Below are 226,924 nucleotides of genomic sequence, written 5' to 3'. Positions count from 1 at the left end.
GACAGGGTCTCGCTCTTGCTCAGGCTGGTTTCGAACTCCTGACCTCGAGCAATCCGCCCGCCTCAGCCTCCCAGAGTGCTAGGATTACAGGCATGAGCCACCGCGCCCGGCCATGGAAAATTTATTTTTAATAAGCACCTTTTTGGGAGAAAGCTGTTGAGGACATGCCCAGTAAATCAAAGGAGTAAACCTAGAACAAGAAAGATGTGGCCTCCAAAAAAACAGAAGAAGTGAGGAAGTCCCAGAGTGACACCTGTGTGGCATCTAGAGAGCAGTTGGTCAGAGGACGGAGGGGCTGGGGAGCGAGGCGTCTGGGGGAAAGGGATGGAGGGTATTTAATAGAATTTGAAAGTATTGAAGTATTGAAGCACCAAGTTATTTGAAAATAAATTTAGGGTGTAACAAAAGCAAGCAATGCCAGAATAAAAAGGAATTTTGAGACCATAGGAAAAACCCAAAGCTCTGTAAGAGAGAAAATATGATCATGCTACAAAATCAGGCTCTGCACTATGCAGTTAAAATGCTCTTTGGCTCTTAGACTAGCCCCATAGACAAAACACAGAGGACAGCTATGACTTCAGAACAGAATGTAAATATTACCAATCCTTGCAATGTATTCATAAAAGTTCAAATGATGGAAATTGGGAAGTGGAAGGCAGGACGGAGAGCTAAAAGGAAGGGTAGTGATGCAAATGTTTCCATCTTGCAAGGAGAGTAGAAAAAAATATTGCCTATTATTGGACAAGAAGTAAAGTGGTAGGTTTATGACTTAAAGTTTCAAAGCAAAGTAGTGAGAAAGGGAATGAGTGATAAAACTAAGTTAAAAGATTGAGGGAAGAGGGATGTAGGATGGTAAAATCTTAATAGATCAATGGCAAAATTTGATATCTAAAATTGATCAATCAAAAAACAGAAGTAGAAACATTTTATTTAGAGATATGGGAATGAATACCGAAATAAACAGTAAAAAGATTAAAAGTGACTACCCCAGGGAAAAGGACAAGAATTAGGAAAGGGTGAGGCAAGATAGTGTGGCTTTTCATCACAGGTTTTATACTATTTTGAATTATTCTACCAGGGTAAGTTCTTTTATAATTTTTTTTTTTAATTTTAAAGGATTTTAACATTGTCACTGGGATCACTGCCAAATTCCTTTCAGGCCCTTGTTATGTGAACAGATCCTAATTCTCACGGGTAACTCCCAGCACTACTAAGTGCTTGGGCAAAACCCCTGTAATTTTTATCCATCTTGCTGTGAATACCATAAGCAAAGAAGTTTCCATGATCATCCGTGGGTCAAGAGCCTTTAATAATGTGTGGTATTTATATGGTACCTTTCATCTGAAGACTTCAGTGAATGTTACAACATTATGTCACCATGTTCCTGTAGGGAAGGTAGGAGGCAGGTGCTATTAACCCCATTATACATATGGGAAAACTGGGGCAAAGAGCTCTCATAACCAACCTGCTAGATTGGTTCTGTCCTGCAGAATTAGGGGGATAACTGCTGAGCCTCAGACCCTGGTAAGGGATTCTGGGAGATTTAACTTGGTTTTTTTAAAGTCCTGAAACAGATTGTTTCTGAAGACACTTGTGAGTGGGCTTAATTACGGGCTTCATCTTTTCCCTCTTTTAGTTGAGTGATCCAGGGCCAAGGGTGGAGCCGTGGGGAGAGGGGAGTAAGTCGCAGAGAGTGAGGGAGGGTGGGGAGAACTGAGAGAGAAAGGTCTAGTTAATTGTGGGCAGAGTCTTATTCATTCACTAAACAGATCAGAAAGTATTTACAAAGCCTCCTATTAGGTTTTCAGTTCTATGCTCTATGCTGGGGAGAATTCAAGGAAGGAGAATAGAATTAGTGCCCATTTATCAGTAGCTTATAATTTACTTGGATTCATAAGAAATACACACATTGAACAAAATGAAAAACAGCGCTGCATAGAAGGTAGAAACAGAACAGTAAGTGTAGTGGGATTTTTAGGGGAAAAGAAGGGGAGCAGTGGCTTAAACAGGCACTTTTTCCACCTGTCTCTATAGAGCACCCACAACAGGCTGGGTGCACTGTTAGAGGCTGAGGATTTAGCACCCAGTGTCTACTCTCACGGCCCCTGCAAGCCAGCCTGTCTGGGAGAAGTGAGGCGACAGGATGCCTCCCCGAGGAAGTGGCATCTATAAACCATGCCCTAACTACAGAATGGATGTCATGCCTGTGGGGTGCAGGGAGAGCTCTGGCCAGAGAAAGGGGGCCCCAGACACAGGCAGTGGAGGAAAGATACTTCAAGGAAGAAAAAGGGCATGGGCTCAATTTGCAAATCCTTTCCTGAAGTCGCTCAGTTTTCTTCCTCTAGGCCAGGATTCTTCCTTTCACTAATACTATTTTTGCCTCATTGAATTTAAGAAAAGTACCCCTCCTCCATTTCCAAATGTCCATATTTTCTTTCTGCTTTCTGTCTTTCTCTTGCCTTCCCGACTTTTAACATGGCATCAAGAGAGTGCCTATTAACCAAAAAACTCTCCTGCCAAACAAGTGTTTCCATTTTTTTAAAAAAAGTATTCCTTATTAAGCATATTTTCATTTGCATGTGACTTTATTGCCTATAAACTGCGTCTATCACCACAAAGTTACATCTCAGATTTGACAAAGGACACCAGTATCTGGTCAAGGGCTTACCTGCAAGTCAACAGACGGACTCCAGATAGAATTTCAGCCAAGCCAGGCAGTGGAGCTGTCGGATCACCCAGGTGACCCCAGAGGAGCAGAAGCCCAAGTGGCAATGGGTTTCAACAAGGAAGGGGTGTGTGCATTCCCATCCCCCTCGGTTTCAGTGCCCATGCCAGGAGTCAGAGGGTCTGGACGGCAGCTCAGCTAGATAGCCAAGCAGGAATACTCCCAGACCTGCCTACAACCTGGGCTGGATGAGAGGAAATCACACAGACTAATGCATGTCATCAGCTATAGCCCTCTTCTCCATACGACAAAGAAATGGGTCCCTTACTTTCTCTTTTCTCAGAACCAGAACCACAGGTGGCACCTGACAGAGCATAACTCAGTGGACAAAAGCCCTAGATGCCCCCGACTTTTCAATGCCTTCATTCTACTGCCCCATTCTGCCCGTCCCATGCCCAGTCATTCAAGTGTAGGGATCCAAACTCAGGAACATTCTCCTCATTGCATAAGAGAAGGCTGGCTGAGTAAAAATGAGCAGATCCCCAGTCTGTGCAGAGCTCTTTCTGAATGCTGGAGCCTGGTCATCATCTTCCCACAGGCCTGACACCCGAGCCCAGGGAGAATGGTGGGGTCGGGGTTGGCTGGACTCCTCAGGGTCACCTCTTGTCTCCACCGCAGGTATATCCTAATTCTTCTGGCGTCCCAAGATGGAGCCTGGTACACATGCCTTTCTGCGTCTCTGTTCTCCTAGAAACAGATGATTGACATTATTATAAATCAAATAATAAATAAGTTATTATAAATAGTTATATTTATATAATAAATCATTATCCCTAAATATTTTATTAGTTGTAACTAATATTATCAAAATTATCATAAATACTTCCATTGTAATCATTACTAATGGTAGTGTAAAGGAAAAAAAAAAATCTCAGGACCACCCCCCCAACTCCATATGCAAAAAGGAAGGTCAAGCCTGGAGGCTGAGTCAGGCAACACCCTCTTCCAAATGAATAGCTGTTATTAGCATTATGCATGAGCCAGATCCCCATGGAAGGGTAAAAGGCCTTAGGCATCTACATGGACTGCTCCTTTTGATTATTCATAAGGAAATTCTTTTCTGGCTTCTCATAAACAAAAACGTGCAAATTGTAACTTTGGGTCTGCAGGTTAAGTCCAGCTGCTAAAACTAAAGTCTGTTGGATTCCACCTTAATGATGTTGATTGCAAGTTTATCCTCCTAGGCACAGAACAGAGACAAGACAAGATCAACCATTCTTCCACCTTCTCAGGGACATCCAACTGATTCTTCCTTTAGTCCCTTTTCCTCTTCAAACATTCCCCTTACCTTATGTAAAATGTAAATTACTGGACACTAACTAAAGTCTCCCAAGAATGTAACCATCTGCTTCTTCCCCTTTTCTTCCTGTGTGCCCCTTAAACACTGAGTTCCCAAATCCCAGGGCACAGATGTTTCTGTGATTCGTGCTTTTCTTTCCCAGGCACATCCTCAAACTTTGGCTTAATGAACCTCGATTGATTGAGATCTTTGCCTCAGTCACCTATTTTGGGTTGTCAGTAGTAAATGTAACTACCTGTTTCATAAGAACTCGTGTAGAGTTAATGGATTATCCATGGGCTCTCAGGAAACAGAAATTTAGTTTCCCAGGCATAATATTTTCTTAATAAATAAAATTGAAAACTGAAAAAAGGAATCTGTGCCTTGCTGCTTTTTCCTTACAATTCTCCTCACCTCCTCAGGGTCTTATCTTCTCACAAGGTGCAGGCTCCCTCTAATGGTCATATTTGGTTACAAAGGAGTTCCTGAAGGTCACCCAGAAATCTGGTCCCATCTGTCCCCTCATGGGGCATAGAGAAGCCAATAATAGGACATGGTCTATCAGAGGTGGCACCTTCACTTATTAGAGAATACTAGAACCTAAAAAGGAAAAGTTCAATCCCAATCCCTCTCGACTAATCTTTGGGAAAGGAGCCAAAATAAAATTTTAAAACATACATGAAAGTTGTTTTAGGAACTTAGGTGATACAACTGTCATACTTGATCCGAAAATGCAATGAAATTGTAAATCGATCTCAGACAGACCACACAGAGTCTGGGATAGCAAAGGTGTGAGAGGGAACATGCCCACCTCCCCTAGTTGGTGATGAAAATATACAAGCTGGCATCCCCCACATGGAACAAAACTGGAGAAGAGAAGTCCTAGCTACCCTTTTTCTTTTTTAAAAGCATTTTTATTTTTAATTATACATAATAATTTTTTAATTATGCATTTTTAAAATTTTCAATTATACATAATTTAATTACACATAATTATACATAATAAATGTTTAATTATACATGATAGCTGTATATCTTTATAGGGTACATGTGATGTTCTGATACAGGCATACAATGTGAATTAATCAAATCAGGATAATTGGGGTATCCCTCACCTCAAGCACTTATCATTTCTTTGTGTTAGGAACATTCCAATTCCACTCTTTTAATTATTTTGAAGTGTACCCTAACTTATTGTTGATTATAGTCACTTTGTTGTACTGTCAATTACTGTTCATTCTAACTAATTATAATTTTGCACCCATCAACCATCCCCACCTTATCCACCCCCCCCCCACTACCTTTCCCAGCCTCTGTAACCATCATCTACTCTCTCTCTCTCCAGGAGATCAATTGTTTTAATATTTGGCTCCCACACATGAATGACAATCTATAAGATTTGTCTTCCTGTGCTTGGCTTGTTTCACTTAACACAATGTTCTCCAGTTCCACCCATGTTGTTGCAAATGACAGGATATCATTCTTTTTCTGTCTGTATAATGTTCCATTGTGTATATGTACCACAATTTCCTTATCCATTCATCCATCCATGGACACTTAGGTTGATTCCAAATCTTGGCTATTGTGAATAGTGCTACAATAAATATGGGAGTGCAGATTCTTTTTGATATGCCAATTTCCTTCAATTTGGATATATACCCAGCAGTGGGATTGTTGGGCCATATGGTAGTTCTACTTTTTGTTCTTTTCAGAAACTTCCATACTGTTCTCCGTAGTGGTTGCACTAATTTACATTCCCACCAACAGTGTACGAGGGTTTCCCTTTCTTTACATCCTCATCAGCATTTGTTATTGCTTGACTTTTTGATAAAAGCCATTTTCACTGGGATGAGATGATACCTCATTGTAGTTTCGATTTGCATTTAGCCTTTTTCTTTTTAAGGCATTGTATATATTTTTAAGTTTCTACTTAATTATCCAGTTTATTAAAGGCAATGAGTTAGACACATGCAGTATGTGCTTAAAAACCGAAAACATTAACCAATAAAAGCAAAATCATTAGTTCTGAAGTAATTTTAAAGACTGCATCCTCAGTGTTGATTCTGAAAATGATCCAACAGGACTGTTGAATAAACATGAGGAACTGTACTCCTGTTTATCTCTGCACCTTCCTGGACATTCCCTCCAAAAAACACAGTAAATTGATCTAAAATAGAAGGGGAGATGAGATCACCGAGTGGGAAGATGTCAGTGTATTTGGGGAAGATGGAAAGCAAAGTGCGGTCCCTAACTCAGAAGGGAGAAAGCTGAACTGTCAACGCCTGCAGAGGACACCAGTGTGAATGCTGTGGAGTCTGGAAAGGCTCAGGAACTAGAGTGATCTAATTTGGAAGGTGGGGGTGAAGGATGGGGCTGAAAACTTCTTGTGGCTCCAGCGTCTACTAGGACTTCTGCATCCAGACAGCATACAGGAGAAAAAAGAGGGTGGGGAATCACACATGAGAAATCGCTGTGGGCCAGGCCTGGAAGTAGCACACATCACATCAGCCTATATTCATTCTATCAGCCAGAATTTAATCACATGGCCACACCTGTCAGCAAGAGAGCTGGGAGAGGTAGTGTAGCTCTGTGTCCAGGAGGAAAAGATAATAGGTTTTGGCAGGCGTTCTCAAACTACGGCCCGCCGGCCACACGCAGCCCACCAAGGACATTAATCCGGCCCACCGGGTGTTTTTGCTAGCGCTGCCTGTCCTGCTTAGCAGCTGACTGGTCCCGGGCCCACAGTGCGCATGTGTGGAATGTGCACCACACTCTCCAACAACGCTCCAACGTTTGGAGGGACAGTGAACTGGCCCCCTGTTTAAAAAGTTTGAGGACCCCTGGGTTTTGGTGATCATATAGCCATTTCTGCCACTGACAAATTCTGGTTGCTAGAGCAAATTATAAAGTTCAAGGGAGAAACATATCACTCTTACATCAATAATACCATCCCAGTGCTCACTGAATGCTAGAATCATAAGCCACAACTCAGAGAGTTGCTTTGTGTGTTTAATAATAATAGTGCATAGTGTTTACTCTGTTCCAAGCACGGTTTTAAAGTACTTTACATACATAAATACATTGAATCCTCACAAAAACCCTGTGAGATAGATATTATTAGTCTCCCCACTTTACAGATGGGAAAACTGAGGCCTTCAGAGGCTACCTAACTGTCCCTCATCTCTAGCAATTAAGTGACAGAACTGAGATGACAAATCAGCCAGTCCAGTTCCAGAGTCTATGCTCCTAACCTAAATTCTACCACTCGACACTGACCCTACTCAGGATCAGTAGGAATATCCCCTCCTAAGTTGTCTCAAATAAGGAGAAAGTGGGATTGTAACATATTTCCCAGGAGCTGTCCTAGTATTTGCGGCTCTATGCAACGCAGCACCCATTTTCAGTTTGGACCTTACCCAGGAGGGTCCTTCTCCTGCCCCAAGGCAGCAGTGAAGGCGACCGTGATTCCAATCACACAGACCAAAGAGCTGTGCATGGCACAGGCCACACTGGAGAGAGGCCAGCAGCCTTGGCAAAGCCCTGGGCAAAGGTGATCGTAAGCAGTTCCTCAGGGAGCACAGGTAAGGATTCGGTAACTGTCGGCGCTACCTAGCCTAGTTTGAGTGAGTAGCATTTAACTCACCCAGGGCCCTGTCACATGATGTTTTGTGACTAGTACCTTTCCACTGGTAGACATAATTCGCTTGTCCCAGGAACCTTTAATTCTTACCACAATCCTATGAGTTATGGGGGAATCTTGCTATTATTATGATCCCCATTTTAGAGATAAGGACACTGAGGCACAGAGAAGTTAAGTAACTCACCCAAAGACAAACAGCTAGCAAGTGGCAGAGGAAGGCCGTTAGTGTCCAAAGACTGTTCACTTCGGGAGCATAAAATGTGAGCTGCATGGAAAAGTAAAACTCAGACTGGACCCCAGGGAAACCACTCTCTGGCAGTGCATTTATGCCACTTCGAGAGTGAGATGTAACTGGAAATATGGGAGAACTCTATATAGAACTCAGTTATAGCTATGCAAATATTTGTTTGTGCTAATAATTATACCAGCTAAGTCTTTGTTACCTCCATAAAGCCTTTCCAGGTGTTTCATAGGCCAACTTATGTAACTATGAACATGCGATTATGTGTACAATACTCGTCTGTGGGTGAAACAAACATATACACACCTGGGTCAAAGTTCCACATCTTCCATCTATTAATTGTAAGACCCAAGGCAAATTGTTTATTCCCTCTGAACTTTAGGTTTCCCCTCTATAAAAAAAAATAACTTACTCACTGGATTGTTGTATGAAATGTACTTGAGATCTCTTTATAAATCAGAAAACTTGATTCAAAAATATGTTATTGTATACATAGGTACCTATGTATGAAACGCAGATGGAAGATTTTGGTCTCCGTAGTTGAGATCGCTAATATAGGGCACACCCGTGAGGTGTATCTGGGCATGATTTTGGCAACAGAGTCTCAGACTCTTTTCTCAATTCTACCAAAGACCCTTCCCTCTCTGCTGTCATTTGTTGAGCTGTGATTATTTGCCAAATAAATAATTGACACACCTCAAATGGTAAGAATAAACCCTCTGCTAGGTGTTTTATCTGTGTTATAGAGGATAGGTTCCCTAACTTCTCCTGGTTGCCATTTCTTTGTCTATAAAGTAGAAATGACAGCACTGTTTACCCAATAGTGAACAAAAAAAACCTTTTAGGAGATATGTGTTATTTGCTCCCCCAAGCCCTTGATGGGTCTAAATGGGTCCTGGGTTGGAAGGCGTGAGCCCCTGAGCTGGTCTGTGCTCGCCACCAGTGCAAGGGTTCTAACCTGTCTTTCCCTGGAAGTGATTTTGAGTGAAGCTACAGATGCAGCTGTAAGTGCGAGTCCTCCCCCCCCCGAACGTGACAGCGTGACCCTAGCAGATGATTAGAACCATTGCCTACATACACATCTGGCTGCTGGCCCTTTGAATGGACCTGTAACTAAGACCCTATGGTTTGTTCTGCGGTGTCTGGTGTGCCACATATCTCTTTGTTTTTTTTGTTTTTTAATTTGTTTTATTTTTTTGTCTTTTTTATTTATTTATTCTATTTCGGCATATTATGGGGGTACAGATTTTAAGGTTTCAATAAATGCCCTTTCTCCCTCCTCCCCCCACAAGTCTGACTTTCCAGCGTGACCATCCCCCAGATGGTGCACATCTCACTCATTATGTGTGTATATCCCTGCCCCCCTCCCCCCTGCCCAATACCCTATTACTGTAGTACCTATGTGTCCACTTAGGTGCTGCTCAGTTAATACCAGTTTTCTAGTGAGTGCCACATATCTCTTTGTATTGTTTGGTGGCTCTCCTTAATAGTCCACAGTTCCTAAGGATCAAAAATAATGCAAACCTCCTCCAAAGAGCGGCATTAACATCCTCCCCCAGTGAGAGTGCTTTGAGGAACAGACAAGGAGATACAAGGAAACTCGCTCATTGTTTGTAAAAACATGGACAGAGGTAAAAAAAATAAAATAAAATAAAATTTCAAGCAGGCCAGGGAACAAAGCCATTTGGGGCTCATCCCACAGGGAGACTGGGTAAGCAGATTCTGGGAGGAGTGCTCCTTGGGGTTAACATCACAGCTTCAGGGGCCGGAGGAACCGGTGACAAGGGAGAGAGAACCGCCTGGACAATCTATTTCCCTTCCTTGGCTGGCTGAGAGACCAAGTCCAGCTGGAAAACCAAAGCACTGCGGGGAGGCCGCACTGCCCACAGTGTCATGAGGTGCCTTGAGTGGTCCCAGGGCCTTGGGCAGGGGAGCCACGAGATGACGAGATGAAAGATGACAAGGTGAAGCTCCAATCTCCCCAGTCAACAACGTGGAGGTCACACAGGCATAGCCCAGGGCTGGTGGCTCTGCCCTGCCACCAACACCCAGAGCAGCCACCTGCCTCCCAGCGCTCCCTGCAAGCTCAGTGGAAACACCTCTGCCAGGGAACCTTTCCGCAAATCCTATGCGGCCGGGTGGCTGGAGCGCTCCCTAGGGGACTGTCACAGGGGAGGCAGTGCTCACTCTTGCTGAGGGTATTGGAGCCACTTTGCCCAGACCGGGGGAGCAGACAGGAGGAGGGAAGCCCCATGCCTCTGGCCAGGCGTACCTTTGCACTGAGGGCCTCAGAGGAGCCAGGAAAGGCCTCGGGTCTCAGCCTCTACAGAGACAAGGGACTTCCTCAGCAAGGCACCTGGGGAAGAGCAAACTGCTGTGGTTAGATGCCTAAACAGGCCTAGAAGGTGGATGCCTGGGACTTACTGCTGGTTAACGTCTATCAAATGTTCACCTCTTGATTTCTGCAAGGTGGAAAAAATCGGAGACTGCCCAGAAACCCCAAGAGACTAAGCTGGAGCATCCTTTGGGACTACAACCCAGCCTGCAGGGCCACCTCCACCATTACTGGGCTGTCTGCCTGGGGCACTTGGCCCAGGGGAGGCTGCATGGTGTACCTGTGCCCCCGTGCCCCACTGACCGGGTACTGGGTTGATGGGTGTGTCTGTGTGTTTCTAATTAGGGAGTGGCAGGATTGGTGTTGCAAACAAGTTCCTGCAGCCTGGCGTGGCACAGCCACTCTAAAAACCTCAGTGCGACAACCATGCTGTCCAACCCCAAACTTAGGGTATAATTGTCTGGGTACGAATACAAGTTTATGAGGAGCATGGGGCAGATTATGTGAAAGGAAGTCTGTGATTAAAGAACTCAGGGGTTTGTGATTATCCCACTTGTTGAGCAAGTGGGCCAAAAGGTATGGGAACTGAATAGATTCCTAAAACAAGCTGCCCCATTACAAGCTGTGTGACCTCAGACAAGTGCTTTAGCCTCTCTGAGCCTCAGAATGTTCAGCAGCAAATGCATTAGCTAGGAATAATAATGATGTCTCTGTCACTGGACTGTTGAGGCATCAGATAAAACAATAATTGCGAGCATGACTGTTATTATTTTTGCTCTTATTTCCAACTGTCTAGCCACATAATCTTGAACAAATAATTTCAACTCTTTGGGGCTATGCTTCCTAGGAAATAAAGGGATTGGATTTTCCAGATATCTCTGCAGCTCTAAAATTCTCAGCCATGAACCAGGAGAACAATTGCCTTCCCATAGTTTTATTAAATGCCATCCTTGGGAGCTGCCTGATCCCCCTTTCCAAATATGGCTCCACTCTCCACCCACCCTCCCTTTGCTCTTTAGAAGATCTGCAATTTACCTGGGAAGTGAGCACAGCTGTATTCTTTGCAGCAGTAGCTTTAACATCCAGGTGTCAAGTAGCAATGGGGAAAGAGCCTCTCTTCCAGGCTAAAAGAAGTTTCCACGGGCCAGATTCTCAGTGCTTCCAGTTCCTAATCATGAGCCCTGACTGGGAAGAAGTCGAGGTGGAAATGAACAGACCTACATGCAAATGTCAGTTCTGTCATTAATCTGCTGGGAGACCCTGCAATCTTATCTAACTTCTGCAAGCCTGTTTCCTCATGGAGCTATGCAGATATCACCTTATTGGGTTGCTCTGAGGATTAAATGAAATGACACCTATAATGTGCCTGGAGCAAGTAGCAGTATGAGTTGTTATACATCCTACAGCGCTATTTCCCGTTAAGTGTTAAATTTCCATTATCACTGCTGTTCGTGATCACGCCGGGCAATGACGTCAGCAGTTTCAACCTCCTTCATCCAAAGGAGCCAGAGACAGGCAGCGCCCCCTTCAGGCATCAGCTTTCCTCAGCCCTGGACTGGGATATCAGATAGAAATAAGACCTCAAGCATTAGCATCCTGCTTAAGCCACTGTTCATGAACGATTATATCTTCCGTGGGCACAAAAAGCCGAGGCTGGACATTTTTCTGTTTTGTCCCCAAAGAGAAGTCCCTGGCTCTGCAAAGGACTTCAGCTCTCCCCCGTGGGAAGGGCCATTGGTGGCACCAGGCCACCATGGCCGGGGACCAAGTAGGGAATGAGCCACTATTCTTGAGGCAGTTAGTTAGCAACCTCAGCGTGAATCTGAGTCAAGACCATGCTCGACTCGAGCGCCACCCAACGTGAAACCGGAACTCTTCTTCATCCCAGAGGCACATTCTGGGCTTTGAGGGGATCGCCTGCATCTCGTGCTTCTCTGGCAGCAAATGAAACACTGAATTGACTCTAGTCTGACTTAAGTTCGCAAGGAGCCAGTGTGGAGAAGGAAGCAAGATGTAAAAATCTTCCCTTTTCTTCACGCACCTCCAATCTGGCTTCTCCAAAATCTCCAGTTTCAGTAAACCTAATCCATAAAACAAATGAGACAGGAAATTTTCCACAAAATCAAACAAGAGGCCAAGATGATTCAGATCGCTTTGTTTCGTTCTTTCTCCAGCTGCCACAGCACTGAGAGCCTTTTGAACGCATGATCTTATTTTCATCCTCTCAACAATCTCATAAGGTGAGTGCTACTAGCAGCCCATTTTGCAGATGAGGACATTGAGGTGAAAGAAGTTAAATAACTTCCCCCAAGGTCACACAGCTGCTAAGCGAAGGAGACACGGTTTGGACCCAGGTTTGTGTGACTCAGGGCCAAGTTCATAATCACTATGGGAATTGCTCTGGAAGTAGATGAAAGAATCAGAACAGGGTAACGGAGATTTCCTAAACATTACCTCAGTTCCCCCAACCTTTTAAGGAGAGACTATTGAGCATTTGCTATAAGCCAGATGCTTTCACATTTATTATACTTCTTTAGTCCACATACCACTGTCTTTGAGGTCAGTATTTTCTGTGCGTTACAGAGGAAACTGAGGCTCAGAGAGGTTACGTGGCTCTCCAGGTCACCCTAACTACCAGTGGTGAGCTGGGCTTGGCGCACTGGGGCTGTGAGGCCGGAGCACTTTCTCCTGATTCTGCACCGGCTGGAGCGAGGCAGCTTCCTGGTTATCGGCCGTTTCCTCTCTCCGTTCCAGGGAGGACTCGCCTGTGCTCTGCCAAGGGCTCGCGGTGCACGGGCTTGCTGCTCTTGGCCTTGGCCACCACAGCCATCATCGCCAGCCCCCTGCCACTTTCCCAGCGGGCGGTGCTGGAGCCCACCAAGGTCACAGACTTGGTCTGGCTTTAACACGGTTTTACTATAGCTGGACTCTTGGTAAAAATGAGGTTGACCTATTTTACCTCCCCCAGGGGAAGGGTGCCCCTAAGCACCCTTCAAGTCACAGAGCACTCATCTCCCTGCGCCGCTGGAGCATGGCCAGCTGCTCCTCTGTGCGCCACAACACGCTACACACAAACACTGTCCACACTGGCGTGTGGCACACTGCTGCAAGCACCTGTTTGTGTATCTGCCTCCCCCTTAGCTGTGAGCTCCGTAAGAACAGGGCGCAGGCATCATTCACCTTCGCCCTCTGAGTGCCTGGAGAGCATCCAGCGCACAGCAAGGTGTCCAGGGGCTCTGAGCTGGAGCAGTCCTCGGGGCGTGGCCAGGGGCGTGGGTGGGGTGTGGTCAGGGGTGTGGCCAGGGCGTGGCCAGGGCCGTGGCCAGGCGTGGCGGGGAGTGGCCAGGGCGTGGCGGGGTGTGGCCAGGGGCTTGAGCCTGAAAGGACGCAGGAATGAATGGAGGTGAGAGCAGGGGCGCAGTGTGGCATAATCTCTGCAGAGGCTCGACTCTGAATGGAGGCAGAAAGGACAGTAGATTGAGCCTCCCTTGCTAATAGACGAAAGGCCACAAGGAGACCTCAAAAGCCACCAGGAGCACTCTGCAGACAATAACGAGCATGACCATTTACGTAGTGTCAGCTCCATGCTTAACGCTGTTTAAGGATCTATTGGGGAGGAAATCAGAATTCACAGCTGCTTCCTTTCGTACTAACTGTAGCAGGCATTCGCACAAAGCTTTAAGGTACATTAAATCTTTTCACACAAATCATTTCGTGTGCTTCCCATGACAACATTGTGAGATAAGTATCATTATTACCATCGCATGGGTGTGGAAATGAGGCCCAGGCAGATTTAGTCAATGACTGTGGCTGGCACAGGGCAGAAGGGGGCCTCAAACACTTCTGACTCCAAAGCCCGTGCTCTCTCCATTTCTCCCCCATCTGACTCATGCGTGCACACATGTGACAGGACACGGGGAAAGATGGCATGCATGAAGCTAATGCTAGCAGAGGTCCTGCTTCGTACCCACAGCTCCGCAAAATAGGGCACAGAGTGCTTGGAAGGGCTGCTGTGACCCACTTAGAGTCGGTCTGAGTTTGTGTGGTCTAATGTCTATTGGGGGAGGAACACATCTGAGTAGGTAAGCCATCTTTAGCATTAATCACAAACCGATCATACATTCCCCAGGATAGTCTCGCTCACTATAGTGAAAACTGGGGATTTCCCAGATGTTCGCATCAGCAAATACATTTACTAACCATCTCTCAGGCTGAGGCAATTTTTTTCATAAAGTTAAGTTCATCCATTGTATAGTTAGTTATTTCTTGTTACTGGACTGTGGCATTGTAATGCCAGCGCTCTTTCTCCTACCCCTCACTGCTAGAAGAAACCTGTGGAAATGTCAATACAAATTTGATCACCTCATCACTAGGTGCTGACTCTGTGTTTGGCACCGTGCCCAGCAGGGCAAAGGGGATGCCATGTGCTCAGTGCAATAGGAGAGATTGGTGTGAAAGAAGGAAGAATTTGTTTTGTTCAGTGGGGGTCACCGAAACTACAAAGAAGAGATGTATTAGTTTCCTATTGCCTCTATAACAAATTATCACAAACTTGGTGGCTCAAAACAACATAAATTTATTCTTACAATTCTGAGGCCAGGAGTCCAAAATCAAGGCCAGGCATCCAAAATCAATGGCAAAGCCATTCTCTCTCTGGAGGCTCTAGGGGAAAGTTCATTCCTTGTCCTTTCCAGCTCCTGGTTGCCACTAGCTTTCCTTGGCTTGTGGCCACATCACTTCAATCTCTGCCTCCATATTTGCACAGTGTTCTCTGTGTGTCTGTTCCTCACAGCGCCCTCTGCCTCCCTCTTGTAAGGATACGTGTGATTGCATTTAGAGACTGAACTCTCAAAAACACTTTCCCAGATGTTCTCTACCAGTGTCCGGGGAAGAACAAAAGGCTGCCACTCTACAAACTCACCTACTATGTATTTATTTCTTGTTCCTGGCCTGTGGCCCTATCATGCTACTGCTCTTTCTCCTACCTGGCACCGCTAGAAGAAACCTGCAGAAATGTCATCACAAACTTTACAAACATATCCCTACCATTTTGACAAACAAGAAAGGAAAAACCCAAAGAGGCAGAGTGGAGGCCCAAGTTCACACAGCTGTCATTTTAGAGCTGGCAAGCACATAGGATTACAGCTGACCTTTGACCAGCACGAGGTTTGGGGCACCAACTTTCCTGTCCACTGCAGAGTTTTCCAGATCTGCAGTGTGTATCTTTTTTTTTTTTTTTTTTTTTTTTTTTTGAGACAGAGTCTCGCTTTGTTGCCCAGGCTAGAGTGAGTGCCATGGCGTCAGCCTAGCTCATAGCAACCTCAAACTCCTGGCTCAAGCAATCCTCCTGCCTCAGCCTCCCGAGTAGCTGGGACTACAGGCATTCGCCACCATGCCCGGCTAATTTTTTGTATATATATTAGTTGGCCAATTAATTTCTTTCTATTTTATAGTAGAGACGGGGTTTCGCTCTTGCTCAGGCTGGTTTCGAACTCCTGACCTCGAGCAATCCGCCCGCCTCGGCCTCCCAGAGAGCTAGGATTACAGGCGTGAGCCACCGCGCCCGGCCTGCAGTGTGTATCTTTTGACTCCACCAAAACTTAAGTACTAACAGCCTATTGTTGACTGGAAGCCTTACTGGTAACAGATAGTCAATTAACACATATTTTGTATGTTACATGTCTTATATACTCTATTCTTATAATAAAGTAAGCTAGAGAAAAGAAATGTGTTTAAGAAAAGCATGAGGCAGAGAAAATACATTTACTCTTCATGAAGTGGCAGTGGATCATCATAAAGGTCTTCATCTTCATCATCTTCACACTGGGGAGGCTGAGGGGGAGGAGTAAGAAGAAGGGTCAGTCTTGCTGTCTCAGGGGTGGCAGAGGCTGAAGAAAATCTACACTTAAGTGGACCCACACAGTTCAACCTGTGTTGTTCAAGGGTCAACTGTATTACCTGACCTTAGGAAGCTCCTTTCTTGGGGGCAAAGCCCACATCTTACCATCTCTAGACCCCTGGCCCCCCACAGTGCCAGACACACAGCCGGCCCTCAGGACACGAGGACACACTCGGTGACAGTGTGGCTGGCAGGGCTGAGACTCCATCCGGGTCTCCTGACTCCCCACCCCACAGAGCTGCTTACCTACGTCTCTGGCCACAGTAAACTGTCCACCGCTCTTATGGTTTTGTTCGGACACCTCCTTCCTCCAAGAACTGAAAACACTCAGACAGCCAGAGACCTTCCTCCGCCAACCCTTGCAGCCTCCAGTCGGAGCCTCCCCAGAGACTTTAGAGCCCAGGTCACCTAGGAGCTCCCTGAGTCATCCCATCCCACTCGGCTCCCCTGTCCCTCCCTGCGCTGAGGAAGACACAACACGGCCATGTCAGGAATAAAAGCTCGTGCTTTGAAGCAAACACATCCCTCAGCTTTGCCCCAATTCAGCAGGGCGCTAATATGCTGGAAGTGTCACTGGCCTTCCCGTAACCCCACCCACCGCCACACTCACCCATCCAGTCAACAAATATGTATGGAGTTTGTACACAGCACGGGCCCTGTTTGGGTCACTGAGTCAGGCTTTAGGAAAACAATTATTCATTTGCTCATCCAACCATACAACAAACATTTACTGGGCACCCTCCACCTTCGTTGAGAGGGCCAGCACCAATTGATTGGTCGTTCCGTGTGGAGGAGACTGGGAGGCTGCGTCCAGGCTTGGTGGGGAAGCGTGCTGGGATCCATTACTGATGTCTGCTCTGCGTGCAGATGAGGAGACTGGCAGCACACTTGCTCCTATGTGCTGGGAACCGCATAGGGCACCGGAAGTAAAGGATGGCTAAGTCTCATTTCCTGCTCACAATTTTGTAGCAAATGATTTCATCCTATAGATTACAACTGAGGCAGATGTATGGACAGAGGGCTTCACGGTCCTAGTAGACCCATTTTTATACACTTGGGAAACAAAACAAAGATACTTAACCTAGTTTGGCATCTAAAAGAGAAGATTTGGACCCTCTTCAACATGACCAGGAAACTCAGCGGACACACCTTTAAAAAGCTGAGTTCCGGTACCCCCATAATATGCCAAAATAAAAAAAAAAAACATTAAAAAAAAAATAAAAATCATGCCAAAAAAAAAAAAAAGCTGAGTTCCCATCGCCTTGCTCACCATTGCTGTACTGAATTTCTGGCTCTTTTCCACTTTAGAAGCTGCTTCATGTGCTTTGGGCCATGCAGGGGGCTATGGGGCCCACCTACTGTGTGGTCATTTCTTCACTGGGTATGTTTAGTGGCCCCTTCTGTGACACGGGCAGAGGAAACTATACCTACCCTTTCAGGAATGACACCCTGGAGTGAGCAGCATCCACAGTCTCGGGTCAGTGTCCCACATTTAAAGAGAATACAGCTGATGACCACAAAGAGTGTGTGCTGTCTGTACTGACTGTCCAGTAATGGGGCAGGAACTTCCATTCATACCCAGCGTCTTGTTTCTCTCTCCCCACTTGCTCCCAAATCAACAATCTCTGAGACATGATTGGCCTAGGCAAGGAGCCCTGTGTGGGCCCATGAATTAAGCAGTCCACCCAAGGTATTCAACCCAATGCCTTGACTTCCTTAGCCCCAACTATTAAACTCAACCGAGCAGGTGCTGAGGGCCTGCTTAGTATGGCTAGGTGCTGAGGAAGAGAGAGAGTACAAAAGATGGAAACAACAACTCCACCTTTTGCAAGAAGCTCACAATATAACTGGGGGGACTTAACTACCAATTTGGGGTTGCACAAATATTCTGGAGTGGCAGGACCCTGTGATATCCATTTAGTTTCTTAAAGGAATATGGGGGAAAAACAGCATCAGTTGCTTGAGAATAATCCTGCTTCTCTTCTCATGCTCTCTCCTTGGCAGATCTCTCTCATCCCCATGCCTTTCAGAACCATCCATCCATTTATGTATGATAATTACTATTTATGAATATTCCCAGATTGTCAATCTCCAGCCCAGATATTTCTTCTACATTTCTGACCCAAGTAACTAATTGCCTCCCTGAAGTTTCCTCTTGTGTGTCCCACAGCATTTCAATATGAATACACTCTAAGCCTTGGCTGCTCCCCCAGATCATCCTCACACACTAGGTGGTACCTAAAACCTGTGAGTCATCTTCGATTCTCTCTTCTCACTTTCCACGTCCAATGTACCACCACGTCCTATGGATTCTACCTCGACAATATGCCTTGAATCCGACCACTGCTCCCTGCCAAGTCTGTCGTTAACCCTATTCCAAGTCCCCTTCTGCCTTCGCCTCAACTCCTACAGTAGCCGTCTAACAAGTGTCCCAGGCCCATTTTGAAATAGATCAGCCAAGGGGGTTTTTGTAAAAAGTAAAGGAGCCGGTGAGGCCGAGAAATCTTTTTACACTAAGAACTTACAGTCTCATTGGGAACTCAGCAGACACAGATGTGGATGGGATAAAGGTAGAGATAGAGACAGAGATATCAAATACTATACAGCCCCTCGAAACATAACCTGGAAACCTATTCCACTTTCTCCCTGTCCAGGTAGCATGCTCTGACTCCGAATCTCCCTCAGCGTTTTTGCTTCCATGTTGTTTCTCTGCTGCCAGCCTCGTTCAAGGTCAGGGCACCTCCCCTGTCCCAGTGAAGCCTTCTCCAGCTACTCTGGGCCTCTCTGATCTCTCCTTGATATGACAAAAATGCATGCCTACTGCCTGGCAGTCACTGTGTCAATTATTGTCTTAATAATCCTCACAATCACCTAATGTTATCGATGGTATTTTTAACCCCATTTCACACACAAAGAATCAGAGGTACAGAAACATTTTAAAAACTTGTCTAGAATTTCTTAGCAAGAGAGCTGGGATTAGGACCTGGGTCTGTGGGACTTTGGAGCCCTAGCTCTTAACCACTCCTTACTGCCTCTGAGATCCTTAGAGCGGTTAAAATTCTTGTCTCGCATGATTTCCCATCTCCTCCTGTGCTCTCCTGAGTGGCTACGTCTGTATCCACGACACCTGCTGAGACGCTGTGCTACTAGAAGGTAAGATGTCTGTTCAGCCCTCTCTCTGTTAGGCACATAACAACTCTGTTCTCTCTGTGAAGAAGAGAGTGATGGAGACCCGTAAGCTGTGTAATGTCCTGTGTAATGTCCTAGTGCTTTTGAGACACTTGTAAGTAGCAGGTCCCTCCCTTTACTGTCTTTGATGCAGAGACAGAAAACTAGCCAGGCGAATTTTCTCTCCTGTCCTGGTTGGAGCGACTACCTATTCAACCAGCCCACCTGGACTACCTGCAAAGAGTTTGAGCATATTGTCCTCTGGGACATGGTCTTGTTCTCCACCCTCCTGGAGATTGGCGCTGTGGAAACTGCGCTCTGCCGTGGTCAAGTTTTCGATAGGAATCTGCAGCACCTTCGTGGCCCATGCATCTGAAAAGGACAGGTCAGTGTTTTTGGAACCCAGCAATTTCCAGGTCACTTCCCCTTGTGACCTATCCCACAATGCGTCTCTGCCGCCCCAGCCCCAGGCTCCCAGAAGTAAGGCAGTAACTGCGAAATGCCTTTTGAAATGTAGAACTTCATTTGCCTCTTTGGGCTTAATTTCCTTTCAGGTGAGCATGACTACCTTATGACCAGCCTGAAGAAATCACAATTTATGGACAGATGCAAAAGAATTCCCCTTGGTTCAGAAGAACTGGATTTGGCAAATGTCAATTCCTAGAATTCTTAAAAGCTGCGAAAAAAAATGCTTTCTTATCAGAGTTGATTTTTATAAATGTCAACAGCTTTGAAAACTTTATCTTCTTTGTTAGAATCAAGACTGTCATTTCTTCAAATGATCTTTAAGAATGCTGTGAGAAGTCACTGGGCTGTATGATAATGAAAATAATAATCACAATAATGATAGACAGTCACATTCATTGAGTTGTTACTACCGTGTTTCCCCAAAAATAAGACCTGCCCATAAAATAAGCCCTAGCAGGATTTCTAAGCATTTGCACAATATATAAGCCCTACCCCGAAAATAAGACCTAGTGATGGGTGTGGCCACACAGCATATCTGCACAACCCATGCAATTCCTGGCGGAGCGGTAAAGAAGACCAGCAGCCCTTCTCATCTGCCCCATGGAAGCTCTATTGCTCAACATGAAACATTGGGGCCAATGGTTCTAAAGGAAATAGAGTTGCAAGAAATTCAGGATGGAATTCAGCGTTTGGGGAGTTATGATGATTTTCCAAAAGAAGATGACTTAACTATATTTGAATAAATGTAGATTGTTGTACCATACTTAAAAAAAAAATAACACATCCCCTGAAAATAAGCCCTAGGGTGTCTTCTTGAAGAAAAATAAATAAAAGACCCTGTCTTATTTTCAGGGAAACATGGTATATCCCAGGCCCTGGGCTAAGCACTTTACCTATATTATTTCAATGAATTCTATAAAGCAAGTGCCATTATAATGCCATCTTATAGGTGAGATAACTCAGGCTCAGGAGGCTCAATTACCTGTCCAAAGTCAATGAATTTAAATTTTGAACTTGAGCTTGATTCCAATATTTATACTGTTGACCACTCTCCAGTGATTCTCAAAGTTTATTATTTAATCACTAGTTCTATGGATTGTAATAGATGTTATTCATTGACCCAAAAAAGGAGAATCTATACTCAAATTAAATTGGGATACAGTAGATTAAAACAAAGTTTAATAGGTTTGTCTACCACAGGACTTGTCAGAACTTTTACAAAGCACATTTATGGTGTGCATTGCTAATCTCCAGGAAGAGAATAGCAAATGCACAATTCCTCAGTCTTATTCAACCACAAAACCATTTTCTACTGGAACAATTTTTATGGGGCTAATGTTCCATGGAGCATGTTTGAGAAATATTGCATGACTCACGGGGATGAAGTAGAACCTACAATACTTAACCCATAAGAATCCAACAGAATTTCCCAAACCACCAGAGAAGCAGAGATGAAACAGGTGAGGGACTACTCGCCTATGTTTTAAAAAAAAATTGGCCAGCTGTAGTGGCTCACAGCTGTAATCCTAGCACTTTGGGAGGCTGAGGCGAGAGGATCGCTTCAGGTCAGAAGTTCCAGACCAGCCTGAGCAAGAGCAAGACCCCTGTCTCTACTAAAAATAGAAAAAATTAGCCTGGCATGGTGGCATGCACCTGTAGTCCCAGCTACTTGGGAGGCTAAGACAGGAGGATTGCTTTAACCCAGGAGTTTGAGGTTGCTGTGAGCTAGGCTAATGCCACAGCACTCTAGCTTGAGCAACAGAGTGAGACTCTGTCTCCAAAAGAAAATTTTAAAATTAAAAAAAATATATTAAAAATAAAATTTTTCTACAACAGCTGGAATCAAAATGGCCTTTCCACTTTTTTCATCATAATTCTTTACTGTCATTGAAACAAATATTTTTGAGAACTCAATCTATGAGTAGAAGCTATAGCAGTTTCCAAAAAGGTATTCGACAGGGTCCCTACCTCAGGAATCTTGTAAACTAATGAGTCTTGCAGAGCTGACTGCATCTATAGCAAATACCCGGGGCTCTTGCTAGCCCAAATGGTACCTCTGTTCAAATCAGAAAACAGCAGAGGACACAGCTGGGCAAGCAGACAGAGGCACTGGCAGGTTCTACAAAGGCACCTCTCCTCCAGGCTGATACAGCCAGTACTGGGTTGAAAAGTGTCCTCTAAAAATTCTGTTCAGCCAGAACCTGAGAATGTGACCTTCTTTGGAAATAGGGTCTTTGTAAGATATAAATAATTGAAATGAGATCATGGGAGAGGGTGAGATTAGGGTGAGCCCCAAATCTAATATGACTAGCATCCTCATAGGAAGAGGAGAAGCAGCATATACACGGAGAGGAAGGCCATGTGCAAACAGAGGCAGAGGTGGAAGTTATGCGGCCACAATCAACCACAACCAAGGAATGCCAACGATTGCTGGCAACCAACAGAAACTAGAACCAGATTCTCCCTCTGAGCCTCCAGAACCCAGCTGATACCTTGACTTCAGACTCGTGGCCTCCAAACTGTGAGAGAATAAATTTCTGGTGTTTTAAGCCACCCAGCTGGTGGTGGTCTGTCACAGCAGCCACACCAGGGCATAGTAAGCAGAGCACGGGCTGGATCTCAGCCTTCTCCCCACCCACTACTCAGGCCCTGAACACTCGCTACCTTGTACAGAAACGACCTGCTCCACAAGACAGGGTGGCCCTGCGGAAGCCACGAGTGCTTGGCAGCCCTGCCAACCTGGGCTGCTTCTTCCTCTGCCCTTCAGCTCTCTCCCACTGGTACAAATCCAGACACAGGGCCACAGAGAAGATGGACTGAGTACCCTGCAGTGAGCCTGGCACTTTGCTGCACCTGAGATTGTCCCCTCCACCCTGCCAACGCCATGAGGCTGTTATGTCTGGTGAGAAAACTGGGCTTGGGGAAGGGAAGTCTTTAGGGCAGCCAGTCCACCAAGTAGAATGGCTCTAGACAGGCCAAATATTGGTTCCCTGGGAGGGGAAAAAAAAATCCAAAGCATAAAGTTTTATGAGCTTTTCCTCATTAAAATACTCTCTTTGTAAAGTGATGGATTTGAAGCAAGGGAGGTAAAGGTTTTCTGCCTCTGGCAAAAGTCCCTCCTGTGGTTCTTCCTTTGGTAAGCAAAAGGAACTCACTGTTAAAAACACCAAAGCACAAACATTCTGTGGCCAGTAAAGTAGGTGGAGGGGGCATGGAGACACCCTCAGGCAGGGCCCAGCTTGTAAAGCTGGCGGGGCTCTGTTAATGCACCCCATAAAGGGCTTTGGAGGCGGGGAAGTGCACCACCAACATTTTAAACATGGGGCCAACCATAACACGATTCATGATTAATCCACTAAAAATTGTTTATTGCCAACTAGAAAAGAGATCTCTGAAAATAAGTAGGGACAGTTGACTTTCAAGGCTTAGGTCCACTATTGAGCTACTTTCTTGAGTTCCTATGATGTGCAAAGTAAACGTGCCTGGAGAAAGGAGGGACGGTGGGGCTCTCAGGTATGGAAGAAAGGCTTTAAGCATAGGAGAAAATCCCAGTGCACAACTGCCTAGATGTGAGGCAGAGATGGAGGAGGTGGTTATGTCCACTTCAGTCTCTGCGTCTTCACGCACGTCTTATCTGTTTAAATTCCTTACAAAATTGCAGCAAACTGAGTTCAAGGATCTAATTGGCTGATAGTCATGATTTTAGAAATGGACAGCTATCAGAACCAGGACAGGTTCAAAGAACTCCAGTCTGCCACGTGGTCAGATGGCATTTAAGGGCAGGAAATGGAAATGCGGTACAGAGATGGAAGTGAGGTACAGAGACAGCTCAACTGGTAACAGCTTGGCATTTGCCTCATTGGAACGTGGTTTGAACAGTTGGCTGCCAGTGATGGACTGAAGTCCAGCTGCTATGAATGGCTGAGACTGAGCTCTTTGTTACAAACATGTGCTCCTAAATTAGGGTTTCAGGTAGTTTACATACTAAGGCTGCAGTTCGTTATGATAGGACTCATGTATGGAGACCTGCTCAGGCCAAACCTAGTTTAAGACTTCTTATGTTAACTAACAGTATGTTAAAGTTAAACTTAAAGATTCCTTTCTGCTGATTCTAAGCTTTTAGACAGGGCCTTGCTCTTTTAAACAATTACAAATTAAAGAATCACTGAATCCACATATAACCTGTGAGCTCTCACTTCAAGATATCCTTCAAGACATCCAAGATATGCCCTTTTGGGTATCCTTCAAGATATCCAAGATATGCCCTTTTGGTCCAAACCAATGTATACCCTCCATGTTTTGATTTATAACTTTGCCTGTAACTTCTGCTTCCCTCAAATGTATAAAACAGAATTACAGCTTCACTGTTTCGGGAGAACTTTCTCAAGATCTCTTGGGTTTGTGCTTCCCCAGAACGTGGTAACTCATATTGGCTCAGAAAAACCTCTTTAAAATATTTTAAGAGTTTGGTTTTTTCCATTTACATCAGAAATAGTTATGTTGCCTTCACCCCAGGTTCCTGGCACAGAGCTCCTAAAACCGCTGGAATTTCCTGAGTGATAGTGGTGAGAGGAGCATCTTTCGCTGTCCATCAGAAACCCGTTGGCTGCCTGACCGCCACCATCATGGGCCGCGTGCACGATCCCAGGAAGAGCCTGTCCCAGTCGGCTTCGCCCTATCGCCGCAGCGTCCCCACTTGGCTGAAGTTGACGTCTGATCACGTGAAGGAGCAGATTTATAAACTGGCCAACAAGAGCTTGATGCCATGAAGGATAGGTGTGATCTTGAGGGACTCACATGGCATTGCACAAGTACATTTTGTGACAGGTAATAAAATCTGAAGAATCCTTAGGTCTAAAGGACTTGCTCCTGATCTTCCTGAGGATCTATCTCTACCACTTAGTTAAGAAAGCAGTTGCTGTTCGAAAGCAAGTTGTGAGGAATAGGAAGGATAAGGATGCTAAATTCCACCTGATTCCGGTAGCCGAATTCATCGATTGGCTTGATATTGCAAGACCAAGCAAGTTCTTCCTCCCAGTTGGAAGTATGAGTCATCCACAGCCTCTGCCCTAGTTGCATACTTTTGTCTATGGACTCAAGCAATAAAATCAGTGTTTTACTAAAAAAGAGAGAAAAAGAAAGAAACCCCTTTTAGCCATACCCAAGTTTATGTTAATGAGGTGACTTCTGGTCGGCCCCTACATAGCTTCAGGATGGAAGCTGGTTGCCAGAGGAACCAATCATATGATTAGACTGTTGAAATTTGCAGCCCCATCCCCTGACCTCCAGGAAGAGGGGCTGAAAATTGAGTTAATCATCAGTGGCCAATGGTTTAATCAACCATGCTTACAAAATAGAGCCTGCGTAAAACCCCTAAACAACTGGATTCGTAAAGCCCCTGGGTTGGTGAACACATGGAGGTGCTGGGAGGATGGTGGCCTGAAGAGGGTAGGGAAGCCCCTCATCCCCACCCCATGCCTTGTCCTGGGCATCTCTTCTACAGCTGGTTTCTAGCTGGTCCATCAGAAGTAAGGGAGACCTGGACTGGCAACTGGCATCTGAAGTGGAGGCAGCTTGCAGGACTGAGCCCTTCACCTGTGAGGTTTGCTTGACTCTAACTCCAAGTGTCAGAATTGAATTGAATTGCAGGACACCTAGCTGGTGTTGGAAAATTGGCTGGTGTGGGGAAAAAAAACCAAAAAAAAAAAACCATAGTTGGTGTTGGAAATGTTATGGGAATGAAAACAGATCTTAGTAGATGGGGATGGGAAATATAAGATGAGCCTGGAGGGTCTTGTTGTGCCAGACAGTAAGGAAGAGCTCAAAAGGGGAAAGGGCGAGGGCATGCCAAAAGGACCCAGACTCTGACCCAAGAGAGTTCTCAATGGCCAAAGCAGAAAGAATTTAAGCAATAAAATAATGTAACATTGTATTATAATTCAAGTATAAAATAAATATCCATGAGTCCAGACTGATATAAGTCTATGATTATACTTACATACATATAAATAAATATATTTACAAATATATGTAAATAAATATATTTATTTATATTATGTAAATATATTTACATATATTTACATAATGTATTTAAATGCATTATAAAATATAAATATATTTACATGCACACACACATATATATATATATATGAATTGGGAGGGCAAATCTCCCTCACATAAGAATTGCAAATAATGTGTGAAGATTCTCCCTTGCTAGGAAATGGAGTTTAGTCCCACTCCCCCCTTTGAATAGAAGCTGTGCTAAATGACTTCATTCTAAAGAATAAGAATAGGTAAAGTGGGGGGAAAGATATTTTACAGTGGTCAAAATTAGAAAACATCAGCTAGGCCAGATGATTGACATCATCAGCTGTAAGTCACGTTAGCAGCATGTATCCCTGATGTGACGTGATGAGAAGGGCACTTCACCTCAGTTGTCTTCCTCCCAAAAACCCATAACACAGCCCAACTATGAAAAAAAAATCAGGCATACCCAAACTGAGAGTCATTCTATTAACACAAGATATCTAACTAGCTCTTCTTAAAACTGCCTGGATCATCAAAAACAAGGAAAATCTAAGAACCTGTCATAGCTAAAAGGAACCTAAGGACATGACAATGACATGTCATGATAATATAACAATTAAATATAATATGGTATCATGCATGGATGGGATCCTGGAATAGAAAAGAAATTTCGTGGGAAAATTAGTGAATGTTGATTACAATGTGGAGTTCGGTTGATAGAAATGTTCAACACTGATTTCTTAGTTGTGACAAATGTACCATGGTAATGTAAGACATTCGCAATAGAAGGAACCAAGTGAGGGATAGATGGGAACTCTCTGTGTTATCTTTGCAACTTTTCTGTAATTCTAAAAGAAAGAGTTGATTAAAAAAGAAGAGAAAAGGAAAAGAGAGAACTGCGTTTCCTTGACTAAGCTTTGGAGCTTCCCAATCCACCCAAGCAGCAATCTAAAATCATGCAAAATTGGAGAAAGACTCAACCAGCTCTTCCTGTGTCTGAGTAGCACTGCCTGAGCAGTGGCCTCATCCACAGGTGACTAAAGTGAGCAAAACCCAGTGGAGAACCACAGGACTCTTTATGCAACGGACCGGACCCTGTTTGGCCTCTTCCTTCAAGACAGTATGCTGAGAGTGGGTCTAAAGAAGTTATTTTGCATCGTGGAAAACATGCATCATGCCATCTGACCCCCGAGAAGCCAGCAGTTCAGCCCTGAAGTGACTGAGAACACAACCGCGTAGTCTAGTGGATTCCTTTGTACGGGATGTTTTCTTGCCCTGCCATGTGCAGTCACATGCCTGATGTACCCTCTTACCCTCCATGCAAACAGTGCCCTGAGAATAATTGGTAGCCCCCTCGTTTGAGCGAAGTGCCCTTCTGTTCCCTGGACATATCTTAATCACAGCACCCATCTTATTGGTCACATGCCAGCTCCTTCAACCTGGCTGTGGTGCAGGCATGTGCCTCATTCGTGTCCATAGCCACAGTATCCAGGGCATAATAGGCTCTCAATAAATGTTTAGTGAATGAGTAAACAAAAGCATGAATGAGTGAATGTTCCAAACCTGCAAAGGGAATCAGGAAATGTGATTATCCAAAGTAGTTTATAGAAACCAAATGCACAGCTCTTTAAAAGTCACCTTCCTTCTTTTTCTCTTCCTCTCTTTGATCACCCTGTCCCAAATGCAGAAGTTCCCAAAAGGGAACAAAACCAGTTCTGAACAGGGTTTCATTTTGCAACTGTACTTAAAATGCACTCCGTCACTCATCCCCACCAACAGCTGGGATTTATATGAAGTTCCCAGTACAAGCCACGCTGTTCTAAATGCAGCATAACACACAAAAATCCTATAATGACAATGTCTGGGATCTTTGCATAGGCTGAATCACTTCCAGAGCTCTTTTCCTACGTGGTCATATCCGATCCTGAAACAGTCTTGTCATATCTTCCAAAAATACAAATGGTGATCACCATTTTACTCAGGAGGAAACTGAGGCCCAGAGATGGCTGCCCACGATGAAGCAGATAAGAGGCTCAACACTGGAATCTCACTGCTCATCACCTAGCTGAGGAGAGAAGACCAGTACCTAGAAAGGAACTCAAGAGCACCATGCTATGTCTGGAGCAGTTAGGGGAAGACTCTAGACGAGAGAGGCTTGAGCTGAACAAGAGAGAAAGAAAGGTCATCCAGGTTTTCTATGTGTGAATTTGTAAGGCACGAGATCTCACACAAAGCAGAGCTGAGTTCTGGTGCCAAAGTGCTCTTGAACCACACGTGGTCTGAGCCATCATTTTACCCTGTGCCATATTGCTGGGGCACATTTGCTATGTTCAGAAAGGTTTAAGGACTTACTATGACTATTAAGAAGAGCATTCTTATAATGGAAACAAAAGTAGACATAGGTGGGGCACAGTGGCTCATACCTGCACCCCCAGTACTTTGGGAGGCTAATGTGGGAAGATCGCTTGAGGCCAGGAGTTCAAGACAAGCCTGAGCAACATAGCGAGACCCCTGTCTTTACAATCAATCAGTCAATCTTCAATCAATGTAGAGATTTTTTTAAAAAAGAGATTGAAAATAGTAGGAAAAGGACAAATATCGTACATTCTAATGTCTGAGGCATTTGACAATAGGAATGATTCTCAAAATCAAAGAAAATTCTGCCACATGTGAGCAACGCTGTAACTGAAAATGTATAGCAGTGAGCAAGATGTGAGGAAAAGGAATGAATAAAAGGGGAAGGTTTTGAGTACACAGCTTGAGGATGGGTATGAACTTTAAATACACATTAGACTACTATAAGTTAGAAGTAGGCGTGTTATCAGAACTTATTAACATTAGTGTCACTAGAGTTGGTATTCAACCCCCCACTGCTAAATTTGACTGGCTAAAAGAAAAAGAAAAAAAGAAAAAGAAGTAGGCTAGGAGTTTAGTGATTCAATCATTCCATAAATACATGTTGAGCAGCTACTATGTGCCAAGAACTGTTCTAGAAACCATACATAGAACAGTGAACAAAACCAAGTCCCAGACCTCATGGAGTTTTGATTTTATAAGAAGAAATGGATGACAAACAACATATTTATCAGGTGTTAATAAGTGTCATGTAGAAAATCAATCAGGGCAGCTGGGTTAGAGAATACTGGTGTGGGCAGGGCTAAGGCACGTTGGTGTTTGTGATCAGTGGTCAGAAAGACCTCTCAAACAAGGTGAATTCGATCAGAGACCCAAAGGGTGTGAAGAAGTGGGTTCTTTGAGATCTAGAAGTTTAAATGTGATGAAAATGGCATCAATGAAACTTTTTGTAAGGTTTAAATTTTAACTACTTACTTAACTTTTGTTTATTTAGTTTGGGAGGCAGTGAACTTACTCTGCAAGACAGAGAATCCAGTAGGTTCTAGAAGGTAGGTCCTGTGAATGTTGTCACATGAAAGAGACCTGCAAGCTGGTGTGTGAACATCAGAGCCACTGGAGTTTTCTCAGATGCTTACAGAAATTCTCAGAGAGCAAGGTCACCTGCAAAAGGAGTAGAAGCAGACCTCTTTTGATGAAAGACATACAATAAAATAGTCACTCCAATAGGCAATGAATGTGTCTTAAGTTTAAAGCTTAAAATTAACTCACATTTCTATTAGGTAGACATGATCGGGGAAATACAAACTTGAACTCTCTTTGTCCTTTGGCCTTCAGAACCTGCCTTGTTGGGGAGCAGTTGGTGGGCAGATGAGTAATGGAAATTTATGTCCTCATTCAGCCCTTTGCAGGAAACAGAAACACCTGTTTTGCTTTCCAAAGGCTGCTGACAAATCTCCCAAGGCTGGAATTCCCAGGACCTGCCAATGAGCAGCATATGCCCTGAGCTTAGCCCACAGGGAAAATTCCTTCCAACGTGGACAGCGTTTGCCGCGCATTAAGCTGGCACCAGCCTGCCATAGTCACTCTCGTAATTCAAATCCAGCTGCATCATGTGACCAGGCAGAAGCAAAGCAAGCAAAGCTCAGGGGAAACACAAACCAGCCCTGATGGCCTGACTCATGTCACTGTGCCCAGGGGAAGTTGGCTTGGCCTCTGGTGACCCTCCCACAAGCCAAACTAAGGACTCTGAGCTGGATGGTTCTGGGAAGGAAATGGGATCCTATCCCTTAATTATTTAACATCCTAAAAGACACTCTAAAATCCATCCTCTCTGCTGTGTGGAGCACGAGCTCCGCTACCACCTGCATTTCTAGCTCAGCCTCACCATTCACTGTGTGACCTTGGGCAAACTGCCTTGGTTTCCCCACCTCATAGGAATGTTAGGATAGAATGGAATAAAATGAGAACCTATCATGTGCCTGGCACATGGTAAGCTCAAAATCAGTGTTCAGTGGTGGTCTCGTTTCTGCCCCTTACCTCTTTCTTGCCTGGACTGTTGCAGTGGTCTCCTGACCGGTGTCCCGCCTCCACATTCCCCCCTAAATCCATCCCACACTTCGATGCCAAAATCATCTTTCAGCACACAAATCAGATTCTAAAACCCTCCTGTGGTTCCTCTCTGCCCTTGGAATTTGTCTACATTTACATGCATGGCACATAAAACCCTGTGTCATCGGAGTGAAGAAGTGGGTTCTTTGAGATCTAGAAGTTTAAATGTGATGAAAATGGCATCAATGAAACTTTTTGTAAGGTTTAAATTTTAACTACTTACTTAACTTTTGTTTATTTAGTTTAGGAGGCAGTGAACTTACTCTGCAAGACAGAGAATCCAGTAGGTTCTAGAAGGTAGGTCCTGTGAATGTTGTCACATGAAAGAGACCTGCAAGCTGGTGTGTGAACATCAGAGCCACTGGAGTTTTCTCAGATGCTTACAGAAATTCTCAGAGAGCAAGGTCTGAGCAACCTCTGCACCTGCACCATGCTCTTTGCTTGGCCCAGAATGCCTTTTCTCATCCTGACCCCCTGCTACATTCCTACTCATTCCTTAAGTTGAGCATCATTGAGCATCATTTCTTCCAACCTCTCCCTGCCACTCCAAGCATAGTCAATCATCTTTTCTTTATTTCCTACAGAACACTCAGTGTTGACTTTGCAATGGCACTTAATACATTGGACCTTCATCGTTTGCCTGTCCTTCTTCGCCTCTAGACTGTTTATTTCAGCCACAGGAGTGAGGTCAGGTTCAAGGACTACAGAGAATGACAACCCAGACTCAATAGGTTTTCCATCACTTCAGCCACTTAACAATACAGAGAATGCACACAACACCATGCCATCCTATGCCGTGTGATGCTAAGGACTTAGACCCTGCTCTGAGGAGAGAATAGCTGTAAGAAGAGTGAAGCGATTGGTTTTGCTCACACTGGCTGGGCAGTGACCTACTGCAGGTAACCTGGAAAGAGTGGAAGTCTGTGAGAAGAAGATAAATTCAGTTTTTAAAAACACATATACACATCCACACAAAATCAAGGGTCCGTAATGATGCAAGTGGACAGTGTATTTGCTGATTCCCACAGAGAATGCTCAGCATTCAGGGCTCCCAGAAGACTGCAGAGAGGAAGGAACTTGCTAGGTCAAGAAAGCCCAGAAGTGAGGGCTTGCTGCCTTCATGCAATTTTAGGATCAGGCTACAAGTCACATAAGATCCTATCTCTGGTCCTAATATCTGGATGTTATTAGGATATAACATAATATCTTACAACACTATAGTTCATAATATCTTACAGCACCACAGTTATACAAGCCGTTTACTTATACAAAGGCAAGGATTCAAGATAGCAGGCCTGACCTTGGCTTGCCACACTATGCTTTATTTGTATTTACCTTTATATATATCATATAGTAGGTGTTCAATTCAAATGTCTCTTGAATCCATAAATAGTATCTTTAAATGAAGACAGTAATACCAACTTCATAAGGTTGTATAAAAATTTAATGAGGACTAGGCAAAGCTAGGCCACCATACACATATACATATATATGTATAATTCTTGGTAGCATTTACTGGAAATTCAGGTAACCTAAATATTTAGCTTCACCCAAAGAAAACTAAAACATTTTATCATATTCAATCATTCAATAAGTGTTTTTTGAGTGCATACTAAATAAAAGACATGTCAAGACATATCAAAGAGACATAATCGAATGACCAAATTCTATGAATGAGAAAAATAACAGAATGAGGGAATTAAGATAGACAGATGGTGACAATTTTTTATATCAGGGAAGTCTTCTCTAAGGAGGTAATGTTTGAACAGACACTTAAACAAATTGAGTTGTTATGCAGACATCTGAGGGAAAGAGGTCTAGGCTGGCAGAATAGCAAATGCAAAGCCCTTACACAGCTGTGGGTCACATTTTCCTGCTTCCTGGTATGTCTGGTAGCTTTTGTGTCGAAGCTAGATTATTGAGTGTTGAATTTTGTTCTAGAAAAACAAGTTCATTTTTTTTTTGTCTGGCAGGTAGACAAGTTAATTAAAGTTCAGCTTGATCTTTTTGAGCCTTGGTTTTAAGTTTTGTTAGTGAGGGTCTAGCTTTCTGCTAGTAGGTTTCCACTCCTGTAAATTGTAATTCCTTGTATTTGCCTGTCTCTCCAACTTGGGGACACAGTTTTCCTAGTGACCTCACTTCTTTTACAAACCTAAGAAGAGTTGTTGATTTTTCTGTTAGTTCAGCTTTTTACTTGTTAGGACAGAGTGGCGACTTCTAGGGTCCTTACATGCCAGATCAGAAACTAGAAGTCCCCACACCAGTTATTTTAATAGAGAGAATTTAACATAAAGAATGGTTAGTGAGGTTTGGAAGAACTAGAAAGGCAAAAGGAGAATTCTAAGGTAGCAAAGAGACAGCAGTTCCCACCCCTAGGGCTGGGGAAACAAAAGGAAGAGTTTGGAATTATTAAAACCTAGAATCTCGGAGGAGAGGTCTGGTGGGGCTGGGACCCCTGTCAGGAGAGGCACCTCCAAGGAGGAGGCACTGGCCCCTGGAGCTGGTAGCCCGGGTTAGGCAGAGAGGGGTGTTGTCATGCGGTTGATTCTGTAGATGCTGGGGAAACTGCTAATTGGATTCACATGCCGCCACTGGAACAAACTGGCCCTGCCAAGGTGAGGAAGCATCACTGGAGTAAGAGTATCTGAGACACAGGAAGCCAACAGGAATGGCCATGTCCCTTTCTCCTCCTCCAGCCTTCCTCTAGTGCCCCCTACTGGCAGAGTCTACCAGGGAGCCGCTGGTGAAGGAGACAGGTGATTTGCAAGTCCCAGCCCCAGAGCTAAGTGTAGAAAAGCTGATTTGAAGCTGGGAAGCAATAGTTTAATAATTGGTACACTAAGTTATTTTGAAATTACTAGAGACAATAATGTAGTATTTTTAAAAAATTCTCTACTGAGCAACCTAGAGCTTCCTTTGTTTGTTCTTTATGGTATCCAAGTTCTATACCTTATGGATATGCTTTTGAGCCCAATAAATAAATGCTCCCCACAATACCCAGCAGGTAACTACTTATCACGTTCCATTATAGACCCAATCTTTCTGTCATCCAGTCAGTCGACATTTGAGGGCCTATTATGTGCCACCTGTTATTTTAGGTCCTGGATTCTTAGCTATGTGAATTGAGGGTGACCTGAAATAGGAGTTTCCTCTGAGTAGGACAATAAAGGAAAGAGTATGGTCTCCAGAAAACTTAATTAAAATGCAGACATTACCTGGCATATTGGTTAGACCTCTAACCCTCTCCCAGCACTATTTATTTATAAATTCCTTCCTCTGTACGAACCGTTCCCATTCACATTCATTTCTCCATTGCTCCCCAAAACAGCTTGTGTAGAAACAGGGAGACATCAACATACCCATATCGCTAAGTGCAAAAAGCAAGGTTCAGAGAGGTTGGCAGTTTACACACAGCTTTGTATGTGACTGAGCCAGTACTTGACCCCACATCTTCCCACTCAAAACTCAGGCCTCTGCCCACCGCACCAGGCTGTCCTTTGTATGAATTAGCTTATCAGATTGACTGGTGGCATAGACCTTCTGGGGGAAATTCAAAACGATTCCATACTGTTCCCAAGCAGACAGACAGATCACCTGTAACCACACATAATTACACCCAACTGGCTCAGCCACCACACTTGACCAAACACAGATAGCATCTTATCCGAAATCCTGCAGGGAGGAAATGCTGGCACAGCCTGGCAGCCCAAAGGGCAAACTAAAAACAATGGAGAACCTCACTAGAGCTCATGACTCTTTTACCCAGAAAATCTGAGAACTGCTGGAAATGATGACCTGGAATACACAGGATTCTTTCCACCGACAATGACATTTCTCAGTAGAGAAAAATTATATTTAATCTAACCTGAGGCCTACTTTGGGCGAGCAGGTGCCATGACTTCTGGGAGGTGCACAGAAGCCTCTAGGCATTGCCTTGGCAGTACAGTACCCATCCCCACACCTGATTTCTTGAAAGTACAACTCTGGCCCCAGTGCCTAGCTCAGTGTCATGGGCCCTTCACAAGAATTTTCACTGTAGCAATAAATTCTGATCTCTTTACAGTTGAGAATTTAGTTGTTGCTCTGCGTTTGGTTTTCATCACACTGTCACCAACATGCACACACCCCTAGTGCTAGGAACTCCTGTGCTTCGACCACTATATACTCTGATTGGCAAGTAAAAGAGGGAAAGAAGAGTGCTCCTTCTTCGCCCTTTCACCACGTCCAGCCCCTCACTGCTCTCCACATGAACATGCGTGGTGCCTCACAAGTGCACATCCAGCAATCTGAAGCTAATAAGGAAACCCAGATCAGACCCCCACCTTCATTAATGAAAACAGACATTTATAGAGCTCCATTAGACGCAGGGGCCCCTGAGTTAGGTAGTGAGGGCACAAAGGGGTGAACTGCATTTCTCATGTGCACAGATTATTTAATTGCCCTCCGTCTCCAATAGCAGCCAAACAGATCAATGAGAACTAGCAAAGCTCCCTGAGAAAGAGGCCATAGCTTTTCATCTCAGAAATTTCAAAGATCCTTTGCAAACACTCATTAGGCCCAACCCCATTCTATAGTCTATGAGTGGAAAACCCAACATTGGCCATAAAAACTGGTGTCTACCTCTGTCACTTCCAGTGCAATCTCACACCATCACCTGTCTCCAGTAGGGTCTGATTAAGTAACCATTGTGCTTTACTCATTTACTTCTTTTATTCAGCCCCCGGGGAGGTAGCCAGGTGTGTTCTTTATGAGGAAGCAGCTCTGTGGCTGCAGGGTGGCCCTCTCCCTTGGTGACTTTCCAAGTATTGCAGGATGATCACTAGGACAGCAGGTTCAGCAAGAGAGAGCGGAAGAGCCTGGGACAGGGCTGTGGCTTTCATCCTCAGGGCATCTGGTCATCCCCCAAAGCTAAAGAAGTATCAGTCCCACTCCACTCCACTTACTTATTGTCACAGTTAATAGCTTATCATAAGTGCTTTGCTCTCGGTGCTTACACATGTCATCTCATTACAGGGCTGAGAGGTTACCTCAAGTCAGAAAGACGTGGGTGGGGATCCATCTTTGTCACATAGTAACTATGTGATCTTGGAGCCTCAGTTTCCTCATCCGTATGAAGAATATGATGATAATAATATTGATCCCATAGAGTTATTGTGATAATTCAATGAACACACACCAATGAAGCACCTTAACATAACACACAGTATAGATTAAATGTTCAAGAAATATTTGCCAATATTAAAGCTTCCCACAATCCTGTGAAGCAGGTATTAGATAGCATTAGTCCCTTTTATTTTCTGTTTTTGTTTCTTTTTTTTTTTTTTTTTTTTGAGACAGAGTCTCACTCTGTTGCCCAGGCTAGAGTGCCATGGTGTCAGCCTAGCTCACTGCAACCTCAAACTCCTGAACTCAAGTGATCCTCCTGCCTCAGCCTCCTGAGTAGCTGGGACTACCGGCGTGAGCCACCATGCCCGGCTAATATTTTCTATTTTTAGTAGAGATGGGGTCTCGTTCTTGCTCAGGCTGGTCTCAAACTCTTGACCTCAAGCAATCCTCCCACCTCTGCCTTTTACAGTGCTAGGATTACAGGCGTGAGCCACCATGCCCTGCCATTAATCCCTTTTTACAGATGAGGAAATGAAGAGTCAGAGTTAATGTCATTCACCAAGGTCACCAGCTGTAAGTGATAGAGCCCAGACTCAACAGAGGTGTGGCTCACCCAGACCCCATGCTGGTAACCACCAGTGTGTAGTATGGGTAACTGGGCCACGGCCAAGGGGGCTCGTAGTCACCATCTCAACCTGGCCATAGCCCAGTCAATCGTCCTGGAAGAAGAGTTCAAAGAAAACCCTGAGCAGCACAGAGGTAGGGAAGGCAAAAGATTGGAAGACTCAGTCACCACAGACAGGAAGCTGGAACCCTCCTATGTTAATTACCAAAGGGACAGCAAGCAAAGGCATGCTTCACTCTGAAATACTATTAATATTACCATTCCTTTCACTAAAATGAGAAACCTAGGCTCAGAGAAGTTTAACAACCTGCATTCAGACTCACAGCTAGTAAGTAGCAGAGCTGGGACTGAAACTCAGGCTTTCTAGTGCTACAGTCCATGCTCTTAACCTCTCACATGGCCTTGCTTGGTTTCATGGCTACAAGCCCATAGTCACCAGGCACTGTTAACTCTTTTCTAGATATCTGCAGAGCATCTTCTTGCCACAACTGAAGGAAGAAAAGGAAGCAAATCAACATGTATTGAGCACCTCCTGTGTGCCCAGCTGCTTGCTAAATGCCTTGCAAAAATTCCTATAATCACCACAACAACCTGGGGAGGTAAGTTCAGTTCATAGAAGGAAACAGAGGTTCAGTCTTCAATTAAAGTAAATCTCCCAAGGGTATCACCTTGTAAGAGGCTGGGGACTTGAAACTCCAGTTTTCGCCCAGCTCCTTCCAACATCACACTACCCCTGGAGAAGCCTTGGGGAGAGCCCCTGTTTGTTTAACCACAGGCATGGCAAGTTCTAGACATCCATTTGGAAGTTCTCTTCCAAAACTGGGCAGGATCAGCTCACACTGTTGGGAGAAGTATATTCAAAACACCATTTTATGCACAGATGTGAAACTATCTTCAAAGCTCATCAGGAAGGTAGATAAAACCTACCACCTAACACCAGCCTCTTCACAATTCAAGAGGAGAGAAGAGGTATCAGGGCTGGGATGACAGCTCCAAAGCCCATAATTCAATGGACAATTTTTATCCTCCTTCCTTTATCTAATTAGTAAGACTAATACATAATGATGGTGCTTACTGCAGGAAGCCATAAATTCAGAGGGCTCAATTGACTTAATTCCAAACCTAAAGCTACATTTCTTCTGTAATTACATCTATTAATCTGCTCCAAGATGATTTACTGATTTTTTTTTCCTTTATTGCAGGTATATTTTGGGCTGTGTGCTATAATTGAAGTCATTAATATGCAGCAGGGATTGGCTATAATAAATTTTCATCCCTTGGGTTTCAGAGTCTTTTCTTTTGAATTATTTGTAGTGTTTCTAAAGCAAACAAAACACAAGAGCAGGACTAAGTAGGAAAATTGAGGGAATGAAGTAGGGGGACATCTGCTTTGCTTTGAGCCTGACCCTTCCCCAGGTCATACCTAGAGACACTGGTCCACATTACACAAAGTTGCTGTGGCTTGGGCTTGAGATCTGGATGGCCTGGCTATAATGACAAAAAAACAAAACAAAAAAACAGGACATGTTTTCTAGGCCAAAAATTGGGGCATGCAATCTGATGCCAGACTACAAAACATGTGAAAATAAGAGAATCATAGGAGATCTGATACATCAGCTCACTAAGCTCAGGCACAATTCAGCAGCATGCCTCTTCCACAAATGGCCAGCATCTCAATGCTTCTCCTAAGCCACCTTTGTGGCCGATCTCATGAAGCTTCTGTGGATCCACCTGAGGAGTCCAGTTGAATGGTGTTTAGCATTTTGGTTGCATGTCCCATTCAGCAGTGTTTAAGATCAGAGATATGATCCAGCACCACCACAGCAGATTTGCTTTGAGGAAAATAAAGGGCCTGGGAGATGTAGCTGCAGTAGGTAAAAGAACATTGGTCAAATCTAGAAACATATGCGAAGAATTATACACCATACTGAGTGGGACTTACCCCAGGAATGTAGGGTTGGTTTAATAGCCAAAAATCAACTGCTATAATATACCATATTAATAAAAGAAAAGAAAAAAACAAATGGTCATCTCAATATAGAAAGAAAAGTCATTTGACAAAGTCCAGTACCCCCCTCCATTATAAAAATATTTAACAAACTAGAAATAAAAGGGAATTTCTTCAACCTAGTAAAGGGCATCTATAAAAATAAAACCCACAGTTAACATCATATTTAATGGTGAAAGACTAAATGCTCTTCCCTGAAGGTCAGGAACAGGACAGAGAAAGCCATTCTCACAACTTCTATTCAACACTGTACTTGAGGTGCTAGCCAAGGCAATTAGGCAAGAAAAATAAAGTCTTCCAGATTACAAAGGAAGAGTAAAACTATCTTTATTAGCAGATGGCATGGTCTTATAGATAGAAATCCCCCAACTGTGAATTTCTTCAAAAAGAAGCAAGTCCCAATAGGAGACACAGACCTAGGTGTCAGGGAGTTGCAAGTTTGATCTCCATGCACGTCTTCAAATGTGTCACAACTTTACTACCCCAGTCTTACCAGATATAAAATGGTAATAACACCCATTGCCTCCTCATACTGTTGTAAGAATATTTTAATTACTTCTTGCAAGGCCCTTTGAAGCTGAAAGTGCTGAGTAAGTATCCCAAAATAGAAAATAAATAGGTGCATCATTTATTAGAACAAAAAACACCAAACTGGTGCCTGCCCCTCTGTTACCAGGGTTGTGGCTCTTGCAGCATCAGCTTCCCTTCTTTGACTCATGCTGAGTGAGATCAGTTCAAATGACACCGTGATAAAGGGCATATCCACCACCTACCCTCAGCCCAGGGAGGGAAAGAACATTTCAAATGACTGTGTTGATAAAATGTGCTTTCAAATTTTTTTCCAATAATAAGAGTTTGCATCTGCATTCCTAACATGCCGGTGGCCACATCTCAATGAGTGTTGCATTGGTCAGGGTTTTCTGGAGAAGCAGAACCAACAGGATGTGTGCATAACAACAGAGAGATTTATTTTAAAAAATTGGCTCAGGTGATTATTATGGAAGCATGGCAAGTCCACAGTCTGATGAGATAGACCAGAAGGCTGGAGACCCAGAGAAGAGCTGCAGTTCAAGTCCAAAGGCAGCCTGCTGGCATAATTCCCTCTTCTTCTGGGGAGATCAGTCCTTTTCTCTTAAGGCCTTCAACTGATTGGATGAGGCCCACCCACGTTACACAGGGTAATTTGCTTCACTCAAAGACTGCTGATTTCAATGTTAATCTCATCTTAAAAAAAAAAAAAAGAAAAGAAAAAGGCCGGGCGCGGTAGCTCACACCTGTAATCCTAGCACTCTGGGAGGCCGAGGCGGGCGGATTGCTCCAGGTCAGGAGTTCAAAACCAGCCCGAGCAAGAACGAGACCCAATCTCTACTATAAATAGAAAGAAATTAATTGGCCAACTAATGTATATAGAAAAAATTAGCCGGGCATGGTGGCGCATGCCTGTAGTCCCAGCTACCCGGGAGGCTGAGGCAGGAGGATCGCTTGAGCCCAGGAGCTTGAGGTTGCTGTGAGCTAGGCTGATGCCACGGCACTCACTCTAGCCTGGGCAACAAAGTGAGACTCTGTCTCAAAAAAAAAAAAAACCTTCACAGAAACATCAAGAATAATGTTCGACCAAAGATCTGGGGGTACTGTGGCCTAGCCAAGCTGACTTACAAAGTCAACCATCACCCGTGTTTCCCAGATGTGTTACCAGAACTTGCTTTAGATGGTCAGCATTTTCCCTGCCGGGCCCACCTCTGGGCCTCTGGGTTTCTCGCCCCCACCTGAGCCACCAACATGGATGTCTTATGCCTTTGGGAGTTTCTTGCTGTACGTCGTCACCTCCCACAGCCTGCGTGTGGAGAACAGCCTGCTCTGGCCTGGCCTCCTGATCTCCACCCTCTCAGAGAAGAGTGAACAGAAGCTCAGACCAGCTTCTTCCCCTCATTCCCCCAAAACAGAGGCTCTCAAAGCGTAGTCTCTAGACCGGCAGCATCCACATCATCTGGAAATTTGTTAGAAAAGCAAATTCAGGACCCCCCCTCCCCCATCCAGCCGTCCAGCCCTACTGAATGAGACACTCTGGGGTTGGGCCCAACAATCTGGTATTAATAAGCTCTCCGGGAGACGCTGGTACATGCTCCAGTTTGAGGACCACTGGCTTCAGAGAGGAACAAGTCCAGCGAGTGCTGCGGAGAGAAACTCCTGGGAACCTAGTTTTCTTTTCTCTTTTCTCACAGACCTTGAAACCACCTAGTGAATACCTCTCTTTTGTGAGATTCCAGGATTGGCTTCTCAACACGCCAGGGTTTTCCAAAGCATGAATCACACTTAACTATAGATTGGGTACTCTTCTAGAAGGCTTTAATTGCACTCGATTGATTTCATTTAAAATGATGGTTTTTTTCCTAAGTTTGAGCATTTATCCTTCTGAAGGCAATATGACACTGTGGCACTAAGACACTGGAGCATGCCCTGTCAGCTCCTTTAATCCTCTCAAAGATCCCATAAGCCAAGTGATAATATTATCATCTCCAGTTCGCAGATCAGGAAACAGACGCAAAGAACTGAAGTCCTTGGCTGAGGAATCTGGCTCCAGAGCCACCCCCAACCACCATACTGTCTTGTGTGGGACCCTTCTCTTCACTCCGGAGCTGCCTGCACCTCCGTCCTGAAGGCAGATTAGACCCTACAGTGGACCAAGGTAGATTAGACCCTCCAGTGTCCACATCTAACCTTGAGCCTCCGCTGGCTTGTGGCTTGCTGGGTGCACCTGCTTCCAGAACTTTCCTTAAGGGTCTGTGAGCGCCCTCAGAGGTGTGTTGCCAGCATCATTAAACCAGGTGCTTTGGTTGAACTATTTCAACAGCTCCTGCCTCCGCTGACCGAGGTGGGATCGCTGAAAAGAGTTTACTCGGTGGCCCCATTTCCCTGCTCTGTGGGGCCTGGCAGAGGAGCTGAGTTCTAAAGCTTATACTCCCATGTTTATCTGTATTTAGCATAAAGCAGAAAATAATGTCCCCAGAACTTAAAAAAAGTATAGTAAACCTTATATTATTAATGGAAGCAGTGTGCCAAGGACTGTTCCGTTAAGCAAATATTCTGGTTAATAGAAAGCTGGGTTACATTCTATACATGGCTTGTTAATTTAGACAAATGCCAGAATCTTGTATTTTGGAGAGTTGAGAGAAATCTCGCACTGTAAGTCAACACACTTTCCCAGATGCTCAGATCCTCTGATCACAGTCCCTGTCAATGGTTCATCCAGACATTAGCTGATCGGAATCTGTCCCCGAGACTGTCCATTCCATATCGGGCAGCCCAGAGAGTTAAAAATGTCTTCCTTCTAATGAGCCAAGCTCTGTCTCTCTGTACCCTCACAGTTTGACTCTTGGGTAATGTCTTTCACTTCATGGTCAGATATTTGAAGACAGTGATCGTGTCTTCCCTGAGTCCTGGAATATTCCCCTGCGGTCTCAGCTCTGTGATTCCTTTTACCAGCTGAGCATCAAGCCCAAGATCACTCCCGCTTTGTCTACATCCCTCTCAACATGTGGCATCTGGAACTGAACCCCATACTCCAGGGCGAATTATGATCCAGAAAGAGAAGAACAAAGAGATCCTCTCCCAGGAAGGTACTAGGATACAAATATAGCTAATGCCACCATGATATGCCTTCATAGATACAGATATGGAGTCCATTTCTGAATACATACATATAAATAAAGAAACTTCAGTTTGTTAAATGATAGACAGCGTATTTAAATACTCAAAAAATAATTTGAAACAATTTCAAAACACAGTGCTGATTCTCACCCTTCCTGAGTTCCTTTATGCCTTCCATTTCTGTGAGTGTCATGAACGCTGCAGCAGTTGTTTGGAAGGTTCTGGAATCAGAGGGTCTGAGGGCCTTGGGAGCTGCCCCCGGTCTTCCCAACCGGAGTCCTGGGATAGTCCTCTGCACTGAGCTGCCCTGCTGAGGAGGTAGGACCTGCCCGCTTCACCACGCATAGTCATGTCCTTGCACAGATGCAGCCTCCCCAGAAACCTGTCTTGTAGTCAGATATCCTGGGCACATTTGCTTAACTGCCTTATAAAAGTAGATTCCACTTTCTTCAGTCCCTCTGAAGGGAAGGAAAGGAAAGATGTGTGGAGCACCTATTATATGCCAGCCACCATGGCATTTCCATGACCTCCCTTTCAATCCCCTTACCACTTTATAAGAGACACGTGGTGTCCTTGGTGAGCACAGGGTGGCTATGTAACCTGGCCAAGGCCAGGCGGCCAATAAGGAGCAGGTGGGAGTGAGCATCTGAGTGGGCTGCCCTGGCTGTGCCCCGACAAGCCCCACTGGGGGTCAGGCGGATCCTGAGTGACAACCACAGCCTGCACTGAAGACTGCACTCTGTGCAATGGCACTGCAGGGGGCTGCATGGGAGCTGGGGAGCAGGTCCCATCTCAGGAGCAGGGGTCCCATGCCCAGGAACCCCAAAACCCACCGGGTCTTAGAACTACCCCCTGAGGAGTCCCTGTGGTCCCACCTTGGGAAATTAGTCCCACACTGGCACGCAGACACCTGGGTTTTCTCCATCGTCTGGGAAGAGCAAGGGCCAGTGTTGGGGACAATAAGAGTATATTGATTAGCAATGATGAGCGATTTTCTCCCCTCCCTTCATACCTGGTGAAATGCTTTGGATTAAACAGATAATTTACAACATATAAAAACTGCCACTTTTCAAGTCAGATCATTGTGGGATAATGTCAAAAGAGAGTGAGTAAGACAGAAATAAAAATCACTTTTAGGGTGGCTGTGGATCTCCCAGGCTTTAGAAGTCTCTTGTGTGGCCAGTCCAGAGGCTCCAATGTCTCTTGTCTGATCGGAGGAGCTTTGACAGAATTAACGACCTCAGTCAAAAGGGCTGTCTCCTGGTGTGTCCGAAGAAGAAAAATACCATTAATCACAATAATGACGGGTACTTAAATAAGGCCTTTCATCTGTGCCTCTCAAAGTACTTTAACCACCATTAATTATACCTCCCAACACACCTCTGAGGTAGGTAAAAATTATTGTACCATTTTACAGTTGAATAAACCACTCCTGGGAGAGTAGGAGCAAATTATTTGGGGCCACACATAAAGCAGTGGCAGAGCCAGCAGTTCCTGCCCCCCAGGTCAGGGCCGAGGCTGCCCTATTCTTCTTTGCTCCCCTGTCTGAGGGATCCGGCTCTGGGAAAGAACCACAGATGCTCCTCTGATGTCACCTCTAAGTCCCAATGGAATTGATCACTCTTAGCTCAGGCTCTTAAAAAAAGAAAGTGACCTATTGAAGCAGGAAAGCAGAATCTTCTCATTATTGGGGCATTGTCCCTTAGGATACATGTGGCCAGTGATGCACAGATGAACGGGGTGTTCGGGACCCAACTAGGCCTGGCTGCCCTGGGTCCCTCACCATGGTGCTGGGTTCCCAGAGAAAATCTGAACAAGCAGACGTTCCGCAGAGCAGCTCCTCCTGTGACCAGGTCTCCCCTTCTCAGCGTCTCCCCTTTGTTCTTGCCTTCCTTCCCCACCAGGCAGGGGTATTAACCTTGTCTGAGGCCAGGGGGAAGAGCAGGAGAAAGCCAGGCCCTCCAAGAGGAAAGAAAGTGCCATAGGCTGAGGCAACACGGGTGCAGAGGCCAGAGCGCGTGGGCGTGAGGAACTGCTCCGAACTCTTTAGGGCTGACACCAGTGTGTGCAGGGGACGAGGGAGTGGCGAGAGCCACAAGGCGGAACTGTACGGAGGGCACCACTACAGAGTGGTGAGCTGTGGAAAACACAGTCAATGTGCGTGTTCAGAGTAGGAAGGCCAGGAGGAGGCGCAGGTGTGGGGTGCGTAGATGCTCAGTTCGGCTGGGACTGCTAATTTGGAGGTGCCCGCAAAGCATATGCCGGTGGGCTTTGGGTGCCAGGGGCCAGTGGGCAGAATCCGAAATAGAGACGGAGGTTCAGGGGTGCTGAGCTGGAGGCACTCCTCTAGGGAGGTGGGGTCACCAAAGAAGAACGTGAAAGTGAGAAATGAGAAGGACCGAAGAGGAAACCCTCAGGACAACCAAAAGCAGGTTTCTTTATTTAAAGAACTGTATAAACAGTCCTCTGGGAGTAAGGACTAGCTCAGTGCATTGCATGTAGGTGTTTGAGGGAGCAAGGAGAGAGGGAGTGAGGGAGAGTAGGAAGGAGGGAGGGAGGGAAGGAAGGATGGATGGAAGGGAGAAAGGGAGGGAGGGAGGGAGGGAGGGAGGGAGGGAGGGGAAAAAAGTGAAAACTGGAGGGACAAAGGGAAAGAAGGAAAAACAAATTCTACAGAATTCCTTATAAGGAACTAAAACTCCAAGAGGCGACACACAGCACGGTGGTTAAGAGAACCAGATGACATGGGTTAAATCCCAACTCTACCACTTACTGGCTCTGTGGTTTGAGCAACTTACTTAGTATCTGTTTCATTTTCCTCATCAGTAGAGCACGGGTATTAATAATACCCACCTTCTGAGGGTGCTGTGGGAATTAAATGAGTTAAGACAAACTTGCTTTTCCCTCAGTCTTTCCCGTCTCGTGAAATGGTGACTCCCTCCTTCCGCTTGCTCAGCCCAAAGCCTGGGAGCCTTCCTGGACTCTGTGTCATTTGCCCTCACATCCCCACATCCACACCAGAGACAATCCCCCCACCCCACCCCCGGCTCTATCTTCAAAATACCTCTGGAATCCGACTGCTTCCCTGCCTCTGCAGGCCCCCCTGACTTTTGTCATAGCCTCCTTACTAGTCTCCCAGCTCTGGCCCTTGTACCCGGGCAGTCTGTTCTCGATGGGCTGCTGTAGTGACCCTGTTAAGGTCTGGAAGCAAGGTCTATATCAGCCATTTTTAAGTGTACAGTTCAGTAATGTTAAGTATATTCACACTGTTGTGCAACCAATCTCCAAATCTCTTTGCATCTTGCAAAACTGAAAATCCTTACCCATTAAACAATAATTCTTCATTCCTTCCTTTCCCTAACCCCTGGCAACCACCATGCTACTTTCTGCCTCTATGAATTTGACTACTTTAGGGACCTCACATGAGTGGAATTTGTGTTTCCACTTTCCACAGAAAAACAGTAGTTGTCTTTCTGTGACCAGCTCATTTCCCCCTTAGCAAAATGTCCTCAAGATTTATCCATATTATAGCATATGTCAAATTTCCATCCTTTTCAAGACTGAACAATATCTCATTGCATATACATATCACATTTTATTTATTCGTTCATTCACTGATGGACACTTGGGTTGCTTGCACCTTTTAACTGTTGTAAATAATACTTCTGTGAACATGGATATACAAATATATCTTTGAGAGCTTGCTTCCATTTCTTTTGGTATATGCCCAGAAGTGGAATTGTTGGATCATTTGGTGGTTCTATTTTTCATTTTTTTTTTTTTTTTGAGAAACTGCCATACTGTTTTCCATAGTGACTGTTCAGCTTGAAATTCTTTCAAATAAAAATTTGGTGTAGTAGCTTTGTAATGCATCAGGCTGTTCCTGAATGTTGTCAGTTAAGTTGGGCCACGAGAGAGAAATTCTTGTGCATGAGGTGGAGGATGGAAGTGATTGAGTGGCCATTTTGTAGCTCACAGATGTTGTCTCTTATCTGCTGGATTAACTCACCGGCATGACATAACAGTTGAGTCTGCAATTGCTTCACCTTTCCTGGAATTCCCTTAAGACTCTCTGACTCACAGGCCAGGTACATGTTTCAGCCTCCTGAGAAGAGCCCCAGTTCCTGGAAGACGCCCAGTCCACCAAGATCAGAGACAACAAGTACTGACAAGTGCTGTTCATTATCTGGAAAATGTGATGAGCCATACTTGTCTGGACTACTTTCCATAAGTGTTTTAGGTCCTTTAAAGCCCAGGGTATTATTCAAAAGAAGGCTTTGCCTTTATTTGACTTCACACGCTTTGGAAAAATCCTTTTTAGCTTATGTATCTCTCCTATCCACATTATCTACCAATCAAATGAATGGGCTGGTTGAGCAGTTAAGGATGGGGCTCAGCAATCTTTCTATGGGATAATCATCTAACGCAGGGACTCCCAAACACAGGTCCACAAGAGTCCCCACTTGCCCCCAACAAGGTGAGAAAAATAAAGACAATGTCCATTCAGCTTAAATGTGCTCAACATATGAGACTCTCTTGTTATTACTCCTTCCCACCTATCGGTGTTAAAATTCTTTTAAGGAAGGAGAGGGAATGGAAGGGAGTGTTTAAAAAAATCTTTTGTGCAATGCTGAAAATAGTAGATTTTAGTTAAGGTTTATTGTCATTGCTGTTGTTTGTTCTTTCCCAGCAAAATAAAACATTATCGACCTTATGTTAACTTTAAAAAAAACAAAAAATCCTTATACCCATGTATTGATGGGCACTTAATATTTTGAAATAAAATAAAATAAATAAATAAGCCTTACAGATCTACGAAATTCATAAGCCTGGCAGCTACAGACATAATAGAAGTTCCAGGGTGGAGACAGCTTTTTGATTCACGGAGGGGACGAGCAGGGAGGCAAGGGGGTGAAAGAGCGGGGGCAGCAGTTTGGTTTGGATGCTGTTCATTCTCCTCCACCTCCACGCAGCCTCTTCGGGTCACACCCAGCTCTCAACTCCTCTCCCTGTCTTCCTGACAGCGGCCGTGCGCAGAGGTGCTCAGGGAAAGAGGCTGCAGGGCCACGCTCAGCCACTGAGTGTCGGGCTTGATTACCTGGCTCTCAGTGGGGTCGTTTTACCGCATCGTGGCCCCCATTCTAGAACTTTCTTTCTATATCTGATTGGTGCTTTCTTGCCATGAAGGCACTATGATGCAGGAAAAAGGACACTGGACCCACAGCCCGAGACTGGACACTCCTTCCCAGCCTGGGGCAACTTCTTGAAACCTCAATTTCCTCATCTCTGAAAAAGAGATGATGCCACCTCCACTGTGGGGTTGTGGGGATGAAATGAAGTAGAGTGTGTGAGAGCAAGTGTAGTATCTGGCACATCAAAGGTGTTCAGCAAATGCTGTTTGGATCCGATGCTAAGATAGAAAAGGAAGAGCAGCTCTCAGTCCCTCCCCCAGATGCTATTTCCCTTTGAATATAAATGGAAATCTTGAGTCAGGGGGAAAAGTATCTCAGGGTAGAATTTCAGATCTGAGTGGCAGGTGCCTGGGGAGCTGCGGAGTAGATTCCTGTTCTTCCAGCTCAAGCCCTTCACCAGGCCTTGCTTCCCGGCGTCTGCTCAGAAACTCCTCACATCCCAAGTCCCCTCAGCCTGGAGTCTCTTAGCTTCCATCTTAACTCTCATCTCTGTGTTGTAGCCCCTGGGATTTAATAACCCTGGCACAGACCTGGCCTGGAACCCACCGATCCCGCTTCCATTTGCTCCTGGAATCCTTCTGTCCATTTCCAGCTGTGGGTACCACACGTCCAAACTCCACACCCACCAGGTCTCTCCTCTGCTCTCACCACAGTCCACTGGGGGCTCTGACACACAGACACAAGGACGTGACAAATCAGAGCTGCCAGCCTGTTGGTGGGCCTTCCCACCACTGTCCGCAGCGAAGCCCTTCTTTTGGAGCCAAGCAGGGCTGTTTCCCAGCAGGTACAGGTGGCCCTATCGGACAGCATGGCCTCCCCAGGTGGGTTTAGTGTGATTCCTTACTCTGAGCCTGAGATACCGTCAACTGGCTTGTGAGGAAGATATACCAGTTATAGGAATTAAAAACCCGTATTATCGTAGCACACCTGAGTGTGGCATGAGAACGTTGGCCCACTTCACTTGGTGGCTTGGTTACTCAATTAACAGCTTTCTCTCGTAGTAGACTTTGTCAGTGTTACTCATCCTTGCATTCCCAGAACCTACCACATAGCCCTAATTAGAAAATATTTGAAAAATGGGTGGATAAATGAACAAATAAATGAAAGACTATGGAGCAATAGGTTCATATTGATGAAAATAGAAGATCCCTCTTCCAGTATCACTGGAGGGGAGCACAGGAGGACAGATGGGAGTGTGGAGCAGTCCATAGGTGCAGAGTTAGGAAGCTGAGGAGGAAGTTCCATAAGATGCTCATAAAAGAAAATCTCAGTACCACCGCCCCCAACTCCTTATGCAATGAGAAAGTTAAAGACCTCGGACCCCTGTGAAGGACTGGCCCCACAGATCATTCATTAAGGAAATTCCTTGCTGGTCTCCCATAAGCAAGGATATGCAAACTGCAACTTTAGGTCCCCAGGCCACATCTAGGTCCTAAAACTAAACTCTGCTCAATTCCACACTAATAAAGAATTACAAGTTTATCTTCCCAGGTGCAGAACAGAGACAAGACAGGATCAAACACTGGGGACATCTACGTAATTGATGCTTCTTTCACTCCCTTTTTCTCTCCTAACATTCTCCCTCTCTTATGCAAAATGTAGCTTTCCGGCTAGCATTGTGGCTCATGCCTGTAATCCTAGCACTCTGGGAGGCCGAGGCAGGAGGATCACTTGAGGTCAGGAGTATGAGGCCAGCCTGAGCAAGAGCAAGACCCCCGTCTCTACTAAAAAATAGAAATAAACTAGCTGGACAACTAAAAATATAAAGAAAAAATTAGCCAGGCATGGTGGCACATGTCTGTAGTCCCAGCTACTCAGGAGGCTGAGGCAGGAGGATTGCTTGACACCAGGAGTTTGAGGTTGCTGTGAGCTAGGCTGACTCCACAGCACTCTAGCTTGGGCAACAGAGTGAGACTCTGTTTCAAAAAAAAATTTTTTTTTAATGTAGATTTTCCTGGGTCTCCCAAGAATGTAACCATTTTGTCTAACTACCCACACCACTCCTGCTTTTTTTTCTTTCTGTATTCCCTTTCCCCTTTAAATATGGAAGCTCCCACATTCCCCTTCAGAAAAACAGCCACAGATTTGTCTGTGGTTTGTGTTTTTCCCAGGCACATGCTTAACTTTGGCTTAATAAACCCTCCATTGATTGAGATTCTGGCTTCAGTCACTGATTTGGGGTTGTCATGCCTTTCACTGTATCTGTGAATTGGGGGGTGGGGAATCAGCCCCTGAAAAGGGGGGAGGCAAGGAAGGAGCAGGGAAGACTGAGAGGAGAAGTGAAGGTTTGAGACAGTCACTGTAGCAACGGGACCAGATGCCAAGCAGGGACTCACGGAGGGACTGCTGGGCAGCAGGTGGCTCTGAGGTTTGACCCAGTTGGTTTCCAAGGCAGGCAGATGCCAAGACAGGAAATAGAGGAGGAGGAAGCCTAATTCAGGGAACTGTTAATGGGGGTCAGGCTTGCAGACAGAACTAGCCATCTCAGATTAATTATTAATAAAACATATCAAACTCTTATTATGTGCTGGACCTTGCACTGAGTACAAAGAAAAATGAAGAGCCCTTCCCAGGAGGAGCTAGAAAATGCATCAACTATGAGGAAATCATAAATGCCTAAGTTAAACCATAGAAAGTCCCATACTATGGCTCAACTGTAAACAAAAATGCCAGGACCAAAGGATTTTCTTTCCTCCCTCCCCCTTATCCTTCTTGCTCCTTTTTAAAACCAAAAATCAGAGAATTCAGCCCCCTGGCCCTGTGCATAGAATTCTTTTTCAGCTAATATGACCTATGTTAAGCAGTCTTGGAGCACCACCTGGTGGGTTTTTGAGGTATTAAATATTTAGCTCCTACCTAGAAGATAAGGTTCTAGATTGTAAAGGTAGGAGAATAATTAATTCATTTGGCAAATATTTATTGCCCAAAACATTGAGACTGGCACCATAACTATGAATGTATGCCCTCAAGTTTCTTCCAATATAATAAGAAAAAAATGTAATTGTTCATTAGAACTGACAATGATTTCTGAATTGAAAGCTTATACTGAAGACAAATTTGTTGGCCTGGTTCTCGATGTCAGGATTTTTAGAAAAGCAAATTTAATGGGAACTGAGATGTGTTGACTGAATTATGGGTTCTCATACAAGAGAAGAAAGCATAGTATCCACTATTAAATAGAAAATAGAAAAATCAGTCCACATAAACTTTCTTATAGAACTACTCTCATCTTCTCTAGCTCCTCAAAGTTTAATCTGATTGGACACCACAAAACACTATCCCAAGCAACAGAAACCCACATCTTCAAAGGTACCAACAGGAGAGGCAATTGTGGTGCAGAGAAAAGAGGAAAACTTGAAGCCAACCGTTTTGCACTTGAGCCAAATAAAACCTCAAGCAACTTGAGCAAGTCTTTTTTTATTGTAAATTGACAAATTATAATTATATATATTTATGGGGTATAAAGTGATGTTTTGATATGTGCATACAGTGTGGAGTGATTAAATCAAGCTAATTAACATATCTATCACCTCAAATACTCATCATTTTTTGTGGTGAAAGCGTTTGAAATTGATTCTCTTAATTTTGAAATATAGAATGCATTATTATTAACTATAATTATCATGCTGTGATATATGTCTCCAAAAATGTATTCTTCTTGTCTACCTAAAATTTTGTACCTTTTGACCAAATTCTTCCCATTTCCTCTTCCTCCCCCCCAAGTTGCTGGTAATCACCATGCTACTCTGCATCTGTGATTTCAATTGTTTTAGATTTCACCTGTAAGTAAGATCGTACAGTATTTGTCTTTCTGTGCCTGGCTTATTTCACTTAACATAATGTCCTCCTGGTCCATCCATGTTTTTGCAAGCAACAGAATTTCCTTTTTTTTAAAGGCTAAATAGTATTTGATTGTGTGTATATACCACGGTCCCCTCATCTGTTGATGGAATGAGCATGACTTCTTATCTCTCGGTGACTCCATTCCCTCACTAGTAAGATGGAAATAAAAATGTCTACTCTTCAAGGCAGTCCTAAGGATTGAATCACATAACAATATAGAAAATGCTTTTTAAAGTGCCAGTCAAGCTTTGCTTCTCGCTGTTACTAGTCCACAGAAGGGACCCTCCACAAAGGGAAAACACATTACTGGTGAGCCATTGCTGACCCACGTAAATGAGGGAAAAGTGAGATAAATGCAGAGATCTTACCAAAAAGGCCTTTTCATTTCACAAATAATCAAAACTACACAGAAAAACCTTCTGTAGCTGTGGTGAACAGACCCTACCTTTTATAACAACATCAAAAAAAATATGAAGTACCAAGGAATAAATACAACAAGAGCTATGCAAGATCTTAATGGGGAAAGTTATAAAATTGATTGAGAGACATTAGAGATAACTTAATTAAATTAAGAGATATGCCATGTTCATCGATTGGAAGACTCAATATCATAAAGACGTCAATTCTCCCAAATCAGTTACAGGGTCAATGCAATTCCAGTCAAAATCATAACAAGTTTTCAGTGGTATTTGACAAGTTGATTCCCAAAGCCATGTGAATATGTAAAGGGCAAAGAATAGGCAAGATGAAGAAGAAGAAGAAGGAGGAGGAGGAGGAGGAGAGGAAGGGAAGGAAAGGGGAAGAGGAGGAAAAAGAAGAAGAAAAATGGAGGCCTGGTACAGTCAAATATCAAGACTTGTTATAAAGCTATGATATTTAAAACAGTATGGATTGGTACATAGATCAACAAATAGACCAACACAATAGAGTCTAGAAAGGGACCTCTGCATTATGTGAACACCTGATACACGACAGAGACAGCACTGCAGGGCAACGGGGAAAGGACAGTTTTTTTTTAGTAAGTGCTACTAGAAGAATTAACTTTCCATATGGAGTAAACAAAAATCAATTGCGTATTCAAAAATCAAAAGCGTATTCAGGCCGGGCGTGGTGGCTCACGCCTGTAATCCTAGCTCTCTGGGAGGCCGAGACGGGCGGATTGCTCAAGGTCAGGAGTTCGAAACCAGCCTGAGCAAGAGCGAGACCCCGTCTCTACTATAAATAGAAAGAAATTAATTGGCCAACTAATATATATGGTAAAAAATTAGCTGGGCATGGTGGCGCATGCCTGTAGTCCCAGCTACTCGGGAGGCTGAGGCAGGAGGATCGCTTGAGCCCAGGAGTTTGAGGTTGCTGTGAGCTAGGCTGACGCCACGGCACTCACTCTAGCCTGGGCAACAAGTGAGACTCTGTCTCAAAAAAAAAAAAAAAAAAAAAAAAGCGTATTCAAGTCTTTGCTGGAAAAGGCAAAACTAAAAAGCTTTCAGAAGATAAAATGCAAGAATATCTTCATAACCTTAGAGTAGAAAGGATTCTTAAACAATTATAAAATAAACTAGTTGTTCAAGAAAACACTGATAAATTTTGATTACATTAAAATTAAGAAGTTATGTTCGGCTGGGTGCGGTGGCTCGCGCCTTTAATCCTAGCTCTCTGGGAGGCCGAGGCGGGCAGATAGTTTGAGGTCAGGAGTTTGAAACCAGCCTGAGCAAGAGCGAGACCCCGTATCTACTATAAATAGAAATAAATTAATTGGCCAACTAATATATATAGAAAAAATTAGCCGGGCATGGTGGCGCATGCCTGTAGTCCCAGGTACTCGGGAGGCTGAGGCAGAAGGATCGCTTGAGCCCAGAAGTTTGAGGTTGCTGTGAGCTAGGCTGACCCCACGGCACTCACTCTAGCCTGGACAACAAAGTGAGACTCTGTCTCAAAAAAACAAAACAAAAACAAAAAACAAAAAAGAAGTTATGTTCATCAAAAGATACTATTATTAATAAAAGAGTGAAGGCTAGGCACAGTGGCTCAATCCTATAATCCCAATGCTTTGGGAGGCTGAGGTGGAAAGATCACTTGAGCCCAGGAGTTCAAGACCAGCCTGGGCAACATAGTGAGACCTCATCTCTAAAAAAAAAAATTTCTAATTAGCCAGGCACATTGACATATTCCTGTAGTCTTAGCAAGTCCAGAGCCTGAGATAGGAGGATTGCTTGAGCCCAGGAGTTCAAAGTTGCAATAAGCTAAGATCAAACCACTGCACTCCAGCCTGGATAACAGAGCAAGACTCTGTCTCAAAAAAAAAGGTGAAAAGGTAAGCCACATCTTCACATATTCACAACATATATAACTGATGAAAGAGTCATATCCAAAACATATAAAGAAAGTCTTCAAATCAGTAAGAAAAACATACCAATAGAAAAATAGGGAAAATATTGGGATCAAACCAGCATTTTACAATTAAAAAAGAAGAAAGAAATATAAATGCCCAATAAACTTCATTAGTTATAAGGAAATACTAAATTAGAACCAAAATGATATAACACTATATAATAAGCAAAACTTTTAAAAACTGATATTATTAAGTGTTGGTGGGGATGTAGAGCAACTGAAGCTCTCATACACTGCTGTTGGGAATATGACTGGTGTAAGGCTGGTGGCGGGGCCCCCCTCCCCTCCCTAGATCAAAAAGAAAAGGCTCACAAGATCAGACCACCAAGGACAACTGCCAAACCCCGCTGAAAACACAACACTTGGATGTCCACTCAGATAAGAAAGTTTTCGGTTCCTGGATTCCACAAATACCGCCAGCCCCTCCTACTCCTCAATAACCACAGAAGATCACAGTGGAAAATCCCCAGCTCTTCCCTCCAAAAGTCTCCAGTCCGCCTCAAACAGTATAAAATCCCTAACCCCCTCCAAACAGACACGACTTCTTGGCCCCTCCCCTTGGGACCCATGAACCTTGTCCAGGAGTGCTCAATAAAGCCACGTTGTTTGGCCCCACTCTCTCTCTCTCTCTGTGTCTTTTCTTTTCACTGCTCCCAAAAACTTTACAACTGGCACAACCACTTTGGAAAACTGTTTGAGGTTATTTACTAAAAATTTGATAAAACTTAAATATACATATATATTAAGTGATCTAGAATTTTCATTCCTAGGTACCTACATTAAAGAAAAACAGGTACATGTGTGCCAGAAAATATGTACAAGAATGTACACAGCAGTTGGTCCAAGTGCAGTGGTGTCCACAATTAATTGATCACAACCAGTTACAGATTCCTTTGTTCCTTCTTTACTCCCACTGCTTCACTTGACCAGCCTAAATAAATAAATACATAAATGTTCACAGCAACATTTCTCAGTAGCCAAAAAACCAAAGACCATTCAAATGCCCATCATGGATGTAATGGATAGGTAAATTGTGGTACATTCACATACAAGAGAAGAAAGCATAGTACAGGGTTAGAAAACTTTGTGAAGAATGAGATAGTAAATGTTATAGGTTTTCAGGTCACATATAGTCTCTGTCTAATGTTCTCGAGGGTTTGGTTTTGTTTGTTTTTGTTTTTACTTTATAAATGTAAAGTTCATTGTTAGTTCACAGGCCATACAAAAACAGACCACTGACTGGATTGAACCCACAGTCTATAGTTCACCAACCCCTGATATAAAGAAAGACTATCAGCTGAGCGCAGTGGCTCACACCTATAATCCTAGCACTCTGGGAGGCCGAGGCGGGAGGATCACTCAAAGTCAGGAGTTCGAAACCAGCCTGAGCAAGAGCGAGACCCCGTCTCTACTAAAAAATAGAAAGAAATTAATTGGCCAAGTAAAAATATATAGAAAAAATTAGCTGGGCATGGTGGCACATCCCTATAGTCCCAGCTACTCGGGAGGCTGAGGCAGGAGGATCGCTTGAGCCCAGGAATTGGAAATTGCTGTGAGCTAGGCTGATACCATGGCACTCCAGCACAGGCAACAGAGTGAGACTCCGTTTCCAAAAAAAAAAAGACTATCTACACACAGCATTGAAAATGACTGCAATATAGTTACTTAAAACCCTACGGAAGAATCTTACAAGCATAATATTGACACTAATACATAAAAATCACATACACATAAAAATCACAAAAATATGATTCCATTGACATAAAACAGGCACAGTGAAATTATAGGGCCTAGAAATGCATGAATATGCCTTAAACCCACAAAGAAAAGCAAGAAAATCATTTCCATACAAGTCATAATCATGAATACTTCTGAATGAAGGAGTGGATTAAGATCTGAAGGGGACCTCTGGGGCCCTGGCAATATTCTATTTTTTGACTTGGATGGTGGTAATGTGGGTATTTACTTCGTAATTATTAAGCTTGTACATTTGCGTTTATTATTTCTTAAATTGTGTGTCTATGTTGTATGCATGTTTCTGTGTGTGTTATGCTTGGACGGGCCATCAACTGAAGCGTACAAAGGCAATGGTACAGGAAAGAGTTGAAAAGGAAACCATGGGCCAGACGACAAAATGCTCAAATTACGTGAGTGAGGGTATGAACAGAGAAGATGACAGCCCTAAGAGTGGCGGGGGACTGGTAATGTCCAAGCGTGTGGGCTTCAAAGGCAGAGGGGCTGTTGAAACTACAAGAGGAAGCCTGCTCGGAAGCAGCAGTGGGCAGTGGAAAGAAAACTTCCTGAGCCTTCCAGTCCCAGGAGGGGCCCGGCCTGCAGAGCTGCTACGGCAGCCTCCACTATGCACAGACACCAGAGGGGCTGCAAGGGCCAGCGGCAGAGGAAGAACAGGGCAGGACAGGTTGGTGCCAGCAGTGGGAGGTGACAATCAGTCTGTACCCTCTCCCATGGCTCACTCCTCAGACACTCCCTCATGGGCACAGGGAAGCAGGCAGGGCAATTGTGTACAAAGGCGAGGGAAGAAGAGATTTTTTTTATAAATAGATGTTTTTAAAGTCTTTATATTACAGATCAAGAAATTAAGAATCAAGCAGGTTAAGAGATGTATTCAAGTTCACAGATTACTAGCAGTGAAGATGAATAAGACCTAGGTTGGCTAGTGTATTATTAATAGAGTCCTCCAGAGAGTCAATAAAACATGCATATATATATATGCACATATATATATATATGTGCATATATATATATATGGAGAGAGAGAGACATTTTAAGGAATTAGCCCATGTCACTGTGGGCACTAGCAGGTCTGGAATCTGCAGGGCAGGCCAGCCCACTGGAAAGCAGGTAAGATCCGGTGCTGCAGTCTTGAGCCTGATCTCAGCAGGCAGGCCAGCAGGCTGGAAACTCAGGCAGGGTTTCTTTGTTATCGTCTTGAGGCAGAATTGCTGCTTCTTCCAGAAACTCAGTTTTCACTCTAAATGCCTTCAAGTGGGATGAGGCCCACCCAGATTACAAAGGATAATCTACTTTACTTAAAGTCAACTGATTGTGTCAATCACATCCACAAATACCTTTGCAACAACATCTAGACTGATGTTGGACCAAACAACTGGGCAGCAATAGCCCAGCCAAGTTGACACATAAAATTCACCATCACATCAGACATGGGCACCCATCATCAACTGACTTGCTCTGGCCTAACACACAGGGATGAAGTCAGCTTGGGCAAGTGGCTCGGGTAGGATGCTTGGGCCATGTATTGGTGTTCCCATGGTACAATGAGGAAACTGAGGCAAGGCTCAATTTAAATAACTGCGTTGGGCCTCCTGAGTAATTAGTACCAAGGGCTGGGCCTGGATCCCAGGTCTCCTGACTCCTGATGCTCTGCTCTCTCCTCCCTGCCACACTATACTCCCTGTCTTCCCTCTTCCAGGGTCTGGGCAGCCAAGGGTTAAGGCCAAGCTCTGGAGTGCTGCCTCCTTTTATCCTCCTAATGAAAGCACTGAACTGTTCTTGGAAATTCATTTCTCTCTCTCTAGACTTTCTTTCTAGAGCTGTATCAGGGATATGTGATGCTAAATAATGCAAACTCTTGTGTGAGTGATGGCCTACTTTCTGCCTGAGCACAGGAAGCCACCAGCCATCTGTGGCTCAGAGGTCTACAGAGAGAAGCTTTCTCTGTTGCTCTCCTCTCTCACAACCCAGTGGCCCAGGCCTGCTCGCAGAACTACTCTACTGGATCAGAACCCTCCTGGGACCACTTGGTGAAGTATAGTACTCATCAACCAAGAACCCCTAAGGAAAACATGCTTCCTCTGAATTTCAAAAGTGATGTTCCATAAGTTCTAAGAAGTAGTTGTAAAAAAGAAAAAAAAAATAAAAAGAAAAAAAAAAAGAAAAAGAAAAGAAAAAAAAAAAAAAAAAAAAAGTGATGTTCCAACCAAATTCCTGTGAAAGTTAATCCCTTCATTGGAAAAGCCAAGCACATCCACCTGAGGATTCAGACTTAGGTGAGCACGTTTGAGCACCTTTAACCAAGGGTCAATTTTACCAATTTTCCCAAGTAGCACCTTGGGAAATCATTCATCCTAATGGAAAAGTCCCCCAAATACGGGGCTAGGGGGTCAATGACAATGGTGGGAAGGCATGAATCTGGATGCCGGGAGGGGTCTACTCCTCTGATTGTACACTGGGAGCTGCAATGAAGAGTGTGGACCTAGAAGTCAATGACTGGCTCGCCCAATACCTCTGTAGGATATCTGTTCTGCAGCCTATGCAGTAAACATAGCACAGCACCAGGGGACTGAAATATGCTTTGCCTGCTTAGCATGATGGCTGAAGCTCGTGGGGACATGAAAGAGAGACTGTAGGAAACTGTTTGTTCCCGAGAGAGGTGGCTAGAAAAGGTGGATCATGTCGGTCAGTTCAGATCAGTTCATCCCCTTCCACGTGCCAGGCCCAGAGAGACCAGATGGACAAGGCACAGAGCTCGTCTTCTTGGAACCAGCTGACTGATGGGGGAAACAGACAGATAACATGAATAAGTAGAGTAAGTGCAGGGATGGGGCCACACCCAGTGTGCCACAGGAACACAATAGAGGGGCATCTCACAAAAAGGCTATTTTCATTGTATCATATGTGAAACATGTGCCATTCACACATCCACCTACACGAGATCTGTGGGCAGATGAAGAGGTCTACCTGAGTCCCGGAGCAATGATGGAGAATCCCTCCTTAATAAGCCCACATTAGCACAAGAGGCCCCAGACATGCTGAGGAGAATATGTACACACGTGTGCACACACACGCACACACGTGTGCTCTGTCCCAGTCACTCCCTAGACCTCCCCTGAGGCTGCTTCTCTCTCCTACAGCTCTCGGAGGCACTATGCCTGGCCAGGGAGGGGGAACTGGACTGACTGCGTTTGCATCACCCAAACGAGCTACTCCACGAGCTCCAGGTCACCCAGCAGCCCCCAGGCCCAGGCCCAGCGTCAGACCGCAGGTTGGCCTGGGAGGTGCCATCTCTATGAGCACAGCCTGGTGTCTGCCCTACCCACATGTCAGCTCTCTGGCCCCTGTGCAGCCCACAAGGCTCAGCGGCCATCAGGGCTGGCCGGAGCCTCTGATATTAACGAGGAGCACTCTGGGCACAACTCGGCTCTGCTTCCTGGGTGTCAGCCCACCGGGAGTGTAGACGGATCCTGCTGACAAGTGCGTTTAGCTCCAGTCCTGGGCCCTGCCAAGGCTGCCTAATGGATGGACAACATGGGAAGGATTTGGCTTCTCTCCTCTTTCCTGTCTCCTTTCTTTCTTCATCTGCCATCTCCATCCTCCCACCCCTCCCCGTCCTCACATCACCATATTTTTAGTGCCCCCCACACACCCCTTCTACTCTCTTTCTTTATCTCTTCCCCCTTTCCTGCTTTCCAACTGTCCCTGTCCTCCTTCATCCTGTAGCCCACCTCTCCTTTGCTATCTCTCTTTCTACTTCTTTGCCTAATTCTGCCTCTTTTTCTCTTAACATCATTCTGTGCATTTCCCCTGTCTTTAAAATCGTTTGAAAAGCACCCCTTTCAATGAGTATGACAGGCCATCATAAAGCTGTACCCTAATGTACCCAACCATTTCTCTATTGTCAGACAGCTCTGTCTGTCATTTCTCATTGTTCGCCACTGTAAATGGTACTGTCATAACAAACGTAAATGGAAAGTGAAGATTTTTTTTTCATTAAGTTAGCGATTTAAGAACTAACCAGCTAACCAGCTAGCCAGACCAGCTAGGTTTGAATTTCAGTTCTACCACTTACTAGTTGTGTAATCTGGGCAGGAAATTTAACCTTTCATGGCTTCAATTCCCTCATTGGAAATGAAGATTATTTTTTGCTTTTATTATTATTTATAACTGTCACATAATAATTGTGCATAGTTATGGGTACAGTGTGACATTCTGATACATGTATACAACGTGTAATGATCAAATCAGGGTAATTGGCATATCTATCACCTCAAACATTTATCATTTCTTTGTGCTGGGAATATTCAAAATCTGCTCTTCTAGCTATTTGAAAATACACAATAAATTGTTGTTGATTATAGTTTGCCCACAGTGTTATTGAACACTAGAACTTACCTATTCAGCTGGTACTTTTGTGTCCACTAACCAACCCTTGGCTTTGCCTCCCACCCACTCCCAAAGCTTCCCCACCTCTCATAACCAGTATTCTACTCTCTACTTCTTTGTGATCAACTTTTTAGCATCCACATATAGGTGAGAAAATGCGGTATTTATCTTTCTCTGTCTGGCTTACGGAAATGGAGATACTAACAGTAGCTTGCCTCCTACGATTTTTGCGAGGTTATGTGGAATAATAACTGTAAAGCACTTAGAACAGTGCCTGGCATTTAGTAAGCCCTCAAAAGGTATTAGCTATTATTTGTAGTAGTATTTGAGGAATGACATAAAACTGGCCTTAGAACAATTGATGTTGCAAACAAGTTAGAAAAATTATTATCAGAGTACTGAGAGAGAGTGGAGAGTGTTATTAGACTGCTCCAAAAGTCTACATTTGGGCTGGCAGAGTCCAGACGTGGGGTAGGGATAGCACCGCCCACATCTGCCACATCCTTTGACCTCGGAAGAAATAACAATTCAATTGCCGCACAGTTCCCATAGTTGCCTCACCATCCCATCCATCACTCCAAGCTTCTGTTACTATCTAATCTGAGCTAAGATAAGGGACCGGCCTCTTTTCGTCCCTGTTCTGGAGCAATGGTTCTCAGCCGTGGTACAGAGTAGAATTGCCTGGGTGGTGGGAGAGGCAGACTTCCACGATGGTCTAGAAGGAGGGGTCCCTCCCTCCTGGCAGTCAAGCCCTCGCCTAAGCCCCTCCACTGAGGCCTCCTAGCAGCCTGCTTCTGCTGAACAGAATATGGCAAAAAGCCATGTCTATCATTTCCACGAATAGGTTATAAAAGATGGTGACTTCCATCTCACCAGCAGACTCTCTCTTGCTAACCTTGACAAGGCAAGTGTCTGGGTTGAAGAGGTTCCCAGGGCAAAGACCTCTCATCTAGGAGCCAACAAGGAACTGAGGCCTCCGTCCAACAGCCTGTGGGGTCCTACACCTGCCAACAACCACAAGGTGAGCTGGGGAGCAGATCCAGCTCCAGCTGAACCTTGACCGCAGGCTTGTGGGAGACCCTGAGCCAACAGCTTTGTGAGAAACCTCAACGCAAAGGGCCCACTAAACTATGTCTGGATTCCTGAGCCATGGAAACCACGAGATCATAAACGTGTGTTGTTTTACGCCGTGAAGCATGGGGGTAATTTGTTACACAGCAGTAGATAACTCAAATAAGTGGAAAAGAGAAGCTTTCAAAAGAAACACTGATGCTAAATAATTAAATCAGAATCTCTAGGGAGGGGAACCCAATCATTGGTGTTTTTTAAATCTCCCCTGGTGGCCAGGCGCGGTGGTTCACGCCTGTAATCCTAGCACTCTGGGAGGCCGAGGAGGGAGGATCGCTCAAGGTCAGGAGTTCAAGACTAGCCTGAGCAAGAGTGAGACCCCCGTCTCTACTAAAAATAGAAAAGAAATTAATTGGCCAACTAAAAATATATTTAAAAAATTAGCCGGGCATGGTGGCCCATGCCTGTAGTCCCAGCTACTCAGGAGGCTGAGGCAGGAGGATTGCTTGAGCCCAGGAGTTTGAGGTTGCTGTGAGCCAGGCTGACACCACAGCACTCTAGCCCAGGCAACAGAGTGAGAGACTCTGACTCAAAACAAAGTAAAAAATAAAAATAAATCTCCCCTGGTGATTCCAACATACTAGCCAAAGTCCAGAGCTACTGACCGGACTTCTCACACTTTAAGTGAATAGGAATCGCCTAAGGATTTTGTCAGAATGCAGATGGACAGGACAGGGCACGGTTTTGCGTTTCTGACAAGCTCCCAGAATAGGCCACTGCTGCTTGTCCCAGATCACACCAGGAGCAGAGGTCTGGACACCAGACAAGGGACAAGGGACAAGGGAGGCCTGAACCGGGCACAGCTCTGGAAATGGAGAGAGGCAAGAGGCAGCAGGGAATTTAAAGGAATACACCTCATCTTGCATCCTTTAGGTGTGGAGGGCCAGGGTGAGGCATCAGGGACAGCTGCTGTGAGGTTTTAAGTCCTGAGAACAGGGAGGAAGTTGACATTTTTAGCTAAGGTGAGGAATAAAAGAGGACAAGCTTGTTCAGGAAGAAAAATAATAAATGCGGAGAGGAAAAGTAACAAATGCTGGAAGTAACCTGTTAGGGATGGTCAGGACATAAAGTGTGGAGCCTGGTACAAAATGAAAATGAGGGGCCCCTTGCTCAAAAATTAGGGAGAATTTCAAGATGGCAACAGTAAAGCATGAATTCAAGCCTATGGGCCAGTCGCACAGACCAAATAGCCTTGTACCCAGCCCTGAGACAGATCCGTCAAATTGAAGACTTACCTACTCCAAGAAAACATCTGTGGGGCTCCTGCCAGCCCCTGTCCCCTCCCTCTGCCCTGGTGCTGCCATGCTCTGTGCCTGGGACTCCCTCATGTGTTATCCTAGAACCAGGCTCTGGCCCGCTTAGACGCTGTGCCTCCCCAGTGAGACTGGAAGCTACCAGAAGGCCAAAGCAGTGACCCCTTTGTATTTCCCCCACAAGGGCACAGAGAAGATTGGATGTGGCTTGTATAAGTTTCCCCAAGATGAGGGGCAGGGCTTGTGTTAGTCATCTGTCCTGCACCTGCTTCCGTTGTGTCAGTGTCCCACTGGGGAAGAGACATGCTACTGGGAGCAATGTCGGCCCATTTTTTTCCCTCATCTCAGCACCTCCCTGGATCTGAGGTCCTTTTGTCATTTGGCTTCCAGATAACAGGCTATAAACAGAGTTCACAGCCTGTAGCTGACCCATCCTTGAGGGTTGGCACCTGCCCCACACTGATGCGTTGGACATTCATTCATTGGTGCCTGTGGTTGTTTGTGAGTTGCTTACAATGTTAACTTGGACACTTTCAGCCCAGACCCCAAAATGCCTTTAAAAAGGCTCTGAGTCTGTTTCTGGGACATGAGTATGAACAAGGTTTCACAACTAATGTATTGAAAATTACATAGTCAAAGTGATTTCCTTGACAAACATATATCATACTTCCTAGTACTTACAATCATGTCTCAAACCCAAGAAATTGAAATGTCAAGATGATGAAAAGAATACAGTATATCACAATCTATAAGATTCCATTGAATTTTATCTGCTGCAACTTGGCACATATGGTCCTAAACTTGTAGGTGAATGGTGGGATGTTTGGCATCTCGCTCTGTGACTTTGTACCTAAGAAAGAAGGAAACTAATATTTATCGTAAAGCTAGCATGTGTTGGATACTGTGCTAGGTACTTCATATACTATTGCATTTAATAGCATAGGGAAGCAGAATAACGGAGTGATGGGAAGACCAGTTTTATAAGCCAAACAGCCTGGGTTTAAGCAAAACCCTGCCACTTACTCAGTGCCTCAGTTTTCTAATCTGTAAGATAGATAGAATGAAAATAATAATACTTCCTTCATAGAGTTGATTATCTGATTCAAGGACTAAATGAGTTATTAGAGGTGAGGCACTTAGGACAACACTGGCTTTCCAGTGTCAGGAACCTACATTCACCTTCACAACAACCTGGGGAGACAGTATGATAATACTCAGTTTACAGATTAAATAACTAAAGGTCAGAGAGGTGAAACAATTTGCTCAGTCGCAAAGCTAATAGCACCGTAGCTGGTATTTGAATTCAAGAATGTTCCAAGTACAGCTCTACATTGAGATGCCTGGAATTATTTCATGCATGAGCTCCTATCATGTGCCAAGCACTGCAGATAAAGTAAAGAACTAGAGGATAAGATCCTGTTTATTTAGCTGGGGAGAAAAGGGAAGTCAGAGATAAACAAATAGATGAACAGATAAGTTCAGATAGTGATGATGCAATAAAGACAATAAAATAGACTGATGTCAACAGGCAAAAACTAAAAATAACCCAATGCATTCCAGCTTGGGCAACAGAGCAAGACCCTGTCTCTTTAAAAAAAAAAGGGAAGAAACTGGGGCATGGTGGCACGCTCCTGAAGTCCTAGCTTCTAAGGAGGCCAAAGCAAGAAGATTGATCACTTGAAGCCAGGATCTTGAGGCTACAAGGAGCTATGATCCTACCACTACACTCCATCCAAGGTGACAGAGCGAGACCCTGCCTCAAAACAAAAAAGAAAAAAAAAAAAAAAAAAGAAAATTTGATACACAGACACAAAACCACACTGCATGCTGTGTGGTTCTATGTACAGAACATCCTAGAAAATGCAAATGAATCTATATCGACATAGAACAATTCAATGGTTGCCTAAGGCTGAGGGTAGAGGGAATGATGGACCACCAAAGGAATCTTTTTGGGGTGATGAAAATGTTCTGTATCTTGACGGCAGGAGTAGTAGTTTCATGGATATATATTGTGACAATAAGTAATTCAAAATCTAAGCTGTTGCAAGCTTATTTTTTTTATTTCAAAGTATTAAGGGGATACAAATAATTTTGGTTACCTGAATCACTTTTGTAATTCTTGAGGCAATATAGTGTACACATTGGTTATAAGTGTGCCCATCACCCAGATAGTGTTCACTGAGCCCATTAGGTAGATTTTTGCCCATCCCCCCTCCCACCTTCCCCATGATGGATTTCTGTTGAGTTTTACTTCCCTCTGTGCATATGTGTGATCACTGGTTAATTCTAATTTAATAGTGAGTACATGTGATTGTTTTTCCAGCCTTTAGATCAGGCGTCCTCAAACTATGGCCCACGGGCCACATGCGGCCCACTGAGGACATTTATCCTGCCTGCCAGGTGCTTTTGCCGACGCTGCTTATCCTGCTTAGCAGCCACTCGTCCCAGGCCCACAGTGCACATGTGTGGAATGTGCGCCACACTCTCCAACAGCCCTCCAACGGTCTGAGGGACAGTGAACTGGCCCCCTGTTTAAAAAGTTTGAGGACCCCTACTGTAGATACTTCACTTCGGAGAATGGTCTCCAGTTCCATCCAAATTGTTGCAAAAGGCATTAGCTCATCCTTCTTCATGGCTGGGTAGTATTCCATGGTATACTATACCACATTTTGTTAATCCACTCATGAATCGATGGGCACTTGGGTCGATTCCACATCTTCGCAATTGTGAATTGTGCTCAATAAACATTCAAATGCAAGTGTCCTTTTGATAAAATGACTTTTTTTCCTTTGGGTGGTGGGATTGCTGGATCAAATGCTAGGTCTTGGAGGTATCTCCAAGTCATATTTCACAGATCTAGAAAAAATAATTCTACGCTTCATTTGGAACCAGAAAAATGCCTGAATAGCCAAAGCAATCTTTAGCAAAAGGAACAAATCTGGAGGCATCGCACTACCAGACTTCAAACTATACTATTAACATTTTGAGCCTTAAAGGATTGTGAATTACTGGGCTTGAGTCACATGGCAGGCAGCTGTAACCCAAGGAGCTATCACCTTTTGTTTCTCTGAATACAGAGTAAGCCTTTTCTCTTCTCTGCATGTAAAATGTTGTAAATGGCCAATAGGCTCCAGGGAAGACCCTTTCCCTCTCCATTGTTGATTTTCATGACGGATGAACCTCCCTCTTACCTTTCTCACACAAAGATTTCATGGCTATTCCATTGCCTTAAAATGGAATCTTAAAATACACTCTTAAATTGGAAAGGAAACAAAAATCAGCTATAAAGAAAACAATTATAAACCAGCCTTACATAGAAAACGTCGTAATCTTGTTAAATTTCTTTATTTTCTGCCTATGGAAGGAAGAATTCAACTTTTTTTTTTTTTTTTGAGACAAGAGTCTCGCTTTGTTGTCCAGGCTAGAGTGAGTGCCGTGGCGTCAGCCTAGCTCACAGCAACCTCAAACTCCTGGGCTCGAGCAATCCTTCTGCCTCAGCCTCCCAAGTAGCTGGGACTACAGGCATGTGCCACCATGCCCGGCTAATTTTTTTTTTTTATATACATATCAGTTGGCCAATTAATTTCTTTCTATTTATAGTAGAGACGGGGTCTCGCTCTTGCTCAGGCTGGTTTTGAACTCCTGACCTTGAGCAATCCGCCCACCTCGGCCTCCCAGAGAGCTAGGATTACAGGCGTGAGCCACCGCGCCCGGCCAGAATTCAACTTTTAACTTCTGAGAACTGATCCCATTTATTTGGATTTGTGCATCCCAGAATGGCCCTTCCCATCTTTCTGCTTGAATAAACTCTTTAAAACTAGATTCTGACTCTTTTGATTATTTCAGATCGACAATATACATAACAAAACTCCTCAAACTGTACACTTCAAATGGGTGCAGTTCACTGCACATAAATCAAATCTCAGTAAAGTTGATTTTAAAACAGGGGAAAATGACTTTAAAGCTGGGTGGGACAGGGCAGCTTTGTGCTGAGAACTAAATGATGAACAGGATGTTCAAGTTGTAAGAAACAAAAGAGATCTCTCTACATATTTTCAACGTGTGGAGATCCAAGGGCAGAGAGCATCTGGTCCCTGATGCAGGCAATGAGGAAGTACAGTGAATAAAGAAAATTTATCATAAAATCAAGAATAGATCCACCTAAAAGTTGTTATCACCATGCGCTGACAATTCTAGATAATGCCAGTGTTAACATACTCTTCCCTGCTGGAGCAGACTGCTCTCACACTCTGTCTTCAGCTCTGGTCCACAGGATCAGAAGTTTCTGTATGGCATACCAGCCATGTTAATTTCTATTAGGTACAATGGTGAATTGTGATTTTTGAACATGACTCTTAAGCTTTCATCACCCTATTTCTTGGGCAGTGCTTCTTCATAACGTTTTGGTTGACTTTTATTGGAATTAGACGTTTTTGTTTTTTGAGGCAGAATCTTGCTCTGTCACCCCAGCTGGAGTGCAGTGGCATCATCATAGCTCACTGCAACTTCAAACTCCTGGGCTGAAGCAATCCTCCTGTCTCAGCCTCCTGAGTAGCTGGGACTACAGACCTGCACCACCATGTCTGGCCTTGACATTAGATTTGAACAGCTCAATTCCCATTTTGTATATGGGATTTCCAGCCCATCCAGGTGCCTAATGGTAACTCCAAGTCCTGATGCTCAACTAGCTCACAGTGCCAGCTAATTCAGGGAAACCTTTTGTTTTTGTAATTTTTACATTTATTCTCAGATCAAGTACGTGACATTGGCCCTAGACCATGTACCTAATACCTAATCTCTCATTTTTAACCAATGAAGAAACTGAGACCCAGACACAGGAGATCAATTCCATAACGGAACAACTAAGGCAGAATTCAGGTTAGACCTTGCCATTCCGCCACACTGCCCCAACTAGGTATTTACTGAGTACCTTCTGTATAACCAGCAAGAAGAGACAGCCCATAAAAGGTCTGGAAGAAATGATCTCTGCCCTCAGAGATATGTCTGCCCTCAGAGATAGTCTTAGCGGCTAAGACTAAAAAGCATGAATAACACCAGAGGAATTTATCCAGCGGTGCCTGAGCACCATTATGGCAGGCACTGAGCTGGACGCTGTGATAACAGCTGACAGGGATCAAGGTTTTACCATGTAACCAGCCCCACTTCACACCTGTGTCTTATCTAACCCTCACAACAGGACTAATAAGCAGTAATATCAGAATCCCACTTTAGAGATAAGGAATCCTGCCAAAGAAATGTTGATAGCTTGCCTAAGGCCACATTGCTAGCAAGTGGAAGAGCTGGGTTTTTCCTGGATCTAACTCCAAAGCCAGAGTTCTTAACCAAGATGCTCCCCAATCTCTCCATTATGTGGGCAGGATGCAAAGAGAATAAGCCTAATAGTTGAACGAAGGCTTGAGTGCATCAATCACCATAACTTGTGGTTAGAGAAGCTAAACACAGGCTGCATGGTGTAGGTAGTTTGGACCATCCGAGTTCAAAGAAGGAAGAGACTCCTCATTATGGGTCTTCCCTGTAGTAAGCATGGCCTCTCTTTGGTCCCAGCGTCACATGGGGAATACAAACCAGCTCACCTTAGAGAGTCTTAGGGCACTATATGGCACCATAAAAGCCCAGCTTAAAGGAACCAACTTTAACAAAGGTTTGCATAAGCTTCCATACTGCACCTGTGCTTTCCATATTGTAGCATTCAACACAATTTCCTCCCAGTTCAGCCAGCTCCCTGTCACCATAACACATAGCTCATAGTAAACAGCAAGCATATTTTCAAGACATATGAAAGAAGCAAGAATTTCCAGGCCATCTGAATATAGTGATCAATTTTGCAGAATACCAGGCTATATGCTCTCACAAATTCAAATGTACTTACAGGGACAGAATAGCATATTCCAGATCAGCACTGTCCTTGAGAATAAGAAATGCATGTGGGGCTGGTCTGATGGCAGCGGGTTATCAGAACTTATTAACATTAGTGTCACTAAAGTTGGTATACAACTCCACACTGCTAAATTTGACTGACTTTTTAAAATTTTTTTAAAAAAAGAAAAGGAAAAGAAATGCATGGGGTTGTGTTACTGTCATAAAGCTATAGTTCACTATAAACACACATCATTTACTTCTCTTGGAAGTAAAGAATGGCTCCTAAGATTTTGAGAAAATAAACATTGGTGGGTATTGTTTCTCCCAGAGTGGTTGACTGATAAGAAGAGTTACCAAATACCTGAGGGCTACAGTATATGCCAAAGATTTCACAGGAGGAGCCAACATTTCAGACTCAGTGTGAATCTTGAGTTACATTCTTTTAACAAAACAAGCATCCTCGGGAGTCAGGGTACAGACCCTCCAAACCTTAGTCCCTTTCTAGCTTCTCCTCCCCATCCTTCCCCCTCCGCCTCCACTAATGCCATGCCTGAGATCTTGCAGGCACTTAAATAATATTTGTTGAATGAGGGCCAAGCACAGGGGCTCACACCTGTAATCCCAGCACTTTGGGAAGCTGAGATGGGAGGATCTCTTGAGGCCAGACCAGTTTGGCAACATAGCAAGATCTCATCTCTACAAAGAAATAGAAAAATTAGCCAGGTGTGGGGGCAGGTGTCTGTAGTCCCAGCTACTCAGGAGGCTGAGGCAAGAGTATCATTTGAGCCCAGGAGTTTGAGGTTATAGTGAGCAATGACGACACCAGCCTAGGTGACAGAGTGAGACCCTATCTCTAAAAGATAAATAAAAACTTTAAAATATATATTTGTTGAATGAATAAATGAATGAATGAAATGGTAAATACAATCATGTCTCAAATGGACTCATGCTATCTCCCTCCTCTCCTATATGAAATCCTACACTAAAGAAAAGATATGATCAATTTGGACCTAAAAGACATCACATATGACCTCAAGGAGCCTCAACCTAGAGCAGTGGTTTTCCACTCTGGCTGCACATTAGAACCACTCAGGGAGCTTTCTAAAAACACTGATGCCTCAGCTCCACTCCCAGAAAATGTGATTCAACTGAACTGGAGTGGGGCCCAGACTGTGGTGTTTTTTTTCTAATGTACAGACAGGGCTGACAATTTCTGGTACAGTCCAATCGCTTCAGAAATCCAGAGTTGATGTTACTTCTCCATGGCCAGAGAGCTAGGAGGTGACAGACAGGAGATGAACTCACAGCATCACTGAGTCACTCCAACCTTTATCACATCTTTATCTTACGAGATTCTTCCTTCTCTCTAACTTACATTTCTCATGGTTCAGTTTTTATCATCCATATATCCACTTAACAAAGAGTTGTTAAGCACTTACCATTTGCCAAGTGCCAGGCATACCACAGTGAGCCAACAGCTGTGTCTTCATACCTTGGCCACAGCAAGAAGAACCCCTGGGTCTGGAGGCCCTTCTCAATTTGGATCATTTTATCTCCACTAGTTGGTGAGTTTCTTGGAACTAGAGATCACAAGTTATTCATCTTTGGAACGGTGCCTAGCATACTGGCTAGTCCGGGGACAGATTTAAATGTTTGATGAATAAACAAACAAATGCAAGTGATTCCTGAAGCCCTTGAAAATGGAATAAAGAAAACAGAACAATGCCAACAACACTATTTGTGTTAGTTAGGACATTTTCAATTTTATATCATAAAAATCCAATTTAAATTTGCTGAGGCAAAAGAGGGCATTTATTTGCTGATAACCAGCAAACCCAAAGGTGCAGAATTCCAGAGCTCCAATGATGCTATTAGGCCTCGATCTCTTTCCCCAGAAAATGAAATGCATGGGGTTGTGAAAAAGAAATGCAGCTCAGTTTGTCTCATCTTGGCTTCGCTCTTAATCCAGGGCCCTCTCCATTGGACAGGCAAAATGGTGGCAGCAGTTCCAGGTTCATATCCCCTGTTTTTAGCAATCCCAGTTGTGGCCCCCTATCATTTCCAGGTGAGACTCTGATGGCCTGACTGCCCATCCTGGAGCCAAACAGTTTGGCTGCTCAGCCTGGGTGACAAGCCCACCCTAGGGCAGTCAGCAGGGGACCATTATTGTCAGCCTCACCAGGAACACATGGAATTGACAAGAAGTCCCCCTCAGGAACCAGAGGAAGACAGGAAAGCATGCCGGACTACCATGATGTTCTAGGTCTTTCTATCTTTCTGCTCCACTACCCTTAGCATGCTGGCTTTTGTCCTCATCCACGTAACTTCATGGATGCAAGTTAGTTGCCATAGATCTAAACAGATCGAATGTTTTCAAGGCAGGGAGATTGAGGGAGGGGATATCCCAGCCTTATCTGTCCCTTTAATCAGGAAAGCAAAAACTTGTCCTGAAATACCCCAAGATTTCCCTTTAAATATCATTGGCATGCACCCTGTCACACTGCTAACCCCTACCTGCAAGGGAAGTTAGAGAATATGGGTATTTTTGTTTGGTTTTTTGTGTTTTTCATTTTTTTAATGGCTGTGCTTATGATTCAGAAGGACCTAACTCTGAAGGCATTTCTGGTTAATTCCAGTTGTTTGCCAGATGCTGTAATAGTTGATTCTCCTACTGTGACCCGGCTATGGGTGCCGGGTTCCCTCCCAGCCTGTAGTTGGTGCAGGCAAGATGACTGTATGGATTGTGCCCCAAAAACCCTGGTGTGCTGGGCATTTGTGTCACAGGAACTGGGGTGGTGGGTGGGGCATAAGATGATCTTCTTGACATTCTAGAAGATTAAGTTCTCGGTTCCTTAAGACTGAATCTGAGGCTGGGCTTGGTGGCTCACGCCTGTAATCCTAGCTCTCTGGGAGGCCGAGGTGGGAGGATGGCTCTAGGTCAGGAGTTCAAAACCAGCCTGAGCAAGAGCGAGACCCGTCTCTACTATAAATAGAAAGAAATTAATTGGCCAACTAACATATCTAGAAAAAAAATTAGCTGGGCATGGTGGCGCATGCCTGTAGTCCCAGCTACTCGGGAGGCTGAGGCAGGAGGATTGCTTAAGCCCAGGAGTTTGAGGTTGCTGTGAGCTAGGCTGACGCTACAGCACTCACTCTAGCCTGGGCAACAAAGTGAGACTCTGTCTTAAAAAAAAAAAAAAAAAAAGACTGAATCTGAGACACCAAGGGCAGAAAAAGCACCCACAGCTCCAGCTTCACCTTTCTTTTTGAGAATACAGTTTTAACAAAGTGAAATGGGATTTCACAACTAGCTTGCACCAACGCTGATCTCCCCCACCCTCACCCTCACCCTCCTGGGGGTTAGTTACTCTTGTCTGAGCCGGGGTAGCATCCTGAGCCTCCCTCATCATGGCAACGCCCGCACTGTGCAGCCCTTGCTCGGTTTCCAGCCCCCACCCCTTGCTAGGACGTCTAACCAGGTGCCCACATCTGTCTTGTGTCCCCAGCTCTTAGCACAGTGCCCAGCTCCATTCCACCCATGTTCTCTGAGTGACTGCCATGTGCAGGCCCTGGCATACAAGCAGGCTCAGTGAGTACTTACTTCCTGGAGGGATGGGCGGTGGATGGCGGATGGTGGATGGGTACCATTAGTGTCCAATGTCTCCCCAAGAGCAGCCTGAGTCTCCTTGTCTCCTCCCCGACCCCTCTCACCCCCAGCTGTCATTTCACTTTCCTAAAAGCCTTCCCTTTGCCCACGAAGCCATTAGAGGGTCGTCCTCTGGCAACAGCTAGTCCTTTCCCTCCTTCCTGCCACCCAGCTGAATCTTGAATCAACACCAGAAAACTGGGTGTGAACGGAAGGAGACGGCTCATTATTTGCCATTATTTACCTCCCAGTGTGTGCATTCCCATTCGTCCCATATTCATATTCTGTCTCTCCCTGCCTCCCTCCCCATCCCCTTCTCTCTCTCTCTGTCTGTCTCTCTCTCTTTCTCCCTCCCCCCTTGGGAACTGGTTCAACCAGAGTACAACCAGCCCATCTGCATTAGCCCTAGAGAACCTGCAGGAGCCGGAGGCGGCGGCGGCGGCGGCGGTGCGGCGAGCTCACAGCCCGGCCCGCGCCGCTCCCGCGAGGAGCCGTGCCCAGCCCGTGCCGCCCAGGCTTGCTCATGAGGCCTCTGCCGAGCTGCAGGAGGAAGACCCGAGGCATCTCGCTAGGACTCTTCGCCCTCTGCCTGGCCGCAGCCCGCTGTCTGCAGAGTAAGCCCGGGGCGGGGGCGGGGGCGCGGGCGGGTGCCCACCTTGCGGGGCGGCGGGGCGCGGGCCGGGGCTTCCTGGCGGGCCGGGGCTTCCTCGCGGTCCGGGGCTTCCTGGCGGGCCGGGGCTTCCTCGCGGTCCGGGGCTTCCTGGCGGGCCGGGGCTTCCTCGCGGGCCGGGGCTTCCTCGCTGGCCGGGCGCGGCCGGGGGAGCCCGGGCAGAGCAGAGCGCCCTGGCGACCTGGGCCATTTCGGGGCGCCAGCCCCACCCGGCAGTTATCAGAGCCGGAAGCCAGAGCGGAGATAACCGGCTCCCCGCCCGGTGGCCACCTAGTCTGCAACAATTTTTCTTTTTTTCCTGGAATAACCAGACTGCAGCCCCCAAGGGCGCACGGACCCCGCCCCCTACGGTGGGCTGCCCGGGGCATCTGTGGGTTCTGCAGGCTTCCCTGGCCTTTCAGAAGGACCCCCAGCAGCCTGCTCCTGAGGAAAAGGGATTCTGGGGACAAGGGTTGGGCGTTGGGGCCTGAATTCCTCAGGCCGAGATGGTCCTGGTCCTCGCCACCCCAGCCCATAGCAGATGGCTTTGGGTGGCCGGGCCCTAGAATCCCCAGCCTGGAGAGTCTGAATGTAAGGCACAAACTCCCATGACACAAGCAGCCGATTATAATGCAGTTTTTACTTTCTCATTTAATCATTAGCATCATCATTCCCATCTTACATATGGCCAATGAGGCTTAGAGAGTGACCAGAGCAGGGTCACTGGGGGTGAGAGGACCTGCAGTAAGAGCCAGCACTTACTAAGCACTTAAGTCTTTCCCATCCATCAGACTTCACAAGACTCACGTCATTTAATCCTCAGGGCAACCCTAGGAAATACGTGCTACTCTTACTCCTGTTCACAAGTGAGAAAACTGAGACACAGAAACGTTGTGTTCTTTGTACCGGGTGCCCAGCTGCTTAGTGGTGAAGCCAGGACTCAACCCCTGAGCAATCTAACGCTCGACCTTTACCCTCTCTGGCTAGAACCCAGCACTGGAGGTTGCAAATCTCAGAAACCCAGTAAAACGGGGCATGTTCCTTTGGCGGCTGTGGATCAAGAAATAGCTGGTGGTTAGTCTCTGCAGGTGTGTGGGTGTGTTTGTCATTGCGATGGTGTTTCCTGTTGGTTTTCAAACCCCTAGCACCAGGTTTCCAGTCACCATGGGTAGATGCCAGCCATTTGCCACAGCATATTATGCAGTCATTCACTCCCACATTAACCCTCTCCCTGCAGGAAGCAGGCCACAGTGTATGGTCAGGATAAGTTGCTTCACAGTTTTGTCCTCAGGAAGCTTCGGTCTCACGGGAAAGACAAACAAGAAAACAAGATTACCAGCCTTGGAGTGGCAAGCCTTGAGAGGCGAAAGGCTCCTCATTCAGGGAGCCCTAGAGGCTCAGAGCCCAGACTTGGGAAACCAGAGCAAACCTTTCTTAGGGAGCCTCACCTGCCCGGACCTAACATATGGATAGGAGCAGCCAGGGGAACGGGACAGAGGGAGTGCAGGGTGTCCCAGACAGAGCACAGCATGGGCAAACCTGGAGGACAGGTAAAAGTTTGCAGTTATCCACGGACTAGATCTGTCTCTTGCACAACTGCAAGCACTCTTCAGCTCTGGGTCCCTACCCTTGCCCAAGGCTAGCCAGGATGTGCACCTTAAAAGGTGTTGAGTGAATGTGTGCCCCCCAGGAATGAGGCCTGCGCTTTGGGGCCTCATGATGTAGAGGGAGGCCTCCTTCCTCTCACCAGCTCCTTCCCTTCACTGCCTCTCTAGCCTCTGTCAAAAGCTTTCATCTAGAAACTCTGGTATTCATCATTTACACTGAAGTCTGTTAAAGCATGCCCACAAACACAGAGACACCCTGTGCTTGAAGTCTTTCCTCTGTAAATGGCACTGTTATAGACACTAAAATGTTTGTATCCCCCTCCCACCCCAGATTTATATAGTGAAGCCCTAACTTCCAGTGTGATGGTATTTAGAAGTGGGGTCTCTGGGAGGTAATTAGGTTTAGGTGAGGTCACGAAGGTGGGGCCCCCATAATCAGATTAGTGTCCTTATAAAAAGAGAGAGACCAAATCTCTCTCTCTCTCTCTCTTCCCCTGCCATGGGAGGATATAGCAAGAAAACAGCTATTAGCAAGCCAGGAAGAGGACCCTCTCCAAAGACTGATTCTGCTAGCACCTTGATCTTGAACTTCCCAGCCTCTCCAGAACTGTGAGAAATAAATGTCTGTGATTTAAGCCACACCAACCAGTGTGTAATAATCTGTTACAGCAGCCTGAGCTGAGGACAAGGACTTACAGGCTTGTCCCTGTGGAAAGCTGACAGGCCTCCCCAGCAGGCCAGGGGGAAGCATCTTTCTAGAACCCTTGTCCATGTCCTTTCGTATTAAATTGGCCCTCAGGCCTATGAGTACCCAGCGCTCCCTCTTATTTGGAAGCAGCTGATTAGTCCAAGACCATAGTAGGACTGTCTAGCTAATGGCCTGGGCCCCAGTCAACTTGCTCTTGTTCCAACCCCAGTTTCTTTTTCTTTTTATTTATTTATTTATTTTTTATTTTAGTGTATTATGGGGGTACAAGTGTTAAGGTTACATATATTGCCCATGCCCCCCTCGCCCCTCGAGTAAGAGCTTCAAGTGTGACCATCCCCCAAATGCTGCACATCTTACTCCTTGTGGTTGTATTTACCCATCCCTTCCTCCCCCCTCCCACCTGCCCGACACCTGATAAATGTTACTCCTATATGTCCACTTAGGTGTCGATCCGTTAATACCAATTTGCTGGTGAGTACATGTGGTGCTTATTTTTCCATTCTTGAGATACTTCACTTAGTAGAATGGGTTCCAGCTCTATCCAGGAATATACAAGAGGTGCCATATCACCATTGTTTCTTAAAGCTGAGTAGTATTCCATGGTATACATATACCACATTTTATTAATCCACTCATGAATTGATGGTCACTTGGGTTGTTTCCACAGCTTTGCAATTGTGAATTGTGCTGCTATAAACATTTTAGTGCAGGTGTCTTTTCATAAAGTGACTTTTGATCTTTTGGGTAGATGCCCAGTAGTGGAATTGCTGGATCAAATGGTAGATCTACTCGTATCGCTTTGAGGTATCTCCATATTGCTTTCCACAGAAGTTGAACTAGTTTGCAGTCCCACCAGCAGTGTAGGAGTGCTCCTATCTCTCCGCATCCACGCCAGCATTTGTTGTTTGGGGACTTTTTGATAAAGGCCATTCTCACTGGAGTTAAGTGATATCTCATTGTGCCAACCCCAGTTTCTAAGAAGCAGCCACCTCCCCCAACACACACACACACACACTTGTGCCTGTGCATCCTTTAACAGGGTGGGGCAGGGCTGGAGGAGGTTGCCCCCGTGAGTCACTCACAGTCCAGTTCCCAGGAAAACACAACAGAGTTAGGGCTGAATCTGGGTCTGAGAAGGGAGTGGGCAGACCCAGAGCAGCCACAAGCAGAGAGTGGGGATGGAGGAGAAAGGGAGGGAGCTGGTGCAGGAGGAATTCTCTTGAGGTCCTCAAAGACTTCCAGATCCATCACCCCTACGACCAAGCAGCCTCCATGTGGCACACATTTCCGGAGCAACTCCTATATTGCACCCAGCTCTGCGTGCTGGCCCCAGATGAAACAGTCAAGTGAGGTGCAAACTTACTCTGCACTGGCCTTTCAGATTTATAGAAAATAATTTTGCGTACCCACTGGGGAAAAAAAGTGGGTTTTCAGTATACTTTTTAAAAAATGCAATCATGCTGTACTTGTTATTCAGCAACTTAGTTTTTACACCATTTTTTAAGCTCCCTCTATGTTGATAAGGCAATGCATTCCTTTCAACGGCTTACATATGTCATCATATAAATATACCTTTTACTTAGCCACACCCTTTGATGGACATTTAAGCTTTCAGTTTTTAGCCCTCACTCGGGGGAGAGACAGACCCCCTAACACAGGGTGATGTGTGGAGTGCTAGTGATATGCACAGGGACAGAGACCACTGCACACACTGGGTTAGTACTCAAAAAATACCCAGAGGACTAAATTGAAGCAGTGGAGGGAACGGTGGAGTCAACCAGAAATTTCTTTGTTCCTGATTTCAATAAGCCTTCCTGAGTATACTCCTTATTGGTCTGGAAAGGGGGCTGGGGCCAGGAGACCCTCTGTTCTCCGTGATCCCCAGGTCCTAAGAACAGCTATATTCTTCATCCGCTGTAAGACTCCTTTTTTTCCCCCTTTTAAAACATCTTAATATATCTAAAGTCAGGATGCATGTTACAAATCAGTAGCTTTGCTGCAATCTCTGTTGGCCTGGACTGAAGTTTAGTCCTTCCAGAGAGGATGTGTGTTGCTTCTGCCAGTCGCTGGGAAAGCCTGGGGAGTCAGAAAAAGCTTCCTAGAGAAAGTGAGGTTGGGTCATCTTGAAAAACTGAGCAAGTGTATTCAGCAGGACAGACTGGAGAAGAGCACTGCGGGCACACAGCAGGTGCTCACAAAATAGTTTGCACAGACCCAGCATGGCGGCTCACACCTGTAATCCTAGCACTCTGAGAGACCAAGACGGGATGATCGCTCAAGGTCAGGAGTTCAAGACAAGCCTGAGCAAGAGTGAGACCCTGTCTCTACTGAAAATAGAAAACAAATTAGCTGGACAACTAAAAATATATAGAAAAATTTAGCCAGGCATGGTGGCCCATGCCTGTAGTCCCAGCTACTCGGGAGGCTGAGGCAGGAGGATTGCTTGAGTCCAGGAGTTTGAGGTTGCTGTGAGCTAGGCTGATGCCACGGCACCCTAGCCCAGGCAACAGAGTGAGACTCTGTCACAAAAAAAAAAAAAAAAAAAATAGGTACATGATTCCTCTGGGGCCTGGCAGGAGGAGAGGGAGTGGGTGTTGCGCTGGCATGCACCTGCTGGGACTTAGCCAGTGCCCCGCACAGAGACCCCACTGACACTGGAGCCCCACAGCTTGTGCACTCAGCATGCTGCTCTCCCTGTACAGGGGTTTTCCCTGAAAAAAACAGGCAGGAAAGGACATACTTATCCAGCAGGAATGGGAGTGTGAGGGAGGGAGGGGGATTTGCAGATTCGAAGTTGGAAAATGACTTGTTCCTGTTTGCTGGGCTGGGAAAGCACCAGTAAGCCCTGTGGGCGAAGAGGAACCCACGCACTGGGCAGTAAAGGGAGGACAGGACATTCCTTGGTCAAGGAAGCACACAGGCCTTTCCCCCTGCTGAGGTGCACCCCGGGGGTCAGCTCAGCCTGGGCCATGCTGGCCCCAGAGAGGAGCCCTGCTGCAGAGAACCCCCAGGTGGCAGAGGGGAAGGGCCCGAAGCATCAGCTGCAGTCCCAGCACTGCCCATAACCCCTGAAAGTGAGGTCAGCCTTCTCTGAGTGCACAGGGCAGAGAGTGGGTGAGCTTAGTGGTTCTCAGCCAAGGCTGCACGTTAGAACCACCCGGGGAGCTTAGAAGACTGACAGAGGCCCACATCAATGAAATCAGTATTTCTGAGAGCAGGACCCTGGCACTGTGTCATTTTGCTTTTAAACTCCTCGGTGGTTCCAGTATGTGGCCAGGAAATGAGCTACTGGCCTAGACCATCTCCAGGTCCCCTCCTTTAGTCTGGCCCTATGGACACCGCTTGTCGGGCACGTCTCCCACCTCCTGTTCTCAGAACACCCCCCCATTGTGTTGTAGAGTCTCGCCTATGTCTGATTTGTGGTTTTATCCCAACAAATCTGTAAATACTTTCCCACCAGGCTTAGGGCAGAAGACAGGGCTGCTCTGCTGTGAAGTTTGGTTCGGTTCAAGAAACAGTTCCTGAACATCTATGTTGCTTGGGACAGCGTGCTGGGAGCTGGGGCACACAGCAGGTCCCTGCACTGGGGGATTGAGTAGCCCGGAGGGGAAGTCAGATCCTGAACCTGTGCCTTGATGTCCGATGCCCTGGGGCACTGAGAAAAGCAGTTACCTCGGGATGATTGGAGTAGGGAGGAAGAAGCCTTGATGGCCACGTAGGAGGTAGTCAGGTGAGCAGGGAGACAGAAGGTTCTTAGCAGGGGGCTATGTGAGTGCTCGCAGCTTCTCTCATCATAGGCCAGTAGAAGGTGACCACTCTTTAGTTAAACCAGATTTTTCAGCTCCTGTCTGTTTCCTTGTATTCAATCTAATGAGTTGCCCGACAGTTAAGGGAATGGAGCTTGGGAAGGTCTTGGGGGGAAGGTGCTGGAATAATTTTTCTGATAGACCCTTCACTCGTGCCAGAGGAGGAGGGACACTTGGGTCCCTCGGCACTAGGCACTGGCAAGGGACCCTGACGTAAAGCTCCTCTAACTGACTGTCCTTCTGTACTAACAGGTGATCCCCACCCCGGCTCGCTGTGGGGCCGGCTCACGTTCCTTTGGGAAGCCAATGCCTAGAGCAGAACACCAGGACTCCCCTCTCCTCTCCCCATCCGCCAGGCCTTCTCCGTGCTTTGGGATAGAATTTCAGGGATTCTTGAACCAGAACTTGCTCCTGTATGTCAGGTAGATGGTCAGTTTGCCAGCCCCTGCGTAAAGGAGTCATCCCTAATGTCACATATTTTGTGTGCTGGTGGTTCAGGCCTAAGCACAATGGGGTGCCCAGTGTCCCTTCTAACAGGGGAGACGACAGTCACTCATCTAACTCCAGCGCAAGGCAGGCTGTGACTGGGCCGTGGGTGCCTAGCTGGGCTGGCAGAGGAGAGTGGAAGCATTAGCGGGAACCTAAGAAGGGGAGGGGTGATCTGAGCTGAGGGTGAGTGGGAAAGGCCCAGTGGGAAGTGGTCCACAGCTTGGTACACCTGGAATTGGGCGTGGGAGAGGGGGATGGGAAAGAAAACTGGAACCAGATTACTGAGATCTTTCAGAGCCAGGGAAGACACAGCCAAATGTGTGGCTTGGAAAGATCACTAATAATAGCCTCCAGCCAACTGAGGGGAAGAAAAGCCAGTATTATAACTGTTAATAACAATTACAAGACAGTAATAGCTGTGACTGTTTACTAAGTACTTACTTCATGCCAGGAGCTGTAATAGCTGCTTTTGATTCATCTTCACAGAAGTCCTGCAAAGAGGCACCATGAGTCCCATTTAATAGGTGCAGAAACTGCGGCTCAGAGAGGCTGAGGGGCTTGCCTAGAGACATTCGTTCATTCAGCAAGTGTTCATGGGAAGCCCACAGGGCCAGGCACTGTGCTAGGCCCTGGAGATTCAGTGGAGAACAAGATGGGCCAGTCCTTATGTTCACACAGCTGGCAGTTGATGTAGGAGGGTGAACTGTTCATTAGGAGGCAACAGAGTGGCATAGGTGTGTTTCTACAGAGGAACAGGGAACACAGAACTAGGGCCCCTAACCTGTGCTGAGGAATTGGGGAAGGCTTCCTGGAGGAAGTGATGTTTAAACAAAAACCTAAAGGATGGAGAGGAATTGGCCTGTTAGTTTCTTTGGAGGAGTATTTACTCTAACCTGCGGTACTCTAACTCATGTGTAGACCTGAACTATCTTATGATCACTCTATAACCCTCTTCCAAGTGCTTTCAGGCATCCCATAAAGTCCCTCCAACAGAATTAGGAGATCGCACCACCTCATCCTTCCCTTGTCTTCCTGTTCAACACACGTTTACTGACCCCACCCTCCAGTTCCCCAGGCCTGGCCCTGAGTCTTGCAGCCCGGCTTTGCAGAGGGCAAACCCCTCCAGGTCCCCACCCCCAGTATTGTGCAGGGTGAGGCAGTCGCCACCATCATGCCTGACTTCCTTGGCATCTGATTCGAATCACTGCAGTGACTTTTCCATAGCTCGCAGCCTTTCCCAAAACAGTCCAGCCTTCCAGCAGGGGTGGCTCTTCTTTGTGCCTAGAAAAGGTGTGCTAGAAAGATTCTGGAAGGAGTTCCACAGAGAGGAACTTCAGGTCACCCAATCTCTTGCCACGCTTCCAGAAAAGAATCTCAGATTTACAAATGTTCATTCCAGTTCTTTGCCTACTGTATGATGTGGGTGGAAGAACCTGCCTCCTCTACCCAACATCCCAGCCCCCAGTCTCAGATCTGCTGCGTCGATCCCTGGTATGACTCCAGCTTGGGCTCCTGCCCTCCTGGGGATAAGGAGCTCACTACCTCAGTAAGGAGCTCTGTGCATCCTCAAAGAAATCTCATCAATCGCAGCTAGTATCTATTGAGCGATCACCAAGTGTTAGAAACTATGATAAGCTCTTTGCATGTATTGTCTCATTTAAACTTTGCTGCAAGAGGTTGGCACAGCATTATTATATAATACTACCTTTATTTCATAGATTCTGTAACAGAGGCTGAGAGAAATTAAGTGATTTACCCCAGGTCACTCAGTTGTTTCTAGCAGAGCTAAATTTTGGACACAAGTCCGTCTGACTCCAGAGTCCGTGAATGTATCCATTCTGCAGATACTACTTCAATTCTGCTCCCAAGAACCTGTCTTCTTTTAATCTTCACCCACTGGCCCTCATTCTGGCTATGATTGGGTGTCCAAGATAAGAAGTACTGCACCACAGGCTGGTCCACAGATCAGATGTGTAATCCTATAAGGGGAAGTCACTGCTCGGGATTTCCCCATCCATGTGCCAGGCACTCTGTAGAGTTCTGGGGCTGTAACAGGGACCCAATAGGAAGCTCCTGCCTTCATGGAACTTATAATTTAAAGGGGGAACCGGTGTTAAATGCACAAGTGTATACTGACAAACGGTGGTAGTTACTATGATGGAAAGGTGCTATGAAAACATGTAAGTGGAGATCTGACCTGGCATGGGGTTGGGAGAGGCTTCCCAGAAGAGGTGATGGTTGTGGTCTGAAGAATGAATGAAGCTTAACAGGCAAACAAGGGCAGAGGCAGCAGCGCGTGCAAAGTCCCTGTGTTGGGGGAGAACATGATGAATCCAGGAGGCCGAAGAAAGGGCAGTGTGCTGGGAGCCCAGGGTATGAGGCGTGCTGAGGACACTGAGGCCTGAGTGGTAGGCAGGGCCAGACCACGCTTGGCCAGTCAAGCCTTCGAAGGAGTTTTGACTTTATCCCTAGAGCCATGGGGAGTTACACAAGGGTTTCAAGCAGGAGGGTGACAAGATACAATTAAGTTTTGAAACTATCACTTCCACTTACAACCTAAAAAAAGAAAAAAAATAATAAAAATAAATTTAAAAAAAGAAACTATCGCTCAGGATACTGTGTAGACAATAAGTTACAGGGGGAGTGAGCAGGCACAGTGAGGCAAATTAGGAGACCATTGTCACCATACATGAAGTGGTGGCTCAGACTAGGGTGATGGTGGAAGACGGAGAGCACACAGGTCAGATTCAAGTTATGTTGTAGGACAGATGGACAGATGGAATATGGGGGTGAGGAAGGAGGAAGTGTCACGATGGTGTCTTGTCGAGCTGACTGGCTGTGAGAGCCTTTCACTGAGGTTAGAGACACTGGAAGACCAAATATAGAGAGGAAATTATACATTTGTTTTAAGTGGATTAAATTCTTTTCAATTTTGCTTTTGGTTGAATAGGTAGTGTGCACACAGTCCAAAATTAAATGTGTACTTAAAAGTCTCCCTCCCACTCTTGTCTTCCAGCCACCTAGCTCTTCCCCTTACCCTCCAGAGCCAACTAGTTACCAGTTTTCTCTGTATCTTCCCTGATAGGCTAAGGAAAATAGACACAATTGTGCATGCATTTACTTTATCCTTAAAGATGTTGATTTTGAAGTGCCTGTCAACTCTCAAGTGCAGAGGTAAAGCAGACAGTTGGATTCACGAGTCTGACACTCAGGTGCAGTGTAGGTCGGTGGTATGAATTTGGAAGTAACTGGATTAAGCGCTGTTTGCATGGATGGGATTGGCTAGAGAGAGAATACAGAGTACAGGAGAGGGCCTAGCACCAAGCCTCAAGGAACTCCATCATTCAGTGGCAGATCGAAGGGTATCTTAGTATGTTTGCTGTTGCTAAAACTGAATACCACGGATTGGGTAATTTATAAAGAAAAGTTTATTTTTACAGTGTGGAGGCTGGGAAATCCAAGGTTGAAAGGTCACATCCGGAAGGCCCTTTTGCTGGTGCTTACTCTCTGTAGAGTCCCAAGTTGTGTCAACACAGGCCATCACCTGGTGTAGAGGCTCACTGAGAGCCAAACTGGCTTTTGTAACAGACCCACCCCCGGATAACCCAGTAATCTGTGGACCCACTAATCCATTAATCCATGAATAGATTAATTCATTTCTGAGGACAGAGCCCTTGAACCCAATCACCTCTTCAAGGCCACACCTCTTAGTACTGTTACAGTTGGAGATTAAGTTTCAACATGAGTTTCAGCGGGGACAGGCATTCAAACCATAGCCAAGGGGATGAGCCTTTGAAAGAGATTGAGAAGGAACAGCCAGAGAGGTGGGAAGAACACCTGGGGAGCGTGATGGCCCAGAGCCACAAACAACTCAAGCAGGGGAGAGCAGTCAGCAGTGTCCCAGGAGGAAGAGGTCATCTGCTGAGAATGCCAAGGAATTTAAAGGTCCAAAGAGATTGGAGGGAGGTTGTCATCATAACTGGGAAGAAGAAAGAATGAATTTATGTGAAACACATAGTAAGATTGTCTGGCAGTATGGAGGCCCCCTTGAATTTGGTGATCTTGGATCTACACTGGAAACAACGTGCTTTATTGTTCTGAAGAATGTCTGCGGTGGGACATCCTCTTGCAGGGCTGGCCACTCAGATATGGGCAGAGAGAAAGAGCATTTGCACTTGGCCATTGATGCAGGGCTGGGGACTTGCCAGGTAGATATGATGAGCAGACAGTCTGGCGTTTAGAGAACTGGCAGGAGTGCATAAGGCGGGCCATGGAAGCGAGGCTGGGTAGGGAGGGCAGTGAGGAGGCTGGACGGGGAGAAGTAGAGGGAGTCAGAGTGAGAGGACTGCTGAGGCCAAGAGAAGGGGTTGGACAGGGCCGAGTGGCTCATGCCTATAATCCCAGCACTCTAGAAGCCTGAGGTGAGAGGATTGCTTGAGGTCAGGAGTTTGAGACCAGCCTGAGCAAGAGTGAGACCCCCATCTCTACTAAAAATAGAAAAATTATCTGGGCATGGTGGCACATGCCTGTAGTCCCAGCTACTTGGGAGGCTGAGGCAGGAGAATCGCTTGAGCCCAGCAGTTGGAGGTTGCTTCGAGCTAGGCTGATGGATGCCACAGCACTCTAGCCCAGGTGACAGAGCAAGGCTCTGTTAAAAGAAAGAAAGAGAGAAAGAGAGAGAGAGAGAGAGAGAGAGAGAGAGAGAGAGAGAGAGAGAGAGAAAGAGAGAGAAATAAAGAAGGAAGAAAGAAAGAAAGAAAGAAAGAAAGAAAGAAAGAAAGAAAGAAAGAAAGAAAGAAAGAAAGAAAGAAAGAAAGAAAAAGAAAAGAAAGAAAAGAAAGAAAGAAGTTAAATGCTAAGCAGGAAGGAGAGAAGGTTGTGGCAAGAACATGCTGCTTTCCTGGAGGCTGAGGTGGAGGGGGATGTTCCTATAGATGAGGTTGCGGGATGGACTGTCCATGGAGGTGCCCGGAATGATTCTGTAGCTTGCAGAAAAAGGTGTCAGCGTGCTTAAGGAATGGAGAGGAAAGATGGGGACAGAGAGCTCACATTGTTGAGAGGGAGAAAGAGTGGAACAACCTCCAGGGAACAGGATTTTTTTTTTTTCTGCAAGAAAAAAAAAGAGGTTGGAGAAGTGATAGTCTAAAACAACATTGTTCAATAGAAATATAATGCAAGGCACACATGTGAGCCACATATGTACGTTTAAATGTTTTAGTGATCACATTAAAAATGTAAAAAGAAACAGGTGAAATTAACTTTAAAAAATATATTTTATTCAATCCAATATATCTAAAACATCATTTCAACATGTAATAAATGTAAAATAATTATTAATCAGATGTTTTACATCCTGTATTACATACTAAGTATTAAGTCTTCAAAATTTAGTGTGCATTTTATACTTAGAGCACATTTCAATTTAGACTAGCCAATTTTTAAAATATTTTCTCCTCTATCAGCTTGTATTGTTAAAATAATAAATATATTTTTTTTGTTTGTTTTTAGAGACAGAGTCTTGCTCTGTCACCCAGGCTGGAGTATAGTGGCACAATCATAGCTCACTGTAGCCTCAAACATCTGGCCTCAAGCTATTCTCCCACCTCAGCGTCCCAAAGCACTGGGGTTACATGCGTAAGCAACTGCATGCAGCCTAGCCCCGACTAACCAATTCCATGTGCTCAATAACCACATATGGCTAGCAGCCACTGTGTTGGACAATGGAAGTCTAGACTCTTGCTTCTTGTCAAATCTTCACCAGCACTGAGTGATGTGCTATTTAGGGAAATATAAAAGACATTGTAAAACTCCACCTCTGTACTAAAGTGCCTTATATTATTAAAGGCAGCTGTGGGACAGTGAAAAGAGACTTGGGTTCCAGTCTTAGCTCTGATTTCTTACTTAGCAAAAATTTGGACATTTATTATGTCTCTGAGCCTCAGTTTCCTTATCTGAAAAACAGTGATCAAATAAGCAAGTGCCCAGGAAAGAAAATGCATAGTCCCTTGGTCCAAGTCTCCTGCTTGCCTGCAGAGGTTGAGATAATACTTTGTCAACTGGGTAAGTGTAAGTAACTAACATTTCCAAATGTGAAAAATCTGAGACTCAAACCCAATCTTTGCATTTTTTTTTTTTTTTTTAGTTTTAGGGTCACAGTTTTTTTTATTTTTTAACTCACAAACTTGCTAAAATATTTTAACTGTTCAAAAGGATATAGAGTGAAATTTAAACCTTCCTTCCACTCCAGATAACCAGTCTCCTCCCCAAAGACAACCACAGGTCCTAATTTTTAGAGTAACCTTTCAGAGATGTCCTATGCATTTATACGGATAATTGTGTGTTCATCTGTGTGTGTGTGAATGTGCGTATATGCATATAAGTACGCATTCTCTACACACTGTTCTGCCCTGTGCTTTGTTCATTATTTTTGAGATCATTTAATATCAATACATATAGATCTACCTCATTCTGTTGAATGTGTCTGTAGTATTCCAAAGCATGAATATTGATTGGTAATTTATTTAACTGGTCCCTTACCAGGGAACAGGTAGGTATATTGCCAATCTTTTGCTATTACAATTGCTCACAGTATGCTTCATGACAACACTGACACGTACATTTTTGCATCTATGTGCCTATATTACCTGTAAGATAAATTCTTTAAAGTGGCATTTCCAGGTCAAAAGTTATGTGCTAAGCTGGGCACGGTGGCTCACGCCTGTAATCCTAGCACTCTGGGAGGCCGAGGCGGGAGGATCACTCAAGTTCAGGAGTTCGAAACCAGCCTGAGCAAGAGTGAGACCCTGTCTCTACTAAAAATAAAAAGAAATTAATTGGCCAACTAAAAATATATAGAAAAAAATTAACCGGGCATGGTGGCCCATGCCTGTAGTCCCAGCTGCTTGGGAGGTTGAGGCAGAAGGATCGCTTGAGCCCAGGAGTTTGCTGTGAGCCAGGCTGACGCCACAGCACTCTAGCCTGGGCAACAGAGTGAGACTCTGTCTCAAAAAAAAAAAAAAAAAAAGTTATGTGCTATTTCAATATTTTTATAGATTTAGTCATATCGACCTCTAGGCAGGTTACACCCATTTACAATCACCACAGCAACGTTTGAGTGTAACTTCCACACACTCCTGATAACATAATGTTATCAAACTTCATCTTTGCCAATCTGAGAACAGCCAAGTCATTCAACTTTCCCAGCCTTGGCTTGTGATAGTTGTGTATAACATCTTGTACCCAAAAGGTGTTGCCCATAGAAATGGTGACTCTTGCAGTTTTGCAGTGATTTTTCTGATTTGGGTGCAAATTCTGAAACCTGGTGAAGGGGAGCAGCCTGGCAGCCTCCAACCTAAACCTGCGTGTGTCCATGTTGCTGGGTCTGGCTGACTTCCCACGCCGTTAAGCAGCAAGATCAAAGGGGAGCCTCCTCCTGGATGAGCTGGGTGTTGTTGGTTTCTGAGCAGTCAGGCACTGAGGGGGAATTACCACCTGAGCTAGCAAAAGGGCTGGGTGCCCTGTAAACATGTGCACATCGTTTGTCAGTCATCACGTCGGTGTCAGTCATCACATCGATGTCGGTCATCAGCACTATTCTTTGCAGCGAAACAGGAAAGCCATTACTGGGGGTGCTGCGCTGGCCTCCTGCACAAAGCTGTGTTTCCCAAATTCCTGGCTGGCCTGTTTCAAGAATGGCACGAGTTGGGCAGTAACATAGATATTTTAGCTGTGGCTTAAAACTGTGCCATTGCTCCTCCTAGCTGTTTAACTCTCAGTACACTCGGGGCTGGGAAAGAGGTCCTGCCAGCACCTCCCTCTGCTGGGTCCAGTGTCCTCCAGCTCGACACCGATACTCCCTCCCTCATCTCTCCCAGTTGGCATCAGTTTGACAGGCAGGGCGTGCACGTCGTTCGTTCATTCTTACCAGTGTATGTTGAGCACCTACAAAGTGTCAGGCCCAAGGCCGGGCGCGGTGGCTCACGCCTGTAATCCTAGCACTCTGGGAGGCTGAGGTAGGAGGATTGCTTGAGGTCAGGAGTTCAAAACCAGCCTGAGCAAGAGCGAGACCCCGTCTCTACTATAAATAGAAAGAAATTAATTGGCCAACTGATATATATAGAAAAAATTAGCCGGGCATGGTGGCGCATGCCTGTAGTCCCAGCTACTCGGGAGGCTGAGGCAGAAGGATTGCTCGAGCCCAGGAGTTTGAGGTTGCTGTGAGCTAGGCTGACGCCACGGCACTGATTCTAGCCTGGGCAACAAAGCGAGACTCTGTCTCAAAAAAAAAAAAAAAAAAGTGTCAGGCGCAGTGCTGGGCGTTTGGGGTTCGGAGATGAGCAGGATGCAAACTCTGTACAGGACAAAGAGTTCACAGTCTACAGCGACCTGCGGCGGCATGCGCACTTTGGTTTCCCTGCCCCAAGAGGCCCAGGGCGGCCAGACGACATAGGGCACCGCTGCACCCAGTGCCTCAGGCGGTCTCCAGTTGTTTAGCTCTAGCTTTGGGTTGTGCGGAAGGGCAAGCACCTGTGGTGGGCCCAGGGCAGCCCACGTGATGTGTGCAAATGGTAAGATCGTGAATTTTGCCAGGCTGACCTTCCCAAAGCCCAGTTCAGATCACAGCTCTATGTGAACACCCTTGGGTGCTCACCGCCAGAGAGCGAACTCCTTCCGGTAATCTCCAGCCTGTTCGCCTCTGCCCCCGTCTCTGTGACAGATTCCTCCTGCAATGGCCACCCTGCCCACCTTACCCATCAGGTCCCAAACGTGAGGGTCTGGCAGATCCCTCGTGCCTCCCTGGGTGGGCCCCTGTAATCTCGGCTGGGGTTGCGCTTCCTTTCCCGGGCTTTTTAAATCTCATCCTTTATGCCCCAGCCGGAATGAGTGTCTTCTCCCTTCCCCAACTGCTGCACACTTCCGGGCTCATTATCAGGTCAGTGAAAAAGTGCCCGGGATTTGAATCTCTGCTGAGCCACCTACTGTGACATTGAGCAAATCACCCAACCTCAGGGAACCTCTATTTGCTCCTCTGTAATCACGTCCTCACCAGACCACACCCGATGAGCCAGTGCCGGTTTGAGGAAGCCGAGGCAGTGCTGGGTGCTGGGTGCTGGGCTCAGGGACTAGCAGAAGGCTCCCACTCAAATGGGGGCGAGTGGGATGCTGTCCCCCAGGGTATGTGTTAGGGAGCCGGGGGGTTAAGGGAAGACGGCTTTGCTTCTCCCTCAGCTTACCGAGCTCCCTGCCTCTGCCTGTCCCCTGCTGAGCCCCTTGGGGGCCTCAGAAATAAGCAGCTGTTTATCTTGGCGTTTTCTCTCTACTCTTCGACGTTTCTTTGTTGAGTCTCAGATAGGGTGACCAACCCTGCTTTGCTCCTGACTGTCCTGTTTTAGCATCCTGGGAAATCCCTCGGTCTTGGGCAAACTGGGACAGTTGGTCAGTCACTGTGAGGCCAGTGACACAGACCTGATCAGAGAGGGGAGATGGGGGCTGCAGCTCCTGGACAAGCGCCCAGTGCTGTGTCCTTGCTCAGTGCCTGGCCTTATACGTGTCATCTCTCCTCGTTCCTGGGACAGCCTCGGCTCTCCTCAACTAAGGACTTTCTCCGGATCTCTCAGCAAGGAGGTCCCACATCAGGTGTCTCCGCTACACCGCACTACCACTTGAAATAATTCTTTTGTAATGTGGTTCATCACTGCACCACCCCACTCCAACAGTTTTCTGAATTAAGGCTCCCGCACCTGGCCAGTTGTGGTGGCTCACACCTGTAATCCCAGCGCTTTTGGAGGTGAGAGGGGAGGATGGCTTGAGCCCAGGAGTTCAAGGCTGCAATGAACTATAATCATACCACTGCGCTCAAGCCTGGGCAACAGAATGAGACCCTGTCTCAAAACCAAGAACAAACAACTCGTAAACCCTAGGCTTTGTGACTTAATACTAGCTGCTTAAAGGCTTGATCAGGATGACAATGACAATATTGCTTATTTTCTACTTCTCAGCTGCATCTGATGATTACTTTTGCTAGATAAGTGGTTTCCAATTAAATTAGGTGAAAATGAGTTATCCTAATTAAGATGTCTCTCTGTGACTCCTTAAATTCGGAGACCATCTCTGCGATATATCTGCCTCCTCATTAGTTGTTATTCTTGTCCACTGTAACTGTTATCTGGATGCACCTTTGTTGTGATTTCAGGAAATATATCCCCCTCTTAAATAATCAACTTTATTAAACCAAAAGGCACAATTTATGTAATTTATTTGTAAGAAAAGGAGTAACAGTTCTGAGTATTGTATTCCAGCCTATTGCTCAGTAAATAGTTGTACCCGCCTAGTGCTTGGAGTACCTTCTCTCCACAGTTCTCTGATTAGCTCTCTGGGGGGTCTCACCAGCTCCAGGACATTAGGCTTTCAGGAAGCCCTTTGGTTCAGGTTCCAGTGACTTCTGTCCTGCTAAAATATTCAATTCTGTGGCCTGTTCTTTAAGGGAGGATATCTTTATCTATCCCCATCTATCTGGGAGATGGCTAAAAATTTAGTTCCTCTCTGTTTTCACACAGACCAATAATGAAGATGCAAAGGTAAACTTTTAAACATTAAACTTTGCTGGCCAGATTGCTGGTCTAATCAGGGGTATTTAAAAAGATTTTTCAAATGCATTTTTATTATCTGTTCAATAAATAACTGAAAATTCAAAACTACATAAATGTGTAACTTGGAAAATAAAATTCTCTAGCTATCCAATCTCTGAGTGGTAATCCCTGTTAACAGTTTAGTACATACTTCTCCAACATTTTTCCATATATAATATGTACGTACTAGCACATATTTACACAAATATAAATAAGATCATATTTTGCTGTTTTATATATTTATTTATTTAGACAGAGTCTCACTTTGTCAACCGGACTAGAGTGTAGTGGCATCATCATGGCTCACAGCAACCTCAAACTCCTGGGCTCAAGCAGTCCTCCTGCCTCAGCTTCCCAAGTAGTTGGGACTACAACTGCATGGCATGACACTCACCTAATTTTCTCTATTTTTAGTAGAGACAGGGTCTCGCTCTTGCTTAGGCTGGTCTAGAACTCCTGACCTTGAGCGATCCTCCCACCTCAGCCTCCCAGAGTGCTAGGATTACAGGTGTGAGCCACCACACCTGGCATATAAATTTATTTTAACTGAGTAACATCACAGACATCTTTCCTTGCCCATGCAAAGCTCATTCTTATTAATGGCTTCCTGGCATCTATTTTGTAAGTGAGATCTGAGGTACTGAATCAGCCTCCCTGAGTAGAACATTGGAGCCAGGTTTGAATATTGGCCTAGCCACTAAGTTAATCTGGACTTATTCTATAATGATTTTAGTGTGAGGTTCAGAGGTGGTTACTCATTCATTCGACTTCTTTTTTTTTTTTGAGACAGAGTCTCACTCTATTGCCTGGGCTAGAGTGCTGTGGTGTCAGCCTAGCTCATAGCAACCTCAAACTCCTGGGCTCAAGCGATTCTTTTGCCTCAGCCTCCCGAGTAGCTGGAACTACAGGCATGCGCCACCATGCGTGGCTAATTTTTTTGTATTTTTAGTTGTTTGGCTAATTTTTTTGTATTTTTAGTTGTTTGGCTAATTTTTTTGTATTTTTAGTTGTTTGGCTAATTTTTTTCTATTTATAGTAGAGACGGGGGTCTCGCTCTTGCTCAGGCTGGTCTTGAACTCCTGAGCTCAAGCAGTCCTCCTGTCTTGGCCTCCCAGAGTGCTAGGATTACAGGCGTGAGCCACCATGTCCAGCCTCCATTCAACTTCTTAATTAAACAGTTGTCAGGCAGTTTGCCTTAAAACCCTTAGAACTGTTAATTCTCCGTTTTTGCTATAAACCATTTATTCCTAATTAAATGTGGTAGATTGATAGGGGGAGAAACTCTTTGTTCCTAAAACCTAGTTAAATGCCTGGTTAGTTTGACTGATTAAGAGGAGTTTTTTCTCAAATCTTAACAAATTCAAGAAGATTTAAATCATATCAAGTATCTTTTCTTACCACAATGATATGAAAATATAAATCAATAACAGGAGGAAAATTGGAAAGTTCTCATATGTGGAAATTAACACACTCCTGAATAACCAATGGATCAAAGAAGAAATCAAAAGGGAAATTAAAAAATATCTTGAAACAAACAAAAATGGAAACACAACATACCAAAATGTATGTGGTGCAACAAAAGCAATTCTAAGAGGAAAGTTTATAGCTACAAATGCCTACATAAGGAAAAAAGAAAAATGTCAAATAAGTAACCTAATTTTATTCTTCGAAGAACTAGAAAAAGAACAAACTAAGCCCAAAGTTAGCAGAAGAAAGGAAATGATAAAGATTAGATCAGAAATAAATGAAATAGAGGCTAGAAAAACAATAGGAAAAAATCAGTGAAACTGAGTTGGTGTTTTGAAAAGATAAATAAAATTGGTAAACCCTTAGTAGACTAAAAAAATAAGAAAAACAGAGAAAAGACTCAAAATTACAAATGAAAGAGGAGATATTACAATGGGTACTACAGAAATACAAAAAAGTACAAGAAATTACTTGTGTTAGTCTGTTTTGCATTGCTATAAAGGAAGTACCTGAGGCTAGGTAATTTATAAAGAAAAGTGGAGGGCCAGGCACGGTGGCTCATGCCTGTAATTCTAGCACTCAGAGGCCCAGGCAGGAAGGTATAGCTTGAGGTCAGGAGTTCTAGACCAGCCTGAGCAAGAGTGAGACCCTGTCTCTACTAAAAATAGAAAAAATTAGCTGGGAATGGTGGTTCATGCCTGTAGTCCCAGCTACTCAGGAGGCTGAGGCAGGAGGATCACTTGAGCCCAGGAGTTTGAGGTTGCTTTGAGCTAGGCTGACGCCATGGTACTCTAGCCTGGGCAACAGAGCAAGAGTCTATCTCAAATAAAAACAAAATGTTGGCAAGGATATGGAAAAAAGGAAACCCTTTTTTCCCACCCTGTTGGTGGGAATTTAAATTGATACAGCTATTATGAAAAACAATATGAAGATTCCTCAAAAAATTAAAAATAGAATTATCATACAATCCAGCAATCCTACTGGGTATATATCCAAAGGAATTGAAATCAGTGTGTCAAAGAGATATCCACACCCTTATTTTCATTGCAGCATATTCATAATAGCCAAGACATAGAAACTACCTAATGTCCATTGACAGATGAGTGGATTAAATATATATATGGATATTATTCAGCTGTAAACAGAAGGAAATCTTGCCATTTGTGACAATATGGATGAACCTGGAAGACATTATGCTAAATGAAATAAGCCCGACACAGGAAGACAGATACTGCATGATTTTCCTTATACGTGAAACCTATAAAGATCAAATTCATAGAAACAGTAGTATGGTAGTTGCCAGGGGCTGGGGGTTGGGAGAAAGGGGGAGGTGTTGGCCAAAGAGTCCAAACTTTCGGTTATAAGACGAACAAATTCTGGTGATCTAATATTCAGCATGGGTGGTGACAGATGTGTTAATTTAATTGTGATAATCATTCATCTTTCAGAGTGCAAAGTGATTCTGGAATACAAAAGAATTTCTTTGGGTTGATTTACATAGAAGTTTGCCACTGACTTGTGTTCCTGAGCTATGAAAATGCAGGCTGAGGAATAGTTTCTCTTGATAAATAAACAATTAACAAATATTGTGAAAAAAAAAATCAGGAAACATAGACAAATAGATGATAGGTAGATGAGCACAAAGTAGAGATGCAGGGTTTGAAATCAGACTGCATTGAAATCCTACCTTTATTTACTAGCTATGTGGGCATGGTACTGTCATGTAAAAAGCAAAAGAAATAATGACTGTGAAATACATAATATAGTAACTGGCACATAGGCCTTAATTAATGATAGCTCTCTTCCCTATATGTGTGTCAGCTTTTAGATGTACCTAATTTTTCAAACCACCAGAGCAGCAACCTTCCTATTAGGAAATGGCTCATGCTTCCTGTTGCTATAAATATTTGGTCATTCACTTATTCATTTACTCAGCAAACATTTATTGACCAACCACTATATGCCAGGCATTGTGCAGGGGACCCAGTGGTGAAGAAAATTCATGATTCCTGCCCTCCTAGGGCTGGCCTGGAATTTGTCCTCTGTGTTCTTCTTTAATCCAGTAACTTTAAACTCTGAACTTTGTTCTGTGTTAAAGAATAACTGTGTCACACATTGAGGGTTTGAATGAGAAGGAGTGATCCAGGGAGTCATGAGAACAGTTCTTGGGTATCTGAAGGGCTCCCCCATACTGGGAGAGAACATCTGTAGTCTGCATTGCTACCAAGGGGGCAGAGCTCAGGTTGAAATAAAAGGGAGTTTTCTAAATACACCTTCCCCAAATGGGAAATTGCCCTATGAGTAAGAGAGCTCTCTATCACTGTAAGGAAGAGGTCAAACAGAGGTTGAATGGTGAGCTCTTTCAATTCCCACACCACTCAGTTGGGTGTTGGCCAGTAAGGTGGCTTTCACCTTGGAGAGTCTGATTTTTTGTTATCAAGCTCCCATGGGTGTATAAAACCAGACCAGGACTCTTCATCCTGGGCTTCTATCACCAAAGGTGGCCCATGAATGGAACTAATGGCCACACCATGTGATACGAGCACAGAATGCAAAAAGACCACCCACCTGTTCAAGATGATCTCACCAATCTTCCCCAATCCCAAGTTTTTCAATCTTTGCTTTAAAACATGAGGGCTCTTGTTAAAATGCAATCCATTCAAGGAAATGCTTAAAAACCAGTGAAGACTGTTTAAGGAACTCACAAATGGCCTGAAGAGGCTCCCACTGGCCAAATATAAGACAACCCAGCAGGAAAAATTATGATGATCATAATGGAGTTTGGCATCTTAAAAAAAGAATCCATGAGTCTGTAGAGACATTAAGAAAAAAAGAGTGGGGAGGTGCACAGAGAAAGAATTTTTCTTTAAAGAAGAATGCTAGCCAGTAAATTTAGGAGGGATCATAAAATTGAAAAATTGTTATTTTGCATCACCTAGGAAATAACTGGCATAGGCAAGGCTCATTGGTGGATGCTAAGATCTATGTATGCATAGTTGCTGGGTGACAGGGTGGTCACATGATCTCTAACTATCACCTTACAGATGGTGTACCAATGACAAGGGAAAAGGTACTATTGCTAAAAAAAAGAGACTTGTCAGATATCACGCAAGTGATTAAACTTAGCTTTCCCAACAATGAGGCAAACCCACATTATTTGCCTCCTGGAGTGATGATCGTGAAAACATCACCTTTGCAGTATTTTTACCTTCCTTCCAAACGAATGAGACTGTGGGGAATTCTATAGGACAACGGACCTGGACTCTATAAAATGTTATGTCATGAAAGCCACACAAAAAAAGGTGGGAAAATGTTACTAAATTGAAGGAGATTAATAAGACATGATAACTGAATTTGGCGAGCTTTCCACAATCCTTGATTGGATTCTGCATTAAAATAGAAAAACAAGCAGAAAAATCATTTTGAGGACAGTTAGAGAAGTTTGAATATATGTCATATATTAGAAAATATTATACCGATGTGAAATTTCTTGGATATATTATCATGTTGTGGATATGTGGGAGAATGGCTTGTACTTAGGTGAAGTGTCACGATGTCTGCCACATACTTTCAAATGGTTCAGCAAATTTTTTTATATTTTTTACTTACAATTCATATGTGTATATATATATATATATATATATATATATAGATAGATAGATAGATAGATAGATCCCGGGTTTCGGCACCAAAAAAAAAAAAACCAAAAAAAAAAATATATATATATAGAAAAAATATGGCAAAATATACATGACTTTCAACTTTTAACATTTTTAAAAATACAAAGTTTGAAGAGAAAACATTTGTTACTTAAGAGCTGTAACTCTTGAAAACCATTATGACTCCCAATTTTTTCAGCATGAAATTTACTGGGTCATCTCCAGTCACCTAGCCAGGCCTTAGGAGAGAGACACAGGTGGGGTGGGAGAGGACAATGAGAAAAGCCTGGAAAAGTGACAGGTGGGGCTATCAAGAACAGCCCAGCAGGGGACCCAGGGCAACTGGGCACCCAAAGAGTGAAGCGGCTAGATAGGAAGTGGAGTCGGAAACCATGGTGTGGGCTCCAAGCTGAAATCCTGCCCTATTCTTTCTCCAGCCTCAGGCCAGCCTTGACCACTCCTCTCTGCGTAGGAGGCATTTGTCACATCCTGTGCCCTCCACTGCCAACCGCTGACCTTTGATTTGAGCATGAGGTTAAATGTGTAAGCTTTAGAGTCAGCAGCCCTTGTGTGAATCTCAGCCCTGCAGAGTGAACGTGGACAAGCTATTTAGTCCTGCTGAGCTTAGGGTTCTTCCATGAAAGTCTTTGCTAGAATGGCAACGGGTCGTGTGAGGCTTTCCTGAGATGATGAACGCAAAGCAGGTAGCAGTGGGCTTGGCACATGGGACCCGCTCAGGACATGTGTAAGAACATGTATTTATAATCTCAGCCAGTGGCACTACGATTCATCCCCATACACATACTCAGCAGAAACCTCTATGCCTCTTTGCCTCACCTGCCCCCACATCAGCATGTTCTCCTCCCTACTCCCAAATGCGTATCCCAAATCTGACTGCTTTGCACTAATCTTCAAGCCAATCTCTTGTCTACCTCCTGCAGCAGCCACCTGACTGCTCCTCCTGCTTTGACTCTTTTTTTTTTTTTTGAGACAGGGTCTCCCTCTGGCTAGAGTGCAGTGGTGTCTTCATAGCTCACTGCAACCTCAAACTCCTGGGCTCAAGCGATCCTCCTGTCTCAGACTCCTGAGTAGCTGGGACTACAGGGTGTGTGCCACTATGCCCGGCTAATTTTTCTATTTTTGGTAGAGATGGGGTCTCACTGTGTTGCTCAGGCTGGTCTCATACTCCTGGCCCCAGGCGATCCTCCCACCTGGGCCTCCCAAGATGCTGAGATTACAGGCATGAGCCACTGCACTTGGCCCTGTTTCCACTCTTGCCCCCCATTTTGTATTATGATGGAATACCTGAGACTGGGTGATTTATAATGAACAGAGATCTATTTGGCTCAGGTTCTAGAGTTGGGAAGTCCAAGATCGAGAGGCCTTATCTGGCGAGGGGAAGTCATCCTTTTTATCAAGAAGACACTCCTGCAATAACGGCATTATCCTAATCACCTCTTAAAGGGCCCACCTCTCAGCATTGTTGCATTGGGGATTAAGTTTCCAGCACATGAACTTTGGGGAACACATTCAACCCATAGCATTCCCCATGGCAGACGTTCTCAGCTTAATGGGGAATATCACCCTCCTGCCTGAGCCCTCCTATGGCTTCCCACCCCCCTGACTACCTGACATCATGGCTTGGCTCCCAGCCAGCTCTCCAGCCTCATCTGTTAAACCTCCATATTGCTCATGGCATCCCAGCACATTGGCTGCCTTTCTGTCGCTCAGACACCCCCTTGCTCATTCTCGCCATGTAGGTTTCACATTTGTTGTTCCTTTTGCCTGAAATGTTTTTCCCGTGTCTTCACAGGGGTGCCTCCTCCTCCCCGACCACCCCTTCCCGTCTCCCCCTCCTCCTCCTCCTTGTGCTTTGGGTCTCACTTCAAATGTCATTTCCTCTGTGAGGTCTTCCCTAGCCATCCTATCTAATGTTGTGTATGATCACCTCCACCCCCACCAGTAACTGTTACCCTATTCTGTTATCTAATTTTTTTAATATTTTTTTTTTTTTGAGACAGAGTCTCACTCTGTTGCCTAGGCTAGAGTGCCATGGGGTCAGCCTAGCTCACAGCAACCTCAAACTCCTGGGCTCAAGCGATCCTCCCTCCTCCCGCCTCAGCCTCCCAAGTAGCTGGGTCTACAGGCATGCACCACCATGCCCTGCTAATTTTTTCTGTATATATTAGTTGGCCAATTAATTTCTTTCTATTTATAGTAGAGACGGGGTCTCGCTCAGGCTGGTTTCGAACTCCTGACCTGGAGCAATCCTCCCGCCTCGGCCTCCCAGAGTGCTAGGATTACAGGAGTGAGCCACCGCGCCCGGCCAGCTATCTCTTAAGCATTTCTTATTATCTAAAATTATCTTGTTTGCTTATTTACGCCCTGTATGTCTCCCTTATAGAACGTAAGCTCCAGGGAGCCCTGTGTCTTGTTCAGCACTGTAGCTTCAGCATTAGAGCGCGGAACAGTGCCTGGCCTGTAGCAGGCACCCAATACATCCTTGTGAAGCACATTCATGAATTGTGTAAGTTCGCGTCGATATACATTCGTGTGAGTGGGCCCAACACCTAGCCCGTCATCCTGCAGGTCAGGGCGTGTCGCTGTACATTCCCCAGCCCACCATCAATGCCACTGTGGAACAAGACATCCTGTTCTCGGTGGAATACTCCTGTCACGGCGTGCCCACCATCGAATGGACGTACACGTCCAACTGGGGCATGCAGAAGATCGTGGAGTGGAAGCCGGGGACGCAGGCCAACGTTTCCCAAAGCCACCAGGACAGAGTCTGCACCTTCGACAACGGCTCCATCCAGCTCTTCAGCGTGGGCGTGAGGGACTCTGGCTACTACATCGTCACCGTGACCGAGCGCCCGGGGAGCAGCCAGTTCGGCACCATCGTGCTGCACGTCTCGGGTAAGGCGGTCCCCGTCCCAGGCGGGCACCTCTCTCAGCTGCGAGCGTGTGGGAGGCCGACCGCGCCATATTAAAAGCGACGTCTCCGTCTTCCCCTTCTCCTCACCCCCACCCCGTAGAGATCCTCTACGAAGACCTGCACCTTGTCGCTGTCTTTCTCGCTTTTCTCACTGCCGTGGCCGCAGTATTAATCAGCCTCTTGTGGGTTTGTAATAAGTGTGCGTATAAATTCCAGAGGAAGAGAAGACACAAACTCAAAGGTAAACCCCCCCCCCGGGGCCCTGTGGCAATCCTCGCATGGTTTTGAGGCTGGGGGTGGCACGCATTGTCTCGTTCTCACTAAGAAAGCGCCCCGTGGCTGGTTTTCCACTCACTGACTTGTCCTTTGCTTTGCAGAAAGCACCACTGAGGAGATTGAGCTGCAAGATGTTGAGTGTTAGCCAAGGCTGGGCCCAACTGCATTCCTACCTCAAGAGGAAACCATTCTCCAGCAAAAGGAGCAAGTGCAGCCATTACAGCCCTGTGTTGGCCTCCTGTGGCCTGGCCACGGCAGCCTGCCACCGAAGGGACAGCTGACACTAACGAAATCGACTGCATGGAGTTGAAGACTACGGGTGGGACAAAGATGGTTCTAGAAGTCACGCTGAGCTCCAGGAGAATAGTGACTGAGGCTTTGGGCAGGAGCTTCGCTTGGCTGCAGCTTCAGGGCGGCGCTGACGCATAACCAATGGCATGGTGCAGGTGCTGGCTGCTGGCTCCGGCCAGGGGGACGGCCCGTGGGTGGAGTCCCTGCGTCAGAGGGCAGGGCATCTCCAGACTGATGTGCAGCCAGCACTGGAACCTGCGCCCTGTGCCTTTGTGCCCCTGTCACCTCTGCCTGCCGACCCCATCTCATATCCCACAAGCACTGCCACGGGAGCCATTGTGGGAAAACCTGGGGCTTTTAGACAACCTGCTGCCTCAGCGGCAGAGGCAGGAGATTGAGGACTGGGGGTGCTATTTTGTGCTGTAGGGAGTTGCTCAGAGTGAGGCTCCGTGGCTTGGAGCTTTAGGGAGAGGAGCTCGATGCACTCTTGAGGGACCAGCTTTGGACAGAAGGAATAGAGAGAAAATGATCTTTCTCTTCCTCCCTCATTCCAACATGAATTGGCTTTTCCCTCCCGTGCCCCAGACATAGGCCAGGGTGAGGAAAACCGCAGCTCGTCTCTGCTATGGGCCTCTGGCCTCCTGACGAGCTGGATGACGCCACCTCTACAAAAGCTGGAAAATCAGTGATCTCAGGCTTCGGGTCTGTCCGCTTCGGTCACTAGCACGCCATGTCCCAAGTCAGGCCCTTGCTGTCTCCTGCTTGGGCTGGGGAACACTCGGCCTTTTCCTACCTCACGGCCAGGGGATCAAGAAAAGCGCACAGTACGCACAGAGCTCTCTGAGCAACGTAAGCATCCCTAGGAATTCTTCAAGGCGCTGGAAAGCTACACTGCAAAGCACTATACTATGTGAGTACTGGAAACTGCTAAAATGCCCTGGGGTACTGGAGCTCCAGGTGAGACTGGGGACTGGACCACAGCCGTCCTTGGCCCTTATTCTCTCAGGTTGTTGGTCACCATGTTTACCTGGAAGTTTCTCCTTCCCGACTTCCATTTGGCAAGCTCTAATAGCAGGCATGAGTTCATTTTCCATTCTCTTTTCTCTCTCCGGTAATCACAGCTACAGACCCAAGGTACCATCCCGATTGTGATGTGTTCCTTGTCCTCAGCTGCAAATTCCCCCATGCAAAGGTGAAGAAGTGCTAGAACATTCCTTTCTCTTCTCCCTGCTGTCAGGTCCCCAATGTCCGTATCTTTTCTACTTCCCATGTGACAGGTAAAGAGTTGCCAGAAGTTAGAGGCCTTTCCCTAAGCAGTGAATCCGAAGCTACAGGAAGGGATCTTTTGGAATATTTAGGCAGGAACTATCAGTGATCTAGAGAATGGCTCTGAAGGCACCACTTGATTGGGCCACACAACTGATTTGCAGCTCTCGAACCTGACACACAGAAGATACTCACCCCCAGGCCACCTCCTGTACACACCGGTAAACACAAACACTGGGGCCCTATCCCCAACAGGGAGCCAGGCCCCATGCCAAGACAGTTTCCAGTGCCACGAAGAAACAGGGTGAGGAATTCCTGAGGAAAATAAGGAATCAAGGATAATCAGATGATTTTTTTCCTCCTCTTTCATACAGAAAGGCTACCAGTAGAAACTGGCTAGAGCAAGTGTGTCCTCTTTCACGCTCCCTGCTTTTCAGAACTCTGCTCTTCAGCTTGTCAGAAGTCAGGGCTGGTAACCTTCATGATAAAAGGAGAGATGGAAGAGAATAATACCCAGTAAGAGGCCTCTGCAGCAAACTTGGATGTAAATTAGATTGCCCCTCCAAAAATCTCATCATGAGAGGTTATTCCCTCAGCTTTCCATTTCTTTGAAAATTTATTTTGCACTTTTAAAGCTCCCCCTGATCCTGAACATTCCTGTGGAAAGTTTTTGATGCCAGAGGCTGTGGATTTTGTCTGTTTTTCAAAAAAGAAAATAAATCATAGATTTGCCAGTGTAAATGTTAAGTTGTAAATTATGTTTCAAACTGTGAAAAAAAAAATGTTTTAAAGAGTGAATGAGGCTGGGCGTGGTGGCTCACGCCTGTAATCCTAGCACTCTGGGAGGCTGAGGCAGGAGGACTGCTTGAGCTTAGAAGTTCGAGACCAGCCTGAGCAAGAGTGAGACACTGTCTCTACTAAAAATAGAAAAATTACCTAGGTGTCATGGTGCGCACCTGTAGTCCCAGCTACTCGAAAGGCTGAGGCAGGAGGATTGTTTGAACCCAGGAGGAGTTTGAGGTTGCAGTGAGCTAGGCTGATGCCATTGCACACTACCCAGGGCGACAGAGTAAGACTCTATCTCAAAAAAAAAAAAAAAAAAAAGAATGAGTGAATGAAATAAAACCCAAAAATAAAGCCCGGGTCCTTTGTGTGTGAGCCCACTCCCGCCAAGAGCTCAGAGGCTCTGGGTGGTTTCTAGTCAGCACTGAGCATATAAATAACGCCCCCAACCATAGCCATGGGTCTGGCACATATTTAAAATGACAGTGTAGCTCAGCACATTGGTTCCAACAGTAATATTCTTTAGCAATTCAGAAAAACATCACCTTACTACTGCCCCCATTTTCCCCTATATGTTAGCCTGATGACCAATTTGAAATTTGTGCTTCCAGAATATGAATGGTAATTTAATAGCCCTTTTGGTTTCTAGAGAGGGCTGAAACATGGATGTGTTAATTTTAAAAAACCATGAGGTTTATATATATTTTTTAAAAAAGGAGAGCTTCATTTCTTGTAAAGGGGTCTCAACCTGCAGTGGCTATTCTGACCCGCTGGGAAACACTACTCCAGCCATGAGCCAGGAACACGTTTCAAGGGAGTGACAAAAGGGAACAGGATTTTTACTGAGTAGGTGGTGAAATACACATATTTAACAAGTTATAGCAGAAAATGCATGTGTATAATCATGCTTGCTTTACACTTCCCATCCAGTCATGCCTGGGAACTCAGTTTTAAGTCTTTTTCTGTGGTCTCCTTGGCCAACAGGAGCCTGTTCAGTTAGCAGGAGGCTTAGGATTTTATTTTTAGTTCGCAAATGTGACAGTTGTACCATCTAGCTCAGATAAGACGCCCTACTGAACATAACATGCTTTATCAACAGAATGTCCTTGCAGAGATGAAGATCTAAGAACCCAAAAAGGTATGTATTGTACTTTCTCATTTCATGGTGCTCTGGGTCTCTAAAGAGAGCTGAAACAAAGAACCCATGTCCTCTGAAGCCCACATAGGATGGCAGAAAACCTGCGTGCACTTCACGCTTACTCTGATTTGAAGCAATCCTCATAGAGGCGAGGAGCAACAGCAGTGAGAGATCAGGTTATCAGGACGTCTTGCCCAGGGCAGAAATGCAGAGATAAGGCCTGAGGGAAGATACAGTGGGTGGGTGGGGGGGTAGAGAAGAGGTAGCAGAATGGAATGCTGGAGATGTAACCAGGACCAAGGAGCCAAATATGATAGGGTGAAATCACAGGGAAGTGACTCTGATGCAGTCTCCTTGGCAATACCAGAGGGGATAAGGGGGAAGACGAACATCCTCTTGCCAGCATCAACTTTTACACATCCACCATGGGTTTCTCTGCCTAGTTTCCAGAGGGGCGTCAGGCACATCCATAGTTTGCTGAAAGCAGAGCACATCCCTGTGGTCCTGCTAGCACAGCTATGCACGACTCAAGTCCTACTAACAAATGATGTGAGTTGCCAGCACTTGTGCCACTCTGCACACCTGAATTCACCTGTTCAATCCTTGAGAAGAACATGGTAGCTGAGGTCATTAATTCCATTGCTTTTTAAAATATAAATGGGTGTTTTGGGTTTCATTTAATTACAAAGGTGATAAATCCTTTAAAGTTCAAATGGTACTGAAGTCTATATATAAAGTAAAAGTTCTCTCTCTTCAACCCTGCTTTCCAGAAGGAACAAGTTAAATTGGTGTGTATCCTTCTAGACGTCCTTATGCATATATGAACATATCTGTCAATATGTATACTACAATATACCTTTTTAACCTTTTTTCTTTTTAGTCAAACGGGATTCTATCATACATTTTACCTATAACTTGCCTGTTTTTTCCTTAGTGTGTCTTGGGCTTTATTTCCTAAACTTTATTCCTCTTGCCTGGACAGTGCAATCCATACATTATAATTGTTTGTTCACTGAAAAAAACTTTTTGTTTCAAATAATATATACAAAAGTAAAAATCTTGGGCAAACTTTCTTTTTATTTATTTATGTATTTATGAGACAGAGTCTCACTCTGTAGCCCAGCAACCTCAAATTCCTGGGCTCAAGCAGTCCTTCTGCCTCAGCCTCCCGAGTAGCTGGGACTACAGGCATGTGCCACCATGCCCAGCTAATTTTTTGTATATATATTTTTAGTGGGTCAATTAATTTCTTGGTATTTTTAGTGGAGACGGGGGTCTCGCTCTTGCTCAGGGTGCTTTCGAACTCCTGACCTTGAGTGATCCGCCAGCCTCAGCCTCCCAGAGTGCTAGGATTACAGGCGTGAACCACCGTGCCTGGCCATTGGGCAAACTTTCTATTACATTACACTAGTTTCTTCAACCAAGGTGACTTCCTCTTGTTAACTAATACATTCAACTCTATCTCCTGTGCATCTCGGGGGATTCAGTCAATGTTTTATAATATTGGTGCATTTTATGTAAAGTTTATCAAAGACTGAGTATTGGGGGTGGGAGAGAGGATATTGCTAATGTAAAATAAATCTAAAATTTTAGCTTGAGATTTGGTCTTATAAAGTGCACACACAGGTAGGTTAAATTCCTTTGATGTAACAGACCAGTGATTGTTCAGGCAGTTCCAATACTAAAAATATATTTTCCCTCGGGTACTTCATGTTTTGAAAGGATTTTTTCCTACTAAACAGAGTGAACTTATCAAATAATTCAGTTTCATGTTTTCATTCATCAACAGTTTGTAAGTGCCAATTAGAATTCCTGATCAACATGAGACAATCTGGGGTTGTCACTTTGATTTGATAGTGTTCTAGCAAAGAAATCTAATGATGTTTTAGAGCAGGGGTCCTCAAACTTTTTACACAGGGGGCCAGTTCACTGTCCCTCAGACCGTTGGAGAGTGTGGCACACACTCCACACATGCACACTGTGGGCCCGGGACGAGTGGGCTGCTAAGCAGGACGAGTAGCGGCGGGCCGCATCGCGGCCGTAGTTTGAGGACGCCTGTTTTAGAAGGTCAATGTATGACTTCCATTAGGCTTTTTCAAATACCGAACACAGATCAGAGCACTCCATTTACTGTCTCTTTGGGCAGCAAGAAAGAAAAGCTAAAAGAGAAAGCTGTGAATGGACTTGAGTGAGAAGTCATTCTGCCACTGGCCTTTCCTTGGCCTACTCACTAAATTATCAGGAAGTTTTTCAGATTGCATTTTACCTTTGTATCTCAAACTTCTGCCTCATCTGTCAAATTTCAAGTCAAATATAGTCTGTTCGACTACAACAAATGTTTCTATACAGCAGAAAGCTCATTCATGATCAGTAAATAGGAAAATGAAGGCAGTGTAACGTGGAAGTTTTTTTGGTTCCTAAGCAAGGAGAGCCAGAATATTGGGAGTAGAAAATCTCCTAGGCCATTTGAGCCCTTACTTGTATAGAGGTAAAAATGAGCACCTGAACCTGGGGCTCCTCCAGTATAATTTGTTTGGTCATCATTTTACAGAAAGACATTTAGATTGGTCTCAATTTTTCCCTTTTGGCCGGGTGTGGTGGCTCATGCCTATTATCCTAGCACTCTGGGGCTAAGGCAGGAGGATCCCTTCAGGTCAGGAGTTCGAGACCAGCCTGAGCAAGACCCTGTCTCTACAAAAAATAGAAAAATTAGCCAGGCATGGTGGCATGCGCCTGTAGTCCTAGCTACTCAGGAGGCTGAGACAGGAGGATCACTTTAGCCCAGGAGTTGGAGATTACAGTGAGCCACAATGACACCACTGCACTCTAACCAAGATGACACAGTGAGTCTCTCTCTCAAAAAAATAAAAATGAAAAAAAAATTCCAGGCCTCCTTGATAATCCTTACATCATGATCTTTTGTTAATCTGTGCTTTGTGAAGTATTTCTACAGGATAAATTTCTAGACATGAACTTGCAATTAGGAAACAGTAAACTTTAAAGCAAAGTCAAAGCTATGGTCACTGACTTCCAAGCAGTACTTGTATAGTGGTGCTATGTCAAAGAGATAGGGTTTCTCAGTTGTGAACTGTCAGTAAGGCTTAGGAAATAGTTACCATCCTAAAAGTGAGATCCAGAGAGACCTGACTTTAGCCTCCAATACATAAGGCATCGCCCCAAAACAGGAGTAAGGAAGTAAAGAAAAAATTAAAGACAAAGGCAGAGAGCACAGCTTTAAAAATTAACTAGGAAAAAAACCAAATTTTCATACCCACAAAAGCAATCATTGTCTTCACTATATATAAAACATCTGTAAGGCCGGACGAGGTGGCTCACGCCTGTAATCCTAGCACTCTGGGAGGCCAAGGCGGGCGGATTGCTCGAGGTCAGGAGTTTGAAACCAGCCTGAGCAAGAGCGAGACCCTGTCTCTACTATAAATAGAAAGAAATTAATTGGCTAACTAATATATACAGAAACAATTAGCCGGGCATGGTGGCACATGCCTGTAGTCCCAGCTACTTGGAAGGCTGAGGCAGAAGGATCGCTTTAGCCCAGGAGTTTGAGGTTGCTGTGAGCTAGGCTGATGCCAGGGCACTCACTCTAGCCTAGGCAACAAAGCGAGACTCTTGTCTCAAAAAAAAAAAATCTGTAAATATGAATATAAGATATTCTGAAATGCTTTCTCCTAATGATAAAGCAAGCTGGTGTTAAGCATTTTTAACAATGGCTTGTTAACCATTTTTTCCAACTTCTAATTGGCTTGACTTGGAATCATATTTGCTTAATGCTTTATATTCATGCACGTAGGACTTCAGAATTTAACATCCATCACAAACCTTGTTGAAACCTTTGAACCACATTTAAGGTTAGTAGAGGAGGCATCCTTATCCTCATTTATATATAAGGAAACAGGTTCAGAGGGTAACCTTGCAAAGTTCATACAGCAAGCTAATAGAGCCAACATTCAAACACAGCTCTTTTGCCAACCTCTTAATACTTGTTGAGGGACTAATCAGTTTTCACTGACCTGCCTCCCAAGTTCCATAGGGCATCCTTCCTACTCAGGGTAATTCAGATTGAAACATTAAACTGCAAAATGTAAATAAACATAGGCACAACAGTTGCTGGTACAGCAACAAACCTTAAACCAGGTTTACTTTAGTTTCTACTATTCTTTGAGTAATGGCTATCCACTGAAGAGTGACTTAACTGAAAGGGGAAAGGAAGACATACGAAGATTCTTGAGTCTTCATTTATCCTACTCAGATGGGGTTCAAAAGAACAGGTGGTAATATCTATGCATGTATCCTCATCCATTCTACTCAAAGTATGGTCTTGGCCCACGAACTGGTACTGGTTCATGACAAGGTATATAAGCATGGAAACAAAAATAAAACATTCAGAAACCTTTACATTTGACAGCAATTTTATGTCTATTATAATAAAATAAAAGGTTATTTTGTATCTCTTTAAAATTTCATTATTCTAAGAGTTCATTTTTATCAGTTTACCAAAGAATCAACTGCAATGAATGGAAACTTAAAAAAACAAAAAGTGAAAAGCTTGAGTGAAAGCTTAAGACTCACTCTACTAGTCTGAGCCTTCGAAATCACATAAGACTCCTCATGAGAATGTAATTGCACAGCCTATTAGCCAAGGCAAATTTTGTGGGCCACTATAATTTTTAAAGCACTAAAAATTTTTAAATAACTGCAGGTTTATACCAATTCTTTCCATTTTTATGAATAGAAAGATGCAGTATCTTGATCAGAAGGGGGGAAAAAAGCAAATAAAAACACAAAATTGTTATGGCCTAAAAGCTCCATTTTCCTTTCAAGGAAAAAAAAGGTGGAGACATATAAAGGCTTTCATTATTGCACATAGTCATCTTATAAATTATTTAATGAAGAATAACTGCTTTAAAAATTGAAAGGCTTACTAATAAGCAGACCCTACCTATATGACATTATTTTCTGTGGTACTAAAAGGCTCATAAGCCTAAATCTGTCTCTTACTAATGGGAATTCCTCAGGCACACTTTGGGACTGGGGTGCTATTTCCAGAAAGAGAAAATGTTTCTTGGAAAGGTAATCCATTAGTTTTTTTCTCTTTGAAAATGCAGAGAGAGCTAATGGAAAATACTTTAATTGAAGGAAGCAATCCAGGGCCACTGGGTAGAGGCTGGAGAACCCCAGGGAAGACTGGCTATGAGCATGAACTAAGTGTCTCAAGTGGAACAAAGTCACTCAAGTGGGAGAGCAGATGAAAAGGATCAGAGGAAGTCCTAGAGACACAATCTCCCTTCTTCTATGCCTTCAGCTGTCCTTTCTGGGGAAGTTCTTAAACTATCTATTTAGGTTAGAGCCAGGCATAAAGAAGACAACTGCAGAAAGTAGCACTTCATTTATTAATACAGGAGCACACTTTATTTGAAGTCAACATATCAAAGAAAGAATATTTTACAAAGCAAATTCAAACCCTTAAATTAGTAACATTTATTTAACTGAATAAAAAAATGTTTTATTTTACATTTCCCCATACTATATACCCTAAAACTGTACATAAACTTCTGCATTTCAAAGCACTTGTCACTTATAAAGTGAAAGGTTTCAAATGCCAAGTGAACATCTGCTAATTATTATTTTTTAAAAACAATACACCTTTGGAAGTTATCGCCTCCTTGTGCTTATAGTTGATTTGCAAATATTCCAAGTCAAAGTTTCTGGAAAAAATCTGGAAAAAAATCATAGTAGGCAAGGGCTAAGTGCAGACATAAGCAATTCCATTTTATAAACAAAGTTTCGACCTTCCATTTTATTCCACTGAACTTCTTTGAATGGTCCACGAAGATGACTCCATTTGCTATCTTGTAAAACATCGCTTTTTGGAAGATCTTTACACTGGTTACGGGGAAACTGAACCATAATCTTACTGCCACTCTCAGGTCCATTACGAACTGCAGAGAAAAACCAAAATCTCAATACACTCATTTTCCAAACTAGAAAATAACAAAGATAAATCTCACAACGTCATTCTACCATGAATACAAAAACTTTGCCAACTTAAACATTCTTGTAAAAAATGCTTTACAGCAGGGGTCCTGAAACTTTTTAAACAAGGGGCCAGTTCACTGTCCCTTAGACCGTTGGAGGGCTGGACTATAGTTTAAAAAAAACTATGAAAAAATTCTTATGCACACTGCACATATCTTATTTTCAAGTAAAAAAACAACCAGGCAAAAACACCCACATGTGGGCCGCAGGCCGTAGTTTGAGGACGCCTGCTTTACAGCTTCATTATACCTTTAAAAAAGTATTAGTTTATATATACCAGGGCTGGCATAAGTATTCATGATTACTGTTTATATATCAAAATTAAGCAAGATGGATTTTGGCTTGGGAAAGTTCTATATATTTTTAGGAAATCACCATTTTTTTTTTAATACATTCACTTGATAATTCAATCATTCAACAAGTTGGTTAATATATGCCTAATATGTAATGAAATTCAAAAACTCAGAATCAGGACTGGGAGGGATGAAGGAAACGTGGTTTTCTCTGGGTGCAATGGCAGCTGTGCCTATAATTCCAGCTACTCAGAAGGCTGAGGTAGAAGGATCTTTTGAGCCCAGAAATTTGAGTCCAGCCTGGGCAACATAGTAGGACCTCATCTCAAAACAACAACAACAAAAAACCACTTCAGGTTTCAATGAGGTTTTAACTATTATTCAGGAACAAAGAAAAAAGGTATTTTGAGAAATTCTTAGCAATAAAGACCCAGCAATGACCAACCTTGCAGATTTGCAAGCTATGATCCCATGGGGAAATATTTCTAACTACTCACTCTTTCAAATATAGTCATGTGCCACATAATGACTTTTCTGTCAATGACAGACCGCATATACAATGGTGGTCCCATAAGATTATAATACTATATTTTACTGTTATCTTTTCTATGTTTAGATACATGAATACTTATCATTGTGTTATAATTGCCTAGTCAGTAAAGTAACACGATATACAGGTTTGTAGCCTAGGAAGAATAGGCTATCCTATATAGCCTGCGTGTGTGGTAGGCCATTACCATCTAGGTTTGTGTAAGCACACTCTATGTTATTCGTACAACATTGAAATCACTCAATGACACATTTCTCAGGACATATCCTTGTTGTTAAATGACACATGACTGTATTTTTAAAGTATTTACAGCAGACATTAGAAAAGAAGATCCATTTAATTCGTATGCACTCCAAATATAAGTTTTAGCTAGATAATCTATGTGCCAGTAGCTATTAAAGTGCTTGCTCATAGTAGGTGCTTAATAAAACACCTCTCTCTACTCTCCATTCTATTCCTTTACCATTTTAGGATCAGATCTTATTCTTCCCATGTTTGTAGCAGTATATTTTAAAAAACCTTTTATCCATTAAAGGTTTGGGACTGCAGGAATAGCAATGCTGATGATACTTTTCAGACTAGGAAAATGTGCTGCCAAGCTAAACATTTTTCATAACTACTGGAAAAAAAGTGATAATCTCTTGCTCTGAATAATGGCTATGATCACATAAATGCTCAGTATAAATACAACATTAACTCATTTATCGCAGAGATAAATTACTCTTACCTATATTTAATTATTAACCCTCTTAGTGCGGCAGGCCGAAATATCAGCTTTTGTGTCTAGGGTGAAAAGCCGATATTTTGGCCTGTGGCACTAAGAGGGTTAAAGCTAAATGTTAAAGCCAAAGTCCCAATGGTCCCTTCTCATTCAAAGCAACAGAAAGTACCTGAAATAGCATAGTCCCCACTTGGGGAGGCCACTGTGATGGCGGAGGCATTGCCGATGCTCTCTATGGGCCCAAGTCCCACGTGATTACTGAAGCTTAGTACCTGCCAGCCCATAACCTTGGCTAACTGCTGGACTGCATGCACCTGATGCTGTGACATCTGTGAAAGAAAAAGGAAACTTGACTGACAATCAGCAAAGATATTTGCAGTGACTTGACATCATGATCATAAAGTAACTTTGTTGGGGTTTTCACTGACTAACACAGCAGTCCTACCTTATGACTGAGAAATCCTCCTCCATGTGACTATTAGGGGGTGGGAGCAGGACCCCATCTTCCACTGCAGAAGCTAAAGTTGCCTGGCACTCGCTTCCCCTGCCCTCTGGCAGCTTGAGCACAGACACATAACCTTAACTTGGGCAACTGCAGACTCCGCCTGGATCACTGGATGTGAGCAACGCTACAAGGAGCAGGCACAGTGAACATCTTCCATTTGCCCCTTCAAGTCCGCTCTCCACCCTATTCTCTTCTTTGGGAGGCTGGCCTGTATGGTTGCATTATCACCTTCTGTATCTTCTGGCTTCAGGTTGGGTTCAGGTAGGAGGAGTCATCCAATGGGAGCCAGCAGGATGGCAAGGGAGTGAGGTCAGGGCATTTGTACCCCTGGCACCCTCCCTGTGAGGTTGTCTATGCTGGCTCTATCTCCTGACAAAAGGCCACTGGTCTTCTCAAGGTGGCCGGTTCCACATGACTTTCCCCTTTAGGGTTCCCATAACCTGTTCCTTGCTTCACCTTGGCTGAGGACTGGTGACTACTAAACTCCCGTGGCCTGGTTACCACCAGCAGCAGTTACCACACTATCCCTGGTGGCTCTCCTATACCCATAACTTTGTAAATAGATCATTAATAAATAGGCCCTCCTGGCATTATCCTACTGAGTGTACCACCTGCTGCTTGTTAAGACCCTGACTGATACACAGGGACAATTTAGAACGCATTCTGCCATGAGCGGTGAAGGCCTTGGTGCCAGGATAACAATAGTGTCATTTTCCTGGCTGTGGTTCTCATCATCTAGCTTCCTTTGATGATCTCTACCTATGTGCAAACCTTGTTCTCTAGACTCCCTATCGATTCTGGAGCTACTCAACAGCATTCTAATATATTTTTGTGTGTGTGCTTTGGATGACAAAAAGACATTTTGGATGTAATCAGCCAAGAGCTGCTGTATCTCACAAATGCATTTTATTTACTTGGCACCAAAGAAGTAAACCAGTATATAAAATTATTGCTTCTGGGATGGAGAATGTATGTTTTTTTAATTTTATGTGAAAAATTTTACATTAGCATTTCATAGCACTTCCTCCTATAATTCAGTATTTCATTGGATCATCATAATTCCATGAAGAAGGTAGGGAAAATATTGTTAGGTAAGAAAAGAAAGGTCCAGAAATTTGTCCAGTGTCACAAAGCAAGTCTGTGGTAAAGCTGGGACTAGAACCTATTACATTCTATACTGCGCCTTAATATGAGGAATTCTTTGTTAGGGCTTAAGATGAAAATATTCCACTTGTTTTGGAGAATGGCTATTATAGTTTTATATCTGAGCTCCCCTTCTCTAGCTTTTGTGGGTTAATACTCCTGCACTCTCTTTTGGTCCTGGAGATGTTGTAAACCTTGGCAAACATAAACAAAATAGTTGCTAGTCTCACAACTGGTTCTTCACCTCAAACACAAACTAAATGAAAACAAATCTAAGATAGTTTATCAACACTTTCAGTTAACTAAGGTTGCAAAATGGATATTAGAAATTAAATGGCAGAAAAACATGATTTTCTTCTTATATAGTTTACTATATTTTAATTATTTCTTAACCAATTTGTCCTTTAAGCAGCTATGAGAGGAAGAGGTTTCAGACTTTTAGTCCACAACTATTACCTGAGACAGAAGAAAATCTTGTAGCTCCTGTTCCTGATGAGACAGTGTAATTACTCTTCCATCTCTGTGTACAACTCGGATCTGCTCAACTCCAATATTCAATTGCAGCTGAATGGACCTTTATAGACACATTTGAACACATTTGAACATTTCTGAGTTTTATCAGATAATTTGATAATTATCAGATAATTATTTATCAGATAATTTTATCAGATAATTTGAATCAGATAATTCAAAATTATCTTATACAATGCAACGTTAAACTTTAACATCAAAGAAAAAGAAAACAACAGTTTTAATAACTTATGCCAACATCATGGGGAAGAAGAGAGGTCTTCTTAGGTTCAACTAAACAATCAAAGTCACCCCAGACTACCACCGACCACACTGAGCACCAGTCTACTCAGAAGGATACAGAAGAACCTCAGCTTGCCAGCAGGGGCCATGCTGCTGTATGCAGTATACCTTTGTCGCAACAAGATGAGATTCACACTGGGTATGTGTGGGACCTGCTCTAACTGAGAAATCTCATTCCCTACAGGAGCCATAAGCACGTGTAATAATTCTGTAGGCATGCTTTTCAGAGTCCCCACAAGACATGCCCAATTTAAAAAATCACTCCATCCATGGAAGTCCAAAGGCATCCCCATCAGTTATTTAAAACTGTTCCCAGTCCAGATGCAATTTACCAATCTGAGATAAGCAATGTTGCCAAGTAATATATATGACATCTTTCCTTATCAGGTTTCTAAGGGACACAGCCAGAGTTGACCAAAGGTGAAATTCTCATAGAGAAAAGGAAAAACTTTTAACTCTTTACCTTCTCTCTCCTCATGAAATAATCAGCAAACAACTCAGAATATGTACATTCTATTAATACATAATGTAGACTATGTGCCCTCTTAGCTTAGGTCAAATAAACTGATAAAATAGCCAATAAATAACACACAGATGATTGTGTTCTTCCAAGACAACTTGTACAATTTTAGCATATAACATGTTCAAGAAACTCAAAATCTTCTAAATCAAATAGTCCAGATGAACAAATGCAGAAAAAATAGCATTGTCTTTCTTCTTCCCATATATGACAATACTTCCTATAACTTTGTTTCATAATAAATATTTGGGAATAAAGTGTTTTGCCAATTATCTACATAAAATTATAATTTTCTTTTTTTTTTTTTAAATAGAGACAAGTGTCTTGCTATGTTACCCAGGTTTGAGTGCAGTGGCTATTCACACTACAAATCTAACCAAAATTTTTAAATTTTTTTTTTTTAAATAAAAGTGTGAAGGAACAAGAATTCTTATCACTCACTACTGGTGGAAGCATACTTGTGGCAATCACTTTGAAGAAAAATTTGGTAATATTAAAAATCTGAATGTCCTTGTTTTTTGACCCAGCAATTATATTTGTAGGACTTTATCCTATAAATAGATATACCTACATTATGTACAAATTATTTTGCTGGCACCTAACAAAAATGTTCATCAACAGAAGATTGGTTAAAAGTCTTGGTATATAAAATGGAACACAATAAGGCTGTAATAAAAGAATGAGGTAGATCTATGTGTTGACAAGAAATGCTTATTCATCAATTTACATTGATGAATGTACTACTGAGCAATACATTATTCATGTGTATTTGTCTGGATTTCTGGACCTTATGGCCACCTTAATAATTATAACTCTGAACACTGTAGAATAATCACATATTTTAAGCCCTGTTAAAATAGCAAACATAAAAAGGATCTACTCTGATAGGCCGGGCGCGGTGGCTCACGCCTGTAATCCTAGCTCTCTGGGAGGCCGAGGCGGGCGGATTGCTCAAGGTCAGGAGTTCAAAACCAGCCTGAGCAAGAGCGAGACCCCGTCTCTACTATAAATAGAAAGAAATTAATTGGCCAACTGATATATATATAAAAAATTAGCCGGGCATGGTGGCGCATGCCTGTAGTCCCAGCTACTCGGGAGGCTGAGGCAGAAGGATCGCTCCAGCCCAGGAGTTTGAGGTTGCTGTGAGCTAGGCTGACGCCACGGCACTCACTCTAGCCTGGACAACAAAGCGAGACTCTGTCTCAAAAAAAAAAAAAAAAAAAAAAAAAAGGATCTACTCTGTAAAGCATTTCCTATATACAATTTTTCCTAACTGATCCCTTGTTCTGATCATGAAACTTACCTACATAAGTTGAACTACTATAAAAAATACTGAGTAAAAAAAAAAAAAGCACACAAATTACAAATGACTGCTAATATACAGAGTTTCTTTTTTGAGGTAATGGAAATGTTCTGGAATTAGGTAATGATGATGGTTACACAACACAGGGAATATATTGAAAACCAATGAATTGTGTACACTTTAAAATGGTGAATTTTGTTATGTGAATTATGTATCAGTGTTTCAAAAAAGCACACAAAACTGTATAAAACAGGCAGGGTAAAGGTAGAATTTCCTAGAAAGATGTGTAAGAAACTGTTCTGAACGATTGCTCCTTAGGACTTTTGAGAATTATTTTCACGTTTAAATAGCATAAGTTGACCCCAGCTATAAAAGATGAGGAAAATGGCATCCTTCTACTCCATTCTATTTCCCTCCCCTTCTGATTCTTTCAAGGGTATATCACACCAACCTTTTCTTTTATTAAGTTTAGAACATTTACATTAGGTCTGGCAACCACAATCCCAGTTGCTCTGGTCTTAGTTCTAGACTAATTTCCTTCCCATGATGTACTTTTATATTCTATATTTGATCTCATACTTACCTACTATTTTTCATTAAAAAAAAATTGAACTAAAACCTCCACATTGGAAAAATAGCATTATAAATGTATTTTCTGTCCCTACTCCTAAGGGTGGTGATTTTGTGTTTCAGTCTGTTTTGCTCACTGTGGCTAGTTAGGTCTGTTTGAAATAAAACAACTAACATTTATAAAATAAAAAAACCTCACAGATCTCGACAAATGTTTGCTAATAGCTCTCTTTGGCTTGAGGGAGGAGACTCAGCTGTATCTTGGCAGTTGGTAAATTAAAAGAGGCCCAAATGGTGGCCCCAGATGCCCTTTAATGGCTACTAGCCAACTGCATTAACTTGTGGTTTGTGAATGTAAATCAAGTAGACTGCATGTCTATGAATGCTGGGGATAAAAATCATTTTGCACCCTTCACAGACACACAGCTATTAACTCAGTTTTAAGGGCATAATCATGAACTGGATTAGACCCAGAATCAACACTAGGTCAGAGGAGAGCTAAAAATTTAGGCTGTTTTACAGAGAGTATAGGCTCTAATATCAATTGCCCTACCCACTTCAAATACACTAAACTTGCCACAGCCACTAGGCAAAAATGAAGCAGACCTGGAGGCTGAGGAGGTGAGGTAGCTTTCTGCTCAATGCTGGGGTTCATTTTTTACCATAGCTCAAATAAGCGACATTTACCTACTAGAGACTATTTTAGACATTCTTCCTTCTCATTCTTATAAACACTCTACAGTTGATATAATTTACAGGAATGTTATGCCATTCTAGCAAATAAAAACCAAAAGCTTAATATAATCACTCAGCAAACATCAATACATAAAAAGCAACATATTAAGTGCATAGCATTTATTTTTAACACTTACTTGCATATTTGTTCATAGCCTTGTGATGTAATTAAAACTTTCACACTAGATTCATAAACATCATTGATATTAGACCAATGAGCTTGTATCTGAGGATCCTCAATTCGACTTGCTAAGCTGTCAATGGTTGCAGCAGTTCTTTGAAAGAAAAGAAGTTAAAATTTTTAAAAAGTCACCATATGAAATGATAGGATTCTAAATCACTCATCAATTTGATGAAAATTTAAAAACTGGATAACTACTTTTTTATTTTTATTAATAACCACTATTTGAAAAGCAAAGATTTAAAGAAAGGTAGAGATGCTTCTGAGAACCTTTCACGTTGCGCTGATGTGCTGGTTCTCAGTTTCACATTACTACATACTCTCACATCACGTACTCCTGATTATCACAATTCATGATGGGTTTATTCCCTTTTAACTCCATTAGTTTTTTTCCTCCACTCAGGAAAGCTGATAAGGACACAAGAAGGATATTTCTAGGGTACTAACCTAATATAAATCGTTCATAAATGTCAATACTTGATCCCTGGTAACAAAAAACTTGGGACACACCCACACCTAGACCCATTACTTACTGTAATGGAATTATAATCATATTCAAGAGAAGCTAGAGACATTTTGCACAATCAAAACCTTACACTCGAAGAAAGAAAAATATGATAAATACAAATGAAAAATAAGAATCATTAAGTGCTCATTATGTACCAAGTACTGTAATAAGTGCTTTCCTGAATTATTAAATCTTACTAACAACCCTGTGTGTTAGGTAGGCACTATTATTACCTCCATTTTTCAGAAGAGGAAAAAAAGTTTAGTAATGTTAAGTAATTTCTCCAAGGCCACAGAGCTATAAGCTGGGGTACAAAACCTGGCAGCCTAACTCCAGAGCTAAAAACCTGGGAACCTAATTACAAAGCCAGTAATCACTCCTTTATATCTTAGACACACTAATCAATAGCCACTGCTTAGAACCAAAGCATAAATCACGTAAATTAGCCAAACCATTGTATGCCCTCAGTGTCTAATTATCTGATTCTAGCACTTTACCCGAAAGTAAGGAAGAGTCTGGAGAAAATGGGAAGAAATGAGGACAGTGGGGGCAAGGGGCTTCTAAATAAACAGACTTGGGATTTGTTCTTTACACTGCTGCTCCAGTACTGGTTTCTTATAATCTATTCTTAACTTCTTCTTTTCCTTTCTCTTTTTAATTTTTATTTTTAAGAGGCAGGGTCTCACTCTTTCACTCATTGCAGTGATCTCAAGTGATCCTCCACTCAGCCTCTTGAGTAGCAAGGACTGTAGGCAAGTGCCACTGCACCTGGCTAATTTTTCTTATTTTTTGTAGAGGCTGGGGTCTTGTTATGTTGCTCAGGCTGGGCACAAGTGACCCTCCTTCCTCATCCTCACAAAGTGTTGGGCTTACAGGTGTGGGATTACATAGTGCCCAGCAATTTTCTCTTCTTTCCGTGACTTGTTTCCCTGATAGTGCTTCCTAATTCCTACAACAGATAGATATGTATGTGAGAATGTTCCGCTCAGCATTACATGTATCAACAATTTAGAAATAAAAATATCTAGCAACTGAGAATTGAGAAAAGAATATACTAAATATTCACGTAATAGACAAAGCTATCAATAATATCTTTGAATAGCATTTAATAAAAGATGAAAACAATTACAATATAACATGAAGTAAAGGCAGGATATAAAATTTTGTTTTCAATTTTTTGTGGTGTCCTCTCTGATGTATGAACTCAGGATATAAAATTTTATATAATGTCAGATTTGCTTTAAAAAAAAGATACCCACCTTGACACATATATATAAAAATACATTAGCATGTTAATAAAAGGTGAGTAGATCTCACCATGTATGGTATTATACAGGTGGGTCCTTTTTTCTTCATTAAACTTTTTGTATACCAGAACATAACAGTAACTAAGGGAGAAAGTAACATTTTTTAAAGCTTTGCTGCTTCCAAGGCCATACTTACTATTATGAAATTTATAATGGTTCTAAAGATAGCTATTTCTGGCTGGGCGTGGTGGCTCACGCCTGTAATCCTAGCACTCTGGGAGGCCAAGGCAGAAGGATTGCTTGAGTTCAGGAGTTCGAGACCAGCCTGAGCAAGGGTGAGATCCCGTCTCTACTATAAATAGAAAGAAATTAGCCAAACAACTAAAAATAGAAAAAATTATCTGGGCATGGTGGTACATGCCTGTAGTCCCAGCTACTTGGGAGGCTGAGGCAGGAGGATTGCTTGAGTCCAGGAGTTTGAGGTTGCTATGAGCTAGGCTGATGCCATAGCACTCTAGCCTGGGCAACACAGTGAGACTCTGTCTCAGAAAAAAAAAAGATAGCTATTTCTAAATTCCTCATTTATTTCAGGGACTATTTAACTTTATGGTCAATCAGAAATTTGCAAGATTAGCAATACATTCAAGTTAACAGCTTTTATTACTGAAATGTATAAATGGAAAGTAATAGTAACCCACCATATAATATTCTGTTTGTAAGGAACTTCTGCATACATTATTTAGTAAGATCAGACTCCTATACCCACAATTGACAGAGAAATAAATGGAGGGCCATAGATACTAATTGCCTTGCCCTAAGTTACTTAGCACGTGGTTCAGTCCTGGCTTAAACCTATCTTTCACCCTAAATTCCCTATACCTTTCACTGTACCATGCTGTCTTCTCTGACATATCTTCTTAATTCCTTTCATTAAAAGCTAAAGTACCTAAATTTCCATTTTAAGACTATAAACTAATATGCTAATAAAACCATGACTGTATGAATAAGAAAAAACTGGAAATCAAAAACAAAATATCATTTATTGTATGACAATGTGCCCACACCTGAAATTCTGATGTACTATCAAGGTACAATTATGAATGAAGTAAAAACAGACCTCTTCATCAAATTCCAACAATAAAACAGAAGAAAAAGATACATTTATGTTCATAATGCCAAGTTCTTTTTTAAACAATGTGCATAAAAGAAAGAAAATGAGCTCTACAGTTACACAGACCTGGTCATAAATCCTGGTTTTACTACTTTTTAGCTGGGTAACTTTGAGCAAGTTGTATAAACTTCTCTAAATTTTAATATTCTTATCAGTAAACATGTGGTTAATATTATCTACTCCAAAGAACAAGGATTACATAAGTCAACATATGGGAAAGTGCCTTCCAAACCCTAAAGTGTGCAACAAACAAAAAATATAGAAAGCTTCAAAAAATATTTAAATCAATCCAGAAATAAATATTTCAAGGCTGGGTTACTGAAGAAAGTATGATTTTCTCAGGCATATTCCTAGTCAGTTAATCTTTATAAAACTTTAGTACTAATGTTAGAAATATATGGTTAGATTGGCTATGGATCTAAGACTTCCCGAATACTTGATAAGACCCAGTCTATGACCATAAACTCCTACATTGTGGCCACCTTCCTCTCCTAGGAAAAAAAAGTTAAAGAATCCAAAAAAGACATGAATAAAGGAACATTAACTACAGGTCAAAGAAAAAACGGTAATTTTGTTCATCCTTACCTGCTTCTCAGAAAAATATGCTTTGCTTGTTTAATTATTTTTTCCAGAAGCCCTTCACTAGACTGTAATGAATTAATTTCATTTTTATCAAAAGCTTGAGGACCTGAAAGTCTCATTCTCTTGTGGCCAAAAGGTGCACTTGCTGGATGAGGCATCATGATGGAACTCAGGGTCTGTTTATGAAACTAACAAAAACAGCCATTTTAAATGACCAATATCCACATAGTAAATGTTACACAATATTTACTCAAAATATAGCCAACATCTTGGAAACATTGAAAGCAACAGATTTGAACCACATATGAAAACAATCTTGGCAAAGAGATAAATGCTAGCATCTAATAGGTCATGCACAATGCAAGTTTGTAAAGAAAAGGGTCCCTCTCAAGCTGTAATTTGTTCTTTTTTCACATCAGGTGGGTATTGTGCAGAAGTAACAAGGTTTGCAGGAGGCACATCTCACACAAGTGTGAAAACCCAATCATCATGCTTATATAAAAGGATCTCAAGTTGTAATTTTTATTTTAAAGTTTTAAAATATAAAACAATATTCTTCATTGATTCTCATCAACAGAACAAATGCAATCAGTAAACAGTTATTCTACTATACCCTAGATTTGAGGTTCCCAAACCTGGCTGCCTATCAAAACCCCCTGAGGTTTCTAACAACACTGACTCTTATACCATCAGGTAACTGAACCAGACTTTGGGGTGGGGTAAAGGAGGCTATAACATGTATTTCTGTGAAGTTTCTCAGGAGATTCTTTTTTTTCTTCTGAGAAAGAGTCTCGCTCTGTTGCCCAGGTTAGAGTACAGTGGGTGTCACCATAGCTCACAGCAACCTTAAAGTCCTGGGTTCCAGTGATCCTCCTGCCTTAACCTCCTGAGTAGCTGGGACTACAGGTGTGTACTACCATGCCTGGCTAATTTTTTCTATTTTTAGTAGAGACAGGGTCTCACTCTTGCTCAGGCTGGTCTTGAACTCCTGAGCTCAAGAGATCCTCCTGCCTTGGCCTCCCAGAGTGCTAGGATTACAGGCGTGAGCCACCTCGCCTGGCCAGGAGATTCTTTTGAAATTAGTCTAAGCTGTGAACCAGACTCTGGAAATACAATTGTAAACAACATGTAAGTAGACTATGTCCTGAAGTAACTATTCAGATCATAGACTCCAGCAAGACATTTTCACATTTTCCATTATACCCTCTCTCACCCCCAACAGAATGACACTTCCCTCTTTATAGTTTCGCATACTTCTACTATAAAACTTGTATATTTCCACCACTAGAAGGTATGCTTGAGAACAGGGTATCTCAGTATTCCCCCAGCACATAGCAACAATCTTTCACATCAGATAGTGAATGTTGTTGCTATGTGAATAATCAAGACTCAGCAGAGGGGAGAAGTTTGTATATATTCACTGCCCCGAATATGCTCCCCACAATACAAAGAAAAGCATTTATTTCATTACCTCTCTAATCAGCAGATGCAAATTATGTTCTAGGACATAAAGGTGGTCTTCTGGACTTTGCTTTTCAGTAGCAGATTTTTGTGATTTCTTATCATTTGAGGAATGGCACAAAGAAATAGATAACTGCAAGCCTATTTATAAAAAGAAGCAGGACAGATGCAAATAACCTAAAATATGGAAAGGTACAAACTGTCTTCATAAAGTACAATCACAGCCCATTCACAAAAGATACATTCGAAACTTGAAGATCAGGCCTCATGATTAACGTTTTATACCAAAATGACTTCATGAATATAATAAACTACCATGTATTTTAACAATTCAAATTCTGTTAACCTATAATATAGTTGTTGACCTTGAGCTGTGGCTAAAGATTGGTGAACAAAACCTATTATGTTGTTTCTTCTTGCCTTTAAAATAACAGAGTTGGTATCTGGTCTTAAAGAATAAAAGACACACACCCTTCCCTGCTCCCACGTGAACCAGGATAGAATCTTTCAAAGCCTATGTCCTTGATAAGATCTAAGAAGACAGCCAGTTGGGCACAGTGGCTCATGTCTGTAATCTTAGCACTCTGGGAGGCCAAGGCGGGTAGATTGCTCGAGGTCAGGAGTTCAAAACCAGCCTAAGCAAGAGCGAGACCCTGTCTCTACTATAAATAGAAAGAAATTAATTGGCCAACTAATATTTATGTAGAAAAATATTAGCCGGGCATGGTGGTGCATGCCTGTAGTCCCAGCTACTCAGGAAGCTGAGGCAGCAGGATTGCTTGGGCCCAGGAGTTTGAGGTTGCTGTGAGCTAGGCTGATGCCATGGCACTCACTCTAGCCTGGGCAACAAAGCGAGACTTGTCTCCAAAAGAAAAAAAAAAAAGACAGCCCTTAGAATTTATGTAAAAAAACCAAGAATACAGGTAACTATGAAATTGACCTTCAGAGTAAATCTAACAGCTTTTGAATAATATAATTAAAATTTAGAAATATTTTGAGTAAATATATATATATATATTTTTTGAGACAGAGTCTCACTTTGTTGCCCAGGTTAGAGTGAGTGCCATGGCGTCAGCCTAGCTCACAGCAACCTCCAACTCCTGGGCTCAAGCAATCCTGCTGCCTCAGCTTCCCCAGTAGCTGGGACTATAGGCATGCGCCACCATGCCCGTCTAATTTTTTCTATATATATTAGTTGGCCAATTAATTTCTTTCTATTTATAGTAGAAACCGGGTCTCACTCTTGCTCAGGCTGGTTTCGAACTCCTGACCTTGAGCAATCCGCCCGCCTTGGCCTCCCAGAGAGCTAGGATTACAGGCGGCTGGCCCTCAGTAAATATTTTTAAATTGACATCTCATTTTAACCCTTTGCACTTGGATGTCAAGTGTGACTCGACACGGTTAGCATCAGTAGCAGCTCACACCATGAAAAATTATAGAGATTAAAATTACTCTTTGAATGTATCAATAATTTGAAATATAAATCCAAATAAGTAAGTTTGTATGAAAAGAAACTCCAGTATTTATTATTCTGGGGTATTTAAAAAAATTAAATCCCGGCCGGGCGTGGTGGCTCACACCTGTAATCCTAGCACTTTGGGAGGCCGAGGCGGGCGGATTGCTCAAGGTCAGGAGTTCGAAACCAGCCTGAGCGAGACCCCGTCTCTACCAAAAATAGAAATAAATTAATTGACCAACTAAAAATATGTATGTAAAAAATTAGCCGGGCATGGTGGCGCATGCCTGTAGTCCCAGCTACTCGGGAGGCTGAGGCAGGAGGATCGCTGAGCCCCGGAGATTGAGGTTGCTGTGAGCCAGGCTGACGGCACTCACTCTAGCCTGGGCAACAAAGTGAGACTCTGTTTCAAAAAAAAAAATTAAATCCCAAGTAGAATAAAGGAATCGAGAAAAAAGCAAGTGAGTGCAAAGGGTTAAGGCAGAATGCCTGAAAGATCTCACTTCAAAGCAACTGTTGCTAAATATTAATAGTAGCGATGCTAGTTCAAATTTTTAATATACACTGTTTTAAAAATCTAAGAGTCACACTAATTAGGACACGGAATAGAATTAGCAGGGCAGTTTGTGTTATATGCCTTACTGGCTACCATTACAGAAAGCATACTACGTCTTTGCTCTTACCATCCTTTCAGCACATCCAAATAGCTACTTCCCCCTTTGTACTGTCCCCCAAACCACAAAGTCCTGTTTATGAGTATCAAAAGGGCTGGCTGCTCTTACTTGGAAAGGGCTGAGAGATAATCTGGTTTTTCACCACAATGTGAGGAATCTGTGATTTAATCTGAACAGCCTCCCGAGAAAGCTGCGCAAAAATTTCTTTACACAAGAGAACATTTTGTGCCGCTTCTAATTTTGTCTGCCAATGTGGGGAACCTGAAAGACAAGGAATACACATATATATCAATTATCTAACCATATTATGCATTAATTAGCTTAAATGGGGATCTGAATATTCAACAAAAGGTCAAAAAACACTATATTACACCATATTCTTTCCTAAATGTAAAAATTTCACTTTTAGACAGAAAAAACTAGTAAATAAGTCCAATCTCAAAAAAAAAAAAATTGGGCCAGGTAAGGTAGCTTACATCTGTAATCCCAGCACCCTGGGAGGCCAAAATGGGAGCATCACTTGAGGCCATGAGTTTGAGATCAGCCTGAGCAATATAGCAAGACCCTCTCTCTACAAAAAATAGAAAAATTAGCCAGGTGTGGTGGCATGTGTCTGCAGTCCCAGCTACTCAGGAGGCTGAGGCAGGAGGACTGCTTGAGCACAGGAGTTTGAGGTTGCAATAAGCTATAATGACATTGCACCCTAGCCCTGGCAAGAGCAAGACCCTGTCTCAGAAAAAAAAAGAAAATTGTACAGCTATTCACTAATGGTTTATTACCAAATTTAAAAAGTATATTTCCAATGTTTCTTACTCCAAAACACCTATTTTTTCTACCTATATTTATCTTTAGTTTATTTACAAACGTAAGCTCAGATAAGACCAGAAGTTAGAGGATGAAACATAACTATACCTGGTTTGGATTTGGGCAAAGGTCGTTTGAAGAGGTTAACTGTACCAAGATCACCTATGTCTGGAGCCTGTTTTTGAATTGAAACCTATATGAAAACAAAAACATTTAAGAAAAAGTTAGTAAATTAGCTTCAGGGTTAGTAATAAGAAATTACTTGAAAAATACTTTAACGAATACCTTGATATATGCAGACCCTTCCAAATCACTAGGAATTTGGACATCAAGGGGACAATAATCTTCAGGTATCTTTTTATCCAGATCAATATCTGTATTCTTTATTACTTCAAATGTACCATGATGGGGAAAGAGAGATCCTAATGGGGTATTAAAAACAGGAAAATAAGAAACACTTAATATATTAATTTAATATATATTATTAAGTATATAATACTTCACATCCATATCATCATTGAATCATAAATTAAGTTCCCACTAAAAAGGTATGTATTTAGTGGGGAAGAGATGAGAAATAATGAGCAAAGGGAAAAAAGGAAATAGGGGAAAAAGGTATTTATTTTAGGAAAAAATTCCTTAGTCTAATGAAATCCTTATAATATAAACGCCACAGGCCACTCAAGTTTTTTTATTCTAATAGAATTTTAATAAAAATGGGTGTAATTTTAGCAAATAATTCCTCAAATTTAAACCTTATGGATAAAATAATTCTGGAACTCAGCCTCTGTAATAGGTTACAACTTAAGTGTTCTGAATCCAGCAACAGAAAGACAAAAGGATAACTGTGCATACAATACCCTTTTTTAAACCAGTTCCTAGATTTTTATGCAGTCAGAAGTTTGGGAAAGTGGTTCTGAGCTGTTGAATTATCTGAGGAGTGGGTGATTAAATGTAACTGCTGTTTTATAACAAGGGAAGATGTTCAAGATCTTCTTGCAATTAAAACAATGTAATCAGGCCGGGCGCGGTGGCTCAAGCCTGTAATCCTAGCACTCTGGGAGGCCGAGGCGGGCGGATTGCTTGAGGTCAGGAGTTTGAAACCAGCCTGAGCAAGAGCGAGACCCGTCTCTACTATAAATAGAAAGAAATTAATTGGCCAACTAATATATATACATATATATAAAAATTAGCCGGGCATGGTGGCACATGCCTGTAGTCCCAGCTACTCGGGAGGCTGAGGCAGAAGGATTATTTGAGCCCAGGAGTTTGAGGTTGCTGTGAGCTAGGCTGACGCCATGGCACTCACTCTAACCTGGGCAACAAGCAAGACTCTGTCTCAAAAAAAAAAAACAAAAAACAATGTAATCAAATCCCTTTATAATCATGAGTGCCTGTCCCAAAGAAAGAAATTAGGTAAAGTAATTGCACATAATTGTATGTGGAAAAGAATTTATTACAATGCCTAAAACTAGAAAGCACTTCTTCTACAGGCTACGTATTAAAATGTAAAAATGGCCTTATCATCTTAAATTCTTCTTTGCAATGGGATAGGACCTTCAGAATTCAAAATTCTCTGATTCACCTCAATGCTGAAGCACTTAGTCCTCTAGGATTTGACTCAACCACCTTAACTTATCTTCCTTTAATTTTAGGATAATGATGGCTTGCTCTGGCAAATGAATTCAAGACATCACTCTACTGTTGTTATCTAACTATCATAGCCAGGACTCCTTGCCTCATGCTTACTCCACTAAGCTGTGTGAGCCTTATAAACTTTCCCCACATGGCCCCTCTGATTATCTCAGCAGCTTACAAAGCATTGCCAGTATTACCTTGTAAAACCGGCTATTACAGCTCAACAACAAAGAATTTATATCAAAAGATATGAATTCAGCATCACCAAACTTGAGTATCCTTTAAAAAAGTAATTTCCTAAATTTATGTTATAGCTTTTATTGATTAGGAAAACAGATAGCAAAATGTTTCCACTATCCTTTGTCTTCATCCAGGATGTGAAAACAGCTTAGCAGACTAAATGGAAAAAAAGAATAAGGAAGAATAGAAATCCTTCTTTTCTCCTTTTATGTCCAATTTTTAAGGGTTACAGGTAAGGCTTTGATTGAAGTCTATCTAGTCCTACCTAATTTCTAGCTACAATGTCAGTTATGGTTCAGGGTGTTAGCACATAAACTCCATCTTTGCACTTTCTAGTAAATGCACCCAAACTGTTTTGAAATTGAAGCTAGGCTACTTATTATAAGGCTACAATAAGAGTGGTTTTGGCTTATTGTACAGAAAATTAAAATTTCAAAATGTAACATAGCTAAGAAACAATATATTACAGAAGGATGTGTTACATTACAATCGACCCTATATACTTACAGACACAAAAAGCATAATTTTTAAAAATTATCTATACCTGCACTTCTGTAGCTCAGATCTCCAAGAATTTTATCTCCGACTTTTCTAAGTTTCCAGTGTTGCCTTAATCGCAAAAGCTCAGAATTGAAGTCTCTTTGTAGCTTGTTTTCTTGGTTTTCAGTAACTGATTTAGTCAGTCTTTCGGCCCCCTTCAATAGGATTTGTGCTGCTCCAGCAAGTGACTTCTTTTTAGATATCAACTGCAACGTCTGAGGATTCTACCAAAAACAATCCAAAATTGCAGTTTGGTACTGTTTTTAAATGACATTAAAATTATACATTTTCTCAATAATAAAATATCTATTCAAGAGGATAGAAATTAAAGAAAAGCAAAGAGGAGGAGGGGAAAGTACACATAATAATGCTTTTTTAAAAATAATAACCTTAACCTCTTTCTTTGGTCAACTCACATACAGACTTATGTTAAACTAAAACCACCATAATGGACTCTAGTCCTTACTGCTTTTTTTTTTTTTGAGACAGAGTCTCACTCTGTTGTTTGGGCTAGAGTGCCGTGGCGTCAGCCTAGCTCACATCAACCTCAAACTCCTGGGCTCAAGCGATCCTCCTGCCTCAACCTCCCGAGTAGCTGGGACTACAGGCATGCACCACCATACCTGGCTAATTTTATTTCTTTTATATATATATATATTCTTAGTTGGCCAATTAATTTCTTTCTATTTATATTACAGACGGTGTCTCACTCTTGCTCAGGCTGGTTTCAAACTCCTGACCTTGAGTGATCTACCTGCCTCGGCCTCCCAGAGTGCTAGGATTACAGGCGTGAGCCACTGCGCCCGGCCTAGTCCTTACTACTTATCACTGCATCAACTCTACCCAGCCCAGGTTAAGGTCCCATATGTACTGACGGTTCTCTCCTTACATACTGCCACCCTCACATGTATGTATACCCTTTTGTGTCACTCATTATACTTCTGATTAAAGTCTATAATCCCTGCTTGAATGTAACCTATGTGATGGCAGAAACCACTACATCCAAAGACCTCAGAACAATGCCTGGCACATAATATTTGATTTGATGAATAAAAGGATGACTCTGATGAGTATAACTGTAAAATTATCTTGTATTACCACCATAAGCTATTACAGTGCTTTTGGAATTAAGACTGAAATCATGCAGCACTAGTATTAAATGTGCTTTACTGAATGATGAGTTTTTAAAAAAATTATTCAGAAATCAAAATCTATGTATCATATATTCATATATAAATATCCACAATCACTAACAATTTATGTATTTTTTTTAACCAGATACACTTCCAAAAAGCCAGGTTTAATAAAAGAAAGTTTTCTGGCTATAGGAGGATCAAAATCGCATAAAAAGTTTCATCAAAATATCACAATAATCTTTTCATCATATTATGGAACCTAATTTAAAGAAGTCCCTAGAGATGTTAAGAAAACTCCTGGAGACTTTCAGGGAAAAGCTCAGAATGGGGGGAAAGCAGCGGGTGCTGGCATTCTAGTCTTGGTTCTTTAATTCTGGCTTGACTGCAACCTAACATATCACAAATCTCTCTGGCCTTAGTTTTCTCTCTGTTAAAGGAAAGAAGCAGATTTATTTAACTCCATTACGTTTTCTAGCACAATGTTTCTAGATTCTAAAACTATTACTATGTAATTCTATTTCATTTACAAATGGGTTCTAACAATCATTACTTCTTCTCCATGACTAACTTGGTCATGATGCTGGTTTTCCTTAAGGACCATCTAAGTAGCCTCCTTGATTTCAGACTCTTTATTCAACAATTCCTCCTGCTGCTGCCTCTCATTCATCTCAATATTCAAAATTTGAATATATTCTTAATCAAATATCAACAATTCTACCCAACTTTCAATACCCTTCATAATTTGGCCTAACTTTTCTAACCAGTCCCTAAAAAAAAATAAAAAATAAAAAAAAAGGAAGGGAAATCAGAGGAAGAAACTGAGACTTAAAGACAATAACTTGCTTAAGGTCAGATTGCTAGTGAGGGCAGAGGCAGGATCTGAACCTGACTCTTAAGCCATTTTATCATCACATTTTTGTGTAGAATATTACAGATCAAGGACCCAGGCTATGAGAATTTAAGACCTACTAACCTTTAAAGTATTAACGAAACTTAATATTGTTACGAAATTGTATTGTATTGTTAACGAAACTTAATTCTTCCCAATGGTCACAGGTGTATAACAAAAAAAAAAGGAGATGCAGTTTTATGGCTTTTAGATCACTTAGCTTTTAAATCTTCATCTGGACTTAACTTTTCAAGAAAGGAAAAGGGAACACAGGCACACAGCTGAAAAATGGTCCTGGAACTTAATTAAATATGATTATTCAATTAAAGCCCACAAATACCTGTTTTGGAGGAAGTGCATCCTGAGAGACGGGATCAAGAGTCATAAATTTTTTATCCCTAACAATACTAAGAACATCATAGAGAACGCACATCTCTGTCAGGGCACTTCTCAAATTGTTCCTCACAGAGTCCCAAGGCCAAAGGGAAGGTTGAAATTTTACCAACCCTAAAAGATAAAGAAAAAAAGAAATACAGAAGTTACATCGGATAGAAGATAGAAAGCTCATTTAGAGGTTTAAAAGTACTAAAAGGAGAACAAATTAATTTTATTTCAAATTACTCCTCTTTTATCCTACTCCCCCCATCCTTTCTTGAATATTTAACATTTAAATTGGCATTCCTACAATGGCAAAACAAATATGATATGTAAGATATTAATTTTCATAGGTTAAATCATTACAAAATTATACGTAGGCCCTCAAATATCTTTTTACATTTATGCAATCCTTTTTAATAACCTTTTTTCTTCCTGCTTTTAGAACTTGAATTTAAAAGTCATTGTAGAGAATTCTCAAATTACAGAGTAGTACAAAAACAAAAATGACCTATAATGCCAGCACTGATATTGGCCATTGTTAGCATATCATCCTTTAAATCCTTTTTTTAAAAATTATTTTTATTAAATACATGCTCACTATATAGAGTCCAAACAATAAAGAATTATAGAGTAAAAAGTGAAAGTGTTCCTTCATTTCCCACCCCTGATTCTCTCCCCTCTAAAGGTAACTGCTATTAACAGCTGGAGCCTCCCTTTTCAACGGTTCTTCTGTGTGCTTACATATATATATTCTCATTTTTCTATTACCTGGTTTTATCCCCACTAATATGTCCTCAAGACACTTCTACATCAGCTCTTATACATCTATGTCATTTTAAAAACACTATATGTATTCTGGAACATGGATGCACAATATGTTTTTTTTTTTGAGACAGAGTCTCGCTTTGTTGCCCAGGCTAGAGTGCCGTGGCGTTAGCCTAGCTCACAGCAACCTCAGACTCCTGGGCTCAAGCGATCCTCCTGCCTCAGCCTCCTGAGTAGCTGAGACTACAGGCATGTGCCACTATGCCCAGCTAATTTTTTCTATATATATTAGTTGGCCAATTAATTTCTTTCTATTTATGGTAGAGATGGGGTCTCGCTCTTGCTCAGGCTGGTTTCGAACTCCTGACTTGAGCAATCCACCCGCCTGGGCCTCCCAGAATGCTAGGATTACAGGCGTGAGCCACCACACCCGGCCGACGCACAATACTTTTAACCATTCCTATGTAACAGACATGTAGATTGCTTCCAACAATGCTAGTAGTGGTAAACAACTTGAATGAATATCTGTCTAGATGTACAACTATTTCTGTATATTAAATTCTTAGCCGTGATATTGGTGGATCAAAGGAGATAAGCATAAGACTATCAATTCACATTCCCAACACCAAATAGTAACAATCTTTTACATTTCTGTCAACTTTATACATGAAAATAATATCTTAATGATGTTTTACGTTTGCCTCTCCCTGCTAGGGAGATTGAGTCTATGTTCATTGGCATCTGAAGTCTCTCCTCTAATGAGTTATTTATATCTTTGGCCCATTTTTCTAACCAGTCATCTTTTTCTTTTTCAGTTTAAAGAGATTCTTTGATTATCAGGGATATCAACCAATTGCGTGTCATATGTATGGCTGATACTTTTCCCAATCTGTCACTTATCTTTTTACTTTGTTTACGGCATCTTTTCACATTATTTTTTTTAAATGTTATATAATTATACGAATATATCTATCTTTTCCTTTATAACATCTGTTTCCTATCTTAAGAAAGTCCTACTCCCAAGGTTATACAATTATTCTTTTATTATTTCTTTAATATTTTGTTTTATTTTCTTCACTTAGCACTTCAATCCTTCTCGAAATAATTTTGTGACAGATTAGAAGTCGTATTTAATGTTTTTCCCCCAAATGGACTTCTTAATTGTCCTAACACCACTGGCTTGAAATGCCATCTTTAAACTTCCATTTACAATGGGTCTCTTGCATAACTAAATCAAGAATTGTGACTTTTTTATCCTCTTAAATCCCTGACAATAATGAGAATCCAAACCCACTCATATTGTTTCTTCCATTCTCTTCTAACTAGCCTCCTCCCTTGTAGTTTTGCTTCCCCTATAAATCATTTAATACAGAAACATCCAAAGTAATCCTTAGCAAAATGATCCGTCTCTATCCATCCTCCAAAAGCTCTCAGTTGTCTTCATGAAAGCCATATGCTTATGCCCTGGCCTACTAAGCTCTATACGATCTGGCCCCTGCTTACCTCTTAGCTTCGCCTCATACTCCAGTCAACACAGACCTCTTATCAGGAGGTGCTGCTATCATCATCCGCACTACACAAGCAAAGTAACAAGCCCAAAGTCACACAGCTAGTAAGTTGCAGAGACCCAATACCAGACTCTCAATCACTAAGCATGCCACATTAAATGCGCTCTATACATTCATTTAAATACTTCACCACTGTGAGTGTCTCAAATGCTCCCACTGAAAAAGACCCGCAGGACGAGTATTAAGAGTCAAGTAGTGTCCTAACTTGTCCGGTTGTAATAAAAAAAATGACGATGGGCATATTACCATTTCGCGCAGCTGATACTTTCGAAGTGCTCCCACGCACAGTACCTCACCCAGCGCAGGAGAGACACGGTGACATTACCCGGGGGGCCACTGGGACCCCAGATTGGCGGACTCGAAAAGCAGACACGGGCCTCACCTTCCTCGTCATCCTGGTCCGCGCTGGACCCAGCGCCCGCCCAGTCCTGCGTGTCGCCCTCGGCCCCCGCCGCCTCCTCCTCCTCGGAGCCCGAACCCTGGCTGAAGTCGATCCGCTGGGCCAGACGGGCCAGATTCTGCGACATGGACAAAGGCTGCAGGTAAGTCTCAGTGCCATCCAGGCCTACCTCCTGGACCTGCTTCTCGCACGCCGATTCGATGCTGATCCGCACAGCGCGCACCCCGGACATGCTGGCGGCGTCGACGAGCCGTTGGAGGATCCCGGCGTGAGCCAAAAATCAAGGTAGGATACAGAGGCTTCTCCGCGGAGAGCCAGGAACCCAGAACTCCAGAACCGTGGTGGCTCCCCAGACCTTCAGGTAACTCAACGCGACTCTCCCGCGGGAAAGAAAGCTTAGTGCCCAGGCACCTTCCCAGAATTCACTGCAAGGAACCTCCCTGCCTGCTCGGCCAAGTCTCACGGGTCAAAACTGCGCAGGCGCGGGAGCCCTGGGCTTTCAGCGAGCTCTTCCGGTGGATCCCAGGGCAAGGTCGGGAAATACTTCCGGGCTTGTAGGAGGCGTGGCCGGCAACTGGAAGGAAGGTAGGACCCCGGGGCCAAAACCCTGGAGAAGCTATTCTGTGCGGTTTTTTCTTTTTTTGTTTGTTTGGTTTTTTTTTTTTTTTTTTTTTTTTTTTTTGCTACGTCTGGCTCTGTCGTCTAGGCTAGAGTGCCGTGGAGTCAGCCTCGCTCACAGCAACCTCCAACTCTCGAGCTCAAGCATTTCTCCTGCCTCAGCCTCCCAAGTAGCTTCGATTACAGGCGGGCGCCACGATTTAATTTTTCTATTTTTAGTAGAGGCGGGTCTCACTCATGCTCTGCCTGGTCTCGAATTTCTTACTGTTAGGTCCCGAGCAGAGAGAGAGAGAGAGAGAGAGAGATTGATTTGGTCTTTCTTGCCCAAGGACATCGTTATTTTTTCACCTAACCTGTTTAAGAAATCAGAATTGAGGAGAATATCATTTTGACGATTAGTATAATTCAGATAATGCTGAATATTGTTTAAATATTTTTTAAAGTCTCTCAAAAATATGTCATTACTGACTCATCTGGATTTTGACATTGTTGTATTTTATTCCAGTCGACCACTCTTTAGACGACTAAAGTAATGGCTTAGAACATAGCCTTTGTAACCTTATGGGCATGTTTTCAATCTGAAAACTTATGAAAGTCCTTCATGGGGTTCCTCCAATTATCCAATCTTTAACTTTATTTTCTGATACAAATATGTGAAGTAGCTGATACAAGTCAGAAGGACCAGGGTGATAAATTTGAATATTTAGTTCAAATTATCTGGCAAAGCTAATAGGGTCCTAGTAGGGACTAGGAAATTCCTTAATTGTGCCTTTAAGTTCTACTTTTAACCAACGTGGATAAACTAAGGCAGGTTCTTCTGCAAGATACTGGCAGTTCACAAAATGGACCTAAAACAGTAGGAGTGGGAAGAGGAGGAAAAGAAGGCAAGTCTGGACAAGGCAGTTCAGATATGGGAGGATGAAGAGATGGGAAAACAGGAGAAGGAGGAGAAGCAGCTTCAGCAGTTTCCTTTAATTCAGAAATTATTTTAGAGAGCCTTTTGTTTTCCTCCTGTAGGGAAAGAACTTTGTCAGAGCTTCTTTTGGACACTTCCAAGTACTACTGAAGTAACTCTCCCAATTATTTTGTTTAACTTTAGAGCTGGCTTTTTCTAACTGTCACGTAAATAAATTTAGGCATTTCAAAGGTACCCCATTTTTGCCATTGTATTTTGGAGGTCTTTACTGGTTAAGTAAGACTATTTTTCTAGATATTGACAGGAGGTAGCTCCATAAGTATTGTACGTGATTCCAGCCTGAGTCTCTAAAAGTGGATCAAGGGACAACTTGGCCTTAAATGAACAATTGCTCATAGTTTGGGTTCTTTTTTTTAAGTGACCAAAGACTGAAAGGGAAAGGTGTTTTGGATCTGGTGTGCTGCTTAATGGAGATTACTCTTTGCGATGTCACCCATGAGTCACTTCTCCCCGCTTACATGTCTTGGTGAAACCCAGGAATTCTGAGTGCTTAGGCATAGAAGATCAACCCTTTATGTGTGTCCACTGAGTTAAGCAAGATTTCCTGTCTGTTCTTTGAGGATTCCTTGCGGGACTGTTTCATATCACAAGTGATGAGCTCAAACACTCACAAAAGACCTTAGTTGACTAAGGTGACTTTTGCCCGGGGGAATGGTGTCCCTTATTTTAGGAAGTTATCTTCATCCTCATAGAAAGCTTTTCATTAGTTTTGATCACTGAAAAAGGGACTTTAGATATGCCAAATGAACCAAGCTTCAGAGTTTAGCTAGGTTTTTAATAAAAATTACAAATTTTGCTTACGCTTTAAAACGTTGACTTCCTCTCTTCAGAGAGAGAGACTATTTCCTTCCCTGACCAAAATTCAAATGAGAGAAGAGACTGTATAAACTCTGGTGAGTAGTTCTATAAACAACCCTTAACCTCAGAGAAAAGTGAAAATCACAAATTCTCAGGTAGCAGAATCTCTAGAGAACAAAAACAAAACTCCTGCCTTAAAAGCAGAATTTCAGTTCCAGCTCCATCAAGTGTGAAATTGGGTCACTTGAATAATAAAGTCTGAATCTCACACTAAAACTAGGGAGATTTGAAGTCCAAGAGCAGTCTCAAAAGAGACCCTTACCAAACGCAGTGAGGCTGGGTGAATGAAAAGCCTTTTGTGCTGGTACCCAGGCCTTGATTATCAGTGAAGTAGAGGATACCTGGAGGCTCAATTTGGCACCTTCATGGTTGCCAAAATGTCAACCTAAAATAATCAAGAAATATAGTTTAAGGAGAGTTTATTCAATTGTAAAGTCTGAGGCCAGTATGACCAGGAAGCACAGATTCCAAAAAATGGAAGTCAGTGTTACAAAGTGTAGAAATTTGGGATCACTTATATATACAAAGCTTAGAGACATTTAACAGAATTTCAGCACGTTTCTATGTAAGGCTTACTGCATATCTACAATGATTGATCTGATTGGTTGAGATGGTTTTTTTCTTTCAGTAAAGGTATATTTAATATTCCACACTAAAGATGTGCAACTGTCGTGGGGTCTTGGGATCCATCTGGTCTGAGTTATATACAGGACAGTAACAAAGATCAGTGATTGGAAGTCTCTGATCTCTGGTCTCTGCTAGTCATTTACAGAACAAAAACAATGAAAAAGTGAGTTAAGCTGTAACCTAAGAAAGCAAACTGCAAACATGCTATGTGACTCAGTCTCTAGGGCTTAACTTCCCCCCAGCATAATAAATTTAGAGGGTCCTGAAATTTTCTTTTCTTTTACAATGTTGGATGGAAAAGGTACAAGAGGCAAGCCTTGCCCGAATTAAGTCTCCACCGTCCGCAAGTCACATAGCCAAACCCAAAAGTCAACAGTCGGGAGGGGACATACTCAAAATTTTTAGTTGCAGAAACTGCAGTTAAATGGCATAATTGTAGATAAAGAAAGAAGCAGGGCCAACAATCCATCACATACAGAGAATAATTCGATTATATTCCCCTCTCACCATAAAGAAAAACAAATTACAAATGGACTAAAGATCTACATATAAAAATATAGTGAAATCTTCTGCAGACTCTGATATATATGAGACTAACAACTGCTTAGCGGGGAGTGTTCCTTCTGAGATATTTGTCAGACTTTGAAGCTTCATGGGGCTAAGCTCAAATCTTCTATTTTTTTTTTACTTTTTTTAATACACAGGACAAGAACTAAAGCTCAAATCTTCTAAAGGGCAGAACTGAACCCACCACAGTCTTTCAGGGTTGGAGAGACAGGGATCTGCCAGGCTCTCAATCACAGCTCCAGAGGGAATCGTGGAATGACAGGCAGGTGCAGAGCAGAGGTGGACTGAATCTTGTTTAAAATGCAACCCAACTCCAACCCAGCTCCATCTCCAATTATATACTGGAATCAGTCTCTCAATTCCTTGGGCACAGTGGCTCATGCCTGTAATCCTAGTACTCTGGGAGGCTGAGGCAGGAGGATTGCTTGAGCTCAGGAGTTGGAGACCAGCCTAAGAAAGAGTGAAACCCCCATCTCTACTAAAAATAGAATAATTAGCTGGGTGTGGTGGCTCTCGCCTGTAGTCCCAGCTATTCGGGAGGCTGATGATGCCACTGTACCCAGGGTGACAGAGTGAGACTCTGTCTTGAAAAAAGAAGAAAAAGAAAAGAAAGATAGAAACCCTCACTGGTGAAAGATATCCGGAACACACAATATCCAGCATATAATAAATAATAATGATGATAATAATGGATAGGCAAAGAAGTAGGAAACAATGATTGGTAATCGAAAGCCAAAACAAATAATAGGAACATATTCATTAGGGATGGGAGGCAAGGACTTTAAAATAGCTGATCATTAGGCCTGGCGTGGTGGCTCATACCTGTAATCCTAGCACTCTAGGAGGCTGAGACCAGCCTCAGCAAGACTCTGTCTCTGTTGCTCAGGCTAGGTTGCCATGGTGTCAGCCTACCTCACAGCAACCTCCAACTCCTGGACTCAAGTGATCCTCCTGCCTCAGACTCCCAAGGAGCTGGGACTACAGGTGTGCACCACCATGCCCAGCTAAGTAAGTTTTTCTACTTTGGGTTGCTTGGCTAATTTTTTTTTTCTATCTTTTGTAGAGATGGGGTCTTGCTCTTGCTCAGGCTGGTCTGGAACTCTTGAGCTCAGGTGATCTTCCCACTGTGGTCTCCCAGAGTGCTAGCATTACAGGTGTGAGCCACCATGCCCAGCCATTTGAACATAGTTCAGACAGTTGGCTGCCTGTGAGTGGTTGAAGCATGGCTGCTGTGATTGGCTGAGACTCAGCTGCTTTGGGGAGTAGGTTACATTCTGTTTACGCATCCAGTTGGATTACATTTCACTAGGTAGGGAAAAACCTTTAGGCCCAATGTAAAATATGGAAGGAGGCAGATTTAGGCTAAACCTAATTTAACAGTGTACAGTGCCTTACAGGGCAATATTAATAGTATTTATCCTATTTTATTTTAGTTATTTACTCATATGTGTTATGGCTCAGAAAATTATACTTAAATATGGCACTTCAGCATGCCGAGTGCTTTGAATTAAAGGAGATTAAAAGGCCTCAGAAATAAGCCTCAGGACTAAATTCTTTCTCTGACCTTCCCTGTCTTACTATCTCTCTGATCCTCTTTTCTGAAGCAGCAGGAGGTACTCTGGAATTTTTTATCTGACTAGGGAAGCTTTTTTCCAAAAGAAATGCAATCCCTTTCCCTAGGAATCTCATCAAACAACCAGGAAACATTAGCCATCAAGGAGAGAAGAGACTGAGTGTCTCCCCAGATAGGCTTTTCCTCTATTTTTCCCAAATCTCTTGGGCTACTCCAAGAGATTGCCAGGGGGACTTTATCTGCTTAACCACTTCGGTACCAGCGTCGACTATAGTCACAGCCACAGATGAACGTGCACGTCGACTTTAGCTTATAGCCATGATATGAAGGTGCACAGCCGAGCGTCGACTTAAGCTGACAGCTGTGATATGACTTTTCTAATTTTTCATTTATCAAAATAAAATTGTGAACATTTAAAAATAACATAATAAAAACATATATGTATATGTTACCTATTCTGATTTACATTACAAGTAAAGCTGCCTGTAAAGTAAAATAAGCTTTAAAGCTTTCCTCATCACACAAGAGCAAAACGGATTCGTCGTCAATGCACAGCACAAACTATTGTGCGGACTGTGATTTTGGCTGTGGGCAAGATTTCACAGCCAGTGAGCGCCGTTCCGAAGTGTTATTAAAACAACCTTTGCTCACAGTGAAGTTCTGCCCCAACACCACCTCCCCGAGAGTTCAGAGGAACTTTGTCCCAGGCCATTATTCTTTTGACTCATTTGTTTCCCCTAAAAATCATTTACTCCTATATGCCCCATTTCTCTTCCCCTATGAAGAAGGTTGTATAAGTATCTGGATTTCATTGGATTATTAATCATTCTCCTTTGATTCCTCATGTTTATGCACATTAAATAAAGTTTGTATATGTTTTTCCCTATTAGCTTGCCTTTTGTCAGTTCAGTTTCAATGAACCTTCAAAGAGTGGAAGGAAAGCAAGCTTGTGCTCCACTCCTACACATTTTAGTGTCCCCACTAGACCAAGCTCCTCTAGGGCAGGGACCATGTCTTATTCATGTTTGTCTTCCTAGTATCTGGCATGGTATGTACAATACATGTTAGTATATACTAGTAACAGTACAGTATGTACCACAGTGCCTGGTATAGTATGTTCCAGTATATTGCTATTGAATGAAAGCATAGGCCACACAGAGGCTTCACAGATAATCTAAAGGGAAGCTGGGGTTTTAAAACCAAAAGCAAATGGGAGTCCACTTTTAGGTATCTACTGTAGTGGCAAATACTAGGTTGCTAACGCAAATAATATCAAGTATTAGTCTAAATTTAAAGAAGTTAATCTTTGCAGTAGTTAATATGCTTCAGAAAAACAGAATGTATCAGAGAAATAAGGCTAAAGGTAGGAGTTCCAGAAACAGAAACCATAAATTTGGCCAATGAATATACCAGATTTTTCTGTGGAAAATTCAGCTTTTTTTTTTTTTTTTTTTTTTTTTTGAGACAGAGTCTCGCTTTGTTGCCCAGGCTAGAGTGAGTGCCGTGGCGTCAGCCTAGCTCACAGCAACCTCAAACTCCTGGGCTCGAGTGATCCTTCTGCCTCAGCCTCCCGGGTAGCTGGGACTACAGGCATGCGCCACCATGCCCGGCTAATTTTTTTTTTATATATATATCAGTTGGCCAATTAATTTCTTTCTATTTATAGTAGAGACGGGGTCTCACTCTTGCTCAGGCTGGTTTCGAACTCCTGACGTTGAGCAATCCGCCCGCCTCGGCCTCCCAAGAGCTAGGATTACAGGCGTGAGCCACAGCGCCCGGCCGAAAATTCAGCTTTTAATATTTCATTACTTTAGTCACATAAGTTGCCCTGTTAAGATTGTTTTCTTACTTTAGGTTTGGAAAGATGGTGTGACATTGTGATGTATAAGATGGTCTTAGTCCCCGTTTCCTGGCACACAGCTCCTAAAAACCCTGAGAATCTCCTGAGTGACAAGTGTCTTTTTCTGTGCTAATGAAATGACTGCTGGTTGGGGCTCCTGGATGGCTGGTTGGGGGCTGCTTGCCAGGGGAACCAACCATGTGATTAAAGAGTTGGAATCATGATTAAAGAGTTGGAACTTTCCAGGGACGGGAGAGGGGCTGAAAGTTGAGCTGATCACCACTGGCCAATGATTTAATCAATATTGACTACAATAAGGAAGCCCCAATAAAAACCCAAACGAAAAGGGTTTGAACGTGTGGCAGTACCCAGAGAGGGTGTGGAAGCTCCACACATCTTCCCACATGCCTCTCCCGATGCATCTCTTCCATCTGGCTGTTCATCTCATCCTTTATTATGTCTCTTATTAATAAACTGAGAAATGTAAGAGTTTCTCTGAATTCTGTGATCTCCTCTAGCAAATTAAACTTGAAGAAATGGGTGTGGAAATTGCAGTTTATTAGCAGGTTAGTCAGAAGCACAAGTCACAACCGGGGGATTGTGATTGGCATCTAAAGTTGACTACAGTCTCGGGGGAGGGAGACTGAACCATTAGCCTGTGGAATCTGATGCTATGTCCAGGTAAATAGCTAGGGAATTGAATTAAATTATAGGACACCCAGCTGGTGTCTGCTGGAGAACTTCATGGTTTGTGGGAAAGAAACCACATACATATGGTCACAAGCATTCTGTACTGTATTTAGTGTGTGAGAGCAGGAAGAGCATTTTGATTTTTTTTTCCCTATCTCTATTAGTGTGAATGTATCTGATTTCCAAGCTTTTTGAAATTTGAACTGAAACCCCTAAGAAAGGTACACAAAACTAGAAAATTAAAAAGGAAGAAATAAAATATGTAAATAGATGTTCTAATAATATTCCCTCACTCCTTGGAATGTCCTGTGCACTTGCTGTTCATGCGCCCCACTTTGGAAAATGAAGAATAAAGGCAGTATTTGTATCTGTAGTCAGGGGAAGATGTGTAGGACTTCATTAGATTCTCACATCTGAAATCAGATCTGAAATCTGTAATCAAAAGTCTGATTCCATTCTTGATGACAGGTTTTAAGCCTTACCCCAACCCTTTCTCCTTCTGTCCCGTATTTTGGCAAGCTAAGACAGCCTGGTTGCTGCCGCCTTTCACATCATGGGAAATTCAAACTGCATGAAGGAATCCTCACCCTGGCCCTTCCCCCCAACCACCATAAAGACTGCAAACCAATCTCCTTTCCTTGTTCTCTTAAGCCATTTTTGGACCTTAGAGGCTGCCCTGCTTTCCTCAGAAAGCTGCATGATGTGAGTAACAAATCCTTTCATACCCTCTTGGAGTGTAACTTCATTAGTCATGACATCTAAATCAAATTTGGTGTGGAGAGTGTATCATGTCTCAGTGTGGAATGGCCACAACAGAACAGTATCCTTCCTTACAGTTCATCCTCACTTTCTCTTTATCACACTTAATACCACCAGACATTATGTCTTTATTTATAGTCTTTCCCTACTAGATAGATCCCCAGTATCTAGTGAAATGCCTGGCACCATCATCCAAGTGCCTACTCTGGCCAGGGACTGTGAAAGGCACTAGTGCTACAGTGCCGATCACAGCCTTTGCCCTCACCCTCATGGAGTTTACATCCCAGAGGACAGGACAGGTATTTAATACATTATTTGTTAAATGAAAGAATATTATTTTTGTCTGGAGTTAAGATATTAAAAAGAAACAATATCATATCATGAACATTTTTATTATTTTTTGCTTCAAAATAGTGCTTATTCAAAAATATTTAGGAATTTATGCTCATAAGACATAGCTAACATCCAAAATAAACCATCAAAAATATTGTACCAAAGAGCTCCTGCATCTTGTACATTAGCAAGGTTGCCATTAGTAAGACTAGAGAGTTGATTTCTGGTTAATGATTATAGAGGAACATTGAGGAAAATTTCAGCCATTACAATCAGTAAGAGTGTAATTTTATATTTCACAGAGGACAGTGGTCATTTTTAGCAGTATGTTCACTTCAATGTTGTATTTTGATGCTGTTTCTTTTCCCTTTTCTTCTTGCAAATAACCAGCAAGGTACAAACTGCTTCTAATTGGCAATCCAAACAAGGGGAGGAATCATGGCTAACACCACGAATTGCTAATGTCTGTGAAAGGCAAACTGCAAACTTCTGAATCTGTTTTAACTTCCCCAAAAGGGTGAAAGGCTCCCCCTTGCCACTTTGTTCTATAAAAATAGTATACTCTGATTTCTAGAATGGTTATTTAAAATCCAATACAAGGATTCAACAACTATCAACATTTTTTTCTTTCTTTTTTAAGAGATGGAATCTCTGTTGTCCAGGCTGGAGCTCACTGAACATTTCTAAACACTTGATTTTTCTAATACTCAGAAATATCTACTTATAAGTTGTGAGACTAATTTGAAAAATTTAATAATGTCATACAAATGTAAGTTATTATTACTACATAGTAGGAATAATTACATGATTCCTGATCATGTTTACATTTAAAGATATAAACATAAGATTGATCTTGCTCCTACTACAAAAAACAATGAAGTTGGTTCAATAAATGTAGGAAAAATTAAAGAACATCTTAATTAGGTATCTTTGTTCCCAATAATCTCTTTCAGACAGATCTATGAAATAACAAAGAATGTTAATATATTCCCTTCATTTTGAAAGCCAATAAAAAGTGGAGTTTAAGTAGTAAGATAATTTCTGTTAGATTTTATAAGTGAGTTAATATAGTCAATTAGTGAGTTAATCAATTAACCTTACTTCTTTTTCTAAATGAGTATCAGATGATTTAATCTCGTCCAATTGTATGGGTCTCTTTTGGTTGATCAATACGATAAAGAAACTCTGCAGGTAAGAAGTATCCAAGATATTCCACTATATCTGGGGTAGTATCATAATGGTAGTGTCCACCTTCTCCATGATGACTAAAAAAATGCGTGTGCTCCAGTCTCAAATCATAACCCTAGGACAACAAACAATTTGTTAGTACTCAAATATTTATTTTTTTTACTCAAATTGTAGCACTCTGTATATACTTTTCTGTATAGAGCTTTTTTTAAAAAAAAATAAAGACAGCATCTTGCTCTGTTGCAAAGGCTGTAGTGCAGTGGTATGATCATACCTCACTATAACCTTGAATTCCTGGCCTCAACTAATCCTACTGCAGCTAGGACTACAGGCACATACCACGAGGTCCCGCTAATTTTTAAATATTTTTTGTAGAGGGGTGGGAGGGTCACCTTATGTTGCCCAGGCTGGTTTTGAACTCCTGGCCTCAAGTGATCTTCCTGCCTTAGCCTTCCAAAGTGCTGGGATTATAAACATGAGCCACAGCACCTGGTCAGAGCTTTTTTTTTCCTTCTACTTAAGATGATATTTGGAGATTTTGTATATCGGATCATAAAAGAGCTTCCTCCTTCTTTTACACCTAACATGGTGTTTTCTATTATATGTACATAACTCTTCCTAACTGACATTTACATTATTTCCAATTCTTTTGCTCTACTATAACAACACTGTCATGAATAACTTTTTAACTAATCATTTTACATAATTACGTCTATATTTAAGGATAAAATCCTAGACATATAATCACTGGATCAAAATAAGATACCATTAGTATTTTAGTAGATATTTTCTTTGAATTGGTCTATATTATAATATTTTTTCTAGTGTATAATATTTGAATATAATGAACACCAAATAAGATAATAGAGGACCTGAATTTTATTTAACAGTTGTGATTCTGTGATTTTTTTTTTTCTTTGAGACTGGGGTCTTGCTATGTTGCTTGCCCAGGTTGGTCTTAAACTCCTGGGCTCAAGTGATCCTTCTGCCTCAGCCTCTCAAATAGCTAGGACTGCAAGGGTGTCAATATAAAATCTGCTCTGCCTAACTCATAGGGTGGTGAGTCACCTGCTGCTCCCTTACCTTTCAAAATAATTCTAGAGATGATCCTAGTTCTTAAATAACTATTAAATATAACACAAAAGTACCTAATTCTAAAATAATATTCTAAATATCAAGCATTATCATTGTAATATAGTACAATATAAAAGACACACAGACTTACTGGGTCTTTGGAGACAAAAACTGGTAGACAAACCAAAGGAGCCTTCATCTCATAAAAATGTAACCATTTATTCACGTCTTCATCTGAGTTCAAGGGGCAGGAAGAAAATTCTGCAGGCTACAATAGGAGATTGTTTTTAAAAAATTGTTAAACAGGTAAACATACTGAATATTATTGAGAAATAAAATTTTTAAAAATATATAATTTCTTTAAGTTAAACATTTTAAACTTTCTTATACATTCTATTGACTATTTTTGGACCTTGAATAGCCAAAACAATTTTCATTCATTCATCTATCAAAAATTATAAAGTCCTGAATGCTCTGGGTCTAGCTTAATATAGTATTCCATCCTTAATGTCTTATAAACATATATTTAGCCTATAAGATTATAATCTTTGTAATGAATTTTTCTTTCCTCAAAAGCACAACCATCTTAATAGCAAATTCTATATGTATTGAGTTTGGGATTTTGGCAATGAAAATAGTAAGCAGTTTTTAAGGCTTACTTTGAATTTATCTTGATCTTAAAAACAAATACATTGAAAAAAAAGTTCTAATATAGTAACATGAAAAAAGAACTCTAGCTAGACATTATATCACAATATGACTTACAGTATGGTTTGTCATTTAAATTTTAAAGTAAGATAATCATAATGAAAGGATTTGTTATGGTATCCTTAAAGGTAGAATTCCCAACATATATTTACAAATCCTAGGATCTTCAGCACATGCACACACACACAGGCTCTTACCATAATGTGAGACTTCACTTTTCCTTTCTGAACTATGAAAGTACCTCCCATCCCTACAGGCTTATCTCCATAATGTTTTTCCAGAGTCTGTCTCATAGAAGTCACAAAGTTAAGTGGTCCAGTTCTTCTTTTGGCTTTCACCTCAATGACCTACAGAGGATATAAATATGTATACCATTGGCTAAGCTGCATATTTTTATATAAATACCAAAGTGAAACATTATATAATTTAATGCCATCAAGTAAATATTCTCTTCTTTGCTTAGAGCTCTCAGATCTGAGTTGAGGGGTCTCAATCTTGTCTCGATCAATTACACAAACACACACATCAGTTATATATAATTTACCCTAACAGTGTCATTCATGCTTTCTTGCACTGAGAGAGTCATAAATTAGTCCTACACTGAACTTTGGAGACTTTCTTAACATATGTGTTAAGGTGGTAAAAGGTTGAGAATTCCCTGGCTTAACGGGATTAACCTCCTATAAATGGGGGTTAGAGGGAAAGGATTACATTTTCTCATTTCCCTTAAATTCTAGACTGTTATCTCTATTAGGTATTTTGACTTCTTGATCTCATATCTCAAAGTAGCTGATAAAATTGGAGAGTCCTCACAAATGCTAACATTGAAATTATATTTTTGCATACTAACAGGAAGTAAATATGAAGTGAAACATTAATTTTTTTCTTCCTTCTTGCTATACTTTTTTTTTTGGAGACAGAGTCTGACCTTGTTGCCCCGGTTAGAGTGCAGTGGTGTCATCATAGCTCACTGCAACCTCAACTCCTGAGCTCAAGAGATGCTCCTGCTCTCTGGAGTAGCTGTGATTACAGGCATGTACCACCACACCTAGTTAATTTTTCTATTTGTTGTAGAGATGGGGTCTTATTCTTGCTCAGGCTGGTCTCAAATTCCTGGCCTCAAGCAATCCTCCTGCTTAAGCCTCCTAGAGTGCTAGGATTACAAGTGTGAACCATTGCACCTGGTCTTGCTGTACGTTTTTTGCTACACGTTTTTGCTACCACTATTTCTATCTAGGACAACGTGTAATCAGTCAGAAATAAACAATTTACTTATTTATTACCTATAAGTAAACCATTATTTATTTTAGCTGCATGGTTCATATAAGTCTGTGGGCCCCAACCCCCAGAACATGGACCAGCGCCGGTACTGTTAGGAACTGGGCTGCACAGCAGCAGGTGAGTGGTGGGTGAGTTAGTAAAGCTTCATCTGTATATACAGCTGCTCCCCATCACTTGCATCACTACATAAGCTCTGTCTCCTGTCAGATCAGCAGCGACATTAGAGTCTCATAGGAGCATGAACCCTACTGTAAACCGCGCATGCGAGGGATCTAGGTTTTGTGCTCCTTTTGAGATTCTAATGCCTAATGATCTGAGGTGGAGCTGAGGCAGTGATGCTAGCGCTGGGGAGTGGCTGCAAATACACATTATCATTAGCAGAGAAGTTTGACTGCAGAATAAATGTAATGTGCTTGAATCATACTAAAACCATTCCCCTAACGCCTGTCCACAGAAAATTTGTCTTCCACGAAACCAGTCCCTGATGCCAAAAAGGTTGGGGACTGCTGATATAAGTGACTAATTCATTCCCCAAATTAATATTGTTACGTTTTAGTTACTCAGAAAAAGGTATTTCTTACTAATTCTTTAACCTCAGTTTTAAAGACGACTTTTGCTCTGCCTGTAGTACTCTCTGAATTTTTCATAATTGGCTTTTTCTTTTTTTAGAGACAATGTCTTGCTCTGTTGCCCAGGCTGGAGGGCAGTGGCATGATCATAGCTCAGTGGAGTTTGGAACTCCTGAGATTGAATGATCCTCCCACCTTGGCCTCCTGAGTAGCTGGGACTACAGGTGTATGCCACTATGCCTTCATTTCATTTTATTTTATTTTACAGGTGGTGTCTCACTATGTTGCCTAGGCTGGTCTTGAACTCCTGCCTGGAGTGATCCTTCCACTTCAGCCTCCCAAACCATTGGGATTACAGGAATAGACCATTGTGCCAGGCCATAATTGAGTTATTTAAAGAACTTTCACTTAGGTAGGTCTGAAGGAAGATTATATTTGGGGACCAAAAAAAGTTCAAAGTTTTAGCTATCTGAGAACATTGAGAGAATATTGTATTTTTATGAACAAAATCACCTTGCCAGGTTGGCCCTCACTGGCAAAAAGATTAGCCAGTAATGCACACCCAAAATCATGGTGTTTCTCACTGTATTTCTGTAGTAGGCACCCTCCATCTGCAGGATTAACACGGGCAAAGTAACTTCCATTCACAGGAGGTTTGTGTTCACTTTCTGTTTGAATAACTGGCATAAACTGAAAAGAAAGCAAGGTAATTAGTCAATCTTAGTATCTCTACACCAAGAGAATATCTTGAATAATGTTACAAAATACTTCATCACTTTAAGACGTTTTCAAGTCCTAATATGAACACATAAAATATGTAATATTAATTTATATGCAAAAACTTGGAAAAACATTTTATAAATTGTTTACAGTATTTCTTACAGTGTATTTATAACATTGTAACATTTGCTTTACGTTACCTAATTTTAAATTTTAAACATTTTTTCTGTCTTGAACACTAGGCAAATTATATTAATGTTTCTGCAAAGAACTTTCCTTTTAATGTTCCTAGGAAAGACCTATCTGCAAAAAACTTGTGTAACTACTGACTAATGGTCACATCTGAAGAGACTGCAAGAGAATGGGCAGACTGAAGAGGTCATTCATTCTTATTCATGAGATATGAAGAAACACTGATATTTTATGTAGTAATAGTATGTATTAATAGTATATATACTAACAGCTATTAACTTTTATAAATAACCATCACACTACTGTGATAGCTTCCTAGAGTTTGATCTGGTAGAGGGTAGATCATTAAATATTCCATTCATCTTCTGATCTAAAGCTGCGTTCATACCAAAAGCAAACATACATAGAGAAGCTAGGAAGCCTATGATATATTAAGAATAAAAGTCTTTTATAATTCCATGCCTTTAGCACAATACCTAGGACCTTGGATTTATCTCAGTCTGAACCTATATCCTGAGAAAATCTGATACTAGACGTCAGTGCTCCATTAAAGTTGGACCACTTAGAGCATATGCTATAAACCAAATCTGTATCAAACAGGATCTAATCTGTAGAGTGATATGATATCAACCACTTACAATTCACTCAGAAAGTAGGTTTTTTGGCAGTAAAAGGAAAAAGACAAATGTCAAATTCATAAAATAAAATAATTATACTGTATGTGCTTTTGGGGGAGGGTAGAAAAGAAAAATATATATGCTGACCTCAGCATTGAACCCAAGAGTCTGAAATGGACCTGCTCCTGCTCCAAGAATAAAAGCTCCAGGCAGCTTGATTTCTTTTGCAATTTTATTCAGATCATAAACCTGTAGACGAAAAAATATTTAAATTATAATTTATACAAACTCCCTGGTTTACTTATTATTAATAATACTGAGTCTATTAGCACTTTCTTGCTACATTAATCAATGGGTCTTCTAATAATAAACAGAGGGATCAACTCAACTTCTATAATCTTCATGTAAATATGAAGAATAAAAGCACACTTACTTTTTTTTGGTTTACAAGAGGCAATAAGTAAGGCACACCTCCTACTTCTGCAATTCTAGTTTTCCCACAGATGCCTAAAAAAACACAAACCATCTTAAAAATAGGCAAACATCTAATTCAAGTATAAAATGCTAGAAGACACTAATTCAATTTGAGTTAAATTATTAATTTCTCTATTCTCATAAAGAGTTTAACCAATAGCAGGGTTGGAAGACATAAGTAGCTAATACCCCTATCTTAACTACCTGTGTTTCTAGTATCTATAACCAAGCATGACTTGATATAGTTGGAGGCATAAAGGCAATATGAAGCTGATGATAGGGCAAGGCCAGAATTACAGCCAAAGTTTGCATTGGATGAGGTTTCTAGAATTAGTCTACAATGCCTTATTCCTTAAAAAATCTGTTCTGATGTGGCTTTTTTTTTTGGCTAAAATTGTTTGTTTATATATTTATGTATTTATTTATTTTTTTGAGACAGAGTCTCACTTTGTTGCCCAGGCTAGAGTGAGTGCCGTGGCATCAGCCTAGCTCACAGACACCTCAATCTCCTGGGCTCAAGCGATTTTACTGCCTCAGCCTCCTGAGTAGCTGGGACTACAGGCATGTGCCACCATGCCTGGCTAATTTTTTCTATATTCATTTTTAGTTGGTCAATTAATTTCTGTCTATTTTTAGTAGAGATGGGGGTCTGGCTCTTGCTCAGGCTGGTTTTGAACTCCTGACCTCCAGCGATCCACCCACCTCGGCCTCCCAGAGTGCTAGGATTATAGGTGTGAGTCACCACGCCCAGCCTTATTTTTTAATTTAAAATATTTTGCTCTGGTAGAATATAAATTCTTAGATCCATACTGGGAAATCCTCTCGTTAAAGTTGTTCATTATCAAGGTTGTTTATAAAAATGAGAAGTAATTAAAGATAACTAGATACTCATAGCTTTCTATTTATATATGTGTGTGTATATGTGTGTGTGTGTGTGTGTATATATATATATATTAAACAGGATCTTGTTCTGTCAGCTCAGCTAGCGTACAGTAGCACCACCATAGCTCACTGTAACCTCAAACTCCTGGGCTTAAGCTATGTACCTACTTTAGCCTCCCAAATAGCTGGGACTAGAGGTGCACACCACCACACCCAGGTAATTTTTCTATTTTTTGTAGAGATGGGGTCTCTTGCTCAGGCTGATCTTGAACTTCTGACCTGAAGCATCCCTCCTGCCTTGGCCTCCTAAAGTGCTAGGGTTTATAGGTATGAGCCACTGTACCTGGCCTCTACTTACATTTTTAATTAACATTAAGACATAATTTGGGAAAAGGCACTTTATCTTTTGTTTGAGAAAAAGTAGTCTTGTCAGTTTCATGCTAACATATTGTTATACATAATAGATATGATTGCTCTATTTTTCAGCTATGCAGAAGGTAGATGTACAAAATTCTAATAACTTCCATTAGTAATTGGGGATTTTGCAAATATTTTCCATGGAATCAGAAGAAATAACTCATGGATAAGACTTTCTCATAAGTGATAGTGACACTGAAGTTTAGAGAAAGTATTAGGGGACTCTTTTAGTAGTCCAGGGAAAAGATAAGTAATGGTGACTATAGAGATGGAGAAGAGGAAATTTAACAAAGAAAGGAGAATAGGCAGCTATGATGAAGTAATGAGTTAAATTTTAGACACGTTGACCTCAAGTTGTCCTTAGCATATATATTAGTATATATAGGTGGAGATGTCCTATAGGCAGCTGGAAATACTGATCTTTAGCTAAGAAAAAGAGAGCTTGGTGAGATGTACAGATTTCAAAGTTGTTATATACAGGTAGTAATTAGCATCACAGGAATAGATAGAAAAACCCAGAGAGACTATACAAAATAAGAAGAGGCACAGGAAAGAATTCTGGAACATGTTAATAATTATGAGCCTGCCAGAAAAAGAAAGGAACCAGGAAGAAAGAGGTAGGAAAGGCACCAAGGAAGAAGAGGTGAACCATGGAGAGAGACAAAACCAAGGGGAGAATGTCAGGCAGCAATGGCCAAATAGTATGAAATATGTAGAGAGATGAAATAATATTAGTAAACATACTAAGGTCATAGGTGACCTTAGCAAGACTAGTTCATGTACAAAGTACCTATGTTTATGAAAAATCATACATATAAATATACATATGCATCTGGCTTTTAGTATTGCAATTTAAAGACTCACAAGTTATTGACCAGCAAACTCTTTTTCTTCTATGTTTTCTGACTTCCATTTACTTTTAATTAGTTAAATAGCAGGGAGAATAAGCATGGCTATTAAAAAAGCAATGGCTCACGCTTGTAATCCCAGCATTTTGGAAGGCCCAAGTGGGAAGATGACTTGAGGCCAGGAGTTTGAGACCACGCAAATTTGTTAAAGGTTGTAAGTATTTAATAGATGATTCAAATACAAGGATTTTAAGATTCCTTCTTGTCTCGAATAAATAAATAAAAACATAAAAGTTACAGTACGTTTGGCCGGGCGCGGTGGCTCACCCCTGTAATCCTAGCTCTCTGGGAGGCCGAGGTGGGCGGATTGCTCGAGGTCGGGAGTTCGAAACCAGCCTGAGCAAGAGCGAGACCCCGTCTCTACTATAAATAGAAAGAAACTAATTGGCCAACTAATATATATAGAAAAAATTAGCCGTGGCTCATGCCTGTAGTCCCAGCTACTTGGGAGGCTGAGACAGAAGGATCGCTTGAGCCCAGGAGTTTGAGGTTGCTGTGAGCTAGGCTGACGCCACGGCACTCACTCTAGCCTAGGCAACAAAGTGAGACTCTGTCTCAAAAAAAAAAAAAAAAAAAAAAAAAGTTACAGTAAGTTTAAGGACTTTAAAAACAAAACTAATGTGATATCAAAGATTCTAGCCTATTGTTTATTTTTTGTTTTGAGACAGCGGTCGCCCTCTGTTGTGTGGGCTAGAGTGCCATGGTATCATCATAGCTCATCGCAACCTCCAATGCCTGAGCTTGAGTGAACCTCCTGCCTCAGCTTCCCAAGTAGCTGAGACTATAGGCATGTGCATTCACCCAGCTAATTTAAAAATTTTTTTGCAGAGATGGGGTCTCTATGTTACCCAGACTGCTCTCAAACCCCTGGCCTCAAACAATCATTCTGTTTCAGCCTCACAAAATGTTAGGATTACAAGTGTGAGCGGCTGGGCCAGACTGATTCTAGCCTATCGAATGTGTAATATATATAACCTGTGAAGGTTACAGAAGTACATAAAAACACATTCTTTTTCCAAAGGGTATAAAATGAAATTGACCAATATCAGAAAACAGTACAGAAATTAAGCACAATTTAGTCTAAAAATTGTGACAGTATCTTTTATTTGTAGGTAATTTACGAGGATCCTTAAAAATAATTCTGGTTTGAGAAAAAGATTACAACTGAAAAACAAAAGATAATTGCAAAAACTGCTTACCTTTTACAGGAAAGTTAAATGGTTCCTTAGTCAAGTCAGGGCAATCAACTACAGAAACCTGGACATCAGCAAAGTTATCTTTTAGTCCTTTCTGCATAACTAATAAAGACAAGGAAAAAGGTTATGTAACATGAGGTAAAAATTTGGCTACCACACATCAAATCTTCCCTCAACTTTTCTGTGTGTCATACCTCCAACCTAAACTTGTGTCATAAAAAAAGGTGGGAGGGCAATGGTCTAAGGAATATATTTAGCTATTAGACATAATAAGATTTAATGTAGACTAAGACATATATCTCATCTACAGTGATGACTAAACACTGAAGTTAAACAGACCACTCAGGTGAGGACCACCTTCCTTTTGGGGAGCAAATTCCAAAAACATACTGAAATGTAAACATTTAAACTGTTAAAAAGTAAGCAATCACATGCAACAACTTGAATGAAGATAATAGAGAAACTGTTGAGGAAAAGAAGCCAGAAACAAAAGAATATACATTATGTTATATGACTTCATTTTATGTATTGGAAAAACAGGCAACTGATCTAAAGTGACAGAAGTCAGAACAGTGGTTACCTTGGGGTAGAGACTTTGACTGGGAAAGTGCATAAAGTAACTTTCTGGAATATGTTTTATATTTTGATCTGAAGGGTAGTTACCTGGGTGTAACCATATGCTAACATTTATCAAACTGTACATTTAAGATTAGTGTACTTTACTGTAGATATGTTATACCTCAATAAAAATGTAAAAAAGCATAGGTGTCTCAGTTATAAATCAGACAAGATCTGATTTGCATTCAGGGTGCCATACACAAAAAAAGTTATAAATCTAAGAGTGATGTACTTTTTTTTTTTTTTTTGAGACAGAGTCTCACTTTGTTGCCCAGGCTAGAGTGAGTGCCGTGGCGTCAGCCTAGCTCACAGCAACCTCAAACTCCTGGGCTCAAGCGATCCTTCTGCCTCAGCCTCCCGAGTAGCTGGGACTACAGGCATGCACCACCACGCCCGGCTAATTTTTTTGTATATATATTAGTTGGCCAATTAATTTGTTTCTATTTATAGTAGAGACGGGGTCTCGCTCTTGCTCAGGTTGGTTTCGAACTCCTGAACTCAAAGGATCCGCCCGCCTCGGCCTCCCAGAGAGCTAGGATTACAGGCGTGAGCCACCGCGCCCGGCCAGAGTGATGTACTTTTAAGCATCAAAAGTTCTTACAGAATTTCTGATAGTAGTGCCAGCCGTTAGTTCATCTTTTAGAATCGGATTAAGAACATCAAGTCATCCTAAATCTAGCCATATTGATATTCCATACCAGATATATTGTCTATAAGAACAAACACCAAAGTGACTAGAAAATCCATCTGCTTAGACTAATGACTGCAAACTTATGGATATACAGATTAAGATTTAGCGTGTGGAAATATAGTAAAAGCTATTTTTTAACCAATTACAAAGGGACTAAGTTCTTGCTATAAGCTTTTCTGTAAAAGTAGAAAATAAATTTTAAGCCAGAAAACTTATATTACATTTCTGTTTTGTATTGAATATATCCTGTACATATAAAAGACAAACAGAAACACACAGTGAAAATAGTTTCTAGAAAGGCACTCAAAATATTCTTAGCTGTCCTATCAGATCAGGGAAGACAGAAAGATTGATAGAAAAGAAATACAGGTCAAAGAATACCAGCAATACATACTGTTTACTAGCCACCATTCAATTAGGATAAAAACAAGAAGGTTATAAGGGGAAAGCCACAACAAAACAAAAAATGAGCACATTTCTGGACTTTACTCTTATCAGCACAGATGTACTATTAAGATGACACACTCTGAAAAATAAAGGAAGGTTTTATAGTTACCACCAGAATAGAACTGAAAGGCTGTCACATAAAGGTCAGTATTCTGACAGTTTTGGATTAGTACTATTGCTGGCATCATTTTTTATTTTTTCATTACTTTTTTAGAGATAGGATCTCACTCTGTTGCCCAGGCTGGAGTGTAGTGGCACAATTATAGCTCACTATAGCCTCAATCTCTTGGGCTCAAGCAATCCTCCCTCCTCAGCCTCCTGAGTAACAGGGACGACAGGTAAGTGGCACCATGCCCAGCTAATTTTTAAAAATTTTTTTGTAGAGACAGGATCTCACTATGTTGTCCAGGATGCTCTCAAACTCCTGGCCTCAAGCAAATTCTCCTGTCTAGGCCTTCCAAAGTGCTAGGATTACAGGCATGAGCTACTATGCCCAGCCTCCTGGCTTCATTTCATGTCCCTATTTTTGTTTTCCTTTTTAAAAATCTATCTTCCCTCCTTTTAATTTCTCTTGTGAAGCTGCCTTAAATTCTTGTTTGAACAGGTAAAATACAAAAAATATGCAAGGAGAAATCTAGGCAAGTTCACTGACTATTATAGAGAGAGAGGGGAAAAAAGTGGTATATTGGGAATATGACTAATACATAGCAGATTATATATTTTTTTTTTTTTTTTTTTGAGACAGAGTCTCACTTTGTTGCCCAGGCTAGAGTGAGTGCCGTGGCGTCAGCCTGGCTCACAGCAACCTCAATCTCCGGGCTCAGCGATCCTACTGCCTCAGCCTCCCGAGTAGCTGGGACTACAGGCATGCGCCACCATGCCCGGCTAATTTTTTGTATATATATTTTTAGTTGGTCAATTAATTTATTTCTATTTTTGGTAGAGACGGGGTCTCGCTCAGGCTGGTTTCGAACTCCTGACCTTGAGCAATCCGCCCGCCTCGGCCTCCCAAAGTGCTAGGATTACAGGCGTGAGCCACCGCGCCCGGCCTTTAGCAGATTATATTTTTAAAGACTATTGTAACTGATAAAAAGTTAAAGCAAAATTGTGCAACTCTTTGGGCATCACACATACTTAAATATCAGATTACTATAGTAGTCATTTTCATCCTATAAAATTAGTATCATCAAGGGTCTACAAATGGCGAGTTTAGTTTTTTTGGAGGGACACAATTTTAGAATTTCTCAAAAATAGTACAGAACAGATACTGAAATGGAAAATGAATTTTGTATCAAAAGTATTATTTTTATAAGATATATTAAGAGGTAAGTGGTAAGACATAGATATGTCTTAGAATCTTTAAAAAATTTTTTTTCTTAGAATAATTTTTAAAAATCCAAAGTTAATATTGTTTTTACCTCCAGCAAGCTCCGCTAGACTTGGCACATGAAAAGAAAACTCAGCAATAGCCATTTTCTTTCTTCTTTAGGAGTTTGTACAGATAAGCTATTCTTGGTTAATTATTCACAAACTTTCACAGTGTACCGGAGCATGAACAGCTGCTGCTCTGGAAGTGAACATTAAGACTTCAGTCATAGAAGAAGGCAAAAGGGCATTTAGATTTTTTTTTTCCCCTTTGATATGAAGTCTCTCAATTGTGCCCATGCTGATCTCAAACTTCTGAGCTCAGGGGATCCTCCCACCTCAGCCTCCCCAGTGGCTGACTTTACATGCACATACAATTCATTTTCTTTAGTCATATATCTGGATTCAACATGGAATTTGAATAAGGTATAAGGAATATAGGTCTTAAAGCAGAAGGTACTTAAGGTTTATGAATAAGTGTTTAAATCATTGTAGATAACAGTATGCATAGGATTCTCAAATATTTCTATAATAAATAATTTGTGTTTTCTACTCTGTATTTGACATTTAGCCTAAAAATTAAACAAGTTTCCTAGACTATCACTTTTATGACAGAAAATATAAATTACTAATAGCAATGGAAACTTCTATGGAATGATTAGCTTTTGGAATTCAAACTTTTCTTTTTTCTCCTTGTCTTTTTTTTGTTTCTTTTTCCTTTTCAAACTATTTTCATTTAAAAATAAACATACTTTCTTGGTAAACAGCTTTAATGTTCCATTATTCTGATAATCTAACCAATTATAATTTGATATTTAAAAAATACATGCTAAATATACTTTATAATAAGTAGATATACATACACAGAGTTTAGTATCTTACCTCAAGTGTTCAGTTGATGAACAACTGCACAAGCAGAGGGAGGTAAAATGAAGGCAGAGTAAAAAGTAATGTGAGGTGGGCGGGGAATCCCACTCCAGGCCAATCACAAGGAATACAGACAAAACTCCTAAGGGCGTTTCAAAGTGCATTGTTGAAGTTCTCATTAAAATTATTAATTGGGCCAGGGCGGTGGCTCACGCTTGTAATCCTAGCACTCTGGGAGGCCAAGGCCAGCGGATCACTCGAGGTCAAGAAGTCAGGCGGATCACTCCAGGTCAAGAGTTGGAAACCAGCCCGAGCAAGAGTGAGACCCTAGAAAGGAATTAATTGGCCAACTAAAAATATATAGGAAAAATTAGCCCTGCATGGCAGAAATATCACTTGAGCCCAGGAGTTTGAGGTTGCTGTGAGCGAGGCTGACACCACAGCACTCTAGCCCGGGTGACAGAGTGAGACTCTGTCTCAAAAAAAAAAAATTGTTAATTGAACATCTCATTAATCTGAATAGTCTCTGGATTTAACATGTTTATTTAGCGCTTAAAACGTGCTCTATCTCAACATCATTTGAAATAATCTCCCCCATTTTTTTTTAAATTTTCCAAAGAAACACAGGTTTCTAAGAAACTGGGTTTCTAGTTTTGATAATTTCCAACAACATATCCTCTACAAATATGCTATTGCATACATTTACTTTAGTGCTTTATCAAATACCAGCTTTTATTATTCTTTATTTAATATACATAATCTGATCTCCCAAATAAAATATAAATAACTGTTGATAGTGGGGTCAATATCCTATATAATCATACTTCAATTATTATTATTTTTTTTTTTTTGTGGAGACAGAGTCTCATTCTGTTGCTTGGGCTAGAGTGCCATGGCGTCAGCCTAACTCACAGCAACCTCCAACTCCTGGGCTCAAGTGATCCTCCTGCCTCAGCCTCCCAAGTAGCTGGGAGAACAGGCAAGCACCACCAGGCCCAGCTAATTTTTTCTATTTTTAGTAGAGACTGGGTATTGCTCTTGCTCAGGCTCTTGAACTCCTGACCTAAAGCAATCCTCCCATCTAGGCCTCCCAGAGTGCTAGGATTACAGGTGTAAGCAACTACACCCAGCCCAATTACCTTAAATATAGTTTTGAGTTGAATAATCAGTAATTGTTCAGGAATGAGACATTTTAACTTTTTCTTTTGAAATAATTTTGGATTGACAGATATTGCACACAAATAATTCCTGTTTACTCTTCACCTAGATTTCCCAAATGTTAACATTTTATCACATTCTTTATCAGGAGCCAGCAGGTACTAACTTATTTACGAACATTCAAAATCTGCACAATGAATAGTGCATTCATTTATAATGAGGATTAAAAAAGCACTTTAGATATTTTTGGTTGTAGTAGGAATAAGGACTCAAGTTACAATTCAGATATCATAATTGTATACCCTTTACTATCCCTAAAAGAAGGTAACTTTTTGTTTTATGTCCCCACCAAAATAGAAACAAGTCCAACACTAAGAGGCTGCAGCTTGAATAACTGGTTTAAAAATGTCAACTTCAGGCAGGCCAACAGCATAGCAGGCAGTGTGGCAGTATGTGTATGTACTGCTTATGGGTGTATTGGAGGTGTGGAGACTTTGGAGTTAAAAGTGATAGAAAAGAGTTAGAAATGTTCTCATGTAAACTCTGAAAAAATGAAAATGAGGTTAACTATAAATTCAAACTAGACAGCTTTACTGGTTTATTATATGATAAAAGAGGCCTGAAAGCAGGAAAAAAAAAAAATCAAACGAGTTTATCCCTTTTTTTTTTTTTTTTGAGACAGAGTCTGGCTTTCTTGCCTAGGCTAGAGTGAGTGCCGTGGCGTCAGCCTAGCTCACAGCAACCTCAAACTCCTGGGCTCGAGTGATCCTTCTGCCTCAGCCTCCCGGGTAGCTGGGACTACAAGCATGCGCCACCATGCCCGGCTAATTTTTTTTATATATATATCAGTTGGCCAATTAATTTCTTTCTATTTATAGTAGAGACGGGGTCTCACTCTTGCTCAGGCTGGTTTCGAACTCCTGACGTTGAGCAATCCGCCCGCCTCGGCCTCCCAAGAGCTAGGATTACAGGCGTGAGCCACAGCGCCCGGCCTTATCCCTTTTTTTTTTTTTTTGAGACAGAGTCTCGCTTTGTTGCCCAGGCTAGAGTGAGTGCCATGGCATCAGCCTAGCTCATAGCAACCTCAAACTCCTGGGCTCAAGCAATCCTCCTGCCTCAGCCTCCCGAGTAGCTGGGACTACAGGCATGCGCCACCATGCCCGGCTAACTTTTTCTATATATATATTAGTTGGCCAATTAATTTCTTTATATTTATAGTAGAGACGGCGTCTTGCTCTTGCTCAGGTTGGTTTCGAACTCCTGGAGTTCATCCCTTTTTAAAATTACTTTCGGGAGGCCGAGCGCGGTGGCTCACGCCTATAATCCTAGCACTCTGGGAGGCCGAGGCGGGAGGATTGCTCTAGGTCAGGAGTTCCAAACCAGCCTGAGCAAGAGCGAGACCCCGTCTCTACTGTAAATAGAAATTAATTGGCCAACTAAAAATATATAGAAAAAATTAGCCGGGCATGGTGGCGCATGCCTGTAGTCCCAGCTACTCGGGAGGCTGAGGCAGGAGGATCGCTTGAGCCCAGGAGTTGGAGGTTGCTGTGAGCTAGGCTGACGCCATAGCACTCTGGCTCAACAACAACAACAAAAAATTACTTTGGGTAAAAACCCAATCAAAACTAAACTAGTTTACATAGTTCTATCTTAACTCAGTAACCAGTTAGGCAACTAATGGGAGGGGGGTGGGGGAACTCTGGAAGGAAAAAACCTCCAGCTGGTTTCTCTTGAGATCAGTTTACCGACTCCTCCTAAGAGGCAGACCCTAGGCTAGCCTTAGAGTGAAAAGCTGAGCCACCAAAACAAGACCAAAGGTGAGGAGGACAACCGGTTGTGCCCAGTAATAACGCTGGCCTCCAGTACAAAGGTCAGGCATTGGAGTCATGGTCGAAGTATGAGCATTCCCCAATATTTTAACACAAAAAGAGATTTCTGAAGGCAAAAGTAAACAAGAGTATGAAAAAACACCCCCAACACACACACCCCACCCCGACCAGGCACTAGAAAGCCAGACGACAGACAGCTCAGCAAATGCGAGACCACCGGAAACAAATCGGGCTGACAGGCTGTTTCCTTGCAGTTCACACCCATTCCGCCCGCTTGACCTCAAAGTTTCCTTTTGCTGTTTGCAGAAATGTTTTCGGATGCTCCACTCACCTACAGGGTCCCGGAATCCTACACCTGAAACCCGACCTCTACCTCAGTCAGCTCCTCCCCTTTTAGGCGAGCGCGCAGAGGTCCCGCCCACCTTGACCACGCCCCCCGCGCGGTGATTAAAATGGCTCCTCCCCCTCCGGCGCGACCTGTTTCCTCCCACCTCTTTCATGTCTTCCGGGGAGCTAACTTGTAACGCGAGATTTCAGCCCTACTATTAGCTGGGTCGCGAGATTGGCCCATCCTTTTCTTCCGCGCGGCTGGAGAAGGTAGGTGGCTGTTGGCGCGTTGAGGGTCTGAGGTCGGGCGGCTAGTGGGTGCTCACCACCAGGGACTCATGCCCCAAGGCAGTTTGGGGTCCTGGGCCGAGGCCTGTGCTGCGGGCAGGAAGTGCGCAGCTGAGGCCCGGGCTAAGGCGGCGCTTGGTGCAAACCGTCTGCCGTTCCGGGTAGGTAGCGGAGAGAACATGGCGGCCTGAGCCTGGCGTGCGGGGGAGAGGTTGCCGGTCTAGGTTTCCCCCGCGTTGCTCCGAGCATCGGGCGTCGGATCTCGGTCCGTGACGGGGCCGTGCTCGCGGCTGTGGGCTCCTCTGGGCCTCGTGGTAGATCTGAGGCCCTTATCGACGTGATTGTAATGTGGGCGTGGTTCATTGTGCCTGAGATGTAGTTGTTAAAATGTGTTGTAGACAAGTTAAATGTTTCGGATTCAGTCTTCGTAAGTGAGGTAACCACTGTTGGCTCCTTTCTCCTTGCGTGAGGTTGGTTGCTTCTCCGAGAGGCTTGCCCAAGGTCACACACATGGTGTACTTGTTAGCTCCCCGGTAAAGTGCCTCTGTCTGGCCACGTGGCCTCTAGAAATCGCGGATTCTCAGAATAGGAAGCGACAGGTAAGGAGGAATGCTTTCCAAACTGGTTCCGAAAGGCGATTTTTCAGCTAGCTTTATTTTGGTAATCCACTTTTTCAAAAAAAAAAAAAAAAAAAACGTAACCACGGTCTGCCATTAATGCCATTGGACCATGTTGTTCAATTTCATTTTTAAGCAGTTGATATTTACTTAGTTCTTAGGTTTTTTTCATTTAAGAAAACACAAAACATCCCAGGAAATTAAAGTATGAAATGTCTGATTTTCTTAAGTACTAAGTTTGACGTTGATATCTCTGACATTTCACTTTGACACTTGTTGTTTTATTTTTATTGTGAAGGTACATCCTCAGTCTTTCAAAGGCACGTTTTGGCTTGTGATTATCTTTCACAAAATTTTTTAGAGCAATTTTTGTGAAACCATGGATAAGTCAAAAATTCGTGTTATTTTTGAATATGAGTTCCGTTGTGGAACCAGTGCAGCGCAGACAGTTCGAAATATCAATGAAGTGTGTGGGAACGATGTGGCTAATGAACGCACAGTGTGTCTATGGTTTGAGAAGTTCCGTTCTGGCGATTTTAATCTTGAAAATGAGCCACATGGGCGACCTGAAACCAAGGTGGATAATGATGAACTGAAAACTCTAGTGGAAGAGAATCCATCTCAACCTACATGTGATTTAGCAGCAAAGTTCGATGTTACTATTCCAACAATATTGGACCATTTGAAACAAATTGACAAGATAAATAAGTTGGGTAGATGGGTTCCACGTGAATTAAACGAGCATCAGAAAAGAAATCGTCTGGAAGCTTGCCTTTCTTTGCTGTCACGTCATAAAGACAAACCATTTCTACACCGTATTATTACGTGTGATGAAAAATGGATTCTTTTTGACAATCGCAAGCGTTCAGCACAATGCTTAGGTAAAGATGGAGTACCAAAACACAGTCCAAAACTGAATATTCATCAAAAAAAGCTAATGGTGTCTGTCTGGTGGTCCAGCGCTGGTATTATCCAGTACAGCTTCATGAAACCTGGTCAGTCAGTTACAGCAGATGTCTATTGCAACCAGCTGGATGAAACGATGAGGATGCTTGCTATTAAGCAGCCAACATTGGTTGATAGAGACAGGCCAGTCCTCTTGCAAGACAGCTCTCGACCGCATGTCACACAAAGAATGCTTCTCAAGCTACAACAGCTGGACTTAGAAACTCTCTGTCATCCACTTTATTCTCCAGACCTTGCACCAACTAACTACCACTTCTTCCAGGCTTTGGACCACTTCTTACAAGGAAAAATACTCAATTGTCAACAAGCTGTGGAAAATGCCTTTTGCGATTTCATTGCCACTTGCTCTCCAGGTTTCTTTGAAGCTGGCATAAAAAAGCTACCTTTAAGATGGCAAAACTGTGTTGATAATTTAGGCGCATACTTTGATTAATTGTATTGCTGCTTGTTTGAGATACAATAAGCTACGCTTTTGATTTAAAATTGGACATACAGTATGGGTCCACTGGGTATTTCACAAATTTGAGATTTTAGTGATCTCATTGTCTTCTATATTTGAAATATTTTGCTAGTTTGTCTTAGGATTTGTCATGACTCGTGTCATTCACAAGTATGGCTAAAGAAAAAAATCCAAAAAGAAAAGACCAAAGGATATGCAATAGTGAGATAAGTAGTTACCTTCGATTTTTGTTTTTATTTACTTAATTGCTGTATACTCTTTCATGGAGATGAAGACAAAGTCACTGTAGTTTGTTTTAGCCTTTAATTGAAACGGTTTGAGAATTCAGAACTCTGAATTTGTGCTTTTAATGGCAAAGATGTGACAAGACAGTTTAGTTAGATGAATGCAGGAATAAATGGGAAGAAGGTGGTAACTCCTGAGCCTGAGTTTTTAAATTGTGTGCTAAATGGAGATGCTTTTGCTGGTATACAAAGGGCACACTTTGCCTTGTAGTTTTCTATGCGTAAGTTTTTCTTAGAAGTTCCATTTGATTTTGGGAAATGGCTTTTTGGCCATTGTACACTAATGTTGTATTGATAATTGTACATTAGTATGTGGCTAATGATAAAACCATTTTTTACCTGTACTCAAAAGATTGCTTTTGTTGGAAATGAGAGTGCTATTCTGGAATCTTGTTGCATTGAATAGTTTTAGAGTGTAAAAACTGAAAGGTTAAACTGAATGCAGTTTATAGTGTTTTGGGTTTTTTTCTTTCTTAAATTGATCTTAAAAGGACTGTTCCAAGAAAAGCTTAAAAACCTGGTAAATGATTTTGCCTAAATCCACATTACTAATGGTGGCATAGTCTATGTCGAACTTTGTAGTAAATAATAGCTGTGTGTCAGCGTTTATTTGTTTAGGGAGGCTATCACATTTACCAAATTTCATAATTTCAGAAAAGTGATTAAAGCAAAGAGAAGTGATGGATAAGTCAGGAATGGATTCTCTTGACTACATGCCATTGGACTCAGCTGCTGAAATTGAAAATCAAAGGTAAGTGGATTTTACTGCAGAACTGAATAGATACTTACTGTATTTGGATTTATAGGAAGGCATAAATTACATCTAATGGGTGACAGTAAAGATAATTTAAGGACAGATTACACTAATCTTCTAGGTTTATCTAATTACAGATTGAAATAGCAGTATTGTTGCAAATACTTTTAATTCAGAATCTGAATATATTATAGTGGAGCACATTCTTAGCTTAGGGAAATGGTATATTATCTGGGTCGATTTGGTATTTTGTCTTCCTGACTAAATTGTCCTATTTATGTCTAGAAGGCTGTGTTTGTTTTATGTAGTGAGAATTTTTAAATAAAAAATAAAAACAGCTTTTGAGATTATATTTTATCTTGGAAAATAAAGTTTCATTTTTTAATCAGTGCTGTGAGATTAGGGGCCATTTTAGATTGGGTGCTCAGTTCTCAAAGACTGGCTGCTGAGCCCATCTTTTTTTTTTTTGAAAACAGTTTTTAATTATTTTGGGTATGTTTTCCTACATTAGTCCTGGAAGAAATGTACACTTGGGATTGGTTATTACTAGTAATAAGTTCAGTAAGACAAAAAGATAAAATTAATTTTTCCTGTTTTTCTAGTGATAACTCTTCTGGTAGCAGCTTATTTAAAACACAGTGTGTTCATCACTCACCTAGACGGAGTCAAAGAAACCCCATTAGAAAATCTCTCCATTTGCCTGAAAGTGTTCAAGCAAGAGATTCATCAAGTGATTCAAGTATAGAACCAGTGACTTTAAAAGCTATTTTTGATAGATTCAAGAATAGGAAACGTAAATGCAAAAAGAGAAAATACAAACCAACAGGAAGACAAAGGGGAAGACCCAAAGGAAGTAAAAACAGTAGATGTTCACAAATAAGTAAGAAACTGTTGGAAGACAAAGGACCTGGGTTCCCATTTTTGGAATCAGAGACTGACAGAAAACCATTACCTTGGAGAAAAATTTTAAATTTTGAGGTGAGTCAGTACATTGTATTTATGGATACTCATAGCTAAAATGTTTTAAATGATTTTTAGCCACTTTGGTCAACTTGATCTAGTTCTTCCCAATTTGTGATTAAAAAAGAAGGATATGCTTGGAACACATAGTCTGCAATTTTGCTAATATTCTCCTTTACTGACTTCTACCTAAAGGCTCCCCTATCCTTCAGGTCAAATTTCACTTAAGTTTCTGGGTGAAATCTTCATTGGTGAATCTCTTCAGTGAATATAACTTTGCTGAATATAATGAGTAGTGCTCCAAGGCTGTTATTTTTTTTTTTTTTTTTTTTGAGACAGAGTCTCGCTTTGTTGCCCAGGCTAGAGTGAGTGCCGTGGCGTCAGCCTAGCTCACAGCAACCTCAAACTCCTGGGCTCAAGTAATCCTTCTGCCTCAGCCTCCCGGGTAGCTGGGACTACAGGCATGCGCCACCATGCCCGGCTAATTTTTTATATATATATCAGTTGGCCAATTAATTTCTTTCTATTTTATAGTAGAGACGGGGTCTCGCTCTTGCTCAGGCTGGTTTCGAACCCCTGACCTTGAGCAATCCGCCCGCCTCGGCCTCCCAAGAGCTAGGATTACAGGCGTGAGCCACAGCGCCCGGCCCAAGGCTGTTATTAATCACTTCATCCTATCTCTGCTCTTTAAACATAACTCTGAAGCTCACACGACTATCAGTTTTTTGCATTAATGTAAGTTAAACCCACACCTTTCATGTTCAGTAGATGTTTTCTTAAAGCCTAGCTCTTTCTGATGGTATTACCTGATAAATACCCAAATACTTAGCAGTAAGCTCTTAAAATATTTGAGAGTTCAATCTTGAATGTGAATGTATGTTTAATTTTTCATCCCTTGCCAGAGCCTATAGTTTGAGAGGATTAATACTTATTAACCTCTTAAGTTTAAGTGATTATAATAAACATTAGAAATTTTGTTATCTTTACATCTAAAATGCCTTTCATAATTCCAAAACATGACAAGATTTGTGCTTTTTATCATCCTTGTTAAGTTTGATAACTGCTATGTGAATTTTTTTCTACAATCAGGAATAGTCCATAAATACAGATAGCTAATTCATTCTTTTTTTTTTTTTTTTGAAACAGAGTCTCACCTTGTTGCCCAGGCTAGAGTGAGTGCTGTGGCATCAGCCTAGCTCACAGCAACCTCACTCCTGGGCTCAAGCAATCCATCCTCCTGCCTCAGCCTCCCGAGGAGCTGGGACTACAGGCACGCACCACCATGCCTGGCTAATTTTTACTATATATATTTTAGTTGGCCAATTAATTTCTTTTTTTTTTTTATTTAATAAAGATCTGAAGTCTGATTTTTCTTTCTATTTATAGTAGAGATGGGGTCTCGCTCTTGCTCAGGCTGGTTTCGAACTCCTGACCTTGAGCAATCCTCCCGCCTCAGCCTCCGAGAGAGATAGGATTACAGGGGTGAGCCACCGCGCCTGGCCTAATTCATTCTTTTTAGCAGGGGGCTTATTGCCATGTTTGAACATAGGCATCTGCTGAGTCATGAAAAAAATCTTAATCTTGCAAGGCCATGACATATTTTATGGTGTTTTTAATATATAGCAAGCTGTTGCAAGAGGATTTTTTAACTACATTGAAAAACTAAAGTATGAGCACCACCTTAAAGAATCATTGAAACAAATGGATGTTGGCGAAGAATTAGAAAAAGAAGATTTTGATAGTCGTAGATACAAATATTTGGATGATGATGGATCCATTTCTCCTATTGAAGAGTCGGTGTAAGTTGAATCAAATGAAGTTACTTTGGTCATAGATTTTAACTAAATTTTAATGTCACTTATTCCATATTTTGTCATTTATGTAATACGTTTGTCAACACAGAAAAGGACAGTTAATATTATTATAGTTGGCTGAGCTTAACAAACAAGACATCCAGGATACTGTATTTTGTGTTTGCCTTGACTAGTCTTGGTGATTCAGCCGTATGTTGCAGCAAAGTATATAAATAATTAGGTCATAGGTTTTGTTAATCTAAGTGACATATTTTAATGTTACAGAGCAGAGGAGCAGGATGCAACACATACTGAACAGGATGAATGTGATATCAAATTAGGAGTAAGTGACTTATTTTTTTCCTATTTTATTGTGGGAAGACAGTACAGAAAGAATTGTATTCTATAGTTTTTGTCTTATGCTCCATTTAATTTTTGTAGAGTTCAATAATTTAATAAAAGAAATGCAAGAATAAAAATATTAAGATTTTGGATACTTGGTAATGAGAACATGGGCTTTTCAATACTACTTTATAAATAACATTTTAATATGTGATATTGCTAATTAGGACAGCAAATGAGAAAATACACAGATGTTAATTTGGATTTTTAACATTTAAATGTAGTCTCTGGGTTATTTGAGTATACCTAGCACTTAGCTAAGTGTAATTACTAAGCCACTTGAGTTGTTGCTTAATAGTGATTTTTTTTTTTTTTTGGTAGGCGGATAGTTGTTTCATAATAAGTTCTGATTTCCCAAGAAAGATTAGTATACAAGAGAATAGTACTAAAGAATCTGCTGTGTCTAAAAAGAGAGCTACAAAGGCCAAAAAACAAACAAGAGGACACCACGGAGACAGGAACATGAATATCAAAGAAGGTAAATAATATAAAGAAAATGTGGATATATACACTGGCCTGGTGGTGAAGAAGTTCTTTAACCAAGAACATTCTAAGGAACAAAAAATACCAGTGAAGAAGTTGTGAAAGAAACTCGTAAAGAATGAGAATTATTAGGAAAAAAGTATAAACACCAGGAAATTACACAGAAAAGGCTGAGAAATTACCACTTTCTGAATAATAAACAAGATCCTGATGTTTTTGACAATGCTTGTTTTCTGAGGAAGAGCTTACATACAGGTGTCATTTGAGAGATAAAATTACAACCAACTATCTTTTTTAGGGTATCTGAAACTATATCCAACTTATTCAGCCACATGTGACCTGTCAGATGTTCAGTATTTATAACAACTTTATTTTCACTTTCCCAAATACCTAGAATACTTTCAACTACCATTTTATTTATTTTGATCACCACTGTAGACTACACATATATACTGCATTTTATGACTGCACTTGTGTTTGATTTTGTCTAACTTGTGGACAAGGACTTACAGACAGGTGCAAAAAATAAATCCTCTTTTGCAACCCAGAACTCATTGTTCAGTATGAGTTTTGATACATATAAGAAGGAATATTATGAAACACTTTAAAGTGATAGGGGGTTGGCTGGACACGGCAGTTCATGCCTGTAATCCCAGCACTCTTGAGAGGCCTAGGTGGGAGAATCACTTGAGGCCAGGAGCTGGAGACCAATCTGGGCAACATAGCTATACACTCTGTCTCCACAGAAAATAAAAAAATTAGTGAGGTGTGCTTTCTCCTAGCTACTCAGTAGGCTGAGGCAGAATTGCTTTGATTAAGCCCAGGAATTCAAGGTTACAGTGAGGTATGATTGAGCCACTGTACTCCAGCCTGGGTGACAGAGCAAGACCTTGTCTTTAAAAAAAAAAAAAAAAAAAAAAGCTTAGGACATAAGAAATATTGGCTGTGTTAATTTAGTATTCTAATTCCTGTTGACGGAAGATGGCTTTTGTTTTTTTAAGGCCTTTATCTTGAGAACATGATGTCTGGAGTTGAAGGTATGTCTTAAAGTGAGTTTTAGAATCACATTTGTTTATGTGTGTTAGGTAGTAAATTGTCAGATTTATTTAAACCTCTTACAGGTTACATTTTATTAAGAGACATTTGTCGCTCCTTTAAATTCCAATTATGCGCCAGGCACGAGGATCGCTTGAGACCAGGAATTGGAGACCAGCCTGGGAAACATAGCGAGACTGTTTCTACAAAAAATAAAATTTCAATTATGACATTTATGTCTGAAAAGCTATCTTAGGTTCATATATTCTATACTGCTATGGTGGCACCTTCAGTTTCCTTTCAAGCATGAGAAGGTCCCAAATTTACAAATTAGTCTGTAATCAGACCCTTGGATTTCCCATTTGAGGCATACAACATGTTGAATTGATGCATAATATAAAATGAGGCAGATTTAGATTAATGCAAGATTTAGTAGCATAATGAAATGACTACAAAAGTCGTAACATTTTATAAATTTGAATGACACATTTGCTTTATTCTTTATAATGCTTGTCATATAATTTACAACCAGATTGTTCTCCTGTTTTATACTTGATGTCAAATAACCAAGGAGATAATACTTTTATGTAGTTTAATTCTGAGGAAAGAATTCAGTTAACATTTGCTGAAATCTGTCAATAGGGAAAAAAAATCCTATATTGCAGTATTAAGTTCATATGAATCAAAGTATATTTATACTTTTTTTTTCCCCTTTGGTTCATCTACTTGATAGTACTTTCCATACATTTTTTTTGGAAGGTGAAAAAAGGGCTCCATACTTTTATTAGTCTACTCTGGCTTCTAAGCACCTTGGTGAAAAAAATCCTTACCATGCGATTATGAAATGAGTGATTAAAGTGGTAGGAAAACCACATGTACTCACCCACAAATTGGTATTAATGGATCATCGCTTAAGTGGACATATATAACATTTATCGGGTGTTGGAGGGGGGGCATTGGGCAGTATACATAACATTTGTACCCCATAATATGCCGAAATAAAGTGGTAGGATATTTTTCAATCTTAACTATTTTTGCAGTTTTCAACATTCAGGAGCACATGACAGTTCTTGCTATTAATTGCTTTCCTATGGAGTCTTAGACTTATATATTTAAACAATTAGCAGTGGTTGAGGTCTATCCCGGTGGGGCTTTTTCTGTAGCCATACATCGTTGGAAACGCCTCATAGAGTAACATTGTGGTTTTGCTTTCCTCACAGGACTATTTGTTAGATCTGTGGGAAGAAACTACCAGACAGTTGCTAAAAGTATAAGACACCTAATAATTTGTTTTTACCGTAGGTATTGGCATATCCCACTGATCTGTACTATTCCTGAGTGATGGCTTTAGGTGAGTTTTTTAATTGGTGACAATGTAATTTTGGGGGAATATAGTTACAGTTCAGATGATGAATTTAACTGTTCAACTGCTGAATGATACAGACATGAACTAAAACTTAATTCTGACAGCTGAATGGCCATAATACATATAAATCTGGATATTAAACTTAGATTTTAGTTTTTATAACTAGAAATATTTACAGCAGCCTTTCTAAATCTTGGTACTTTGTCTGTAGGTACTAATGATTTGAACTCATTCACTTTTCCAAGAGGTAAGTGAAATATTTAATTTGCTGAGGACTCAAAAATTATGAGAAACATGTAAACTGAGTATAGCATCCCAATATTTTTATAACCAGGAGTTTATTTCAGTTATAAAAGATCTTGGCAAAATAATTTGCCACAATGTTACGTATTTTTGTATAGAATGAAAAATGACAAGACTGACTGGTTCATCCTTATATGTATACCTGGATATGTTGATTCAATTGAATTGCTTTAAAGGGATTTTTGCCCAATAAGTTGGCAATTTGAGCAACAGTGATGTTGACATTTCTAGTGCAGTCTTACAGAGATTTGACTTGATAGGTCCATATGTAAGTTATATAATATATAGAGATTGGGCAAAGATGACTAGAACTACAGTTTTAAATAGTTGTTTCCTGATTAGAATAATTATGAATAAAGGTCAAATTGCTGTACCTATTAACAGGAACTTGAATTTTAGAATTTGTGTATTTTCAGTAGCAGCATTATAAACTTGGGATAGTTAAGTCATAATTGCACTGCATGGTATCTGCATTCAGCAGTTTACTCCTGCTGGGGTGTTCAAAGGTCAGTGCCATAGAAATTCAGTATCTGGCATCGTTGGTTTTCTTGGCTTTGTGCATGTTAAACCTGGTATTTCTATTGATACAGTATTTCTGTAGTTTTCTCATTGCTTAGTTTGATATAGTCTTCAATAGTAACTAATAATGCTGCTTTTTCTAGGGTGTCAAATTGAGAACCAGGCAGATCCAACTACTCTAAAAACGTAAGGTTTTCTATTTCTGTTCCTTTATAGCTGCTTGCTTCTTCCCCCTATTGTTAGCATTGCCAGCATAACAAAAACTGCATGCAGATACTTTCATGGTGTGTACAATCTGGAGATGAACTTTTACAAAGCCTCATTCTAGATGAGAATGGACACTTGATCATAGTGTCCAAAAATTGTTGATGTGGCTAAATTGACACAGGTTATGCTTCCATCACAGTACATGTATTACAGTGGTGACAATGAGACCTGTAACATTTTACACAGCTTGCTGTTGAAGTGTAAGAATGTTGACTTCAGTATTAGAGACTAAATAATATATAGTCATGCATCGTGTAATGATGATTTTACACACGGTCAGGATCATCAGTATCACTGTCTTCCACCTCCACATCTGTCCCACTGGAAGGTCTTCATAGGTACTAACAGGCATGGGGCTGTCATCTCCGATGATGATAATACCTTGCGAAGGACCTGCCTTAGACTGTTTACAGTTAACCTTTTTATAAGTAGAACGGGAAAGCACACTCTAAGAAGTATAATTTAGATAATGGTGATAAGTATTGTACATAATTGTACGTGCTACATTTTTGTATGACTGGCAGTACAGGTTTGCTTGCACCTGCATCACCAGCCTCATTATATGCAGCCCATTGTTGACCGAAACATGTGGTGTGTGACTGCATTAGATTTATGTGTCAAAATACCAATGTACTTTCTGTAATTCAACTTTTAGGACCGTGAAGTAACATGCTCAAAGAAATTAGGTTCCAAAAATTCTTGGTAAGTTATCTCAAAGGCCATACAGGTATTTTGTTGAGCACTAGATCTTTTTACAAATAAGTATTCATTCTAATAGGATTGTTAGAATCCTATTGCAACCAAAGTCTAGTAGTTGATTTATCACCATTAGATTTTATGATGTCAGTGTGCATTCACATTGGTTATCAAGGATGTATGATGTTATGATGATGGGCAAAATGTTCAACTGCTCTGAATGGGCTGAATGAAAATAGCCTTTCTGAACATCAGTCCATGTGAGAATAGTACAATGAGCTCAGTTACCTGAAACATACATGTTTCTAAATAGTTGTCTTTGGTGTTTGTGATCATAGAGCAGATTAACACGAATGGAAGTAGGATCATTCAGCCTTAATTTTAAAATATATTTTAGATATTCATTTAAATGAGCTGAATTGAAAAGATACAGATAGTTGCAATGAGCAATTTTAAGCCTGGAATTTTCAATACATAATGGTTGGGCACTGGGTTTTAGGATACTTTGGAACCTAAACAAACTCAAGCCAGATTTCTGCATTTAATAGTAAATATGACTAAAATTTTTCCATAGGTGAAGAGTTTAAGTTTTCATCATTATGCCCATAAAAAAGCAGCCAAAATAAAAAGAATTGTGGCAAGCAACTTCTGGTAAGACAAAAGCACCTTTTTGCCGAAGAATATAATGGTCATTACCAAGGCTTTTAGAATGCAGTTTCTCATTTGCTGTGGACATGACCATAAAAAAACTTCCCACTTAGGTTTTCTATCTGCTACTTTGCTAGCACTCAGCCTAGTGGGAACATTTTATTAACCCTTTATTAGACTATTTTACTTCCATTGCCTAGATGAGCACTGTCCATGTGAAAATACAAGGCAAGCAGCATGTGGTTATTTAATATCTGAAATTTATAGCAAACTCATTTCACATTCTCACTGGCCACAGTGCACACACCTAGCTAATTATCATTATAACTCTTCTGGATTGCTAATAAGTAGGGTTTCATTATGTGATCATCTCTGGAAATGTAACTTTTATGTTGTTATGTAGGGCTGACAGGACAACTATGGATTGAGGATCTGTTCTTTTAAAAAGGTATGTACTACACATTAGGAAAGGGCATTGGTCATTTCAAAGAGGGCTCATGGAGTTGTGAAACCAAGAGCTCTTAACGCTGTGACCAAATATTGAAGTTCTCTGCAGGATGTTGTAACACTAAATAGTGCTATGTTTTCCTGAGGAGAGGTACAAGACATTGCCACTCATCATTATGACATTAAATCATCCATGATTGTTGATATGGGAAACTAAATGTCTCAGATATAACTGAAATATTTCTTCTTCAGGGCCATCTTGAAGGTAAATCTTCAAAGACCACCAACCTTTGAGGAACTAAGGCTACCTTGATATGGACAGTGGAAGGAATCATCTGTGAAATTCCTTGAATAAAAATTTATTGACTTTAAAAAAATAAATAATTTTGCCTTAATGCCATAATAAAAAAACTTTTTATACTTTTTGTAGAAAGTCAGCATGTATTTTTGGCTCGGAGTTTCTCTAGTGTTTTCTGTGGGAGGGAATAAAAAAAGTAGCGGTTTCAATTGTGTATGTATACCTTCAGCTTGAAAAATTGGACTTGCCCCCCTACCACCCCCAATTCTGCTCACCTTATGAAATTCTCTTGCCCTTGCTCTGTTTTGGGCATAATTTGATTTCTCTTCATTTTGCTGTTTCACTTTAGCAAGTGGATTGTATAATCTGTAAGAAATTTATATTAAATTAAAGAGAAATACTGCAGAAAAGCAACTCACTAAAAAACCAGTCAGCCCTACCTTAGAGCCCTTTGTTGCATGAGGGCTTGTGTCATGTGTCCGTCTGGAGAAAGAGAGGCTCTGATTTTATTCACACCCTTTAGGCCACTCACAGATGAACCTGAGAAAAACAAGGGATTTGATAAATGAAAGAAAGGCCAGATTTTCAACATATATCTGTGAAAAATTATACATTTCTGTGAGGAAAGTTACTCCTAACTATTGAGGGAGGTTTGCTGAACATTAATTTTTTTAAAGTCAACATACCTATAGTTGGTTTCTCTGGAACTATTTTCATTTGAGAATTTTCAGAGACACGAATTTTATTCCGTATTTCTTTCTGCCTTTGGCAGGATCTTTCCATAAATGTTTTTTTTCTCTTTACAAATGCTTCTTGTAAACTACCTGGTATAGGTGTAAATTTTGGAAGAGTTTCTGCTGGGAGATAAAATGTACTTCATTTAGCTTTTAGAGTTATGGGGGCTTAAAGTTAACAGGCAGCTCCCACTGGCCCCTGGTCTTGACACATTTCAGTATACTCAGGCATACCTGCAGACACTGTTGACGTCTCTATTGAAAGCTCTGATGCAGCTGGACAATCTGAGACTTCTGTTTCTGATACAAAAGGCAGAAATTCACTCACCTAATGATAAGAAAGTCATGTCAATTTTGTTCCAATTTTTGCTTTTAGAGTAACCTCTAGTTCTTTACTTGGGGAAGGAGCCAACTTACCAGGTATCTTCAAAAATTTGTTTTTATTAACCACATTACCTACCATCCCTATTGTCCCCCAATGCAACCACAAGATGTTTTCCCAGTTAGCACAGTATCTGCAGATAACACTTCCATGCACTTGTATTTGAAAGTTTTAATTTTAGGTTGCCTTCCTTGGATAAAAAGATCTAAATATGCTCATTGTGGGTGGCATTGGGTGGATTATATCCAACTCACTTGGATCTTATACTTAAAATTCTTGTTTTTGTCTCTACCTCTTCTCCATACCACTTCTGTATTTTCATTTGTCGACTGCCTCCTTACTTCCCTTGTAAAAACAATTACCAGTTGTTCTAAAGTCATTATTCAACATCTTCAAATACATTTAGGTATAAAGTGCCTTCTAACTTAGCCTTGGAACACAACCTGTATGATAAAAATAGTTCGGCTACAGTGTAGGAGGTAGGTATGAGCTCTGGAAAAAGGATGTTTGGGACTTCTCTGAAAAATTCTGTGGTGGTGATAAGAGAAAAATGCATAGTAGTTGCCATAATAAATTACTGCACCGAACAGCTGGTAGGGGTGTCAAGTTTGAGTCTTGACTAACTTAACCCTTTGCACTCGGATGTCGAGTATGACTCGACACTTAGCATGGGTTAGTAGCTCACACCATGAAAAATTAGATTAAAATTATTCTTTGACTGTATCAATAATTTGAAATATTAAAAAATCCAAATAAATAAGTTTGTATGAAAAGAAACTCCAGTATTTATTATTCTGGGGTATTTAAAAATATTAAGTCCTGAGTAGAACAAAGGAATCGGGGGGGGGGGGGGGAGCAAGTGAGTGCAAAGGGTTAAGAGTTAATCCATAGCATAATTCCCTCCAATGACTAAGAATTGAAATTACAAGGTAGGTGTGAATCAACTGGTTTGCTTGTATTGGAAATACAAAACAGAAGGAATGTGCATGTCATTTTTTTCCTTTAGGATCAAAAGCTTCAAAATAAACTTCCAAAACAACAGATTGCACTCTATATTCACCTCAGATCTGGATTTCTTTACCCAACTTTTAAGGACACCTTTTCTGCCTCTTAAAAGCAGAAGACATGAATTGCAACTCAAGACTTTTTTTATTGATACAGAATCTCACTCTGTTGCCCAGGCTAGAGTGCCATAATGTCAGTCACAGCAACCCAAACTCCTGGGCTCAAGTGATCCTCCTTCCTTCAGCCTCACACCTGGCTAATTTTTTTTTCTATGTTTACTAGAGAAGTCGTCTCACTCTTACTCAGGCTGGTCTCAAATTTCTGAACTCAAGTGATCCTCTTCCTCTGCTTCCCAGAGTGCTAGGATTACAGGCGTGAGCCACTGAGCCTGGCCCTCACTCCAGACTTAACATCTTAACCATATATATTTATACTTAGGAGATTTTGAGGGGTTTTCCTTTTCTCGTCAGCTGGTTTGCAAACAATTCTAGTGTAAGAAAAGATGCCATGTGGAAAAAAAAACCCTCTGTGCAATTTATAGTTACAGATTGCTGTATCAATAAATCGATGTTTCAATAAGAGCTATGAAATTTACCTGAAAACAGCTTTCTGCCTCATTCTCTCTCTTTTCTTCTAGTGTTAAGTTTGCAAAATCCGCTTCAGCAATACTGTTATCACTGGTGCTCACTAAAGTAAGTTCTGGTTCTTCCATTATACCATGGCCAGATTCTGTCTCCTTTTCAGTACAATTAAAAGGGAAATCACGTCAAAAGAACAGCCTTAGAACTTTCAAAATATGCAAAAAGTAAATAAATGTTCACTTTATACATCATGTGCATTTTGTATAAATGTCAAAATTATGGAGGAAAAACAACAGATTCCCCTTGAGCTCTCATGCTCCAGTGTTCACTTGTAGAAATACTAGAGAGCAGCCAGGCGCAGTGGCTCACACCTGTAATCATAGCACTCTGGGAAGCCGAGGTAGGCAGATTGCTCCAGGCCAGGAGTTCGAAACCAGCCTGAGCAAGAGTGAGACCCCGTCTCTACTAAAAATAGAAAGAAATTAATTGGCCAACTAACATATACAGAAAAAATTAGCCGGGCACAGTGGCGCATGCCTGTAGTCTCAGCTACTCAGGAGGCTGAGACAGCAGGATTGCTTGAGCCCAGGAGTTTATGGTTGCTGTGAGCTAGGCTGACACCATAGCACTCGCTCTAGCCTGGGAAACAAATCGAGACTCTATCTCAAAAAAAAAAAAAATACTGGAGAAGACTCGGGATGGGGTGAAATAATATAACTGAAAATATCTACTGTAAGGACTACAAACTTACAGGGGTAGTCCGATAACATGAGTGCAGGCTGACTGGAGCTATGCAGAACTGGAGCGCATATCCTATCTAAAGGGAGCAGTCAGTGGCTGACCTAGCCAAATATGGGCCACTGCTGCCACATTATGAATTTTTCAAAGGGAACTATCTTTAGTTTTAAACATTGAGCAAGAATGTAAAAACAGATAAAACACAGCAACCAAATTAAACACGCATTTGTGGTATAGATATAACCCTTATTTTCAATCTCCTGTATATTTGTGGAAAAGGATAAACTATATAACTTGCTAAATAGGAACAATGTTCTAATACTTATTCCAGTAATGGTTTCGGTCCCGTGCAGTGAGGCTTAACACTGAAAGTGTTGAAGCACAGGAAGAGACATCATTTATTGGGAAAGTTGATGAAGGATATCTGAATTGGGATGAAAAAGATCTTTCATAAAATTCTCTCAGGAACAGCTTTCAAAATTTGGAGTTTTCTTGTTTTACTGAGTGACCATTTCTGAGTGGTCATTTCTAGTGACCACAAACATGATTATCTCAGGAATATTACAAGTAGTTTTGCTTCTCTTGTGTTTCTAAAGTTTTTCCTGAGAAGGAACTTAAATGCTATTTTTATAACACAGATTTTACTTACCCAGGTTGGAATAGAGTTCTGTAATGAAAATGATCCAGAATTTATAGAGAGCTCTGATTGTCCTAGTTGAGATAGGGTTTTTATGATTTTTGGGGTTTCAGTTTCAGTTGAATTCTCATCTCGCATAGTTACCGAATGTGATGGATGAACTGAAGTTCCCATCTCCACTGTTCTTACACATAATTGAGAGTCAATTTCATCTACATGTGGATTTATGTCTACAACTCTACCGGTTTCATTTTTATCAACTTCAATGAGTCCTTGACTTTGTAACATTGTAACAACCCCTCTTTCTGATAGTTCTTCAAATCCCAGTGTTTCTTTTCTGCTTTCCAGTTGCTGTTTTATTGAGCTTCGACTAGAAGTAGAACCACATGGAGTGCTATGTTGTACATTTAACTGATCAAATACATTAGCCTCATCAGATGAACTGGAGACTGAACTTAGCACATTTCCTACAGAGAGCTGGAAATCACTTTTTTTCTTATTTTGTAATATTTCAGTATGTTCTTCAGAGGAATAGTTCTGGTTTTCCATGCCTTGGAAAGAATCTCTTGCTTCAATGCTAAAAATACTTGGTAAATCAGCATGCTGGCTCCCCTCCTGTGAAGAAAATTCTGGCAGAAGCTGTTGAAAAGATTGTTCAGATCCTGCATTAAGAAGTTTAAGAAATCAGTTAATCATTACTATATGTTGTAAAACTGGAATACAGACATAGTCTCTAATAGTTTCTAAGTAAATTGCAAATAATAAAGTCAGGTTACTACCTACAATTTTAGGAGTGAAAGTTGATGTATGTAAACATGAATACAAAGATAAGGATGGTCACAGTCATTTTCAATCAATTCTATAACACCAGGTATGTTCTCCTTTTCTAATATTATTTAATAAAGAAAGTATGGCTATAAGACATCATAAGGATGTTTTTCCCCATAAGAGAACTGAATATTAATTTTAATAACAGAAAGACTTAGCATAAGACATACATGTATATCTCATATACATTAAAAAAGTTCTAGAAGGACATTTTAACTGTAAGGTTCCAGGCAGGGAAGTTGTAGAATAAGAGGTAATACTTTTGCTTTTTATTTAATAAAGTTCAGTATTATTTTAAAAAATGTATATATTACTTCTGTTATTTAAATAAATATATAATTAAAGAAACAAAACTTATAACACCAGGGACAGGGGTGAGAACAAAGAGATACCAGACATAATTTCTAAGGAAATGGATGTAAAGAACCATAAAAAAAGAGTACTGTGTTTTAGTTAACTTTTTCTAACTTAGTCATACATACCCTCAATAATATTTTCTGTAGCAAAACTCTGAGCTGCAGCATGAGCCAAGTTAGTGTCAGGTTGCTGATCCAGGCTTGTGTTAAGAGAAGAATGCAGGCTAGTCCTCCTCAACGCTGTGAAAGAAACTGTACTTTTGGATGATATAGTAGCACGGTGGTTTTCAGATGAAGACTCTGGGCTCTGACAGAAAACAAGGAAAGGTTGAAATACTGATGGCGTATCACCAATTGGATCAACAATCATGATGTTCCCTTGATATTATCTTTCTTATTTACCACTTTACTATCACAGTAATAATTTGCTTATTCAAGCCCAATTGTTCCTTTTTAGTCAGTATAAAGGTGACTTAAAAAAAAAAATCATTTAGAAAACAAATTGTGGGCCATGCTGTAATCCTAGCACTTAAGGAGGCTGAAGCAGGATTATTTGAGGCCAGGAGTTCAAGACCGGCCTAAGCAACATATCGAGACCGCATCTCTACAAAAAAATTAAAAAATTCACTGGATGTCATGGTACGTGCCTGTAGTCCAAGCTACTCGGGAGGTTGAGGCAGGAGGATCACTTTAAGCCTAGGAGTTTGAGGTTGCTGTGAGCTATGATGATGGCACTGTGCTCTAGACTGGGCAACAGAGCGAGATCCCCAACTCAAAAAAAAAATTAAATTAAAAAAGAAAATAGTAAATTAACCAGGTAGAACTTAGAACACAATGAGATAATTTTCTGATAAGCATGAACTATGTGCAGTAGTCTAAGATGTCAGTCTATGGAAATAAAAAAGACCCAGGTTTGAACCTTAGCTCCTTTATTGTATAGGAAGAGACGATTTAATTTTTATAGAATCACAGAATATTTATCTGTTTAAATATGTTACACAGTTAAAAGTTCTCAAGTCTTTTATGGGATTGTGGCCACTAGTTGGAGATAAGGCTTATAGGACAAAGAAAATTCAAATGCAGCATTTTTCAATTTTGGTTTCACCTTAGAATCATTTGGAGGAGCTTTTAAGTGGGAGTGCTTACCTGAACACTACCAGAGATTCTGGTTTAATTGGTCTGGAGTGTAGAGTTTGAGCAATGAACTTTTCCGCATGATTCTAATAAGGTTAAGACAGATTGTTCTAACACAAAACTTAAATCTGTTCTTGGAAATTCACTACAATGTGACATCTACTTTAATATACCTGGTAAAAGTCTCTGTTGTCTTGAGAAATCCCAGAGGATGGTGATGAATCAAAATCTGGATGTGGTTCTAAGGGTTTAAATAGCTGACGATGCAAATTTGGAAAAATCTGTTCCAGTTCTGGAAAGTCAAGGTCAACTGCTGGAATTTTGAGGGGAAAAAAGAGATACATTTTTAAAATTTAAAGTAAAGCCTAGTAAAGGAGTATGAACACATTTATAAAAGCTTTTTTTTTTTTTTTACATAACACCAGTAAGTTGTTGCCATTTTTTTCCATAACTGGCTGATCCTTACAAATTAAGTCCTATGATGATCATTTTCAAAGGTCCAAAAAATATGGATCCTCTCCATGACCAAAACTTCTGACAAATATAAACTTCCATTTCTGCTAGCTCCAAAGCCTTATGAGAAGTTAACAGGCCATATACGAATTGTTGTAAGCTTAAAAAAGAAAAAAGAATAGCCCACTATATTCAAGGTTCTGTGGAGCAACACTGTACTTTAAGTGTTGCTATCTCATTTAATAGCCAACATCCCACTTTTATGGAAGATGAAAGAGTAACTTTCCCAAGGTTTTACAACTAGGAAATGGTCAAACTATGACTTGAATCCAGATCTGTCTGATTTCTGACTCTTGCTCTTAATGCTGGCAATGCTGCCTCAGCTGTAGTAGCAAACTTTGCAATGGTAAAGAATGATTTGCTGGCCAGGGATGGTGGCTCATGCCTATAAATCCTATCATCTGGGAGGCTGAGGAGGGAGGATCGTTTGAGGTCAGGAGTTTGACACCAGCCTGAGCAAGAGTGAGCCCCCATCTCTACTAAACACAGAAAAAATTAGATGGACAACTAAAAATATATAGAAAAAATTAGCCAGGCATGGTGGCACATGCCTGTAGAGCCAGCTACTCGGGAGGCTGAGGCAGGAGGATTGCTTGAGCCCAGAAATTTGAGGTTGCTGTGAGTTAGTCTAATGCCATGACACTCTAGCCTAGGCAACAGAACAAGACTGTGTCTCAAAAAAAAAAAAAAAGAAAGAAAAAAGAATGATTTGCTAATCTCTTCTATGCATTCTTTAGTCAGTCTAACTGGTTCCACATGCCCTCTCTCATTAATTTTCCTCAATATTTTCTGTGGTATAACTGCTGCAGCAGACCATAAAAACATTAAGCTTAAATAATCACTATTTAAAGTATTCCTTTAAAATAATTTTACCCCGCAAGTCTGTTTTTGTGAGTATCAAATTTGCTTCATTTATATACTTGTCTGTGATGTGCGGAGAGTGTGTGTGACCAGATGTAAATTCTTCCACTGCAGGCAAAAGAGATTTATGACTCTCTGAAGAGTTGTGCCGTTGATAAATAACTTGTATTGAAGGAACTATAGAACTTAAAATATTTGTTTCATCTTCTTTATCGGTGGTAGATTCTTGTTCCCTATCATCCATGTGCTCTGCAAATGACCCTGAAAATCAAGTTTAATGAAAATATTTAATTGACATCGACATTATATTCCTTTTAATGGTTACTAACTTCCTTGGAGACATAATTTGGTAGAGAGGCATGGCAATATATGTTGCTAAGAAAACAGCGCAAGCAAGAAATTTGCTTAGATTTCCACTGAATGGCAAAATGTGACATTAGCAAATTCTTCTCAAAAGTGTTGCTGAGTATCTAGAGAGCATCCCTGTTAACTTCCAGTCATGTTTAGAATACCATACTGTCCAATATTCTTCCAAGCATGAATACTTTGGGTCGGGGGGACTGTTAATCTCAACGGCAATCTATTGTGAAAAAGCAATGCTTCTTCCCTCCACTAGACTGCAACACAACTGGTGCTGCTCTTTCAATTTATTTACAAACATTTTCACATTATTACCTGGATCTGTAAAGCTCAAATCTGTGTTTTCATAACTTAGAAAGCTCCCAGTAGAAACAGTTCCTGAAGATAATGGCTCATGAGAAATCTCTTGTGTTTTGGCCTAGAAATTAAGAGGAATATTAGACCATGACATAGGTAGTAATAACTAAAAAAAAAACCAAACCATCAACCTCAGCAGTTACCAATTCTGAGCTCAGGTCAAGTGTAGAAACCTTCATAGTTACAAAGGTCAGTAGTAAAAACCTTTTCATCATTGCTCAGAAATGATTAGCCTTTCATACACATGCATACATACACATAAATACACAAACACACCCCTCCAATCTCATTCATGCATCAGCAGACACTCAGTTATCCACTGACATCTTTATGAAAACACACACACACGTGCACACACACACACCCTTCCAGATATAAGCCCTTATTGTTTTACAGTTTTGCTTCTCAGAACTGTAGAGATCATGCATCAGGTAGACTGGAATGTCTTCTGATGCTCAGATTTGGCTATTTTCATCATTGATCCACTTCAGTAAGAGCAGATCTCAGAGAACACAGACTTTAATATTTCACAACTTCTGTACACCGGAATATGAAGCCAAACAGCCCTCAAAATTTAGTAAATATTATTACTAACCTCATTATCTGGCTTTACATTCAGACCCAGATATGTATGCTCTTCTTCCTCAACAGCATAACTTAATACTGCATGATTTTCAAGAATAGACTTCTTGACCTTGACTGAAAAATGGATTTTGGAATTCAAAATGGGGGGAAAAAGTTTGGATTAGGACACATCAAATTCTTAGCATCAGAAGGCATCATCCCCTGCTTTCCAACAATTTGTTTTAATATTTTGCTTTTTAGAGTTGCTTTATTTTATTTTATTTTATTTTTTTTTTTTTTTGAGACAGAGTCTTGCTTTGTTGTCCAGGCTAGAGTGAGTGCCGTGGCGTCAGCCTAGCTCACAGCAACCTCAAACTCCTGGGCTCGAGTGATCCTTCTGCCTCAGCCTCCCGAGTAGCTGGGACTACAGGCATGCACCACTATGCCCGGCTAATTTTTTTTTTTTTATATATATATCAGTTGGCCAATTAATTTCTTTCTATTTATAGTAGAGACGGGGTCTCACTCTTGCTCAGGCTGGTTTTGAACTCCTGACCTTGAGCAATCCGCCCGCCTCGGCCTCCCAAGAGCTAGGATTACAGGCGTGAGCCACAGCGCCCGGCCTTTTATTTTATTTTTGAGGCAGAGTATCACTTTGTTGCCCAGGCTAGAGTGAGTGCCGTGGCATCAGCCTAGCTCACAGCAACCTCAATCTCTTGGGCTCAAGCGATCCTACTGCCTCAGCCTCCCAAGTAGCTGGGACTACAGGCATGCGCCACCATGCCCGGCTAATTCTTTTGTATATATATTTTTAGTTGGTCAATTAATTTCTTTCTATTTTTAGTGGAGACGGGGTCTCGCTCAGGCTGGTTTTGAACTCCTGACCTAGAGCAATCTGCCCACCTCGGCCTCCCAGAATGCTAGGATTACAGGCATGAGCCACCGTGCCCGTCCTGAGTTGCTTTATTTTAGATCAAAGAAAAAAGTTCACCTTATTATTTGTTAAAAACATTTACTAGTCAGCACAATATACATTTTCTGGAAATTTGCAGCTATCATTATTTTATGAATAAAATGCTTTAAAAATATTTGAATATTAGGTCTAAAAGCTAGAATAGTGCCAATTTGATAGAAAATATTGTCATTATTTTAAGTTGAGAAAAATATTCCATCATACACACAGTATGGTCCAAAAGGTAAGAAAAATGGATATAAAAGAGACAATAAAGAAATACACCAAAGTGTAACCAGTGGTTGCTTATGAATGGTAGCACAAGCAGTAATTTCATTTTTTAAATATGGAATGCTTCACGAATTTGCGTGTCATCCTTGTGCAGGGGCCGTACTAATCTTCCCTGAATTGGTCCAATTTTAGTATATGTGCTGCCGAAGCACACACAAAAGGAATAATTTTTACTTATTCTGTTTTAGTGTTTTCTAAATTCACAATGAGTACATATTGCTTTTATTTGAATGATCATTCCAAATTATATTTGCCACATTAAAACATATAAAAATAATACTTCTGTCTCATGTTAATAACTCAGGCATTTTGAATTGATTTTTTTTCTTATTCCAAATAGCCAATATTTGTGAGAAAGTTTGCCAAGGCATACGATAGTCTGTGGCTCTGAAAAGAATAAAATTGAAACTGCTCCACTGAATATAAACAAAATTCTGCCTCATTATCACCATATTATTAAAAGATACCATGCACATTAAAAGTATGTTTCTTAAATGTTTATAAAAGAAATATTTTAAAAATGACAACCCACTAAACATAAACACTCACACATACATATCTATCTGTATATGTGTTAGATATTTATTCATAAAATAATATCTATATCATGGTTAATGATATAAAAACAAAGCTAATAGCAAATACTGGCTTTTCATTAAAAAAAAAACTTTAAAAATATTTTATACATACCAAGGAATACTATTATTTGTCTTCAATTTTTTTTATATTTTCCTAGTTCATTTAAAAATATATTATTGTGAAATAACAGATTTAACTATTAAACTTACTTAGTTTCTTCTCTAAATACTAAATTTTACATAAAGAAAATAAGACATGGTAAATTTTATAGCGAGGTGTTATTTTTTTCTTTTTTTGTTTGTCTTAGGCTAGTCAAGTGAAGCAGCTAATTTAAAAATGAGAAGTTAATCTGAGGCTTTTCACTTTATTTGCTGTATGATTTATTTGCTGTATCTATAATATACCTAGAAGACTCCCCCAGAGGAGACATGAATGAACAAGGTAGCATTTGGGTAGTGGTAAGAAATGAAAAATACTGGCCGGGCGCAGTGGCTCAACGTCTGTAATCCTAGCACTCTGCGAGGCTGAGGTGGGTGGATCGCTCAAGGTCAGGAGTTCAAAACCAGCCTAAGCAAAAGTGAGACCCTGTCTCTACTAAAAATAGAAAGAAATTAATTGGCTAACTAAAAATATATATAGAAAAATTAGCCGGGCATGGTGGCACATGACTGTAGTCCCAGCTATTTGGGAGGCTGAAGCAGGAGGATCACTTAAGCCCAGGAGTTTGAGGTTGCTGTGAGCTAGAGGCTGACACCACGGCACTCTAGCCCGGGCAACAGAGTGAGACTCTGTCTCAAAAAAATTAAATTAAATTAAAAAAAAAAAAAAAGAAGTGAAAAATAAAAGTGAGAGAAAGGATCAAGGTCAGAGTTAAACAGTTTGAATCTGGGGATGATTATGAGAAACAAAAAAGCAGCTCCTGATACGCAGGAGCTGACCTGGCATTATCAGCTAGGCACTGGTGTTCTGCTGTTAAACAGCAACAATTTCATGGAACACTAATATCAGAAAAGGCCACTCTGTGAGCATGATGGATGGAGACAAAATTCAGACCCCTCAATGCCTAAACACAGATAAAACTATGACTATGGTCAAACTCCAAAAATAACCAGGCACCCTGTCATCCTGAGTAATATGAGTAACTGAAGCATCTTTAGTCAGCTCTAGTCTGACTCCATTCTTCCCACCTCTTAGATAAGAATTTCTTGGGTACCCAGTAATAGAATTACCCCTGCTACCTGACAATATTTAGTACTAATAAGCAAAGTCCTATTTCCTTGAACCCTTCTCCAAATCACCTAATACAAGCCTAGATCCTGTAACAAGCCCTTTCTAATACCCTTACTGAGCTGCCCCATGGTTGCTCATGGTGTGCATTCTTCTTCACTGCAACGGGTCAGAAAACTCAAGCTTTGTTCAAGTACAGGTATGTCTTTGGTAGTCTTTGGCTAGAGGATATCAACAGATAGGATAAAAAGGAAATATAGGTATCTACTGGCTAAATCAAAAACAATGACATAGAATTTTATTTTAAAATGTCAAAAATTATAATTCACTGGAAATTATATTTTTTACAATTATTTTTAATCTATAATTTTTAAAGGAGATGTTAAAGTCAATTTTTTTTTTGCTTTTTGGGGACAGGGTCTTGCTCTGTTGCCCGGGCCAGAGTACAGTGCTGTCATCATAGCTCACTACAGTCTCAAATTCCTAGGCTCAAGTGATCTTGCCTCAGCCTCCAGAAGAGCTGGGAATATAGGCACACACCAACACGCCCACCTAATTTTCTATTTTTTTGTAGAGATGGGGGTCTTGGTGTGTTGCTCAGGCTGGTCTTGAACTCCTGGCCTCAAGTGATCCTTCTGCCTTGGCCTCCTAGACAAGTCAATTTTAAAAATATAAACCCTCATTGGGCTCTGTTGTGCAACAGATAGTGCATTTGACTTCTAAAAACCCTTAAGAGAATAGGTCTCTCTCCTCTCTCTTTCTATTAAACTATAGATACAACTAATATATCAACTATCTAAGTATATGTGACAGCCAAAATAAAATCTGGTTGGAAAAGGTAGTATCTTAAAAGCAGCCTTACAACTAATAAAACGGTATTAGAACTATGCTTTGTAGGGTCAGTGTGTGATACTGCACAGAAAACATCTTGTTATATATACGCATAAATTCTAAAGCAAGAAAATTTACATTGGCTGTCTTTGGGTGGTAGGGCTGATTTAAAGATTGTTCCTTCTGTGCTCACTTTGGCAGCACATATACTAAAATTGGAACGATATGGAGAAGATTAGCATGGCCTCTGGGGGGAAAAAAGATTGTTCCTTCTAATTTTCTTTATCTTCCAAATATTTAAAAATAATTATAAAGCAGGTCATTTAGAATACCCACAGATAGAAATTTTAAAAGAGGCCGGGAGCAGTGGCTCATGCCTGTAATCCTAATAGTTTGGGAGGCCAAAATGGAAGGATTGATTGAGGCCAGGAGTTCGAGAACAGCCTGGGCAACATAGCGAGATCTCGTTTTTACAAAAACGAAAAAAATTTTTTTTCTAAAGATGATATTTAACAGTATTTAACACACTGATTGCCACACAAAAAATTTAGAAATTTTCCTTGGGGCCATAGTATTTTATTACAAAAACAGAATAAAAACGTCAAGTGTAATTTAAAGGTAAAAATAAATAGAAAAACAAAATTTATTGACTTCTATTCATTTAATCCATGTATTTAGAATTAAATTATCAATATTAATTATAACAATAAGAGTATCAACAAGTAAGTTTTTTTTTTTTTTTTTTTGAGACAGAGTCTCGCTTTGTTGCCCAGGCTAGAGTGAGTGCCGTGGCGTCAGCCTAGCTCACAGCAACCTCAAACTCCTGGGCTCAAGTGATCCTCCTGCCTCAGCCTCCCAAGTAGCTGGGACTACAGGCATGCACCACCATGCCCGGCTAATTTTTTGTATATATATTAGTTGGCCAATTAATTTCTTTCTATTTATAGTAGAGACGGGGTCTCGCTCTTGCTCAGGCTAGTTTCGAACTCCTGACCTCGAGCAATCCGCCCGCCTCGGCCTCCCAGAGAGCTAGGATTACAGGCGTGAGCCATCGCGCCCGGCCAACAAGTAAGTTTTTATATATGCTTCATAGCCAGGCATGGTGGCTCATGCCTGTAATCCTAGCACTCTGGATCCTAGGCTGAGGTGGGCGGATCACTTGAGCTCAGGATTTCGAGACCAGCCTGAGCAAAAGCAAGACCCCATCATCTGTACTAAAAATAGAAAAATTAGCCAGGCGTCGTGTTTTACGCCTGTAGTCCCAGGTACTTAGGAGGCTAAGGTAGGAAGATTGGTGTGAACTAGGCTCATGTCACACACACCACTTTAGCCCAGGCAACAGAGCAAGACTCTGTCCCTCAAAAAAAAAAAAAAATTTTAAAAGAAAAAAATGAACATGTATACTTCATGTAGCCCTGGGGTCAAAACTAGCATGAGTTAAATACAATTTTCATGGCAGTTAATGTGTTAATTAAACGTGGATTGTTACAAACAGGCTTAAACACAAAATTTATAGAAGCTGTCAACTGTATAAAATTCATGCCCTTGTATACTTCCTACTAGTATTTAACAAAACAATTTAAAAGATTACTTATTTTCTAAATAAACTTTACTTCCCTCATTCAACTTTTTATATGTTTAATAAGCGCCAAAACTATAATATGTGAACATATAATACAGAAAGTGAAATCCAGTCTCCAACAAAGGTACACCTGTACCAACACTTTGGTGATTATCATTCTAGATACCAGACCCTTTTCTATGTATGAAGAAAAATTTTTCCCTCTTATTTAACAATTGCACAGAAAACATAGTATGGGTGTGCCATGATGATTCCATTACCAACAGTCACACCACATAACAGAGGTTATTTACCATTTTTCACTATTACAAATAATGCTACAGTATCTTTTGTCTACAAATCCTTATACACAATAATTCCACTTTCAATTTATCTCTTACCTGGTTCATTATAGTCATCACCATAGACATTCTCCTGGGCATTTGGTTGAAGACAACCAAATGGATCACGGGCCAGCGGGCTCCCAAGGAAACTTTGTTCTCGGCTTACTGAGACTCTCATGGGATCTCTGTCTTGATAAAAATCTAGTTTACCTGGGGGAGAAAAAAAAAAAAAGACTCACTAAATTGCCACTTGAGTTTCTAGAGCTAGGTAGAACTAAAATGGCAATTTAGGTTGTAGGCAGAAATCTAAAATCTTAATTCAATTTTACTAAGTTTTTAATGATACCCTTTCCTCCCCATACCAGATTATGCTTCAGTATTGACTAGTCACAAGAAAAATGCCCAGAGAATTTACTATTAATAGTATTATTTAATATAAGGTATAATATGCATTTATAATATATATACATAAAGTTCAAAAAGAGCCACAATTAAATTTCTGGTGTAAAAAATCAAGAAGGGGCTTAGAGGAGAGGGAACAATAATTAACAGGGTGCAAGGGAAGAGTTTATGGGGTTCTCTAATGTTCCAGTTCTTGACTTGGGAGGTGTTTACATGGGTATGGTTATTACAGTGATAAACCACTGAAACAAACACAATTTGTGCACCTCTCTGAATGTTATACTTTGATACAAAAACAAGTAATCACTCCATAGTATATATGTACTATATTTAAAAAAAAAAAAAAAAAGTAATCAAAGGAGTATAAGACACCCAAAAGCAGCAGCCTAACTTACTATGTAGAACTGTCAAAACATGTGGGAATTAAAGGCACCAGGTATTATCAACACAAAAGGAAGATGTGTGCCAGGTAACTGAAAACAGGAAGAATGTTTAAAACTACGTACTTGGAACAGTTGGATCCCCCCAGTCTCCCAAAATTAATTAGAAATTCAAACAGAACTGTTTACTAAGAATTACAGGGAGGAATTTTTAAATAACTGGATGTATAGAGGAGCACAGCGAAAAAATATACCTGTTCTCATTGTCCTTAAAGCCAGGATGTAAGCATAACCCTATAAAACTGCAGTCCCCAACCCCCAGGCTGTAGACCGGTATCAGTCTATGGCCTATTAGGAACCAAGCTGCACAGCAGGAGGTGAGTGCTGGGCAAGTGAAGCTTCATCTGTATTTACAGCCACTCCCCATTGCTTGCATCAAGTCTGAGCTCTGCCTCCTGTCAGATCAGCAGCAGCATTAGATTCTGCATTGTGGTGAGCTGTATACTTACTTCATTACATATTACAATGTAATAATAATAGAAATAAAGTGCACAATAAATGTAATGCACTTGAATCATCCCGAAACCATTCCCCCCTCCTATGAAACTGGTCCTTGGTGCCAAAAAGGTTGGGGACTGCTGCTATAAAAGATGTAAGAAAAGAGCAGTGACCGTATTAAAGTAGGAAAGTAGCAAAGGAAGAGAGAGAGAGAGAGAGAGAGAGAGAGAGAGAGAGAGAGAGAGAGAGAGAGAAAGAGAAACAAACCCAAGTTACCTCCTAAGGAAACAGGTTTAGAAGGCAAGTAGAAGGAAGTAGACAGAGCAAATTCAAAAGATGGGATATTGAAGAATTTGTATCTATAATAAATTGGTTCCCCCACATACAAGACAAATAAACTATTAACACCTAGTTATGTAATGCCACATTTTCTTTAAGTTAAAATTTTAAATACTGTTTATGTAAATTATTTTCTCCCTTTCACAAGTAGTTACAGCCTAGTTTCTTTAACAAAAAAATGTATCATCCTGAAAAAATGTAGAAAACTTGAAAACACTAAAAAATTTTATTTTTTTTAACTATTTGTTTACCTAGTATAGAGGGTCTGTCACTTGCTGGTGATTCTAATTCTTGTATAGCACTAAGTTCATGTTGGTTTAAGTCCAAACCATATTTAACTTTTGCTACAGGTGGCTTTGAGGATCTTCTACCCAGTTCTTTGTCCAGATGCTCACCTATCAAATCAATGACAACATTAGGCACATAAAAATCTACTAACACACTATAAACTTTTCATCAACAAGACAGCTGCAGGGGATGAAAACAAAGAACAATCAACAGAATACTTACAATGAAATATGATTTATCTTACCACTTTGCTTAGCACTAGTATCTTCTGAAACCAGCTCATTATCATTAGAGTTGCTCCTATCTGCATGACTACTGTTTTCCTGATCATCTCTTGATAGGTCTTGGATATGAGGAAGACACTCTCTGAGCTGTCCCATCTTCTGGGTTTTTAAATCACTTGCAACTGTGGGCTGAAAAAGTGGAGAGATGAGGGTGGGGACGACACAAATCGAGGGATCACGTGAAGAGCTCATCAGATTTATCTCTCCCTTCTTAAATTAGAACCTCAACCAAATAAAAAGTTCCATCAGTCATACTTTACAATTTTATCCACAGGTAAAAAATGAGATATGCTTCCAATACTGAAAAGATGATACTCCCATTGAAAAGTACAGGCCGGGCGCAGTGGCTCATGCCTGTAATCCTAGCACTCTGGGAGGCCGAGGCGGGCGGATTGCTTGAGGTCAGGAGTTCGAAACCAGCCTGAGCAAGAGCGAGATCCTGTCTCTACTATAAATAGAAAGAAATTAATTGGCTAACTAATATATATATGGAAAAATTAGCCGGGCACGGTGGCGCATGCCTGTAGTCCCAGCTATTCGGGAGGCTGAGGCAGCAGGATTGCTTGAGCCCAGGAGTTTGAGGTTGATGTGAGCTAGGCTGACGCCACGGCACTCACTCTAGCCTGGGCAACAAAGTGAGACTCTGTCTCAAAAAAAAAAAAAAAAAAAAAAATGAAGTGGCCTTTTAAAATAAAATAGATACATTCAAAACATAGAACACACTCTTGTCTCTCATATAGAGAAACTACGAATATCTGACTATGAATGATTGTGCCAAAGTCTTCTCAACAATTCAGAAACAAGCAGCAGATTCAGCTCTCCAACAGCCCCAAATTATACAGATTTTGCAACAAATAATGTCACTTAAGGAAAAAGTGAGCACTGATTTTGATTTACATATAAATGTCAACAAAGTGCTATCCATAAAGAGAATGTCTGCTATTGCATAAGAAAAAGTATGTTAATCAGTTATTTTTACAATTTTAATCTTATCGTAAGCTTAAAACCCATTATTATGAAACTCCAAATGAGAATCTATTAATACATTCTTTTGTGGTGTTTGCATTTGAAATTACTTGGGCTTCAAATAACTACTAACATCATAAACACCATGCGAGGTAGGTCAATTTTTCTTTTAATTTCTACATTGTTTAGGCTAGAAAATTCAAGTACACTTAAGGTCAAACTAATTATTAATGACTAAAAATTTGTAAGCCTAGGGTTAAAACTAAATTGTTTAATTCTTAGACATTCAAGTTCAAAACATACCTGACTGTCTTTAAAGACATCTGTCAAAGTCTCTTGGTGTTTCTGTATCTGCTGCTGCAATGCTGTTTTTCTCTGAACAAGCAATTCTTCTTGTGCTTTCTGGCTATAATGCAGAACTTCTTTTTGTATATCCAACTGCTTCTGAAGTCCCAAGTTATCTTGCTGAGCTAAGATAGGCTGTGAAAAACTCAAAAGTCTAGCTTCAATTCCCGGGATGACAGAATCAGCTAAGGAAATTGCATGTTCATTCTGGGCTGAACACAATTCACAAATGCTTTTAGATTTACCTTCAGCAAATGGCAGTGGAATAAATGAGTGCTCTAAGTCCTTGGGTAGAAACAAAGAGGGGACAGCATGCTCAGCATATTCACTTTTGTTCAACTTACTTTGTTTGTTTAAAAGCAGTTCGTCCTGGGGTTCTTCAGAAGAATATACCACTTCCCTTTCTGAGTCCAATTGCCCTGTCGAGGAGCCAATCTGCTCAGATGATACCCTTTTCTCCAATTTACTTAACCTTTCGAAAAGCATTTCTTCTTGGACTTCTTGTCTAGATCGAATGGCTTTCCTTTGTATATCTAACTGCTGTTGAAATGCCTGCAAATCACCATGGCAAGGTTGGATAAAATGCTCAGAAGAGATCTCTTCCTCAAATTTACATGGTTTTGGCAAAACCAATTCTTTCTGGGTTTTCTCAATAGAAGGAAGGGAATTTATTTGTGCATGCGAGTGTTCTTCAGATGTGATCAAATTATCTTGTTGAGGTAATACAGGATATGATAAACCCAATAGCCTATCCGGCAATCTTGGTATCTCGGAAGGACCCGAGGAGACTGTATTATCATCACTGTTTGTTGGACAAGGTTCTTGTGTGTTTTCAGATCCAGTAAGAGGTAAGGAAGCAAGCGAATGCTGCACCAATAGGGCTAAGGAAGAGGTGTTAATCAGCTGAGGAGATACTCTTCCCTTCCACTCACTCTGTTTCTGTAAAACCAGTTCTTCCTGAGCTTCTCGTCTAGATTGAATGATGGCTTCCCTCTGTGTAGCTAACTGTTCTTGAAGTGCCTTTAAATTATCTTGTTGAGGTTGGATAAGTTGTGATATTCTCAAAAGCCTATCCTGCAACTGTGGTATCTGAAGATGTCCTGAAGAAATTTTACTACCATTCTCTGTTGAAAGGGCTTCCTGGGTTGTACCAGACTCAGCTGAACGTAATGAAGTAAATGAACGCTGCACTAACTGAGGTATGAATGAAGATGAGACAGTTTGTTCAGAAGATGTATTTTCTTGGGTTTTCCAGCTGAAATGAAAGGCATCTTTCTCAGGGTCTAGCCATTCTTGGTGTTCCTCCAAATTACCTTGTAGAGGCAGTATGTGTTGTGAGAATCTCAAAAGTCTGTCCTGAAATCTTGGGACCTTCAAATGGCTTAAGGGAACTGTACTGTCATTCTCGATTGACATACATTCCTGGAATCTCTCTGACTCAGCTACCTGGGATACAGATGATGAGGTTCCAGTTTGTTCAGAAGAAATTATTTTTTCTGATTCACTTTGTTTGTATACAAATCTCTGAAGTTCTTCTTTAGTACCAACTATCACCCTCTGTATGTGTGACTGTTCCTGGAATGCTGTCAAATTTTCTTGCTGTGGCAGGCTACGGTGTGGGAAAACAAAAGACTTATCCTGAAATGTTGAGGATATCAAATTACTAGAGGGAATTATATTCTCCTTCTCCAAAAAGTAATGTTTCTGAATTCTACTGGGCTCAGCTTTAGCAGAAGCTTGTGAAGCAACTGAATGTTGAACCATTGGTGAGAAAGAACTCATCTGGCCAGACTTATCCCCCAAATCCCTTTGTCTATGTAAAAGTAATTCAGGCTGAGCTCCAGGCCTAGCCTGAAGAGTATCCCTCTGTGTAGTCATCTGTTCTTGGAGTGACTTCAAACTCTCATGTAGAGGTAGGAACTGTTGTAGGAAACCTGAAGACCTATCCTGAGATTTTGAGATTTCAGATTGGCTTAAGAGAAGTCCTTTCTCACTTTTAGATGGATACTGTTGCTGGATTTTTCCATATTTTGTATCAGCAGAAGGTAATGAAGTAAATGTATGCTGAGCAATCTGAAATGGGAGAGAAGAGAGCTCAGCCTGTTGTGAACATTCTCTTCCACCTGATTCCCTCTGTTTATGTACACATAATACTTCCTGGGCTTCCCGCCTCGCCTGAAGGATATCCCTCTGAATATTCAACTGCTCTTGGAGAAATTTTAAACTATTTTTCTGAGATAAGATAGGCTGTGAAGAACTCAAAAGCCTATCCTGAAGTTGTGGGACTACAGGATGGTCTGATGAAACTGCAGTATCAGTCTTGGTTGGAGAAGATTCCTGGATTCTTCCCAGTTCAGCTTTGGCAGAAGGCAGTAAAGCAGATGAATCTGGAGCTACCAATGGAAGAAATACGGAGAGGCCAGTTTGCTGTTCCAATTCTTTCTGTTTGCTCAAAAGCAATTGTTCCTGAGCTTCTCGTCTTGCCTGAAGAACATCCTTCTGTAGGTCTAACTGTTCTTGGAGAGCCTTCAGATTACCTTGCTGGGCTGTGATAGAATCCTCTGAGTATGGCAAAAGCCTATCATGCATTTGGCTGATCACAGAATGGCTTATGGAAACTGCACTTTTGTTTGCAGTTGAAAAGGGTTCCTGGTTTTTTCCAGATTCAACTTTAACAGGCAGAGAACTAAAAGAATGCTGAGGTGCCAGTGGTAGGAATGAAGATGGTTCAGTTAGCTTAGAAGATATACTTTCACTATCCTCTGAGAGTATTTGCTGTGAATGTAAAGTTTGAAAAGCTGTTGCCCTTAATGTTTCAGATATTTTTGTAGCATCCTGTAATATCAGTGGCCTGACATCTGACAAAGCCCTTGAAAGTATATGAGAATCTTTAGGGACCAATTTATAGTCTCTCTGTTGCATTTCAGTCGGTGAGAATTGCCCTAGACGTTCTTGTGATTCTAAAGATTGCTTAGCTAAAACACCTGAAGTGCTAAATATTTCCGTTGTTTCTACCGGTCTTTGTAGAAAATAATTTTGTCTTGGTACTTGAAAATGATCTTGTTCTAATTTGGAGATCTGTGTCAGTTGTATGGGTTGATATTTGTTAGAACTCAATTTGGGTCTCTGACCTTGATCATAATACTCTGATACAGCAGTGAGTCTTTCAGATTTCTGTGATGGTACTGATGCAGTAGATGATGGAGCTGACATGGATGGGTACCTTTCTCTTAACACAGCTTGATATTCAAGTAATCGTTTCTTGGCTGTTTCAATAGACTGCCTGTGTAACCTACCAAAAACAAACACATATATTTTTTTTAACGAAAACAAAAATGCCCCACATACTCAAGTGCTTATACATTAACAGCAGCACTATAGGATTGACTGTAATCATGGTAGAAAAGAAACAACACACTTCCCTTTGAAAGGGGCATAGTTCTAAGGGAATCCCAATCAGATTCTCATATAAATCAAATAATAATAAATAATAAATCCTAAAAATGTAGCCACACACTATTACATATAAATTATACCCTAATAGCTAATACCTGTTTTGTTGTAAGAGCTGATGTTGATAGTTACGAATCATCTGCCTATGATTATCTTCATCACAAATTACAGTGCATGATGCTGGAGCAGCGCCAACCTAATAAAAGACAAAGCTACTAATTAAAAGGCAAATTCAGAAATAAGCACTGAAGTATTTTATATGAACTAAAGTTCTGTAATTGTAAACTTCCACACAGTTTTGTTTTTATGAAAAGATTGGCACTTTCATTAGTAAGAAATGAAGTAATCTAACATTTTCCTTTAATGCCAAGTCCGAATATTCAACGTATGCATTACATGCAAACCAGGGTCACACATATTGGCTCCCTACAGAAAATAAAAGATGAAAGTCATCGTGCTGGTACAAGCTTATTTATATATACATACATTATTAAAAGAAAAAAATGATCAGATAAAAATTTGAAAGGCGTTTTACTTTTCTAGAAGCTCTGATTGCGCATCTTTTCTTGTCCCCCAAGACCCCCGGCCAAATGATTTATGTAGGGATGAGATTTCCTGCATCGTACCCCAGTCTGTTGAGGTTCTTTTCTTTTTTTTTCTTCCAGCTGAGCCCTGAAGCAGTCAGTTTCTAATCTTAATTTCTGTTGTTCAATTCGTTCAAGTAATTCCAACTGCTTTTGCTTCTGCTCTTCTATTTCCATTATCTAGGTAATAAAAATACTATTGATCTATTAACAACAAGTGCATACAAAAGAAAAGTTAATGTGCATTACATTAAAAAGAAATAGGTCTCATAACCAGGAGTACCCAATTATCCAAGAGGTAAAATGGTGATGCTTTATCTCGATTATTGCCACTGACGGAGGGCGGATGGGAGGGAAAGATAGAAAAAAGGGGAAAAAGAGAGGAGTAAAGAGAGTCAAAAGAAAAGAAAGAAAAAACATTAACTATTTCTATGTTGTAGGGGCACAATATAGAAATCATAGATCACCACTGAAGAACCACCTCCAGAGAAGCAGCAAATGATGTGTAGTCAAATTCTATGTTCACACCTTTAATTTTACATTGTTCCCAGTATGAATAATAACTAAAGAAATTAAATATTGAGGCTTCCCAAAATACTTTGATTTCTTAGGCATATCCATTATGAGTTATAGTTATGTAGAAGCCAAATAAATAATAGTACAATGAACAACATTTTGTGTCTTTTCTGTCAGGAATGAAACAGAAAAGAAGAAAATGGCAGAGGGATGACACATAAACTCTAGTATCATTCAAATACACATACACTCCAAGTAACATGAAGATATGTGTGAGTGACTATAAGTTTCCTGAGAATAAAGACTAGCCTGCCATATTCAGTACCTTAAATTCCCCTTTATCCGCTGTTTAGCTTTCAGCAGTTTTAGTTACCTGCGCTAAAGCAGCTTGAAAATATTAAAAGGAAAATTCCAGAAATAAACAATTCATAAGTTTTAAATTGCACACTGTTCTAAACAGCATGATGAAATCTTGTGCTGTCCTGCTGTGTACCACCTGGGACATGAATCATCCCTCTGTCCAGCGTATTCACACTGTAGACTCTATCTGTCCTTTAGTCGCTATGAGATTGTCATGACAGTGTAACGGAGCTTGTGTTCAAGTAACACTTACTTTACTTGATAATAGCCCCAAAGTGCAAGAAAGGTGATGCTGGTAATTCAGATATGCCAAAGAGAAGTTGTAAAGTGATTCCTTTAAAATGAAAAGGCAAAAATTCTTGACTTAATTAGGAAAGAAAACATAGGCTGAGCTAGCTAAGACCTATGGTTAATTAATCTCCTATCCATGAAATTGTAAAGAAGAAAAAATAAATTTGTCCATACTATATATATAGTTTGGTACTATCTGCTGTTTCAGCCATCCAGTGGGGGTCTTGGAACATAGTCCCTGTGGGCTAGAGGGGGACTACTGTACAGTCCCTGATACACAGATAATTATTCACTAAGTAGAAAAAGGAATGCATGCAAAGTTTTATAAAGAAAAGCACTTATACTACAGATAATGAAGAATGATCTTTTTTCCAAAGTAAAAAATGTCTCCATCTGATTCTTTACCTATTTATTCCTAATCAGGCAACAGTGGCTTCAGCTGAGTTTCTGTCTTCATCTTCCTTACTTTTTCTCATTTACAGGAACCACTGAATTTAGATTGTTTGCAGTTCTGTAGCAACTCTTGAATTGCACTATCAATACAGTAGTCACTAGCTACATATGACTATTTAAACTTCAAATTAAATAAAATTTAAATTTAGTTCCTCAGTTATACTAGCCACATTTCAAGTATTCAACAGCCCACATGGCCAGCAGCTACCATATTGGACAGAGACATGGGATGTTTCTGTCATCACAGAAAGTCCTATTTATTGAATAATACTGTTTCAGACTACTGATTAGAGTAGTCTGAGATGAAATACTGGCTCACATAATTCTCATTTTCCAACTGTGTTTTTGAAAAAACTATGACTATAAACTGACTGGCTTAGTAATAATTAGCCTCCTTCAAGGTAATCTGGGTTAAAAAACTTTTGTGATGACAAAGTTCATCTGAGTGTCTAATATTATGACAATAACCCATTAATTCAACAAATATATATTGTGCATTTACTATGCACAAGGCATTGTATCAGAAACTATGTAGGATAAATCAAATTTTTAAGGAGATAGCCTCTGCTTTTACAAAACATAAATTTTACAGGGAAAATATATACAAAAGCATAAAACACAAAGCAGATGCAGCAAGGGTCAAATAAGTAGTACACACAAAGACAAAATGGATTTTATCAGCTGAATGTTTGTGTAAGACAAAGCAAAAAACATGATATCAGAAGTAGCCAGACACTAAGACAAATTTCACTGGTCAAACAAAATTATAGTACCCAAGGGAATAAAGAAACTTTTAAAAATAAAAGTTCATGATTTCTGTATTGAGCCATTGTAATATCTGGCCTTTAATATCTTTGGGTTTTGGTTGTTTTTATATTCGTGGGTTATTATTATGATGTTCCGTGCGTAACGCTGTTTTAAGTACTTCTTGTAGGGCTGGTCTTGTCTTGGTGAATTCTCTGAGCCTTTGCTTGTCTGAGAATGTTTTTATTTCTCCTTCATATACGAAGCTTAGTTTTGCAGGGAATTAATATGCCAGATATCAAACTATACTACAAAGCTGTAGTAATTAAAACAATATGGTATTGGCACAAAAATAGGAATATTGACCAGTGGAACAGATGTGAGAATCCTGATATAAAACCATCCTCATATAGCCATCTAATCTTTGACAAACCAGACAAAAACATACGCTGGGGAAAAGAATCCCTCTTCAATAAATGGTGCTGGGAAAACTGGATAGCCACCTGTAGAAGGCTAAAACAGGACCCACACCTTTCACCTCTCACAAAAACCAACTCACGCTGGATAACAGACTTAAACCTAAGGTATGAAACTATTAGAACTCTAGAGGAAAAAGTTGGAAACACTCTCCTAGACATTGGCCTGGGCAAAGAGTTTATGAAGAAGTCCCCAAAGGCAATCACAGCAGCAACAAAAATAAATAAATGGGACATGATCAAACTACAAAGCTTCTGCACAGCCAAAGAAATAGTCATGAAAGTAAACAGACAACCTACAGAATGGGAGAAAATTTTTGCATCCTATGCATCCAATAAGGGACTGATAACTAGAATATACTTAGAACTCACGAAAATTAGGAAGAAAAAATCAAATAACCCCATTAAAAAGTGGGCAAAGGACTTGAACAGAAATTTTTCTAAAGAAGACAGAAGAATGGCCAACAAACATATGAAGAAATGCTCAACATCTTTAATCATCAGGGAAATGCAAATCAAAACCACAATGAGATATCACTTAACCCCAGTGAGAATGGCCTTTATCAAAAAATCTCCAAACAATAAATGCTGGCGTGGTTGCGGAGAGAGAGGAACACTCCTACACTGCTGGTGGGACTGCAAACTAGTTCAACCTCTGTGGAAAGCAATATGGAGACACCTTAAAGCGATACAAGTGAATCTACCATTTGATCCAGCAATCCCATTGCTGGGCATCTACCCAAATGATCCAATGACACTCTACAAAAAAGACACCTGCACTCGAATGTTTATAGCAGCACAATTCATAATTGCAAGGCTGTGGAAACAGCCCAAGTGCCCATCAATCCAAGAATGGATTAATAAAATGTGGTATATGTATACCATGGAGTACTATTCAGCTCTAAGAAACAATGGTGATATAGCACATCTTATATTTTCCTGGTTAGAGCTGGAACCCATACTACTAAGTGAAGTATCCCAAGAATGGAAAAACAAGCACCAGATATATTCTCCAGCAAACTGGTATTAACTGAGTAGCACCTAAGTGGACACATAGGTGCTACAGTAATAGGGTATTGGGCAGGTGGGAGGGGGAAGGGGGGCGGGTATATACATACATAATGAGTGAGATGTGCACCATCTGGGGGATGGTCATGATGGAGACTCAGACTTTTGGGGGGAGGGGGGAAATGGGCATTTCTTGAAACCTTAAAATCTGTATCCCCATAATATGCCGAAATAAATAAAAAAATAAAAAAAAAATAAAAGTTCAAATTACCTGTTTCTGCCTTGCTGACATTCTAATTACGGTTGCTTCTTCTTGAGGATGAAGTAAAACTGCACTCTGAGCTGTAGCTGCAATAGGTGGCGTCTCATTTATTTCTAAGAGAATCCCCCAAACAAAAATTAGTTTCAATAACTGAGAATTTTGATACCACTATAATGTCCTTTCTTCTTTTATTACATGTAATTTTTTTAGGCAAAAAGATATAAAAAGTCAAGCACATTTAATGTGAGGATGTGATGAAAAGAAATACCTTGTTTCTTTCCAGAGTCTGTACATGTAAGTGCTTTATCTTCACTAGTAAGTGGTCCAGACTCAATTGTCAGTGCATCACTTTCAACTGTAACAGATAATACCACTGTTATTATGAAGATATTATCATTGTGAAGCTGAAATCAGAGCAAAATAACAAAATTCTGGCATTTAAATTAACAATTCAATCTTGGTCCATCTGAATGTCTCAGTTAAGAGCCAGTTGTCTTTCTGATGACCAGATATATTGTTACTCATTAAACTCAACACGGAAGGAAGACTAAAACTGTGAAAAGGAGAAAAGTGAAGAACCAATTAAAAAGATATGCCCCCCCCAAAAAAAAAATTCTTAAGAGAGTGGAGGAAAAAAATTTTTTAAAATTTAAAATTAAAAAAATATGTGGACAGAGTCTCAAACACAATTGAAAAGCATAAAAGTTACAAGGGTTAAGCTGGACTGTTAAAAAAAAAAAAAGGTTGGATGGTTGGACGTGGTCGCTCACGCCTGTAATCCTAGCACTTTGGGAGGCCGAGGTGGGCGGATCACTCGAGGTCAGGAGTTCAAAACCAGCCTGAGCAAGAGTGAGACCCCATCTCTACTATAAATAGGAAGAAATTAATTGGCCAACTAATACATATAGAAAAAATTAGCCAGGCATGGCGGTGCAAGCCCGTAGTCCCAGCTACTCGGGAGGCTGAAGCAGGAGGATTGCTTGAGCCCAGGAGTTTGAGGTTGCTGTGAATTAGGATGATGCCACGGCACTCACTCTAGCCTGGCCAACAAAGTGAGACTCTTTCTCAAAAAAAATAAGAAAATAAATTTATTGCCCATCAGATTTTGATATGAGCTCTAGAGAGAAAGCAGGGAAAAGGGAATAGGGAATGAAGGGTATAGAGATGGAGGCAAGGTTGGGGAGAGGGTAACAGCCTGCCATTTTATACAGAGTAGTCAGAAAAGACCTTACTGAGAAAGTGACAGTTGAGCAAATATATGAAGTGAGGGAGCCAAGCCATGGAAATATCCAAGAAAAGAATTTTAGCTCAAAAGATAACCAATTGCAAAGACCACAAGTCATACGTTTGCCTGTCTGAGGAAGCTGGCATCTACCCTGCAATGGCTGAGGAGGAAAGTATGGTAGAAAATGAAGTCAGCGAGATAGTGAGGATAGGAGTAGTGGAGGGGAGGAGTTACATACACACAGATCATATAAGACTTTCATAGAATCTGAGGGTATTTTGTCAAAATAACAAAAAAAATAAAATAAAATAAAATAAAAAAAAAAAAGACTTTCAAGCCACTATGTACACTTTGGGTTTTACTGAGTAAAATTTGTAGCTATCAGGGGGTTTCACCCAGAGAAATTAAGGAGCTGACTTGTGTTTTAAGAGGACCACTCTGTGAACAGACCATAGCAGGTAAGTGCAAAAGCTGACAATATTATTTACTACAAGAATTCACACTAGAAAACAAACATGGCTTAAACTAAGATGTAGGCAGTAAGAAATGGTTGGACTTTGGATATGTTTTGAGGGTAGGACTAACTGGATTTGCTGAGGGTTTGGATGTAGAATATGAAAGAAGGGAACCAGACTGAGGCCTTTTCTCATTCACCATGAGAATGGTGTCCAAAGTGTCCCTAGATAAGGGGTAGTCAAGGGGCCTCAAGGAAGTTTTACAGGGTGAGTGGGGGACAGAACCATCATATAATTACCCCAAGATTTCACTAAAAAGATGCTCACTGCAGCACAAGAAATACCAAGAAAAATCAGAAACAGCCTAAATGTTTCAATAATAAGGAACTGGTTAATTTTGATTCACTGACTACACTGGAATATATATATATATATATTTAAAATTCATATATACATGAATAATACTATATTGAAAGTGGTCTGGAAGGAGATTCACTAAGAGTTTTAACATTTGTTTGATGTCTTTAAGTAGCAGGATTGTTTTCTTCCTTTTAACCTCTATTCTTTGATTTTTCAAGAATGAGCACATTTTGGACAACTTAAAAAGGATTGATATGAAATGAGATTCTTAGAACCACCTTGTTCCTGTACAGCGGATAACGTTCTCTCTTCACTGTCAATTGCTCCTGACTCAATTGTTGGTGCTTTACTACTCTCAGTTTCACTAGCATCCATAATCATTTTCATAGCATCCATTTCATTTTCATCCTCAGACATGGATTTAATTGTCCAGAGAGATTTTTGGCTTCGGATCTTATTTAATAATTTTCTGAAAAGAACTTTTGAAGGGATCTGTTGGGTCTTCACTGCCAAGGGAACTAAAAGAAAAAAAGGAAATACTTATTCAGTACCTATTATATATCAGGCAAATTGTTCTAAGTTCATATTCAGTTAACCACTAGTTAAAAGCACAATTTTATTTTCCTCAATATTTACAATAGTACATACGACAATGTTATTTGACTCCAATCACTATTTTATAACCAGGAATAATTTTTTCAACTTAAATTTAAATAGCAAAGGTGCCAAAATTCAACTATTTCCCAAAAATATGCATGCCACTCAAATTTGAAGTTTAAAAATTACCAGAAATGTGTTTATTCTGCTTATTAAATGATGAAGGAATTACATACCTTCTAATTAATTTGCGGGCAAGATTAGTATTCAAAATGTGTGCTATGAGATTCTATAGTCTATGCTAGAGAATGGTCCCAAATATGGCTGTGTAGTTCTTAGTACACTACAGAGGAAAACATTACTAGCTATTAATATAAAAGCAAATTAATTGCTCCCAAATTATTCCTGGTACTATCAGGGAAAAATTTCTCCCACCAATCTTCATAAAGAGATTCCTTCAGGGAAAGGGAAGGAAGAAAGAAAGAAAGAAAAACAACCAACAAGGTATTTCTTCAAACATTTTTCCATAGGGGTTGATGGCACAATGTCAAAACTTAGTACAATACTAAAGTTCTTTAAGAGGACAAAAATGAGGCAAGTACATAGTTCTCTGGTTTAATTAAGGAGTAAAATTTAAGAATATCTTTAACAAGTTAAAAACTGGCAAACTGTAGTTTTATCTAACCTAAATTAAAAAAAATTCTAATTGAGTTATAACTTACAATAAGGTACACAAAACCTAAGTGAATGAATTTTATGTGTCTATGTAACACCATCCAGATCATTATGTAGAACATTTCCAGAAGGTTCCTTCATGCCCCCTCCCAGTCAATATATCCCTAATCACCATTCTAATCTCAAGACAGATTAGTTTTGCCCATATTTTAAATTTCATATAATCATGCAATGATTTCCTTAGGTATTCTTTTTCACCTGGCTTCTTTCACTCACCATCAGTCCATCTGCTTTTTTTTTCTGGACCTGTTGGTGTGTGCCTGGGATAGAGTGCAGTGGCATTATCATAGCTCTCTGCAACTTCATACTCCTGGGCTCAAGCAATCCTCCTGCTTTAACCTCCCAAGTAGCTGGGACTACAGGTGTGCACCACGCCTAATTTTTCTATTTCTTGTAGAGACAGGGTCTTGGCTCTTGCTCTGGCTAGTCTCAAACTCCCGACTTCAAGTGATCCTCTCACCTAGGCCTCCCAAAGTGCTAGGATTACAGGCGTGGAACAGCACGCCTGGCCCTACCCACTCATTCTTAAGAAATAAATTAGTTGCCAATACTTAAAAATGCGATATAAAAAACAATGGGATGCCTAGTTTTTTTTTGAAAAAATCAAAAGACCTGGCAACACCAAGCCAATAATCCCAAATGAGATCAGCAGGTGCTAAGAGTAATTGTCCCTTTAGCTTCCAATTCTGACATACTAGAGGTGTGAATGATATCCCCAATGAAAATAATGGAAAAAGCTAGATGAAATAATGGAAATATCTTTTTAAAGACATTGCTGATTTGGTATGAAAATAAGACTTTGCATAGTTGAGAAATAAAATTTAAGTAAGAACCCTGAAAGGAAGGCAGTTGAGTCCTGAAATCATCTTTCTATCAAATTTATGCCAAAGTCAAAACACAGTAACCTCACACTTCTGTTTGAATAGCAGTGTGGGCACAGTAGGTAAGTATTAAGCCCAGAGCCCCCACCTGAGGAGTCTAACAGGAGACCCACATAAAGCTGGAACCGCAAAGGGGTACATCCATAGAATATGGTGAAGATGATAAGAAAGTCTGAGTGGTTTTAAACAAAGCCAATACCAGTAGATATGGGGGGAAAAGAGGCCATTTTATGAAGAGGTTTTGGTTTTTAAGGAGATCTACAGGTAAAAGGGAGGGAAGTATTAAAGATAACTCACTTTGGTCTGGCTTGGGTAACTGCAGATGGGGATACCATTCATTAAGATAAGGAAGATAGGAAGAGAGGGTTTCAGCAGGCAAGAGAAGATGATAAATTTGTTAGACACTGAGTTTTAAGTACTTGTGGGACAGCCAAGTGAAAAAGTTCAGAATGCTGAAGATAGAGATGAAGTTTAGGAGATCAAATTCATCATTATACATGAACTGCCAGCAATAACTGAACACAGCAGGATCTCTGGCAATTTGATGAAAGTCTATGTTGACCTTTCAAAGAAATTCAGAGTTGAGCATGTAACTTAAATAACCTAAAAACCTTCAGGTTATATGTACATATGAATAAAATAACTTTCCTCTTATATATATGAAAAGGATCTTTAATGATGGAAATAATGAGAATGTTCTTTTCTCTTGCCACCACTCCCATTAGTGTTAGTCATTATCTGCACTTAAATTAGACCAGATTTTACTAATTATTTGCTAATGATTAGCATTTTTTTCTGTGAAATATTGATATTCATCTCAGAAAGGGTTTTTACCATCTGTTTCACTAGAACATATTATTTCAGCTTCTGTCACTGGAAGGTTTTCAGCTTCATCTAAATTTTCTTGTTCCATTGAAAGGTTCAGTTCTTCATCTTGGATCAGATCAGTCACAGTGGGCAAAGGCTCTGGTGCAAGGTGCAAAATCAGGTTTCCTTTCACCTCTTAATAAACAAATATAGAGACATGTTTCATTCCAAAATGATTAAAAAGAATTTGGTCATCATAGTTTCCAAGTCTAAAATATTTCAAAAAATGCTTTATCATTATGAACATATTTCCCCACCAAACCATTTAAAAGCACTATTGAAAAGTCTATTGAAAATATCTTACTCCTGTCTGCATTGTACATATCTTCAAAGGCAAATTCCAACTCTCTCTGCCAGTCTTCTTTCATTTCACTGCGCCTGTATGGAAGTTCAACTAGTTGTGGTGGCATTTGTGCTACAGTCTGTCTCCTACGTGCCAGGTCCTCTTGTTGTAGCTGTTTGAGTTCTTTCATTACTTTCTCTTGATTCTTCAAGAAAAAGAGAATTAATGAGAGCTGAGTCACAAATTTTGGACAGTAACATTAATAGTGAGGAAAAGTGGTAGAAATCATGAGAAACAGGGCCTAAGTTTGTCCCTCCTCCCCTACCATTTGCTGTGCCACAAAAAACCATTAATTTATCTATTCGAGGAATATTTGCTGAATGCCAGATACCATGTTAAGTGCTAGGGACACAATCTCTAATCTAGCCTAGTAGTGAGACCAGCAAACAGTAGTATTACGTTATAGTAAGTACTATGAAAGGTTTGTTTTGGTTAAGCCATAAAACTTCACAAATTATCTGCCAGTTACAGTTTTCCTTTCTGAGGAAAGTCATGAAGTTATTTTCTGTATAAGCTACCACAGATCCTACAATGTACTTTGTTCCAGTTCTCCCTATACCAGTCACAAATAAGCACTAAGCCCCAGAGTGACTGTGGCTTAACAGAGGATATTTCTTGCTACTTCACACTCGTATGAATCCCCATGATTAAAAGGGGATCCAAATGTATATACCTTTAAGCTTAAAGAGTGTGGCTTATATGAAAGTTGGGACACAATACAGTCCACAGCGAAAAGGTTCAGACAGGACAAAGGAAATCCTATTAGCAGTGAGAATGCATGGTTTTTTAACAGCTGTTCTTATAAGGGGACATTCTTGTAAGGGACATCAAGTCTGCAATAAAGTAGACAGAACATACATAAGAAAGTGTTTGTCAAATGATAACATATACACATTACTTATAAAGCTTTAAATTATTTTGTCATTTGGGGATAATTTTTTTTTTTTTTGCCATGCCCTGAAAAAGAATTACAAGTGAATTTATTTCATTTTTATTAAGGTTCTAATCATCTCACTAAATTAACTTCAATGTTATTTGAATAAGTATACTATTCTGGCTAACTGAAAAGTTGGCACATTATTCTACTTATGTATAAGAACAATGACCACTACCACTAAAACTGTGAGCTTATGAAATTCCAGGCACATCTCTTTTCTAAAATCATTTAATCCTTACAAAACAAATGATGAAACAGAGCTCAGTGAAGTAATCTGCCGGAGATCAAATAGCTGATTGGTGAAGACAAAAGGTAAATCCAAACAGAAATTGGAGCCCACTTTCTTAACCACTAAACACTATTGCTTTTATGGAAGAATCTATTCAATTGATGGCTGTTTTCACATGTGTTTTTCTATAGGTTTAAGCTTTAAATGAGGAGAATTACTGATAATAATTGAGATATTCAGCTATTTTAGTTATAATTCACTCCCAGTTTATAAATGCTAAAAATTCAAGGGAGAAGCTCATAATTTAGTTCAAACTGTATATATAAACTTTCATAAGATATGTATTTAATTCACAATGAGTTTTTAAGTACTTCTTAAAAAGCAATTCCTAAGATGGGTGTTTAAAACATCCACAGGGATTATTAGTCAAAAAGATGAATCATTTTTATGCTGTTTCACAAGTTAAGCACTAAATGAACAATAAACATGACAGAAGTGAAGCTAAATCAATAAAGCCAGTTTTCATTACACATATTTTACAGATCTATTACAGTCACTTTTTAAAAGTTCCTGCTAGCAGGATCATGACTTTACCTTAGAAGCAATATTCTGGCAAAGCCAAAAAGTGCTTTGCTCAATAAATATTTAATGAATAGAAATTCTTCAAATACAGCTAAATGCAATTCAAAAAATTAAATTAGAAAAGTGATTAATATCTTCTTAGGCTATTTTTGTACTAATTAAAGTATTAAACTTTTAATAAATTCATTAGTAAAATTTCTACAATAGCAGTACACTGTGAGAATAGCTTAATGAAACTTGAACTTGAAACAAGAGGGCAAAGAAGGTTGGGAAATGTAAAATCATATGAATCAGAGACTAATATTTACACCCTTCCCGCTTGTCTTTGGGAGCTCATTCACTAATCAGTTCTGCAATGCTATCAGTAAGTTTACAGGTGGAATTCAATCCTTACTTGGGCCAAATGGATCTTTTTCATTGCTTGGAAACCCCGTGCATGTGCCTTTTCAGACTGTTCCATTCTCTCTTGTGCTGCCTGTTTTTGTAGTTCTTCCAATCGTTTTGCTTCTTCTTCAGCAGCCAAATGAGCATCTGGCTAGCAGTCAATCAATAACATTTTAGATAATTCTTTTTGAAAGTGTGAAACAAGCAATAACTAAAAAATAAAACTTTAAAATCATGTTTTCTACTTATATAAAATCAAATGGTAAGAAGAGTTAATTATCAACAGCATGTACCTATTAAAAGGATCAAATTGTTTACATAAAGTTTTATAACTGGTTCATTTCAAACCAGATTAGGCTACACTCATCCAAACACATTCCTCCATCTTTTTAAAGGAAAGAAATTCCATTAAGTGTTTAAAAGTAAACACAAACAAAACTAGTTAAGAAACTATAAACATCTAAGACCATGTAAATGATTCAGGGAAACTAAGATCTGACTCTGGTTTTTAGCTAACATCTGCTGCTTCGCTTCAACCTCAGGAAGGCCAAAATACTATAATATAATTTCTGGCTTCCTAGATCTCATGGATAACCAATGATTATGCCATTGCATAGTTAGCTATCATATCTCATTAACATAACAATAGTAATACACACGGAAAAAGGGGAAAGGGCACATAACCTGGATTTACTCATGTTAATTCACTTTTTTTTTTTTTGAGACAGAGTCTCACTTTTTTGCCTAGGCTAGAGTGAGTGCCGTGGCGTCAGCCTAGCTCACAGCAACCTCAAACTCCTGGGCTCAAGCAATCCTCCTGCCTCAGCCTCCCGAGTAGCTGGGACTACAGGCACGAGCCACCATTCCCGGCTGATTTTTATTTATATATATATATATTAGTTGGCCAATTAATTTCTTTCTATTTTTGTGGTAGAGACGGGGTCTCGCTCAGGCTGGTTTTGAACTCCTGACCTTGAGCAATCCACCCGCTTCAGCCTCCCAGAGTGCTAGGATTACAGGCATGAGCCACCGCGCCTGGCCATGTTAATTCACTTTTAAATATAAGTATTCTAAATGTAAACAGGAGTGAAAAATCTTTTTATGTCTACATGACATGCTAAAATTCTGTCAAATGAAACAATAACTATGATAATCGTGTAAAATTATTAAAGATTTTCATGCCGGGCACGGTGACTCACACCTGTAATCCTAGCACTCTGGGAGGCCGAGGCAGGAGGATCATTTGAACTCAGGAGTTTGAGATCACCCTGAGAAAGAGCAAAACCCCATCTCTACTAAAAATAGAAAAAATTAGCCAGGCATTGTGGTGCATGCCTGTAGTCCCAGGAGGCTGAGGCAGAAGGATTGCTTGAGCCCAGGAGTTTGAGGTTGCTGTGAACTAGGCTAACATCACAGCACTGTTGCCGGGGCAACAGAGTGAGACTCTGTCTCAAAAAAAACAAAAACAAAAGATTTTCAAATACTAAGATAAATAGGTAGAGAGACTGACAGCTATGTTAAGAAAGAATATAGTTTATTAAAAATATTATTAAAGGCCAGGCACGGTGGCTCACGCCTGTAATCCTAGCACTCTGGGAGGCCGAGGCGGGCGGATTGCTCGAGGTCAGGAGTTCGAAACCAGCCTGAGCAAGAGCAAGACCCTGTCTCTACTATAAATAGAAAGAAATTAATTGGCCAACTAATATATATAGAAAAAATTAGCCAGGCATGGTGGCGCATGCCTGTAGTCCCAGCTACTTGGGAGGCTGAGGCAGCAGGATTGCTTGAGCCCAGGAGTTTGAGGTTGCTGTGAGCTAGGCTAATGCCACGGCACTCACTCTAGCCTAGGCAACAAAGCGAGACTCTGTCTCAAAAAAATATATATATATTATTAAAGTTTATTAAAAATATTATATCCCCTTTGAGCCAATAAATATTTATGCGAATCTAAACACTAGCAGAACGAAACAAAATTTGATCAAATGAAAATTATAATCTCTGTAAAATTACTTAGTATTATCAACATGTACAACATTAAACAAAATAAACTAACTTTAAGAACAATATTTCAATCCATATAGGCCATGAGGTTTTCAAGAAAAAAGTTGTTTAGGAATTCTTCACATCTTGAGGATAAAAGCATAATGTCAATTATAGCAAACGAAAATTTTAAAGGAAGAAAAAACTTCAAAATAGCATATAACATGCATGATAAATATGGTAAAATGGCCATTCTCATATGTTGCTGATGCTTTTTAAAAGGCAATTTTTTTCATGTTGGATATATTTATCTACCAGGAAAATAAACTCTTCAATTTAGCATTTGTATGGAGTTTAGAGTGCAACAAATATACATTTTGGTTGACTGATTAATTATAAGTTTTAAAATCAATATTCAGTTAAGACCTAAAATGGATGTCATTATCATAGAATGAACTTCTAAGATGCTAAATTGAAGAAGTTTATTTTCCTAGTAGACAAATATATCCAACATGAAAAAAATTAAAAGCCACTGTCATGAAGAAATAGCAATTATAATAAGGATATATTATTTGTTATTCTTAAGACTAGCAATTTTTATTTTTATTTTTTCTTTATTTAGGCATATTATGGGGGTACAAATTTTAAGGGTTCAATAGATGCCCTTTCCCCCTTGACTAGCAACTTTTAAACCATAATATTATATGTAGACAAGGTATGGTAAAATGGCCATTCTCATATGTTGCTGATGCTTTTTAAAAGGCAATGTAATGATCTGTATGAAATGTTATAAAGTATGGAACCAGTAATTTCTCTTCCAGGAATCTACGTACAATCAGTGATGTGGATAAAAATGTACAAGATTATTACATCTGCATTATTTACAGAAGCAAAAATTGGACCAATGGTTAAATAAATTTGATGATAAAATATTAAGTGGCTGTTAAAAATCATGTTCTGAAAAGTGTGTATGTTTATATATAAACAAAGGCTATAATGAACTCATTAAAATATTAACTATGTTACCCTTTGGTGATAGAATCATTGGTGTTTTTCCTAGTTTATACTTATGTAAATTGTTCCAATTTTCCCCAAAGAGCATGTGTTATTTTATAATAAAAAAGATAAAAAATCTACTATTTTAAAATATAACCATGTAATAGCCAACAATTTTCTTCATTCATATTAAACTATCATGTACCTGACATGAACATGCAAAGCCTGTATGAACAAACAATAAGTCAATCACCTGCTTTGTGTCCACCTGTTTATTCACAAAAGTATAAAGATGATGGTAGGTAGAACTATTGGTTTTCACTGCAGAAATTCTCTTTACTTCAATGTTCTGGAAAATGATACACACAAAAAAGCATTAATTTTCATTTAAAGCTAAATCCAGTGCAAAAAAGTAATTTTATATTTTAATCTGTTCTCATCTGAGATAAGCTAAAATCTGCTCACAATGAAATATTTTTTTTCCAGAGTTAAATTATTTTAAATTTTAATAAAAGTACCATACTATTCACTTGTACTTCAAAACATCTTCCAGGTGTTTTTAACATAATCAATATTTTTTAATCAACTCGACATCTAAATTATTTAAAAGACATTTCATTTTTAAATCCCTGAATATAAAAATGCTTACAGGGCATGTCAAATCAAATCAAAACCACTTCACTGTATTTGTAGGAAAACAATATGCACTATTATGTCCTATTTCATATCTAATCACAAAAATTCTACTGTAGTTTACATTAGTCTTATTTCTTTTCTCAATGTTTAATGATATATTTTGAGTTTTGGTCCAAAAACACTCACCAATATTTAAATTATACTTATTCCAGAACAAAACAATTCTCAGAAAAATGAAAGTGAACTACTTTCCCTCAAACCCTTTCCTATATGTTGCCATAAACCCATTCAGCCCATCACAACCTGCCACACACTGATGTTTAATTAAATCAATTAAACTAACAAACAGTTTTAAGTGTGTACTATGTCTTAAACTTTCTAGGCATTATGAATTTTACTGAAAACTAAATGGCCCCTGCCTTCAAGGAGCTCAGAGTAATAGCTCTAACAACTAGAAGTTCTAACAATTAGACATAAATTATAAACCATGCATTTTATATACAACATGATGAAAAAGACAATGCACAAAGAAATGCTAACACTTCTGTTGAGTCTTTTCTGTACTATATCCTAGCTGTGAAACCTTAGCAAAGTCCCTTAACTTCTCAGTCCCTCAGCTTTCTCAAGAAAAGTAGGTATATAGCTATCCCTATATCATAGGATCACTGTGATAATTATTTTGGGAATCAATTTATGTCTGATAAAACACTGGTAATATTATGAAGTGGCAACACTGACATAAATTCAACACAAGTTTGGAAGGCAGAAAAGTTTGAATTATAGGTTGAGAATTAATCAAAGATATGCTTGTAACACATAAGACTGTGGAATGATGAGAAGGACTGAAGTGAAAAGAGGAAAAACAACATAAAAGGCAAGAGGATGGAATTAAGGAAAACCACATAAAAATGAACAATGTCACAAGAGAAGAATTATCTTAGAAGTTTTTAAAAACTGCTGATGTCTTGGCTCCACACTAAACCAAATAAAATCAGAATGTCTGGGAACAGAGCATAGCGCTCGTATTTTTAAAAAGCTCCTCAGGTGACAAATGTACAGCCAAAGTTGAGAACTATCTAGGCAAGTCAGAAGATAATTGATGGCAAGTACCTGGAAATACATCCAGATGGTTATAATAGGGAGACCTTAATCAGTGTCTTATAATTTAGGTAAAGGATAAAACTAGAAAGGATTTTCTTCCACTAATGAAAACATTAACTAGTTAATATTCTAATTAAAGTTCAGTAAGAAACTGAAATCACAAAACAAAAATTCAAAGATGGTAATACACAGTAGATAAGAATGTTTCACTCTCCAAAATAATCTTAGTTGCTTTTAAATCAATGCCTTAAAAAAATAAACTACAGGCTTCTTGACAAGGCAGTTAAGAACTGAAGAAAATAAATCTTTAAAATTATGTAATTTGACATAAAAATGTAATTCAGGCCGGGCGTGGTGGCTCACACCTGTAATCCTAGCACTCTGGGAGGCAGAGGCGGGCAGATCGCCTAAGGTCAGGAGTTCAAAACCAGCCTGAGCAAAAGCGAGACCCCATCTCTACTAAAAATAGAAAGAAATTCATTGGCCAACTAAAAATACATAGAAAAATTTTTTAGTAGTAGTAGTCCCAGCTACTTGGGAGGATGAGGCAAGAGGATCACCTGAGCCCAGGAGTTTGAGGTTGCTGTGAGCTAGGCTAACGCCACAGGACTCTAGCCTGGGCAACAGAGTCAGAGACTCTGTCTCAATAAAAAAAAAAAATGTAATTCAATTTACATTCAACTTTAAAGTACCAGTAATCCCAGAATAAGGCAATTATATATAGATTGAATTTGGAATCCCTCCAAAATTGGGATCGGTTTGAGATTTACATTTCCAACAACCCTTATCAATTATAACATGATTTCTAGTGAACCGCACTTACATGTTTAGTCAAATCAGATGTTAGGCTGGTAGAGTTAGGATGATTAGTTAATGATTTAAAATCACTTGGTTTACCTTCTGTGTTCTTTCAATCTTCCAGCTTTAGTTTTGCTCCACAGTTAACTATTTCTAGTCTTATCTACCCAGGTACAGGGCAAAACTAGCACTCTGTGGTACCTAATACTGGTTCACACAGCAAACAAAAAGAAGGAAAAAAAAGGGCAGGGGCGGTGGCAAGTGCCCTGACAGGCCCAGCTACCCAGAAAGCTGAGGTGGGAGAGTGCTTGAGCCCAGGAGTTCAAGGCTGCAGTGCACTATGATCATGGCGGTAAACAGCCACTACACTCCAACCTGGGCAACATAGTGAGCCCGATCTCTTAAAAAAAAAAAAAAAAAAAAAAAAAAAGTATAGTCAAGGGAAGAAGTTCCATGACTATAAATAAAACAAAACTGATTTTCTCCTGCATCTGGCAAACTATCTATGAAGGCAGTGTGGAAAAGATAAAGTATTATGCTTGTAAAATGTATAATATACTATTGAAGATGCTTGATATAATGTAAGTCTTTATAGCACCTCAGGGTTTTTAATGCAAACTTTATTATTTAATAGTCTTATTAAAAGATTACAGTTATATACATTTATAGACTTTAGTGTCTAAATAGTTAACTTGAACAAGTTAGCAAACTCTGAAAGGTATATTCATGGGAGGCTCAGTGTCACAGTAAAAAGATCATGAGATTTATAAAATTAGACTGACCTTGATATTATAAACTCTGGTTCTCTCACCTCTTAAATGACTTTGGTCAGGTTAATTAACCCTTGACCTTCAATTTTCCTCATTTGTGAAATGGAAAAAACATTTACCTCGCAGGAATAATGTGGTGATAAAATTTGAATAAAAAACTCAGTACAACTAAAATCTTATAAGTACACAATAAGGCTCCATTCTCTTTACTAGGTGAACAGTTCCCTCATAAGAAGATTTTAGTTCACAAAAAAATGTTATTTCCTTGGATTAATTAAGAAAAGACCTTAGTTTGAGAAGACTAAATAGTCTAGATTCATTTCCCCAGGCTTTTCAGCATTCATATTTTTATCTGCTTGAATAAACAGTGATACAGATGCACCTATATCCTGTGTATATGACACAATGTCCTTATCTGGTAGGCTTCCCTGGTCCCCCAATACCCTGTGTCTTTCCCAAACTAGAATCCTTTTCCTCCCTTCCATGCCATCATATTCAAAACCAACCCAAAACATTCAGACACACTGCTCTATCCCAGGCACCTTTACTGACTTGGGTAATGGATCTCTTTCTAAAACAATGGTTTTCAGTCAAATAAGAATATAATCACCCAGATCTTAGTTTGTAAGTGTCATTTCTCCATTTAAAAGAACCAGGGCTCTTTGGAGATTCCATAGTGGAACAGGGTAAGCACATAGTGAGCCTAGGTCATCTACTGGGCAAAAGAGCAAGGAAGTGCTCACGAAGTAGTGGGGATATAGAGCCACCCAAAGAGTCTCCTACTGATCTAATTTCAGACATATGAACATCAGCAAAAATAAAAAGAATAATGGCCATAAGTGACTGTGTAATACTGAATAAATAAAAATCCACAAGCACACAGGGATACTCACAAAAGAACAGGGAAAAATACATTTACCACCATTGGCATTATTACACCAACCCTTTACTCTGAAAACTGGTAGGGAGAAAATGAAAAATATATTTTGTCTTAAGATTACTTGGTAATTAAAAAGGGACGTATTTGATTGCAATCCTTATTAAAGGAAGCTAAAGCGAGCCGTCCCAGGGTCAGATTGGCTGAGACCCCAAGTCAGCAGAATGAGAGCCCATTGCTTGTTCCCATGATTAGCAGGATATGGCTTGTTGACTGGCTGAAGGAACTGTTTCTCCAAGCAAAGGGCCAAGAACCTATAGCCTTGCATGCAAGCCAAGGTTGCCTGGTAACCAGCACACCGTGCTAGGCATTTGCATGACAGTCTAGGATTTAAGGTCTTGCACTCCAGCTGAGACTGTTTGTTATCCAAAAGCGGTGCAAAACATCAGAGATCTCTTATAGAAGGCCATGCTTTTTGCTTTGACTGGAAAAGCAGGTGTTGTTGGCCATGGGAAGTCACGTACCGGAAAGTAGCTGGGAAAGTAGCTGGCATGAGAAAATAGCCGTGGGGCGCTTGCCCAATTAAACTGTATATAATAAATTGACGAGCACTTTTCCAGTGCTGCAGTCCAAAACCATCTCGTCTCTGTGTCCTTTTTTCTCCAGGGGCTGCAGCCAATTCTGTCTGTCTGCATCTTAAGTATATGTTCTGTGTATGTCATCCCCCGTTCTGTAATCAGGCCACGACACTTATAGTTAACCACCATAACCAAATGATCAAACTCAGCATCATTAATAGAAGAGTAACCTCCCATTATGTGCTTCCTGATTGATGCAAAAAACTATACAGCACTGTGTATATAGTATTCTTGCCTAAATATAATCAAGGTTTTAAAACTAAATTCCAGTTTAATGAAAATGCAGTGCAGGACACCATGTGGAAACAATGAGACAAAGGCAGAACATGAGAAACTAGTCTAGTCTGTTCAAAAGGTCTGAAAAAAGCCTGAGTTGGAAGAGATAATATTCTAAGTTAAGAGAGACTACACAGACAAAACAAGCAGAGGGAAGGCATGAACCTGGACAAGGTCCTGGTTTTAAAAAAAGAAAAACCATAAAACAATTTTAGGGACAAATGAAGAATTTTGATTATGGACTCAATAGTAAGTAGTATTAAAGAATGTTAATTTTCTTAGTGTGATAATGGCATTGTGGTTGAGTAAGATAATGTCCTTATTCTTTTTTTTTTTAATTTCACAATATTATGGGGGTACAAATGTTTAGGTTACATGTATTGCCTTTGCCCTGCACAAGTCAGAGCTACAAGCATGTCCACCCCCCACAGTGTGCACCGCATCCATTAGGTGTGAATATACCCATCCCCGCCTCCTCCCTTCCACCTGCCCAACACCCGATGAATGTTACTACTATATCTGCACATAAGTGTTGAAAAATTAATACTAAGAGAATGTTCTTATTCTTACAGGAAGCATGCTTTAGTATTTAGGGTGAAATGTTATTTCTGCAATTTACAGTAAATGTATACATACATTTATATCTATTTGAAATCTATTCACTTGTCCTCTTCTTTTAACCTCTCCGTATTTTGAAAGTTTTCATACAAGAAGTTGGGAGAAAAAAGTATAACCACACATTTACATATAATTCATACTTGCTAAAGCACAGTTTTGTTCACTTTTTGTAAATTTTTGAGACCTTGGCTTTTTATAAACATTAGGAATTACAACACAGGCAATCAACAGGCATTATGGATAAAGTATTGCCTGCTTTTTATCATCTCACATTGTACTGGGGGAGTGACTGAAATATGCCTCTTTCATCTGAACCTTGGATCAAATGTTATATGGCAGATGGCTCAACATAAAAGCAGGAAGGCTGACAGAATGCAAGGCCTACGAGGCAAATATCTAGTGCTGACACTGATCACTTACACATAAAACATACTTGTGTGTAAAACTAAATTAGACATCCCTATATCTGTGGGCTTTTATTACTTCTAACTCAACTTTTCAGATAAAAATAACTAAGTAATTTTGATAATCATCCAAATAGACATTTCAATAAGTACAACAAGCTAATGTGAAAAAAAGAATACTTTTAAAAATTAATTTCTGCTTTAATAAATTAAATTTTTTTTTTTAAAAAAAGTTCTAAATCACAAAAGCACACATAGATTCCTCTCATTACTTTATAATCTTATACCAATTTATTAACTTACTGAACCTTAAATTATCTATAAAATGGTGACTATTTAAAATGAGCCAAATCTAGAATTTGGAAAAGTCTATAGGACAAATAACCTAGTTTTTTTTTTTTTTACCCAATAAAAGGCATTAAAAAAAAAAAAGGAAGAACTATTAAGAGTTTTTTTAAAAAACAAAACATTATAGTTTTTCAAACAACCCAAGTTATTTTGATACCACTGGGGAAGGCTGAACACACACTGGGTATTAGATGATATTGGTAACAACATTAGTTTTATACTAAGAAAAAAATCCTTATCCATCCTTATACATTTAGCATGTATCTATCTCTATACATACTAAAGAATTTACAGGTGAAATGAGTATTCTTTTAAAATACTCTAGATACACTCAAGTGTTTTTATACAATTAAAATAAAGTTTAAACAAATGACAGTTATTTTGACCTCCACTGAATTCTAATAGTAAAGAAGTAGTATCATAACCTAGTTCCTCTTAACACTCAAAGTAATTTACCTCAAAAAGAGCTGGAGGAGGAGGGGGCAGACTTGTAATTTTGGCAGATCTCTCTTTTTCCACAAGCAGTGCTTCCTTTCGAGCTTTTATATGCCTTGAAAAACAAGATGGCATCAATTAGCCTTTCAGTAGTAATACTATAGTACAGCTTTCATGGTTAAATACATAAAAGTCATAGGATCTCAAGAAATCCTCTAGTTTAACCCCATGGGCTTGGTATGCTATTTAATAAAGGGAAAGGGCCTATATACAGTGAGCATGCAAGAAAATGTTTACTAACTAAAAGGGGCACATCCAAAGACATAAAGCTCTACAGTGGGGACCAACCCAATAAACATCTGATGTTCTTTAGTTTAAAATAGTTAAGAGTAAAAATACTAGAAATGTTGATAAAAATGGGCCATTGCATAAAATGACCACCACTGACTAATAACAGACCCTTAACAGACTGTAACCCCAGTCTACAACCTCTTTTGATGTTCTTGATCACTCTGATTTTTATTTCTTTTTTACATCAGAGACAGATTTTGGTTGACATACATTGTTGACATACATTGTGAACAAGCCATACATTTCTCCAGAAACAGTTTCTGCTGCGAAACTCGTTCACCCAAGCAATATTATTCCCCACTGCATTATTGTTAAATCAAGTTTAACAAATGGAATGGATATACTATGTGACTTTTATTTAACATCTGCTTTTATATTATCCTATGTACTCTCTACTTCCAGCCATGTCAGTTTTAGTTGAGACTATGGTAAAAATTATTATTACTTTACCAGGTTTTTTGTTTCATTAACATTTCTTTTTGATGTTTCTGTACTTTCAGGGCCTCTTTATGCCTCAAATCTGCTTTTCTTTTCCTTTCTGCTGCCCGCCACGCCAGTGCATCTAAATCAGGTTCCTAAAAACATATATTACTTAAAATGTCATGTCAAACTATTAATACAAATGCATCTCGTTTTATATCAGAAGTGACCTTTCAATTTTGTCATCCTCTTCCTACATACAATAGCAGTGTTTCCCAAAGCATGGTAATGATACTACTGGATAGGGACAAACACAGACATTTTACTTTAAAGTTAAAGTAGGGCAGGGACTTACACCTGTAGCAGAAAGAAAGACTGAGGCCAGGAGTTTGAGATCAACCTAGGCAACATAGCAAGATCCTACCTCTATAAAAAGTTTTAAAAATTAGCCAAAGTGGCACATGCTTGTAATTCTAGCTATTCAGCAGGCTGAGCATCGCTTGAACCCAGGAATTTGAGGTTATGGGGAGCCATCATTGTGCCACTGCACTTGAGCCTAGGTGACACAGCGAGACCCTGACCCTTAAAAAAAAAAAGTAATCATTTCACATATTATTACAACAATATAAATAGAATATCAAACTACTTAAGATGTGGTCACATGAAGTAATAAAAGAATCCATTTAAGTTGAAATGCCAAATATAAAGTAATACAGGTGGTTTCCTATTTAAGGTAAAAATTGTGAAGGTAGTATTCAAATGGTAGAGGTTTGGGAAATGCTGCACTGAAGCACAAAGTTAATGGTGGACACATAAAGCTATAAAATTCTAAGGTCAGAACTTAAGGCTATTACTAAAAACACAGACTAAAATTAAAAACCAAGGCACAGATTGCCACATTCTTTAAAGATTTTTTTTTTTTACCTCACTAGTTGTCAATGATTTGCCTTCTTTGGAACCAGCTTGTTTACTGTGTATGACTGACTCTGGGACTGCAGACTAGCATTTTCCAACCATAAATCACAATTAACAAATCAAAATAAGGTCAGGGAGCAGTCTTAAATACTGAGTTTTACTTTGCCTTTCTAAAAGCCATCAAAGAATTTTTGCTATTTGTGAATGAAATCCAAGTATATATACATTCAACATCTTTAGAGGTATCAGGAATAATACTGAAATGGGAAAACTGATTTCATCCCACTGAATCTGTCCAAAATGCTTGAGATGAACAGCTTCTAGTTCAGAAAGTTATTATTTTATTTACACAGATAAGTACCAGAAGAGAATAATGCTAATTTAAACATCATAGGAAGACAGATTTTGACATGAATTTTACTTGACGTGACTCTTACTCGGAAATGAACCTACTATTATTCTCAACTTATATTAAATTCATTTAAAAAAAAAAAAAAAAAAAAAACTTCAGGCTGCCCCAAACAAATTCTGTACATGCAAACATTTTTATCATACATGTATTCAACAACTATAATTTACTTTTAATTAGTATTACTGCCACAATCAGGTAGTCAAATAAGCTCTCACTCACATTTTCTTTGGCCTGTTGATGTCCTGCTCCCATATTTCTTAAACTTGCCACATAGAGTTTTTCCAAGTTTTGTATTTTCTGATTTTGTGATTCTTCCCATTCCGCCCTTAGCTCCTCTGCCAAACGAGTAAATTGCTGATTTCTCCTCTGTTTTATACCTTGTCTTATCTGTGAGGCAATATCTCTTTCTTGTTCTCGAACCTGAAGAATATGTATTTAACAGATTGTATGAAAGGAGGCTTTATTTTTTTTTTCCACAGCCCAAAAAGCTAAGAATGGCTTAAGCTTTTTTGAAAAGCTATCTGGAAATAGGAACTCAATGAATTGTCTTTACGTTTATCAATTTTCTTGAATATTCATCTTATATAAAGACTATGTACAGCAGAAAATCCAAGCAGTATAGAAAAAACAAAAATCTCAAGACTACTCCTAAAGTCCCCCAACTGATTAGCTTCTATCTTTTTCCCTCCAAAGCACTAATGACACTGCCATTATCATTCTAATAACCTAGAAAAGGCTAAAATGATAAAACACAATTCAACAAAATCTATAGTCCAGAGGAATACAGAGCCAGATGAGAACCACATTTCAGTGGTACATCATTACTGATTCTAGACAGAATAGTACCTAAAACATGCTTCACAAAGACTTAACTATCTTACTTCCAGACTTTTAAAGAAGGATAATCTACAACTTCCTAATAAATTTGTTTCAGGTAATACTTTTTCCAGTAAGTCTTCTTCAAAGTCATTCTAAGCTTCCTGTTCTAATCATCATCAATTACAGATAATTTTTTTTTTTTTTTTTTTTTTGAGACAGAGTCTCACTTTGTTGTCCAGGCTAGAGTGAGTGCCGTGGCGTCAGCCTAGCTCACAGCAACCTCAAACTCCTGGGCTCAAGCGATCCTCCTGCCTCAGCCTCCCGAGTAGCTGGGACTACAGGCATGCGCCACCATGCCCGGCTAATTTTTTATATATATATCAGTTGGCCAATTAATTTCTTTCTATTTATAGTAGAGACGGGGTCTCGCTCTTGCTCAGGCTGGTTTTGAACTCCTGACCTTGAGCAATCCGCCCGCCTCGGCCTCCCAAGAGCTAGGATTACAGGCGTGAGCCACAGCGCCCGGCCTAATTACAGATAATTTTTTAAAAATGATATTTTAAGAACTATTTCCCAATATTTAGTCAAATAATATGCCTATTCTCCAACTCTTCTCGAATCTACTTATCATCTCAGTCTATTTTTCAAATGTTCTAAAACTAGTTAATATGCAAGAACCAGGGGTCTTGTACAGCCAGAAAAGGTTTTTAAATGCAACATTTAGAACATTCTAATTTAAAAAAATACAAATAATTTGGGGAAGGCAAAGAATTTAAAACTGTATTCCCAATAAATCATACCTGCAGCAATCTTAGTTTTCGTCTTCTTTCATAATCTTCCTTCAAAATTAAGGCTTCCTCATTAGGACTCAATCTCAGCTTGCCAGTATTCACTACTTTTCTTTTCATTTCTGTGTAATTTATATATGTAGGTCCTGAATTTTTAAAAAAGAAAAATGTCTGAAGATATATACCATTAAAACAGGGCAGCAAAGATTAATTTTTAAAATTCATGTTAATATTATACCTTTGACATTTAAAGGGTTGTATATATGCAAGGAAATAATTTGGGTAAACAATGTTCAACTTACTTACAAATAGCAATTATAAATTCAGCACTGTTTTAAATTTTTATTTATTTTTTATATTTTGTAGAGACAGGGGTCTCGATGTGTTGCCCAAGCTGGTCTCGAGTTCAAATTCGGCACTTGTATCAGCAGTACTCGGATGGGAAGGGGGAATTTTCAGAATTACTCAGAAAAGATTTTCCCCATCTCTAGGTTATTATTTACCTAGAGTATTGGGTGAACAATAATCTGACTTATTCCTAATTGGCAACTCCAGAGTTTACTTAGCTTAAATGTAAAATAGCACAAAGATTTAAAAAGATGTGTTAGCACAGGATAAAGTTTTCACAACAATTTAACAATTTCAAGAGCTCCTGGTCCCTAGATTCAACTGTCTGTTATATATATAACTTGATCACCGAGTGTCACTACATGTCATCACATCAATATGTTCTATACTCTGAACAATCCTTCAATAATTATAATGATGCAATTTTTAAATGAATGACCATTAAAAATCCCTTGTAGAAGAATAATTGTTTGAATGTGTCCAATGTTTAGATTCTACAATCTATTCTTCTGTAGCTACTGTTTATGCCTGGGTGTTCTCACTCTCCTCCCTAGATTTTAACATGCTCCCATTTGGGGTAGCATGTTGGGGAGAAATGTAAAGAATATAAGAATATGTAGTTTAATTTGAAAACCCTCCCCTCAGGTAATTCTGATATCAACTTGTTTCCATTGTCACCATTTCTAAAAATTAGACACTTAACATCAGTACATAACCATGAATTTACAAGAGACATGTCAACATTTCTTAGGTCTCCTCTATGACCACGCAGACAAACTGAGTTACTGGATACTTATATTTTTCTGAAGCTAGCTTAAGTCCCATATCCTCTACGAAGCTGTCCTCTAGTAATTCCTGTTCTATTCACTCACCCACTCCTGACCTGGCCACCTACTATGCATATTACCTATACATGCATATGGGGACTAAGTTTATATTGTCTTGGTATTACCTCCTCTAGTTTTTCAATTACAGTTTGTCCCTTCTAGCTAGATTGCTAACAACTCAAGAATGGTGGCTAGTTTTTTAAAAATTTTAATAAATGTAATAAATAATTACCAGGCAGTATTTCACATACTACGGATGGACACTGTTTTCAATCAGATGTAAAAAGAACAGGGGCCGGGAGACTGAGGGGTTACCTAATAGGGACTAATACTTTTCCAGTGACTTCATCAAAACATAAGCTCAATGAGGGCAGGTATAGTCTTATTCATTGTTTCATGTCCATAGCCTAAAAATAGTGTCTTGCACATAAGTAGGTACTTTAGTGTGTTGACTGAATGACTCATTCATTGAGTTAATTCATATAAAGTGCTACATAGGCATACACAGTCATTACTAATATGTTCTATAGGACTCTAATGTCAAAAAGGAATATTGCATTGAAAATCTTTTAATGCATCCTACTTGATACTCATAAGGCTTTGTTAAGGGTAAAGTGCTGATAATTCTTCTCATTATATACATTTAGAAACAAAAGCCTCCAGGGTTAAAAGACCTGTCCTAAGTGACAATATCTAGTAGCAGAACCAAGGGAAGAATCTGGTTTCCTTATTCCAAATGGCTCCTTACTTTCTGATATGTTAAACATGTGGAGTGAGAAACATTTTATTTAGGCTGTTATTTTTTGCAAGTGAGGACCAAAAAACAGGGAAGAATGGAACAAAGAAGAAAAACGAGCAAGATTAAATTTATTCTTCACCATGTGTCTTTATTAGTCTAAAGGTTTGAAGATTCACTCATATTCAAACTATTAAAACTATTTCCCGATGAATGCCATAAATATATCACTGAACGAAAAAAAAAAGCCAGACACAAAAGAGTATTCCACTCATATGAAGTTCAAAAAGAAGCAAGACTAGGCTGGGCATAGTTGCTCATCCCTATAATCCTAGCACTCTGGGAGTGCCGAGGTGGGCAGATAACTCAAGGTCAGGAGTTTGAAACCAGCCTAAGCAAGAGCAAGACCCCATCTCTACTAAAAATAGAAAGACATTAATTGGCCAACTAAAAAATGTATAGAAAAAATTAGCCGGTGGCCCATGCCTGTAGTCCCAGCTACTTGGGAGGCTGAGGCAGGAGGATTGCCTGTGCCCAGGAGTTTGAGGTTGTTGTGAGCTAGGCTGATGCCATGGCGCTCTAGCCCGGGCAACAAAGTGAGACTCTGTCTAAAAAAAAAAAAAAAAAAAAAAAAAAAAAAAAAAAAGCAGCAAGACTAATCCATGATTAGAGATGAATATAGGGGTTACCTTTCTGGAGGTTATTAACTAGGAGGGGCATGTGGAGATTGCTGGGGAGATTCTATATTTTGATCTATATGATGGTTACACAGGTGTATACATATGTAAAAATTCCTCAAATGACACACCTAGATTTGTGTATTTTATTCAAAGTTATACCTCGATATAAAAGGAAAGAACTATAATTTTTTCTGATTCTTTTGGGTATTCATCATCTCATACCAAATTATAGGAAAACATATACATTTATTATTTTTAGCTCCTAAGATGTAATAAAATAGCTTTTGTGTATAATTAAAAAAATTTAAAATTATTTGTAAATGATTTCAGACTTAGAACTCTCATATACCCAGCTTCTCCAAACATCAACATCTTATATAACCATAGTACAATAATTAAAACCAGAAATTAACTTTGACACATTTTTTTTTTGAGACAGGATCTCTCTCTCTCTCTCTCTCTTGCCCAGGCTAGAGTGCAGTGGCATCATCATAGCCACTCGGACTGCTGGGCTCAAGCAATCCTTCTGCCTCAGCCTAAGTAGCTGGGACTACAGGTGAATGCCACCATGCCTGGCTAATTTTTCTTTTTTATAGAGATGGGGTCTCAACCCTTGCTTACACTAGTCTTGAACTCTTGGCCTCAAGCAATCCTTCCACCTCCCAAAGTGCTAAGATTACAGGTATGAGCCATTGCACCTGACCTAATACTTTTAACTAATCTATAGACCTTATTCAAATTTTCTCAATTATCCCACTAATGTCTACTTTCTGGATGAGGACTCAACCCAAGGACAACACATTGCATTTACTACTGTGTAACTCTGAGTCCTCCAATAAGCAGATGCTAAAAGGGGGACTAAACTGGCAGAGGTTTTTATCAGGGGAAACACCTGTGTGAAGGAATGAGAGGAGGAAGCTGGTAAAAGCTAGGAGCACCTCAGGCTTCAATGTAAGTTTAACACTGAATGAAGGAAGTACCTAAGAATGGGCAGATTGCCTCTTAGAGAGCCATGTAGTCTAAGAAAGGTTCAGAAAGAACTGGGAGTGTTTCTCAGGAATAGGCCCGCATTCATATCTCTATCACTCAGTAATTTGCTAGGAGTAGCCCATGGGAAATATGGTCACCATGCAAATGGGGGTTTCAAAATGCAGGAGAGGATGGTATGAGTCACATTCTCATGACTGCCAAAGTTGTCATGTGTCCTATAATCTGGGGCAGTTCCTCAGTCTTTCTTTCAAGACGCTGCCATTTTTTAAAATACTGGCTAGTTATTTTGTTGAATGCCCTTCAATTTAGATTTGTCTAATTTTTCTTGTGATTAGACTGAGGTTATGCATTTTTGGAAAGAACCCCACAGGAGTGATAACGTATCCTTTTCAGTGCATAATATCAAGAGGTAAATGGCAATATGTCTTACCACTGGTGATGTAAATTTTAATCACTTAGTTAAGGTGATGTCTACCAGGTTTCTCCACCAAAGTTACTAATTTTCCTTTACAAGCATCCAGTGAAGAGATAGTTGAGGCTATAGGAACATGTTTTTCATCATACTTTTGCCTGCTACATTTAGTATCCAATAATGATTGTTGTTTGAAACAACTACTGTGGTTTTATCAAATACTCTTTCCTAATTCCATTATTCCTTCTACACTTATTATCAATTGGAGTTCTACTCTAAGGCAGTTTTCCCTGCTGCTCCAGTTATGTATTACTTATTCCTATAAATACAGATCTTTAAATTTTATGTTTTATTACTAACCAATAATAGGGATACTACTTATCCTGCAAGATTTTGTCTTAAGGATTTCATCAAAGCACCTGCTACAGGATAACCACAAAATACTAAATTTAGAAGATTAGGGTTCAAGACCCAACACTGCCACTTATTAGCAGGAAGACACTGGCTAAGTCACCTTAGTCTCACTTTCTTAAACTGTATAAAGGAAGTCATAGTATCTCCCCCAACAGGTTTGCTCTCATTATGTGATTTAATCAGTGTGAAATTGCCAAATACATCCCAAGTATTAAAGTCTCAAACGTTAGCCACTGTTTTAAAAGCTGAGTTTTTGACAGGTCTTAATGAAAGGAATTAAAGACGGTACAAACCAAAAGAAAGCGCGCTTCTTGCATGAAAAGATTCTAGGCAATACTCTTAAACAGCTACCAGGTGCCAGGCCATGTCCGCGGGTGACCTGGGGGGAGCGTTTGCTGCAGCAGCAGAGGCCCTCGCGGGGCTTGGAAGCTCAGGGACCAGAGAGGCAGCGGGGGAAGCCCGCGCGACCCAACCCCGGGAGGGCGCGCAAAGCCACTCGCGCAAAGGGCGGCGAGCAGCCTCTCGCACCAAGCTGTCGGTCTGGGCCTGACGCGCCTCCAGCCTGGGGGCTCTTTACAGCCGCAGCCCAGCTGCAGGCAGGGTTTGCGGCCCGCGGGCGCCAGAGAACCGCGGGCGATGCTGCGTTCACTACGCGGCGCCTTCCTGGGATCCCCTTCCTTCGGAGCACACTCCCAGCTCCTGGGCCTCAGGGAGTCTTGCACTCCGCCACTCACCTGAGGACCCCGAACTCGGAGCCAAGAGTTGTAGCTCTAAGTAAGCTGGCCTCCGCAGCACACGCCGACCAGCTGCCGAACAGCCGTTTGTGCGCTTGCGGGGCAGCCATTGGAGAGCCGTCGTCACTTCCGTCATTCAAACCGCCCGCCAATGGCGGGGCCAAACCGCGGGAATCGAGCCGGTCCCGCCTCCCCTGGAGGCTGCTGGGAAGGCCGCTCAGCATTAATGCCCTACGCCCCGCTCCCCGCGCACGCGCACAAGCACGCGCCGGCCCTACCCTACGTAGGAGCCCATTATTTGTCAACCTACGAAGGCTTGGAAGTTTTACTTCCTCTCTTAACGTGCTCATTTTACAGATCAGGACACAGAGAGTGGACGTCCCCAGAAAGGGGACGATATTTGCCCAGAGCCATAAAGGTGATTTTAGTTTTAAGGCCCCATCATGAAGATATCTTGGGATGTGCATCCTTTAATGTACTTACTACACAACTCATTGGTACTATAATATTATATGCAGTTAGTGTCTGATAGCTTTCATAGCTTTCATTTAAGGACTCCAGCTCATGCATCAGTGAGCCATACCGTGTTACCCTGTGCCTCCAGAGATGCGATGCAGCTAGAACATGTCAGAAATTTATCTGCTGTAAAAAAATCTTATGGATAGAGTGAGCACAGGTTAATATTTATTGAGCATCTTTTAAGTGCCAAGTACATTGTGCTAGGTGCAGGGAAGATGAGGGTAACTGGATTATGACTTCTATACTAGATTTTGCAGTGTAGGGGGTTAAAAACATAAGGAATGAAAGGATTAGAAAATGTTGGGTGGACTTGGGAAGTTGGTAACATGATCAGATCTGGTTGCACTGTGGAAGAGGTCAGAAGGAGTGAAGAATGAAGACAGAGACCTGAAACCTGATTAGGATACCGCTGCAGGAAATGAAAGTTAATAGTAATGAAAATAGGGAGAAGTGGGTATACTGCATAGGAAGCCAAACATCAGGAATTGGAGGTTACCTTGTTATAGGAGGCAAAAGAGAGGGAGAAATCAAAGATGATGCCCCAAATGACACTCTACAAATGGGGCACCTGTACTCGAATGTTTATAGCAGTACAGTTCACAATCGCAAAGGTGTGGAAACAACCCAGGTGCCCATCAATACATGAGTGAATTAATAAAATGTGGTATATGTATACCATAGAGTACTATTCAGCTTTAAGAAATAATGGTGATATAGCACCTCTTGTATTTTCCTGGATAGAGCTGGAACCCATTCTACTAAGTGAAGTATCTCAAGAATGGAAAAACCAGCACCACATGTACTCACCAGCATATTGGTATTAACGGATCAACACCTAAGTGGACATATAGGAATATATTTACCCGATATCGGGCAGGTGGAAGGGGGGAGGAGGGGATGAGTATATACAAACATAATGAGTGAGATGTGCAACGTCTGGGGGATGATCATGCTTGAAGCTCTGACTCGAGGGGGGAGAGGGGGCATGGGCAATATACGTAACCTTAACATGTGTACCCCCATAATATGCTGAAAGAAAAAAAAATGAAAGAAAAAAAAACAAAGATGATGCTCAAGTTCCAGAACACATGGAAGAGGAGCAAGTTTTGGAAGGGGAAGTAATGAGTTAAGTTTTGAATATTTTGAATTTGAGCTGTTTATGACATATTTAGACAAAAGGATAAATTCCAGAAATATTAATATTTAGGAGACAAAATTAGTAGTACTTGACAAACAGTTGCATGTGAAGTTGAGGGAACAGGGAGAGTAAAGTTCATCTCACAGGCCACTATCTAGGGTAGCAATGTTGATTCTTTTTTTTTTTTTTATTTTTTATTTTACTTTTCAAGAAACTCCTGGAATTGATATTTTTTTCTTTTTTTTATTTTTTTTTATTTTACTTTTCAAGAAAATCCTGGAATTGATATGATTCTTGATTCTCAAGGGAGAAATCAAAAATGGGAGTTAAACAGATGAGGCAGTGAGCTCATCTCTGCATAGATGAACTTCATATGCCTGTGGGACATTCAGTGATGTGCTATAAACAGATGAATACATTGGTAGATAATCCACAGAGAGAACTGGGCTAAGCATAAAGGAATTTCATTGTTATATGAGTAAGAACAAAAGCTAGAAGAGTGGCTGAGATAACGTAGGGAGAATTTGCAGTGAGAAGAGCAACAAGGACCAAACTCTGAGAAACATCAAAAGCTGGAGGAAGGAACTATCAAGGACACAAAGAAGTAGGGTGACCCCACCTCTGATTTACAGACTAAGAAGCTGAGTTCCAGAGCACTTGGCCAAGAGTACATGTAGATGAAGGATGGAACCAGGACTAGAATTTATGTCCCCATCCCAAATACTAGGGTGGTTCTTCTCTGCTTTTGTCCCCATTTCCTATCATACTTGTCTTGAAGAATAATTGTATTCATTTTAAACATACTCTTCAGCAGCTTCAATACAGATTCAGAGATACCCTTCCACACCTCAAAAAAGATGTGTGTATTTTTTCATGCTTTGTGTTAGGTTTAGTTCCTGGTCATGGGTTCATAATTCTTTATGTCCCTTGCCATTTTGACTGACTAAGGATGGGTACATGACCTAAATTGGGCCAATCAGAGCCTTTCATAGGAAATTTTCTTACTGGAACTGGCAGAGATGAGTGTTTTTCTCTCTGGGCTTATGTTAGGATATGACCCTGGAGCTTTCTCCAGGAAGTTCTCCACCATGTGGTCCCCAACAAGCTGGTCTGAAAGAATGAGTCTGATGGACAGCAAGGAACACACAGAGAGAATCCTGGCAGTGTTGAATCCCTGGATCAAGAAACCCCTGAGGTCAGCAACATGCCTGTCCATTCTAAAGGCCTGGGAATAGGAGCCATTACATCTTTTTCTTATTTAAGCTGCTTTGAAGGAATTTCTGGGGTTTTTTGCAAATTAAATGAGGCTGCAGATTTATATTTAAATTCTCATAGACAAACAACATCTGGACATTTTGGGAGATAATATAGAATAATGGTTAAGATCTTAGACCTAGAGTCCAATTGCCTGGATTTAAATTTCTGGCTTAACAACTCTGTGACTTTGAGCTAGTTACTGAACCTCCCAAAAAGTCAGTCTCTTCATCTCTAAAAGAGATGTTGTAAAAGTACTCAAAAAACTATTGTGAGGTCTAAAGCTCTAAAGACAACACTTGGGCACAAAGTCTACAATAAATGTTATCTTCTCTGGCTCATATTTTAATACATTTGTTTTAGGCTACAGAAGAAAAAAAAAACAAAATTGTAATGTGTTTATTGGTGTTTTTGGTTTGATTTTTAATTAGGTCGTTTTGTACAGTATAGGCCTAGGGAGAGGTATGTATGTTTAGCTTCCAGTGTTGTTAAGCTGTTGGGAATGAACATCAATAACCAGTGCTAGAGAGGAAGAGTTGCCCTAGGCAGTAATGACATTAGTGTCATTTCCATGTAATACTGCCTCTATTCAAAATGCAACTGAAGCCATTTGGGATTGGAACAGTTTGAAAGGATTCTCTGATGGTAAAGGTTTCACTGTTCTGAGTTCACTGTAATCTTTATCCACATCCAGTATGAGAACTGACATTGAAGGGGGACGAAACCTCAATTCTTATATATAAAATTCAGAAGAAATAGCATCTCTGCCAGAACAGAAGTAATCGAAGACCTTCCATCTGGCCATCTACCAATTGCCCTCTCTTTTCCTGGCATAAGCACCACAAGAGCTTAACAAGTGACAGTATCTCAATAGGATAATTTAGAGCTGCTACCAGGAGTGAGATTAAGAGTGCCAGGCAGGAAAGATAGGCTGAGAAGGACTTTTAAAAGCTATAGCTATTTTTTTAAAGGTATGGGGCAGGAGTTGAACCAAAGAATTGAGCCATTTACTGAAATAGAGTAAGAGAAGAGAGGTGAGAATAGGGAAATTCATTGGTCTTCCATCTTTGAAATCATTCTCAGCACATTGTTAATATATTTATAAAAATTACTAATATTTATTAAGCCATAAGTGTATATGGTTCGAATTACATGCTTAAAAAGACAGAGAAACTTATATAAAAAGAAAAAAAGAAGGATGTTACTGAAAGCTTGACACTTGTCCTGGAGGCTGCATCAGAAGAACAAGAACAGTGGTTTGAGGAGAAGGAAAGAGAAGTTTATTACTTTGCTGGCAAAGGAGGAAAAGTGGCAGACTCTCATCTCAAAATCCAAATTCCCATCCACAAGCAGAAATACAGAGCTTTTAAAGGGAGGGCCCTCAGTTATAGGCTATTGCCATTAATGATTCTAATCGCCCCATCTCTGCTAAAGACAAAGCCTGTGGCCTCTGCCCACCTTGGAGGCTGGTGCTGGGCCTGGGATGGCTGAGCTATCTCCTGTAACACAAAGAACAAAAGACATTCCCCTGCCCCTCTTGACCATCTGCCCAAGGCAGGGATGCAGGCCAGGCCACAGTTCCCAAAAAGAGTAGGGGAAGCTTTAAAAAGAAAGAAAATATTTTTGCCCTTTCATTTTCAGGCCATTCCCTCTGTTACATATTCCTCACTCTCAATTTTATGCTTCCATATCCATGAGAGGAGGGACAACTACTCTGTGACAGGGAGATCATTTATGACCCAGGAATGTACATAGCCATTGAGGAGGGTTGGGTAGGGTAGGGAAGAGTTTTGCAGCTGCAGTCCAAAGATGTGGGTTTGAACATCTCCTGCACCAACAGTTGACCTCTCTGAAGCTCAGTCTCTATTGATAAAATGGAGACATAAACACCCACCATTTATTGGGTACTCCATGTACCAGAAATGTTAATGCCAATCTTATCATATAGAGCAGTTGTAAAGATTACATCTTAAAAACTTAAGTTGTAAAGACCAAATAGAAAAATTATAAATATCTTACATAGTAGCATGCAAATAACTATAACAGATTCTACTATGATTTGGCCACCAGTCCAGTCTTGGGGCATGTAACTTCAACACTATTATGTCTTTGTTACTGCAATTTGACCTGCTTTAACTGATAGCTCAAACAGAACAAGAATAAGTATTGTTTGGATAGCATTCTCTTCATCCAAAATTATTTCCATTTACCTGTGAACATAACAGTAATCTATAGCCTTGCTACCCAAAGTGTGGCCCAAGGACCAGCAGTATCAGCATCCTCTAGGAGCTCATTAGAAATCTAGACTCTTAGGCCCTACCCCAGACCTGCCAAATCAGAACTTGTATTTTTTTTTGGAGACAGAGTCTCGCTTTGTTGCCCAGACTAGAGTGAGTGCCATGGAGTCAGCCTAGCTCACAGCAACCTCAATCTCCTGGACTCAAGCAATCCTCCTGCCTCAGCCTCCCAAGGAGCTGGGACTACAGGCATGTGCCACCATGCCCGGCTAATTTTTTATATATATATTAGTTGGCCAATTAATTTCTTTCTATTTTTTTATAGTAGAGACGAGGTCTCGCTCAGGCTGGTTTTGAACTCCTGACC

General features: G+C 40.9%; 5 protein-coding genes, 12 non-coding genes and 2 pseudogenes across 32 annotated transcripts; 12 read left to right on the top strand and 7 right to left on the bottom strand.

Moving 5' to 3' along the window:
• Positions 1-24,380: 24,380 nt before the first annotated feature.
• LOC142870484 (small ribosomal subunit protein uS15-like) lies at positions 24,381-24,946 on the top strand (annotated as a pseudogene).
• A 46,640-nt stretch (positions 24,947-71,586) lies between these two features.
• Positions 71,587-99,676, top strand: VSTM5 (V-set and transmembrane domain containing 5). 2 transcript variants are annotated; one of them, XM_020286659.2, is made up of 4 exons: positions 71,587-71,718; positions 96,708-97,034; positions 97,154-97,294; positions 97,431-99,676. In XM_020286659.2, exons 1-4 carry the CDS (start codon positions 71,628-71,630, stop codon positions 97,472-97,474), a joined length of 603 nt encoding a protein of 200 aa, XP_020142248.2. In that variant the 5' UTR covers positions 71,587-71,627; the 3' UTR covers positions 97,475-99,676. The 2 variants fall into 2 exon arrangements, with proteins under 2 accessions (XP_020142248.2, XP_020142246.2); XM_020286657.2 differs by having other exon boundaries at positions 97,154-99,676.
• A 6,513-nt stretch (positions 99,677-106,189) lies between these two features.
• MED17 (mediator complex subunit 17) lies at positions 106,190-130,119 on the bottom strand. The gene is made up of 12 exons (XM_012739665.2): positions 129,635-130,119; positions 126,882-127,048; positions 124,521-124,740; positions 122,384-122,520; positions 122,207-122,291; positions 121,403-121,555; positions 119,175-119,305; positions 117,707-117,891; positions 114,152-114,289; positions 110,530-110,647; positions 108,595-108,754; positions 106,190-106,764 (listed from the first exon to the last, which is right to left on the bottom strand). Exons 1-12 carry the CDS (start codon positions 129,882-129,884, stop codon positions 106,553-106,555), a joined length of 1,956 nt encoding a protein of 651 aa, XP_012595119.1. The 5' UTR covers positions 129,885-130,119; the 3' UTR covers positions 106,190-106,552.
• LOC142870860 (uncharacterized) lies at positions 118,117-118,210 on the bottom strand (annotated as a pseudogene).
• An 87-nt stretch (positions 130,120-130,206) lies between the features above and the next one.
• On the top strand, positions 130,207-168,742 carry TAF1D (TATA-box binding protein associated factor, RNA polymerase I subunit D). 6 transcript variants are annotated; one of them, XM_020286653.2, is made up of 14 exons: positions 156,204-156,291; positions 157,225-159,387; positions 159,993-160,368; positions 161,974-162,149; positions 162,429-162,486; positions 162,867-163,023; positions 164,030-164,065; positions 165,366-165,414; positions 165,641-165,676; positions 166,395-166,437; positions 167,174-167,220; positions 167,789-167,865; positions 168,266-168,310; positions 168,562-168,742. In XM_020286653.2, exons 2-8 carry the CDS (start codon positions 159,317-159,319, stop codon positions 165,383-165,385), a joined length of 894 nt encoding a protein of 297 aa, XP_020142242.2. In that variant the 5' UTR covers positions 156,204-156,291; positions 157,225-159,316; the 3' UTR covers positions 165,386-165,414; positions 165,641-165,676; positions 166,395-166,437; positions 167,174-167,220; positions 167,789-167,865; positions 168,266-168,310; positions 168,562-168,742. The 6 variants fall into 6 exon arrangements, with proteins under 6 accessions (XP_075858556.1, XP_012595112.2, XP_020142242.2 ...); XM_076002440.1 differs by having other exon boundaries at positions 167,789-168,310; XM_076002441.1 differs by lacking the exon at positions 156,204-156,291 and adding an exon at positions 130,207-130,237 and having other exon boundaries at positions 159,291-159,387; positions 167,789-168,742.
• BKGD (beta-keto-L-gulonate decarboxylase) lies at positions 138,534-156,275 on the bottom strand. Of its 4 annotated transcripts, none has more exons than XM_012739650.3 (9): positions 156,026-156,113; positions 151,894-152,042; positions 148,723-148,821; positions 145,276-145,349; positions 144,990-145,091; positions 143,827-144,003; positions 141,661-141,810; positions 140,907-141,023; positions 138,534-139,796 (listed from the first exon to the last, which is right to left on the bottom strand). In XM_012739650.3, exons 2-9 carry the CDS (start codon positions 151,946-151,948, stop codon positions 139,623-139,625), a joined length of 948 nt encoding a protein of 315 aa, XP_012595104.1. In that variant the 5' UTR covers positions 151,949-152,042; positions 156,026-156,113; the 3' UTR covers positions 138,534-139,622. The 4 variants fall into 4 exon arrangements, with proteins under 4 accessions (XP_012595104.1, XP_012595105.1, XP_075858557.1 ...); XM_012739651.3 differs by lacking the exon at positions 156,026-156,113 and adding an exon at positions 152,723-152,822; XM_076002442.1 differs by lacking the exons at positions 151,894-152,042; positions 156,026-156,113 and adding an exon at positions 156,186-156,275.
• On the bottom strand, positions 163,018-221,635 carry CEP295 (centrosomal protein 295). Of its 7 annotated transcripts, none has more exons than XM_076002431.1 (30): positions 221,410-221,635; positions 216,281-216,414; positions 214,881-215,081; positions 213,365-213,489; positions 212,585-212,678; positions 205,916-206,011; positions 202,697-202,837; positions 200,516-200,699; positions 200,179-200,346; positions 197,410-197,649; positions 195,360-195,446; positions 195,101-195,204; positions 191,024-191,161; positions 190,496-190,593; positions 186,903-190,236; positions 185,594-185,762; positions 185,313-185,456; positions 183,500-183,652; positions 177,689-177,792; positions 177,052-177,154; positions 176,389-176,637; positions 175,176-175,315; positions 173,995-174,175; positions 172,697-173,346; positions 171,324-171,464; positions 169,576-169,669; positions 169,294-169,464; positions 169,048-169,147; positions 168,883-168,973; positions 163,018-164,266 (listed from the first exon to the last, which is right to left on the bottom strand). In XM_076002431.1, exons 1-30 carry the CDS (start codon positions 221,543-221,545, stop codon positions 164,183-164,185), a joined length of 7,854 nt encoding a protein of 2,617 aa, XP_075858546.1. In that variant the 5' UTR covers positions 221,546-221,635; the 3' UTR covers positions 163,018-164,182. The 7 variants fall into 7 exon arrangements, with proteins under 7 accessions (XP_075858546.1, XP_075858547.1, XP_075858548.1 ...); XM_076002432.1 differs by having other exon boundaries at positions 169,294-169,461; XM_076002433.1 differs by having other exon boundaries at positions 175,176-175,312.
• On the top strand, positions 163,495-163,622 carry LOC142870839 (small nucleolar RNA SNORA40). Its single transcript, XR_012919166.1, has one exon. It is a non-coding gene; the product is annotated as a small nucleolar RNA SNORA40 (small nucleolar RNA).
• Positions 165,193-165,324, top strand: LOC142870829 (small nucleolar RNA SNORA18). Its single transcript, XR_012919159.1, has one exon. It is a non-coding gene; the product is annotated as a small nucleolar RNA SNORA18 (small nucleolar RNA).
• On the top strand, positions 165,464-165,535 carry LOC142870850 (small nucleolar RNA SNORD5). Its single transcript, XR_012919179.1, has one exon. It is a non-coding gene; the product is annotated as a small nucleolar RNA SNORD5 (small nucleolar RNA).
• LOC142870819 (small nucleolar RNA SNORA8) lies at positions 166,186-166,324 on the top strand. Its single transcript, XR_012919149.1, has one exon. It is a non-coding gene; the product is annotated as a small nucleolar RNA SNORA8 (small nucleolar RNA).
• Positions 166,567-166,697, top strand: LOC142870823 (small nucleolar RNA SNORA1). Its single transcript, XR_012919153.1, has one exon. It is a non-coding gene; the product is annotated as a small nucleolar RNA SNORA1 (small nucleolar RNA).
• LOC142870818 (small nucleolar RNA Z40) lies at positions 167,396-167,468 on the top strand. The gene has a single exon (XR_012919148.1). It is a non-coding gene; the product is annotated as a small nucleolar RNA Z40 (small nucleolar RNA).
• On the top strand, positions 167,901-168,022 carry LOC142870827 (small nucleolar RNA SNORA32). Its single transcript, XR_012919157.1, has one exon. It is a non-coding gene; the product is annotated as a small nucleolar RNA SNORA32 (small nucleolar RNA).
• On the top strand, positions 168,339-168,466 carry LOC142870821 (small nucleolar RNA SNORA25). The gene has a single exon (XR_012919151.1). It is a non-coding gene; the product is annotated as a small nucleolar RNA SNORA25 (small nucleolar RNA).
• On the bottom strand, positions 177,243-177,313 carry LOC142870834 (small nucleolar RNA U2-30). The gene has a single exon (XR_012919163.1). It is a non-coding gene; the product is annotated as a small nucleolar RNA U2-30 (small nucleolar RNA).
• Positions 177,497-177,576, bottom strand: LOC142870835 (small nucleolar RNA U2-19). The gene has a single exon (XR_012919164.1). It is a non-coding gene; the product is annotated as a small nucleolar RNA U2-19 (small nucleolar RNA).
• Positions 178,950-179,052, bottom strand: LOC142870741 (U6 spliceosomal RNA). The gene has a single exon (XR_012919086.1). It is a non-coding gene; the product is annotated as a U6 spliceosomal RNA (small nuclear RNA).
• LOC142870772 (U6 spliceosomal RNA) lies at positions 181,723-181,827 on the top strand. The gene has a single exon (XR_012919112.1). It is a non-coding gene; the product is annotated as a U6 spliceosomal RNA (small nuclear RNA).
• Positions 221,636-226,924: the final 5,289 nt, after the last annotated feature.

The sequence above is a fragment of the Microcebus murinus genome, chromosome 4, assembly GCF_040939455.1.
Source record: "Microcebus murinus isolate Inina chromosome 4, M.murinus_Inina_mat1.0, whole genome shotgun sequence".
Taxonomy (NCBI): Eukaryota; Metazoa; Chordata; class Mammalia; order Primates; family Cheirogaleidae; genus Microcebus; species Microcebus murinus.
This window is presented reverse-complemented; position numbering and strand designations above follow the sequence as displayed.

Bases quoted from the DNA above. Each gene is read 5' to 3' on its own strand.
- VSTM5 (XM_020286657.2), top strand. From the start codon at position 71,628: ATGAGGCCTCTGCCGAGCTGCAGGAGGAAGACCCGAGGCATCTCGCTA. The intron at 71,719-96,707 runs GTAAGCCCGGGG...GTCATCCTGCAG, and splicing joins CGCAGCCCGCTGTCTGCAGA to GTCAGGGCGTGTCGCTGTAC. The intron at 97,035-97,153 runs GTAAGGCGGTCC...CCCACCCCGTAG, and splicing joins CATCGTGCTGCACGTCTCGG to AGATCCTCTACGAAGACCTG.
- MED17 (XM_012739665.2), bottom strand. From the start codon at position 129,884: ATGTCCGGGGTGCGCGCTGTGCGGATCAGCATCGAATCGGCGTGCGAG. The intron at 119,306-121,402 runs GTAAGAGCAGCC...TTTTATAAATAG, and splicing joins TATCTCTCAGCCCTTTCCAA to GCTTGCAGTTATCTATTTCT. The intron at 117,892-119,174 runs GTAATGAAATAA...TGTTTTTGTTAG, and splicing joins TGCATCTGCTGATTAGAGAG to TTTCATAAACAGACCCTGAG.
- BKGD (XM_012739650.3), bottom strand. From the start codon at position 151,948: ATGGCTATTGCTGAGTTTTCTTTTCATGTGCCAAGTCTAGCGGAGCTT. The intron at 141,811-143,826 runs GTGATTTTGTTC...TATCCTCTGTAG, and splicing joins GTGAGGGCCAACCTGGCAAG to GTCATTGAGGTGAAAGCCAA. The intron at 139,797-140,906 runs GTAAGTCTGTGT...TTGTTGTCCTAG, and splicing joins TTTTTGTCTCCAAAGACCCA to GGTTATGATTTGAGACTGGA.
- TAF1D (XM_076002439.1), top strand. From the start codon at position 157,306: ATGGATAAGTCAAAAATTCGTGTTATTTTTGAATATGAGTTCCGTTGT.
- CEP295 (XM_076002431.1), bottom strand. From the start codon at position 221,545: ATGACGGAAGTGACGACGGCTCTCCAATGGCTGCCCCGCAAGCGCACA. The intron at 216,415-221,409 runs GTGAGTGGCGGA...TTAAAAATTCAG, and splicing joins TCCGAGTTCGGGGTCCTCAG to GACCTACATATATAAATTAC. The intron at 169,670-171,323 runs GTAAATTTCATA...TCTTATCATTAG, and splicing joins AGGCAGAAAGCTGTTTTCAG to GTGAGTGAATTTCTGCCTTT.